We start from the raw sequence: 288358 nt of genomic DNA on the forward strand, positions 1-288358 counted from the left end.
TAAGTCTGTGAGCCTATTTCTGGTTTGTAAATAAGTTCATTCGTATCACTTTTTTAGATTCCACATATACGTGATATCATATGATATTTGTCTGACTTACTTCACTTAATATGATCATCTCTAGCTCCATCCATGTTGCTGCAAATGGCGTTACTTCACTCCTTTTTGTGGCTGAGTAATATTCCATTGTATATATGTAGCACACCTTCTTTATCCATTCATCTGTCGATGGACATTTAGGTTGCGTCCATGTCTTGGCTATTGTCAATAGTGCTGTTATGAACACAGGGGTGCATGTACCTTTTTGAACGAGAGTTTTCTCCAGCATATGCCCAGGTGGGGTTGCTGGATCATATGGGAGCTCTATTTTTAGTTTTTTGATGAACCTCCATACTGTGCTCTACAGCAGCTGCACACATTTACATTCCCACCAGCAGTGCAGGAGGGTTCCCTTTTCTCCACACTGTCTCCAGCATTTATTACTTGTAGACTGTTTGACGATGGCCATTCTGACCGGCATGAGGTGATACCTCACTGTAGTTTTGATCTGAGCCTAGCCCATTCCAACCAATAGATACTCACTTCTCAGGCTGTCATGAGGATCGAATGATGTTCACGCAGGGCGCCTAGGGCAGCGCCTAACTTCTTGCCTGTGATCAGTAAACGGTGCGCCTCCCTCACCCAAGCTGCACCCACTGGTTCATCAGCATAGGTGTGAGGAGGCTCACCTCTCACCCCAGTGGCATGTTGTTCCTGCCTCACCTCTGTGAATGTCAGGACAGCCTAGGAATGTTATAGAGCCTACGGACCCACACGCAAATGCCACTGCCAGATTTATAGAGTTGATAATAGAGCTCTTGGGCTAACAAAGGCAGTACTGGAGTAAAAGGTTGCAGAGCATTTTGATGCACATGTATGAAGAGGTGTTTTGTCTCCCAGTCAAGCCTTCCTTGGCTGAGATAATAAACAACGGAGGCAGCCTGGTCCTGTCCTAGGGCTGTTTATCAGTTATGGCATCCAGTGGAAAGACAGCCAGCTGGGTCCTGCCAGGCCACTTGCTGGAACTCGGGAAGTACCTTGGGGGAAAACAAATTCTTCCTGGAAGGAACTCATCCCATTTGTTCCCTTCTGGACGCTAGGGAAGGGTGCCAGGCTGAAGTCCCTTGTCTGCCCCAAACGAGCTGTGTGTTCTGGGGGTGTTCTGCTCACACAAGGACTTCCTTTCTTCCTCTGATGCACTGGGTGAGTCAGAATAGAGCAGAGCTTTGCGCATTTCCTGCAGCAACAGCAGAACCTTATGCAGAAATCCAACACAAAGAACGTAAAAGTAAAAGTGTTTAGGTTGAAATAGGAACAAGGGCTGAGAGACACTCCACGGCCACCCCTCCCGGCAGCTCTTCAGCATCCTGCGCTCTGCGGGAGAAGGTTTGAAAACTTCAGGCACAGACCATCTTTCGGGTCCCTCTGAGCTCTGATATTCCGGGACTCCCCAGTTTCTATAATATGAGACTCCCCCCATGGTGGGACCCCAAGCTGCCTACTTTCATGGTTCTTGCTTCCCAAAGGTCAGTTTTTCTCAAATCTAAAGATGGGATTCTTTTCTTTGAAGGACTGGGAAGATGGTCTTGAACAACTCAAGACCAGCTCCTGCTCCTGAGTTCCTACCTCTTTCTCTTCCACTCTGGAGAGACAATGAAGATTATAATATGAACAATCTCCTGTGGTTTTATAGTACTTGTAGTTTACACAAGTCATTGTAAAGCCTTTATTTAGTTTAAGAATATGGAAAAGGATGAGAGAAGATCAGGACACCCCCCTTCCCCTAGAAGAGGGTCCACAGATACAGCTCACAGAATGCCCCGGGGGCTCTGTGAGGGGTGGGGATGCTGGCCAGGTCCCATCACTAACCTTCCTCTTTGAAGCCCTCTTGACTGCATCTCTACCTCCTTCTTGCTACCGAAGGTCTGACTTTCCTCTTTCTGGATATTGCTTTCGGTTGCAGTCTCCTTGACTCCCACTTCCAGCTCTGCTCTGGACACTGGCTCTGGTCTCGATGGCGTTATTCCTCCCTCCTACAGAAAGCAGCCCGAATCTGGTGCCCTGGTCCTCTAGAGAGTAGGAGACCCCTCCCCAAAGTCATTCTGGGCACCGTGTATGTTGGCTTCTGCTACCTCTTTACAGGCACAGCCTAAGTGCCCTCCCCTCCCCGCCCTGCATCTCTCCTACTTGGAGCGCTCCAAGCTACGGAGGCTCTGTCCCAGCCTTCCTTTCCAGTAAGACGTGCAGTATCATCTTCACAACTATGACCTTAATTTCTGTGTGGCTTTTCTCATTCTCCACCCCTGAAATAAGCCTTTGAAAGTGTCAGATAACCCCCTCCAATTTCAGCTGTGACACCTGCAGGTGAAGCTCTCACCTGGTTCTGCCTGTTTCTGTCAAGAAGAAAGCAGGAGCGGGCTTCCCTGGTGGCACAGTGGTTGAGAGTCCGCCTGCTGATGCAGGGGACGCGGGTTCGTGCCCCGGTCCGGGAAGATCCCACATGCCGCGGAGCGGCTGGGCCCGTGAGCCATGGCCGCTGAGCCTGCGCATCCAGAGCCTGTGCTCTGCAACGGGAGAGGCCACAACAGTGAGAGGCCTGCGTACCACAAAAAAAAAAAAAAAAAAAAAGAAGAAAGCAGGAGAAAAGAAGGGGAGAGGGTAAAAAGGTGGTTTGCGAGTGCCCTTTAGCCTCGAGATATGAATTTTATTTATTCCTCTTCTCTTGAAAGGAAAATGGAAACTATGAAGAGGACAGATAAAACAATAGGACTGCTAATATGAGTAGTACAGCTGACCCTTGAACAACACGGGTTTGAACTGTGTGGGTCCACTTATACACGGATTGTTTTCAATGGTAAATCCTCGAGTACTAAAGGGTCCACAGTTGATTGAATCCGCAGATATGGAACGGCTGGATACAGCAGGCCAACTGTAAATTACATGCAAAATTTAGACTGTACAGAGGGTCAGCCGCTAATGCCCCACTGTTCAAGGGTCAGCTGTGTATTCTGTGCCACGAGTTGTTCTAGTCCCACGTTACCTATTTGATCCTCACAGAGCTGTGAGCAGGCAACCTCGTTGTCCCTGCCTTCTTTTCCCAAAGTAATGTAGCGGATCTAGTGTCGGACGAATATGAATTCCAATGCAGCTTTGCCACTTTTTGACTTTTCAACCTTGGAAAAGTCACTTCATTTCTCTGAGCCCCAATCTACCCTATGTGCAATGTCTCACACGATAATTGCAAGGATTAAAGGAGATTTTCATGCTAATGCTTAGCACAGTACAGGACATAATCAATACATATTGGTACTTTTCTCCATTCATAAACTTAGTCAATTCTTGAGCATTACAGAAATTAAGAGACCTTAGTGACAAGGGTAAAATCATAAGTTAAATGGATCTCAAGCCATATGGATCCAATTCATTCATTCATTCATTCAACAAATGCTGTCTGAGCAACAGCTATGGGTCAGGGACTGTGCTAGGACACAGTGAATACAGTGATGCACAAGACAGGCAAGTCTCTTCTTCTATGGAGCTTATATTCTAGTGAGGGAAGCTGACAATAAACAAACAAATCATGTTAAGTATCTTGAAGTAGATACAATAGGGACAATTTTATGTATCTCCATAAGTCAATATACATAAGTGTATTTATACATTCACACTTGGGCACACACATGACACACACATACATATGCACTCAGATGACATACACGCAGGCACCAGTCACATGCAAACTCACAAACTCTCACACATGCTCCTTCACATGTATGTTTTTTTAATGCTTCCTTTTACACCATCTTTACACTACTCAGCCAGAGGAATCCACTGCTTTCGGGAGGGTGAGGAGACTGAAAGCAGGAACACTGAGAAGGATTCCATATGGAACTTTTGATTTCCAAAATAGTCACCCCAAACATAAAGAGACTGGAGATGTCGGGCAAGGCAAGTTCCCACCTGAGAAGGGGAGGAAGTGGCATACTCTTCATAGCAGGAGGAAGCAAAGAGACCTGGAGGGTTCCCATCCAGGCTGGAGATGCTGCCTTCGCCTCTGAGAAGCACTTTCCCCACACAGAGCCTTGAGTCAGCAACCAGATGGCGCAATGCGATAGAACCCCATGTGAGTGACGGCGGGTGTGACAATGCACAGCTAGTGCCCCTCTTGTCTACCTTCTCTCGCATGTTCATGGTGAAGTGGAACCAGTAGAGCAGCAGGAGTAGAGGAAGGCTCGTTGATGGATGGCCCCAAGATGGTGCTGCCAACCCCCATCCCTAGGCAGTCCAGAAGTTCCCAAGTACACTGGGGGAGGGGCTGGTCCCTGAGGTCCTGAGTGGACAGTGGACCCACAGAGGTTTGAAGCTGGAGGAAGAGTCCACAGAGAGCTGCGTTACCGTAGCTAGAGTGAAATGGCAGGGATTTTAGCCGCTTGTCCCACCTGACATCCAAAAGAACCAGACAGGATTAGATGTACCTCAGAGGACACTAGGACACACACTGGTGACCCAGGATTAGACCAAACTGGCCACACCACAGTGGAAACATCAGGAGATGAAGTACACAGAGACCACCTTCTCCCAGTTCTGGCAAAAGCATCCCTGAGTACCTAGACAGTTATCTGGGAAAATGGAGGGAGAGAGGAGAACAATGGAAGGGGGGTGGGGATCGTTCTGAGAGAGAGTTTGGACTTAGAATGGATGGAGCATTTTCCCAAAAGAGGCTGAACTTACCTGAAATAAGCTGTTTTAGATCGGAGGAGGGTGAGTTTATATTCTCCCCATCACCTACTACCGTTACTGGTTCCAACAGCCGAATAAAGACGACTCTAGGGAAGATTGAGGTCTCCTACAGAGAAAAAATTAAGCTATCGTTTTGCATTTGTGAGTTGTAGTGTCTAAATTTCAACTCCCGTACGTAAACAACAGCAAGAGCGAGACGCTGAGCAAGAGGATTGTGGGAAAGGGAGATTGACATTCTTAGCTAGTGTGGTCAGGGCAGGTCTTACTGAGATGGTGACATTTAAGCGATGACCTAAAGAAGGAGCCAGACACACAAAGAACCTAGTAAAAAAAAGGATTCCTGGCAAAGAGAACAACATATAGAATGGCCCTAGGGTGGCAAAGAGCTTGGCATGAGCCAAGGAGATGGAAGGAGGAGGGTGACCTGACGTGGGATTGGAAATGTAAACAAGGAGCGGATCATTAAGTTCTCATTGAAAATATTGTGGAAAATATGGAAGGGCTTTCAGTAGGGCAACGATAGGATCCAATTTGTATATATATATACTTCTTACTTCTTTTTTTTTTTTTTTTTTTTGCGGTACATGGGCCTCTCACTGTTGTGGCCTCTCCCGTTGTGGAACACAGGCTCCGGACACGCAGGCTCAGCGGCCATGGCTCACGGGCCCAGCCGCTCCGTGGCATGTGGGATCTTCCCGGACCAGGGCACGAACCCATGTCCCCTGCATCGGCAGGCGGACTCTCAACCACTGCGCCACCAGGGAAGCCCCAATTTGTATATTTTTAAAAGATCCCTCTGGTGATGCGTGTTTAGTATTACAGAGGAACTTTGAGCAGAGGGTCTGTTGGGAAGCTCTGGACATACCCCATGCAAAAGATGATGGTGGCTTTGACTAGGGCAGCAGGAGAGAGGGAGAGACATGGATGGATTCACAAATATTGTGGAGGGAAACTCAGCCAGATTTGCTCATTGCTGGTGAATTGGGTGTGAGGTAAGGGAGAAGGAGAGATGCAGAATGATGGCCAAGTTTTCGGCTTAAACTGCTGGGTAGAAGCTGCTGTCGTTTATTGAGATGGTGAACACTGGCTGTGGAGATATTAAAAATCTTGCAGCAAATTGTTACCTCCCTGCCATCAAGAGGTAGGTCCTGGCTCCTCTCCCCTCGAATCTGGTGACTGCATTGACCAATAGAGTGTGGCAGAAGTGACTATGATGTCCAAGATCAGGTCATAAAAGACCAGGAAGGGTCCCTCTTCTTAACTGGAGCATGCACTCTCTCGGGTCCCTAGGTTGTCACTGTCCCACTTATGTCCCACTTATTTTGGCTGCAAAACAAGTTACACAAAACTTTCATGGAGTCAAGCAACCATGTACTACGCTCACAGATTCTGAAGGTCAGAAATTCATACAGGACACAGTGAAGAATGCTTGTCTCCACTCAGCCAATGCTGGTGGCTCAAAGGCTGGGGGCTGGAGTGATCTGAAGGATCTCTCACTCATAGTGCTGGTGCCTGAGCTGGGAAAACTTGAACAGCTGGGGACAAGAGCAACCTGGGCCCTTTGGGCATCTTGAACTCTGTGTAGTCTCTCCACCTGTTCCCTCCAGCATGGCAGCTTCCAGGTTGCCTAGCCTGTATATATCAGCCCAGTACTGCAAGGCCCTTCCTAAGACAGTGAGCAAGGTGGAAACTTTATCACCTTTTCTAACCTATCCCTGAATGTCACACAGCATCACTTCTGTTCACTAGAAGCAAGGCACTAAGACCAGCCTATATTCAAGGAGAGGTAATTAGACTCCACGTTTTGTTGAGCGCATGTAGGAAGTACAAAGTTTCAGCCATGTAAGAAGTTTGACTACGTAAGACCACCCGGCTGGCTCCATAGGCCATATATGGAGACTTCAGTCAAAAGTCCAGTTAAATCCAGCCTTCCCACTATGCCCATCGAGCACTGGATGTGTGAGTGGACCCTCCAGAATAGCCCATCTGCCAACTGAAAATCCCCTAGTGACCTCTATCAAAGCCACATGGAAGAGAAGAATCACTCAGCTGAGTCCTGCCTAAATTCCTGAGCTACAAATTTATAAGATATAATAAAATGATAGTTGTTTTAAGGCACCAAGTTTCGGGGTGGTTTGTTACACAGCAGTACATAACTGTAGCACTGTGGGGGGATCTAGTTTTGGACTTGGAGGATGGATGGGGAGAGAGAATCAAGAATTTACTTGTAAACTCTTTTGCTTGGGGTTAGTGTCCTGAACAAGGCGGTCAGAGAAGTGAATCTGGAGCTGCAGGGGAGGCTTCGAGGTGCCAGGGCCTCGGCAGTGTCGGGACAGCTGTGACTGGTGGGGAAGCACTGCCTGGCACACTCAGACTGCTCCTGGATACACTTCATTCCTTCATTCACTCATTCACTGTGCAGACCCAGGCAAGGAATTTAAACTCTCTGAGCCTCACTTTCGTCATTTAGAAAGTGGAGAGTTCTTGAGGACATGTGACCCAGTATTCCCAGTACAAAGGCACTCAGCGGAGCCTCTGTACCGCCATCTTCCCTGTGAGACTAAAGAAACAGTATCAATTGAGGCCTTAGGTGAGGATGGAAACCCTCACATCCCAGTGTGATCTTAATGATGTAGAAAAGATGGCTATTTACATTATAATTGTTCTTGAGAAGAACAATGTCCTGCAATAAAATGTCAAGTCTAAATAAAATGTAAAATATCGGGCTTCCCTGGTGGCACAGTGGTTGAGAGTCCGCCTGCCGATGCAGGGGACACGGGTTCGTGCCCCAGTCCGGGAAGATCCCACATGCCGCGGAGCGGCTGGGCCTATGAGCCATGGCCGCTGAGCCTGCGCGTCCGGAGCCTGTGCTCCGCAACGGGAGAGGCCACAGCAGTGAGAGGCCTGCGTACCGCAAAAAAAAAAAAAAAAAAAAAAGTAAAATATCGAGGTCTCAGGTGACTTCCTCAGCCCCCTCCTCCTGTCTTACATGAACCTTCAAGAATCCCAGTTTGATTTTTTTTTTTTTTTTTACTCAAAATACCTGAAAAATAAAATCCTTTTTTTCTGTTTTGCTCCTGAGCCACACCCCTCCCTACCCATCAGGACTTTTTGTTTCAGCTGCAACTGACAAATGTGAGAAGCTCTCCCTTCCCACCGGAGACTTTGTTTAGGAATCAGAAGGAATGAGGGTCTTGCTGTGACCCCCTTCTGCCTCCGTCTTCCTTTCTCTCATGCAGGTGACATAGAAAGAGAAGGAAAATGACACATCAGGAAAGGCCCTGAATGCAAGACAGCGAACAGACAAAGTGAAACCCAAACCAGGGTCAGTGCCCTTCTTCCCACGTCGGATCCTTGACGGAGGGTGAGAACGGACGGCTCTGCTTTATGGAAATCTGCTGTGGTCCCCGGGGAGCAGTGAATGTGCCGTCATCACCCCCTCCCTCCCCGTCAGCTCCCCACATTCACCCGCTGCCTGGACACAGTTCTCTTACAGAAAAGTAGGATAATAAGCCCATAATGTAGTTTTCCAGAGGTAAGTGAAAACACCTTAAATGCGTTACTGGCATTTGGGGGAAATGGAGATTAGGCTGGGGCTGGTGCCCAGGAAGGGTGGTGGGTACGCTAACTGAACCTCTGGATTAAACTCTCCGGGCCCTGACGCTGCCTGCCCCCTGGCAGAAACATCACAGAGGTCTCAGAAACGGCTTTGAGGCTTTTCAGGGGCTCCGAGATGATCCTTTGGAGCCCAGGTACGATGATACCTGAGTTTGTCCCGGCTTCACAGTAATGGGGCCCCTGGGAGTCTTTCTTCTACAGAAGAGAAAGGTGGGGCTGGCAGGCAGCAGGGGCGAGGCGGGTGCAGCAGGCAGCCGGGCAGCCGCAGGAGGTTCTGGCCGGCGCTGGGCGAGCCAGGTCTGAACCTCAGAGAGGGCTGCTCGCAAATGAGCTCAGCGTTGGCGTGGTGCCTTCACCCGACAGCCACTGGCTGTTAGGGGCATTTTGAAGTCAGACAAATATATCTCCCAGCGGCCTGGAATGGAGGAGGAAGAGGCACAGAGGGTGGGATGACAAAGCACGAAGTCGAAAGCTGCTCCTGCTGGTTTTGGCAAAAGGGAGGGTGGGGAGAGGTAGGGAAGAGCCCACCCTGAGCTTTACAGATGCTGTCGGGGAGCACAAACTTCCTGCACTGCTGTTCACCCAGACAGGGAGCTCAGGGTTGGAACGGACCTTGGTACCAGCCGGTGCAGGGATGCTGCTGCTGGGGCCAGTGAGAGAAGGTGGAATCCAGCGCATCGCATCTCTGCGGCATTTCCTTCAGGCACCCCATCTTTCCCAGGCTCCGAAGGAATGTATCCTCCTCATGCAGCCCTTCAGACAGATGAAGGCAGTGTCTAAAACCTCCCCCTACTCTCCCCCTCCCCCAGACCTTCCGCCTTCTTCATGATGACCGCCATGTCATAGTGACTGTCATGTGGCACCATGACTGGTGAGCTGCTGGGGAAGGAATGTGGTTTGCCTTGTGCTTATGAGGGAAGCATCTCATCCTGGAAGTCCAGCTTCCCTCTGGCTCTGAACTTTAGGCAAGTTTCTCCCCATCTTTGAAGCTTAGTCACCCAGCTGTCAAATGAGGGGATGGACTGGGTGACCCTCAGGTGCCCCTTGCACCTCCCATGCCCAGTGGCCCTCTACCCTGGCCATGCTACCAGAAACCGGACACTGGGCTGATGGGTTCGACCCCCTGTGGCTCCCCCGATGCCTCTGGGGTTGGCGTTGAAGCGAGTTAAAATGATTAGAGGGGCTCAGAGCACACGGGATAGGAGACAGGAAGTTAATACCCCAGGAACCAAAGGCTCTGGAGACAGAGTTGGATCTGTATTAGTTTCCTGTGGTTGCTTGAACAAATGACCACAAATGTATTGGCTTAAAGCAACATAAATTTATTATCTTACAATTCTGGAGGGTTGGAAGTCTGAAATAGGTCTCACTGGCTTAAAATCAAGGTGTTGGCAAGGCTGCGTTCCTTCTAGAAGCTCTGAGGCAGAATCCGCCGTTTCCTTGCCTTTCCAGCTTCTAGAGGCTTCTGCATTCCTTGGCTTGGAGCTGCTTCCCTCATCTTCAGATCCAGCAAGTAGCAGCTCCCCATCCCTTCCTGACCCTGAGGATCACCCTTGAGCCTTGCTTTTCCACTTTAAAGGACCCTTGTGATTGCGTAGGGCCCACCCACACAATCCAGGATAATTTCCTTATTTTAAGGTGTGCTGATTAGCGATCTTAATGCCGTCTTAACACCCCCTTGCTGTCTCACATCTGTATCCACAGATTCTGGGGGATTAGGACATGTGCATCTTTGAGATGCCATTCTTTTACCTTCCAAGAGATCCACACCCCAGCTCTTAAAAAAGCCAAGAAACTGCCCAGGCCTGTAGCCTCATCTGTGGCCACTGACCTCATAAATAGGATGTGGTCTCCGGCTGCACGTTCCCATAGCCCCTCCCTTGTCCACCATGGATCACTATGCACAGTTTATTATAGCTACTTTTTTTAAAATAGATCTTTATTGGAGTATAATCGCTTCACAATACTGTGTTAGTTGATGTTGCTCAACAAAGTGAATCAGCCGTATGCACACACATGTCCCCATATCCCCTCCCTCTTGAGCCTCCCTCCCACCCTCCCTATCCCATCCTTCTAGGTCATCGCAAAGCACCAGGCCGATCTCCCTGTGCTATCCTGCTGCTTCCCACCAGCCAACTGTTTTACATTCGGTAGTGTCTATATGTCAATGCTACTCTCACTTCACCCCAGCTTCGCCCTCCCACCCCATGTCCTCAAGTCCATTCTCTATGTCTGCCTCTTTATTCCCGCCCTGCAAGTAGGTTCATCAATACCATTTTTTTTTTAAGATTCCATGTATATGCGTTAGCCTAGGTATTTGTTTTTCTCTTTCTGACTTAACTTCATTCTGTATGACAGACTCTAGGTCCACATATAACTACTGTTTAATAGCTTCTTCCTTAGATTATAACCTCCATGAGTTGGAAACAGGGTCTGTCTTGTTCAGTCTTTTACCTAAGCACATAGTGTATTAGTCAGCATTTAATGTGTTAACAAACACCGGCCAAACCTCAGTGAGTTACATTGTTTTATTCAATGCTGCAGATTGAATTCAGGTCTGTCCCATGTGTTTTCACATTCAAAGACCCAGACAAAGGCAAAAAAGCAAATAATTGACAATAATAATACATTCTGCCCCCTTAGGATCTGACAAAAATATTACCTGCCGGATAGATGAATGAATAGATGAGCTGCCGTCTGTAAAAAGAGGGGAGAATCGGGAATGATTGGCCCATTCCTGTATATGACCGTTTCTTTTAATTTTTTAACAAGTTTGCCAGGAGGTCTTATAATTTCTGTCTTCAGACGAAGCACCGTCATGCTGGATAAGAATTAAATCTGGTTCTCTCTGGCCCTAACGCCCATGTCCTTCATCTGATCTATTTTTCCTTGAAGAATTACTTGGAGGATAAGGTGTGGTAAAATGTTGTCTTAAAGGAACAAAGTTTGATGAATATGAATATGTACTGTGGAAGCAATAAGGAGCTGATTCTTTAACCCTTTCGAGTCCTTATTTATTTATTTACTTATTTTTATTTGCGGTACATGGGCCTCTCACTGTTGTGGCCTCTCCTGTCGCGGAGCACAGGCTCCAGACGCGCAGGCTCAGTGGCCATGGCTCACGGGCCCAGCCGCTCTGCAGCATGTGGGATCTTTCCAGACCGCTCCGCAGCATGTACCAGACTGCACGAACCCGTGTCCCCTGCATCGGCAGGTGGACTCTCAACCACTGCGCCACCTGGGAAGCCCCCTCGAGTCCTGTTTTACGAACACAAGCAATGCTCAGAGAAAGAGGCCGCATCCGGGTTTCTCATCCATTCAGATCCTTTCCCACTATGTCTCTCTAGGCCAAGGCTTGACATGTAACTGGTGAAAATTGCATTTGCTTTTCACTGTCTAGTAGAATATAAGAGTCAACAATTCAATAATCCAATTGTCTGGTGCCAATTTCATTTGAAATAGTTGCTAATAAAATCTAAAAGAAAACTTCAGCAAATCTGAAAACAGATTACAGCAGAACTCAGTGGCACGATGGGCTGATATTAAATATTGTTTCAGTGCTTGGGATCAGATTTCATATGGAATCTCAATGAATGCTGGGTCCCAAGCTTTGGATTAAAGCCAGGCAGAGTCAGGTGTTCTGTCATTCATGGTACTTGGATCCTGAGCTGGGAGCTGATGCCTGAAGCAACTTACCTGTCTCCACCTCAGGTTCACAGTGATTAAGGATTTGCATTCAAGAATAGCAGTACCTGAAATTAAAGTAATTCTACTGAATATTCCTCTTACATCCTCATGCCATCACTCATAAATGGCACATCCTAGGAAGTAAATATTATTTCCCTCGTATGGCAGAGGAAGGATTTGATTCTTGCCCAAATTCACACAGATGGTGAGGGACACAGCAAGGATTCAAACCTTGAAGCTTTGTCCAAGGGAGTTGATCATCCCACTGGACCACACTGCCTCTTAATCTGTCCCACATATTGGTCGCCATATCATATAATTGAGGGTCAAAATCGACCTTGGATAATCCTATTTAGCTTTCTACACTGATTAGTTTAGTTATATTACTGCCCCAGTCCACTTCATAAATGTTGCACAGGAAAAGCTGAACGTAATTAAAATAACCAGCTATTGATGTGTGTCTGCAGAGCTGAGCTCAAATTGAATTTTTAAGCAACATATCATGTTTTATATGCAAAAACATCTCTATTAGTTTGTTTATTCAACAAACATTTATTAGTGCCTTGTTGCTGACAGGCACATAATAGACCCTGAGGACAGAGAGATAAGTGTGACCCAGAACCTGTTTCGAGAAGCAGAGACTCTAGTGAGGGGAGACGAACCAAGGAAACCAGCGTCATGACGAGGCTCCCCCTCTGCCTCTCGTCTCCTCCCCACCCTGTAGACCATCCTGTCTCTGGATTCCTGCCCCAGCGCAGTCTGCAGCCCGCCCCTGTTCTCTGCTTTAGCCAGCGAGTCTGTACTATCTCCAGACAGTGGTTTGTTCTCATCCCGGCTGTGAGGGTCCCCTGACTCTGCATAAGTACTTGTTCTCAGGTCATGTAACCCAAATGTCAGTCGTGGTCCCCTGCCCCCGGGAGACCCCGGTGCAAAAATGTCAGCCACCTTCAGATACTTCCCTGGCCCACGGAGATCCACATGCACCTGTGCAATTTCTGCTGAGCCCAAGAGGCTAACTTTCCTGAGCCTCTAAGTCTCTTAACTTTTTGTGCTGTTCTTACCTACCCCGTGCTGACCCCAACGTGAAAGCAAGCTTGTTCCCCGCTTCTGCATGACACACACACACATACACGTGCACTCCACTCACAGGAAGCATGTATGAGTTTGGTAAACTTTTCTGAAGGCTTGGCAGCTGCAGAAAGGGCTAGCATCATACACAGCAAAGCTTCCTGCAGGCCAGTGTCAGCGTACATAGAGAGCTCCTCGTCCCCTTTCTATCCTTAGTCTCACGTTCAAGCTCAGCCCAGAAACCTTTCCCATACAGTGGCCGCTTGGCCACCCCCCCGGCCTGGGAGTGTCCATGGTGCTGTCTGCCCAAAGGAAGACAGACTAGGTAAAAAGTCCTGGAGGCCCGGCAAGCGGATGGGTTAGAGGCTGCCTGGGCTGGGAGTTCTGGAGTCTGGTGCACCCAGAACACAGTGTGGAGGGGAGAGTTGAGGATGCCAGTGGAATGTCCCCTTGGTCCCCTGGGAAGGGCGTGGCTGGAGGAAGCCAGAGCAGGTCTTCCCAGAGCACAGGAGCCAGGTTGCCTTGGTCTAAGGCAGTACTGTTACTATCATTGCCTCCATTCTTACGGATGAGGAAACTGAGGCACAGGAAGATTCCGTAACCTGCCTAAGGTCACAGAGCTGAGAAGAGGCGGAGGCAGGATTTGAGCTCGGGCAGAGGCTGGTTCCAAAGACTCAACCATTTACTCTACTGACTCTCAGAGACAGGGTCTCCTGCCTCCGGAAGCTCAAGATAATTGTGTGTGTGCGCGTGCGTGTGTGTGTGGTGGGTATATGTGTGCATGCATGTGTGTGCATGTCTAAAATGATTGCTGTCCTCCGTTCTGTGGGCTACACGCTAGGAAAGCAGAAAACCAAGGGACCGGGGTTGCCCAGGGGAAAGAATCCCTGACCTAACTGTCCCGGGGAAACAGTGTCTGAAGGAGGAGGTCAGGGAAAGTGACCCAGGGGTCATGACACAGGGCCTGAGACTTAAGGGGAGGTTAGGGAGAAGGTAGAGAAGGGAGTTTGAGGCAGAGAAAACACCATGTGCAAAGGCTCAGAAGGCTAAGAGCATAATGCTACTTCCTAGAATATCATCATCATCATCATCATTTATTGAGCTGATTACTCTCCACTCTTTATTACAACCTATAAAGGAGGTATTGCTGTTCATCCCAGTTTTAGGAAAAAATAAAACCTGAAACTGAGGTTCAGAGATGCTAACCCAGGTAGTAATAGGATCACCCCAAGGTCAGTCAGCTAGTCAAGGATGCAGCCTGTGTTTTTACCACTTGGCAGGGCTGCCTCCAGCTAGTCATGAAATGTTTGTTGAGCTGGGTTAGCTGGATTGAGTTGGACTGAGAGGGAGGCAGTGGCCAGGGCACCACACACCTGGGCAGGGAAGCGCCCCCCAAACGTTCCCCATGAAGTCCCTCTTAAGGGGCTCAGGACCAACCCCCACCCCCAACCACAGTGGGCAGTGGCTAGTAAATATCAACTTTAATCTGAACAAAGTTTGCTTGCTAGACTAAAGTATCTCGCTGCTTGTTTTAAGTTAACCACAACATCAGATTCATTAATATTCAGCACAGCTCCCGCTCCAGGTGGCATCTGTGTTTTCCGTATCCTGCCCAGCACACTGCTGCGGACCCCGTGTGAGAGCAGCCGTGTGAGTGATGGAGGCCCATGGAGGCACAGGGCGGCTTGATTAGCTTTCCCTCCTGAATTAACATTTTCTTCTCTTGTCTTCTCTACACTGATCAAATTAGCTGTCAACTTCCTTCATTTTGAGGGGTGTATGCTACCGGCTTCCACTGGCAGAAGTTCTTTTATTCTTCAGCCCCGTATGAGGCACCCCAGTGAACTGCGGGATAAACGTTTCAGAATCAAGCTTTCACTGTGTGCGTTCGAGTCTGTTCCTTATCTCCTTACCAACTGATGGGAGCAAAGCCCAGGGCAGCCTCCTGCCTCCTGATGAGCCCAGTAACCCCAACCCAGCCCAGTTCCTCCTGTGCCCTACCTCGCCCCGCTGCCTTAACCTAGGAGCTGAGATACACAGAGAAACTTCCATTCTGCTCTTCCTCCTGGGTCTTGGGGCCCACCCTGCCTCCTTGGCTCCCTTGCGAGGACAGGCTGCCTGCCTTCTTTGATCGCTTCAGGAACAGCCTCTGGGCTGTTGTGAATGATGATGCTGTGAACATTAGTGTGCAGGTACCTGTCTGCGTCCCTGCTTTCAGTTCTTTGGGGTATAGATCCAGGAGTGGAATTGCTGGATCATATGGTACTGACCTGCACTTTTCATACCAGACTAAAAGTAGCAAGAATATAAAGTGAACCGTTTTGGATGCAATCCTCGCCCAGGGCTGTAGGACCAAGCAGGGTCGTGCCTATTGTCAGCCAGTGAGGGTCCCTCTCCTATTCAGTGGGAAGCCCCTGACCCCTTAGGATGGAACATTCAACAGCTATCACATGTGATGCCTATGTAGTCTTTAGTAAACAGGAAAATGCTTATATTTCCATAAAGTATAAAAAAGCAATAAAAATTGTCCACATACAGTGTGATGTCTAAGACCTGAGGAGAGGCAGGAATCTTTGCTAGACCCCTCTTTCAGGGTGTAGCTCTCAGAAACTGGATTGGTCAGATTCCAGGCTGTTGATTGACTGCACCCTGCAGGTCAGGACACGAGTGTGCCCCCCTCTTCTCTCTCGCCCTTACTTAATAGGATTCTCTTGCCCTCTCCTTTCTTAACACCCACGGCGGAAGTAGTAAGAGATTCTCTTGCCTTGACTTGCAGCTGATAGTCAAGGTGTGATAAGATTGGAAATCTGGTTTGGGTTGAGGTGGTAGAAGATCTCTTAGGCTCCAACTTGAGGCCACCTGTTCTAGTCCAGCTTCCCAGAGTGCTCCTTTGGGGTTGGAACCCAGGTCAGCTGGCAATAAAATATTACATTAATTTTTGCCTTGTATTGTTTCTTGTGTATACAGTTGACCCTTGAACCACACCGAGGTTAGGGATGCAGTCCCCCATGCAGTTGAAAATCCAAGTATAACTTATAGTCAACCCTCTGTATCTGCGATTCCTCTGTATCTGCAATTACGTGTCCATGGATTCAACCAACCTCAGATTGTGTTGTACTGTCTTATTTATTGGCTAAAATTTGCGTATAAGTGGACCTGTGCAGTTCAAACCTGTGTTGTTCAAGGATCAGCTATATATCTTCCTTATGGATCTCACTGGGAAGGACGTCTATATTTGGACTAAGACTCAGATGGTCCTATATTCTTTGGCCATTACATCATCTTGATACCACTGAACAGCACCCCAGTCTAGTCTTTATTCCTTTATTTAACATACGTTTATTGAGCACCTACTGTGTGACAGGCACTTGAAATACATCAGAGAACCAGGAAGTTGAAAATTGCTAACCTCTTTCTAGAGAGAGACGAAAGACACTCACTCCATGGAGAAAAGAAAAGTAAACTATATAAGATGTCATAAGGTGACATAAGATGTGAATAAAACTTTGCCTGTGCAAATGCCAGGAGCAGGAGGGTGTGATGAGCAGAGACTGTGGCGGGGGGTGGGATGGTAGGAATGGGGCGGAAACAGAGGCCAGGTCAGGCAGGTACTTGTAGGCCTTGTTAGGACTTGGGCCTTGACTTGGACTGAGGTGGGAGCCATTGGAGGCGGACACAACCTAATGTCTACTTGCAAAGGCTCCCTCTGGCTGCAGAGATGAGAATACAGTCTAGGGAGCAAGGGCGAAGCCCCAGAGAGGGGTTTGGAGACCCACAGCAATTCACTGAGAGTCCAGAGAGAGGTCATGAGAAGTGCTCAGTTCTGGTTTTATTTGGAAGGTAAAGGCAACATGAGTTTTTGATGGATTGGGTGTGGAGCATCAGAGAAAAAAATGTTCAGCCTATGCAACAGAAAAAAAGGACTCATCATTGAAATGAAGTGGGAAAAACCCTAGGAAGTGAAGTTTTGGAGGGCAAGTCCTTTATACCCCTTAATAAATACATTTTTTATGTGCATGAGGACTATTTTGGAATTAGAATTGGACTCTGCTTTTTACTAATGGTATAAATATGATTAACTTGTTTAACCTCTTGACCCTCAGTTTCCCCATCTATACAACGGGAATAATAATAACTACCTTACAGGTTTGTAGTATGGATCGGCAATAATCTGGTAAAGTACCTTGCACAGTGCCTGATGCATAGGAGATGCTTTGTTTATGTTAGCGAAATAAGTGCTTGAACAAGTGAAATACCTGTGGGCTTGATAATTAAGTAGGAAAGGCCAGAATTATGGACACTGTATGTTCACTCATTCACTTTTTAGTATGCATTTAAAAACACTGGGACTCGTAGAAAACTTTGATTCCTAGTTCATCCCATAATCTACCCAAAGGTGCATCACTTTGATGGAGATTTTAAACCTGTAAGAAAATGGGAAAGCAGCTGGTGAGTTTCTTGTCCTCTTCAGCTTGGCGATGGGCCAGAAAGACAAGGCAGCTATTGCTCTTGTTTCTCATCCAGTGTTTCAGGCAGAGAAGGCGGTTTGCTGGAGTCGATTATTTAAACCCTTCTTTCCATTTGCATCCAGGGGAGTTTGCAGCTGGCCCAGTTTGTTACCAAGTAATGAGATGGATTAAATGATCCAGTCAAACATAATGATTACTTCCTTGATGGCTAGAGCCCTGTCTTAGTTTTTTTTTTTTGTTTTATCCCTCATAGCAGCACACCTCTGTAGGTAGAGCAGGTGCTTTACACATACGCTGGTAGAATTTTGTTTGTTCAGTAGAGAACAATGCGGAGCCTCAAGTTACACCTCACAGCTCTACCCTCCAGGTGGTAGAGGTGATAAGGCTCTGATTGTAAACATGCATTGGAAACCTATTATGTGTCAGACCCTATAACAGACCTGGTTATGACCTTCTCTCTAATCCTTCCAGTGATCCAATGAAGTATTACTCTCCCTGTTTTAAGATGAAGACACTGAGCCTACCAGTGTTAGATGATTTGACTTAAGTTTTACCACTGCTGTGAATCAGAGTCAGGCCTTGAACCCAAGTCTGTCCAACACTTTTAATCACACCATGAAAAGACAAGACTTGTTCCCACTTGAATAAATATTTTCTCATCAGCCAGCTGAGCACAGTAGAACCAGATTCAAATTCTATAATTCGCAGCCAGCCAGTCTAGACTGAATTCAGTTCAATAGCTTCATTGTTTGAGCAACTAGAGGGTGTCAGATGCTGTTCCATGCACTGTGCAGAGGCGAGGAAGACCCTCCTCTGGGGCTGCCATATGGTCTAGGCAAGTTGGGATCCCTGGACTCATCCTGAGCCTATAGGTGCTTTGCTGGCTTTGAGTGGGCAAGGTCTGGGCAAGGGTGCTAGAGGGGATTCAGTTTCCATTTTGACCAGGAATGCTGAGATGTTTTGATATTTGGGTGGAATGGAGATAAGGATGGAAAGATGAAGGGATAGGAGAAAGGGAGGAAGAGAGGAAAATGTGAGTTACCTCTACCAGGGAATTTCTGTTCAATTTAAAACAAAGCCTTAGCTAGAAATAATGAAACCACTGTCGTGAAATCTCAGAGAACAGTTAGTGGAAGAAGATGGTATTTGGGGATCTGAGACACACTCCAAAGATAAGGAAAATACACTGATGAGAACTCTGCCTATTTTAAGGATTTCACTGCAGTCAAGTACTAAAGAAAGAGAGAGAAAAAAGAGGGGTCAGATGCATTATGGGAAAAGCACTTTGTATCAGAAAAATAATGGTGTTGTTATCCTTTCAACAGATCTTTAAATACAATTTGTCCCTTTGCTTAATTAATTGCAGGTTGTAGAGAACTTATTTTGTGACAAGACTTTGTTCTGTGAACATTCCCATCTAATGAAATATAGATTATTTCAGACTATTTTAGAAAATGTCTTCTGCATATACAGTCTGATTACATAGATATCAGAACAAGCATGGGTTCCCTGGTTATATCTTTCCTTCCCCTAATTTCACCTTTGTGGATCTTCATTCAGTTGTTTTGTATCTGCACCTGTTAACACAAAGTTAGAGTTAAGTTGTGTAAGAAGAAAACAGTTTCCAGATATTATGAGAAAACATTTTTTAAAAGGAGGGTGGGAATAAACATAATCCCATAATGGAATTACTGTGACTGTTTTATTGTCAGTGGTTCATAATAGGATCAGAAAAAAGGGAAATAGTCAAAGGGTGTCTATTTGAGTGGATTTAATTGAATAAGATCACTGACCGCTAGAGGTGGACAGATCTTAGAAATAACCAAGCCTTATGCTGTGTTTGTGAAGATGAATCAGTTAGGTAAGGGAGGACCGTGACTAGTGCAGAAAGCTCAGGCTTTGGAAGGAGGAGACCTGAGTTTTCCCTCATCTCTGTCCCTTGCCTTCTACAACAGTCTTAAACCCTTGGGTCTCTATCTCCCCAGCTGTAAAACGAGGACAGGGGACAAAGTGCTCTCCTTCTAGCCTGTCACTTCCCTAACCACCTGATTTAAGTGGGTCACCTGCTGTTCTTCATTCAGAGCACTTATCACCATTTGTAATTTCCATATTGATGTGTGAGCTTATTTAATACATGTCTTCCCCAGGGGACGAGCAGAGACCATAACTCGATGAGGGCGCAGCCATCTACCCGGTGCTCCCCAGTGCTCAGCATATGGTACCCAGTGATGTACTGAATGGATAAGCGGATGGACAATTGAAAAATATTCTGATCATTATGGAGGTAGAGACTATAACCTGAATTTCCTGAATAGCTGTTAAAGGAACAAGAAAGGCAAGCTTTTTTGGCTCACATAGAATTCAATTTTATTAAAATACATGTGGACTTTTTTTTACATAATTGGCTTTCTAGACCTGATATGTAACAAACTATTAAGTAATTTAACACTCTTTTTTACACGCTTAGCTGCTAAAAACACAGAAACTTGATGCTTCTCATAAGTACAGGGAAAAACGCCCTGTATTTGAAGCCCTCCCCACCTCCACCTCCTTGAAAATTTTCTAGACAATACCTGGAGGAATTTTCTAGATAATACCTAGAGGAATTTTCTAGACAATGCCTAGAGGAATTTTCTAGACAATACCTAGAGGAATTTTCTAGACAATACCTAGAGGAATTTTCTAGATAATACCTAGAGGAATTTTCTAGATAATACCTAGAGGAATTTTCTAGATAATACCTAGAGGAATTTTTTTTTCGAAATGCTGAAACTGGTTATCCATAAGCAGTATCTTTTCCTTTTGTATTTGAAGCTGCCACATCACGGAACAAATCAGCCCAGTACAGATCTGTTGGATATGAAATGTATGCAGATTGTGTAAGTAGCACACATTAAAAAGTGTTTTTTAACCAATTTCATGGAAAGACTTGCCACGGACGCATGGCTACAACAGTAATGGATCATTTGTCCATTTATCCAGCTCACGTGTATGGAGCAGGAAAACATGGCCCAGGTGGGAGAAGGATGGGTGTTTGGAGGAGGTCACTCTACAGTGTGGAAGCCCCTCACTCTGGGAGCCCGGGGAGGGACACCTCCCCAGAAAGGGCGTGCTATCCAGAGGACTTCTCGAGGATGAAAGCCAGGAGCCAGCGGAGGGAGGAGGGTTGAGAAACAGGAGAAGTGATTCTTTAGAATATAGAGCAAGGGCAGGAGGACGTGGCTGTCCCAGACCCCGGAGCACAAACATGAAACAGACAATCTGTCATGGGCTGACAGTCCAAGGGGATAGGGACAGGTAAATAGACAAGATGAATGCTTTGATGGGGGAGGCCAGAGTCTGTGATGGGCTCTGAAATGTGATGAGAAGTCATGGCCACATGTAGACTGAGGCTCACATCATCAGTTCTGTGGACCACGGAAGGCTTACAGTGGACCTCGCAGGACAAGATGTGAACACACAGAGTGAATAATTCTCAGGAGGAGAGCTTCACCATTTAATTCAACACCTCCAGTGGCTTAGAAGCTAAATGACCTTTGGCCTCAATTTCTGTCTCTGTGAAATAGGAATGATAACACCCTTTGGTAGCTACTCCACAAAAACTAATTTCAACTGCTCCCCCACCTCAATCCGAAGAATCCCAACCGTTTGGCCATCTCCTAACCTTCCTTCTCTGAAATGCATCCTGATTCTTATTCCAGAAAATATGGCCTCCTCCGGAAAAGTCCTGTTTTAATTCCGAGATTATTCAGCCATTACTTCTGGCTGTGAAGAATAGAGCAATTCACACATGCCAGAATCACGGGCATCATTTTTCTCTCCTCATTCCCCCTCGCCTCTTAGCCAGCATCATCCACACTTGCCAATTTAGCAAATCCCCAGACCCGTGCAATGCACAAAAGGAGATGAAGGAGAACAAGAATGAAAAGGGAGGAAGGAAGGAAAGAGGTGAACTAATCGGGAGTAGGATTATCTTGATATAGGCGGAGGGAGCCTGAAGACACGGGAGAACACCCTTCCAGAAGGAGGTGTGTCCGGGGGGCAGGGGCTTGGAAAACAGGCTGCAGATGCCTGGGCAACGTACTGCTGGACCCGCTGCCCATCCTCAGGGCCCCTCTGCCCTGTAAAGTGAGGGCAGAGGATAGAATCCCCTCCACCGAGGGGTGGGGGGTAAAGAGAGCATTCACGGAAAAGGCCCGGGTTAGGGCACGTGTTCCAGTCATGTGATAGCTACTGTGATTACTCTGGGTTTGACCGAGTGGTGAAGTGGGAGGGACCCAGGGTTTGCTTGGCTTTGAAGCCTGGCTGACTGGTTATGTGAATGATCCCAAGGAGGCAGTTTTTAATTCTGGAGCGTGCTTAGCACCAGGCAGCAGATGCAATCCAGCGTTTATTAAATTGCCTCCTATGCGTAAGCTCTCAGCTTGGTGACTGACATGAATTCTTATTTAAAATCTACCACGCTGACTTTATCTTCTTCATTACTATTACCTTCATTCTCTTTATTATTGATGTTGTAATTTTCATTTTGCAGATGAGAAGACTGAGCCTCAGGGAAGCGACGAGGCTCTCCTGAGGACACAGGGCTGGAGAGCCACAGAGAAGGTGCTTGAACCGGATCTGGGCGTCTAGGAGGCCCATACTGCTTCCGCCTCTGCTGGTCCTCAAGGCTGATTCCTTTACGTCCTAGCAGTTACCTCTTCAGAGGGGCCTTCCCCGGCCACTCCTCCTGCGTAAGTCCCCTGCCTCATTCTTTGTCACTGTGCCAGCCCTTCTCCCTTCAGGGAACTGATCACAGTCTGCAATTCTATGTTCCTCTGTTCACGTAATAATAATATGAATCCATCATTTATTGAAGAAATATTATCCTGATACGATTCCAAGCACTTTTCTTATATTATCTCATTATCTCTCACATTAGTCTTATGAAGTCAGCACTAAGCAATTGACATATGCTATTTTACTTCATTCCATAACAGTGCTGTAAAGGTGACATTAATATTTTCATTGTACAGATAATGGAACTGGGATAAGGGGAGGTTAAGTAACTTACTCAAGGTCATAGAGCTGATAACTAGCATGTCTGTCTCCTCCACTAAACTCTATGCTTTATGAGGGCAGAGACCCTGTTCCAAAGCCTGAAGCAGACACATAATATACAGTCAGCAAACACTGAGTCAATAAAGAGATGAATACTAAGGAAAAAGAACATAGATGAGTTATTAAGTGGTGAGGAGGTGTTTCCTCTGTGCTCAGAAATAGCTGCTTTGTCTCTGACCACACTGAGTCCAGGCACTGGTTTAGGTGCTATAGTCTGGGGAGTGGTGTGTAAGAGTGTGTGTGTGTGTGTGTGAGAGAGAGAGAGAGAGAGAGAGAGAGAGAGTCCATGCATGCGCTCCCTTGTGTGTGTCCATTGTAAGTGCAAGCATGTGCATGTGTGCATGCATGGGTGTATGTGTGTGTGCCTGTGAGGGTGTGTACGCAAGCATGTCTGTGTGTTTCTATGTATGTGTGATGGGCTGATGGATCGAGGTGTGGAAGGTCAGTTGAATGGATCGAGGTGTGGAAGGTCACCACCATGAAGTTCTGAGAGAGGGGCTGGAACTTGACCCTATACCACCTCTGCTGCCCCCAACAGAGAAAGGCTAGCCCCAGAAGAGGTGTTGAGCTCTGGGTGCAAAGAGGGCGAGAGGGCATGACAGAAAATGGGTTTACAGAGTCAGAGGAATGTTAAACTTGGATGCTACAAGCCAAAGAGAGCCACTGTAGGTTATGGAGCACCCATTCCATTAATTCCTGGTACATTCCCCCAAACCAAATCTGTTTGGCTGGGGTGAGAAGAGACTGGCTAAGCAGGGTGAATAAAGGATTTGGACCTTCATCAAAACAAAGAGCAAAGGAGACCACCGATAAGTTTTCAGCAAAGAAGAGACCAGACTTGCATTTTTATGGATCAGCCTGGGTGCAGGGCAGATAGTAGACAAGACGGAGGCCAGAGGGCAGGAGGCCAATGAGAAGACTGTGGAGAGGGAGGGAGAGAGAGCGGAGGAATCTGGGGATGCTTAGGAGGGGTATCAACAGGAATTGCTGGCAGTCACTGTGGTGGCTGAAGGAGAGGGTGGTGGCCTCCAGGTTTCTGGAATAATGGAGGGGCCGTTCGATGAGATGGAGAACACTGATAAGAGAACAAGGTTTGGGAGGCTGGGGGAGAAAGAATAAAATTAAAGCTATTTGTAAGAGAAAGGCAAAAATGCAAATGCAACGTAAGACCACAATAATCCTTTAATCAGAGATTTGTTTGTTATAAGGACTTGTGGGCAGATTTGAGGGGTCTGTTATCAGAGTGAATATGACATCTTGGAGAAACTATTCAGTGACTAACAACAGCTTCTCCCCACACAGCCTCAGATTCTCACCTAATTGTAAAGACCTGTTTAGGAGCAACTTCTCCAGCATTAAGCATCTGCATGGACTTTACTTGAAGTAAATTGTCCTCATGTCATTAAAACCTACCAGCTTCTTCAGCAGGCATGGCATTATTTCTTTGGAGTATAATGTTCTATTCCTCCCCATATTTCAGGAAATCTAGAAAATAAGTCAGCAGTGAAAGAAGCAATTAATGTGGATTGTTTTTTGCTTCATCCACTTTATACAGTCTGTTTGATTATGCACTTAACATAACCATCACCATTTACTAAGCCCCTACTGTGTGCCAGGCACTTTATGTGCATAATATTAGTTAATCAATCTCAATATTTCTGTAAGGTAGGTATTTACAATCGAGGAAACTGAGGCTTAGAAAAGTTGTCAGTGGTCTTGACTCTTCAGAAATTAAAAGACTCTTTAGTGATAAAAAGAAGGAAAAGAGAAGAAAATTTAAGTCACTTGCTAAAGGCTACGACACATCAGGGAGTTGAAAAGCTGGGTTCCAAAGTCTATGTTCTTCCTACTATGCCTCTGAGGCATCAGCCCTTCTTTCATTCAGAGTAAAACAACAGAGCCAGAGCCTTCTTCAGATTAGCGCAGGCAAGAAGCATCATTGTGCATTGCTTAGTTAAAAAAAAGACAAACCCTGCTGTACACTTGGTTTCAAATGTGTTAACACTTAATTAGCTGGTACCATCTGTGAAATTCAGTCTCCCAAACTAGTTCTCTCTCAGACTTTCTCATTGTTTATAGACTTAGAGATACAAAAGGTAGAAGGGGGACTTCCCTGGTGATGCAGTGGTTAAGAATCCGCAGGGGACATGGGTTCGAGCCCTGTTCCCAGAAGATCCCACACGCCACGGAGCAACTAAGCCCATTCGCCACAACTACTGAGCCTGTGCTCTAGAGCCCGCGAGCCACAACTGCTGAGCCTGCACGCCATAACTACTGAAGCCGGTGCGCCTAGAGCTGGTGCTCTGTAACAAGAGAAGCCATGGCAATGAGCAGCCTGCGCTGCGCACGGCAACGAAGAGCAGCCCCCGCTTGCTGCAACTAGAGAAAGCCCACACGCAGCAACGAAGACCCAGTGAAGCCAAAAAATAAATTAATTTAAAAAAATCAACTGTTAAAAAAGAAAGGTAGAAGGAAAACTCTTCCACTGACTGAGTAAATGTTGTGTAACTGAAGGAATATTTGATATAGGAATTAACATCCCCATTTTTTTTTTTTTTTTTTTTTGCTGTACGCGGACCTCTCACTGTTGTGGCCTCTCCCGTTGCGGAGCACAGGCTCCGGACACGCAGGCTCAGCGGCCAGGGCTCATGGGCCCAGCCATTCCGCGACATGTGGGATCTTCCCGGACCGGGGCACGAACCCGTGTCCCCTGCATCGGCAGGCGGACTCTCAACTACTGTGCCACCAGGGAAGCCCCAACATCCCCATTTTACAGATGAGAAAATGGAGGCTCAAAGAAAGATGAAATAACTTGACCAAGTCATACACACAAGGTAGTAAGGGAAGGAGTGAGAATTTCATTTCCTGTCTGCTAAATCTGTTGTTGGTGATCAGGAAGTATTGGCAGAGCTTTGTTTTGTTCACAAGATGAAAAATCAAAGCATTCTCAGGCTATCGAATGCCAAAGGGTGATGTCAGTGACTTGTATCAATGAATGGACCTCTTGATTTTGCTGACTTAAGCATTTTCTGTCTTCTCCCCTGAACAAACACAGTTTTGATTTGCTCTTAGCTCCCAAGGGAAAACAGTGTCTCAGACCAGTACTGATCACAAAGGAAATCAATTGGTCAAAATTTGTTTACAGAACTGAGATTATTCTATTTATTCAAGAAGCCTTTATAAAGCACATACTATGTACCTGGCTCTGTTCTAAGCACTTACAAATATTAACTAATTTCACCTTCATAACAATCCGAAGAGGTAGGCACTATCGTAATCCCCTTTCTACAAGTGAGGAAACTCAGGCACAGAGATGTCAAGTAACTAGTTCAAAGTCACACAGCTAGAGAGGAGCTGGCTCTTTATATTATGGTCTTAACCACTATACTAAACAGCCCTGCACTTGAACTAGGCTCGGATATTTCTTGGGCAGAAGCAGGGAGCAGTGGCTTCTGTATTGATTTTCCTTTTCCTGAAGAACAGGGAGCCACCCCTCATGAAACCTGTCATATACTTTGTTCCTGGTCCGATGCTCTGTTGTATCTACCCTAACAGGGTAAAGGAGGAAATTCCCACCCTCCCTTTGGAGGAATCCGGGGAGGGCACTGTCCACGCTCTTGGTGCTGATCACGTAGGAAGGCTGCGGAAGGGAGCTCAGTATGTATTAAGCGCACAACTGCATCTCAGTGCTTTACTTATAACAGGGTGTTGATGATAAGAGTCACACGTGGTTCTAATCACTTTTCATGTAATAGCTCATTTAATTCTCACAACAACCTTATACAGTGGGGACAATTTTCCTCTGCTGTGTGGATGAGAAATCTGAGATGTTAAAAGGTTAAGTAACTAGTCCAAGGGCACAGAGTTTTAAATAGCAGAGCTGGGATCTGAATCCAGTCATTCCATTTCCAGAACCTGCACTCTCATCCACGGTGCCTTCGGCTTCCACAGAGTAGTAAAGGCATAGGAATCTCATGTCGTTTCATCTCATGTTCGTAACTAGCCAGCGAGACAGCTGCTTTTCCTCCCATGATATGGATTAGAGAGCTTGGTTCAGAGTGGCCTGTCAGCTTGCACTAGGTCACGGGCTAGTGAGTGGGAGAGACATGGTGTAAAATTCTGGGTAAGGGGCTCTAGACCTTTAACACCATGATGCCTCTCCGCCTCTGGACTCTCAACAGAAGCCATGTGTTCACATAACCTGAACATGGATACCAAACACCCCAAGCAGAAAAGAGAATTAACCGGAGCGCAAATCCAGCAAGTCAGTTCCAGATAGTTAAGGTGAAACCTTTTACTGTAGCACGTTGCAAAGTAATTGGGTCATTCTCCTCCCACGCCCCTGGATCCATTCTCCACCCCTTTCAACACAGCTCTCTGCCCTGGGAGGCTGGTATCTAGGGAATGCATCAGTTGGGCTTCCCCAGTCTCTGGCTTCAGTTTGGACTCAGTCCATGGGAGGCACCTGCAGGACGTGAGCGGGTAGAGGACTGAGGTCAAGGTGTGAGGTTCCCTGGCTCCTTCCGGGTCACATCACCGTTTGGCGGGGGTTGTGCTCTGTCTGCAGCTGTTGCTCCTGCTGCAAGTCTTCTCCTACTTCTACAGCTCTTGCAGGTTCTGGGACCTGTCCTCTCTCTTGCCTCCCCAGGCGTAGATTGGCAAGGTTACCCAGACTGCTTAACTCTTCCTTCTTAGTTTCCCTTTGCCCTGCACAGACCTTGTAAAGAGCCCCTTTATGAAGCTCCCTTTATGGCTCCTTCTGAAAGCACTGTTTGTTTCTTGCCAGGCTTCTAACCAATATACAAAATGATAGGGTGGACAAAAGGAAACACAAAACTCACTCTAGCATGATAAGAGAAAACTCAGAATAATAATTTATTGAGCACTTTCTATGTGGTAAGGGCTGAGCTAAGCATTTTGAATGCATTAGCTCATTTCATCCTCACAACTGGACTATGGAGTGGTCCTATTATTGCCCCCATTTTAGGGTGAAAGGGAGGCTTAGATTTTAAGTAACTCTCCGAGAACAAACGAGGTCATCACCTCGGTGACACTGAGGTTGGTAGTGTATCTTTTCCTGCTCAGCGATGAGCCGGGGTGTAGTGCAGAGTCCAGGGGATAGGAATTGAGCTTCCCAAGGAAGTCCTCCAAGCTGCAGCTGAGCCCACAGGAGCACCTTTAGTGTCCGTGAGGAGGACCCTCAACAGGAACTACACTTGCTTTCCATAAAGTGACCCTCCCGGTTGCTTAGGGCACATTTCCTTCCAATGCTCTCTTGAGCTGTAGCATCTGCCTCACCTGCACAAAGGAGTTGTTTTCTGCCCACGCCACCCCTCGGTCTGCCCACCCAGGGAAGCGGCCAGTCCTCCCGCCTTCCCTGCCCTGTCTACCCTGATTCCCTGGACCTTACCCAGCTGCATTCTAAGATGTGATGCAGTAAGGGTGTTTCTGTTTTCTTTATTCAGCAAAAAAAAAAAAAAAAACCCACAACTCTATTATTTTCTTTCTTTAAGGATTCTTTGTGAGTGCCCCTTGGAGTCTGGTGGCATGAGTAATAATAATTGCAGGTGCCACTTCGGGTAGAGGCTGTCAAATGCCTACCAAATATCCACTGTCCCCTATTCCTTACTGAGGAACTCCACTTTTGTTGGAGGTGCCAATGTGCCCAGGTAAAACACCATGTTTACCAGCTCTGCCCTGTGCAGATAAGGGTGTCCGTGTGTGATACAGTTCCGGTTAATGACACTTAAGCAAAAGCCATTAGTTGAGGCTTCCAAGAAAACTCCTTAACAGCTGAGCAGACTTGACAGGTGATGGTCATTTTCCCTTTAGCCCCTTTGCTCCCCCCTTTTCCCTGCCTGGAGTGAGGTCAGATGCCCAGGGTGTCATGGGGATAACCCATCCTGCCACCCTAAGGTGGGTGGAGCAGAAAGACTGAAGGAGCCTGGCTCACTGATGACATTTTGTACCCATTGCACCAGCCCCGGGCAGCCTATTTTAGGCTTCACGTGGGGGTGAGACCAGGACACATCTCTTTGCTTAAGCAGTTGACAGCTGCGTTTTCTATTCCATGCCCCTGAATCCCTTCCTCTGATCTGCACTGCCTGATACCATAGCTCCTAGTCACATGTGGCTAACAAGCACATGAATTAAGGCTAGCATTATGAAGACCAGTGTTAATGTTATTTAATTTTAATTAATTGAATTTGAATTTTAAAATGCAAGCAGTGTTAAATATTTTTCCATTGAACACAACTCTCCATTAAAATGTAGGACCACATTTTACTTTAACTGCTGAAAATTTTGCTTCTGGATTGAGATGTGCTGTAGGTGCAAATACACACGTTTTCATAGTATAAAATTTTTTAATGTAAAATATCTCATTAATATTTTAAAAATTATTGATTACATGTTGAAATAGTATTCTGGATATGTATGGTTAAACCGTCTTATTAAAATAAATTCCACCTGTCTCTTTTCACTTTGCTAATGTGGCTGCTAGGGAATTTACAGTTATGCCTGTGGCTTATGTTATATTTCTCCTCTATGGCTATTCCATCCATTCTGTGCCCATTGAGTGCCAGCTCTCTGCTAAGTGCTTTACGTACATTTATCTCAAGGAGATCCTAAAGGAACTCTTTGTGATGAGAGGTATTCCCTTCATTTTACAAGTGGGGAAAGAGAGGCTGGAAGAGGCAGCTTTGCCCAGAGCACCCAGCTGACTAGTGGCAGGCCCAAGCCTCTGTTTGGTTCCTCAGCTGCTGGCTCCAACCATTACCTGTTCAAGGGTAACTTACCAGGTCGAACTGGGCATGGATCACTGTGGTTTGTACATCTAAGTTGCTGAAGGTTGGCAGACCTGTTACCAGTGAGTGTGGCTAGGAAGACCAGGAGAAAATTGATTACCAGGATAAGATCTGACAGAGGAAGCTGGAACTTCCCCACATACCAGCTGCCATCTGAGGCTGGATCAAGTTCACCAACATTGCCTGAGTACACCTGACACCCTACTCCCCTCCCCTATCAAGAGCAAGTAAGAGATTTTGAGGTGTTCCATATCACCCCGGTATAAACCCAGACAGGGTAGCAATGAGGGATGAGATTTGTGGGAAGGCTAGTGCCATGTTACACAGAACCCAAAGAAAAAAATCCAGAGACACTTAGGAAGTCCGCAGATGGGATACTGACAAAACTCCACATTTGTTTTGAGATGTCTTCTCATGTAATTCAATGTACATGAGTATACAACTTCAACTTTATGTCCGTTTTTCTTTCACAGCCATTTTTTGATAAGATTGGCTCTCCATTTTTTAGCTACAGAAAAATACAAACACAAGCTGGCATTTTTATATGAGACCAGGATGTGTTTACTTTTGCAGTGGACTCTAAAAATGTCATCACCCCCTTGGTAGCTGTTTGGACACTAAAGGTACCTTGACACTTCCAAAAATATTTTGTTTTGTGATCATTTTGCCGAACTCAGACATGTGCAGTTTTATTGCAAAGTATTCTGCTAATGTGGACGAAGTTGTTTTGCGTGTATCTCTATGCATACTGAGAAGAAAGAGTGGGTTAGGAGATGGACATAGATCTTTTTACTACTATGGCAGTAATGTTTTACATTTCAACAGCGCCTTTCAAATCATGGCATCTTATAAAGCACCAGAGGTCGTGATAACTTGATGCACTGTTGAAATATAGCAAGTGCTTTGGCAGTCCAGCATCACATATCACACTTTTGGTCCAGGAAGTAGAGGATAGAGGGCTGCTGTTGCATAGAGGAAAACAATAAAACACATTTCTGTGATGGTTATATCTGGGAGTTTTTCAGAGCACTTTCTGGGGTTTTCTCTGCAAATCTTTACTGTTCTCATTGGATCTCAATAAAACAGGAAGAGAACAGCTGCTATTAGCGCACCTTTTACAAGCTCAAAAATAGAGACAGAGAAAGACTTGGATCTTGAAAAGATTCCCAAGTCAGGCTGTGATGGGGTCAACGACATTGTCCCTGTCCCTGCTCCCTGGCTCCTCTGTCCCCGCCTGACGGTGCCACAGGGCAGCCAACTGACCCTGGGCATGTCAATTCTTATTTTCCATTACTATTTTCCTGAGTGTTTATCTTCTAAATAGAGAAAGGCTGAGCACAGAGAAACGTGCCTCCTTTAAGCCTTCCTTATTCTCTCGCTCTGTCTCCTATTCTATGTGTCTTTTGCTTTCTCTTTTTTCTTTTTGTTCTCTTCATCTTCTTTTTCTCTCTTTTCCCCTCTCCTTTCCCCTTTTTCTTTACCTCCTACCTTTCTCACTCTCTTTCACCTAAGATCATACTTCTCTGTCCCCTTGGCTGGGAACGAATTAAAATCCTGTGTGAGGTTCCCTTTCGGTGGAGACCAGGTTCAATGGGGGGTTGTCAATCTGGTTCAACACAAACTTTGGGGGGCATGTGCTTTCACACTTAGCCACTAGGGGGCGCCTGCGCAATATCTGTGGTTTTATTAGCTCCTGCAAGAAAGTACCAGGATGGCTCCCTTCCTGGAGAAAGAAGAAAGTGGCTGGACTCTAGCCGCTAGAGGAACTGGATTTTCTATCCACCAACTAGCAAGAGAAGGAAACAGGCTTGTAGGGAACATGGATACAGAGAAAGGATAGGAGTCTTCAGGTACGTGCGTGACTGGGCTGAAAGGTTTGATCCCATTCATCCTTAGACATGGCTGGAGGGTGTGTGTGTGTGTGTGTGTGTGTGTGTGTGTGTGTGTGTGTGTGTGTGTGTGTGTGTGTGTGTGTCCAATTCTCCACTGAATACTTTTGGGTCACTTAAATGTTCTGAGCAACTGTTTCTTCATCTCTAAAAACTGGTGACTTGTGAGCTAGCAGATCTCTGTGGTTCCTTCTAGTTGTATTTCTGTATCTTGAATGCAGGAGGTTATGGAAGGTTGGTTGAATAAAGGAGAGAGCCACCAACAGACTAGCCAGTCCTCGGTGAAGGCGTGCCTGATTTATGGATGGACTTTTAACTTTGCAAAGGCTCCCAACTTTGAAGAGTTTCTCTGTGCCCTCCTGCACGTGTGCTAAGCCTTTTCAGTCATTCTCAAGGTTTGAAAATGCATTTCCTGCTGTAGCTGACTGGCGCCCGGATCACAGTGCACATTTGTGGTGCCTTTCTCCCTGACACGTGAATGACTGATTTCTAGGTAAGTCTGTGCCATGTTCTGGTGCTTGTCTTACACGACAAACTCATTTATCTCTGGCCGCTGGGAAGCGGTGCTGTTGGGGGACTGCATTTCAGGAGAAGTGGACTTGAACGAGTGTTGAGTACTGGCTGTGAACTGACCGCCCGGCTGGGCACTGGGGCTGTGGAGGTGAGCAGGCTCCGAGGACAGCGTGCTGGCAAGAGCGGTCCACAGGTGCCCGGAAACTGATGTGTTAAGTGTGAACGGGAGCACTTAACTGCTTACATGCTGGTGGAGCGTAGAGGAGTGAGGCTCAACACGCTTTAAATGCCATCAGTGCATATGACAAGCTTAATGCTTCAGTTGAAACCTCGCAGAATCCTGGGAGGTTGGTATTTCCTCTCCCTGTGCTCAGAGACGTCAAGTAGTTGGCTCAAGATCACACAGCTAGTAAGCAGGAGAACCGGGGGCCAAGTCGAGGTCTCTCTGGCCCTCAGGCCAGTCAGATTTGGACACCATCACCCATGGCACTGCCGGGTCTCGTGGTAACTGGGATAGGATTCACCTTTTTTAAACAAGAGGAATAGGAAGCTTGTAGTGTGAGCAGCAATTCAGTACGAACGTGACAGTGACCTCACAGACTCTCTTCACGTTTGTTATCCTCTGATGACATGGAGTTTCTCTGGCTGTGTCTGACCCACTGCTGTTAGTGTCCCAGAGGCCGGGGAAGTGTTGGCCATCTTTCTCCAGAGGTGGGCGTGGTGGTGGTGAGGGTGACAGGCGGGGATTCTGGCACACGCTGCCATGTGGTGGCTGGCTGGAGATGGAGGGGCTTGCCGTGGGAGCACTGCAGTGCCTGAGATGGCCCAGTGACACCTGGCGAGGTTGACTTGGGAAGTGCCCCTCTGTCTCTGACACTGAGAGGTTGTCTCCTGACTTGTGGATGTGAGGCGAAAGGGCAGCTGGAGTTTCTTACTGCAGCTTTGGGCCTCCGGTCCAGGGCAGACACAAACCATGCAGATGGAGTAAGTGGCCCAGTGCCTCTGGCTTGAAGCGGCTTTGGAGATGTCTGTTTTGTGCACGGCTAGTCCTTTGTACCCAGAGTGGTGCGTGCACCAAGCCTGTGCTCAGCGAGTCCTGGTGTGCGCCTGGAGAGATCTCTGTCTGGCCCGGCAGTCATTAGACCTGAGTTGGAGCACTACCTATAGTTGCTTGAAGAAAATCCACGACCTTTCCCAAGACCCGATTTTCTCCTCTTCAAAGGGATCAGAGGGTTAGTGCCTGCAGGATGGCCACCTCAGGAAGACCAGCAGAGTCTGGTCAGTAAGGCGTGGAGGTGCCCCGCAGCCAACAGCTTGGCCAGGTTGGTGGCTGGGGATAATTTCATGAGCATCTCACAAAGACATTTGTCTCCTTTCTCCCTGGAGAGTCCCACATGGATACTTGCGGTGCTGGGCACCTGCCCTCTTGGAAGGTTCTGTGAGAAGGAGGGGCCGGAGCGGAAGATTCAGTGCTTTGCTGTCAGCTTCCCAGTGTGCAGCCCTCCTCCCCAGCTGCCGGCGAGACACGTCTGCCGACTATGTGGATGCAGGAGGGGTGGGGTGTTCCGGACTGCTACCTGGGAGGGCAGGACAGGGAGAGCAGGCAGAGGACGCTTTGGAGTCCCATGGGCCTGGGATCCCTTGCTGACAGTGGTGGCACTTAAGCAAGGTATTAAACTGCTCTAAGCCTTGGTGTCCTCATTTGTAAGTGCTGATAAACATATCTTCCCTACAGGGTGTTGAGAGAACTGAAAGTAGTGGGTACAAAGCCCCTGGCCTCCCACCCGGCACATAGTAAATGCTTAATAAAAAAAGCAACTGCTCCAGGGCTGGACTGTCACCGGGGCAGAGGGCTGGACTGGAAAGGAGAGTCTTAGACCAGGTGGTGAGGGGGTAGCTGAGCACCTGACCACCCTTACGGGTCCCAGACTCTCTCCTTCTCCCTTCCTCCCTCGGAAAGCGGCTGCCAGGGAGTCACACCCTAGAATGTAAACCCTGTGTTGTAAGGCATGGAAGCCAGAGGTCTGTGCATTCCACTCTAATGTTAAGGGAGAAAACATTTCCCCTCAAATCCTTCCAACTGCCCTCCAGGACTGCCGGCATAAGTTGGGTTTTGGAGAGGTGGGCTCCGAAGCTCAGACAGGTTATTTGACTGAGGGTGCACAGTCGGTCCCGGAAGACCTGGGACTGCAGAGTGTCTGCCCAGCTACACTCTGGGCTCCTGGTCCAAACCAGAGATGTGTGGTCCCAGGTCCTTCACCTAGTCTGCTGGGGCGATGCAAGTGCCCCCAGGAGCTAAAGCTGGTTCAGAAAACCCAGAGAGCAGCCATGCACAGGGGAAAAACTCAACAAAGAACAACTAAGCACTTTCTATGTGCTGGAGACTGGGGATTTCATTGAGAGTTGATATGCTTAATCCTCACAATTCTCTTAGGAAATAGGTTCTATTATCATTTCCACTTTACAGATGAGGAAATCAAGAGGTGAAGTAACTTGCCCAAGATAACACAGCTAGTGAGCAGCTAAGCCATGATTCTAAATGCAGGCTGTCTGGTCCCAGAGGCCACACATTTAACTGCCTCAGCTGACTGGCTCTTGCAAGTTTAGCCCAAAGAAAGACGTGAAGAAGATTCTTACTGGGGACTCTGAAATGGCACCTCACCTGGAGCCAGGCCTGTCTAGGGGTGGAGCTTAAGAATGAGGGAAGTCCGGCTGGGACTTAGGGGCAGCGTAGAGCTCCTTGATTTCCACTCCCAGCATCTTTGGGTGTAGAGCTGCCTCTGTTTGTATCAGGAGTACAAGCGGTTGCCTGGGGGGCTGGGAGGAAGATTCACTCCCGGAGGAGTGGCATGCCCATGGCTTATTCCTTGATCAGATATTTCTGGTGCCTCTCCATCTGTCCTAGTGCACTAAGCGCTGGGAACTTTACCCATAAAACAAAACTCTAGCCCTGTCCCTGAGATGCTCGTGGTCTGATGAAAACAGAGTTACAGCTCTCTGTGAGCGAGGCTTGCTCAGCGCTGGTGGGACACAGAACAGTAACCAGCTTTGCTGGGGAAGTCCGGGAAGGCTGCCCAGGGACAGTTACATTGAGGTCAGGACTTGAAGTGGGGATTTGGGGGGGCAAAGGCAGCACAGATGCGGAGTCTTTGGCCTGCTGGGGGACACTGACTCTACACGGGAAATCTGAAAACGGCCTGATGGAGGATTTATCGGGGATGGGGGTCAGGGCGTGTATGGTCGGAGGACATCAGCACCCACGTGTGTCCAGGGGACGGGCCTGGGGCGCAGCTCCCTCCTCTGCATCCGGGCACAGCAGGCTTTCTGCGCGAAGAGAATGACTACCCGGCGGCAAGTCGGGATGACAAGGCCGACCTGAAGGGCACGCGCTTTTATGTAATCGATCTCGGTACCGAGGGTCTCGGGGGTCGGCGCTGAGCGCGGGAGGCGCCGAGGGAGGACGGCGTGCCCACGTTATTTCCTAGCACATAGGAGGGGACAGCAACGCGAGATAAGTTAGGAAAGTCCAGGGAGCTTAAAGAGGAGGGCGGCTCGCCCCTCTGCCTTTCCCCAGAGCCCGCTGCGCCGAGCGCGGGCGCTGCTCGGCGTCCTCTCTCCCCGCCCGGCCCCTGACCCGACCAGGGGGCCGAGCGCGCAGCCCTCCTCCCGTAAAAGCTCGCTGGGTGACCTTGGGCGAGCCGCTTCACCTCTCGGGGCCTCAGTTTCTCGGTCTCTGCGTCTGGCCATGCGGTAACCGACCCGTGGGGCTCCCCGCGCGCCGTGGGCGAGCGCGGGGCGAGCGGGAGGCGCCGGGAGACCCCTCCCCGGCCCGTCCGCGCAGCCGGTAGCGGCCCCCCCTGGCGGCGCGCCGCGGCGGGCGGCGGGCGGCGGGGCGCGGGCGCAGCGCGCAGGCGCGGCGGGCGGGGCGCGGAGGGCGGGGCCGGGCGCTCGGCGGGGCCGCTCGGAGAACGCGGGGCGGCGTGCGGCGTGCGGGTGGTGGCTGAGCTCGGCGCTGGCGCCAGCTGGCTGGGTTCGCCTGGGACTGCCTCAGGCTCGCAGAGTGTGCCGCCGGCCGGGCAGGAGGGCCCGCCTGACCACGCCGTCCCGTGGCGGGAGCGCGGGGGCCGCGTCCGGGAGGCAGTGGCCGCCAGCGCGGGGCAGTCGGCGGCCACCCCCTGGGGACCGGGGCTGCGCGGCCGCTTCCCGCCTCGCGGCGCCGCCGTCGCCGCCGCCGCCGCCGCCGCCGCCAGGCCGACCGCCCGGCTTGGCTCCGCCGCGCCTCGGCCGCGGCGTCCGGCCCGGGTTCCGCGCCGCTAGGGCGCGGGCGGGTTCGGGGGTTGCGTGGCCGGCGCTGCCCGCCCGCCTCGAGTCCGCGTCCCGGGCCCGGGCGGCCGGCGAGCATGGAGGAGAAGTACCTGCCGGAGCTGATGGCGGAGAAGGACTCCCTGGACCCCTCCTTCACGCACGCCCTGCGGCTGGTGAACCAAGGTAGGGGCGTTACTGGCGCCCGCGGCCGTTGGAGACCCGGGAGCGGTGGGCCAGGGGGCCAGGGACCGGAGGGTCGGGACCGGGGGGCAAGGCGGGAGCGTGGGGCTGGCTGGCCGTCACCCTCGGGGCGACTGGAGGGGACCCAGGTCGCAACCTGGGGGCGTTCGGGTAGGGACCTGGGAGCGTACCGGACACCTAGGGAGCGCCGAGGTGTGTGTGCGCGTTGGGGAGACTCGGGAAGGAAGGAGGCTGAGGCGTTTGGCTGAGACTTGAAGGAAACCTTTGGGGCCTCGAGGGTACCCAAGGGAAACTTCTGGGTGGGGGACGGCGAACATCTGGGGGCTTCGTCGGGGCGGGGTTGAATGATCTCATTGGAGGGGGAGAGTGGGGCGGAGGACTCGGGGAACTAGTGCGTCTGGCTTGTCTGGAGGGAAGGAACTGGAGCAAGCTGGAGGGAAATGGAAGGATTTGAGGGGATCGAATGCAGAAGAGGTGAAGGGAGCAGGTGCTTGGATTGTTGGTGAAGTTGGAGGACCTTTGGAGGAGGTTTGGGGTCAGACCCCAAGCACTCTGGAGGAGCAGGGTCAGCGGTCCCAGTGGCAGAGACCCGTCTCCTGTCGCATCCCCTCTTTGTCCCGGGTCCAGGCTCTAGCCGCCCTCCCTGGGGGTGGGCAGCTCATGCCAAGCCTTGCAGGCTGGCCCTCGAGGGCCATTAGGGGAGAAGAGGCCCACACGGGAGCCCGCTTCTTGGCTTGCCTGTCCTCTCTTTGGGAGCCTCTGGCTGGGCCGCCCTCCTTGGGGGCTGGCTGGGGATTCGGAACGCCAGCCGCGGAGTCTCTGCTGCCTGTGCCATCTTAGCACTACTCCGGCCAGCTCAGGGTGTGAGCAGCCCTGGGGAATGCAGGCCACAGGGTTCAGGAGGTACAGGGGCGTCTGGAGGCGTGCGGGCCCAGGACAGTGTTCCCAGGCTTGTTCCTCATCAGGCTTCCTGAGTAATCTTCTGGGATGGATGGTAAATTAAGCCTGCCTTCCCGGGAGCAGCCCTTTATTCCTCCTGGATGTGGAATACGTGTCTCAGAGAAAGCTGGGTTTGGGAGCCGCTGGTCTGCTGTTTCTCTGGGTGATGGCAGAAACATTATCTGGTCGGATCTGTTACCTTTCGCCTGAATCACTCACTGTGCCTTGATAGTCTGTGCTTCCTGCCTCAGGCGGGTCTGCTGGTCTTAATGCTGGCCCTGGCTCTTTTATTGTTGGAAGTGAAAGATGAGGCAGACATATTCTGCTTGTGTATAGATATCTATATTTTAAAACAGCGACCTCCGGTATTTGCGCGTTGCACCCAGTTCTTCCGAGTAGGGTGTGCGTGTTGTTGACTCAGGGTGGTGGTGGGGAGACTCACTGTCTCCAAGAATTTCAGCTTGATATTTAATTTGTTGAACGGAGATTGGTTCACAGAGCTTCCCCATTTTATTTTAATTGTAGGCTTACTTTTATTTCTTAACTAACGTGGGCTTGTGAAGAAGTAATGGGCATGCATTAAAGTAAGAGAATTTTAAGTTTTATGGCCATGCTCTTCCGAACAGCCCTACAGTTAGATTTGTACTCCTCGCTCTTTGTGATTTACATATATCTTTTGTTGCCTGCTGGGCTGTCATCTCTTTGAAAGATATTTCTTTGTACATTGTGTGAGATCACTGGCGTTAGAAATATTCTGGATTGTAGAATGAGTGCACTTTTCTTAATAAAGAAGCTGAATCAAAGTTACGTTGTACTCAATTAAGGAAGCAGTTCAACAAAAGTGTAGTAAGTTATTTTATTTTAAAAGTCAGAATTATTTTTCTGTGCCAGGTTGCTGCAGTACATCCATTCTAATACATTCAGAATTCTTTTGGTTTCTGTGTTTTTACATGTGGTAATTGCCTCCAGTTATTTGAAATAGATCTTGGACAGTGTTGCCATTAGTGTTTTTTTTTAAGATCTTAAACCGGATTACCTTACTTTTCCATCAAAAACGTAGTTCTTGTTGAGAAGTACGCTTCTCACATCGAACAGATATGTGGAGGAAGAAAGATACTGCTCAGGTGCTCTTACTACTGTTAATTTAGATTATTTCAGACTAAAATGTTTTCCCCTTAAATCACAGGCTGGTATCTGGAATGCAGAACCCTGTCATTTAAAATATTAATTACGCTCTGTTACGTAACTTCAGAACTACAAGTGCATTTCTAAAACATAGTGTCTTAAATCTGAATTGGCTATTAGGAAACTGATTTTAAATCTGATAATCATCTTGTGAGTGGCTATTGAGAGCATTTTTATTCTTTTTTACTTGTATTTTTGACTGTTTGCATCTAAAGGAGGCACCTGGTTTTTCAGATGTTATTCTGAATCTCGATACTGGATTCCAAATTCGGGCACTAACTTGTACAGTGCTGATGAGTCAGCAGTGCACACCTCTGTTTTATTATGGAGTGACATGTAATAGATAGACATGATGGTTAACATCTCCAGATGCTAACAGTAGCTTTGTTTGCATAGTGTTCTAAAGTTTCTGAGGCTCTTTCAGGCACATGCTGTCTACTTGTGTTCTCACACTTGCACGCTGGTGAGGCAGCCTTTGATGTCTCCATTTTTCAGGGGAGGGAGCTGAGGACCTCAGCTGTGGGAGCTCGTAGGTAACTGAGATAGGTTCATCTGAACTCAGGTGTTTGGTCTCATAAGGCCCTTGTTCTCCCTACTTATGCCTTCCCCAAAAGATAGCTCTGAAACACTTCACACATGTTAATTTACCTGCAGAAATCGATATAACTAATATGCTTGTTTCCTGCCGACTCCTGTCGACTTCCTGTTGATTTTGTTAAAAAGCTTTTGTCGGTGCTTGTCTAGTGGTCTTCTTTGAAGAAACAAACATTCACGGTAGATTTATCCAACAGGATATTAGTGCTCAGGTCAAGGGGCATTTTTAAATTAAAGCTCTCTGGAGACCAATATATGACTTCAGTAATCAACACACTATGATAATGAAACAGTTGATAAATGAGGTGTGGTCATTTTTTAAAAATTCAGCATTTGTAACCATGTTCAACTTCCTAGCTGAATTACTTTTTTTCCCTAATAATCCGTAAGTAAGAACTTGAGCTGGGATCACATCAAGATGTATGCTTCTCTGCTAACGTAGGTCGGCTTTTACACTTTCCAGGCTTGTGTTTCGTAGTGGACGTTAGATCCTGACTTTTATTTCTGTTTTCTCAGGATAACTGATTTTCCTTCCCCCAACCCCTCAAATATCGAATGCTTTTGTTTCTTTGCCAATAGTAACGGGTAATGTTTACTTGATGTTAAACCGAATCAAATAAAATAGACTTTTTTAAATCGCCCCTCCGCCTCCCCCCAAACTGGACCACTGCCTATAGAGTGAGTTGACATTGCAGTTTCTTGCCAAGGAGGTTAATTGGAGAGGAAAGTAGCATTGCATGTTTTATATTATATTTGCTAGTAGGGGATGTGCTGACTCTTACTAAAAAACATCTTCAGAAATGTCTTACGCTTATAATTTAATCCAGTTCTCTGGTATTGCTTTGGATGTTTTTCAATCCAAGCCAAGTAACCATTAAATAAGATTACATAACCCTGTATTGTTAATTATTTGATGTAATATATGGATTGGTGGCTGGTTCACTGCCAAGTTATATTTAGTGGTTGGTTACAAGAGGAAGTGGAGCAAAGGATTCCAGATTATGGTGGTCTATTCATGTCGAGATAAATGTTTTTCATATTACACAAATTTCTCTAATAATAGGACTCTTAGCATTACTCAGGATATGTGTGAGGGGTCAACATGTATAAAGGAAGGATCATTATTTTGCCTTAAGTGCATCTCTTTGTTCAACAAAACTCAGTGGCTTAAGAGTGTCATTTGGGGGGATCCTTTTTGTAAATTTTTTTGATCGCTGGCGTGTTGTCAGGCATTTAAAATAAGAGAGAAGAATGAGAATGAAAATTACAGAGTTATATTTAGCTGTGGTTCCTTCATGCCATAGTGTGTGATTCTCTGCTTTATCCAGAGAAGGATGTGGTTATTTAAGTTTTTAATAGTTTTCCTTAGGGTTATCAGGTTTTGTTTTTTGTAAGAAAATGGATGCATGACTCACTTTTAGATAAGCCATTTCTGAATTTTTTATAGTGTGTTATGATTCAAAGGGATCCAGTGATTGTCAGTTACCGTGTTTTGGTGTCTGGACGTTAGTAGCGGGTTTGTTGAGAACCTGCCTGGCGGGGCATTTGTGCTGGTCCTGAAGGTGGAGAGGGGACAGCAGTCTCTGCTCTTGAGGAGCGTCTGCCCTCCCTGCATTAGACGGAGAGTGAGTTTTAAGTTTATAGATGCCCTCTCCTTTCCTAAGGAAGGTCTTATTAGCCTTCAGCTCTTCTTTTGAAATATTTAGTGACAGGCAGTTTAGATTTAACTCTCAGTCTAGGAACATTTTCGAGGTGCTTCTCTGTGCCCGGTTAGGTCTATAATCTCAATACTGGGAACAGCCCAGAAATGTAGAGGCTATTAGCCTAATATTTCACTTGTAGAAACCAAGACTCCAACAATAAAGTTGAGTCACCCCGAGTGACACACTTATAAAATGTCCAGGTGGAGGTTCAGGCTTTGTCCTTCTCCAAGCCCATTGTCTTTACACTGTTCTTCACACTGAGCCTTGGATGTATAAAGCGTCAAGCTCTGATGGTATCGTTAGTAATGACAGAAGGGGGATTCAGACTCTGGCCTCTTAGGCGCAGTTTGTTCTTTTCTCCCTAGCCTGTGCCAGAATTGAAAGATGGGTTATGTAGCATCCGTTGTTATACTTTATCCTTCCAATTTCTGCTGTAGGTATCTCCTCCCCCCCAAATGGGTCAGAGCGCCTATTTTCTGGTCCCGAAGCAGCCACTGCCTAAGTCTCTGATGAGGTGATAGTCATCACACTGTATTGATTGGGTCTCTTTGTCTTCCCTGGGAGAGTGTGGGGTGCTTGGGAGGCAGGGCTTGGTCTTAACATGTCTTCGCGTCTTCAGCACCTCATATAATTCTTGGTACGTATCCCTGGCAAACTCCAGTCTTCGATTCAGTGTTTTAATTCTCATAACGGTAGAAGACTTAGAAAGTATATTTGGAGTTTGGCAGTCATTAAAGGCTTGGCTCTTTATCACTTTAGAGCCCCTGAGTTGGGGGTAGGAGGAAGTCACCAACAGCTCTGCAGACAGAAATGAAAGGAAGTTCTAAGTGAAATGCAGTGTTAAACAAGCAGAACATCCCAGGGCTCTGTACTCGTGGTGGAACAGTAGGGGTCCTTCTCAGGAGGTAATGAGAAGATGTTATCAGATCTGCTTTGAATCAGATGCTTATTTACTTTTATTCTTCCTTGAGGAACTTGTTAGCCAGTGCACTGTAATACAATTAGCTCTCCTTCCCTAAACTCCTAATGAGGTTTCTTATGACAGGATTAAACCAGAAATTTGGAGGCCCTCATCACTTGCCGAAGAAGCCTTCTTACCTGAAGGAGTTAATCTTCAATCTCAGATGCCAGATAGACACCCAAAGCCCAAGGAGCAATTGGGGTCACAGATGGAATGCCAGCAGCAACTTGGATCTCACAAGACCCTTTGCTTGCTGTCATCCTTACCCCTGAGTGGAGATGGAATGGTTTTTATGTTTCATCAAAAAATAGAAGTAGAGTGTTCCTTAGCATTGGAATAATGATTCTAATAAAAGCTGCCAAATTGAGGGCCTCTGTGCCAGGTGCTTCCTATGCAGTGTCTCTCATCCCCACAAGATCTTGCAAGGTAGGTGGTTTTATCCCCTGCCCGCCTCCTTTATTTTTTCCAGTGAGGCATCTGAGGCTCAAAAGGGTAAAGTAACTTGCCCAGTCTAGGTATGCAGCTTTAAATAGTCAGGCTGAACTTTTAAATCAAGTCTGCAGTGTTTTGATAGGATACTTTAAGAGGCAAAGGGGTGGAACCCAACATTGTTGTTTGTTTTTAAGTAAGAGTTTCATTGTAGTAGAAGCCAGTTAGGAATTTCCATTTGTGATGATGAATTTTTAAAAGAGGTTCCTGAAAATGTGTTTTACCAAAAAAGGCAAGCTCCTTTTTTTCCTGTGTTCTCCGGCAGTACTTTTCAGTGTTCAGTAAGCATTCAAGGTAAGGGTTTTTAATTATGTATATTTCAGTAGTCAAGGAGAAAATAGAAAACTTTCTGAATTGAAAATTAATCAGTCGTCTCCTGATAAAGCTCTGTCTCTTGAAGGAATCGCTCAGAGACACAGGGCTCGTTGTACTGGTATTTTAATCCTCTATCACAGACACAACTGGTATGACATCAGGGATTTATAGTCAGTTTATGGTATGTTTAAAAATTCTCCATCTTCTAAAAATAGGCTCATAAAAGGAAAAAAAAGTGCTAGAACATACAAGAACATATTCCCGCAGATAATGGTTTTGGCCTTCTGAAGGAGGGTGGTGTTTGAATATACTTGATTGCAATTGTTAATAATCATAGTTACTGTTAATCAAGAACCTTTTCTGGGTTAGATGCTTTATGTACATTATTTCATTTAATTCTTCTAACAGCTGTCTTAAAAGAGTAAATCATTTTACCTTATTTTATAGGTAAGAAAACTGAGGGCAGGAAGGTTAAATAATTTGCCTAAGGTCACACAGCTAACAAGTGGTAAGCCAGGGTTCAGATCTGTATTTGCCCACCTCCAGGGCGCTGAACTGCATAGCTTACCTGCAAGCTCCAGGCAGAGGGGGGAGCTTTCGTCGTGGCTGGGTTTTCATGTTGACTCCCCTGGGAAGATCTCTGTCATGCAGCTCTTAAAATGCACTGTCCGGCATCGGACTGGTCATCCGTGAGCACAGCCGACTGCACAGAGGGGCAGACAGTGGTGTGACCACGTGGGGTACGAGCTGTGTGACCATGGGCAGCGTGGAAAGTCTGGCGGATGCGTTTCCATGGGGAGCGGCGTTACTTCACAGGGAAGAGCTTCTAAAAGGGCCTCGGGATTATGGGAGGCGACAGCTTTCTAGTCTGTAACCCTGTGCCAGTTACTTAACTTCTCGGAGCCTCAGCTTCTCATTTGTAAAGTTGGAGACCTTATACCTGCTTTGTGGGGTGATTGTGTTAGGCGTGAGGTAAGTACAGTGTCTGACATGCAATGAGTGCTAGGCAGACATTACCTGCTCATTTCACAGAATTGCCTGAGACAGGTGTGTGCGTGCTGGTGGCACTTTGCAGAGTAAAGTGTATAATAAGAACTTAATACATAAATCACCCAATTTCATTCCTCAGGTTAATTTTATGTCTTAGAATGATTTTAGTTTTCCAATCCTGGAGATACTGAAGGGGAAACTCATTCTTTAGGAAGCCTCTTTCATTAATATCATGTACAAAATTAGCAGCAGTTCTGACTGGTTTTATTATGCTATTCAAGACGCAGCACCTGAAGCTTCCATTAACAAGTGAGGCTTCCATAAACAGATTTATGACTGCACATCTTAAAACATGTCTGGGCACTCAGCAGCCTCTCTCCACAAGCACAAGGTATCTTACTCTGAATTGGTGAGCTTTAAATTTCCATAATGTTTTACATTTCCATAATTTTTCACCAATCAGCCCCTGCTGCTATTTTAAGGACTTTAAAAGGTGTTCCTGGCATATTATTGATGTTCTTCCTTGGTATGATAAAGAGCGTGAGTGTGTGAGAGCACCCTTTCTGATCTCTGTGTTTGATATGAATCTTACACTTGGGGTCACTGTTGGTTCAAGCTCCCATGGAGAAATTGTAACGGAGAGGAGGAGGGAGAAGGGACGGTTTTCATCCTCACCATTTTCCCTTATTCTCCCCCGCTCTACTTCAGCTACTCATGCCACTTGTGCTCTATCCTTCTTCCACTAGATGGCGCTCCACATAGCCAGGTCACCCTCTTCCTCCACACAGGTAGCTTCTCCCAAATCAGTGTTAGTCTCGCTTTGCATTGCTTTTGAAATTCACGTACTGATACTAACCTTTCATATTTCTGACATTTTAAGAGGCATACTCTGTAGCCAGCGCTTGCAAACCATTATGGCCTGTTTCTGTTTTGTGCCTAAGTTGTGCCTGGCACTGCTGCAGGTTCTTTTCCACACGATACCTCCTTTAATCCTGGGGCCTTGGGAAGTCGTTCGGTGGTTCTCATTCTACAGGTAAAGAAATGGAGGTGAGGGAGATGCATAGCTTGTTCAAGGTCATGCAGCTAACTTACGTTATAGGGTTTACTTACATTATAAGGTTTACTGTGCCCTAAAGAAAAAATATTTCAGAAGCTTTGAATTGAAATTTTTTTTAAGGAAAGTATTAGGGTAGTCTGACTTATGGCTACCAGCCATTGTAATCTGTTTATTTTGTTGGGGAAAATTATAGTCCTGACAGTTATTTGCATTGGAATATAAAAGTCAAATTCTTTGATTTGTGTAAAGAAACAAGCAACAGTAACAAAAGCTTTGTCAGCTGGTGTGGAAATTGCTGCTTCCTCTTGCCTTCCCTCGTCTACTGACTTGAGTGGGCCAAGGGACTTGATCAGTACCAGGTACAAAACCATGGGGAACTTTGGACAAAGCCATGATTCTACTTTTAGTAATTTTAGCAGAGCTGAATACTGGATTGAGTCCATAGGAATTCAGAAATTTATACTGAGGTTTCTTTCACTCCATTCATTTATTTAATATTGAGTATCTGCACTGCTATATTGAACTGTTTGTTCTGGGCCAGTTACTTCTCTGAGCCTGTGTTTCCCTGTCTGCACATGTCATTAGGGTGAAATGACAGTGATTATGTGTTTGTTTAATTTTACTAAAATTTTAAAAATTAGAATATATTTTTACATCCAATATATGTTATTTTTTCTATCTGAATTTCATACATCAACTCTTGGTCACCTACCAGTGCAGTGGACTATCTGCCAGTAATTTTTTTTTTTTTTTTTTTTTTTCCCCTGGTACGCGGGCCTCTCACTGTTGTGGCCTCTCCCGTTGCGGAGCACAGGCTCCGGACGTGCAGGCTCAGCGGCCATGGCTCACGGGCCCAGCCGCTCCGCGGCATGTGGGATCTTCCCGGACTGGGGCATGAACCCATGTCCCCTGCATTGGCAGGCGGACTCTCAAGCACTGCGCCACCAGGGAAGTCCTGCCAGTAATTTTTTGAGGGCTGGCTTTCTCCTGCCACCTTTTGCCACCCTTGTCCCTTGCTCTCTGGTTGGGTGTGCTCTGCGAACACACATGGAAGTGAAATGCTTAGAAAAATCCCTCTCACCTTTTGTTTGCTTCCTATGTGCAAGCCACAGCTAACTAAAGACTCAGGCGAGAGTGGTTAAGGACATAATTTAAAATCAGACAGACCTGAGTTCACATCTGAGCTCCGCCACTTCTCCTTCTCTGTGTTGTGACCCCTCTCAGCCTCAGTTTCTGTGATGGAAAAATGGTGATAAAAAATTAATAAATCCCCTTTGAAATTTTTTGAGGTTTAAATGAGATATGTGTTAAGAGCTGTTTAGTGTCATGCCTGACATTTAGTAAGTACAGGGCAAGTAGCTGCTGTTCCTGCCATCCTCCTCCTCATCCTCATTTTTTATCAAGGAATTTGGAATCCAATGGGGGAGATAAACATGTGGGGGAACAATTTTAAGAGTGTGTTAAGCGCTGCGATAAAATAAGGCCAGTTTTAGGGGCTCAGAGAGCGACCTCTCTCATCTCAGGACCAAGACAGACTTTCTGGAGGAGGCTTTTTCAGAGAGGACTGGCTGGATGCAGACATCGTTGCCAAGGCCGGGCGAAGGACTTGGGGCAGGGATGGGTAAACCGTCTGACTCCCCCAGGTTCTTCATTTCCGTCTCCCACGTTTCCATGACTACTTCGTATTCCTACGTGCCACGGCACATTGTGGGTATTGATCTGTCTTCTCCTTTCCTCTCCCCCTCCCTTTTTTTTTCCCTGGCATTAAAATTTTTATCTCGAAACAACTTTAAACTTACAGAAGAGTTAAAAGCGTAGTGCTAAGAAGCCCTGTATACTCACGTGTCTGGATTCACCAATTGTTTACATTTTCCCACATTGGCTTTTCCATTCTCTCTGTGTCTGTGTATTTTCATGACTCATTTGAGAGTAAGGTGTGTGTGTTATCTCCCCTTTACCCCTAAATACTTGAGTACCTTGGTGTGTATTTCCTGAGACTAAGGGCTGTCTCTTACATAACTGCAGTTGCAGATAACCGTGATGACAGAAGTTAGTCATCGTTTCGGTACTTTTATTATCTAACCTGCAGTCCATGTGCTGCTATTGCTGGTTGTTCCCGTTTTGTCTTTTATAGCAGCAGTCCCCAACCTTTTTGGTACCAGGGACTGGTTTCGTGAAGACAAGTTTTCCACGGATCTGGGGTGCGGGGGGATGGTTTTGGGATGATTCAACCACGTTACATTTACTGTGCACTTTACTTCTATTATTACTACATTGTAATATATAATGAAATAGTTATACAACGCACCATAATGCAGAATCAGTGGGAGCCCTGAGCTTGTTTTCCTGCAACTAGATGGTCCCATTTGGGGGTGGTGGGAGACAGTGACACCCGAAGTGTGTTGCTTATGTCCGGTCTACTCTGTAAGATGCAGCTTAACTGTCACTTGCCACTCACTGATATGAGTCCGCAAGCACTTGATTTATTATGGTCTCTGTGCAGACAAACCCCTCTGCTAACGACAATCTGTATTTGCATCCCCTCGGCTCCACCTCAGATCATCAGGCATTAGATAAGATTCTCATAAGGAGCGAGCAGCCTAGATCCCTCGCATGCGCAGTTCACAGTAGGGTCTCTCTCCTACGAGTCTCAGGCTGCTGCTGATCTGACAGGAGGCGGAGCTCAGGCGATAATGTAAGTGATGGGGAGCGGCTGTAAATACAGATGAAGAAGCTTCACTCGTTCGCCTGCCCGCCCTCCGCTCACCTCCTGCTGTGCAGCCCGGTTCCTAACAGGCCACGGACCGCCACTGGTCCATGGCCCCGGGGGTTGGGGACCCCTGTTTTATAGGACTCAGTTCAAGACCACACATTGCTTTTAGTTGTCGAGCCTTTCAGTTTCTTAATTTGGAACAGCTCCTCCGCCTTCCGTTGCCTTTCATGGCATGCATGTTTGAATATTGCACAGGCCAGGATTTTGTAGAATATCTCTCAATTTGGGTTGTCTGATGTTTCCTTAAATTTAGATTCATGTTGTGCACTGTTTAGGCAGGAGTCCCACTGAGGTGATGGTGTGTCCTCCTCAGTACATCATATCAGGAGGCACGCAGGGTCGGTGTCACCTTATCCCGTTATTGATGACGTTAAGCTTGATCACTGGTGTAGGTGGTGCCAGTTTTCTCCACTGTAAAGTTACCATTTTCCTTTTGTAATTAATTAGTACTTTTGTGGGGAGATGCTTTGAGACTATGTAAATACTCCTTATTAAACTCTCCCTCACAAACTTTAGTATCCATTAATGTTTCTTATCCGAATTATTACTATGATGGTTGTAAAACTGTAATTTTCTAACTGAGATATTCCATCTACATTTATTGGTTGACATTCTGCTGAAAGGGAACATTTTCATTTTTTTCTTTCCTCCTTTCTTTTCCTCTCTCCTTCCCTCCGTCAGCTGTCGGTATACATTCAGGGATTCTTCTTTAATTCAATTGGTTGTAGTCCCTTACTGTCACTATATAAGCTGATGCTTAATCTGGTCCAGATTTGGCCATTGGGAGCCCTTTACCCTGACTCCTGGGTCCTGTTGACAGGATGATTCCATACAGTTTTTGAGGTTTTTTTTTACACTTTCTAACAGCATTTTGTTCCAGGCGCATCTTGTACTTACTCTTGCCCAGCTCTGGAATTGGCCACTTCTTCCAAGCTTCCCTGGTTTCTTCTAGTGTGGAATGGTGTTTAAAAACCACAGTCTGGGCTGCTGGCGTGTCACGGCTTCTAGCCCTTTCACCAGACAGAGCCAGAAAACGGATATGTTTCTGTAGGTGTATCACCACTGTCTTCATGTTAAACTCTAAGCCTAGGGCTAGCAAACTTTTTCTGTAAAAATACTCAATAGTAAATATTTTGTGGGCTGTATGTTCTACTCAACCCTGCTGTTGTAGCAGAAAAGCAGCCGTGCACAATATGAAAGTGAGCGAGTGTGGTAGTGTTCTGACAACACTGTTTGTAGAAACAGGCAGTGTGCTGGCTCTGGCCCTGGGCTGTAACCTGCTGCATTTCCCTGCTCTCAGCTACCAGTCAGTAGGGACCGGGCCTTATCTCCGCTTACCAGTGCTGTCCACATACCGGCACAAAGCTCTCTGATGAACGCATTCATAACTGTTAGCTCTTTGTATCACAGACTATTTATTTCTCTTACAGATCTTTTGGATATCGATTTCTTGTGACTTGCCAATTTGTTGAGGTCCTTATTTGCAAGATGAGAGTCTTTAAAACATAATATGCACAATATACAAAGTAGTACTGAGAAAAAATAATTTTGTAGAATTCCTGAGGGTGTTTTTCCTTTTCTTGATGAAAGCATCTCAAGGCAGAGCCTTCACATGCAGGCTGTAGCACAGGCCCTGCTCTGGTCTGACATCACGGTCACCCCTGTAGTCTCAGATACAAGGCAGAACTCCAGCACCAATCAGGTGGGTGAAAAGTCTTGAAATTATACTCCTTTGATTGTCTCAGAACTGATTTATTTCTTTGCAGTTTTCTTTATGTAATTTATTGCTTGAATTTATTCCAAAAGAGACTTCATTACAGCAGTGACAAATGGGTTTTATGAGAGAGTGAGCCCTTTCTCAGGAAGACTGTGTCGTTAGGAAAGACCACCTGACTGTGGTCAAGGTGGTGTGGACACTGAGAAGGAAACCACACACATCATGGCAGAGAGCAGTGGCGCTGGCATCAAGGTGCAGATTAAATCAGGTGAAGTGTCTCTGATGACTCTTAAGTCAATCAGACTTTTAGTTACGTCAGTTGTAAGCTTGCTGGTGAGCAGTTTTTCTGTTTGTCACCAAACCATCTCATTGTTTATCAGAAGCAGCAGAAAGTTTTGCTCCATCCTTTCTCTAGAATCCAGAAAAGTGATTTTAAAGTTCTGTGTCTCAGAGCAGTTCATGGTTCTGCAGGGAGTCCTGGTCTGGTGAGAAAGGGAAAGGCGAGCGCGTCTCCTTCCCCCTGGGCTTTTGTCGTCCAGGTCCTGAGGCGCCTCGTACGATTTTGGTTTGCTTAATGAATTTTACTTTTTGTTGTTGTTTTAAGTGTGAAAGGTGCTGTCGAGGAAGTTGTACCTCAGTGGCGGACTCTCGGCTGGAGCCCGGGCTCCGTCCACTCTGCGGCTCACGGCCCCGCCCTTAGTGCGCCGAGGCCATCAGTGCGGAGCAGCCGCGGAGCCGGGGCTGCCCGCCCCGTTTTTGTGGCCTGCGGTGGCGCGGCGGGGGCAAGGGGGCAGAATCATCCAGGTCACGGAGCTTAGCACAGTAATTGGTCATTTTCCGTGTTGTACTTTCTTCTAGTTTCCTTTTCCCCCCCGTTAGGGTTGAGCTCCTTACCTGCTAAATGGGTGCACCACTCTGGTAACAATAAGCTCCCTGGGCTTAGGTTTCTTCATGTATAAAAGGAGCACGAGAGGATCCGTGTCCCGCGCCTGGCAGGTTACAGGTCCTCACGGTCAGTCCGCTCTGCTCTGGGGCCCTTGGCCAGCAGAGCGCTGCACCTTGTTCCTGCCCCCGTGGAGCCCAGCACGGGAAGTGGGGACACGGCACGGAGCCGACCCCTGGACAGCTGCCGGTCTTTGTGGTACCGGCCCCACGTTCCTTTCCACAAAGGGTGCGTGACAGAAAGTAGTGCTGTCGGCTTTGGGAGTCAGCATCCTGGCAGGAATAGCACAGTCTGCTCATCACGCTGCAGACTCTCAGACTCTCGGAAACCACTGCCCAGCTTCCAGGGAAAACCCTTACGAGGAGGCCGGTAGGGTGTGTATTTCTCCGCAGTTGTCCCCGCTGGACCCCGGAGGGTGTTCGGTTCTTCTTCATCGAGGATCGAGTTCTTAGGCTGGGCTCGGTGCTGGGACACAGGGCCGGGAATCCTTCATTCCTGCTTAAAGAGTTTTCAGCCCAGTGGGGAAGCAGCCAAATTAGAAGACATTTACGTTGTGAGGTGGGGAGCGCTGTACCAAGACGGTCACGCAGGACTCTGCGGAAGCCCAGGAGCCCCGCGTCGTCCCCGGGGTTGGGGGTGGTCCTGACGTGGTGGAGGAGAGGGCCGGGCTGCAGAGCGTGCCAGGCCGAGGCCACGCTGCGGAGCACAGGCCTGGCTGCCTGGTGTGTGGTCCCTGTCCCCGTCCTCCTCCCCCTCCGTGTTCATTCCCAGTGCCCAGTACAGCCCCTCGTCTTTGCAGCCGTGGTTGTGCTTGTCACACTCTAGATTACAGTGATTTGTTGGGAGTTATTTCTCCCCCGAGAGTCCCAGTTCCTTACAGACAGGACATCTGCCTTCTTAGCTTCAAGTTCTTCTCTAGTGCCGAGCGCGGTGCCTGGGAGATGGTTGGTGCCCAGGAGATGTCTGTAGAACGAAGGGTCAGCTGGTCTCAGTTTCTTCTTCTGTGCATTAGGGCAATGAATTCATTATCTCAGGACGCTTTAGTGAAGGAGAAAACCTTAAAAGGCTGTTCTCCTTTTACTTGAGCTTCTGGCTGCTGATTTTCAGGGGAGAGCCTCCATTTCTCAGGCAGGTGTGCCAGGCGTGTACATCCTGGCGGTGTGGGACTCAATCAGACCTGTGGCGAGTCTCCCTGGGCTGCTTAAGAGTTTCTGGATCTGGGTACGTGCCTTCACCTCTCTAAACACCAGTGCTTTAGTTTGTTAAAAGAGGCATGAAACTACCTACGACCCAGACTTCCCGTGAGGTTTCAGTGACAAACACTGGGACCGTGTGTAACCAGACTCAAGCCAGCAACATCAGACTGGCTGAATCTGTTCACACTGCCTTCTCTGTGGTTCTCTCTCTCCTACTTTTCTCATCCATTTGTAAGGTCCTTTGTGATTATATTGGGCTCGCCTGGATGATCCAGGATGATCTCCCCATTTTAAGGTCGGCTGATCAGGAAACTTAGTTTTCTCTGCAACCACTAATTCTCCTTTGCCTGCAACCGAACATTCTCCAGATCTGGAAGTCAGGATTTGGGCATCTTTGGGGAGCCACTGTTCTGTCAAGCACAGAGGGATTGGGGAGGCAGGAGAAACTGATGTTCCTCAAGTACCGAGTGTGTCTTCAGCCTGGTTTCAGGGATTTTCATATATTAGGACATTATCTCAAATTATACAGCAGGGGTTTTAGAGATGTTAAAGTAACTTGTTCGTGTCATGTAATTATTAATAATAATGAGGTCTTTTGTTGAGTTCTTGCTAAGTGTCATACACTGTGTCAGGAGATTTACAGAGCATATTTTTCTCAATTCTCAGTATAGCCTTCTGAGATGAATGACATAAATTCTACTTTATAGGCGAGAAAACAGGCTTTCGTGGAACTGTGATTGGCTCAGTGTCACATGGCAAGCTTCTAACTGAATGCTTTGGACGTTGTCAGTCTGACTCCCAAGTCTGTACTCTTTCTGTGAAGTTACCCTGGGTTAAGATAAAAGATCAGCCTGTGGAGCCGATTTCTCTTGTATCCCACCCCATACTGAAGTTTTTGTCTGGATAACATTCAGAGCACCTCTTAGGGTATTTGTCAGAGATTATTTGGTGTCACATATCACAATGACCAGGTAGTTAATTGACTGACTTGACAACTTCTCTTTCCTTTCCTCTGCGCTCCAACGTTTTATCCCTCTGTAGACCGTAACGGCCTCTTGTAAGTATTTAGTGAGCTCCTCCTCGGTTACCATTCCTCCCATCTATTTTCCATATTGTTTCATACATTATTTTATTTAATCTTTGCAGCAGCCTTCTACAGATAACTATTAATACTCCTATTTTATAGATAATGAAACAGCCTGACAAAGATTAAAACCAAGCTCTGTTTTGACTCAAAAGCCTGTGCTATAAAAAGGTGTATCTTATTTACAGTTTTTTGCTTCAGTCCTACATATTCAACATGATCACTTGAAATAATTTCATAAAATATGAGGAAAATATAGATAGAAAAAAAACTAAAAATGACTGATGTTGTAGTAATTAAATAGGTAAAGAATGCCCAAAGAGCACAAGTTTATATATCAAAAGTAGGGCTAAAAAGTGCTTGGTTTATATTGACCCTGATGAGCTCAGTGACATGGAATAAACTAGGACTTGATTTAACAGTGTGTTTCAATTAATGTTTGTGGTAGGCTGAAGAGTGGCCCCCAAATATGTCTATATCCTAATCTTTAGAACTGGTGAATGCTACCTTAAATGGTGAAAGAGACTTTATAGATATGATTAAGTTAAAGATCTTGAGATGGAGAAAGTATCCCTGATCATCTGGGTGGGCCCAGTATAATCACACTGGTCCTTATAAGAGGAATGTGGAGGAAGAGTCAGAGTCGGACAGAAGACAGTGTGACAGTGGAAACAGAGATTGGAGTGATGTGGCCACAAGCCAGAGAATGCTAGCAGCCTCTAGAAGATGGGAAGGACAAGGAAAAGGATTCTCCCTTGGAGTCTCTAGAAGAAATGCTGCCTTTATGTGCCCATTTTAGACTTCTGACTTTCAGAACTATAGGGCAGGGGTCCCCAACGCCCAGGCCGCGGACCTGTATGGTCCACGGCCTGTTAGGAACTGGGCCCCACAGCAGGAGGCGGGCGGCAAGCAAGCAAGCGAAGCTTCATCTGCTGCTCCCCATCGCTCGCATTACCGCCTGAACCATCCCCCCTTCCCCCGCCACTGGTCCGTAGAAAAATTGTCTTCCACGAAACTGGTCCCTGCTGCCAAAAAGGTTGGGGACCGCTGCTGTAAGGTAATAATACATTTATGTTGTTGTTTTAAGCCACTAAGCTTGTAGTAATTTGTTACAGTGGCAATAGGAAACTAATACAATGTCCTTAAATAATTATGAACCGCTTAACAAAGTAATAGTTGGGGACTTCAGTACCCTTGTTTAAATAATGGAGGCAAAAACTAGGTAGAAAATTGGTAAGGAAATAGAAGACGTGAAAGACACTAAAAGTTGACTAGACTTACGGAACATTTATAGAACATGCAGAAACTACATTTTTCTCAGGTGCACATGGAACATTCTCCAGGACAAACCATATGCTAGTCCATAAAACAAACCTCAGTGCATTTTAAAGGATTTAAATCATGTAAAGGATGTTCTCTGACCACAATGAAATGAGACTGGAAATCAATAACAGAGAGAAACTTGGGGAGTTCACAAATACGTGGAAATTAACAGACTCCTAAATAACCAATGAGCCAAATAAGAAATCACAAGGGAAATTAGAAAATATTTTGAGATGAAGGAGAATAAAGACACAACATTTCAAAACTTATGGAATGCAGCTAAAGCAGTACTTGGAGACAAACATATAGATATAAACACTTAAATTAAAAATGAAGATAAATCTCAAATCAGTTACCTAACCTTCGATCTTAAGACACTGGGAAAAGAAGAGCAAATTAAATCTAAAAGAGGCAGAATGAAGGAAGCAATACAGAATAGAATGGAAATTAATGAAAAAGAGAATAGAAAAACAGTAGAGAAAACCAACAAACCGAAAACTGGTTCTTAGGAATGGACTTGAGGACACAGGGAGGAGGAAGGGTAAGCTGGGACAAAGTGAGAGAGTGGCATGGACATATATACACTACCAAATGTAAAATAGCTAGCTAGTGGGAAGCAGCTGTGTAGCACAGGGAGATCAGCTCAGTGCTTTGTGACCACCTAGAGAGGTGGGATAGGGAGGGTGGGAGGACGATGCAAGAGGGAGGGGATATGGGGATATATGTATACGTATAGCTGATTCACTTTGTTATACAGCAGAAACTAACACAACAGTGTAAAGCTTATACTCAAGTAAAGATGTTTAAAAAAAAAATTGGTTCTTTGAAAAGATCAACAGAATTGCCAAAATTTTAGCTACATTAACTAAAAGAAAAGAGAGACTCACGACAAAAATCAGGGATGAAAAATGTACATAACTGCTGACTTTACAGAAATGAAAATGTAAGGGAATACTGTGAACAGTTGTATACTCATAAATTAGATGACTTAGATGAAATGGGCAGATGCCTAAAAAGATACAAACTACTGAAACCGACTCAAGAAATGGAAAATCTGAATAGAACGGTAAAGAGATTGAATTGGTAAAATAAATAAATAACCAAACTACTCAGTAAGAAAAGCTCAGGTCCAGATGGCTTCACTTGTGAATGCTATCAAACATTTAAAAAACTAATTAGTACTAATTCTTGACAAACTCTTCCAAAAATTAGAAGAGGAAGGAATATTTACCAATTCATTGTATGAGACCAGTATTACCCTGATTCCAAAAATCAGACAAAGACATCACAAGAAAACTACAGACCAGTATCTCTTATGAATATAGACACACAAATCCTCAGTGAAATACTAGCAAACCAAATCCAGGCAGCATATAAAGAGGATACACCTTGATCACATAGGATTTATCCCAGGAATGCAAGGTTGGTTTAGCATCTGAAAATCAATTAATTTCATATCTGTGCAAATAGAATAAAGGACAGAAACCACATAATCATCTCAGCAGTCACAGTAAAAACATTTCATGGATTCTAACACCCTTAAGTGATAAAAATGCTCAACAAACTAGGAATAGAAGAGAACTTCCCAAAACCCGATAAAGTGCGATCTGTGAAAAACCCACGGGAGACATCATACTTAACTGTAAAAGACTTTTGCCCTAAATCAGGAATAAGCAAAGATGTCAGCTTTCGCCCCTTCTACTCATCATTGTTCTGGAGGTTTTGGGCAAGAAAATGGAGTAAAACATCCAGATTGGGAAGGAAGAATTACAGTTAACTATTCATAGATGACATGATCTCATATATAGAAGATCATAAGGAATCCACTAAAAATCTGTTAAAACTAACAAATGAGTTCCTCTCTCCCTTCCCTTTTGTATTTAAATTTAAAATTGAATATTTCTTCTGATAATACGTATAATAGTACATACTTTATTGGACTGTAAGTTTCACGAGGCCAGGATTCATATCTGTTTTGTAGACCATTGTGTACCTAGCACCTGCACACATGCTTTGTCCATAGAAAGTGTTCTTTACATACTTGATAAATGAATGCTTATTTTGGAAAAAATAGAAAGTATAAAAAATAAAAAACAGTTGTACTCGCCATAAACCAACCATTTGGAGATAGTCATTGTTAATATTTTATTTTTTTTTTTTTTTTTTTTTTTTTTTTTTTTTTTTTTTTTTTTTTTTTTTTTTTTTTTTTTTTTTTTTTTTGCATTACGTGGGCTTCTCACTGCTGTGGCCGTTCCCGTTGCGGAGCACAGGCTCTGGACGCGCAGGCCCAGCAGCCATGGCTCACGGGCCTAGCCGCTCCGCAGCATGTGGGATCTTCCCAGACCGGGGCACGAACCCGTGTCCCCTGCATCGGCAGGCGGACTCTCAACCACTGCGCCACCAGGGAAGCCCTTTTTTTTTTTTTTTTTTTTTTTTTTTTTTTTTGCATTACGTGGGCTTCTCACTGCTGTGGCCGTTCCCGTTGCGGAGCACAGGCTCTGGACGCGCAGGCCCAGCAGCCATGGCTCACGGGCCTAGCCGCTCCGCAGCATGTGGGATCTTCCCAGACCGGGGCACGAACCCGTGTCCCCTGCATCGGCAGGCGGACTCTCAATTGTTAATATTTTAGACAGTTGACTTCTCCATAGAAAATTTCATAATTTCATTTTTTTAGCTTAATGTTTTTTTTTTTTTTTTTAGTGCTGGATCTTTATTTTTATTTATTTATTTATTTTTAACATCTTTATTGGAGCATAATTGCTTTACAATGGTGTGTTAGTTTCTGCTTTATAACAAAGTGAATCAGTTATACATATGTTCCCATATCTCTTCCCTCTTGCATCTCCCTCCCTCCCAACCTCCCTATCCCACCCCTCTAGGTGGTCACAAAGCACCGAGCTGATCTCCCTGTGCTATGCGGCTGCTTCCCACTAGCTATCTATTTCATGTTTGGTAGTGTATATGTGTCCATGCCACTCTCTCACTTTGTCACAGCTTACCCTTCCCCCTCCCCATATCCTCAAGTCCATTCTCTAGTAGGTCTGTGTCTTTATTCCCGTCTTAACCCTAGATTCTTCATGACCTTTTTTTTTTTTCCCCTTAGATTCCATATATATGTGTCAGCATACGGTATTTGTTTTTCTCTTTCTGACTTACTTCACTCTGTATGACAGACTCTAGGTCCATCCACCTCACTACAGATATCTCAATTTCGTTTCTTTTTATGGCTGAGTAATATTCCATTGTATATATGTGCCACATCTTCTTTATCCATTCATCTGATGATGGCCACTTAGGTTGCTTCTGTGTCCTGGCTATTGTAAATAGAGCTGCAATGAACATTTTGGTACATGACTCTTTTTGAATTATGGTTTTCTCAGGGTATATGCCCAGTAGTGGGATTACTGGGTCATATGGTAGTTCTATTTTAGTTTTTTAAGGAACCTCCATACTGTTCTCCATAGTGGCTGTATCAATTTACATTCCCACCAACAGTGCAAGAGGGTTCCCTTTTCTCCACACCCTCTTCAGCATTTATTGTTTCTAGATTTTTTGATGATGGCCATTCTGACTGGTGTGAGATGATATCTCATTGTAGTTTTGATTTGCATTTCTCTAATGATTAATGATGTTGAGCATTCTTTCATGTGTTTGTTGGCAATCTGTATATCTCCTTTGGAGAAATGTCTATTTAGGTCTTCTGCCCATTTTTGGATTGGGTTGTTTGTTTTTTTGATATTGAGCTGCATGAGCTGCTTGTAAATCTTGGAGATTAATCCTTTGTCAGTTGCTTCATTTGCAAATATTTTCTCCCATTTAGCTTAATGTTTTGTTGTTATCATTTTCTTAGATCATCAGAATGTTGGAAATACTGTTTTTCATGGCTGAGTAGTACTCCATGGTATGTATGTCATCCTGTACTTAGCTGATTCCTCACTAATGAGCATTTCCAACTCTTTGAATTATTGGTAATTCTGATTTGTCTCTTCTGTGTCCTTACATTCTGTACATTGCTGCCCTTAACCTAGATCACTGCAAGAGCCTGAATGGGTTTCCTTACCACTAGTGTTCTTCTCTCTTTCAAGATTTGCATTTTAAAAAGAAGCAGTACAAAATGCAAATCTTTTTATACATGCAAATCCAGTAAAGTCATTCCTTTATTTAAGGTTTTCACTAGTATATCATATCCTCAAGGTAACTTGTATCCTCAAGACCTTTCTCAGGATGGTGTTCACCCTCCCACTTACCTATCCAGTCTCATATCTGTCAGATCCCTCTTTGATCCTGAGGTTACAGTGATGCTGGATTTCTTGTCTGATTCATGAAAGCCGGTTGTTCTTTTCTGTAAGGCCTTTTGTTTGCTCTTCCGTCTGTTTTGTGTAACACAAATGCCCTCCTCTCCCCTTATGTGCTTAATCCATTTATGTTCTTAGGGATTCAACTCAGGTGTCACCACCCAGAAGAAACCAATTTGCCGCCCACTCTCAATTTTGGATTGGGTCCCCCCTTCTGTTCTTTTCTGATCTCTTAGAGCGCTCTGCATAACTCTGTCATAGCCTTTATCACCCTGGATTGTCATCTCCTTATGTCTCCCCTTAATAGGGTATAAGCTCCTTGAAGGCAGGGGCTGTATCCACTGTGCCTGGAACACAACAGGGGCTCAGTGAATGCTGCAGGGGACCTCTTTGCACATCAGTCTGCACTGGCCATTCAGATCATTTCTTTAGGATAGCCTCCCAGAAGTTTAATAACTAGGTCAGAGTTCATGAACATTGACAACCCTCGTTGTCAAATTGATTTATAGGTGAGATGTACCAGGTAAACTTTCTGCCAGTAGTGTTTGTGAATATACTTAAATGGGACCTTCTGAATCATATTTTGAGGTAAGATACGTTGGATAGTTTGTGTTGTTTCCGCTTAGGCATGGTTATTTAGGGAGATACTAAGTAGAAAGCGTTATCTGGCAGGCTCTCAGCCTGTCACCTTTTATGAGTACTTGGTAACGGGAGCATCATGTACTAAACTGGAAAGCTGGGTATTTGGTTTTCCATTTCCCATTCTGCTGTATGGTCGCCTTTCAGATGTAATTTGTCGCGCCTTGATATTGTAGACAGGCAGAGAGCTTTCTTTGACACTCAGTGTAATGATCGAAACAGTAATAGGCACATTGCCAGGATTAATGCTTTTCCAGAATTTGGAGAAACTCTTGGAGAAGCACTTTTGTCCGATCTCCCTGTGGTTTTTCAGAGTTAAAAAAAAGTGTTATGGTATCATTGAGTATTATATTAATAGGTAGGTTCAGAACTGCTGGTTGGGCTGATGAACTTATAGTGGCTAAAGGTTGTCCATAGGGCAGAGAGAAAAATAATTAGCAATTATATATATAGCATTTGGATTTGCATCTGATAAAATCCACAGTAGAATTACAAAGCATTTCACAGTGCTGCTTTGGGATATAGGAAATGGTTAGGTCTGTAAGGGTTAATACTAGAGAAAAGGGGTGGTAGAACTGAGCTCTTGGTTACCAGACCAGTTTGTGGAAGAATATTCTCTATCAGTTAATGTCCATTGTCCGTATACCTCCATAGTCCCAAATGTAACCGGTGCTGTCTTTTTTCTCCTTCACTATTTCTTTCTCTAAGTTTTTGATTGGGTGTTTGTATGTTGGGATGGGTGGGAAGTGGCTGTAGGGCCTGGGAAAAGCTTGCTATGTGAGATTCCGATTTCACTGTTTGAATAAGTTGTCTGCCGCACAGCAGATGGGCTCTGGGCCAGCTATTAGCCATGAGGACGTGGGCAGGTATATTCCCTGCAGCACTTCCCTCCTCTGTGAAAGGGGTAAACACCACCCAGCCAGTCGAGTTGTCACAAGATGTGTGTGAAGATCAGGGAGGTAAAGGAACTATTTGTGAAGGGTCTGACTAGTGCCTGGCACATAGCAGGTGCCCAGCCAACGTTTAGTTTATTCCTTTCTTTTTCATGAGGCTTTCCCCATCAGAACATGCAGAAAAGAACTCAGTGCATTAAACAATAGGTATTGCTTTGTTACTGTTCTTGTGCTTATTCCTGGGGATGACAGCATTTTTCCTTCTCCCGTAGCATTCCTAGACATCAAGTCTCTTTCATCCCTTTCTCTGTTTCCCTCTCTCTGTAAGTCAGTCCATTAAAAAAAAAAGGTCAAGACTATTGGGTTTTCCCTATTGAAACATTGTATTTACTAATCAGATCCTCTTTGCACTTGGCTCATGTTTGAAAGTTGCTGATTATGTTTGATGGACTCTTTTTTTTTTCCACATTAAACATGTGGCACAATGGTCAGACCTGTCTGAAAACGTCATCTTCTCAATCCAGTAATTATTATATTATAGTTGCATTGTTGCACAGCACCCAACCCGAAGATGATGGATTGTGGAGAGGAAACACATCCGGCTGCCATTAGCGCGTGTGCTGTGGTTTGCAGCTGCCCACACTGGCTCCTGAGTGCTGTCAGATTGTGGTTAGTGCAGCATTGTCATGGCGGTGGTTAGGGGAAGTGGGGGGCATTTTCTGTACTTTAGAATCTTTGAAGCTAATTAGTCTTTGGAATTAAAAGGTATAAAGTATGTGAATCAGATTCATACTCTGAATTTACATGATTCTGTCCCTCGCCATTATCAGGGCACCGTGCCACGAGGCTGTCGTGTCCAGGTGCCTGGCAGTGCCTCGCCCAGAGCCCACTGCTCGTCCACTGGCTCCTGCGGGGCCGCGCTCACTCTTGCACATCCAGACCTCGGAGTGCTGGGGTCCAGTCGGGACCTGCTCAGTCTCGTCCCTGGCCAGGGTTGTGAGGACTCTGTTTCTGGGCCAGTACAGGACATTTTAGATATATTACAGAGCACAAATGTACAATTCCAGTCTGTTTGGATGTAGGATGACTTTTAATGTCCAGTATTTTGGAAGACAGTCGCGGATTGTGACTAAGAATGAGGCCTCTAGAATCAGATGGCTTAGGTTTAAGTCTGTCTTGTCACTCCTACTTGCTGGCTCTGTGCCTGGGGAAAGTAATTTAACCCTTCAGTACCTCAGTTTCCTCAGTGAGGTGAAATGTGGAATACTGTAAAAATTCTACCTTAAAGGACTGTTGTGAAGATAGGCTAACATACATAAAGCATTCATTACACGGTAGGTGGTAACATTCAATTAATGTCAGCTGCTATTATTTTTATTATTATTATTTTTACAATTTGTATTTGTCAAGCCCTGAGCTAACTGCTGGGGAGGTGACGATGAATAAGAAAGAAGGAGGTACAGCCTACTAGAATATGCACAGTGTGATAAAAGCTGTGCACAGAAATACCCTCCCCCATCCCAGATATCTTCCTCACTCAGTTCACTTCTCTTCAGAGCCCTCCTTTACCTTCTGGCAACTGATATATTTACGATCTGTCTCTCCCTCCTAGAGTGTAAACTTGTAAACAGCATGTTGCCTACTTGTGGCTGTATCCTTAGCGCCTGTAATGGTGACTGACACGTAGTAGGTATTCAGTAAAAAATATGGGATGAATGAATGCAAGAAGTGCCCTGGGAGCCCTGATGAGAAAACAGTGCATTAGTATGGATGGGACAAGGAAAACTACAGAGATGATACTTTTCACGTTGGGCGTTGAAGGGCGAGCAAGAGTTTGCCAGCTGTCTACAGGTATTGCAGAGAAGGGCATTGCAGCCCGAAGAGCAGAGGTTTCAAGATAGGAGAGTCTCTGGTGTGTTAATGAGAGGAATGACTCACACCTGTGGTCACATCGGATGCTCTGATGGGTAGTTTGCATGGAGATGATAGGAATTCATTTTCTGTTTGGTTACTTAGTTTTCAGTACTAAACTCTTCTTTGCTTATTGTAGGAAATTGTTTTTGTAAGATTTCATATGGTGGCTTCATCTTTTTGGGTGAAGGTAATTTCTAGAATATTAGCTATTCCTTAGTGATATAATCGAGCACAAATAGGACTAAGTAATGGTGGTAAAGGTAATGGAGATGATGATGATGATGGCATTTGCAGGTCAATTTACAGTGCTTTTACCAAAGATTTTTACATGTTACTTCACTAAGCCTCTTGATAGCATGATGAGGTGTGCAAGATTGAGTAGCATCCTTGATCTGTATATTTTTTTTATTTGCCTAGGCCTTTGAAATACATCCTTTTATTATTACCAGAGGCCTTAGCTCCTGAGTGCTACGTGTTGTCTTTGCTTCACCTTTGCAGTCCTGGACCTGGGCCCCCAGGGGGTAAAGAGCAACGTGTCCAAGAAGCCTGGTCCACGTGCTCCATTTTGTGTTCCCCCTAAGCTTTCCAAGGGTGGGGATGCTCATGGTCCCGAGGGGCTCCAGGGCGCATTACCAGCATGTGGACCTTGAGTGTGAGAAGCAAGGCAAAAGAAGAGGTCAGTGAGACTGTGGTGGATGAGCGCAAGTCCCTCTCCAGGACCATTTATAATCCTTAATTTTTCTCTCCAAAGGCATCATCCCTTCCACAGAATGTGAGCTTTATGAGGGCAGGGTCTTTGTTATTCACTCCTGGTGCCGAACAGTTAAAGCAGTGCTCGGTACATAGAAAATGCTCAGTAAACATTTTGGATGGATGAATAGTAAATGGGCGGTGGCCTCATATTGTCTACCGGAAGTCCGTTTTGTTCTTGGCCCTTGTCTGAGCTCCTGTTCGTGGGTCAAGAGGAGATTGGGGAAGTCTAGACTCCTCCCAGAAATTAGAGGTTTGTTAGTAGTCAGGGCGGATGTTATCTCCATTTTCTGAGTGACAAGATGGAGGCTTAGAGAGGTTAAATAACTAGCCTTGGGTTATATGGTAGGCAGGTGGCAGAAACTACTCAAACATAGGTCCCTCCAAAGCAACTGAATGGCATTCTCAGCTCCATTAGAAAGGAATAGTAATAATTTATTACATAATATGTGCATATTTAGATATGTATGTCTTGTGTTTTGTCTCCTAGATGTTCCCAGTATATGAGCATATACTCATAATGACAATTATGTTTACCTGTGTAGCAAAACCCATTCTTATACGCTGTATATTCATTTATAAGTTGGCATGCTTAATTGTGACAGAAATTGATTCGTGGAAATACTGTTATCAGACCTGATCAAACATGAATAATACTGTACAAAAATATTCATTTGCACAAGCATCTCTGATGAAAGACAGCAGTTTAATTCTTCTCTTTTATGTTCTCTCTTTTTCTAGAAGAGGGTAATTCGAGCTCATCTGTTTGGACAAAATGATTTTTCTCTTCTCTCTGGCATTTTGACCTTGAACCTTTAGACCTATGTAAAACAAATTTTCTTTCAATGTTCTTTATGTTTCTCTTTAATTTTTCTTAACATTTTAAATTATTTAAATGTTTTTATATAATGTCTGAGTATATTTATCATTTGACATCATTTGTCAGTGGTGGTTAATATATTTAACATTAACATTTAAGGTCCAACAGGGCATGTGATATGTCTCTTTCTGCTCACTGTTGATTTCCTAGCACACAGTGGGCTTCAAACGTTTGTGGAATAAATGACATTTGTGTTATAGATACAGAAACACTTGAGCATCTCCTCGTTGCAGGGCACTTACCATAGTCCTGAACCCTCCAAATGCATCAGAAGGGCCCCTTGTGTCTGGGAAAGATTGGGGCTCTTACTTGGAAAAGAGAAGCCATGCATCTGTATCTATACGTGGAGGGAAAGTGCCTTACAATCCAAGGCCAGTGACTGTTTTGATGACCCCTCCAGCTCTGAAAAAGGACACGTCTACCCAGTGTCACTTCCTTTTGACCTATGTTGTCTACAGTTTGGGTTTGTAGCTTTTTACCATAGAACATTGACTACTCTTTGTTAAGTGCCGTGTTCTGGTTCAAGAGGTGTTAGGCCTGCCCGTCCTCGCTCCACACCTACACGGATGTCTCATGGTGTAGTGCCCTTCTTGGAGCCCTGTGACTGCAGACAAATGACTTCCCTGCCCTGCTCTGCTTCCTCATCTTTAAAGTGGAGATAGGGGCTTCCCTGGTGGCGCAGTGGTTGAGAGTCCGCCTGCCGATGCAGGGGACACGGGTTCATGCCCCGGTCCGGGAAGATCCCACATGCCGCGGAGCAACTGGGCCTGTGAGCCATGGCCGCTGAGCCTGCGCGTCCGGAGCCTGTGCTCCGCAACAGGAGAGGCCATGGCAGTGAGAGGCCCGCGTACCGCAAAAAAAAAAAAAAAAGTAAAGTGGAGATAGTGGTGTCTAGCTTTCTCACCCCATAGAGCTGTAGGTTGAGCTAAACTGGAAAAATCTGAAAGGCTTTTTAGTTTGTAAGCTGCAACACAAAGCCAGAGTATTATCATTACTGCCATCATTGTTATTATTAGAGTTATTAAAACACAGGTGTGGGAGTCAACATCTTTTATATAATTATGTTTGAAAAGATTAATAATCTGAAAGTGAGTGACTAATACAGTGCACTGTGTAGTCAGGTGTTAAGAGGAAAGCCAAGGAGCAGACCGAGGGTATGTTGTTTCGAAAAGGCAGTGTCACCGGAGCTTGAAATTCTGGACTTCACTGTCTGCCAGCGTTAGTACTAGTGAATGATGGAGAATTGTTCTTTATTTTTTTAAATTGGATTTTTTAAAAAACCACTTATTTGTTTAGTACCTTTAGGTTTAAATACAGATTGTTAAAACAGGCAATGACAATAATAGCATTGAAAACAAATGGCGATTAGCATTTGACTCTATGTATCTGATATTTATTTAGTATGTTATATGCCACTTGGTACACATACTTATTTTGAACGACATTTTAGAACCAAATAATTATTTTTTAATTAATGTTTTTAAATTTCTCAGTTTTAATTTAGAATATGGTAAATACTGATAGATTGTAACACATAAACAAAAAGTTCTCTGGGCTTCTTAAAATTTTGTATGAGTTTTAAGTCAAAAGGGCTCCTGAGACTGAAACACTGGAAAACTCTTGGGTTTGTGAGATCATGGTTCACATCTACAATAATGCTTTGTACTTTTGCAGGGAAATGTAGGAAACTTTGTTCCATGAGTAAATTGTTTCTTGACCAGTAGCTATTAACACGTTGTTTGATGTTGTTATGGTTGTCTATTTAGTAACTGCTTATTCTATAAACTGCTATTCTAATGTAATAAAGTAGACTGTTCTTAAAATTCTTTTGCACATTTGAGAATTTTGATAACAGGAAAAGACACGAAATTTTTAAGGATATGTTTTAGTACCTACTGTATACTTTGCCTACTCACAATCACCAATTTATGATTATTTGACAAGCATATAGATTGGTAACCAGATAAATAAGCCTCAAGACGGGAAGTAGCAAATGAAATGCTGATAACCATTTGCCAAAAGTCAGGGATTTCTATGTTGCAGTCATACGATGTAATGGATACAGGAGCACTCTGAGTAGTAGATTAGGCTGAACAAATATATGGGATTATTAGCACTACACTTGTGGGTTGTAGTACTTTGCTCCATTTTATATTTTTTCACCTGAACTTTTTGTATCTTAAAGCAAAATGCATTTTTCATTTACTTTTTTTTTTTTTTTTTTTTTTTTTTTTTTTTGTGGTATGCGGGCCTCTCACTGTTGTGGCCTCTCCCGTTGCGGAGCACAGGCTCCGGATGCGCAGGCTCAGCAGCCATGGCTCACGGGCCCAGCCGCTCCGCGGCATATGGGATCCTCCCAGACCGGGGCACGAACCCGTATCCCCTGCATCGGCAGGCGGACTCTCAACCACTGCGCCACCAGGGAGGCCCTCATTTACTTTTTTGACAGCAGTTAAAATACTTGTGTATCTGTTGAACTAATCCAGTTAGAGAAAGCTCTATGTATGGAGAAAGAGTTAAGCATCAAAGAAAACAGGAAGCAAAAAGGGAATATTCAGGTCTGTGTTCCATTTCAAGTTATTTCTTGTATATGGTAGAGCTTGAGATTAATTTGTTTGCCTATGTATATCTAATTGTTCTAGCACAACTTGTTGAAATGACTATCCTTTCTCTACTGAATTATCTTTGAATCTTTTTCAAAAATCAATTAACCATATGTGTGGCTTACCTAGTGTATATGTAGGACGCTGTTCTTTTGTTCTGTATGTCTTTCCTTGAGCCAACACCACACTGTATTACTTACTGGAGCTTCATACTAAGTTGCTGAAATCAAATGAGTCCTTCAACTTGTTCTTTTTCAGAATTTTCTTCCCTATACTTATAAGGACCTTATATTCAAGGTGCTTTGAACATGCATATACACTTTAAAATCAGCTTTTATCAATTTCTACAAGAAAGTTTACTGGTCTTTGACAGGGAATTACATTAAATTTATAAATCAATATTGGGAGAATTGAGATCTTAACAATATTGAGTCTTCTGATCCATGGACATGATTCTGTCTTAATTTACTCAGATCTTTAAAAATTTCTACCAGCAATGTTCTGTAGTTTTTAATGTATAGGTTTTACTCATATTTTGTTCACCTTAGCCCTCAGTATTTCATATTTTTTGATGCTATTGAAATGTTGTTTTTGAAGTTTCTTTTTTCTTTTAACGCATGTGCTCTTAGAAATACAGTTGATTGTTGTGTAGTACTTACATCCAGCAATTTTGCTAAATTCACTTGTTACTTCTGGTGGCTTTGTTGTAGATTCCTTGGGATTTTCTAGATTATTCTTTCTTTAAATAAAGGTACTTTTCCTTTTCCAATCTGAATTATTTTAATTTTCTTCTCTTATTGTGCTGGCTCTGTCCATCCATGTCAGTGAGTAGATGTTCCTGGTTATGGGGGGGAAATGATACAGTCTTTCACCATTAATTGTGATGTTATCTGTAGATTTTTCATAGATGTTCTTTATCTGATTGAGAAAGTTTCATTTTATTCTTATTTGCTGAGAGGTTTTATCATAATGAAGGTTTAATATTTTAAAATGCCTTTTCAACATTTATTCAGATGATCGATCACAAGGTTTTTCTTTTGTAGTCTGTTAATGTAGTGAATAACATTGCATTACTTTCAGATGTTAAGCCAGCTTACCTCTTGGGATGATCCATACTTGGTGATCTTGTCTACTCTTGTTTAGATATTGCTATATTCAATTTGTTACTATTTTGTTAAGGACTCTTTCATCCTTGTTCAGGAGGGATATTGAGATACAGTTTTCTTCTAAAATCTTTGTCTCATTTTTATTTTAGGCTAATGGAATGATTTTGGAAGTGTTCAGCTCTTCTCTCTATTCTGGAAGAGTTTTTTAAGAATTGGTGGTATTATTTATGCCTTATGTGTTGGGTCGAATTCACCAGTGAAGCCATTTAGGCCTGGGGTTTTCTTTGAGAAAAGTTTGTAAGCTGTGAATTCAGTTTCTTTAATAGATAGAGGCTTATTCGTGTTGTCTTTTTCTTCTTGAGTGATCTTTGGTAGTTTGTGTCTTTTAAGGAAATTGTCCATTTCATCTGAAATATCAAATTTATTAATATAAAACTGTTGGGTAATAATTGTAGGATCTGTAGTGATGTCACTCTTATTCCTGATGTTAGTAGTTATGTCTTCACTCTTTTTCTTGGTCAGTTTGGCTAGGGGCTTATCAATTTTATTGAGCTTTTCAGAGAACTAGCTTTTGGTTTTACTGATTTTTTTTCTCTGTAGTTTTATGTTTGTAATTTCACTGATACCAGCTCTTTAGGATTAGTACATGGTATCAGTCAGAAAGGCGGTATTGTCTCCTTGCTGAATTTGTGCCGATAAACAGCAGTTACACTCCCTTTTCTTTATGGTGCTGGTGGGTCCTTTGTGATTCCGTATTTTCCCTTATATTATAACATGACTTTGCCTTTACAAGTCTTGTTTGTTTTACCAGGGTTGAATTCCTTAAGGTGAGGGGCCGTTTCATTAAGCTCTGTTTCCCTGGCTGGAGCACAGTCCTGGCACCTGGGCAGTCACTGTAGCAGGATGAATGGGCAACTGAACATGTGAGTGATGGGGAGGAGGGCCGTGTGCGAAAAGCCTATTTTTGCCTCTAGGGAGGTGATTAGAGAATTTGGGGAATGAGTCACTGTGATATAGAAGTAGTCACTTGTGTTTTAAGTGCAGATGTGTGGTATTTTTAATATTTTAGAATGTATAGTTTAAGCAAGTAAATACTCCTTTTGAAATGTAAATATGTGCTGTGGAGAATTGTGCTCCTTCCTAGGGAAATAAAAGTAGACTCTGCAGATAAGCTAAGGGCCAGGCTGGGGACAGAGCTGGCAACCTCCAGCTGAGGGGCGCGTTTAACCACTGATCTCTATTAGCAGGAATTGGAGGAAAACTGCAGGGAAATGGAAAGGTCAAGCTGAAAAAGAAAAAAAAGCTCATCAAGAAGATGGATCAAGGAATTGAAGGAAACTCTTCAGAAGCATTTTTTAAAACAAGTACCAGGGTTTTAAAAAAAGTAAATGTCTGCCATGTTGAACTTGGCGGAGGCTAGTTCATACTGCAGCCAGGGACTGCTGGGGGAATAGTCCCCAACTTCACACCCGCACACCCTGATAGATATATGTGTTATCTCGGGCCGTGTCGTAAGCCACCCCAAACTTAAAGTGGTTTAGAACAGTGTGTTGTGGACTCGCACGGTTGTGTGAGTGACGGGATTCGGCTGAACAGCTCTCCCATGGAGCGTCTCGTGTCGTGGCAGGTAGAGTGGCTGGGCTGCGGTCATCTGAAGGCTGGACGTCCAGGTGCTTCCCTCCCGCAGTTGGCAGGCGACGCCAGCTGTTGGTGGCTGGGACCTCAGCTGAGAGCTTAGCCCGAGTTGTCGGCCATCTAGCCTACTTACAGCCTCGCCATGCATGGCTTGGGCTTCTTAGAGCTCCGGACGGGGTTGCCAGAGGGAGTGTGAGCCCTTCAAGAGGCTGGGCAGGACCTGCAGCGCTCCTTATGACTAGACTTGGAGGTCCTGGGGTGCCACTTCTGCTGCATTCTGTTGGTTGACTAAGTCACTGAAGTGAGCCCAGATTGAAGAGGAACGAATTAGCCCCCCATGTCTCCATGGGGGGAGTAGCAGAGATATCGCGGTCATCTGCATTATTTGAACTGGGATGAGGACAAACAAGGTTTCAGCATTTTACAGGACATGCTGCTCTCTAGAGCACACGGCACGGTCCAGTTAGGGTTTTCCTGCTTTACTCCCATACTTAGCTCTGAGTGCCCTTTGGGGGCTTCAGAAAATCAGTTGTGCTGTCACCAGTGGATATGGCAGAAGTGTTCCATATGTCCTAATGGTAGATTTATAAGGGTGTTTCTGAGAGGATAGTATTTCTTAAGACCTTAGCAGCAACCCTTCTGCATGCCTTTTCCTCGTCTTTATTGCTACATTTTAATGGCTGTTTTGAAGGCTTTCAAGGTTTGTAAATGTTTGCTTTCTGCATGAATTCAACCTTATTATCTTCAGTATAAGCTTCTTGTGCTCTGTTACTAATAGGAAGCAGCATATGTGAGAGCTCCTTTCTTGGGCTGGGAGAGGGAATGAAAGGCACACATCCTGTAAGTTTATTAGGCCAAGTCTATACAGATGAAGTGACCCATCGGAAGAAACTGATGATGTTTTAATGGAAATGCATATGAAAGCAACAGTCATTTATTAACATCTGCTGTGTGTCAGATACTGTGCTTAGTAGTTGTTTTTTCCCCCAAATAGTAGGTATTCCTTTATACACTGAACTTATTTTTTTCAATAATCATGAAAAGTAGGTAGTATTTTCTCTACTTTTAAAAGTGAGTAAAGTTGTAACCAAGTGAATAACTAACTTACTTGAGGTCATGAGGGTAGAAATTGGCCATTCATTTTGTACTATCCTATCCAACTTCTCAAAAATACATTATTATTCTGTTAGTAATCAGGTCATTGTCAGATGATTTACATGTGATGGTAAATCCACTGAATCACCATGGCACTGTGAAACTGTGTACCTTTTCTTTATGTTGCGCTGTGGTTTGTGGTTTGATTCTTAGGCTAATGTGTTCATTTAAGGATATTTCACATCTCTATGAAGGGAATGAATGGGCTTCAAGATGTTCACAAACTCAAAGATGAAAAAAACCTGGTTGTGTTCTATCCATATTGTATTGCTCTGTGGCATTGAAGCCGTAGTACATAAAACACACTTTCTTTGGGAGTTTTGGGGGGATGATAAAGAGAGCTTTTGGTCATTAAGAAATGTCTCAGCAGCCATCTCCTAAGTGGTTCATCCGCCCTACTGAGTTGTTCCTCCCCGGCAGACCCTCCTCTCTAGGGCGGCCAGAGTGATCTCCCAACATCCAGACCTGAGCATATAATTCTTGTGCTGAAAACCTCTCAGCAAGTCTTAACTTGCCTGTCCATCGCTGACCCTGCAGTGGTCTCGATTGAGCTTTTGGGCTTGTCTTTCACAGCCTGTGGACCCCCAGCCAGAACACTCATCGCCTTTGCTGTAATTGTCTCCCTGATGCCTGCCTTCCCTGCTCCGCCTTAAGTTTCGGGATCACCGAATCTCTGTCTTGTTTCTGGAAGAACTCCGCAGCCAGCAGAGCCCCTGGCATGCAACAGGCTTTCCATACATAGGTGAACGGAAATGATTTTGAGGGAGTAGGTAAAGATTATACTTGTTTTCTTCCACTGTTGTTTGTTTTGAATATAAGTACACATGTGTTCATCATTTCTTCATTTAGTCGTCTAAAATACATTGAGCATTTACTCTGAGGTGTAGAGGGTATGGAAGAGGTAAGAAAGGCATTATTAACCTGACCCCAGGTGCAGGGTCTGGGGCTGGGAGAAGACACGTTACTGGGAGTGCCGTCACAGTGGGGGGCTCCGGTGCACCTGTTTCCCTCTGTGCTGGATGGGCCAGGGTATTTGAAAGAATCCTCATTATCATAAACTTGGGGTAGTTCTGTTTCAGAGTGGTTCTGTTCATTGTGCTTTACTCTTAGAATTGACTTGCTTTTCCTATTTCTCTTACCCTACAGCCCACAGGTCAGTTTTGGTGCCTGTTCTAGCAGGCGGGCACCTGACTGTGCTGGAAGAGAGTTGGAAAATGGCAAAGAGCTTTGTGTTTGGGAAGGGTAGATATTTACAGTGTTTTTTTTTGGGGGGAGGGGTATCACCTGAGATGTGCCTAAATGAAATATAATAGCAACATAAATAGGTAACGTAAGTATCTACTGCCTGTCGGGCATTGTTTACATTTGTTTTCTGTTTTAGTTGCGTACCACAGTGTGCATATTAGACATCATTATCTACATTTTGCCAATTAAAAGATAGAGTGTCAGAGATTAAGTAATTTGACCACAGTCATGCAGCTTTCTGTGTTGGAGATATAATTCAAGTCCACTTAACGCTTATTGTTAAGTTGATTTTTCTACTGATCCACTTTCTTGCTATTAAAATTCCTGAATTCTTGTCTATTTGTGTATGTGTTTATCTATACAAAAAGGAAATTGCAGTTCTTATCTCTAACTTTGTCTTTCATTATAATTTCCTGTTTTTGAAGATACAAAATTTTAGATACAGGATATGGCCAGCAGGTCATCTTTTTGTTATGGCATAGTGTTTACACATCTTAGTTTTTAAAAAGTATTAATTTTTACTCCAGAGACACATCAGAGTGCCTTAAACTCATTTATCTTACTTACTTTCTCTTCCTGAGTTTTTAACCTTGCCTGGAGGGAGGAGATTTACTCTGGATTTTATTTGATCAAAGAGACTTTTTATATTAGGTGGCAAGGAAAAATATTTTTTAAATAGTTTCCTTTTATCTTGTTCTCCTCCCATGCTAGAGTTCTTTTCCTTTTTCTTTTTTTTTAACATCTTTATTGGAGTATAATTGCTTTACAATGGTGTGTTAGTTTCTGCTATGTAGCAAAGTGAATCAGCTATACATATACATATATCCCCATATCTCCTCCCTCTTGTGTCTCCCTCCCACCCTAACCGTATCCCACCCCAACCCTATCCCACCCCTCTAGGTGGTCACAAAGCACCGAGCTGATCTCCCTGTGCTATGTGGCTGCTTCCCACTAGCTAGCTATTTTACATTTGGTAGTGTATATATGTCCATGCCACTCTTTCACTTCGTCCCAGCTTACCCTTCCCCCTCCCCGTGTCCTCAAGTCCATTCCCTACGTCTGCGTCTTTATTCCTGTCCTGCCCCTAGGTTCATCAGAACATTTTTATTTTAGATTCCTCCAGCTCACTACAAAAAACTCAATTTCGTTTCTTTTTATGGCTGAATTGCTTTACAATGGTGTGTTAGTTTCTGCTTTATAACAAAGTGAATCAGTTATACATATACATATGTTCCCATATCCCCTCCCTCTTGCGTCTCCCTCCCACCCTCCCTATCCCACCCCTCTAGGTGGTCACAAAGCACCGAGCTGATCTCCCTGTGCTCTGCGGCTGCTTCCCACTAGCTATCTGTTTTACATTTGGTAGTGTATATACGTCCATGCCACTCTTTCACTTCGTCCCAGCTTACCTTTCCCTCTCCCTGTGTCCTCAAGTCCATTCTCTATGTCTGCATCTTTATTCCTGTCCTGCTCCTAGGTTCTTCAGAACCTTTTTTTTTTTTTTTTTTTTGATTCCATATATATGTGTTAGCATATGGTATTTGTTTTTCTCTTTCTGACTTACTGCACTCTGTATGACAGACTCTAGGTCCATCCACCTCACTACACATAACTCAATTTCATTTCTTTTTATGGCTGAGTAATATTCCATTGTATATGTGTGCCACATCTTCTTTATCCATTCATCTGTCGATGGACACTTAGGTTGCTTCCATGTCCTGGCTATTGTAAATAGAGCTCATGCTAGAGTTCTTATCCCCTTTATGCTGCCACAAAATTAAAATAAAAAAGAATTGTTACACTTAAAGTTTACCTTTGTTAGTTCTGTGATAGAATTAAGACTATTATTTAATGGCTACAATGACTTTCAGGATTTTTTAATAGAAAATCATGTTCTCATACTTAATGATACTATATCTCTTTTATTACTCTATCACTGATCCTAAAAAATCACTGCAGCTAAGGAAGGTGAGACTTAGCCTCAGAAACATGAACAAAGGGATTTCAAGAAGAGATGAAAGTTAAGTCAGAAGTAGGACAGTGGCAGTCGGGAAGAAATGCAGTTGATTGTGAGGTATTACAAGGCAGGACCTGGTAGTAGTTTGGCTACAGTCTTTTTTTTTTTTTTTAATGGGTTAGTTGAAAAGGAGTAATATTGGAGCACTTACAGTGTGGAGGAGACTGTGTTTCCCCACTGTGTCACTCAGGGTCCTTTGTTTTCAAAGAACGGAAACTGACCCTGGCTGACCAACAAAAAGTTGAATTTGTCAGAGGATTTGAGGAGTTCATAGGGTTGATGGAAGATTAGAGGTAGGATTAGAGGCAGGGAGAAAGGCCACTCAGAAGAGGAATTGTCTGTAAAGGAAGCAGAAGTCCACCCCATCCTCTTCTCAGAAGGCAGTTAGTTTCCCATCGTAGGCCTGGGCTGGGCTGGCGTGGGAATAGAGAGAGAGCTCGGAAAATATTTACTAGAATAAATGGAATGAAAGTCAGAGAACTTGTCATTTGGTCAGGGTCACTTAATCATGGCAAAAACCAACAGGGAACTCATATCTTACAGTTAAGACTCTTGTATATTCATTTATTCATTTAATACTTGCCATGTGCAAGACACTATCCCGAGTACTGAAATTTGGCCATGATTGAGACAGATGTAAACAATTATGGTAAGTGTTGCAAGGTAGCATGGGGTGAATGCTTTGGAAGGATGCATAAAATGATTATCCAGGAATTAGTGGAAGCTTATATTAAGTGTATCACGCTTTTGTCACATGTGGGTGCAGTACCTATTACTTTCACTTACTAGCTCCATAGACAAGAAGGTACCCTCCTTTGTTTTTCTACCTCCCTCAAAGATTAAGACAGTATATTTAAAAGTGCCAAAAATATGTTTGTCTGCTTTTCAGGAGGCTGTTAATAAGTGCAGACATTTAATTTATGAAACAAACAAAAACAAAAACAGCACTGGCTGAATTCTGAGCCCTTTTTTTCTTTTTTTGTAATGTTTTCTTTCTTAGAATTTAGGGTCTTTGAACACATTCGGTTGGTGACTCATGAGCATACGTAAAGGTGTGATTCCTTGGCATTCAGACTTTTGAAAGCCCACGTAAAATATCAGTCATGATTCTTGTCATTGTTGGTTCTTGTTTCATGCAAAGTTTTTTTCTTTTAACATGTTATTTCTATGACTTGTAAAAATCATTTCTGGAAGAATCAGGTGTAGCAATTGAGCAAGAAACTTAAAAGGTATCAAAGAATGTTTAGGAGATCTGAATGCGTTTGAAGGAAATAGGCATGAATTCAACAGATTTAAGCTAGAAGTAGATTAGAGGAAAAGAAAAATGAAGTCACACATTTTTACCCATCCTTCAGTAAGATTTATATCTGTTTTACCAGTTAGTTATAGCTTATCATGTTTACCAAACATGTAGCTTATCACTCCTTTTCTTCCTGTCTTGTAGAAAAGTTGTAGTGTGGGGATTTTTTGGTTGTTCTTTCAGAGATGTTATATAACAGAATTTTCTTTAATATCTTATTTTTCAGTCTCAGAGTAAAATGACCTTGTATTTACAAGAAGGCATTGCGGGTGCTATTGTGTAGTAATTCTCACTTTTTTCGGTGTTCAGCCCATGGCCTCAGATTTAACGTATAATGTGTGAGTTTTTTCATTGAAATTCATACCAGCACATCTTGCACTTTTTGCATGAATTATTGAATTTTGAAAATTTGCTTCACTCTTCTGATGTAGGTAGTTACAGGGGCCTGTAAAGGGTCTCAAGACCCACCTTTTCTTTATCATATTTTTTCATTCCTGTGCAGCTTTTATGTGACATCTTTGTTTGTGAAAGTAGCTTAACCTTAGCGCAAACAGCTGTGGACACTGAAGCACCAGTCCCGACACAGTCGCCGTGGGGCGCTGCCGTATGAGGCCGCTTCTCCTCTTCTGGACCGTGAAGGCCTTCCTGCTCCTGCCCCGTGTCAGTGCCTCCTGAGGCTCCAGTCCTGACAGCAGAGCTGCTCACCCAGCAGAGTGCTGGGGGTCTGTCTGCAGTCTCCCCGCCTTCTCAGCCACGTCACCAGGTGCTCCCGCCTTTGCACCGCGTGGGTTTGTCGCACTCTGCTGCTCGGTGGCTTTGCAGAGATCACCACGGCCCTGTGTGCACGGGGCGGCTCGTGCGCCCCCCTGCGTAGGCTCCCCTGCAGGGAGCCAGGCCTGTTCGTTCAGGCCCAGCTGAGGGACCGCCTGTCCGGAAGTTCCCCTTGATCTGCTGACCTGGAAGTGTTTACTGTGTCCTTTAAATTCTGTAATACTTCATTTGTACTTAAAATGTAAACTTCACACTGTGAGTAGCCACGTGTAGGCTTTCCTAGAGTATGTATTTCCTGAGAGTAGGGTCGGTATCATTGTGTCACACAGTAGCGTGCCCAGCGCTTGTTGAGCCCGGCGGCCTGGCTCCAGAGTCCATGTGCACTTGTCCAGCTGCTGCCCACGGACCGTAGGTGTTTGCTAGGGAGCGCGGCTGGCATGTTGTCCGCACTCAGGAACTGGTTGTTGAATGACCAAGAAGTGTCCGAACTTCGTGGCACCTCTTTCTGCTGTCACAGGCCTTTTCACGTCCTGTCTGGTGTTTAGCTGTATTCTAGATCTGTGCTGGGGAGGCTTCTAGCCACTTGGGGCTATTTACATTTAAATTTTAATTCCCTGCGCACATGTAGAATGACTGTGTGCCGTGCTTCTAGCCCAGGAGTCACGTGGCAGACCTGCATCCTGTGTCAGAGTCATCCCAGAAGCACAGTTTTCTGCACACCTTGTGCAAATAAATGCACAGTTCTGTGAGCTGTTGCAGAGAAAGTGTCCTTTACCCAGCACACCACTCTCTCTGCTCTGCGGAGGGAGCAGATCTGCTTTTCCTACGGAGCCCTGAGTTCAGAGAGCCGGCCGAGCCCGGAAGGGCAAAGGGAAGGTCTAACCTGCCAGCCCTCTGTTAAGTGCAGTTGGAAAGCTTCCCTGTAAGGACCGATGGCCCTGCATCTTGCTTACTTATCCCACTTAGAGGGACCCTCCCTCCCACACAGGAATCCCCTTGGGGCCCTTGCTGTGGCCCCACGGATATTTGCGTAGCTCTTTCCGGTTGTGAATGGTTTTTCCCGTGGTCTCAGTTTCCACCTCAACTGTGTGAGGTAATAAGGAGTCCTCATTTGACAGGCAATGAAATGAGTTTCAGAGAGAGGATAAGCAACTCACCCAAGTGAACCCTAAGCAAGGAGTGAGTTAGGACGGAGGACTTAAGGCCCTCCGACCTCGTGTTCAGAGAGCCCCTGATTTGACTGTTGGTGCCCAAACCCTGCCCAGGGGCGGCACGACCATGAGTGACCAGATTTCTCACTACAAGAGGATCTAGATGACTGTGACTATGATTTCTTCTGATGATCTTTGCTTTAATTATATTAATATTTAAATTTGTATTAGCCTTCTCTTCATATATGCCTCTGCTTGAATTAATATACAGAAATCTGGAGTGTGCAGGAGGCGAGAATTTGTTGTGTGCGGCGTCGAGGCAGAGCACTTGAGGTGTATCATTAATCCCCGCAACTCCAGACGTAGGTCTCAGTATCCCTAATTGATAGTCCAGGGGACTGAGAGCCCACTGACTCTCTTAGTTTTTCCCAGTGTCATAGTGTAAGTAAGTGCTGGTCTGTGATTTGAACCCATGTTTTTATTACTTCAAGTCTCACTAAATTAAGTTCTTCTTTCCGTATTATCATTAATTTATACACTCTCAATGCAGGTGTCAAAAAGCTAGACAGTCGTGCTTGTCTGCAGGCTGTGGGTTAATGGGCTGCTCTGGGAGTGCCATGAGCAAAAACAGGCGATAGAATAACTTGATTAAGCCTTCACTTAGGGCTATTTTTGAACTTTCCTCTAAGCAACTTAATTTTACATTCATTTTATGCTCATGTTTTGGCTTCATTTGTTCCCAAGCTTGAGATCATGGAATTTAAAGGACTTGGCTGGTTGTAGCATTTGTATGTAATACCTGTAATACAGTTTCTTTGTCAGAGGCATAATTAACAATATGATTTGAACATTTCCTGCCTTGTGGTATTCACAATACCGGACTTAATTAGTTTGTAAACTTAATTAGTTCTTGGAATAGCAAATGTTTTGAAGATGATAAACACTTTTCCTCTGAATAATGTGTTGAATGGTTATATATTCATGGAAATTTACTCTATGCGTCTCAAATTAGGATGCTGATAGGTCTGCTTCTCAAGGTAAACATCACCTGCAGTTGCATAGTCCCAGATTACATTGTCTTCCTGTGCTTTTCACAAGGGAAATCAGAGATGTAGCTCAGATAATTCAGCCTCCAGGATATTCATTATGGTTACCCTGAATAGAAACCGTCTATGCTAATGTCATTACGTAGGTGCCGTTTTCCCAGACTCTGATGATCATCATGCTATATGCTGCAGGCGGAGTGGGGAATAACAAGCACACCACTCCCACAGTACCTGAGTACCCACTGTTCTCAGCCCTCCAAGATGTGGTTGAGACCCAGGAAGCAAGCGAGAAAGCGCTCTCTCAGCAGGGGAAAGAGATGCTGCCCAGGAAGGCCTTCTTACCATTCATAAATCACTGGTCTGAAAATGTTTATTTGGTCTGAAAATGTTTATTTGTTATTACAATATCCAAGTAATATTGAACTAGAAGCATCAAATAAGAAGGTGCTGATGCCATTAGATTAGTGACTTCCAACCCCCAGAGTTGGGGATAGGTCACACAAACCTGGGTTTCCCCCCATTTTTACACACGAAGAAAGGAGGGCTCAGCGAAGCTAGTGACTTGCCAGAGACTCTCCTGTGGTCAAGCTGGGGCTGCCCCCCGACCCCTGTGTCCTCCTCACCACTTCACTGCCTGCCTGGTTTGTGGCTGATGGGGGCCCAGCGTAGCGCCTGGCACATAGTACTGAGACGTCCAGCCTGTGGATTCCAGGGACTTGCCACTGTACTTCCAGGAACTTACCAAGGTGGTATGTCCGTCAGTGTCTAGTCAGGTAAACAGGAATCACAGCAGGCATTTTAACAAAGGAGATTTAATATAAAGGATTGGTTAGGGAGATGCTAGATGACTGAAAAAGCAAATGAGGAATACTGAAGTAACAGAAATAGTAACACAGGCTCTGCTGCGAGCCAGCACCATCAGGGCTGGAGACACAAAGAGAAGACACACAGGAGGAAGTGTTCTGTGGAGCTGGGACCAAGGCCCCTTGAGTCTGGTTACTCAGGAGCTTGTAAAGGGAGCTCAGAGGGCTGGGACTCGGGCCTCTGAGGAGAGGGTCCTGGCTTACTGAGGAGGTGCAGAGAATGGGGGGGAAATGTGGAAATCAGTCATTGCCAGAATTTGGAAGCCCTGTTCTGTATGCTGTCAGGAACTGGAGCAAAATGGAAGGGATGGTACCCCTGCCCACCTCCTCTGGCACCCCAGATGCAGAAGCTATAGGGAAGCCCTGGCAGCGGAGAAACGGGGCTTGCAGATTCCCTGCCCAGCCTTCCCGATGGTGTGTATGGAGCTGAGAGATGATAGTTTAGTAACTGGCATAGATGGTTTGCTTATGGAAATGAAAGATAGATGACTTCCGTTTTGCTTAATTCGAACCTTGGGTGTTCTTAAAAGTTCATCAAGTCTTACTGGGCTTTTCTGTGAAGAATATCATTGTTCATTGTCACTCACTCAACAAATATTTTTTGAATGCATGTTATATTAATGATGCAGAACCAGGTACTGGGCATGTGATGATTAATAACACAGTGTTATGTGTATAAGAGCTAGTCAGTGAGACAGATGACAGGGACGTGTGTAAATCTCAGGGTCGAGAGGAACCTTCAAGTTCAGCTTGCCATCAGGCGTTTGAATCCTCTCTAGAACATTCCTGCCAAGTGGGTCCAGCCTGTGCTGGTCAGGCTTCTATAGACGAACTTAAAATCTCTTCAGGATAGCTAGTTCCCTCTTCAGAAAATGCCGTTTTTAGAATCTTCATCTCTGTTTCTGCCTTTTAGTTTTAATTCTATGCCACTGGCCTTCTTACCGACCAAATCTAATCTCTCTTGTGTATGACATGCAGAAATAATTGTATATAAGTTGATGATTCTCTCTTGAATCATTTATCCTTTTAGGGTAAGCATTTCAGTTATTTCAGTTGGTTTTTTTAGATAGCACTTTTCAATTTTTTTTCCATTATTTCCTCCCTTATAGAGCCTTTTAGACTTCTCTTTTTTTCTCTAACCCTCCTCCTCCTCTCCTCCCCGTTCCCCGATGAAATAGTGATACTTCACATGTACTGTCTATCTGATTATGTATGGGGACCATTTGGTGAGCCAGTAACCATTGTTGCTGTGAAAATTGGTAGATTCTTGAAAGTCTAGGGGAACACTTCTCCGGATTCCTGTCCACGTTATTAGTCTCTGTGTTCTCATCTTAGTTTGTTACTCGTTCATAGAATTTATCAATAAATTATCCCACCTCTATGTTTAAGAAAAGAGAATAGAGGACAGTCAGACATCAACCTAACATGCTAGTTGTTAGTTTTAGTCAAAGTAATGCTCTGTATTTATCCTTTGGTTGTGTCTTATTTACCTGGATAGGCCATGCGGTGCAGTTCTGTGAAGTTAAAAGTTATCTGTATTTTCAGCCTTAAAATAGATGGCCCAGTTGTCAGTAGATTTGACAAGTGGAACCCACTTGTTAAGCATGTTAAGCATGATTGCTTAACCAGGTACTTCATGGTTGAAGGACAAAATGAAAACAGAAGAATGGTGTTTACTGGCCTCAGTGTAGTTATTTTTCTGTAAGACCCTAGATGATTTTAATGTACAGCTTGGTCTAGAATGTGAAGATCTGTACGTAACTTGACAAATTCCATTAAGAAAGCCCCCAGTGGGAATGCCCACCGTGGAGAGATAGCATCTGACTCATGAGGAGAAGGAAAACATGAAATGTGACTGGAGAATGACCTAGTACGGATAACACATCCTGGCTTTAAATTGATGTGGGAAGGTGTCCTCATCTTCAATACTTGTATGTACCTGTGTAGAGATATATCCTGTCCTCAGAGGCTGTGACTATTAAATAGTGTGTACAGCTGGATTGTTTATCAGTGTTTTAACTTTCTATGATGATTAAATCTAAGTGACAAAATATGTTTCTGCTGTAATTGTATTTTGTTTTTAAAAAGTGTTTTATGCTTGTTTGGCAGTTTTTAGGTAGCTTAGAAGAGCATTGAGTTGTGAGGGAAATATAGTATTCTAGGCATTTGTATGTTTTGTACTAATATTAAGCTGCATTTTTTTTAGTGATGTTTATTATTCTAGCATATCTCTCATGATTTCATCAATATGCCTTTTAAACAGCATCAGAGTCAGTGTTCTTGGGGATCTGGTTGCAATCCTTGATCATGCTGTTTATTTTTAGAATTATTTTTATAAAGGTGAACCTGTAAGTAATCATTATGTGAAAAAATATGATTTAATGTCTTAAAGATTATTTTCCCCCAATTATTCTAACTCTTTGCTGCATAAATAGGGACTGGCTATGATTCTGAAACTGACCTAAAAATGTCGAGCCAAAGCATGATCGTATCCTAATTTGAATTTATTTTGAACAGTCTGTCACACCCATAGAGTTTGTATTATTGTATATCTAACCAATAGAAAATATTCATTGGTAATCTTATTAGATATGAAAGTAACGAGAGCAAAATGCTTGTATTGTATGGTTGTTATAGAATATCATTAGTACAGTCATATTTCTATCTCAGAGTGTGATAATGCCAGCGGGATAAATGAGAAAGACATTGAATCTTCACACAAAGGAAATGGGTTTTATAATGAGTGCAGTCTGAACAGAACTAATCTCTTTCTTGGATCATTACTTCACCTAATCATAAAACCTTTTTTTAATTCAAATCCTTGCAGGGTTCTAATTGGTGACCTCTGGAGCCTGATAATTGTTTAAGATAGCTGGTCTTTTGCAGTATACTTAATGATGTTTGCAATTAAAAGTGAGAAATGTGGTTTAACCCTTAGGCAGGTAAAACTAAACAGTAGGTTTTCCTTTTTTGTCTTTAGTAGTTAATCCCATTCCTCCTCCCAGTAGTTACTGACTTAAGTCATTATTGACTTAAATTAACCTGATGTATTGTTGTCTTCATTTAGTCTGTGGGTTTACGGAATCTTCATTTGACAAATGCATTGGGATACATTAAGAATAATCCTGGGCTTCCCTGGTGGCGCAGTAGTTAAGAATCCGCCTGCCAATTCAGGGGACACGGGTTCGAGCCCTGGCCCGGGAAGATCCCACATGCCGTGGAGCAGCCAAGCCCGTGCGCCGTAACTACTGACCCTGCGCTCTAGAGCCCACGTGCCACAACTGCTGAGCCCATGTGCCTAGAGCCTGTGCTCCGCAAAGCCACCGCAGTGAGAGACCCGCGAACCACAACGAACAGTAGCCCCCGCTCGCCGCAACTAGAGAAAACCCGTGCGCAGCAACGAAGACACAATGCAGCCAAAAATAAATAAATCAAATCAAATAAAAAAAGAATAATCCTGAATCTTTTGGAATAGCCAAGGGATTGGTCAGTTTGTGTTGGCAAGAGCTCCTAGTCCCTTCTTTCTCTGTTGTCTAGGTTCATCTTTCTGCCTTTTTTGGGTGATTTAAGTAGAAGCTGAGACATTTCTTTGCAACCAGTTTCAATAAATACTTATTTCAGAACTTTCCTTACTACCAGATGAAAATGAGTCAAGAGAGAAATTTGCCAGTGTTAACCATTAGGACTGGTAAAACTGGGGGACCCTGAGCCCTGATCTTTTGTTGTGCTTAGAAGCATCCTGGAAATTAGTTTGCACTGTTGTACTTTTATTATGCTTTTGTCTTCCTCTGTTGCTCCTGTTACGTTTCTCAGTAAATAGCGGTCATTCAGTGAATGCAGTTGACTGACTATTCCTATAAAATTCTGTTCATATATTGGAGGTGGAATCTAATCTGTTATGTTACCTGTTGGCTCAGAAGGTTTTGTTTTGTTTTGAAGTGTCGACAAAAATTAATCAGTCAATCTGAAATTTTATTTGAGCCAAATTGAGGGTTATAACCCAGGAACAACCTCTCAGAAAGTTCTGGGAACTGTTCTTCCGGTTCAAGCTCCAGAGGTCACGTATGTAAACCAAAGCACAGTTATATACGTTTTTGAGACAGAGGGCTGTATTCTAAATGATGTATTATTGACAGTTTACACAATCCAGATCTAAGCTTACAAAGCAGGTAGTGGGCCATGGGTCAGCGTGACCCCTTACTAGATTAAGAAGGAAGGTTATCTTTTAAGGAGCTGTCCTGTTGATTCTAGAATGTTGCTCCTTATGGCTGAGCAGGTATTTCTGCCGGGGGGAGGTTTGGTTGATGCCTAATGCAGTTACACAACACACAGTAGAGGGGAGAGAGGAGGCCAAAGGGCAGAGAAACATTTTATGTTTCAAGTTTTCTTTTCTTGCCATAAAATATGGATTTTATTTCACAGAAGCCAGTTGTGAGTATTTTCTGAAGGAGAAGCAAACCTTTTGAGAGTCAGACAATCCTGCAGCCAAACTTTAGCTCTGCCACTTATTAGGTATATAGGAGAAAAGGGGATGATAATTCCTGTCCCAACACTCTGAGAGGTTGTGTGGACCTCGTGTATGCAAAGTCTCCAGGGTAGTGTCTAGAATATTGTAATTGTTCAACTTGTTAGATTCCTTCTACCAATTTTAAGGAACATCTCACCTCTGATTTACATTCCTTGGTGTTTATGGTTTTAAAATTATAAAAACCCTTTGCAATCAGAAGTTTATTTTGAAAATTGTTAGACTTTAGTACCAAAATCCAGTGACCTCCTCATTTCTGAAGGTCTTTGAATCTTTCTCCTTGTTTAGATGATAAATTTACATTTCACTGGGGCATTGAATGATCAACGTGTCTTATCTTTATATTTTTCTTTTTTCTGCCATGATGCCTTTTGTTTGGTGAATGACTGCATATATTTAAGGGGATGAAAAGGGGCCAGTACACTGGAAGCATTTTTTTTCCTCTTAAAAATAATTTGATAAAATTTGTTATAATAATTCTGAGTAGTGCTCAGAACTTTTTAGTTACCTGGATTTGAATTTGTAGAATCATATTGCTTTCACAAATTCTTCTTGAAATCCGTTCTACAGTGAGATATGTGTAAATCACTAGAATAACCTGTATTTGCATTATGTGTTATAGTTTTCAAAGCACTTTGATAAACATCATTTCTTTTGATACTTGTAATAACTTGGTTAGTTTCCCCCCAAACTAAGTAATAATCCAAAGAATTTTTTCTCACTCAAAATCAAGATCCCTTTACTACAGTGACACTAAGAAACTGGAGGGGAGCATGGCTTTAGGAATCAGATACACTGGGGTTGGAATCCTAGATCCGGGTCTGCTTTGGGATCTTAGCTAAATCACTGGATTCTGTAAGCAGCTGTTTCCTTTCTGTAAAATGAAGATTACATCTCCTCTGCTGCATGGTTACAAGGATTAAATACCTGGACAATAGTCAGTAAATAAATTCCAGCTGCCAGTATTATTGTGTTTTTAATATATATATATATATATATATATATATATATTTTTTTTTTTTTCTGTACGCGGGCCTCTCACCGTCGCGGGCTCTCCCGTTGCGGAGCACAGGCTCCGGACGCGCAGGCTCAGCGGCCACAGCTCACGGGCCCAGCCGCTCCGCGGCATGTGGGATCTTCCCGGACCAGGGCACGAACCCGTGTCCCCTGCATCGGCAGGTGGACTCTCAACCACTGTGCCACCAGGGAAGCCCTATTGTTATTTTTTTGTTAATTATCCATGATGGGTAGAATTACACTTGACTATTGAACAACATGGGTTTGGACTGTGCAGGTCCACTTTACACAGATTTTTAAAAAATAGAAAATAATGGTTTTCTCCGCAGGTGCAGAACCGTGGATACAGAGGAACTGTGGATACGGAGGGCCAACTCTAAGTTGTATACAGAGTTTGAACTGTGGGGAGGATCAGCGTCCTTGACCCCCTCCTTGTTCGAGGGTCAGCTGTAATTCCTCCCTCCCTCCCTCCTTATCAATCTTTCTTCCTCCCTGGAGGAATTTGACTGTCATTTCCTTGTGTGTATGTTTTAATTTTATGCGTTGTGTATCTATTTAAGGATACTTTGCATACAACTATTAGCACTGTCTTGTCTTCATAAAGAGAGGTTTACTTCCAAGCATTTTAATATTTAAAGTATTGACTGTTTTTTTGCTCTCTGGATGATATATTTTGGTGTATTTATGATGAGCTATTCTTACTAGATAGTGGTATGCATCTCTATTCTGCTGTGCCATTTATTTCTGTTTATGGAAGATGATTTGCAAGATCATGAGCTGTATGAATCAGTCTAGTCTGGGCAGGTTTTAGTGTACTCAACTCTGGTTTGAATCTAATAGGTGTTCTGTTAGGTTTGGATTGCTTAAATAAAATAATTCCTTTGTGAAAACATTTGTCATGTTGGAGGTTAAGGAATATTTTCTCTGACCAGAAGGCACAATAACATTTTAGTAATCTGTCAAACAGAATTTACAATGGCTGTGAACACTATATATATTTTAAGATCATTTTAAATTCTCCAACTAGGCTCTTGTGTTATTTTTTATTTTTATTTTTTGTGGTACGCGGGCCACTCACTGCTGTGGCCTCTCCCGTTGCGGAGCACAGGCTCCGGATGCGCAGGCTCAGCGGCCATGGCTCATGGGCCCAGCCGCTCTGCGGCATGTGGGATCTTCCCGGACCGGGGCACGAACCCGTGTCCCCTGCATCGGCAGGCGGACTCTCAACCACTGTGTCACCAGGGAAGCCCTCTTGTATTATTTTGAAATAGCTCTCTGAATGCGGAGCATGTAGGTATTATCATTCTGCTTATGTGGACTTCTTGTTTCATTATAGATCCAGGCTAACCCCTGTCCTTTAGTAAGTTCACACATAGTTAAGGTCCTTGGGAAAGGGCGGGGGCCGGCTTTTGACCATATTACTGTCTACCCTAGTACTTAATTGTGCAGGCTGATTTGTATTATTTATACTTACCTGAACCTTTTGTGAATTTTTATTACATAGCTTTTAAACAGCTAATGAAACAGCCTTTAACGTTAGCTGAATCTTAGCATGAATCCTGCCTTGGCCCTTACGAACTGTCCAACCTTTGGCAAGCTTCGAACCCATTTGAATCCTCGGGGTCTTATTCTGTAAAATGAAGGTGATAGATCATAAGTTCATTAGAATAAAGAGAGACCTTAAGTCAAACATTCAGCCTTTAACCTGGTGAATCATTGTCAACAAAGCCATAATAATTATTATTTACTTAGTACTGTTGTAATAAGTGATCTCTAAAATAATTTTTGTTACTTTTCAGTATTTTGCTGTATAGTATTATATGTGGTGTAAGCCCAAAAGGAAACTTTTGTATGTATCGGAGGCATCAGACACTCTGTTTAAAGCTTCCTTCAGTTACCAAAGATGTGGGGCTGGATTGCTGCTTTTTGCCTCACCAGGTCCTCTTTCTTCACCCTCCTCCACTCTGTGCCCGGGGCTGATGTGGGTGCCTGAGGGACTGCATCAGCAGACACTGTCACCCTCTGGCTTCTGCTTGGGTTGCCTCTCCCCTGTGGAGCCACCAGCAGCAGGTCTGCAGGAGGAAGTGAGATCCCAGTGTGTGTTCTCTTTGGCTTCCTCCCTGTTAGGTTAGCACAGGCTGGCTGCTTCCTCTGGGGAAGTTACAACCCCTGCCAGGCTGCCCTCTCCATGCAGTCTTTTCCTTCCCTTGCCCCTTCCTGCTTCCCAGCTTTGTTAGGACCACGAAAGGAGTTAAGTGTGGGGAGGGCACTGGCAGTCTGTTGGAGAAGACGGACATTTAGTAGGAAGTTAACACCTGTGGTGAGTATCATGCTGAATGCTGCGTTGTTTTGGGTAGCTGGTCTGGGAATTCAAAGACAGTCTTTCTAGGAAGTGGAATTGAGGCAGAGGCACCAAAGAGAAGGCTGTTATTCCGGGGAAAGCCCCCAGAAGTGTTTCAGTCTTGGGGAACAAGCGCAGAAGCCTGAACCTCGGTGAGCTGGTGCTTTAGAAGCCGTGAAAAGCTGGGCATTAGGGGTAGAGGGCAAGGGAGGGGAGAGGTGTGCAGGGCACGCCTGTGTGTTTGCTCTAGCCGGGTGTCCTGTGGGCTTGATGCCTCCTCTGAATACGAAGGGTTTGCCTCTCTGATGGCTTTCCGTCCAAATAGAAATAAGCCCCCTAGTTCCATCCCTCATGGGTTGTTCATGGGACAGATTGTCTTATCATGCAGCTGCGATGTCATCTGCACTCTCTCCCCACGTTCCATCCATTCCATGTCTGCTCAGGCCCCCCTTTCCTTGAGGACGGTGCTCATCACGTCACTCCTTAGCTGACAGCTTTCAGTATCTCCCTGTTGTTACTGGACCCTTAGTATATCAGTGTTGGCATTAAGAACCTGGCCTGCCTTTTCATGCTTTTGTCCTCATTTCTCCTCTGTGTTGGCCGCAGAGAACTACCCACTCTTCTCGCCCTGGTTCTTTCTGCAGGAACCCAGGATGTGGGGTGAGGAAATGGAGCCCGTGTCTCAGCTTGTTCGCTGACTGGCTCTGCAGTGGCAGGAGCGCGTCATGGTTACTTGTGTGGTTTATTCTATTCTGTACTGTTAAAGGAGAAAAGAGGGAAAAAAAGTAAAACTCCGTGTATCAACTCTACAGTCTAACTGGTCAGATGAGGGAATGTGAACTGGTGTTACCCAGGGTTACTTACTTCGGCTCTTTGCCTGGCAAACTCTGTTCCTCATCCTTGAAGAACTTAGCACGCATTTGCTAGCTTTTTGAATAATTTTCCAAGTTCCAAAGCTGTTAGTCCCTTTTCTGCAACACTGTGTACATTATATTAAATTCGTCTGTTTACATGCCACAGATTCTGTGTATTTTCTTCCCAGCACCCAGTACAGTTTTTCCAGTGTATCAGACCTCAGTCAGTGTTTTTTGGATAGATACCTGTTCCTCTCTCCGTGAACCCCATTGCATTGGGAGTATTATTGGATTCTCAAAATAAAATATTGTGCATGTAGTCTCCAGAAACACATCTGTTGCTTCAAGTGGGATAGGCAGTCCAGGTAAATTCCTCATCACAGTTTCAGTGAAAGAATATTTTAATGAAGAACTTAAATGAATGATCAAGAGAGAGTCAAGCTCTGGATTTTCAGCCAAGACGCAAAATATAAACATGGCAATCTCTGTATACATTCTTATTTTATTCTGTTTCAATATTAAGAAAAAATTCTGCCGGAGTGTTTAAAGATTTAAAATTTGAAGGGTAAAATACTCACATAATTCAAAATTTTAAAACAATGTAAAAGAGAGACACCGCGAAAGTCTCCTATTCCTGTTTCTTTTTTTTTTTTTGCGGCACGCGGGCCTCACACTGTTGTGGCCTCTCCCGTTGCGGAGCACAGGCTCCAGACGCGCAGGCTCAGTGGCCATGGCTCATGGACCCAGCCACCCCGCGCCATGTGGGATCTTTTTTTTTTTTTTTTTTTTTTTTTTTTTTTTTTGCGGTACGCGGGCCTCTCACTGCCGTGGCCTCTCCCGCTGCAGAGCACAGGCTCCGGACGCGCAGGCCCAGCGGCCATGGCTCACGGGCCCAGCCGCTCCGCGGCATGTGGGATCCTCCCAGACCGGGGCACGAACCCGTATCCCCTGCACCGGCAGGCAGACTCTCAACCACTGCGCCACCAGGGAAGCCCGCCATGTGGGATCTTCCCAGACCGGGGCACGAACCCGCATCCTCTGCATTGGCAGGCAGACTCTCAACCACTGCGCCACCAGGGAAGCCCTCCCATTCCTGTTTCTTATCCACTGCATTTCCCCCTTGACAATTAATCGCTGTTACTCGTTTCTTATATAGAAAAAGTGAGCTATTTTCTGTGCATATACAAGTGAATATGAACGTATATTCTTACACTGTTTTACACTGTATATGTGTGTCCATGTACTAAACAGTTATTTGGTGGAGACCTTTTCCTATAAGAACATAAAGAGTTTCCTGATGTTGTAAAGTAGCTGTATGTGATTTCGTTGTATGGCTCTGCCCTAGCTTAGTAACCAGGTTCTTAATTATAGACATTTAGATGATTTCCATTGTTTTGCTATTAAAGACAGTGCTTTAAATGGATAACTTTGTATATAATATTTTATAATCTATCCAAGTATATTTGTAGGGTAAATTTGTAGAAATGGAGTTGCTGGGACAAAGGAAAATGTCAATTTAGATGTGCTTGATTCTGTGAGAGAATTTCAGCAGTTTTAATGAAAATTTACTAATTTTTTTATATTGGAAATTTAACTTATTTAAATTCAAAGATTATTTTGCTGTGTTTTAGAGGATTAGTGGATTTTAGTATATTTGGTAGGCTAAAATGTAAGTGGCCATTGCTTAGGGAGGCTCCGTACGGGACCAAGAGAAAAACAAAAAGAAATGGAAAAACAAAAGCCAAAAAAGACATAACTGACACTAGATTTCCAGGTTGACGGAAATTTGGTGTCCATGGTTTGAAAACATGGCATTTTAATCCCCTCCATCATCTAAAACCTAATCACACTTTGCTTATTATTTCTGCGCTGGGAGATGGCACTGGTACATTAAACTGTATGTAACAAATGTAATCTAGGGATTAGTGAAAGTCAAATCCCCTATGTGTTCCACCTTGAACATCTGGCTGGATTTTCTATGGTTGGCCTTCATATGCTCCAATTTACTAAAAGGTTAAATCCACCTTGGTAGGTGTCCAGTGCCTTCGCTTCCCTAAGGAAGACCAGAGGGGTAGTAGCCTGAGTTTTAGAATAGGAAACTCCCAGTTAGGGACAGTTTCAAGATGTCATTAAATCACCTTGTGCACTTCCTGTTACTTTGCATTTTACTTTATTGGACTTCATAAAAACATCAACCTACTTATAATCTTCAGTCAAGTAGAAAATGCAACATTGTTGATTGAACAACGCCTAAAAAAACAGAAGTTTTGAATGTTACCATAGGAGGTCACAGGGTCCTGAGCTGTGCTGAAAACCAGATCTGTTTGATGCCAGTGACAGGGATGGGGCTCTTTCCATTGCTGTGTGGTGTGTTAGGTCCAGTACATGCAAACCTACATGCTTTAACATGCCATCAGGCTTTAAACTTTTTTCTTAAATAAATCTTAAACAGCGAAATATTATATTTCAACATATTTCAAAGGTTACTTAATGTAACAGCTAGGTATTTTAGCAATATAAGATTTGCAAAGTTGACTGGAGAGGAAATGAGGTATTTTATATATTTTTTCTTTTAAATTTTACTTTCCTCTTTAAAATCATAGGCATATGTCAAACTTTAATGTAATATATGGTAAAATATATAATTTTTTCTAATTTTTTAATCTTACCTTTATGACTTTCCATGTTACTTCAAATGTTAAACGTCACTGATGCAAGGAATAACATTTTGAGTGCCGATTAGGGAATTAAATATTAAATTATGCATCTAAGTTCTCAAAATTATAAAAATGCTTTGTTATTTAAAAAGAAAATAGGTAGTTAAATCTATTTTGACAAATGTATTCATAACATTAAAAATTCTTTTTTTCTAGGAAGTTTCAGTATACCTAATTTTGTTGTCTTCTAACTCGCTAAAGGTATTCCCAATTATAGCATAAATGGATAAATAAAAATAAAATGTGGAATTTATTTTCTTCTACTGATTAAAGCTGAAGTCAGTGGAGCAGGTGACATGTGACTTATTGCTTTTTACTGAGGAAAACAAAGCCAATTTAGCTCATATCCACCATTAGTTCTACAATTTTCAAACACATTGTATATGTGCATGCCTGTGTGCTGATTTATTCATGGAAAATTTCTGAAAGAGTATATAACATTCTGTATTATTACCTCTGGAGTATGGGTATAGGAGAAACTTTCTTTTACTTTTATATTCTATGATACTATTTTAACTTTTCACCATATGTATATTTTACTTTTATAGAAAAATGTCAAAATTAAAAGTACCCTTGAAGAATTTTTTCCAGCAACAATAACAAGAATTATCTATGTAAATGTTTACATTTCACATACTTCTGTTTCAGTGTATATTGTTCCCATGCAGATTCTATATAGAATGATCAGTTTTACAGGATCCAAACTTAGGATAATACAAGAAAGCAAACAAAATGATCAGCTTATTTGGAGACTTAGTAATTATCTTTATTTTTAGAAGCTTTGGTCGGAAGCTGCAGAGCTGAGCTAGAAATGATAGTAGAATTGTGCATGAAGTGCTTTGTGAGTATCGTGGTGGGAGGGACTGATTTTCCCACTGCTGCTGCTGCCCAGTCGAGGAAAGGGACCGTAACACATAAAAAGTAGTGTTTAATGTGGTTGAATCTCGAAGGAGATGTGTGAAATTGAAATCATCAGAATAACATCACAAGAAGAGAAAAGAGCATTAACAAAGCCACGAGCTTGTAATTGGGCTTGTCACTTGTGAGGAGGGAGGATTTGGTTGGGGAGGTCGACTGACAGAAGGTTGTCCAGGGCTTTTAATGCCATCTTAGAGAACCCATTCTTGATGGGAAACGCCTTGGAGAGCCAGGCGGGGTCTGATAAATAGGGATGTCAGGGCTTGGTAACGGTGAACTGAAAATAGTTTCTGGCTTTTCTTTGCCATTTGATCAGCCTTTTCCTAGGATTCCAAAAGACCCCAAAGAATCTATTTTTATGTTTGTGTTTGTTCCCTTCCATTAGCTTGGGCAATTGAGATTTCACATTGTAGCGCCCTGGTATGTGCGTTTTCCTGCTGTGCTGGTGGAGAATCATCGATACAATGGGACATATGTCACGGCTTGAAAAAACTGTAGCCGTCTGAAGTCCATATTCTGTATTTGGCTTCTTGCCAGCATAGAGCTACAGCCTCTGGAGTTCTAAGTCAGACACTTCACACTTACCTGTTTTTCTTCCACAGAAATAGAAAAGTTTCACAAAGGAGAAGGCAAGGATGAAGAAAAGTACATTGATGTGGTGATTAACAAGAACATGAAGCTGGGGCAGAAAGTGTTGATTCCTGTGAAACAGTTCCCTAAGGTAAGACCGTGAGCCTGCGCTGCACGCGTGTCAGGCCTTATCACAAGGGAGCGCACGCTCAGTTTACGTTCTGTTTGGTGTGTTCTTGAGGTGTTCTCCCTTAGCACGATGCCCCGACACACACGCTTTTACAATCAGGTGAAACCTTATTTGGTGACCCTGTCCTTTCTCTGTGACTTCGGCGTGCGTTGCGGAGCCCTGAAATGTATTCTTCTGAGTTATGTTTTGGACTTTGGACAGCCTGTTCAACTTCTTCCTGCTGTAGTTTCTTCATTTGTAAGATAAGGTTGGATTGATAAGAAATAAGCTTATCCATGTTAAATGCTTGGCATAGGGTTTGGTACATAAATGCTTAAAATAGTCCCTAATTATTCTAGAAAAAAGTTTGATTTTTATTCACTGCAAGTGTTATTTTATGACATTTGGCACAGTTACAATAGGTGCTTTAAAGTCTAATTCTAAAATCTGATCATCTCAAATTTGGCCTAAATTGATCTTCTTTTTACTCCGCTTTTCTTTTTTCTTTCCTCTGAGTGTCCATGTACATGATTTATGCATACTGTTGTATATATTAGTAGTTAATGTCTTTTGATTGCAGAACAATAATCCAATACCTGAAAATACCACAACGTATTTATCCATTTGCCTGGGCAGTTTTCAGTTTGGGGTTATTATAATTAAATTGCTGGGAACCTTTTCGTACATTTTGTGACCATACGTTTTCATTTATTTTTAGTAAATACTTAGGGTTTAAATTGCTGTGTATTTAGTTTTATAATAAATTGCCATAATTTTTACCCAAAGTGGTTGTATTTGTGACATTTCTAGAACAGTGCATGCTAAGTTGTGGTTGCTCCATATATCTAAATCCATATTGGATGTTGTCAGCCTCTTTAATTGCAGCCATTCTGATAGGGTATTGGTATTTTCCTGTGGTGTTAATTTGCATTTCCCTGTTGATTAATGATTTTATGTACTGACCATTTACATATCTTCAATTTTGAAGTCTCTTTTTAGACCTTTTGCCACTCCCTGAGTGGGCAGTCTGTCTTCTTATCATTGAGTTGTAGGAGCTTTTTTTTTTAATATATCCTGGCTACAGATCTTTTGTTGGTTACACGTTTTGTGACTATTTGACTCAGTCTGTGGCTTGCCTGTTAGTTTCTTAACAGAGTTTTGTGATAAGCAGAAGTTTTAAATTTTGATGACGTCTAATGTATCAAGTTTTTCTTTTATGATTTTACCTTCTGTCAACTAAGAAATCTTTGCCAACCTCAAGGAAATGTTAGAGTCCTTTATAAGTTATAGTCTCCTGTGTTTCCCCTAAAAGCTTTACCATTATAGCTTTTAATTTTACGTCTGTGATACATCTCAAATTAGTTTTTGTGTATGGTGTGAGAAAGACAGTCAAAATTTATTTTTTCTTCATATGGATATCCAGTTTTTTCAGTACCATTTGTTGAAAGATATTTTCCTCCCACGGATTGTGTTGGCATCTTTGTTGGAAATTGGATGACTATGTTAAGTGAGGGTCTATTTCTGTACTTTCTATTTTGCTTCATTGATCTATTTATGGATCATTATGCCAGTACCATACCATCTTCATTACTGTTGCTTTTTATAGTAAGACATGAAGTTAGGTAATGTATTCCCTTCAACTTTGTCCTTTTTCAGGATTGCTTGCATATAGATCCTTTGCAATTCTATATAAATTTATTGTTTTATTTTCACAAAACATTCTGCTGGAATTATGATTGCAGTTGCATTGAATCTGTTGATCAGTTTAGGGAGTTCTCACATGCTAACAATATTAAGTCTTCCCTTCCTTGAGCATGATATATCTTTCCATTTAGATTTTTAATTTCTATCAGTAGTGTTTTGTACTTTTTAGGGTAAAGGTCTTGTCTTTTGTTGAACTTATTCCTAAGTGTTTCATGTTTTTTGAACACTCTTGTAAAGTATTTCGAAATCTTATTTTCCAATTTTTTTGCCTCTAGTATAAACTTTTGCCTCTAGTATAAACCTTGTATTCTGCTACCTTGCTAATAAATTCACTTGTTCTAGTAAGTTTTATAGATTCCTTAGAATATGCTATGTACATAATCATGTCATCTTCATAAACAGTTTACTTCTTTCTTCCCAATTTTTATGCTTTTTATTATCTTATTTTTGTATTGGCCAGGATCTCTAGTATAATGCTTGAATACAAGTGGCGACGTTAGGCAGTTTTCTCTTGTTCTCAGGCAATGTGGAAAACATTCAGTAATTTACCGTTAAGCATGGTAACAGCTGTGAGGTTTTTTTTGTAGATGACCTGTATCTGGTAGAGGAAGTTTTCTTCTATTTTAGTTTTGCTGAGAGATTTGATCCTGACTGGGTGATGAATTTTGTTGAATACCTTTTCTGAATCTATTGAAATGAACACAGAATGTTTCTCCTTTATACTGTTAATATAGTGAATATTATTGATTGATTTGGCTAAATTAAACCAGTTTTGCATTCTTGGGTTAAACCCTACTTAATGATGTATTATCCTTTTTATACATTGTTGGATTCAAATGCATCTGTATTCATGAGTGATAGTGGCCTATAATTTATACACACACACACACACACACACACACACACACACACACACATATAGAAGTGTTCTCCCCCCCCCCAAAAGAATGTATGTCAGTTTGGTGCTATTGTTTTGTTTATTATTAGGTAGAATTCACTAGCGAAGCTGTCTGGGGCCTGGAGTTTGGTGGTGAAAAACTCTTTTCAAATACATATATTTATATATGAATCAAATATAAGTTCTTCAGTGTCTTTAATTGACAAGGCACTAATCAGATTTTCTATTTCATCTTTTGTGAAAATTGTTTTGTGTTTTTCAAAGGATTTGTCCATTTCATCATAATATTTCAGGTATTGCTTCTTTAAATACTTTTTCTGATCCTTTCACTCCCTGCCCTTTGAGACTCTAATTACAGGTACTTTCAACCTGTTGATATTCTCGAAAAGATTCCTGTGACTCCGTTCACTTTTGTTATTAGTTTTTCCCCCTCTTCTTCAGTTTGGATCATTTCTGCTGCTGTATCTTAAACTCATTGACTCTTTCCTATGTTATCTTTATTTTTTGGGAAGCCTATCAGATAAAATTTTTATATCAGGTATTGTACTTATCTGTTTCAGAATTTATATGTGATTCATATATAAATATATGTATTTGGAAACATGTTTTTTTCTTTGTCGGGATTTTCCATTTATTGCAGGTGTTATATTATCTTGTGTAATTGAGCACAGTTAAAATAGGTGCTTTAAAGTCTCTAATTCTAAAATCTTAGTCATCTCAGATTTGATGTGAATTTTATCTTGATAATGTCATATTTTTCCTATTTTTTATATGTTGAGTAATTTTGGATTGTAACAAACTGGACATTGTGTTATATTGTGGAAATTGGATTCTGTTGTTTCTTTGAGGGGTGTTGATATTTTTGGATTCAGATGCAGAGTCTGTCGGATAGGAGTGCAGAACTCAGTTTACTTCTCAGTTTGACTTTTGCGTTTATTTTTGGCATACATGATTGACAGATTTTATACACAAAATTTGGGGCTCCTCAAGTCTAACTCTCATTTCTAGTATTCCTCCCACACATTTCAGCACTATGGTTGCCTCAAACTCTGCTACGCAGCTAAAAGCTCTACAATCAGTGAATTCACCCAGCCATTCCCTTCTTCTAAGTCTTGACTCCCTTGTAGAACCTCCTTGTTTGTGAGCATTCTGTGGAGGCTTTAGATGGTTCCTTTTTGTATTTTGTTCAGTGTTTGAGAGTTTACAGTTGTTTACCTAGAGACAGTCAGCCTGTTAGGAACTTACTCAGCCATACTTTCAAAACTGAAGATATATATTTTAGTAAACAGAAAACTGTTACGAGCATTTTATAGACATACTAATAACTAAACACAGCATGGATTATGGAAACTTTTATAAATTGATTCACCAGGCTTGATATGCCCTATATGCTCAATATGCACTAGGTAGAAAGATGCGCAGACACCATCCCCAACTTTAAAGGGTTCATAGTCTGGTAGATGATTAATCTGAAGTTAATACTCTGTTGTGTATGAGTTAAGTATATGAAATAAAACCTCAAATGTTGTTTTTCAGTGTCAGCTTTGATGCGAGTAGGGGAAGACGAATTACAGTTTCTGTGTCTCACAGAGAGCAGAGTCCATGTCAAGTCCTCATAATGTCTGAAGTAGGCTGCTTAGAAATCTGCTTTCAGAATGCTGAAAAGGATATTTCTGCTTAGCAAATCGAGCATTTGAGTTTCAAGCCAGCCTTGTGTAAAGGCTAATATAGGACTCACATCAGTTCTAAGAAAAAGCTTTCATGCTGGTATCCGTTAATAGGCTGAGATGGAGGAAGCTGGCAGTACTTGCGCCTCTGGAATAGCAATGGGCAGAGGCAGCTTGGTGTGGAATTGAGGCTATTGTACACTTGCAGCTTCTGGGGCAAGAGAGGAGCGCTGTTTGTGAAACTCCAACTAATAAAATGATTTCCATTAATTGAGTAGTAATTTCTCTTAATGAACCATTGCAGCACTCTTTCAATGGTAAAACACTGAACATGAGTCTTTAAGTATTCAAACCCAAAATATATTTGCTCTCTTGAGCATATGCGCAAGCTTGTAAAGTGTGAAATGCAAATAAACACTGTTTCATGATTTTTTTTTTTTAAAGACTTTAAGCTATAGAAATTGTCCTCCAAAGTTTTCCCGTGGGTAAACCCTAACCCTTGGTTCTGGGCAGTGACTCGATGTAACAGAGTTAACCTAAGTGCCAAATCAACATTGGAACAAGGCACCCTGTCTGTGAGGACCTTAAATGCCTTGTGGTTTAGATTTTACATTGATTTTTTTCTTTTTTAATTCACTGTTTCCTTCATCATTGATCCCATCTATCCATTCATATACTAACATTTATTGAGGGTCTTCTCTGAGCCAGAAATTGTGCCTGGAAAACAAAACTGATTAAGACATGTTCTTTTGTCACAAGAAGCTCTCCGTTTTGTGGGGAATACAGATGAATAACTTAATTTTGTATAATACAGTGTGAGAAGTTCAATGTTGGGGTGATCTAGAAAGACAGAGGATCACGCTGACAGTGTCAGAGAAATCTTCCCTAAGGCTCTGAAGGAGCTGGCTGGTTAGGGGTCAGAAGTAAGACAGGGTGAGCTGGAGGGGTGGCCATGACAGGGGTATACAGGGCAGAGGGCATTTGAGAAACTACCAGCCATTGTACTTGGCTAAGCAGGTTAATTTCAATAAGATGTGCAGGTTTTTATTGAGGATTTATAAATAAAGTGATAAGGGAGCAGTGAATGGGGGCTGATCCCTCATCACTTTACTTATATAAGGTAGGGTTGGCCAAGGGGGGGCTGTGAAGTTAGAACAGGAAGTGACCTTTGAGCTGCTTTGGAGTATGAGGTAGGTTTCTCCAGGTGTTTAATTATTGGAAACTATTTCAGGAAATGGAATGCTGTATGTAAAGTCATGCTAGGGTAAAAGAAGGCTTATGCACCATTTTAAAAAGTCAGTTGTCATATGAAATTGAATTACATCTCTATATGTCACTATGCATACATGCTCTACTGCTGTGGTAAGATTGTCTTTATTATTCTGTTAAATAAAAGAAGGAAAAGCAATATGTAGGACAGATAAAACCCTAGTTGAACATTTATTTTAAGAAAAACTAACTTGAATCTTCCTGGCAGTTATTTTCTGGAGGGTAAGGATCATGTGCTCTTTTCTACTTTACATGTTTCTGTACTTTAATGTTTTAATAATAACTTGCTGTCACTTTTATAATTAGGATAAAAAAAAAAGATTCTCATTTTTGGGGAAAAAAAGTGCTCGAGATTGTTAACTTAGGAGATACCTGTGTACTATGATTATGGTTTTTAAGATTTAGTGTACTGAGTTAGATTCTACAGGTTTAAATTAGATTCATTAATTTTCATAATTTGGTAATTGTTGTCTAATCTCTCAGCATTCTGATGCTTACATATTATTTTCAGTAACTTTATATTAGGCAATATGGGTTCTTACATTAAATATGTTCCTATTTTGTGCATATTTTAAATTTGATATATTTGCTGTCTCACAGAAGTTCTTTGGTTAAGAGTCTTTGAGAGAGAAGAGTGAAGTATTTATAAAACAGGTTTCCTCTGGCGTTTGAATTAAAGCTTGAGAAGCTTTCTTTTTAAAGTTGGCTTGCATTTTTCCCCTGTAGTGAATTGCAGACAATTAAAAACCCACGAATTTATTACTGGGTGGAAGGAAGCCTATTCCATAGAAATCATCATGGCTATCACAATTTTCCTAGAATGGTAGATATTTGACAGTCATATCGGTATGTTAAAAGTTGCCTTTTCTGTGACTCCTAATTAATTTTTGGAGGCAAATAATGTTTTTTCAAGAGGATTCATGTGAAAATCCTTTTTATTTTTGGTGTCCAGTTGATAGTTTACCTATAGAAATAAAGTGATAATGCACTTGTTTGTTAGTCCTTACGTGCCATTACCGAAATCCACAATGCTGTCTAGGGGGGATTTTGAAACTTGTTGGTGTCAAGGAAGTCTGATAATAAAAATCATCACTTAAAGACACATGTGTTTATGACAAGTCATGATCAGTGTCCCTCCTAGTATTCATTACATCTTGGACCCTCTGGGGAAGCAGAAAGGCCAGTCTGGAACATAGAGCCTTAGGAAAATATCTTGGCCCGCAGTCCATTGCTTCACTGAGCACCAGTCCCCTTCCAGGCCAGGCCAGGCCTCTCCCACCTTGACAACCCGTGTCTTACAGTGGGAGTGGGAGGAAAGTGCAGCTGTAAGTAGAGATGAGCCTCTTCGAGGCTCCTTTTGTTCTTTTCTCAGCGATCTTCTCTGGGCCCTTGAGATCTTGTGATACACGCCCCTATGTCATGAGAATTAGAAAGTTAAGCTGGTATTTGTGAATATGATAGCTTTCAAAAAACATTGTGAAGGAATTTCAAATCTTATGCTGTGACTTTTCCCTTCTTCTCTTCTAAAATGCTTGATTATTGACCCAGAAAGCAGCCCTTGAACTTAAAGTTGTTAAGTGGACTTCAGAAACAACAATGCATATATTAAGGGGCTTGTTAAAGAATTTACTCACGTTTTTTTTGGGGGGGGTTATTGTTATTACTATTACTATTTTATTGAGTCAAATGAGTAATTACAAAATTTGGTTATATATAGGTCCCCCCACATCTCATTACATTTAAAAGAGTAAAAATGCTACCATTATATGTACTTTGGTCACAATGCAGTACATTAAGAAATTAAAGTCTGTGATGAATATTGTTCTGTGTAAATCTTTTATTACATCACTGCTTATTTTTGATAGGTGATGGAGGATCGATCTCTTAAGTGTATTGCTGAGCGAAAAGGTAAAACAGCTTTAGTGCTTAACACTGCAAGATTTTAAAAGAGTGAGGGAGAGTTATTTCTGGAGAAAGAATTACAGGTGGAATTAAATGTAGTCTGTAAGTGTAAATTCAGGATGTTAACAGGCAGAGATCAGGGGGAAAGACAGAGTAACTCTTGGGCCAGGATGATTTAATTATGGGGAATGGTAGTTTGTAGCATTCGTTGGAATGGTGAGGACTAGCGTGGGAAGCCTTCAGTGCTGTACTCGCGCATTAGATTTTTATATGGCCTAGGGAGCCCTGAAAGATTTATGATAGATACAAATAAACAAGTAGAATATATAGTAGGAAATGTTCTGCATTATAAAAGATCTTACCTTGTTTTTTTGAGTCCTCAACACTTAGGAATGATTGATTTAAACACAAGTTGGAATGACTTTTATTCCCTAGAAATTCAAGTTCCCATGTAAAAGTGATGGTTTTTGTTAGAGGTGATTATCAGAATTGTGAAAATTATTGTCAGTGATCCAAAGCTTGGCTCAATTACTAACGATCCTAAGAGACCAGTGTTCTGTTACCGGAGAGGCTGCTCCGTTTCATATGAACGCCACGGTCCCAAGTCTGTTGTTAGGTTTACTACTGTTTGGAGTTTTGCATTTATGACATTGGCTTAATTCAAATGAGATCAGTATTCTGAATACCAACTAAAAGGTGGATTTATTTAATTAATCATTGTGTTAGTGGTTAAATTATTGGAACCTCACATGGCTCGTAAAGCTAGTGAAAGTAGTGATCTGGTCTTTTCCTTTCGAGAGAAGAAGACAGGTAAACAAACCTCGTTTATTTTCGTTTCATTCTTGCCGTTGGGCAGGAATTAGGTGCATGTGGAGGTGAGGAACCAAATGTGTTTCCTGACAGTTTAATTCTTTCTCTCCAGTAAGGTCTAGAAAGGGAGTATGGGGTGATGTTTTCCAAAGAGGGATGTTATGTCCAACCTTACATTTGGGTGCTAGAAGAACATGCTAGAACTTCTATTTTAATGTATGTATGTAGCGTATGGTTTCTGCATCTCAGGCACTGTTTTAAGGGCCTTACATGTATTAACTTTTCACGTGTTAATCTTTACAGTTTTAGGAGGAAGGAATGATTATATCCTGTTCACTTATGAAAAACTAAAAAACAGAGACGTTAAGTAACTTGCTAAATGTTATTACACAGTAACAGGCATTTGAACCCCAGAAATCTGGCTCCAGAGCCCATGCTCCTGTTCAGGAGATTAAGCTTTATTAATATTTATTACACAGGTTAGCGCTAGTACTGTTACCTGGCACGTGTGAGTGCGAGACAGTTGTGTGCACAGTGAGACAGGATGCTGGAGTGCAAGAGGGGATTCTCCGAGGCAGAAGCTCCCACCGAGTTTTACTCCCTCACTTGCTTTCAGTAATGGGGGCAGATAGCTGTGTATGTGCCTGGGTGTGGGTTCTTGGATTGCATCTACTAGTTTTAGTTAACTTACCTTTTTCAGTGGACAAAGAGTGTTGCCAAAGAGACTGCGACTTCAGGGCCACTGTAGATGCAGTCGAAATGAGCAGGAAAACGGCAGAGCCACTCCGTCCCCGTGCCCAGCGCAGGCTCAGTACCAGGACAGGGGAAGAGCAGCTCCCGTCCAGATGGGCGTAAGAAGAACAGTCTTTTCAAATTGGGACTGTTTTTCTACATCCAGTATCGTTAATGATGAATCTCTTGACCTAAGTAAGGATCGAAATATTATTACCCAATGGTAGATCAGGTGTAGAATTTTAAAATAAATAAATGTATACATACATATATATGCACACACACTCACATCCATTTTATGTGCATATAAACTGTAGTGCAGGGGCCAGGGATCCTTCTTGGCTGCCTAACTTAAGATCTGGAACATTGGGCATGATAGCCTGTGGGGAACACTTAGTCGCCATGGACTGCACCGGTGGACCTGCTTCCTGTCACCTCCTTCCTTTCTCACAAGTTATTAGCTCTTCATTAAACTTGAGACAGATACTGTATCCAAACAAAGTTTTTTTATTTCTTTATATCCTCTCATTTCTTACATCCTACTTCAGATGTACCTCTATAGAAATGAATTACATTGTTTATCTATTACAGTACCTCCTTAATTTAGTCTTTGTCAGATGCCTTTTTAATCATTTTTAATAAACATGTAGATTTTATACGACGCTCAGTTACAAGATGTTGGACAGTTAAGACCATGTACCCAAAATATGCCTCCTTCCATCTGTGCCTGTGTGGTATATTTCAGGGTTCGTTTTAATTAAATCTTGGGTAGTGATTGGTACATTCTGGACGTTAACTTTCATCATTCACGTTCAGCGCACGAAATGCTGCTTTTGCCTGTTGGGAGCTAGTGCTGCTCTCGTCTGTGGCTGAGGTACACAGGGGGGTAAGTCAGGGTCTCTGCCCTCAGAGAGTGCCACCTCCATCCCCTCTTAAGGAAGGGAAGGCAGGCAGGTGATTGCTAGGCCTAGAAAAGACCGTGATGTGTGAGGCTCTTAAAACTTTTTGATAAATGACTGCTTCGTCGTTTTTTGTCTGTGGCAGTGCGCCCCCCAGTGGCCACTCCCTGCGTTCATGCCCTGTATCCTGCGTGCCCTTCCCTTGAGTCTGTCCTGACCCTGCAGCTCCATTTAACTGACAAGATGTGAACTTCCAGGCTGGAGCTTTAAGGAAGCCTGACAGCTTCTGCTTTTCTGACCTTGGAAGACATATACCATGCAAAGGTCCTATCACCCCGAGGCCACCATGGGAGGTGGAAGCTTGGGATACAGGTGGAGGAGAATCAAACCAATAAGAACTGCAGTCCCCATCTGACAGCCACCACCAACTTAAGAGACATGGGAATAAGCCGTCTTGGAAGTGGGTCCTCCAGCTGCAGTTGGTCTGGCTGTTGCCACATAGAACTCCCCCCAGGGCTCAGATTGCTGAATTGTGAGCAAATAAATAAAACGGTGGTTGTTCAAGGCTGTTACATTTTGGGTTAGTTATGCAACAGTAGATGCCCAAGATGTCATTAAAGCATAACCTAGTCCCTCATTTTCTAATTACCAAGGCAGGTGCGGCTGTGTGTATGTCGGCTGGACCGGGGTTTTAGGGTCAGGTGGGAGGATGCTGAGGGGGAGAAGGGACTGTAATGGACCAAAGGAAGCCGCTTTTAGCACATAAGAGATTTATCCCAGCCTGTTCTGTCGATGAAATAGTGAAGTGCATTTAAGAAAAATAACTAATGTACAAGGAGCGTTAAGTAGTTCATGTTATAGTCAGGAAAGATACCGGAGCACTTTTGAGCATTTTTGCCATAGTGAACAGGAGGAACTCTACCATTGAGAGGACTTGATGTTTTGAAATTCCTTTCCTTTTGTGCCAGAGGGTGTTTTGACGTTATGTTATGGCTGATACAGCAGTGGCCTTTTTAAAATAAAGCAACGATAGGCAGAAGACCAGGTTCCTGGACCCAGAATTTATTAACCTGTTCTTTTGCTTCTGTTGATCCAGTACAAGTTTTGTTTTTTTGAGTATACTGTGTGTGTCAAGGCTGACAACCGGGGTTAAGATGTGAGGATTCCACAGTTGAGGAAAACACATTTCCTCTTCCAAGGAGTACAACCTGAAAGGAAATGTTTCAAACCGTAGTTTGGTAAGTGGGAGAAGAGAAGGCAGGAGGAGAGGGAGTGCGGGGGGCTAAGAGTGTCGGGAGGTGCCTGGAGGGGCCGCCCGGGCCTGCCAGACTCTGCTGCGCCCGGGAAGGGCTGGCTGTGCTGCGCTTGCTCTTTACGAAGAAACACTGAAACCCTCGTAGACTCCAGATGAAGTCCACGCTCTTAGCCTGGGTGCATGCCTCTGCCTCTTACTTCCCCAGCCTAGTTGCTCGGCTCCAGCAGGCCGGCCACCTTCGTATTTCACAGAAGGTCCTTAGTGCCTGAGGGCTTTTGCATTTGCTGTTCACAGTGCAGGAAAGTCTCTGTTTGCAGATCCTTGCGTAGGACGCAGCTGAGCTGACCATCACGGACCAGCCTGGTCTGCCGTTGCCCAGCCCTCCACGATCACCCACGCTCTCTGTAGTTGCCTTCTGCCCACCTCAACAGACGCTTAGCAGTAATTAACAGGCATTGTGTCTGCGCTTCTGTTTCTCTTGTTTGTCATCCGGCTCTTCTGTGAGCAGATGGGGCTCGGTACGGATGCAGCCATTGCTTGTTTCTGTTCTTCACCCAGCACCTAGAACCAGGTCACCAGTGTTGTAGCGAGAATAACACTTCCTGAGGGCTGGATACTAATCTCAGTACATGTTTTGTTGATGTTGTCAATATTTTAAGAAACAAAGCAAAGTGGGTTTTGTTGCCCTTCCTCCTGCAGATTAAGGCTTTCGTTTAGGAGGGGAGGTAGGGGATATGTCTCTGAGTAGATTTCAGTACAGGCTGTTTTCCTCTCCCCCACTAGCCAGGGCAAGTGGTCTCAGGATTCTTTCCTGATCTTCCCTGTGAGCACTTGGGGGTTGGGGGGTGGTGGTGACGGTGGTGAGTTCCTGCAGGAAAAACCTTTGAGAAGGTATCGACTCTCTTAATTCTGGGCTTTTGGTCTTTTCTGCTCTCATGCTCGTCCCCCGTCCAGAGAAGCAGATGCTTGAGTCTTATCTCTCCCCGCAGGTGTCTGTACTCTCTCCAGTTGTGTGGTTAGTGTTCGCCTTGGCACTTCAGCATTAGTTTGTATTCTGTTCTGTTTTCTTCCTGTTTTAAGGGTGAGAATGATGTTCTTTACAAGCTCTACGTCTGAGCTGAAATGGGTAGGTCTTGGAACACGGTAATTTTGAGAAGCTGAAATGAGTCCAGAATGGCTAAAGTCAAAAGCAGGAGAGTGGTGAGGCTGGAGGTGAGCAAGAGCTGTGCTGGAGAGGGCCTTGCACAGCAGTTCCAGGGCATGAGGACTTACTCGAAGGGGAGTGGGACAGTCCTGTTTGAAACAGAGATATAACAAGGTCACCTTTGGGTTAAGACCTCTCTGCTGATCCAGGGAGATAGAAGTGGATACGGAGATGGCATTCTGCAGTGGGCAAGGTGGGGGATGGTGATGGCGGGACTAGTGGTTGTGGTGAGGCTACAGGAAAATAGGCAGGTTTAAGAGAGATTTAGGAGGTAACATTGTTACGATGTAATTCACTGACTCGCTGGACATTGACTGAATGCCCTTGCCCCACAGGTGTTGGATCAGTGACTGCAAAAGGCCTCGTCACTGCCCTCGTGGAATGAATGTCAGGTTTCTGGCTTGAGTTGCCGCATGGACGGTAGTGCCATGTGCTGGGAAGAATAACGTATTTGCTGCTGCTACGTTGGCAGAGATTACAAGTTCAGTTTTAGTGTTGAGTTAGAGGTCGATAAAGCATCCCTTTGTTAGACTAATCAACTTTTTGGTGAGCACCCAATTAAGGGAAACGTTTTAATGGAGACAGTGACATGTCCTTGATTGAGGCTTAGTTGTTTATGAAATGACAGCTTAACTGTAATTGTCCCCATGGAACAGTGTCATGTCACAAATGTAGTGTAGATCAATTAAAGCTAGTTCTTCCTTGATCTTTACTGGGGAAGAACATAATTATTGGATCTTATCCGTTATGTGGTAAAACTCAAATATACTGTATGTTGGTTTACCATCTTCATCATCATTTGAAAAGTTTCCTATTTACAGTTGTAACATTTGTAATACGGTAGTATATTTGTCATGTAATAATTGGCATCTGGAGAAAAATCATTGGTCTTGGAAATAACACTTTTACCTTCTATTCAAATCTGCGCACATGGGCTTCCCTGGTGGTGCATTGGTTGAGAGTCCACCTGCCGATGCAGGGGACACGGGTTTGTGCCCTGGTCCGGGAGGATCCCACATGCCATGGAGCGGCTGGGCCCGTGAGCCATGGCCACTGAGCCTGCGCGTCCAGAGCCTGTGCTCCGCAATGGGAGAGGCCACAGCAGTGGGAGGCCTGCGTACCGCAAAAAAAAAAAAAATCTGCGCACAAATGAAATCATTAGTAAAAATGAAGGCTGGAATGTATTAGGTTCTTACTGTCTGTCTTGCCAATATACTCATCAAATAGAGAACAAATCCTGACTTGAGGAAGGACAGACTTTGTATTTGGAAGGGTTTCTGGAAGATCAGGGAAAGGGCTGCTGTTGTCACAGGGAGAACTCTGAGCCTGAGGCCTGTCAGCGTCTCAGAGGTCAGACCACGGCGAGAGTGGACAAGGCCGGTAAGGTGCAGGACAGGACGGGGGGCAGAGAGTGTCTCGCCCAAGGCTGGTCCCTGCGAGCAGAGGGCCTGTCGCAGAGGCCTGTGCCGGCCCAGGTTGCCTGTGTGAGGAGAGGACAGAAGCGTAACTGAAGTCTGACCGCGTCGGGTTAGGGGACGTTCTCTGATCAGTGGAGACAGAAAGAGCAGCTGATCTTTTATGGCGCAAAGAAAGGAGGGTCTGTGCCCGGCCTAGAGAAGCAAGGGGCCGCCCGCGTCTGGGGAAGAGTAGTTCTCCGCAGTGAGCCGCTCCCAGGAGTGCAGAGTGTGCGCGGGCCCAGGTGACGTTGAGCGGGTCCCAGCCCTCAGCGCTGGACGCGCTACCTCTTGATCTTCACGGTGCCCCTTCAGCGTAACGACCCCTGTGAACCGCAGCCGTGGTAGACTCGGTGGGGCTGAGGACACTGCTGGGGTCACACCGCGGGCGAGAGGGAGCCCTCGACGCGCCTCAGAGGTCGGGAGCGGGTGGACCGGACCCTCGGTGGGTCGTAGAACTCGGCAGATCGGACGGCTGTGCTGCTCAGCTGCTCATTTATTATTATTATTTTTTTTTAAATTAATTAATTTATTTATTTATGGCTGTGTTGGGTCTTCGTTTCTGCGTGAGGGCTTTCTCTAGTTGTGGCAAGCGGGGGCCACTCTTCATCACAGTGCGCGCACGGGCCTCTCACTATCACGGCCTCTCTTGTTGCGGACCACAGGCTCCAGATGCGCAGGCTCAGTAATTGTGGCTCACGGGCCCAGTTGCTCCGCGGCATGTGGGATCTTCCCAGACCAGGGCTCGAACCCGTGTCCCCTGCATTGGCAGGCAGACTCTCAACCACTGCGCCACCAGGGAAGCCCTCAGCTGCTCATTTAAAGTCTGAACCGTGCTCAGCCCGTAGGCCCTGTCGCAGGTACAGGCCGTGGTGGGCTTCAGGGGTGCGTGTGTGGGGGGGTATCTTCTAGAACCCCTGGAGGAATTGAACTTGTGATCTGAGGGAGACAGCAGCAAGGGCTTCGAGCCGAAGAAGCAGAGTAAACAGCAGGGCTGTGGCTGCTCCTTTCAGCCAGCGGGGCTTCTGAACAGGCACGACTGACGTTGTACCCAGGCCCCTTCCTCGCTGTGAAGGGCGGCCCCATCCCTGCTGATGTGTGACCTCTGGGCCTTTGGCCACTAATGCAGTGGTGGCCCACAGTCACTGTCACCAGGTACTCTGGCCATCTCCAGACGCCTGAGGCGACGCAGCCTGCGTGGAGACCCCCGTCAGGCAACCAAGCCCATCGCCGTTGTGTGGCTCAGCTGTGCAGACGGTCAGCGTCCACATGCCTGGTTCTGCCTCACACCCCGACTCCCAGACAGAGCTCAACCCCTCGACCCACCTGGGTGGCCTGGGTGCGGCCGTGTTGTTCCAGGTGGTGGCTTCTCGGCAGCCTTGTACATGTACAAGGTGGGCATTGTTCACCCCAATTTATGTATGTTCACGATAGTTAAATTCATCCATTCATTACTTACTGATTTGTCAGCACAAAGAGTGCACAGTCTGCCAGCTGCTCTGCTAGGTGATTTTTGTGCATTTTCGTATTAATTCATACATCAGGCGCCCGCAGTAAGCGGTTGACCCCTGTGTCGTGGATGAGGCGTCTGCGACTCACGAGGGTAACTTGACCCGGGCGATGGAACTAATATGCAGTGTGTGGTGACAAAGAAGAGAGCAGAAGTGCTTCCGAGGGTCAAGATGTGCGTTTGTATACTTTTTGTGAGCAAAAGACTAATAGAAGTTAAATAGAGAAAGAAAACTGCAGATAAAATACTCTTCCTTCTTATATGGAATCTCGTGGTTTTATGTTTTATCAAGTGACTTTGAGTAAATCATATCATTCTGTGGACTTCAGTTTCCTCAGTATGAAATTAGATGTTCGGATTGGATGTTTTCTAAGGTCTCTTAATTTTTATTAATTGGGAGATATTTAACTGTTACAGGCGTGATATAAATATGGTTGTTTGAATACAAATTAACTTTTATGCTATCCTTGAAACCTGCTAAAATGAATATAAGTGAATTAAAAAGGCAATGATCTTGTGAAGATAAGAATGGGAGTGTGAGACAACAATGGACAAATGATGTTAGTAAAATCTGGTGCTGCACTGTATTTACAATAGCCAGGACATGGAAGCAACCTAAGTGTCCATCGACAGAGGAATGGATAAAGAAGATGTGGCACATATATACAATGGAATCTTACTCAGCCATAAAAAGAAACGAAATTGAGTTATTTGTAGTAAGGTGGATGGACCTAGAGTCTGTCATACAGAGTGAAGTAAGTCAGAAAGAGAAAGACAAATACCGTATGCTAACACATATATATGGAATCTAAAAAACAAACAGGGCTTCCCTGGTGGCGCAGTGGTTGAGAGTCCGCCTGCCGATGCAGGAGACACGGGTTCGTGCCCCGGTCCGGGAAGATCCCACATGCCGCGGAGCAGCTGGGCCCGTGAGCCATGGCCGCTGAGCCTGCGCGTCCAGAGCCTGTGCTCTGCAATGGGAGAGGCCACAACAGTGAGAGGCCCGCGTACCGCAAAAAAACAAACAAACAAAAAACAAAAACAAAATAAAAAACAAACAAAAAGGGTTCTGAAGAACCTAGGGGCCGGACAGGAATAAAGACGCAGACGTAGAAAATGGACTTGAGGACACGGTGGCGGGGGAAGGGTAAGCTGGGATGAAGTGAGAAAGTGGCATGGACATATATACACTACCAAACGTAAAATAGATAGCTAGTGGGAAGCAGCCACATAGCACAGGGAGATCAGCTCGGTGCCTTGTGACCACCTAGAGGGGTGGGATAGGGAGGGTGGGAGGGAGGGAGACGCAAGAGGGAAGAGATATGGGAACATATGTATATGTATAGCTGATTCACTTTGTGATACAGCAGACACTAACACACCATTGTAAAGCAATTAAACTCCAATAAAGATGTTTGAAAAAAAGAAAAAAAATTTTGGTGGCTGCAAAATACATGGATAAATGGTAATGACTTTCTCTGGTAAAGACCAGAGAAAGCAGAATCCTGAGCTTGCAGGGCAAGAGAAAGCCAACCAGAAACGTGCCTGTCAGTGTGGGAAAACCTCGAGAAGACTTGGGAATTGTAGATACCAGTTAGCTGCATGTGAATTTATGGGGTAGAACTGACAAGAGGGAACTTGGTGTAAAGTGTGCATGGAAGTAGTTAGACCCCTGGATCCTCTCCCCAGCTGAGAAACCCAGGCGTCTGCCCTTCTGAACCTAGCAACAGATGAGAGATTTCCTGAAGAGTTTGAATAAGAGAAACTTTAGGTTCTGAGACCCAGATGGATACAGCTGAGGGCTGCAGTGAGATGCCACACTGAAAATGTGGGAATTATTTCCTTTAAATAGAGGTGTGTGTGCTTCATAATGGGATTCTTCGTATTCTGGCAGCCAGGCTTATATACCTCCTCCTAGGAAGTTGAGGAATTCCTATTCAGGGAAATGCCTAGCCCAGGGAAAAAGAAATACAGATATTGATATTTGAGTAGCTTTGGGTGAAAAAACTGGGCTGCTGTGTTGCAGTGAATTGTTATGTCCAGTTGTCAGATTGCATGTATGAAAGCAGAGCATCCAGTTAGCCTGTTTGAGCCTCAATTTAACATTTTTAGAAACAAATAGCAGAGGATTACCAGTCATGTGAGGAAAGGCCATAGTGTAGCAAGAAACAGATTCTCAGCACGTGGAGGGTAGGGGGAATCTGTGGGAAGAAGCAGGCTCTGTGAGCTCTGCGGCGTCCGGGAGGGGACAGCTACCGCCACTGACGCCTCAGGAGGATAAGAATTTGCATCACTTCCATGAAATGTCTCCAGAGTGCCATAAGGAAGGGACAGATATAAGAAAATGCTGTTAGTAGTGAAACATGTGGTGGCAGAAATGAGAGAATCAGTAGATACGTATGAAACGTAATTAAATCCCCCAGAAAGTAAGACAGAGAGAGGTGAAGGAGAGAGGAAAAATCAGAGAAACTTAGAGATCCAACTCAGGAGGCCCAATATCCGATAGTAGGATTTCCAGAAAGATAAAGCAGAGAAAACAGGGAACAAGAATGAGGGAGGGTGGGTTGAGACATTGATTCCCCCCCGCACCTTGTAGTGTTATTTGATATTTTAAACTCTGTAGACCTCACTTCTATATTTTTTAAGTAATTTACTTAAAATTAAATTTAAAAAAGCAAAAAAAAATGACATGTAAAGGTTAAAAATAGATCATTTAGTTTTTGTTGAAGACCAATAAAATTGAAAGTGGGCAAGGAAAGAATACCATTTTGATTTTTTAAAAGTACATATTTCAGGAAAATTACTTTAATTACCATAGTTAGAGACATGAGGAACGATTTTCTCTTAAAAATAGCAACAGCACAGCAGTGGCATGGCTCATGGAAGGTGGCTGATATCACAGCAGTACCTACATGAGTTTGTGATCAAGAATCCTGTCAAAGAGAAGAGTTTCTCTCATGGTAACTAGGGCTGACTTTCTATTTGGAAGCAAGAAGAATTCATAATTATTGGAAGGCTTTTAGAAGTTGTGTGAAATTCCTGTCAATAATTATTTCATTCAGTTGTATGTATTTATTCTCTATTAATGTGCTAAGCATTGTTCTAAATGATTTGATTATGTTGATCCATTTAATCCTCAAAATACCCTGCAAGGGGAGGTCCTGTTGCTGTTCATCATTCCCACTTTACAGATGAGGAAACCAATGTCTAGTGACCCCGAGCCCAGGGTCACTCAGCAGGAAAATGGAAAAGCCAGGTTTTACAACCATGGCAGTCTATCCTCAGAGTCCGTAGTACCCTTAATTAATTCACTGCTACTCTGCATGCTGAATAAAGAACCCTCCGCATCCAGGCTAAATAGATAGGTGGATTTTGTCATAAAGCTTTGGTCAGCCACTGGAAGCGTAGCACTCATCTAGGCCAGTGCACTCAGTGGTTGATTAACCGAGGCTTAAGTGCTGACCAGGTAGAAGAACCCAGACACTCCATGGTGACCAGTTTAGTGCACATTATAGGACACTTGGTGTTGTTTTTCCTTACCAACAGTCTAGTTCCAGCACTGTTCGTGGTTGATATTGAATGTGTGCTGAAATTGTCAGGATGGCAACTAAGGAATTCTGGGAATTAACTTCATTTATTGATACAATTTGTAAAATACAGGCATCACTGAAGTTATTTGGTAGAAAGAAATACATCTTTGTTTGTTTGTTTGTTTTAGCCCTGTTTTATGTGGTTTGTGGGAAACATAGGGTGACGCATGTAGCAGGAACTTAAATACTTGTCACTAGTCAATGATGTGTAGCATACTGACTGCAGTGTTTCCTAAAATTCAAGAAATAAATTATTTTCCTCAGATATGAATGTTACAAATTCGTTGTTTTGTTTCTCCTAGTTCAACTTTGTGGGAAAACTTTTGGGGCCACGTGGCAATTCTCTGAAGCGCTTACAAGAAGAAACCTTGACAAAAATGTCCATCCTTGGAAAAGGCTCCATGAGAGACAAGGCAAAGGTAATACTTATTATAAACAATGGCTACTTTTTTAGTCAAGTTATATAATGTACTTTTAGATCATCCATGGTATTAGTATATATGATATAAAAGCTAACTAGGACCTCAAATGAAATTATGTGAAAATGCTATATATAGTGATACATTTGTGATACTATTTAGAAAATTCAGTCACTGTGGCCAGTTTCAGAATATACAGTATCTTAAACCAAAATCTGTAACTATTATTTTTATTTATAGAGTGAAATTGTAGCACCTGTGCTTTTGATTCTAGAAGCAATACCTTCTAGAAAGTACAGTGGTATTGAAATTATCATGAAGAAAAATAAAAGTTATCTATAGTCTCACCATCACTATTTGCATTTTAGATTAGTACTTTCAGGTCTTTTTTCCTACGCCTGTGTTTCATATTGTTGACTTTATAAAGTATATGCTTTTATTTGCTCTTTTTGCCTTTCTTTTGATATCCTATGCATTTTACCAAGTTAAAATTGATTGTAAATGTTTTAATAATTACTTCCTATTCTAACACATAGTTGTTCCTCATACATGTATTCACATAACTTCCTCCTCTTCTAAATAAGCTAAAATTACTGAGTTATTTTTATTGATCACTTTCTTAAATATACCAATTCTGAAAGGAATTTTCACATTTCATAGTGTGCTGTCGCTTATGTTGTTCTATTATTACTTCGTTGTTCTCTCATTATTAAAAGATTTATATTTCAGAGAACAAAATCCACATTGAGTGATCACTTTCCATGAAATGATTGTGTCAGACAAAAAAGTTATTTAGACAAAATCCAGCCTCGTCACAAAAAAGTCCATTTAACAATAGCTTTTATAATTTAAAAAAAAAAAAGGTCACCATTCGTTTATTGAACAGCCACTGTGAGTCAGGCACTCTGTGAGACATTTTACATGCATTACTCCATGTTATCCTTGGAAAAATGATGACAGATACATAATATTTTCCTTAGTTTATGTAAGAAAAGTGAGATTCAGAGAAACTAAATATATTATTGGGTTAATCAGGGAAGTTCATTATATTATTTGACTAAAACATGGCTATATGTCAGACTCATATGGGATGCTGTTTAAAAATATGGAGTCCCGGACTTCCCTGGCGGTCCAGTGGTTAAGATTCTGCGCTTCCACTGCAGGGGGCATGGGTTCGATCCCTGGTCGGGGAACTAAGATCCCGCATGCTGCGCAGTGTGGCCCCCCCAAAAAAAAAATATATATATGTATGTGTGTGTGTGTATGTGTGTGTGTGTATATATAGAGAGTGAGTGAGTGAGTCCCATGCACCAACCTGTTTAGGGTGAAACCTCAAAATGAATTTCCAGTAGGTGTTTAAAAGATTCTAATGCATGGCCAGGTTATGTTGACTGCTCACTAAACATCACTGTCTCAGATGATGTTACTCTGATTCCCTGACTCATCTATTCTGGCAGTAGGAGCAAGTGGAACTGTGTATTGGTCAGTTGGTCAGAAATCATCTGTATCTTGTTGGAAAGTATCCCATCCTTGCTGCTATCTTAATGAAGTTTTCAGGAAGGCCATCTGGTAATGAGGTCCATGATATGACCAGTGAAGCCCATAGACTCTGTGCTGCTCTTGTTTGTTACTAAGGGAGTTCCTTGGTGAGAAGCAACATTTTGTGCTATGGCGGCAGTGATCAGGGCCCCCAAAGATCCTTTTACAGGTAGAAAGGAAGCAGGGAAGGCAAGTCTTTAGCCAGATTATATGTCCAAAAATAGCAAGTGCCTGGCTGTGCGTTTAATGAAAGGGATCCTAAATAGCATCAGCTCGCTAGCAGGGCTCTGTGGTCCTCCCAGATCATGTTGCCATTTTAAGGGCTGGTGGGCCTCTGCTGCTGGCGTATTAGACAGTCAGCAGTGGCAGTAGCCTGGAATCCTTTTTGAGGGGAATCCGTGTGGTGGAGTAACGCATAACCGCTCTCCCTGTGAGGGTGGGATGAACTGGGAGATTGGGATTGACGTATACATGCTACTACATATAAAATAGGTAACTAATGAGAACCTACTGTATAGCACAGGGAACTCTACTCAGTGCTCTGTGGTGACCTAATTAATGGGAAGGAAACCTAAAAAAGAGTGGATATATGTATACGTATAACTGATTCACTTTGCTGTACAGCAGAAACTAACACAACATTGTGAAGCAACTGTACCCCAATAAAAATTAAAACAAACAAAAACAAGACCTCTTTCCCTGTCACCATAGGTACTTTGTTCCTGAGTCCTTTGAGCAGCAGTGAGGCGGCTGGGGAATGCGGTGCTTTGGCCTCTGCTGCAGTGGGTCCCCTTGGCCGCCTGGTCACTGAGTGCGTGCACTGCCTCACACGGGGCTCCCTGTTCTTACGCACTTGGGCCTCTTCCCAGACCACTTACCACCCCTTCACTAATCCTCTCATTTCTGTGTCCTTGACCACATGGGTCAGCAAGTCAATAGGGGGATTCTGCAAGTGGCTGATCATTTACATTCCATCAGGACACCTAGAAACCGAGGAGGTAGCATAGTCCATTGGGCCCGCTGTCAAGGGCCTAGGAGCAGAAGTCCTTCTCCTCTTGACCCCTTAAATCCCACTTCCATCAGTGGCCTTCAGTGGGGCAGCATTTGCTTAGAGCCAAGCCTGTGAATCTCAAACTGCATGAGTATTTCTTCATCTCAGTGTGCAGTCATTCTAGTAAGAGGTCCCCGATCCTTATTGGGAAGACTGGGAGGAAGTGTCCAGCGCATACACACCAGGAGACATTACAGTTTCTGTACTCACTCAGCCTTCTCCTCTAGATTTAGCCTAGCTCTTTTGTTCTCTGCATCCCTGGGGCAAGCAGGGATCTGATCTTAGGCCAGGAGGTGATAAAGGGTAGCAGTAGTAAAGCATGAGAATTGTCATCTCCTTTCAAGGAACTACCTTGGCTGTTCGAGGCAGGCTTCTGCCAGTGTGGAAGGCTCAGTGGGACTTCAGCGTTCGTATACTCAGGAGTTATTTGAATCTTTCCAAATGTTGCCAGTCCAGCTCTCAGATTTTCACTGTCCTCCGGACACCGTCCTAAGTCTCCCATAGCGATGACCAGGCAACGTGCTGGTCGTTAGCACACGCCTGAGCTCTGCCTGGTCTGTTGACTCCATTGGCCTGTGGCCATAAGCAGTAAAACCTTCCGGGATACTTCTGGCTCTTTGGGCCTTGAACTGATAATGCCAAGTGCTGAGTCTGTCAGTTCCTTCTTCAAGTTCTTCAATACAGTAGAGACAGCCTCTTTCACCCCACCCGGCCCACCATGTCTCCTTCTCGCCCGTCATACTGTGCCAGGTGGTCCATCAGTTACACCTTCAAAAGCATTTCACTGACAGTAACCACAGGTGATAATTTAAGTAGACAGGTGTCCCATCTGCTGTATCGTAATCAGATGCTCACTGCCTGAACTCTTGAATACTGATTTCAGTTGATCCTTTTTACTAATTTTTAGTCTACAGAAAATTCTCAGTCAACAGTGTTTATTTCTAAAGAGATTTCCATTCCATAGTATTAAAATCTCATCCTTTTAGATATTCAAGGTGTTCACCATTTAAATTCTAATGTGAACGTAATTCATTTTCTTTTTGTATTTGCTGCACTGATGATATTATAGGGGTCATTACTGACATGTATCAGGTGGTTGTGTAGCATAATAATCACCATAATGCTACGGTCTGTGGAGCCTTCAGTTTGTGCAAACATGCTAGACGTTTTGCCCACCTCATCTATGTTATAGAATAATAGAATAATTAATACTGTTGTTAGGTAATAATAGTTATCATTACTGTATTTATCATTGAGTGATTATTACGTGGTAGGCATAATTCTAAAAGACTTCTTGTGCCTTCCGAATTACTACAATTCCTTTATTACTAATAACTCCTTTATTACTAATAATGACTGTTATAATCACTCCTTTATTACTACAACAACCCTTTGAGCAGTAGGTACTACACTATTATTATCCATTTTAAAATCACCTCTTCAAGATGAGGATAAAGTAATGTGACCAGTTGTTGGATTTGGAGTTTGAAAGCAGCACTTCAAACACAGTCTGTGTTCTTCCCCAAACACTGCATTGCCTCTCATCATTAACCCAAGAAGTAACCCGGTCATAACTGCTCAGTCTATGGAGCTGCGTGACAGCTGTGGTTATGGTAAGAAGGCCTTCCTTTTCCAGCTTAGGTTTGTAATAGCAAGGAGAATGTTTGCCTATGAATCAACAATTATAATCTCTCATTAAAAGCATTAGTTTGGTGCATATTAGAAAAAGATAAGAAATGTTCATTTCAGTAGTTCATGCTTTCTAAGATGAACTACTGTGCATAGAATCCAGTTTCTAAAACTTCAGCTGTGAAAGGCAGAGTCAGATCAAATGATTGAAAATGTTCTGATGAGAACAAGAACTAGTCCACCGTTGGCATGAAAGGATAGTCATTTTCTTTTTTTTAAAAATTTATTTATTTTTGGCTGCATTGGGTCTTCGTTGCTGCGCGTGGGCTTTCTCTAGTTGTGGCGAGCGGGGGCTACTCTTCGTTGCGGTGTGCAGGCTTCTCATTGTGGTGGCTTCTCTTACTGCAGAGCACGGGCTCTAGGCATGCGGGCTTCAGTAGTTGTGGCGCACGGGCTTCAGTAGTTGTGGCTCGCAGGCTCTAGAGCGCAGGCTCAGTAGTTGTGGCACACAGGCTTAGTTGCCCCGTGGCATGTGGGATCTTCCCGGACCAGGGCTCAAACCCGTGTCCCCTGCATCGGCAGGCGGATTCTTAACCACTGCGCCACCAGGGAAGCCCCAATAGTCCTTTTCATACTTGACAAATTTTGAAGGAAATGCGTAGGATATTATGGTAGCTTATGTTTGCTCTCCCTTCAAATATATTTTTCTTCTTTTCTTTCAGTTTCTGGCCCACTTTCCATAAATGTGAAGGAGACTAGCATTTACTGAGTGCCTGCCACGTAGAAGGCAGTATCCTGGGCACTATGTATACTGTCTCCTGGGCCAGGCCTTTACACAAGCTGCCTTTTTAGTCTTCTCAGTGGACCTACATTAATATACATATGTTAACATCAAATTGATTTTGCAAACTAAGTGTTGGATTACATAAAATCTGTTCAAACTCACACACACAGCTGGTGACCACCATGGCTAAAAGTCAGGTTTATCTAACTCTAAATCCCCTGCTCTTTTCATGCTCTATATTTTGATCCGTCTTTTCTTTGTAAAAATTCAGATTAATTAAGTAACAAAAGTTGAAGCCTTGAGGGGTGAAGTCAAGGGTGTGTGTGCCTCCTTGTCCTCTTGGCTAATTTTGGAATCAACAGGTGCTGTTGCCAGGAATCCCTGGGTTCTCTCTCCTACGGGGTGGGTTTCTTGGAGAGGCTGGAAGGTTTCCTGCCTTTTAGAAGTCACTCTAGGTGTAGGTTCCTACTCATCTTAATCTCTCTGTCTGATTTTAATGTTGAGAACAAAGACTATTTGAGAAAGACAAAGAACCAGATTCTGTAATTGCTACTCTAACAAAGGCTTGTTAGAAAAAGATAATGGAGCAAAGTTAGTGGTCCCTTAATGATCTGTGGTTTTTTGCCCCCTGAATTTCATTATATCCACCAAAATTTTTTTAAACGTTTCTCATAACCATATAAAATCCTATAACAAAAATTTTCATTTATTTTATTCATTGTTTTATTCTCTATCGATAGAGTATAGTACCTGGCATGTAGAAATGTTTTTTGTATGAATGAGCAAATGAACACAGAAATGAATAAATAGTATTTACCTATTCATTCAAAAATATTTGTTGAGCATCTACTATCTACCAAGCACTTTTCTAGACAAGGAGCATGCAGCACCAAACAAGACAATCAGGGGTTCTGCTCCATGGTGATCACCTTAAGTGAGAAAAATTAGAAAATGGACGAGCAAAAAGTAAGGCATTTTAAATAGTGGTAAATGCTTTGTGACAGCTCAGGGGCACACAGGGTAGCCAGTGCAGAAGTGAGCTTGGTTGCTTGGCCAGTCTGAGGAACACAAAGCGGTTCTCTGGAGCGCCTGGAGGGGTTGGGCCGGGGAGTCTGCGGAGCCCATGGCCTTGGGGAGATGGCCGGAGGACTCCTGGGCCAGAGGCAGGACTTGAGACACCTCCCACAGCAGCAGGAAGCCTTTGGGGTTTCCATAAAGGCCTGGGGACGGCAAGATCAGATTTATGTTTTAAACTTTTTCCTTAGGTGATGTTTGCTGTTGGGTGAACCTTTTGTGATAACCACGTGCCAGATAAGCTTGGGTAGTTTTTATTTTCTTTTTCTTTTCTTACAGTGACACCCTTTTAAACATGGTTTTTCTTTTTTCAGGAAGAAGAGTTGAGGAAAAGTGGAGAAGCAAAGTACTTCCACCTCAATGATGATCTCCATGTTCTGATTGAAGTGTTTGCCCCGCCAGCAGAAGCCTATGCCCGGATGGGACATGCTCTGGAGGAAATCAAAAAGTTCCTCATTCCTGTTAGTACAGTTTTTCTTGATAGTTAATTTGTACTTTAAAGTCCTCCCTTTGTTTTAATCCTTGACAGTTCTTATCAGTGATTGTTATTTGCATAGCGCTTTGTCTGTTACAGTGTCCCTGTGAATTACTTGGCATCATTTCTTCTTTACCTGTGAGGCCAGGGATTTCTAAAGAGATTAGGTAATACTGCAAGAAAGTTGAAGAGCACAGTCACTGGTGTGCCTTTGGGGTCTCAGGCCCTGAGCCTTGCTGTGACACTCAGTCACCTCACAAATTCGTTGCTCTCGAGCGCGAGCTCGTTGGTGCGGTCCACGTGCCGAGCGCTGTGCTCGGTGTTGGTATGTCGCCTGAGTAAGCGCAGCCCCGCAGGAGGCTTGTGTGGTTTAGGGGAGCGGAAGCACGTGGTTTCTGTGCAGCGTGAGGAATGCGTGAAGGTGACGGAGCAGCGGGCACAGAGAGGAAGGCACTGTGCGGGGGTTTATGTTTTGTTAACAGTTGATGGTCTTTTTTAATCCTTTTCAGACACCCTGACATTGCTGAGAATGTGATAATTTAAAGAGAATATGTCCCTATTTCCATTACAAAAGTTAATTTCGGTCTTTTGTATAATTTGCATGTTCTAGATTTAAAAAACAGAAACTTGAACATGTTGGCTCTTCAGACAGTTTGTTTCAGAGAAACTGTCGCATCTGCCAAACAGCTGTCTGGGATAAGACTGTTCAGCGATTCCCAGTAGTGTAGTAGATTGACTTACCTGCTGTAGCATGTGTCATGATGATGTTACCTGTGAGGAAGACTGTCATATGTATAGGGAAAGGACATCTTAAATCATGATTGTCTTGGAAGAGCCAGGGCGTAAGACTATATTAAGTGTTTTAATTTGGGAGCTTAACAGAGTTTTCATTAGTTCCCTCAAGCCAGTGTGATGATCCTATTATTCATTTAGTTTAAAAACAGAGTTTTTGAGTGCCCTCTATTTGATAGACACATGTGCACTAATAAAAGACATGGCCCCTGCCCTTATGGAGTTTATATAATGGGAGAGACAGGGAAGAATCAGATATTTATAAAAATGACTTTAAAATTGTAACTCGGACAAGACCAAAGAGAGGTTTAATGTCCTTGTGGTCATTCAGCGTGGACGAGGGAGTGCCGGCTTAGCCAAGTAGGGCAGACTCTGTTCTCCAAAGGTAGCAACAGCTGCCCTCCCACCCCATCACTTCACACTCTTCCACCAAGAGGTAGGCTCCAACTTCTTTCACCTTGAGTCTGAGCTGGCCAGAAAACTCTCTGCCTAACCCAAGGTCGCAAAGAATTTCTGCTGTGTTTTCTTCTTAATGTTTTATGGTATTAGCTCTTGCACTGAACTCTATGATCCACTTGAAGTTACTTTTTGTGTATGGTGTTAGATTAGGATCTAAATATATCTTTTTCTATGTAGATATCCAGTTGTCCCAGCACCATATGTTAAAAAGACAATTCTGTCCCTATTGAATTGCCTTGGCACTATTGTTGAAGATTAACTGAATATAAACGTATGAATTTATTTCAGAATTCTCAGTTCTGTTCCATTGATTGATATACCTGTCCTTACGCCAGTACCATACTCTTAATTACTTTAGCCTTATAGCAAATTTTGAAATCCAGGTTACGTAAGTTCTGCAACTTTGTTCTTCTTTTTCAAAATTGTTTTGGTCTCCTTTCTTCAAAATTACGTGAACATCCTTCACTGGTTTTCACGGCTTTCCCCATCCTAGTGGAACTTATGCATCATCTGGGCTGGGGAGGAGGGGTGGGAGCACTCCCAGACAAGATTGCCACAGACTCCCACTCTTCTTTCCAGAGTCCTGAAGTGGTTGTTTTTAACTGTTTGGTCAGCTTTTATTGTTGCTTTTTATGGAAAGGCTTTGTTGAGCTCCTTGCTTAGTTATCCTGAAAGTCTTGTGCTCTCTCATAGCCTTTCATTTTTTTTTTTTTTTAATTGACTTAGGTTGTTTTGGATCTCTGTCCGTATGAGCATATGTAAAGTTTCATTTCATTCTTTTTAATGTCTGCATAATATTTCATTATATGCGTGTTCCAGAATTTAATTAGTCTTCAAATAATGGACACTTACTTCTTACAGATGATAATTCAAACAGTGATCCCAGGATTAACCTTGGACATAAATATTAGCATATTTGGGCAAATATGTCTGAAGAGTACATCTCTGGCTAGATAGAGAACCCACTGAGTTTTTAATAAATTACTTTTAATGATTTTATTTTAAGACTTTTTTCCTATTCTCCAGACTAACACATTTAGATAGATCCTAAACTTACTGGCTAGAGAAATCCCATTTACACATATTTAATTAGAATTCTAATCAATTTTCTACTCTTCATAATTGGTGACAATGTTGGTGTTAATGTTATAATAGTTTCACTTTTCAGATGGGGAGTTGAACTGATAATTTACTAATGACTAGTTTAAAATGTAAAATTGTAAAAATAATTTAGTCTGTAAGCTACCATATGTGATTTGGTTTCCCTACTGATCTAAAAACATTATTTCAAAGACCAATAAAATTGTAACTACAGTGTGTATGTCAATAGTGTCTATCTGACATCAGAAGAAACAGTTACCTCACATTTAAAGAAGTTGTCTAAAATCACATAGCTGGTCAGCCTGATTGGGTAAATTCAGGCTTAACCTCAGAGGTGATTGACTCAGATTCAGTTTTTTTGTTTTTTGGGGTTTTTTTTTCCCTCCTAACTACACTATCTGCTGTAATGTACTTTTACACAGATGATGTTTAAAATAGGCTTTAATTGTAGTTTTCGTGGCACCATTGTAAATCACCTAACTTTACTTAGAGCAATGCTTTTCTTTTTTTTATTTTTCTTTTTAAATTTTTAACTGTATTTTTGAATAGGGTCTCAGTTTTCTTCTTTTCCCACGAATCAATTTTAACCACATAAAATTTTGTGTCGTGCCTCCTAACACTTTTCAACAGGGCCAATATTTAGCATTTAGGTAGCACATTTTATTTAGAATGTGCTTTACAAATAATTTATTAATCACACATTTTTAGTAAAATGGTGAGGAGCACACTCTTAGTAGGCAGAAGCCACCACGGATTCAGGGTTCTCTGCCGGGAGCCTGCCCAGGGCCAGCCGCGATGACACACCCTTCTCTGTAATGTGTGGGGTCCCCCTTCCCACTTCTGTATCCATATCTTTAACTTCTGAATTTCCAGTTCCTATGTCTGATCGCTCTAGAAAAGCTCAGTTTTTGTGTGCTATAGACCATTGCAGACTCGACCTGTACAAAATTGTTAAATCATGATGTCACTTTGTTACTCTCCTTATCTTCCAGAAACCAGTCAGACTTCTTGACTTTGCTCATATACCCCCATATCCAATATTTTACCATTTCTAATAAAATTAGACATTATAAGTAGCTCCATATCTACCTTTCACCATCCTTCCCGCCACTTCCCTACTCCAGGCCATCTTTACCACATACTGGGATTACTTAAGTGCTTCCATCTGGTGTTTCTGCCTCCAGTGTGTTGTTTTTTCCTTTTAATACCTTTATTGAGATATAAATCACACGGCATAAAATTCACTCATGTAAAGTATACAGTTCAGTGCCTTTTAGTATATTCACAGAGTTCTGCAACTGTCCCCCTAATCTAAGCTGGGCCATTTGTATTACCTCCCAAAATGAACCTTGTAACCAACAGCCGTCACTCCCCATTCTTCTCCCACTTTCGGCAACCACTAATTAGTTTTTGCTCTTTTTACGCAGCTTTTATGGAGATGGAATCCAAATACCATACAGTTTACCCATAAGGTATACAGTTCATTGGATTATTGTATATTCACAGTTTTGTAACCGTGACTACAAACTGGTTTAGATTTTTATCATCCCCCAAAGGAGCTCCATACCCATTAGCAGTCCCTCCCATCTGGCTCCCCTACCTTCTCACACTCCTCTGTCTTCCATAGCCACTAATTTCTCTCTCTAGATTTCCCTGGGTTTTTTTGACATTTTGTATAAAACACATACAGTATGTGTAGTCTTTTGCCCTGACTTCTTTCACTTAACATACTGTTATCAAGGTTCATTCAAGTCGCTTTTTATTGCTGAATAATATTCCATTTTACGATATACCACATTTTATATGTCCACTCATCAGTTGAGGACTTTGGGGATGTTTCTACTTTGGGGCTATTATGAATAATGCTGCTGTGAACATTCATGCACACATTTTTGCATGAATATATGTTTTCCTGTTCTCGGGTATTACCTAGGACTGGATCTGCCAGGTCATATGGTAACTCTTTGTTCAGCATTTTTGAGGAGCTACTACGTGGTTTTCCGAAGTGGCTGGACCATTTTACATTGCCACCAGAAAGTTGTAAGGGTTTCAATATCTCTGCAATCTTACCAACATTTGATATTGCTTATCTCTTTGATTACTGCTATCCTAGGGGGTATGTTTGTGGTATTTCATTGTGGTTTTTGTTTGCATTTCCATAATAACTAATAATGTTGAGCTTCTTTTCTTGGGCTTACTTTCTATTCTTCTTAAAGAGAAATGCCTATTCAAATCCTTTATCCTTTCAAAATTAGGTTATGTGTCCTTTTATTATTGAGTTGTAAGAGTTCTTCATGTATTATGAATACAAGTTGCTTATCAGGTAATAGGATTTCAAAATATTTTCTTCTATTTTGTGGGCTGTATTTTCACTTTTTTGATGGTATTTTTGTAGCACAATAGTTGTAAACTTTGACTTGGTCCAATTTGACTGTTTTTTCATTTGTGCTTTTGGTGTCTTAGCTAAGAAATCATTATGTAATATAGGATCATGAAGATTTACTTTCATGTTTTCTTTCAAGAGTTTTACAGTTTTAGCTCTTACATTTAGGTCTCTGATCCATTTTGATATAATTTTTGTGTATGGCAAAAAGTAAAGGGCCCATCTTATTTTTTTGATGTGGATATTCATTTGTTACAGCGCCATTTGTTAGAGACTATTTGAAAATCAATTGACTATAATTGATAACTGGGCTCTCAATTCTATTTCATTGATCTTTACGTCTATCTTTTAAGGCAGTGCCATACATTCTCCATTACTATAGCTTTATAGTAAGTTTTGAAATGAGAACGTACCAGTCTTCCAACTTTGTTCTTCTTTCTTTAGATAGTTCTGGCTAAACTAGGCTCTCCGTAACTACTAGTTGATTGAGTTGTAAATAGTAATGCCCATATATCAGTTACGTGCCATTTTAATTTTATTATAAATATTTCACTTGGAAAGTATGCACAGCAGAAGGAGATATGGCTGACTGTAGAAAATTCTAGTTTAGGGGAAAAATACTGTTTGTTATTTTTCTTTCTATAACAATTTATTGATAATTTTTCATTTCAACAAACTCAGGTCTTGTTTTATGAATTTAACTATTTTCCTTACCTTTTTTTTTTCCTATCAAAAATTATTTGCTTCTTGTCCTAAATTCTTTGTTATCTTCTGTCTTTTGTGTAGGACTATAACGATGAAATCAGGCAAGCACAGCTCCAGGAATTAACATATTTGAATGGTGGTTCAGAAAATGCAGATGTACCAGTTGTTCGAGGGAAACCTACCTTGCGTACAAGAGGTGTACCAACCCCAGCAATAACCAGGTAGGTGTGATTAATTGACTTACCTTTTGGTGTTAGAATAGGGTACCATGGCAACAATTTTAATGTTTCCTTTATTAACAGGCAAGCGCCTTTACCAGTGTATTGGTACAAAGCCTATAGGAATGCATTCAGGCAATATGGTGTCATATTAAGAGGATTCACTGTGGACTGAGGTATTCCTGGGCTTAAATATAACCTGTACTGCTTACTAGCTAATGACTGTAGATAAGTTTATTTAATCACCCTCACGTTATTAATCCCCTAGTTCTTTGAATGTAAGTCATAGCTTTGATGCACAAATGGAGATAGTGGAAGCTTGTGCTTCCCCAGTGAGCGCAGATAGTACCAGGCTAGTTCATTGCCGCATCTCCAGTGTTGAGCAGTGTCAGGTACCAGGTGAGTGTCCCAATGCTTGTTGTCCTTTTATGCCGTGTAAATGCTCTGTGGTATCTGAAACTCCTAAGCTTGTCCAGGCACACCGAATTTTTATTTCTGTCTCGGAATCATGACTGCTTTTATCATGAAAAATATGTTAATGAATTCGTAAGTCAATTGAAGCAAACTGTAAATTGAGACGTGACTCTCAAACTTATTTGAAAATTATTTTTAATTTTTGCATTTTTGCCCCCAGAAGAACTCAGTGGAAATTAGTAACACAGACTTTTTTTCACTGGTGACTATATATATTTTTTCAGGTAGAGTTTTGCATGAAGTAATTTAAAATAGGTTTCTTCCATTTATCCAAGTTCATTTGGAGGAATAAAAAGTGAGTCCCCCTGCTGAGTGCTGATTGACACGCTGTCAGAGCAGTTACAGACGGGTGTTATTGCAATGGAGAAGGAACACAGATCTGGGCATGGTGTCAGGGGGGTTTTCTCTGTAAAAACAGGCTAATAATAATAGGATTGCTGCTGATGATTTAATGAAATAATTTATGTAGCTGTTCAGTAAATGGTAAATCTCTATCATTTCCATTTCTCCTGTTAAATAATTTACTTGCAATCGTAGGAAATTACGTATTTGCTATATTCGTTTCCAGTGGCTGTTAAATGAATTACCACAAGTTTGGTGGCTTTAAGCAATAGAAATTGGTCATAGTTCTGGAGGCTAGATGTCAGAAATCAGCTTTACTGGGCTAAAATCAAGGTACTGACCGCTCTCCCCCTGGAGGCTGTAGGGGGAATCGTCTTGTTGACCCTCCCAGCTTCTGGTGCCTGTAGGCCGTCCTTGACTTGAGGCCATCGCACTCTGCTCTCTCTCCTTCTTAGCGCTGCCTTCTCGAATCTCCAGTTGCCTCCCTCACATAGGGATACATGTGGTTGTATTTAGAGTCCACCTGGATGATCCAGGATAGTGTTTCCATCTCAGGATTCTTGACCTAATGTCACATCTGCAAAGGCCCTTTTCTCTAAATCAGGCAACATTCACAGAATGAATATCCCTTGGATAGAGAATATAGATGATAGAGCATGTGCAGTGCCATCATTTAGGGGATGCCCTGTTCCTTAGACCAGGTCTTCCATTTTTACTGAAGATAATTTCTAATCTTGTTGTCTCATTTTCAATTAAGTTGAAAGTGTTATGTTATGAATAGACAAAGAAGGCAGAAACTTTCTGTTTTGAGGGAGTGTAGTATCTGGAGAGATACCTCCATTTGCCCAGATGAAAAATTATTCCTCTTGATGACAGCCTATACCCTGCTTGCCATTTTAAGCTTTTCCATTGCCTTGGTAGTGGGTATTTTGGGATGGAATTTCCGTTCAGGTCACACTTCAGACCCAGTGGTTCTCTTGTGGAGCAATGGCTGGTTCGTGCTGATCCAACACCTTACGCGGGGCACTTCCGCCTACCACGTGCCAAGGAGCCAGGCACCGCCTTCTTCCCTCCATGTGATTGTGGGCTTGCATGGCACCAGATCGTTCAAATACTCTGTTTTCTACAGTGTGAAATTCATGTTCCTCTAAGAGGCCTTCAGTTGCCCTTCTGTATTTTTTCTTAAGACCTCTCTCCCAGTTGGTCTTTGTTCATTACTTTGCCATGTTTCCTGCTAGCGCCTGCCTCCCCCTGACACCGCCACTGGGTTAGAGGGTGTGCTCTGCCCTTCCAAACCTTTGTTCACACTGCTCCTGTGTCTGCAAGTCTGTGGTTCCGGTCTCTAACCCTCTCACCTGTTTAAGTCCTACTTGTCTTTACATCCCGAACTGAAACTCACTTTAACAGACACTCGCATTGTGCCTACTGCTGACTGAGTGCTTTCCGGGCACATCACGGATATTAACTAGGTTAAGCCTCGTAACAGCCCTGTGAGGCGGGCACTGTTTTGCTAAAGTCACCATTTCACAAATGAGGAAACCGAGGCCAGAGGAGTCAGTTACTTGCTCCAGTCACTCAGCTGGTGATGTTTAGAGCCTGGCTGGAATGCAGGCAGTCTGGTTCCAGAAACCATGCCTCTCCCTCTCTTTGATCCTTCCCTTCTGTTTTTATCCAGAATCTTTTTTTTTTTTTGTCCACCCATTCTCCCCTTGCAGTTTTTCCATAGAACTTTCATTCTGTCACTTTTCTTATATTTTAATTACAGCACAGTTAATACAAACTACAATGAAAAGACTTATATTTTTACTACTTTTTCTCATCAGATCACATATAGTAACTTGCTAAGTTCATGTCCATCTACCAGAAGAAAAATCAATTAATATGGAAAATAATTAGGATAGAAAATTACAAAAATCCTAAGGGTAAGATTAATACACAAAAAGGTACATGTTATTTTGTAGGGTTGGCAAAATTGGTCTTCAGATTATGCTTTGAGCTTTCTAGTGGCCAAAGCGGAGGAAAATATGGTTTTAGAATTCACAGCATCTGAATGGCTAAAAACAGTCATAAAACAAGACAAATGTGCTTATTGCAGCCTAGCGCTTTCTAGTCCTGGGACCACTGGACGGTCATAGATAGATCCTCGCTACACCCAGTCCCTCAGTAAGTCATTTTGATTTTAGCTCTAAAATAAGCCTTAAATCTATTTTTCTTTGATCACCTTTTCCACCCTGCACTCCAGCCAGACTGGTCTCCTTTCTGCTCCTTGAACAGGCCAAGCTCGTTCCTTTCCCTGTCCTCTGCCTTCACTCCTCCTCCTCGGAAGGCCTGTCTGCAGTTGCCTGCCTGCCCCTCAGCATCCTGTTCTCAACACACACAGGCACCATGTCAGAGAAGCCTTTGCTGGTTGCCTTGTTTGAAGTGGCCGCCCCATAACCCAGAAGCTGGCCCACAGCACCCTTCTTGGTTACATGGTAGCATTTATCAAACTGATTTTACCTTTCTGACTTGTTCACTTTTTCATTGGTTACTCCTCAGTATTATGTAAAACCTTAAAGGCACTTGTGTCCCTAATGTTTGGCATATAGGAATCACTCAGTAAATGCATGTTGAGTGAATACAGTACAATCGTAAATTCTTTAGACTCTTCTGATCAAGTGTTGACCATTTACAACATTTTTTGTTAGTGTAGTTCTTGTCTGTCACGTGACTAGATTGCCAGGGGATTAGCTCTTTGGCAGTGGTCACATGGACAGCAGCACTTCGGAATTTCATAGCAGAACAAGTCATTACTGGAACCTTCATGAATGTTCCCCACTGTTATCACTTCAGGGTAGCTTTCTGCTGAAAGATGTAAAGGATCTAAAATTAAATCCTGCAGAAGGGAGAAATAAGTATTTTAATAAAACCTTTTCATTCAGTTTCAAATGAGAGGACTAAACTTACTCCTTTTTTACTTAGGAGATAAGGAAGTTTCTTTACTTCCGTTCTGCCCTGTGTAGCCCTGTGGTACGTCACCTCCCTAACTCCCCGCACGGACCCCAGCGGAGAACACATCAGGGAAGACTAGGACTGACGCCGCTCCAGGCAAACTCTCTGTTTAGCCCTGTGGTTTTCTCCGTAGGGTCTCCACCGCATGTATTGCCTGCCGCCCTGGTGGTCTGGGCGGGACAGTTCTGAGCCCTCAAGGATGCTCCCTTCCTTTCCCCTCTTCAGAACAGCTGGCTGGTTCTGTGTTGCTTCTCCACTGACCTTGTCTGGCCCATCTGGCCCTTTCCCCAAGTAGCAGGCAGTGTTCTCTCCCTGCATTTGTTACCAGAAAGAGCAGGAAGAAAAAGTGAACAAAGCAGATGAAGCCTGTCTTTCTAAGTAGTAAGTACGCATTCACCAGCATTGGGTGCTGAATGTGGTGGTTTTGTTTCAACTTAGGACATGAGGCTGACCCATTCACCCAGCTTTTATCAGCTTTCATCAGATGGGGAAAATTTTCAGCTACAGTTTCTTTAAAGAGTTTGCCTTCCCCTTATCTCTTCTTTTCTTGGACTGCAACCCCACGTTAGATCTTACGACTGCACTTCCCAGACTGTATGCCAGGGTGCTGGGATGCTGCCTCGCACTCACAGGGCTGCCGTGGAGAGTTTAAAATTTCACGGGACCACTGCAGTAACCGGCAGCTTTCAGACACTGCATGAACTATCAGCTTAAGTTAATCATTTATTGTTTTAACACTAGGTCATGCCCCACTGATTTCAGTGACATCATATCTTTGTAAAACCGGCATCTCAGCAGCTGCTGTGATAAATATTAGGTAGCCACAGTTGCTCTGCCTGTTGGGCAGAGCACGTGACTTCCCAAAACCAGGGGATCAGATGGGACTCGGTCACTCTCATTTTCTCATCCACACTGATTTTCACATGGTACCTATTCTCTTTTTAAAATGGATTATGAATAATATCATAGATGCTAAGATTGTTGACAGAAAATGATACATTCTTCTCCACAGTATGTGGGAAATGTTATCGGGAAAGCTGAATAGTTAATATATGGGCCATAAATATTTCACCAGCATATGATATGATTTATATTATTCTACCAATCTATTAAAAAGTCCTTCTTTATCATTAAGGAAAGGCTGGATATAGGAAACTGATAATATATTTCTTTTTCTACTAGCCAAAATTATAGGAATTTCCAATTTTAAAAACCCATTAATTTGGGATGTTATGTAAACTATATGATTACCTCCTGGATTTACCTTCTGAGGACCTTGTACCACCTGACCTGTCAGAACAGTCACTCTCCTCTCCTTCCTTCCAACTCTCTGTCTACTGTCCATGCCTCTCTTAAAACCCTGACAGTGGTTGACCACACACGTGCCCCGGGCAGACACTAGAGGACTTTCCTTGGACACGAGCTTCTCTGCTTCTCTTGCCGTAAGACCTGGACTGCCCCTCAGTCCTCAGCATTCACTCCCTTGGGTCCACATGCTCTCTGAGTGTGTGTTAGTGCAGCGACGCTGGAGTTGATTAAGGGGAGGCAAAAGGAGAAAAACGTGTGCTTTCTTTTAAAATCACCTTAATAGGCTTTGGGAAGGCAATAACTGAGGCAAATGATGTGGCAAACAGCGAGAGAGAAAACTTCTGATAAGAACTTGTAACTTAAGTGCAGCCTGGAACAGACACGTGAGAAAAGCTACTGAGCACAGTTCTCTTGCTTACTGTGCATCAGCGCAGCCTGAAGCCGGGTGTGGGTTCCCGGTCCTCCTGTCAGCTCCAGTGCCGGCTGAAGGAAGGCTTGGATACCCATCAGGCCAACTGACTTTTCCTAGAATAATGTCAGGCAAGTGCCGCTGACAGGCTGCAGTCCTGTAGGGTGGAAGGAGCCCGTGAGTGTTTCCTGTGCAGTGGGCGTCTCCTCCCCTCCCTTCCCCTCCCCACCCTGGCTCTTCAGAAGTTTTAATCAATTTTTTTTTTTTTTTGCGGTATGTGGGCCTCTCACTGTTGTGGCCTCTCCCGTTGCGGAGCACAGGCTCCGGACGCGCAGGCTCAGCGGCCATGGCTCACGGGCCCAGCCGCTGCGCGGCATGTGGGATCTTCCCAGACCGGGGCATGAACCCGTGTCCCCTGCATCAGCAGGCGGACTCTCAACCACTGCGCCACCAGGGAAGCCCTTAATCAATTTTTTTCCTCTCTGGCCATCAGTCAGTTTCTCGTGTTAGGTCATTTAATGTCACACATTTTCCTGAGCTCTTTCTCTGACAAATTGAAGTTGCAGAGCTGATGACCAAGTCATTGTCCTGCCATTCTGGGATTTTTAAGGGGAAAGTCAGAGAAACAAGTAGTTATGGCAGAATGGTTGAAATAGAGCACGAGGGATATGAGGAAAAGTGAAGCGGAAGCAGAAACGATAGCACAGATCATCCTGAATGGGGAGCGTGGGTACAAACACACTTAGGATGAAGGTAAAGTCATAAGGCAGGGTAGTGCCAGAGGGAAGTCATCCCACGCAGAGGGGCAAAGGCTTGAAAGCAGGAAAAATGGGGCCATCTGCCTGGAGTTAGGGTGTGGCTATGGGAAAATCAGAGTCACCCCCAGCCCCTCCTAGCTGCGTGGTCTCAGGGAACTTCCCTCGTTAAGCCTAGTTTCTTCGTCTGTAAAATGGAGATAGGATGTTGACCACACATTAATCCATATCCTACTTAATTTTTTAAATCTCTCATTGAAGCCCAGACTGTGGCATGATTCCTTTTCTGATTACTCAAAATGATCCCTCACTAAAAATAGAATTCCTGTAGCACAGATATTTGATCAGTCCTTGGGCAAATTGCACATCTCTTCTTAACTCCTTTATTATCAATTTCACCGTCATCACAGAGGAAGAAGACTTGTGCTGCATAGTTCCAGAAGGCAGAAGTAAGGCTGATACTTAGAAATGATAAAGATTTTGCTATTTTTGTTTATAAGGAAAAAAAGTAAAAACATGCTAACAATCAGAATTGGAAGACAGTGACAGGCTTCAGAGTACGGAGCGAGCTCTCTGTCTTCAGGGGGATACGTCCCTGGATGAAACGATAAGTTTCTTATACTTTTAAGAGGGTGGACTCTCTCACACTGTCTTACGTTGTCAGCAGTTTTACTAGTAACCAGTTTGTAACTTGTTGGAGAAGAAACAGATTACATTGGATTTCTTACAGACTGTGTACAATGTAGGATAACGTAACACTTACTCAGTCTTTCTTTTTTTTTTTTTTAAATTGCATTGAAGTTTGGATGGTTCGCAGAATAAAGAAAAGAGATAACCGACAGGTTTCATAACAGGTCTCTAACCTCTGGATCCAAGCTACCCACAGCAGCACTTGAAATGCAGAGTCTCAGTCCCCAGCCTAGATGTACTGATGCAGACTCTGCCCTGAAACCAGGCCCCAGGTGATGTGTGTGCACAATAAAGTGTGAGAGGAGGAGCGCGGCCCTAGCCCCGCGTTTCAGATGATCTGGAAAGGTGGTCAGAGAGAGCGCTGCCTGAGCCCTCTATTCAGGACTTCTGGGCTCCATCCACCCCGATGGCTTCTTGTGTTTGTTCTGAGGGATTATGACCATGGGCTGCGTTTCCCTTTCCCTTCTGTCCAGCTTCTCGTTCCCTTGTCAGCCTCTGGCAAGAAAAAAAAAGTATCTCAGTGATTAAGCTTTCAGAGAGGTGAAGGAACGTTGCCACATGTCTTAGGGATCCTATAGAAAAATAAATTAGCCCTCAGGTCATTGCTGCATCAAGTGTGGATCCTTGATGGATCTCTGGGAAAGCTTATTCTTACTGTGAGACCGGCTAGACCTTGACACTAGGTCCGGCAGGCACCCCCTCTGTGATCAGCTGTAGGCCTCTCTCTTCCTGAGGCCCAAGCGTCCCCTGTATTTCCCAAGGTCACCCAGCTGATAATGCTGGAGCTAGCTTGAGCTAATTCCGCGAAATTCATTGTTTTATCATATACTTTTGCTTCTCATAAAATATACAGACAAAAGCCAAACAATGTGGTATATATACTCTTACTCTATACCACACCGCATCACTGTTGCTAAATGTATGAAATGTACATAAATGTGCTGCTGCTGAATGGATGAAATGAGCACAAATGAGAGTTGTACCTTCTGTCTTCTCTCTCTCCTCACCCTTCAGTTAGCAGCCAAAAGGACAGTATTCAGGACAGAGTCCAAGTGGAAGTCCACATGATAATGACCACTTACTGAGTGCCTGTTTCAGCTTAGGCACTTGATGTAGTTGTAAACCTCACAGCTGTTCTGCCAGAGCTAGATGTTATTAACTGGACTTGTAGATGGGAAACCCAAGGCTCAGCAGCCCAGTGGTGACAGGACTAGATTTGAGTACTGAGTGTGGGGGTGCTGGAACCCATGTCACGTGCTTTTCCATCATAGCCTAAAACCTCCTATTGATATATAAACTGAATAATTAGTTCCTAATTGACAATACAAGAAGTTATTGATCATCCAAAGCACTCTTCCCATGGAAAAAACTTTTCTCAGTTATTTTCACATCTGAGTTTCAAAACCAGAAACCAAGGTCACCCTGCTGAAAAATGCAAACAGAAAGAACCATTACAGTCACACCCCTTTGCTTATGAAACTTTCTACTCAGATGTGTTATGTTTCTGCTTTTCCCTTATCCCCGTTCTGAGCAGTGTGGCCCCCAATCCTATCAATTTGAATCAACTGTTCAAGTAAAAAATAAGTAAGTTCCCATTGATTGTCGTTATAAATGTCATTGACCAGACACTTTTCTGTTCTCATCCCATGTTATCAGCCCTGCTGTTCAGCTCTACCCTGAACTTCTTTTGTAGCGTTGAGTGAGCACTAGGCAGTGCAGCAGGACCTGCACGTTGGCCTGTCACTCCATTGTCCCTTCCTCTCACCAGAGACCACTTACAGCGGTACTAGGACTGTGCTGCTTGACACCATTCCCATGGGATTTCAAACTCTTAAAAACGAATCTTCAAAGTGTCTTGTAGACAAGTATCCCAAGCTACGTATATCAAATGACTTGTCTAAAATTCTATAACGGATTCTTTAGTATGAGTCCATATACCCAGTGGGCACATAACCTAACAGTGTCGATGATGATAAGAAAGAATGGTGAGCTTCTTAAATATAAAGTAATGTCTTTCAGTGTGGTAAAAGACATGAATTTATTGAAATACTGAATATTTTGTGATCGATATAGTACCTTGGACGGCAGGGATGGGGTATTAGATAAAGAACCAGGAGCCTTATTTAGTTTGAATACACACCGATTGACTGAAATATCACAGATGAGTTAGATGTACCATAAGTAGAAACTACTCTTTTCTCTAATCACATTGAAGATTTTTCTAGATGTATACCAGAGATAAAAAGGTGAGTAAGACTATAGATATTACAGTGTCTATCAGTACAGTTCAGAGAGATTGAAATTTATCTAAGTTGCTGATATTCATTGAGTAGGCAATGGGCTAAATACCGTGTTATGTCCTGCCATTTTTCCTTCACCATAACACTAAGAAATGGGTTCTGTATCCCATTTCACAATTGAGGAAACTGTCTTGGAAAGTTCAGACTCTTGATTAGTTTGAATGTTAATTGGAAGGCAGAGGTAAGTAAGTACAGTCAGGGAATCAATCTGAATCCAGTGTCCTTGCTCTAGGCCACCAATTTTATTGCACCGATTTTTATGACCTAGTATGAAAACAAGAAAAAGAAGATCTAACTTACAGTGCTCAAAAAAGGGATAACACAAGTTGCCTAAAGGTGAAAGTCATGGATTTTTGACAGTTTTGAGAAGTGCCAGTCAGGTTTTTTGTAAGATGTCCCTCCTTTGGGATTTGTCTAATATTTTTCTCATGATTAGCCCAGGGTTATAGGTTTGGGGAACAAAAACCACAGAGGTAAAATGCTATTTTTATTACATCATATCATGGGAACATACTATTCACACGACTTACCACTATTAGCTCATTGCTTTTTGTTGCTGAATCATATTCGATTATATGAATGTACCCCAGCTTGCTTATCTATTCACCTATTGAACAAAGGGCATCTTGGTGGTTTTAGTGGCTAATTTCAAAATTTCAAATTTCAGGTATTCATTGCAGCTATGTAGGAAAGCAGTTGACTTATTAACTTTGTATTCCAGGACCTGTTTCATGTGCTTATTATTAGTTCTAGTTTATTGTTTGTTCGTATGGTTGCTTTGTTTTGTTTTGATCTGGTTGATTCTTTGGGAATTCTTACATGGAAATGTCACCTGCAGACAAAGTTTTGTTTCTTCCTCCACATCTTAAAAGCTTTATTTCCTTTTCTTGTCCTATTGAATTAGGTAGGACTTCTAGTACAGTTTTAATTGGAGTGGTAAGGCTGGACATCCTTGCCTTGTTCCCAGTCTTAAGGGGAAAGCATTCAGTCTCTCACCGTTCAATATGATGTTAGTTGTAGGTTTTTGTAGATGTTCTTTTTTAACTTGAGTAAATTTACCTCCGTTCCTAGTTTGCCGAGTTTTTATCGTGAATGATGTTGCATTTCATTAAACGCCTTTTCTGCTTTATGTGACCTTACGATTCTTCTTCATAAGCCTTCTTGGCGGGCTGGTCACATGGATTTTCACTAACGCTGAAGCAGCCTGTCATACCTGGCACAAATCCCATTTGGTCGTGACGTGTTTATTAATACATTATTAAATTCAGTTTGCTGCTGTTTTTGAAGAGTTTTGCATCTTTGTTCATGGGAGATACTGATTTATGGTCTGCTTGCTTGTTTGTTTCATTGTATAATGTCTTTAATGCCTTTTGTCTCCCCTTGGACCACATGTCTCTTCCTCAGGACGTCAGACACCACCTTGCTCAGCCCCCTGCCACCCTTCCTCGGCCTGCCTGTCTCCCAGCCCCTTGACCCGTTGTGGCTTCCACAGGTGGACTTAGGAAAAATATCTTGGGAGGCACCTCCTGGACTGACAGGTCCCCATAAGGGCTCAAGACCAAGTGGAGGCCGGTCACTTCTGTCTTCCCCAGTGGCCCAGGCCAGTCCCAGCCTCTGACTAGTAATGTAGAAATAATTTTCAGGAGGCACGTCCGGTGACCACCCTCAGAGAATGAGTTAGGAAATGTTTCCTCTGATTTTATTTTCTGGAAGAGAGTGGAAAACTGGTATCATTCCTTCCTTTAATATTTGATAGAATTCACCAGTGAAACCTCTGGGTCTGGTGCTTTCTTTTTTGGAAGATTATTAATTATTGATTAAATTTCTTTAATAAACATAGGTTTATTCAGATTATTTAATTCTCTTTGTAGGAGATTTGGTCATTTGTATATTTCAAGGAATTAGTCCAGTTCATCAGAGTTAACAAATCTGTGGGCCTAGAGTTGTTCATCATCTTCCTTTTTTATCGTTTAATGTCCTTGAGGTCAGGAGTGATGACCCCTCTTTCATTTATGATATTGTTTTTTTCTTGTTTAGCCTGTCTAGAGGGTTATTGATCTTGTTGATCCTTTCACAGAACCAGCTTTTGGTTCTGTTAACTTTCTCTGTTGTTTGTGGAATTGGAGCTTTCAGCTGTGTATTTGCTATCCCAATCAAACAAGAGAAGAGAGAACCGGTCTGTAGGCAGCCTCATTATCTGCTTGGTTCTCCTTGTCTGGAGGACTTTGTCCATAGGAGGTGGGTCAGGCTATGCCTTTATTTTCTGGTGGAGCCGAACTTCTATCCTCGTTTCTTCATGGGGCTTGCACACTTCCTCAAGTTTTAGCTTATGTCGGGCTCTTCTGCCTCCTGCCTTCCTCTCTGACTTGGAAGTCTCATATTTTATGTTAGAAATACATGAATATGTTGAATTCTACTTCAGAAAATATATGTGTTTATTTAACCTAAGAATGATGTTTTCAGTCCCTAGGTAGTAGGTACACTATTTGGGAGAGTTCATTTTATTCTGTGTCTCATGGAATCTGATGTATGTTTTGGTCCCGGGTTTGCCAGCTGTGTGTTCTCAGATAGTCTTAAGATCTGTTTAGGCCCCTGTCTGTAGACAAGCCAGGTAAGGCCCGAGTCACAGTGTTGGAGTGAGAGTTGGCTGTGACCCTGGCAGGATGTGATGGAGGAGTGCTCGGTAGATGCAGCCTCCCCAGATGTCAGTTTCCTATTCTGTGTCCCAGACAGACACTGACTCCTGGGGTTTCTTTGATATTACCATATTTATTGTTGCTGGACTAACTGCCTAAATGACTTAATTTCCTTCCTTTAGGTAGGTACCTGTTTCTCATTTGCTTTTAGTTTTCACTTTGCATATGGTTTCCTTATTTCCTTTTACAGAATTATGGAACACTGATTTTTGTGAGGTATAAATGCATGCGCACAGTGGAATGCTAGAGAATACCATGAGTATTGCTAATTTGACCCTCTTGCTTGCAGGGGAAGAGGAGGAGTCGCGGCCCGGCCAGTTGGAGTCGGGGTCCCGCGAGGGACGCCGCCTTCCAGGGGAGTCCTTTCCACCCGAGGGCCAGTGAGTCGAGGAAGAGGACTTCTCACTCCCAGAGCAAGAGGCGTCCCCCCAACTGGGTACAGACCTCCACCGCCGCCCCCAACGCAGGAGACCTATGGAGATTATGTAAGTGGAGGTGTTCTGATGATCTGTGACCCAGACGTAGCGTCGGCTGTTGTGACGAGTATCCCTCACCTTGCTTTAGCTCTTTAGCAAACGTTTATTGAGTGCTAAATAAGTACTTGGTACCAGAGGCACAGAAAATGTGAGAGAAATAACCACTTTTGTCAAGTAACTTAAACCTCAGATATGGAAGATGAGTTTGGGTGGTGGCGAGGTTCAAGACCAGGATCAAGGAGGCATGCGGGCAGGCCCCCCAGGCATGTAGCGTAGCATTCGTCCACGGCCCTCTCCAGGTTGCCTCTGAGTGAGTCAGTCATTTAAAAAGCAGTTGCCTGTGTATACCACGCTGTGTTTACCCTTAAGTGTTTCCTCTTAAACTGTGCTGCTGAATACCGATTCTTAGTGGAAATTCTTTTCAGTGAAGAAAATAAAAGTTCCCAGTTTTTTTAATTAATGCATTATCAGTTTTTCCATTTATCATTCCATAATTCTTTGATATGGTTCATAGACTTATTTACCATAAGAGAAAGAAAATACATCCATGGAAAATGGGCGGCAGGGGGTGGGGAGGGCGGAATCTTTAACAAGAATACAGAACCCCTGGGATTCTTACTGTAACTTTCTGGTTAACATAAATGAGGAAGATAAGTACTGGATAGATGTTTCATATTAGTAATTGAAAGTATTAAAGAAAGAGTATATGAACTGTTGTCAAAGAAGGGGGAAGCAGTGACAGGCCTAAAATGCCAGAACCAGTAGGTTTTCACGTCTCCCTTTACTGGAGGTCTCTTGCTAGGAGCTCAGCACCTCTTTGCACAGTTTCTGGAACTTGCAGTAATCCCTGGGCCACAGACAACTTCGTCAGTGTCATCTGCAGCCACCGAAGGAGCTGAGTCTTTGTCCTGGTCATACTGCACTTCTTATAATTCCCTAAATGTGCTGCGTCCTCTTAGGCTTCCAGAACTTTCCTCGTGTAGCAGCCTCGGCCTCGAGTGCTCCTCCCCTCATCTGGCTGTTTCCTGTCTGTCCTTGCAGACTTGGGTCAGCTGTTACTAGGGGAACTCATGGGAGGCAAGAGCTGGCCTGTGGAGCATCACCGCAGTCTCCCACCTGACTGTGGCCGCTGGCGGGGCAGGGACGGAGAGCTGCACCCCTTTGCACTGGCAGAGCGCACGCTGGGAGCTCAGCGAATTATATTCTGAAAATAAGTGCCATGTGGACAGCTTCACCATTTGGCTGTTCACTTGGGGAAGGCTGTGTCTGTGTCTCAGCTCTGTGTTCTTTACAGTTGGACGTGGTCCTGTTTACTAGTATTCTTACCAAGCTGGCAGTAGTGCCTCAAATTCATCCACAAAGGCTGAGTCTCATGAGAGTAGCAGAGACTGAGGGAAAGGAAACGTTGTGAAATGCTTTTGAGGTGGCCCGCTGTCTGCTTTTCTCCGCTTCGGCCTGCCTTGAGTTCTCTCAGGTTTGGGTGCTGTACATGTGGCTGGATGGTGTCACCATAGTCGCCAAGGCAGGGGGTGTGGGAAACCTGGATCCTAGGCCCCCCTGTGCTATAAACATGGTACGAGTCAGGCAAGGTACTTAGCTTTTTTTGGCTAAATCCACCAATCCACCTGTCTCAGAAAGAGCTAGTGCCTTCTTTCCATACATTAATTCATCTTTCCACTCAGCAAAGATCGATTGAATTCCTACAGTGTGAACCAGACACACACATCTCTGTCTCAGTGTGTATACCCTGGTGAGTCTCGAATGAAATTAGATGAATAGAAATAAAAAATTTCTTCAAAGGTTAAAGTCGAGGGGAGCAAAAGGAAGAGAAATTCAAGGCACTTGGTTTTTCTGTGTTTAGCTCTGAGTTTTATTGATAAGTGATGGCAAAGGCATGAAAACAGTCGATTTGCAACGTATTCTGTTGAGCTAATAACACCCCTTCCCATCCACTACCACGGCTAATGGGCTGGTGGCCGTGCCGAAGAATATGTGTCCTGTCACGAGCAGACGAGGGCTGGAGGGCTCTGAGCAGAGAGGCAGCCTGCATCGCGTGAGCCCACACTCACGCCTGGCGCTCTCCTGGCACGCGTTGGCCCTGAGGCTGCGTTTCCAGCACAGCTCGCTGTCATTCTGCCACGCCACAGCGTTGCCTTCACATGACAGACGGCCACGTCGGCTGTCTTGCTTATAATTTGCCATTGGTCTTAACCGTTGGAGATGCTAAAGATTACTCTCACTGTACGCTTAGCTTTGCAGCATGGGAAGGGGAGAGAAAACCTTTAAAAAATTATTTTGTTTCTTTGCTTATTTCTAGGATTTTAGATCATGTGGGTATACTACAAAATATCCAACGTAGCCTGGGTCCTGGACCGCCCCAGAATGGTTACTCATTCACATGGCAGGTGGGAAAGTTGAAGCGGGTCTTCTTAGAGTATACTAAAACACCTATTCCATTGGACTGGAATAATCATAAATTAGACTCTAAACTCCATGGGAGTAGGGACCCCCGACCCCACCCCCGCACCCACCTTTATATTCTCAGCACCTAGTATAACGTCTAGCACATAGTCGGACCTTAGTACATGTTTGCTGAATGGATGAATATTCTCAAGACCGAGTTTTTAAAAATTGCCACCTGTGGGGAACCCACCCCAAATGCCTCCTGTGTGCTTTGTCGTTTTTAGTCACTTAGCGGTTTATATCTAACTTATTAGCATGTCGCTGTGTAGTGCAATCTTCACTACACGTCTGTTTCTCAGAAGATTGCAGACTTGTCAGGAAAGGCGCTGTGTCTTGTAATTAGTCTCTAGCCACTAGCATAGTTTCTGGCACATTGTAAGCACTTAGTAAATGTTTACTGGACTAGACAACCCTGCGCAGAGACCAGGTGAGTTTTCCTAACGAAGGTTGCCATTGGTCTTTTCTAAGTCAGTTACTGTAACCATCCCGTGGGAAGAATATGATAGTTGGCATTTCTGTGTAGCTCCTGAAAACAACAGAGTCACGTATTATAAGTCTGATCTCAGTATGAGAATGAACTTTCAAGAAGGACGTAACATTTAATGAGAAACTGCTCTCTGTGAGGCACTTTCTTATATGTCATGTCGTGTTGTTCTCACAGCCACTCAGAGAGGTATTGTGATCCTATTGTACAGGTGAGAATTTCAGGTGTGGGAAGTTAGTGTCTTGCCTCACGTCACAAGGGTGATACAGGAGCAGATGCAGGATTCACGATGCAAGGCCTGTATTCTATCTTGAACAGCCCGTGCTTGATTGAAACCAGCGCTCTGTGAGCTGAGGTGATAAGGCCTCCTCACCTTTGGGGAAAGTGCAGCAGATCCTGTACCCTGCTGTCATCAGGAGTGCAGCAAAGGATGGCAGGAGATTATGTAACCTCTGTGGTCCCTTGCAGTTTAATAATTCTCTGGTTAAAAGCTGCCTTAAGTAGGGAAATGGAAACTGAAAACCATTAGGAAGAATGGGATGGGTTAGGATTTAAAAAATAATAATAAACAAAGCATTATTACATTGATTGGCAAAAAAAAAAAAAAAAGAAAGAAATAGCACTTTCACTGTTTAAGAATTTCTGAGCATCTATATCTCTTAAAAAGGCTTGTCATTCCTTTGGAACTCAAAAATGTAATTTTTAATGATTTCCTTGAAATACATTTGTAGTAATAAATGTTCTGTTTCTGTAGAACTTGTTGGTTATATCTAACCAATTCAGTTTACTTATTTTAACTCTGATTTAACATTTAGTATCTGAGGCCATTATTTCCAGAATAAAAGATGCAAAGAAATCATATCAGTTGCTTATTTAAACGAAAAAGGGGATGAAACGTGTTCTTTCAAATCCTGCCACAACTGGTGCTTTTTTGAGAAAGTATACATTTCAGTCCTTAACATACTCAGTGTTCTTCAGATTATGTATACTAAAATGAAGGTATTTCAGTACAGTTTTAGGCCCGAGAAAAACCTCAATGTATGGTATATGTTAATATTATTTTTACTAAATAGTTATAATGTGCCCATTATAAAAATGTTCCCTATTAGCCCAAGCAAGAAAGCCTGATAACTTAAAGGTATTTTCTTGTCAGAATGTGCCTATTGAAATTGGACTGATTTTTCTCAAGGTGAGTTGGTGAAGATAACTTGATCATTTACAATGTCATCTGAGCCAACTGTTCTTCATCGGAGTCACTGTCACAGAATATCCCCTGAGTATGTGTCATTGAGAAGAACATCTGTTAGCAAATCTGTTCCACTGTGAGAACATTATTATCACAAGAGGACATGTAACACGCAGTAGCCATTTGAATAGTATAGGCTCCCCGCCTCTCCATGAGCACTGGTCTTCTGAGGATAACTCTAAGAATACAAGGCAATTCAGCACGATTAGCTTTTTTCCAAAAAGGAAGAAAACATAATGGATGTGTTTTCAACCATTTGAGTACAAACTGGGACCTTCTCCACTTTTAACTTAGTAAAATTAGATATAATTACAGTAACTTCTCATCTCTTCTTCGAGAATAAGAAGCACCTCTTTCCCAGAATGGCATTGATTCATTACTTATGTCCAAATAATTAAATAGCTGACAAATAATTAGTGTAACCCAGAATATATTCAATGAGATCACTTCAACATTCAAAATGTCGTTGTAATTACACAGAAGGACATGTTTGATGCTTGCTGGCCGAGCCCAACTTACACAGGAATTTCTAAAGTGAAGTCATTTTTTATAAATTGCTTTAGGCTCCACATACAAAGAAAACACGAGCGAAGCACAGTCGGCCCTCCATTATCTGCAAGTTGGGCATCCGCGGATTCAACCAACCACAAACGGGAAATATTTTTTTTAAAGTTCCGTAAAGTTCCAAAATTGAAGCAAAACTTGAATTTGCCCCATGCAGGCAACTGTCTACATAGTATTTACATTGTATTTACAACTATTTAAATAGTATTTACATTGTATTAGTTATTATAAATAATCTGGAGATGATTCAGAGTACAGGGGAGAATGCATAGGTTATATGCAGATATATCCAGTTTATATAGGAACTTGAGCGTCTGTGGATTTTGGTTCCGAGGGGGTCCTGGAACCAATCGCTCGTGTATACCGAGGGACGACTGTAGCTGCATGTTCCCCAAACACTCAGTCTGGTCGTCTTATTTTACTGTCTCTGAAAAATCTTGTCCATTGCCGTCATTTCACGTGACATTTGTGTGTTAGTGACTACTAGATCTGCCGCTCCTCCGAGCTCTCTCTAGGGCCCCTTCCTGAGTCCCCCCCTACAGGCCCGCAGCTCCGTGCAGGCTGTGGTGTGGCCCGCAGGGGCCTTGTTCCTCCCAGGGCCCTTGTTGAGGGAACAGCACCACCATGAATCCAGGCGCCCAGGATCTCGTTCATTCATCGTCATTCCCTGCATTCACACGGTAAACACGGCTCACTTCTTCATGAATAACTGTTTGATCTCCAGTTAATCTATGTCACAGCTGCTTTAGGGAAGACGCTTGTCCTCCTGCGTCTTAGGAAACATTCTTGCCAACCTCCCCGCACCCAACTCCTGTGCTCTGATGATGGCCTCTCACAGTGCCTGCACTTTCCACAGTTGGTAGTTACTTGTTTGTATATTGTTTTCGCGCCTGACTTCTCGCAAACTCTAAGTCTTTGTTTACTCTTTTATTCCTACCACCTAACATACAGTAGTCCCTCAGTAAACACTGGTTATTTCTTTTTATTTTAATTTTTAATTTTATTTATTTTTTTATACAGCATGTTCTTATTATTCATCCGTTTTATACACATCAGTGTCTCCATGTAAGTCCCAATCTCCCAATTCAGCACACCACCACCACCACCAACCCCCGCCGCTTTCCCCCCTTGGTGTCCATACGTTTGTTCTCTGCATCTGTGTCTCAATTTCTGCCCTGCAAACCGGTTCATCTGTACCATTTTTCTAGGTTCCACATATATGTGTTAATATACGATACTTGTTTTTCTCTTTCTGACTTACTTCACTCTGTATGACAGTCTCTAGATCCATCCATGTCTCTACAAATGACCCAATTTCGTTCCTTTTTATGGCTAAGTAATATTCCATTGTGTATATGTACCACATCTTCTTTATCCATTCGTCTGTCGATGGGCATTTAGGTTGCTTCCATGACCTGGCTATTGTAAATAGTGCTACAGTGAACATTGGGGTTCATCTGTCTTTTTGAATTATGGTTTTCTCTGGCTTTATGCCCAGTAGTGGGATTGCTGGATCATATGGTAATTCTATTTTTAGTTTTTTAAGGAACCTCCATACTGTTCTGCATAGTGGCCGTATCAATTTACATTCCCACCAACAGTGCAAGAGGGTTCCCTTTTCTCCACACCCTCTTCAGCATTTGTTGTTTGTAGATTTTCTGATGATGCCCATTCTGACTGGTGTGAGGTGATACCTCATTGTAGTTTTGATTTGCATTTCTCTAATAATTAGTGATGTTGAGCAGCTTTTCATGTGCTTCTTGGCCATCTGTATGTCTTCTTTGGAGAGATACCTACTTAGGTCTTCTGCCCATTTTTGGATTGGGTTGTTTGTTTTTTTCATATTGAGCTGCATGAGCGGTTTATATACCTTGGAGATTAATCCTTTGTCTGTTGATTTGTTTGCAAATATTTTCTCCCATTCTGAGGGTTGTCTTTTTGTCTTCTTTATGGTTTCCTTTGCTGTGCAAAAGCTTTGAAGTTTCATTAGGTCCCATTTGTTTATTTTTGTTTTTATTTCCATTACTCTAGGAGGTGGATCAAAAAAGATCTTACTATGATTTATGTCAAAGAGTGTTCTTCCTATGTTTTCCTCTAAGAGTTTTATAGTGTCCAGTCTTAGATTTAGGTCTCTAATCCATTTTGAGTTTATTTTTGTGTATGGTGTTAGGGAGTGTTCTAATTTCATTCTTTTACATGTGGCTGTCCAGTTTTCCCAGCACCACTTATTGAAGAGACTGTCTTTTCTCCATTATATATCCTTGCCTCCTTTGTCATAGATTAGTTGACCATAGGTGCATGGGTTTATCTCTGGGCTTTCTATCTTGTTCCATTGATCTATGTTTCTGTTTTTGTGCCAGTACCATATTATCTTGATTACTGTACCTTTATAGTATAGCCTGAAGTTAGGGAGTCTGATTCCTCCAGCTCCGTTTTTTTTCCCTCAAGACTGCTTCGGCGTCTTTTGTGTCTACATACAAATTTTAAGATTTTTTGTTCTAGTTGCGTAAAAAATGCCATTGGTAATTTGATAGGGATTGCATTGAATCTGTAGATTGCTTTGGGTGGTATAGTCATTTTCACAATATTGATTCTTCCAGTCCAAGAACATGGTATATCTCTCCATCTGTTGGTATCATCTTTAGTTTCTTTCATCAGTGTCTTATAGTTTTCTACATACAGGTCTTTTGTCTCCATAGGTAGGTTTATTCCTAGATATTTTATTCTTTTTGTTGCAGTGGTAAATGGGAGTGTTTCCTTAATTTCTCTTTCAAATTTTTCATCAGTAGTGTATAGGAATGCAAGAGATTTCTGTGCATTAATTTTGTATCCTGCAACTTTACCAGATTCATTGATTAGCTCTAGTAGTTTTCTGGTGGCATCTTTAGGATTCTCTATGTATAGTATCATCTGCAAACAGTGATAGTTTTACTTCTTCTTTTCCAATTTGTATTTCTTTTTCTTCTCTGATTGCCGTGGCTAGGACTTCCAAAACTATGTTGAATAATAGTGGTGAGAGTGGACATCCTTGTCTTGTTCCTGATCTTAGAGGAAATGCTTTCAGTTTCTCACCATTGAGAATGATGTTTGCTGTGGGTTTGTCATATATGGCCTTTATTATGTTGAGCTAGGTTTCCTCTATGCCCACTTTCTGGAGAGTTTTTATCATAAATGGGTGTTGAATTTTGTCAACAGCTTTTTCTGCATCTATTGAGATGGTCATATGGTTTTTATTCTTCAGTTTGTTAATATGGTGTATCACATCGATTGATTTGTGTATATTGAAGAATCCTTGCATCCCTGGGATACCCCACTTGATCATGGTGTATGATCCGTTTAATGTGTTGTTGGATTCTGTTTGCTAGTATTCTGTTGAGGATTTTTGCATCTGTGTTCATCAGTGATCCTGGTCTTTAATTTTCTTTTTTTCTGGTACCTTTGTCTGGTTTTGGTATCAGGGTGATAGTGGCCTCATAGAGTGAGTTTGGGAGTGTTCCTTCCTCTGCAGTTTTTTGGAACAGTTTGAGAAAGATGGGTGTTAGCTCTTCTCTAAATGTTAGATAGAATTCACCTGTGAAGACATCTGGTCCTGGACTTCTGTTGGAAGGTTTTTAATCACAGTTGCAATTTCATTACTTGTGATTGGTCTGTTCATATTTTCTATTTCTTCCTGGTTCAGTCTTGGAAGGTTATACCTTTCTAAGAATTTGTCCATCTCTTCCAGGTTGTCCATTTTATTGGCATAGAGTTGCTTGTAGTAGTCTCTTAGGATGCTTTGTATTTCTGCGGTGTCTGTTGTAACTTCTCCTTTTTCATTTCTAATTTTATTGATTTGAGTCCTCTCCCTCTTTTTCTTCATGAGTCTGGCTAATGGTTTATCAATTTTGTTTATCTTCTCAAAGAACCAGCTTTTAATTTTATTGATCTTTGCTATTGTTTTCTTTGTTTGTATGTCATTTATTTCTGCTCTGATCTTTATGATTTCTTTCCTTTTTCTAACTTTGGGTTTTGTTTATTCTTCTTTCTCTGGTTCCTTTAGGTGTAAGGTTAGATGGTTTATTTGAGATTCTTCTTGTTTCTTGAGGTAGGCTTGTATAGCTATAAACTTCCCTCTTAGAACTGCTCTTGCTGCATTCCATAGCTTTTGGATTGTCGTGTTTTCATTGTCATTTGTCTCTAGGTATTTTTTGATTTCCTCTGTGATTTCTTCAGTGACCTCTTGGTTATTTAGTAACGTATTGTTTAGCTTCCATGTGTTTGTCTTTCTTACGTTTTTTTCCCTCTAATTCATTTCTCATCTCATAGCCTTGTGGTCAGAAAAGATGCTTGATATGATTTCAATTTTCTTAAATTTACTGAGGCTTGATTTGTGACCCAAGATGTGATCTGTCCTAGAGAATGTTCATGCGCACTTGAGAAGAAAGTGTAATCTGCTGTTTTTGGATGGAATGTCCTATAAATATCAATTAAATCTATCTGGTCTATTGTGTCATTTAAAGCTTCTGTTTCCTTATTTTCATTTTTGATGATATTTCCATTGGTGTAAGTGAGGTGTTAAAGTCCCCCACTATTATTGTGTTACTGTCAATTTCCTCTTTTATAGCTGTTAGCAGTTGCGTTATGTATTGAGGTACTCCTATGTTGGGTGCATATATATTTATAATTTTTATATCTTCTTCTTGGATTGATCCCTTGATCATTATGTAGTGTCCTTCCTTGTCTCTTGTAACATTCTTTATTTTAAAGTCTATTTTATCTGATATGAGTATTGTTACTCCAGCTTTTTTTTGATTTCCATTTGCATGGAATATCTTTTTCCATCTCCTCACTTTCAGTCTGAATGTGTCCCTAGGTCTGAAGTGGGTCTCTTGTAGACAGCCTATAGATGGGTCTTGTTTTTGTATCCATTCAGCAAGCCTGTGTCTTTTGGTTGGAGCATTTAGTCCATTCACGTTTAAGGTAATTATCGCTATGTATGTTCCTATGACCATTTTCTTAATTGTTTTGGGTTTGTTTTTGTAGGTCCTTTTCTTCTCTTGTGTTTCCCACTTAGAGAAGCTCCTTTAGCATTTGCTGTAGACCTGGTTTTGTGGTGCTGAATTCTTTTAGCTTTTGCTTGTCTGTAAAGCTTTTGATTTCTCCATCGAATCTGAATGAGACCCTTGCCGGGTAGAGTAGTCTTGGTTGTAGGTTCTTCCCTTTCATCACTTTAAGTATATCATGCCACTCTCTTCTGGCTTGTAGAGTTTCTGCTGAGAAATCAGCTGTTAACCTTATGGGAGTTCCCTTGTATGTTATTTGTCATTTTTCCCTTGCTGCTTTCAATAATTTTTCTTTGTCTTTAATTTTTGCCAGTTTGATTACTCTTTGTCTTGGCGTGTTTCTCCTTGGGTTTATCCTCTATGGGACTCTCTGCGCTTCCTGGACTTGGGTGGTCATTTCCTTTCCCACGTTAGGGAAGTTTTCTACTATCATCTCTTGAAATATTTTCTCTGGTCCTTTCTCTCTCTCTTCTCCTTCTGGGACCCCTATAATGCGAATGTTATTGCATTTAATGTTGTTCTATTGGTGTCTTAGGCTGTCTTCATTTCTTTTCATTCTTTTTTCTTTATTCTGTTCCGCAGCAGTGAATTCCACCATTCTGTCTTCCAGGTCACTTATCCGTTCTTCTGCCTCAGTTATTCTGCTGTTGATTCCTTCTGGTGTAGTTTTCATTTCAGTTATTGTATTGTTCATCTCTGTTTGTTTGTTCTGTAATTCTTCTAGGTCTTTGTTAAACATTTCTTGCATCTTCTTGATCTTTGCCTCCATTCTTTTTCCGAGGTCCTGGATCATCTTCACTATCATTATTCTGAATTCTTTTTCTGGAAGGTTGCCTATCTCCACTTCATTTAGTTGTTTTTCTGGGGTTTTATCTTGTTCCTTCATCTGCTACATAGCCCTCTGCCTTTTCATCTTGTCTATCTTTCTGTGAATGTGGTTTTTTTCCCACAGGCTGCAGGATTGTAGTAGTTCTTGCTTCTGCTGTCTTCCCTCTAATGCTGGTTGTTTAGATGGATGGACAGACATGGATGGATGGATGGATGGACAGACACACAGACAGATGATTGCCTTAGCCTCCTTAGTCCCACTTTTGCTTGTTGTCCTGCCCTAACCCTGGGTCCTTCCCTTAAACGGTGTATTACTCATATTACTTCTGGTGTACTTTCTGGTATCTAAAGTCTGATGATGCTACTGCCCCGCCAGCCCCAGAACGTAAGAACTAGTTCAGAAGTTTAGGAGGATAAAGTTGAGATTCTTCTGAGTGATGTCTGAAGGCTTTCTTGACTGCCCTCTTCAGCCTCGTAACCCCCTGCTGTCCCCACATCATCATTTTATTTCAGTCAGTACCTGTACTGCAGTTCCTTACACATACCAGGACTGTGTGGCCATCTGTGTATGTGCTGTTGCTTCTCTTCTAATGCCTTTTTTTGTTCTATCCCTACCAATTCTTTTTACTATTTATTCTTCAGCTGTGAAGCCTTCCTGGTCCTACTCAGGCACCCCTGGGTGCACGTGGTGCCTGCCTCAGTGTCTGCTTACTTGTCTTTTTCCCCTGGGAACTATGTCTTTTTTTTTTTTTTTTTTAAATCTTAGTTTGCCCAGAGCCTATCACAGGGCCTGACATTTTGGAGATACTAAATAAACATATGGAGGACGGCTTTTATTAATGCCAACTAATTCTGTCATTCCGTGTGTCACGTGCCTTGTTAAACATACTTAGTGAAATAAAATTAAAGCCAATTTTAGCAAACATTTAGTGGCCTAATAAATAGGAAAGAGTGCAATTTAATAAAGAGGATAGTATTCTGAGATGTCAAATACTTGGTTTCTAGTCCTCCTTATTGTCTGTATCACGTCTGCTTTTTTCTTGTGTAAACTATTTAACCTTTTTAGTTTCTTCATGTGCAAAATGTAGGTGATGGTACTTTACCTATAAACCGGCAGGTTAGAGCAGATGCTGTTCTAACCTCTTTTCCAACTTTAAAATTCTATAATTGGTTGTTTTCTGAAACTTACTTAGATTCCACTCACCCTAAACATGTTCTTTTAATAAGAAATTGTATTTTCATCAAATAGAAATCTTGATATTGAAAGAAAAGTCACAAAATAAACAAAGCAAACATTCTAATGGGAAAAACAAGCTAAAGGTGAGTGGCTCTGAATCTTTTGAATTCTGAAACAAGTTTTGAAAAATAATTTTAAAAGTGAGATCTTCTTTTAAATGCAAACTCACCTTTCAAGATGTATAAACTAGAATTGTCTTAGAAATTTTAATCATATTATTTTTTAACTCATTTAATTATGGTTGCATCAGCCTTCTATTCATGGGAGGTATTTACCATTCACTAATATCCCTTGATATCTTAATATTGTGTAATCATTCTAAGCTTTTGAGCCTGAACTGATGGGTTAATCACCTTTAAACATACGTACAGTGAGGCGTTCTAGATGAAGTCGTACGAGTTCATCAGAATACGAAAGCTCTCTCAGGTACTTAAAATGCTCTGATTATCCAGCTGTATGATGTTTACTGAAGAGAATGGGGAATTGTCCTCAAACCACCCCATCTGGTGTGGCAGTGCCTACTTGAGCGAGGCAGGGGATGGCTGGGCACACGAAGGACTTTTACATGTTTTCGAGAAGGTTGTGCAGGCTCCTTGGGCCTGCTGGGCCATAGGAAGTAGCAGAGCCACGTACATCTGGCTGGAGCACCAGGTGCTTTTCTCCAGATCCTCCGATCAGGGCCTCCGCATGGGGGATGTGGTGTGCAGTGGAGCACGTGGTCCCCCCGTGCTTCCCCGTACGCTGCTGCCCCAGCCCTCACAGTGCTGCCGGGTGGTGTCTTCTCCCAGACAGGAGGAAGGAAGGAAGGTCACTAAGCCACAGACACAGGGGATAACCCAGCCTGCACTGTGCAAGGGTGGACATCCCGTCCAGTGGCCTGCAGGATGAGAAGTGGGTGAACTGAGATTGGATCCCGGGTTCCCTTACCTGGGGTCTGAAGCTTTTATTCACAATGTTCTAACTTGTGTAGTGTTTATGACCTAGAAGAAGTGAGAGAATAAGTGAGGAAAGAGTATAAGAACCAGAGCTGGAGACACAATCGTAACTGTATAGCAGAGGCATCCCTAGCCGTGGACCTTTCTTCCAGATTGATGGCCTTATCTGGTCTGTCTGACTGACTGAAGAGGATCCTGAGCTTTCTAGGTGCTTCTCTGTAAAATCATCAACTTCAGTCTTAAGGTCAGAAGTTGCTGCTTTAATTTATTATATGTTTGGAAGGACAGTATCTGAAGGAGATGGCTTCATTTGGAAACAATCGCAAAAGCGTAGAACAGTATTCTCCTAACTGTTTTAGTCTTCTAATAGTTTTCTGATTCCGTAACCACAGAGAAACAGTGTACTCTTCAGCTTTTAGAAGTTGATGGAAGAAAAGGCAGCTGCCATTTGTTGGGTATTTACTTTATAGAACATATTAGTGTGCCGGGCACTTCTGTGTCATCTTATTCAATCCTCACTTCAGCCCTGGGAGGTAAACGTGATCACCAGACCGTTTAGAGAGGATAACTAATTTTTCCCAAATCACACTTCTAGTAACTAATGAAACCCACATGCCCTTATTTTTCTTCACCAGCACTTTTCTCAGCGCTTTACGTGGATCTGTCATATCCTTAAAACACCACGTGAGATAAATCTCAGTACTTTCTAGAAGTCATACAGCTGATGGGGGCAGAGCTAGAATTTACAGCCCAGCGGTCTGGCTCCAGAGCCCATGCCCTTAACCAAGATCTGGTGCTTCCTGGACAAGTCAGTTTCATCTAATTTAAAACTCTGTTTGTGGACAGAGAAACTGACAAATGAATGGGGAAAATTACTTAATCACTTCAGACATGAGGGTTCCTATGCGAAACTTAGAGCACGAGGCCCATGATTGGTTAGTAGTTGGTTTTACTAGTCCTTCTGCAGCTACTGGAGGGTGTGTCCTCATAGGACTTCTGCCATTGGCTAACCTAACCCAAGTGTGAAGGGTCAAAGAGACAGTTTAAATGGGAGCAGAAATCTATACCTTGTGTTTGTACACAAAGACATGCCTTTCCTGCCTGTTCTCTAGCATCAGACTCATTAACTCATTAAAGCTGTAGGAAAAGAAACTTGTCTCAAGAAAAACGCAGCTACCACCATCAACAGTGTCCTTGTCTATCAAATGGCTCTGCGGGGACCACCATTTCTCCGTTGGCCCTAAGAATAAACTCTTCTGAAATTTTGTCAACTAGGAACATCAGTGAAAGCCTGTAGGGAAAAACCAAATATATCTTTAAAATGTACACATAATTCTGTAATGTAGACTTTGCTTAAAGACTCAGGGACGTCACATTCCTTGTCATTCTTCTGAGAGCTCACCTGAAGTTTTAATTGTATGACTAGTCTGGGAGTTTCGGTCCAGATGAGAGTTGTACTAACGGCAAATTTTCCCATTGCAGTGACTACTGGCGTAATTTTTTTGACAACTAAGTAATCTCTAAACTGCTTCAATTATCTTGTTTTCCACAGTGAGAAATTTAATTAAAACAGAGTTACAGATTGTGAAAAGGTTATTTATGAAAATGCATTTTAAATGTGGATTGAAAAGCCTAGGGACACCTTCCTATTTTAGATAAAAAGATGAAGGTTCTGTAATTTTTTATATCCATTTTACCAGAAGCAAGAATAAGAGCAGTGTGCAGTTTACTTGAAATGTCTATCAGGAGCTTCACGAGTCTGTCTCTTTCCTGAATTGCTTGAAAAGTTGACCTCTTTTAGAAATGTAAAACTTTAGGAAATAGTTTCAGATTTTAAAGTTGTGAATATGAAGGGATTTTGTTTTTGTTTTTCCTCCTTTAAGCAAAAACAACCCCCCAACATGTGCTTTATTAAGGCAGTAGAGGACTCTGAAGTGGCAACGTCTCTAAGGCATGGAGAACAGATTCTGTCCCCCTAACTAGGCTTGCCCATCCACGTAAGGTGAGCGAGCAATTGCAAATGAGCTCATGTGAGGGCCGTGTCCCGTCCCGTGGGTGAATCAGGGCAGCGGCCGGGAGGGGAACTTGAGAACCACTAGACTAGTCCTCTGTTACAGTGGATTTCCCACAAGAACCTGCCATCTTCGTTTTATTGTTTTCCTTGAGCTTTTCACCAGCATGCGTAGAACTCAGTCCTCACCTGCAAGTAGACCAGAGTCTACGAAGGAACAGTTATCACCCTCACTTTGAAGCCTTTCACAATCCCCTGGAAACGTCAGGTGGTCGTTATTTGGATCCACATGTGTACATCCTATTTAGGGTACTTACCTTAGAGTGACGTGATCACACCTTTATTTGTCTTACTGTTTCCCATTATATTTTAAGCTGATGATAGGGGCCATCCCTTTTTATCCACAGAGCCCAGAATTGAGTAAGTAATCAATGTTTTATGTCTTGATTCACAAACAAAGCCCAGAGATTATTCAGGCGAGGAACACCTGCAGTTGACTTACATGCAGAGTGTTTGGGGAGGACGTTTGGGGAGGACGGAGGAAGGGAGGCTAATAACTGCTTGGTGGAGCTGGGAAGACTCTCCAGAGGAGACTGTGTAAACCAGACAGGAAAGGGGCTGGCAGCACTCAGACAGGAAGAGCTGGGGGGCGCGGGGGGGCACTTCCCGTGAAGACTCACGTGACATTCAACGGCACAGGCACATGCAGGTGCAGGCGTGTGCAGGGACAGCCAGAGCGCTCTGCTGGTACAGTACTGATGAGGTTTACTAGTGTCTTTTTTATTTATACCTTTATTTTTATTCTATTCAGTTTGTTTATAGGTAGAATAGAGCTGAGGTACATAACAGTACATGGAATCTTGAAAGATACTTTAGGGCTAAAGCAGTGCTTCCAGTCCCGTGACGAAGGGGACTTGGAGAGTTCATTAAGGTACAGGGTCTGACCCTCAGTTTTATAGGGTCAGGCAGAATATCAGTGGTTAAAAGCAGAGTCAGGAGCCGAACTCACTAGTTTGAAATCCTTACTGTGCCTTTAATTGCTGTGTGACCTTAGGCAAGTTGCTTAACTGCTCTGTGCCTCGATTCCTAATCTGTAAATGGAAATATTAATGCTTATCACATGGGGTTGTTAGGAAGATTAGGTAAATTAACATATGGAAAGTATTTAGAATAGTGCCTGGCACATTAGAAGTAATATTTAGTTCTTCAGTTTACCAGTATCGCTCCATCTTTCAGGGCCAACTCTTGCTAACGGTGCCCCAAACGTTAATACATGAAAAACAAAATATCCTGTACTATTCACACCCACCAGGAAGATTAAAGTTAAAAAGATAGTTTCAAGTGTTAGCTGGAATGGGGTGCTATAGGAATTCTCATCCACTGTTGTGGGAATGTAAGTCAATACAACTGCTTTGGAAGAATGTTTGGTACCACATGTTAAAGCCGAAAACATGCCTCCCCAAGAGCCAGTGATTCTGCTCTGGGAACCACTCAACAGAGACTCATACTTGGATGCACCACAAGACGTGCCGAAGAGGCATGTAGGCAAAACTAGAAAGAAGCAAAGTATTCATATCTGGGGTGGGTAAAGAAGTGGTAGTACAACCATACAGACCAAGTTTTCAAGCAGCGAGGAGGAACCAGGGGTTGCTGCCTGCAGCACCGTGGACAGATCTCACGGGCACGCAGTTGACTGAAAGAAACCTGGCGCAAAGGGGTAGCCATGCTGGTTCCATCTCTGTGAAGCTCGAAAGCAAGTCAACCTCCCTGGTGGTATTGAAACTCAGGATGGCGTTCCTTTGTGGGGGAGATAATAACTGAGGATGCGCACAGGGGGAGCTTCTGGGGGCCGTTGATGCTGCCTTTCTTGATCTGGGTGCTGGTTACACAGCTGTGCTCACTTGGTGAAAATTCACTAAGCTGTGCACTTAGGATTTGTACCTTTCTATGAATTATTTTATGCTTGAATAAAAATGGGATCAATCTGTGTATTAAAAACATTGTATTAGACCAGATACTCTTGTTTATAACAGAACAGCACGTCTTCCTTCAAGCAGATTTGTTCAAGCCGAACAAACCTTCAGCACATCTGGTCCCTCTGCTGTTAAACCAGATGAGAATCTGAAGGTTTCTGGGTGAGTCGAAAAGCTGAGCAAGGAGCAATCTTAATACTAACATTATGCAACTCTGCTGGTTGATGTTTTCATCGTGGAGAAGCCTCTGCACCATGAATCAGGTGTGCATCTAGGTGGGCCAGGAGCCCCTTCCCCTTCGTCACGGGACTGGAAGCACTTGCTGCCTCTCTCCTGGCCAGTCATGTAAGAACGCTTGGAAGGATGAGTGAACCCATATAAATCCGTCACTGCCAGCCAGGCATCCACTCAGGAAGTACTTATTGAATGCTTTCTTGTGCCAGGCACTGGGGACACAGTAGTAAACAAGGTAGGCAAAGCCCCTGTTCTCAGGGAGACTCCATTTCCAGTGGAGGATATAGGTAATAATCAAATATATTGGGTATTGATAGGAATCAGCTGTCAGACCCTTTTAGCATTTCTGGCTGATTTTCCCTTGGGGCAGCCTTTCTCAACTGGGGTTCCAGAACCCACAGAACATGGAAAATGATGTGCATAATTATTTCCTTAGCTTCCCAGGGATGGTACAAACGACTGCTGTTCTAGATGCACAGGAGAGAAGTGAACTCACTTTATACACAGTGGACACCTTAGGGCACCCGGGCTTCACTCTCTGGTGGAACCCTGGTTGAGAAAGGCTGTGAATGCTTCTACCAATTCCTGAAGAGGTAGCTGAGAAGCTGAATTGAGCCTTAAAAGAAATCCAGAATTTGGGAAGGATAAAACAAAATAATTGGAGTTTAAGGCTCCCCAAGTTTGGGTTTAAGGATCTGATTAATCCCCTAGGCTTTGGATCAGAACCCAGAAAAGCTATACTCCCAGAGGAGGGCTTATCATCTCAGTCCTGGGTGGGGTGCAGGTTGCCAATTCTTCTGTCCTCCACCAAGAGCGATACAGATTCTCTCTAGAGAAATAGAACAGTGTAGGCCTTAAATTATTTCTCTTAATTTTTCATATGTAATTGCAGTTAATCAAAAATTACAGGCATACAAGATGAGGAAACTAAAAAACAGACCACGATAGATTCGTATAGCAGACGCAAACTTTAAAATAACTCTGCTCTTTGTAATCATGGAATTAGAAGATAAACTTGATGATTTAAGCAGACAACTGGAAAATATAGAAAACAGCTATTTTAGAACTGAAAAAAACAACAAAAACGGAATGGTTTTAGTTGCAGATTAGACACAGATAAGGGAAGAAAGAGTGTACTGGAGGTTAAACCAATGAAACAGAAGGACAGAAACGTGGACGACACAGAAGATCGCATGAGGCCCAAAAGCCTCCAGCGGCACCTCATTCCCTTCAGGCCCCAGAGGCGTGATGTGGCACCTGCACTTCTCCCCTGGCTCCCCCACTTTGACCTCCCCGGCTCAGGCCTCTGTGTCTGCTGTTCCTTCTGCCTGAGATGCCAGCACAGCTCGCTGCTCCGTTGGCTCACATTTGTCTGCGGTCCTTTCTGTGAGGACTCCTCTGGCACCTGTCCGAGATCTCCAGCTCCTCCTGGCTCTCCCTGTGTCACGCACTGTGTATGTGAGGATTGATGTTTGTCTGCTTCATCACTGGAATGTAAGCCCCATGAGGACAAAGGTGTTTTGTTTTGTTTTGTTTGTTCAACACGATATCCCCAGGGGCTTGGAAAAGTAGGCATTCAACAAATGCCTGCTTCCTGGGGAAGATGGTAAAACCGATACAAAAATCCTTAGCATGAGTTACATAATGTGGGCGGCCTTAATAAAATTTAGTTATCCCCCTTTTGCTCATCTTTGTGGAATTTCTGGTTTAATTTTATTTTCTTTAATTTTCTACTTACAAGTTTTCCCTTCCCTTTGTGGGATTTCTGGGTTAACCTCTTTGTTATTTTATTTTCTGTATTGTATTATATTGTATTTCTTGTCAAATCTAAATAAATCTAGTTCTATCTCAGATACAAACTGAGAGAAGAGAAGACTTTCTGTGAATAATTGATGTAGATGTGTTTTTAAAAGCTGTGTTCAGATGTGGATAGGATTACAACTACTGTTGGTCAGCCATTCCTTTATCTAAAAACCACAGTAGTCATTAATACTAGTATTTGCAGAATGAAAATGGAGATATCACAGTTTAGATAACATTTTAAGAATTTATCACATTCAACAAAAGAAAAATACCTGCATAGCTCTGATGTTTCTCTGGCCTAATAGCTTGAGAGTGTTAAAGGGAACAGGTCTTCAACAAAATGGAACTAGCTTTATTGGGCAAGAACTGTGCCAAACAGCTTTCATAGATATTTTTTTCGGTTAATCCTCCCACAACCATTGGAAACAGCCAGGATGTGGATTATGATTATAAAACTGAGGTGGAAGGAGGGCAGGTGATTTCCCCGAAGCCACGTCGCCAGTTCAGAGGCAGAGCTGGAATGTGAACGTGGGCATCAGACGCCAAAGACTGAGATGGAGAAGTTGTGTGAGTCTCGAAGCTGCATAATACACTCCTCACAGCCGTAGATCAGCACGTGGGGATGCGTTTGATTGTTGAATTAATGATGTCTTATTTAAGTGATTATGGGGGGACAGATTCTTATTTAGCATTGTTATTAGTGTTGTGATTTTGTCCTTAATTGTAAAATAACTTGGCTATGTGATATGGTCACGGTCATTGCTGATACTCAGTGAGGATATTAGTACTTTTCAGAACCCCAGCAAGGATGAATTTCTCAAAAGACTATTTTTAGCTAATGTGTGTGTTTTATAAACTCAAAATAATCATGGTAAGAATAAACTTAAATAATCTTTTAACACTATATTTTATGTGAAAACTTTTTACATTTTGAAATGACCAGGTGTCACCCTGGTGAGGTGGTGTGTAGTCAGCATAACTGTCTCCTTTTAAAAGGACTCAAAACCTAAACATTATTTTCAAATCACTTTTGTAAATTCTCTGTTTAAAATGGTTTTTCCCAGCTTAAATCTTATGCTTGGTTTTACTTGTGACAGAAATAGAATTAAATGCTGTTTCCTTTATCCTAGAAAATCTTTTCTCTTCAGAGCAAGATTTCTTTGGTATTGGGCCATATGTCGGTGGAGTTTTCAGGTCGGGAATGGCAGATGAAGGGTCTCTACCTGTGTTAGGGCGTGTTTCGCCATAATGTGACCCCCCTGACACCTATCAAGTGTCCAGGTCACCCTGTCGGTTCCATTTAGACATCTTCCTTATCAAAGACAAAAACTCAGAAGGGGATCTTGATGAATAAGTCTCTTATAATGATTCAAGAATGTTTATTAATATACATTTATTTCTTGTCCATCTTTACTCTTTTTAATAATGTTCTGACTTTCAGGAATAGAATACAGAGGGTTTTTTAAAATATTTATTTATTTGGATGTGCCAGGTCTTAGTTGAGACACGCATGTGGACTCTAGTTCCTGGACCAGGGATCGAACCTAGGTCCCCTGCATTGGGAGCGCGGGTCTTAGCCACTGCACCACCAGGGAAGTCCCGAATACAGAGTTTTACTGGGAAATTTTTTTCCTGAGGGCAGGGAATGTAAGATGGATAGGTAATGTTTGAAAAAAGAATTCAGGTGAGGTCTCCTTATCAAAATTTACACTATTTGAGTAAATATTGCATTTTATTCTAGCACATCTCCTCAATTCGCATTCATCTTAGAGAAGCTATTGCTATGTTTCCTGCCACTTGGTCTTTAATTAGTTCCTTCCTTTATTTATTACTGTGTTCCCGACATTGAGAATACAAGAGAACAAGGTCTGTTCCTTCCTCTTAAGGACCTTGTAGACCAGGGAGAGAGAAAGGAGGCAGAGAAATAATTGTGGGCACTGTGTACGTGCAAGTTATCAGTTATCAGGGAAGCACAGAGAAGGGACTGATAATTCAGCCTGGAGTCTCCCAGCGAAAGACCTAAAGAGGGAACAGCATGTGCGGAGAAATTACAGCAGGAAGCAGACAGGCTTCCTCAGGGCCCCTAACGTGTTAATGAAGCTTACAGTGCACTGTCTCGTAGGAACCAGGAGAGAGGAGTGGAGATTTGTAAGCAAGGAAGCAACAAGCTTAGGTTTGCATTTTAGCAGATAATTCTGGAGAAAGGATTAGATAAGGGAGTACTAGGCAGCTTCTGAGTGATTCTAATGCAGTCACGTTGGGAATGTAGAGGAAAGATATGAGAGAGAAACAGGAGATAAAGAAAGATTGACTGGCAGGTGGAATGGTGGTGAGATGGGCAAGTGGAGGCATGGATTCTGTCCAGGACAGGAGTCCTTCAGAGGTTCGTGCAGACAGATGGTTTCCTAGCACTTGGTTAGAGAGGCGCGCCTGCAGGGCTGCCTCACTCACAGGTACAGGACCCTGTTTTTAAAGTGCAAAGAAGCGGGATCTTTGCAGTGCATTTTAACAACATAAAGGAGCTCTGTTAAGCTTCTTCCAGAGGAAATTCAGTTACATTGCTTAGAATAAAGGAGTTTATCATGCCCATGGGTCGTCTGAGGAGTGGCTCCAGAGATGTGTAGACAGGCGGAGGCAAACTCGGGCCACTGAGAGGACCCGGTGCAGGAGGGGTTTGGTGTGCTTTCCTCGGGAGTGTTCAGTCCAGCAGTCTAACGAGCATCTACTGAGTGGTCCTCGTTACGCTCCAGTCCTGCCATTACTCTGTGCAAAAGAATCAGTGCCCCACAGTCCGTGCTCATAAAAAAACAGTAGGTGAGGGCAGAGCCAGTCAGTCGTTCCTGTACAGTAACAGCGGCACATGTTGGTCCATTGTTGGCATAACAGGTGTGGTGGACTCTGCGTTTGTGGGAGAAACAGAGGGGGAGGTTCATTGGAGCTTCATCGTGAAAAATTGACTAGGCAGAGAAGGCAGGTGCAGAGACTGACAGGGAACAGCATGTGAGCTGGAAGGAACTTGCACGTGAAGGGCCGGACTCACTGCAGAACAGGGGGCTGACACAGAGACTTTGTGACATGTGAAGGGGAATGTTTTCTAGGAGAAGATGGAAATGCGAGAAGTTCCGCAAAGATGTCAAGTGTAAAAAGAAATCGTTCAGCACATCTGAGCTCTGCCGACAGTGGAGTCCTGAGTCCCCATCCCAGGTCCTGGCACTTTTTAAGAGTGGATTCTAAGCTTCTCTGTGATGGAACTGTTGATAGGTCAGCAGCATCCCCGCTACACTAGATGGATGATTGCACTCGATTATTTGTGAACTTGTGACAAAGAATGCATTCACTCTTCTTTAAAATTTCTAACTAGCCTCAGAAAAATCTGAAGAGGAATTTCATAATGTCAGGTTATTTAAAGGAAAGCAGCCAGTTGTTGGGAACACTGGAAGATAAGAGCATTAGGAGAAGAGAGACGGAGAGAGAGAGAGAGAGAGCGAGAGCTGCTGTACCTCATCCCCCAGCCCTCAGACGGAAGCCCTCAGGCAGCCCGCCACCCTCCTCCTTCCTCTTCTAACCATTCGCTGATCCTTTGCTGGCTGACCTCCCCACTGCTCTTAGCCAATGGCCTCATCTCCTTGCAATAAAATAGCAGGTAATCAACAAGAATCCCCTCCACTCCCTCTCAGAAACGTACACATTCACCTGCAGTCACACTCCTTTTTCTTCATTTGTCTGTCACACTCTGCTTTATGCTTTCCTATATTTTTCACGTCCTGTCCATTGAACAAACAATACTTGTGATGGAAGAGGCTGTACCCCCAAGGCCAAATCCAACTGTGAAATCATCGTCATGAAAGAAATATTGTGAAAATTGCATTTTTAATCCTTAAAATCTTCTCTGTAAAATACGAAAGTCAATAATTCAGTGACCTAAACAATTTGAAAATTCAAATAAACTAGCCTTGTAATATCTGACAGAATAATTGAACAAGGAATGAATGCCCTAAGTGTAGGTTTTAAATAGTCTACATTTCAGTTACTTTAGGAAAATTCCAGTCATTTACTGGAGTTTAAATTCTTTTAAATAAGCATAGAAAGAGAATTCGGCATGGGGGAAGCCATATTCTTTTTAAGCTACTAACAAATTACTGAAGCAGCCCTGGGCTCTGCATTTTGCCAAGCCACACGCTCAAGGCAATGACCTAGTTGCAAGTCCCACCCTCCAGACTGACCTTCCCGGCTCCACGCCCACACAGTTTCCAGAGAGAGTCCTGAAGTGCGGAATCTAAATCCACACTGTAACTTGGCCACGTGTGGTCTGGTGCACGGGTGTCTCCGGCTCATTGCTCTCTCCTTTCATGTGCATTCCACAGTGTGCTCACCTGAACCCTGGGTGAGAAGGGTTCTTGTGTCTGTACCTCCATTGTTTTTGACCTGCTGTTCATTCCGCCGAATTTTTAATAAATTTTCCAGCTGCTTCTGCTTTTCTCTGCTTTCAACACTTCTGGGAAATTTTCTTGCCCTTTCCCTTTCCCAGTGCCACCCCGGGTGCTTTCCTTCGCCACAGCATGTGACACGTTGCCTGATAGTTCTCTTCAGTCGCCTGTCATCTCCATCCCACCAGCGTACTCACTAGACAGGACACCCCTTTCCCGCCACGGTGTCTAGCAGGAGTGCCAGCCACAGGGTAGGGGCTAAGTAAAGGATTTTTTTTGGTTTTTGATTTTGGTTTTTTTTTTTTTTTAATGCGGTAAGATTACTTTCTTTTTGTTGAGACGCTAGCTGCTTTTGTTAATTCACCGGAATTGTAATATCTGCAGTTTGCTGCTTATAACTAAAATCATCTCAAATATTTTGTTTGTTTGAATCTTATCTGAGAGCTTTCTCCTCCTTGCGTTGGTCACTGGAAGATCATAGCTGTATTAGCAACCTGCCTTCAGCTACTACAAGGGACACCATGGCTTACCAATATGTTCTAAGGATATTCTTGACTTTTATTCTTCTTCTGCCCCTATTTAGTGACTATTCCTTTTAGATTCTATCCACGTTCAAAGTTCTGAACACATAGCTCTTCAGCAAATATTCAGTTCCTCCTTTATGAGAAAACATTTTAAAAATTTTAAGGTGGTCACGTACAAATTGTATAAGCCTTACCCCTGCAAAGATAGTATCATCCCTTCAGCTTGATAGTCGTCTTACAAAATGGAGCACATTACAATATACCTTGCTATTCAGATACTTTTGCTTTTCTAAATCAAATAAATTGAGGTATACTATTTAGTAGATGCTTCTTAAAAGAGAGTAACTAAGGTCATCACTTTAAAATCAGTCATTTGGCTCCTACCCTCGTGTGTAGTGGCTGCTCATGGTCATCACCTGTGAGTCTTACCATTTTAGAAATCCAGGAGAGAGGTCGGCAAGGGTAATGCTTTACTGTGATAGTTAATAATATAAGCTATTCTTTATAAAGTTCTTAATACATGTCTGGCATTTTGCTGGAATACATACATATGTATATGTAATTACTCATCCTTTCAGGATACTTATTAAGGATTCACATTTTACAGGTAAAGAAACAGATTCTGAGGAAGTGGATGAACTTGACTGAGATCAGTGACAGTAAAACACAGAAGCCCATCTGACTCCACATCTTTTCTCTTACCCCTTGACCACATTTCTCCACTTCAAAAGCTCTGGGGATGATCGTTAAATTGATTACCATTAATAATACTGATGTTCCAAAATACTTAGATTATTTCCTGGCTCTTTTAAATATTAAGTAAATACCAGTAAGTCCAAAGTCACTATGTAATTGATTATCCCCAGAAACTTAGAAATCAGTTGTAGGGTAGGCTTCACACTTCCATAGATATAAATGTCATTGAACAACATCTCTAATTTGATCTTACAGAATGATCATTTCTCTGGACCTTTTTCAGTTCCAAAATACCTTTAAAATAACCATAGTTGTACTTGTTATCACATCTGCAAAATGTCCTCATAGAACTAGGAGAATGGCTTTACCTCTTTTTGGGTTGTTTTTTATTGTTGAGTTATGAGAGTTCTTCATATATTCTGGACACTAGACCATTATCCGATATGTGATTTGCAAATATTTTCTCCCATACTGTAGATAGTCTTTTCACTTTCTTGCTGATGTCCTTTGACACAGAAGTTTTTAATTTTGCTGGAGTCCGTTTTATTTATATATTTTTTGGTTGTTTGTGCTTTTGTTAGCATATCTAAGAAACGAATACTAAGGTCACAAAGAGTTACACCTGTGTTTCTGCTGTTCACCCTGGCTAGTGAATTTTTCATTTGAGTTGTTACACTTTGCACCTCAAGAATTTCTTTGGATTCTTTTCTGTATTTCTTATATCTGTATTAATATTCTCTATTTTGGTGAGGCATTGTTCTAATACCCTTCTTTAGCTTTTTAGATACAGGCTATCATTTAGTTCCTTGAATATATTTCAAATAACTGATTTAAAGTCTTTTTCTGGTGGGATGAATTGGGAGATTGAGATCGATCTATGTACACTAATATGTATAAAATAGATAACTAATAAGAACCTGCCGTATTAGTACAGGGAACGCCACTGTACAGTAGAAACTAACATAACATTGTAAAACAACTATACCCCAATAAAAAATAAAAATAAATAAAGTCTTTGTCCAGTAAGTTCAGTGTCTCAGCTTCATCAGGGATATTTTTCTATTGACTACTTTTTTTTTTCTCATGTATAGACTATACTTTTGTTTTTTCTTTGCATGTTGCATAATGGTTTTTGTTTGTTTAAAACTGGACATTTAATATAGTGTGTCCCTGTGAAAATCAAATTCTCCTTCCTCCCTAGGATTTTTTTTTTCTTGGTTTAATTACTTTTCCAAACTAATATTGTAAAGTCGATATTTATCATGCGTTGCCACAGAAGTGTCTTTTCTCTCTTACCTTAGTGGTCAGCTAATGATTGGACAGAGATTTTGTCAAATGCTTGGAAATTAAGTCTGTAGTCTTTACCAAGAGGCTGTGGGGTACCTGCTGGAGCTTGCCTTCCAACACTGAGCCAATCAGTTTACAACTAACTGGCTTAGCCTTGACTTTCCTTCTTATACTGAACCTCAAGGTCAGCCAGAAGAGAGAGCTCAGGGCCTTCTCAGGTCTGTCCTGGGCAAGTACATGGCACAGTAGCCTTTGAGGTTCCAGAACTATGTCAGCACTTTGCAGCGCTCGTATGGACATCTCATTCCCCCACTTTTCCTTGTAAGCTTTTGGTTAGCCTGTTATTTGCGCCAGTTTTTCTCCACCACTTCAAGCAGCTAAACTCATAAACAATTGCTAATTATTTTCTTCAGATACCCAGAGGGAAAAGACTTTGTGCACTGGATGAGCTCCCAGTCAGGTCAAATAAAGGCAATCCTCTGGGAATGGGGTTTTGAAAGCCTCCACCCTGCCCTGCCCCATCCAGTGACCTCCAGCCTGCTGGTTTCCTCCTTGCTGGATTTCGGCTCCTGCAGAGCTGGGGTTGAGGGGTGGGAATAGGACCGAGCTCACCCTTCATTCCAAGGTGCAACCAATTTTTTAAAAATAAATGCTCCCTAGATCTCCGCAAGCCTTTGGTTAACTTCCAGGGATCTAAAAATGTTGATTCTAACAATTTTTGCCAGTTTCTCTCTGCTTTTTCAGGAGAATTTTTGGACGTTCTTACTCTATCATTTTCACTGATGTCACTTTTATATTTTTCCTTACATTATAATTAGATATATAGTTAAATGGTAGCTGAATTAATTCACTAAAAGCAGAATGCGTCTTCCTTTCCAGAAATTTCTCTGAACTTTTTTGTACTTCTCCTGTTATATTTTAGGACTATGATGATGGATATGGCACTGCTTATGATGAACAGAGTTATGATTCCTATGATAACAGCTATAGCGCCCCAGCCCAAAGGTAAGAGTCAATCTTTATGACCAGACCCCATAGCAGACACTTGTGCCCTTCCACATTTGCTATGCTCTGGGAACAGGATGATGATTGGCCAGTGACGGTGATTTGACTCGGCCTGCTTTGTTGTTGTTTGTTTTAATTGGAGAAGCACTATCTGTCCTACAGAATAGCATGTATTGCTCTCAACTTTACTGTAGTGCTAAAGCAATGAGTCTTGGAAAATAAAATTTGAAATTTTATTTGCTCTAAAAATTTAACTTAAGCATTCAGTGTATTCTAAGGAAGAACAGTGTCTCCCTAGTCTGTGGCTCTTCAAGTCCTAAGGCCCAAAGTCATCTCAGAAATGTGTAAATATCCCGCGTGGGCAGTGCCTGGGGATGGAAGTGACAAAAGTTTTTTTCAGTGTTCATAGATCATTTCTGTTTCTTAGCAGCAGTGCTCCTGTTTTCTAACAACTTCAAATTCCTATTTGTGAAAAATGAGTGAGTTCTAATTCGTTTTCTAAAGAAGTGTTGACTTAGAAATGAGTGTCATTAGAGGGAAACACAGCTTCATAGTTATGTCTTCTGATAGGAGACCTTGATGTCCATTGATATATGAAATCCGTGTTCTGTTTAGAATGTTTTCCTAAATGCCTAGAAACCTCTTTATGTTGAAAATTCTAAGTGGTAGACAAAGACAAACATACGCAAACCAAAATACTGGCTTTATGAAGCATAAATAAATATGGACTACATGGTTATTTCGATGAAGCATAAATTCACTTTTGAACTCATTCGGGGCCAGGCAAGCTTTGAACAGACAGGCACCCTGGTACTGAGGTTGACAGGGATATAATTTTTTCTCTTTTTGTTCATGCCAGATTTTTTACTTACATAATTTATAACAATTAAGTAGCCTTTAAACTTTGACTCCCAACTGGTCTTCTTTACGGGAAGCCTTGTGCATGGCGTTTGCATCCTTGCGGGTTTTGGCACGCCCGGGGGTGACTGGCACACAGTGGACGCTAGACAGGACTTTACGTGTCTCACTCTGTATAGGTGTCCCAGCAATGTCACAAAGTATGTGGGGCTGTTCCCGTTATACAGATGAAGGGAAGGAGCACAGAGCATAAGATTAAGTAATTAGCCGGAAATCACACATGGAGTGCAATCCTTTAAAGACTCACACGTCTCATTTAATCTGAACGGCAACAGCAGGAGTTAATGTGCCTGTTTTACTAAGATGATGAAACTGAGGCTCAGAGAAGTAAATAACTAACCCAGAATGTGAACCAGACTTGGAAAGCTTGTAGTCTTTCCACTTTAAGCTGTGATAGCGTATTGATGTGATTGATCACAAGCATTCGTTCCTTTGGTCATTTATTCATTCAGCCAACATTTATTAAATGTCCACTACATGTATTAAATGTAGGCACTGTGCTTGATGTTGGATTACAAAGATTATTGAGACAGAGACCCTCTCCTTGAGAAGTTCACAGGCTAGAATGAAATACAAATATCTAAAAGCAATGTAATATGGTAATCACATGAGAGTCTGAGGGAAAACACAGTATTTCCATAAGAAGACAGTGCTCAAGTCTGGTTGGGAACACTGGGGACATTTCACTGGGAAAGTGAAGGGGAAGTAGGGGTCACCAGGGTACAAACAGGGAAGGACATTTCCCAAAGCCAGAGCAAGGCACAGAGCCTGACACCAGAAGTGCTTCCTGAGCTGGAGGGCGTGCCGCACGGGACAGATGAGGCAGGAGAGGGGGTGACTGCATCCTCCCCAGTCTCAGGGGGCAGGCTCCGGGCCGTGGGCGGCAGCAGGGAGCCAGGGGAGTGGCGTGTTCACACCTGGATTCGGAGAAATGCATTAGAAGGCAGTAGAGAGGCCAGATTGGCAGATGGCGAGCCTGGAGGCAGAGACCCAGTAGGAGGCTGGCACGTTCCGAATTATAAGCCCTTTAAATGTCCGGAAGACTCACGTGAAAGAAACACCCTTCATGACAGCCAGCCCACCTGCCCAGAAGTGGTCTTTTCAGTGCTACCTGAAGGAGTTACAGAGAATTGTATGAGAATGCCACACGTTGGCAAGTGTGGAAGTCACTGTTGGTCGGTTATTCTTAATATTCATTTAATCCTCATAACCTGTGAACTAAGCGTCAGTCCTTTTAAAGAAGAAAAACTGGTTTACAAAAATTAGGTAACTTGCCTAAGATCATGCAACTTACAAGCGAAGGGGCCCGACTGAGCACCTCGGTCTGTCTGTCTGTCTGTCTGTCTTCCTCTGCACCATCTACTGTAGATCACAGTGAAGCAGCTATGTTATGGAACAGCGTGAAGAAAGGGTTCCAGGTGCTGTAGTAGTTTGCTAGAGTTACCGTAACAAAATACCACAGACTGTATTTAAAGCAACAGAAATTTGTTTTCTCAAGGTTCCAGAGGCTGGAGGTCCAAGATCCAGGCGTTGGCAGGTCTGGTTTCTTCTGAGGCCTCTCTCCTCGACCCTCAGCTGGTGGCCGCCTTCTCACTGTGTCCTCTTGCGCGTGCATCCCTGCTTTCTCCTTGTGTCCAAATTTCCTTCCTTGTAATGACAGCAGTCAGATTGGACTAGGGCCCACAGAAGACCCCATTTTAACTTAATCACCTCTTTAAAGATGATTGATTGTCTCCAAATACACATTATAAGGTACTGGGGGTCAGGGCTTCAACATATGATTTGGGGGGAAACACAGTTCAGCCCATAACATGCACATATGAGAACATCGGTTTAAGTGCAACACTATGTATCTCATAATTAGAAATCTAGTATAAACCAGTTAGGAGAGCAGATTTTGAAATCACCCCCAGGATTGAGTAGTGGGTGTTGACCAGGAAATCACCATCACTGTCATCTTCAGTAGTGAATGTTGGCTGGCTGTGTGCTTGGTGTACTATACCATGGGCTTCACGTAGATTCTCTTTCCCCTCTCAGCATGCCCTGAACTATTGCAAAATTCAAGTCTAAACATGTCATTCCCTTGCATACAGGTTCAGAGAGGTTAAATCGCTTATCCAGACTCAGAAGGCTGAGCAGTGGTAGATCCGCATTGGCCCCAAGCATCCTCGTTTGTACTTCATAGCCTTTCAACTCTCCTTTTGTCACGGCTTTGATTTCAGTTACTGAAACTGCTTCCTATTAATATTTTCCGTATACAGTATTCAAAAATCTGATACTTTGTGATGCTTTTAAGTCCCTTAGGAATCATGCTTTCATCTGAACTGGAACTGTTGCCTTATCAGACTGTGGAATGCCTTAATCAAACCTAAGAATTTCACTTATCCTGCATATTAATGTTGTGGGCTAAGACGAATGAAATTAAGAACTTTGTTTTTCCAATTTTACGTGAGATCCTTTCAGCAAAGAACATTCACGGCCACTGCTTTCAAGGAGCAAACAACCTAGTATCCACTAAGAGATAATACCATGTAACACTTGATATTCTGGGGTCTAAAATTTCTTGGTTTTTACACTCCAGGTTCTTCTATAAAATTTATGTCAAACTTCAGTAATTCCCTCAATTCAGAATTTGAAAGTACAGTCTGTGCTGTAGTTACATAGTTCAGCGTTACTGCAGAATTCTTTACTTGGTCTCCTTTTAGATTACAAGCTGTTCTGAAAATGTTCTTTGACACGTCAAGACGTAGTGGAAAGAGCACAGAGCAGAAGGTATTAGGACCGCGCTGTCCACCTGGCAGCCTCCAGCAAACGCGCCTGTTGAACGCTTGAAAGGTGTCTAGTCCAAAGGGGGACGTGTTGGGGGTGTCAGGCACATACCCGATTCCAAAGGCGGTGTGGAGTGAATAAAGGATGCAAAATAAATACACGATTAAGATCAACATCACCTGTTTCTTTTTACTTTTTGTTTAAATGTGGCTACTAGAAAACCCTAAATTACAAATTTCCCTTGGACAGCGCAGAGTTAAAAGACGGCGATGTCTCTGGCACCAGCACAGGGGAGCTGTGTCTCAGGGTCAGGGCACCGCACCCTCGGGGCAAGCAAGTCAGCTCACCAGGAGCAGAAAGAGAAGTAGAGAGTGTCTAGTTACACTGATCCTTTTGAAACTTCTATTTTGAAGTTTTTACTATGTTACTACCACTGTAGCACACGTTACCCATAAATAGGTTCAGTTACAAGCTCAAAAACCATTTCTTTCTGATGCAGATGTGTTATCATAAACGTCTGCAGACCCAGGCCGCAGTGTAAGAGTCTGACAGAGCTGCGTTTGGGTCCCACTTTAACGCTTACTGGTTATGTGACCGTGGGCAAGTTATTTCACCTCTCTAAGCCTCCATTGGTAAAATGTGTAACTTGGTTTTTTCTTTGGAGGATCGACCTGAAGGTTGAACAAGACAGGAAAGCCCACAGCCCTAGTGAACCGCGTGGAGGTAGGCCGGCTGCCCAGCGTCTTCTCTGTGAGGGACTAAATGAGACCTTCCCCGGTGTAGTTCCACATTCCACCAGGTGGTTAGCGTAGCGCTGAGGGAGCCCCAGTGCCCGCCCTCGCCTGCAGCTCTGAATTTCTTCTGCATTCCATTTTGCACCGGGATGGCCGCGAGAAGCCGGTGCTGGTAAATCTGGAAGGACCAGGGAGAATGAGAAGGGAGAGAGGGCAGCCGGTGGATGCTCCGTATGATGTCAGCCATACACTGGCGAGAGCGGGTGAGCAGCCGTAGCCTTTCCAAGGGTGGGCACTTGGAAACAGGAGAGACCGAGACGGGGGGCACGGCTGCCACCAGTGTCGTCACCTGTGTGTGAAAGGCCTCTTTCAGCTATGACTTCTACGCTTCAGGCACTGTAATCATTTTACAACACTGTTTTGTTGCAGAAAAAAGTTTCTCTCCGGAGGTTTTACAAATTAGGAATTTTTTCTTCCAACTTTCAAATACCCAAAAGGAAAATTAGAGTACAAGTGAGAGTCCCTACATAGAAAATAGAAAATTCAGCATAGTTCAGCTACGTTTCCCCATCGATGTTTGTGATGGCCTCCATAGCGTAAAACAAAATGTAAAACAAAGCATTGTTTATCTAACTTCACACATTTAATGAACAACAAGCTGTCATCTATTACTGAAGAGAAATATGAACTATTCTTTACAATACTGGAGTTATTCTAATATACATTGGCTCAGAAATAGTTATTGATTAATTCCTATGGACACACCGCTCTGGAGTAGCTGTGGTGAATTAAAGAAGAGCAGGTGATAAATGGCCTCAGACCTCAGGGACCTGCACCTGCCCTGACATGACTAGAGCCTTTACAGAACTCATAGTCTGACTCCTGGAAACCCTTTGTAAATGTATCTATTTCATTCTAAACTAAGTGGAATTAGTTTTCATTTGATGTCTTATTTATAATCCTAATAACAGTCGCAATTGTATAGCATGATGACTATACTTAATAATACAGTATTGAGTTCTGGAAATTTGCTAAGAGTAAATTTCAGGTGCTCTCATCACACGAGAAAATGGTAACTGAGAAAATCTGTTAATTATCTTGACTGTAATAATCATTTCACTATGTTTTTGTACCTTATGTACAACTTTTATTTCAAATTTCACAATTTTTTTTTTTTTTTGTGGTACATGGGCCTCTCACTCTTGTGGCGTCTCCCGTTGCGGAGCAACAGGCTCTGGACGCACAGGCTCAGCGGCCATGGCTCACGGGCCCAGCCGCTCTGCGGCATGTGGGATCTTCCCAGACCGGGGCACGAACCCGTGTCCCCTGCATCGGCGGGCGGACTCTCAACCACTGCACCACCAGGGAAGCCCCAAAATTTCACAATATTTTAATCTGTGTTTCCAAATAGTTGTAAATTCTCCAAGGAGATATTTGATTCCTCTGATGATCAGTCGTAAAGAAGGTAGAACAAAAAGGGTTTCCAAAAAGTGCTAATAACCCCCTGAGCATAAGTGGGTGACTCTGTAATAAAAAGTTTATTTTCTGGCGGGTTTAATGTTGACATGCTCATTTCCCATAGCACTTTGTGGCCTGACGGTACTTTCGAGTACCTATTTCCTTTCATCCTCCAGAATCTCTATGATTTTCCTGAAAACACTTAGAAATACTGAAAAAGGGGATGAGAAATAATAGCTGCTAGTTTTGGAAAGCCTGTGAAGTCTAGCACTCAGCCATCTGCATCCTTTCTATACGTTATCTCCAGTTTTCACAGTGGCCCTACGTGCTCAGCTTTTCCATGTACAGAAGTTGAAGATGTGATGTTTAGCAACTTTCCCAAGAGTATGCTGCTGAAGAGTACTGAAGCTTAGGTTTTTGTCTGACTCTAAAAACCATTATCCAGCTAAAAAAATTTTAAATGTAAAATCATTGACTTGTTTTTGTGACAGAACACCACCTCAGCCCTTTCGTCCAAATAGGCAGAGTAATGGAAGCTGTCAGAAGCTACGAGTACTCTTGGTGTGTTTTCAGATGCCAATTCCAAGGAGGGCAATGAGACAAAAATTAGTGTTGCCGTATGCCCAGCTGTCTAGTTTGCTGTTGCTTCTGTTGGCAGCTTTAGCATTGTATGTGCAGTAATGTCTTCTCAAAAGCAGACTTGTAGAGGTCTGAATATAGTTTGGAATTTTCACTTTGGAAATGATGACCTGGTGTTTAGTTTAGGATGTAACATTTAAACATCAGTAAAACTGTCTTTTGGAAGATATTGCTGTTTGTATCAGGGTTGGCTGTTTTGGATTTTTAAAAGCAGCAACGGTTTGGCCTGGATTAACCATGCCTTGCAAAATTTTTGTGAAATATACTTTTACCTAGCCTGGGTTTTTGGCTACTTGCAGCACAAGTACTGAAGGAGTCTCTTAGCACAAACTAAGCCGTATAGCTATTGACAGACAGATCCTTCGAACAGTATTATATAGACATTCACCAAATAACAGAGACACCAACCCAGATTATACTGTAAAACTGTAAATATCTAAATTCTCAGTCAAGGACCATATGCTAAGAAAAAACAAGGAGATGGCTATAGTGAAAATGAAGCTACAACCTAAAAGGGAAAAGCCCAAGGGCCAAAGTTTTAACATGTATAAGTATTGCTGTTAATCATAATTACTATGCATTGACCACATCTACCACAGCATTGGTTGTATCTAGATAAGTGTGTGTGTGTGTGCGCACGTTTCTGTGTGTATGTGTGAGCGCATGTGCACACGAGCATGTATTATCCCCTCTGGTCTTAATTTTAACTTTAAAAGGTGGATATTCTCATCCCCATTTTTTTCTTGAGAAAACTGAGACACAGAGAGAGGTTTAGTAAGTGGTCTGAGTTACACACTTAGTGACATTACTCATCTCAGTCCATTTTCTTTCTACTGTTGTTGTGCTTCTCAAAGAGTCGTACACCTATCACTGATGTTTCCCAACATGATTTCAGGTGGTACATGGCCGACTTTTTTTTTTTTTTTTACAGTTTTAACAATTGATTTTAAAGTTACTGGAAAAGTATAATTACCATATCAAGCACATGATTTTATGAATAGTATTGCTATAAATAAATTACAGTAAGTTTAAGTTAAAATAAAATCAATATAGGGAGTAATACAAAGTCACTAACAGGATGAGTGGTGGACATGGATGGGAAAAGTCCCGAAAGTGGTCCATGAAGGGCCGAAGTTGGGCAAACGCTGCCCTCAGCACTTTTTTGTTTTCAAGATTCATTAACAAATTTTGAAGAAATGAGATATCTATTGAGTGCTTATCAAGTGTTAGTTACTATACTAAATGCTCTCATGCCTATCATTTTATTTAATTCTGTAAGATTATCAGGTTTTAGTTTTACAAATAAGGAAACTAATGCTCAGAGATTTTGAGCTTGACCAAAGTCACATAGCTAATAAGTAGCAGTCAGGCCTCATATCCAGTTGTCTTTAAGATCAAGTTCTTTTGCTTAACCTGAAGGCAACTAAGATGGGGGGGTGGGGGGGAAGTCCCTACAAATACAGAGAATACCAGAACGCCTGAATTGGCCACGTGGTATCTTCAGACATGATCTCCACAAGTGGATGAAACGGCAGCAGGGCAGAGGCGTGCTAATGGCAGTAAATCAATTGCCACTGTCAGCTCACTCTTTCATGTTCTTGAGAATACATGAGATTGATCACTGAGGATTGTGGAATAATGGTAGTATGTGAAAACAGAGTCCACCGGGGAGATGTACTACATCGTTTGGGTTTAGCACTGCCATCTGCTTAATAGCATCAAGGAGACGACAGTGGTGCTTATGATCACCCACTCGTGGCGGTGACAGATGCTGCGGAGAGTAGAGGCAGCATTCCCGGAAACGAGGCTCCTCCCCGAACTGTAGATTGTGTGGCCGGCTTTCGAAAAAGTGGGTTGGTTGGTTATCACACCACCAGCTTAAAGTCTTCACTGTAGAATTTTAAGTTCTGTTAGATAAGGATCTACTTGGTGAATCTCCCGTGTTTTCTTTCCCCATGTTTCATACATTCTTGAAACGCATTTTTATTAGTTTTAGAATAATTTTTCTGACGAATTCTGCCCTCTTTCTAGTGAAAGAAAGTGATAGAACTTTTGTATAATTCTTGACTCTTACAGTTAGTCACATGATTTAGTTAAAAAGACTTGTGGGCTATGAAACCACACAAACCTGGATTTGAATCCCAGCTGCGTCGCTTCCTTACCTGTATTATTTTGGCCAGGTTACTTCTTCGAGTCTTCATTTCTCATCTGTAAAATGACGGCAAGAATATTTGACTTGTGAGGCTGTGATTAAATGAGATAGCAGATGTAATGTACATAGTAGAAGTTCAGTAAACTTGCAAAGATAACGTACTGGGTGCCGCACGCTGTTCTAAGCATTTTACAGCCTTATAAGCAGGTTACTATTATTATCATCCCATTTTATAGATGAGGAAATTGAGGCACAAAGATTATGGAATTTCCCTAAGGTTACTGGAGAGCAAATGCTGGGGCTGGCATTGAACGTGGGCAGTCTAAGCCCTCTGCTGTACTGCCTCTCTATGTAACCTGTTCTTATCAGTTTAGTTATCCTATCTAGCAACTTGTACAGTCTTTTCCTGAGGAAGACTCCAGTCAATAAAATCTCAACAAAGAAACAACCGGCATAAAGTTATACATGCCGTTTTGATTCCCCATTTGTGAAATAAAAACTTATTAAAGGCTTCATTTAATTTAGATTGTTTAGAGTTCTAAGATGTTTGGAAGCACAGACTTGAGGTCAAAGCTTGAAGTAACTTGTGAAGAATGATTTATAGTAGAGAATGTCAGTGTGCTTGAATTTCTCAGAATCTAGTCAAACCTCATTTACTGGACTCACAACTCCAGAAGCAGAAATAATTCGCACATGATGTGGATGGTGTTTTTCCCATTTCTTTGACATCGTGAAGGGATGTGTTCTTTTGGAAAGTAATTTACAAGTGTCCATCAAGACCCTTGAAAGTGTTTGTAACCTTTGACCCAATATTTGCACCATAAGTGCCTGAACTTAGTATATAACGAGTGTTTGACAGTGTAAATATATTTAAGACCTCTTTAAAAAGAACAAGCAGTTTCTGGCAAAGTTCAGGGAAAGTAATATGGCACTTTAGATATGGGGAAAAAAAAACAACCTATGCATATCATCTTGGCCAAAGTAATGTAGATAAAACAGCACCTCAATTAAGGCTGAATCCAGATTTGGTTAAATGAGAGTGAAGGGCGGGAAGGCCTGGGTTTGCATCACAAACTCTGCCACTTGCTAACAGTGCAGCTGCGGTCAGGTTACTCTACCTGTGCTTCAGGTTGCTCATCTGTAAAATGGGGATGATGATAATAGTAACCACCTCTTAGGTTGTTGTCATGTTAAATGAGTTAATACTCAATATGTAGAAAGCACCTGGCACTTTGTATATGCTATCATTAGCTATCATTAAAATTCTGTAATATTTTATCTAAAAGCCTTGGGGCTGTAAATGTCTTAGACGTAGAATTTTTGAATTTTGGAAAGATAGTGTGTTACATTCCACGTGTTATACAACTCTGGGTGGGGGGTGGGTGTCTATTTGTGGTTCTCCAGGACAGTGATTGCCCCTTGGATTATTTAACATTTATGATCAAGGAAAATGTGATTACAGGGGGAGGGAAAGCATATATGGCAAATTGAAAAACAAGGGGATTTCTGAAGGGGAGGGTGGTTGGTGTTCAGCCTTTGCAGTTTGTAATCCTACCAAGTATAACAAATGGTTAGTGCTAGCAGTTAATTTTTAAACAGTACAGATTTAAGGATTAATAACAGGACTCTCCCTTCTATTAGAAGCCATTACATTAGCAGGGCCTCTGTTGATCTGGCCCTGATCTTTCTCTAACCTCATGTCAAGTCACGCACTCATACAATCTAACCTTATATTGAATTGTTCAGTCATGACTCATTTATAATTTGCTCAGTTACACACAAAGTAGATCTCAAGGCGTAACTATGAGAGTAAATTTAATTTCGTCAGATTCTTCCTGGCTCCTTCAATCATTTTCTTTGCTTACACCTTTTAAAGACATTGCAGTTATTCGGCACATTTCTATGAAAATTATACGCAGTGTTTTTTAGACTTTTCCACAATGGTGCAAACAGGATAATTTGCTTTTCTTTACATTTTAGTGCTTGCTAGATTGCTTGCAGCAGAGCAGAGGTTCCTTGACTCGGTAGTTAACCTCATCCCACAAGCTTCCTTGATGCTCTCCCTGCCCCTCACATCCCCTCCCATGTTGACTAAGTACTCAGCCAGTCTTCTGTGTTTCCACAATACAGTATGCTTGCCTCTGTTGGCCACTAGTACCTGCTGGACTTGAGAATCTCTCTCCTTTTTATACAGAGAGGCCCTCGGTGGCAGAAACCCTCTTGTATGTATCCTTTTATCCCCAGTACCTAGTGTAGTGCCAATCAGAGAAGTGACCTGTCTGTGTTTTTCACTTAAATTGATAACATTCAAGAATCCTGCATCTGTTCTAAATAGAAGTCTGATACCATTGAACGTGTAATGTGAAAATGCAGGTAACCCTCCTTCAACTTGGGCTGTATGGATGAGTCACTTATACAGCCTAAAAAAAAAAAAAAAAAGTAGGTGCCCAAGCCAATCTCCTGTTTACTGTTTTTAATCTGACTCTTTGGATAGCGCAGCGATCTGAAAAATTTTAAACTCTACAGTCAATTTTTATGAGCAACCAAGGTTGAGAACTACTCTTCTTGACTAGTAAGTACTATGCAAATGAGATATTATATATAAAGCACTTTTCAGAGTGCCTAGCAGATAATTGCTAAGTAAATATTTGTTTCCCCAATAAATAAATCATTGGCATGTCTTCCATTCATTCATTAAGCAAACTATTGAGTACCTACTGTGTGCCAGCAACCATCCTAGGTGCTTGATAAGTACCAGTGAACAAAAAGGGATAAAGAATGTGCCCCTGTAGAGCTTAAGTTCTAGTGGTGGTCATGTTTAAATATGGCAGTTGTGTTCAGCCTTCTGAGAAGATGATTTAAGACTTGAAGGAGGTAAAAGAGTTTGCCTAAGGGTATATCTGTGGAAGCAGTGGTCTGTGCAAAAGCCCTCAGATGGGAGTGTGTCTCGTGTATTCTGAAATCCTTGAAGTTATAATTTTCTTCCATTTGAATTTGTAATTTCAACTTCTCCTAACAGAAACCTTGAGATTTCCCTTTGGAGTAAGGTATTTTTGAACAATTTGGAAGAAAATGTTTTAGCATTTCAGGAATGTGTTATAATAACTTTTTCCTATCTAAAATTACTCCCAGTATGATTAAAGGAGCTTGCAAACTTAAAACTGTGAAGTTACAGGAGAAGACTGTGGCCTGTACATGCTGATATCTTGGCCTGTAGCAACTTTGGTAGGCAGAATAATGGCTCTCAAAAATATCCATAGACTAATCTTCCAAACCTGTGGATATGTTCTCTTGCATGGCAGAAGGGACTTGCAGGTATGATTAAGTTAAGAACCTTCAGGTTCTTTTTTGAGCGGGCCCATTGTAATCACGAGGGTCTTTAAAAATGAAGGTGGGAGGAAGGCAGAAGTGTCAGAGGAAGAGGTGGCTATGGAAGAAAGGTACAGAAAGATGCAGTGTTGCTGACTTTGAAGATGAAGGATGAGGGCCATAAGCCAAAGAATGGGCCTCCTTCAGAAGCCAAGATGGGTAAGAAAACAGATTCTCCCCTAGAGCCTCCAGAAGGGAATGTGGGCCCACCAATACCTTGATTTAACCCAGGAAGACCTGTGTGCAACTTCCGTCCTATAGAACTATAGCATTATAAAGTATGTGCTGCTTAAGTTGCTACGTTTGTGGTCATCTGTGACAGCAGAAATAGAAAATTAATAGGCAACCAACAGCCTGACAGAAGAAGAGAGATGTCCTTTACAGATGTAAATCTTATTTATCTAACTCTCTCTCTCTCTCTTCTTTTTCATAAACATCCAGCATTCAATTATGAATAAAAATTATGTAGTAAGAAAATATGACCCAGAGTCAAGAGAAAAAAATAGTTAGTCAAGAGAAACAACCCAGATATTAGAGTTGTCAGACAGGGTCTTAAAATTGGTATGTTCAGTATGCTAAAGGATATTGTGCGAAAGGTGGATAGCATGAGTGAACAAATAAGAATCTAGCCAAGAGAACTCTTAAAAAAGAGCCAAGTGGAAATGTTAGAATTGAAAAATTACAATGTCAGAGATGAATAATTATTTCAGTGGGCTTATTAATAGATTGTTCACCATAGAGGGAAAAGTAAGAGAACTCGAAGACAAATTAATAAAAAGTATCCAAACATGCAAAGAGAAAAAAAAATGAAGAGTAAAAGGAAAATTGCATGTGAGATCTGCAAGATGAGGTAAAACAGTTTATCATGTTATTGGAATTGCAGAATGAGAAGAAAGTGTAGGGTAGAAGAAATAACGACAAACCTTTCTAAAATTAACAAAAAACACCACCACACAGATCCACGAAGTGCAGAGAACCCTAAGCAGGATAAATGTGAATAAAAACACACCAAGGTGTAACATATACCAATTGCTATAAAACAAAGAGAAAAGATTGAGAGCAACCAAAGGAAAAAGAAATATAAATGTAATCAAAATATAAGATCTTTTACATCAGGTATTTTCACTTAGCATTATGTTTTTGAGGTTCATCCACATTATAGCTTTTATCAGTATTTCATTCCTCTTTATTACCAAATGGTTTTCCATTTATGGGTCTACCACGTTCTGTTTATACATTAACTAGGTGATGGATACTGGGTTTTTTTTTCACTGCTTGGCTATTGTGAATAGTGCTGCTTTGAACATTTATGTGCAGATCTTCATGTGGACTTGTGTTTTAGCTTCCCTTAGATAGATATTTAGGAGTGGAATGGCTCAGTCAAATATTAATTGTATGTTTAACTTTTTAAGAAACTGCCAAAACTGTTTTTCGAAGTAGTTGTACCATTTTAAATTCCCACCAGTGGTACATGAGGATTCTTAAGGATAATTTTAACCAAAATGTTCAAGACCTCTATACTGACAACTATTAATAAAACGTTGTGGGCTTCCCTGGTGACACAGTGGTTAAGAATCCGCCTGCCAGCGCAGGGGACACGGGTTCGAGCCCTGGTCCGGGAAGATCCCACATGCCGCGGAGCAGCTAAGCCCGTGCTCCACAACTACTGAGCCTCCACTCTACAGCCCACAAGCCACAACTACTGAACCTGCACTCTACAGCCTGCAAGCCACAACTACCGAAGCCCACGTGCCTAGAGCCGGTGCTCCACAACAAGAGAAGCCACCGCAATGAGAAGCCCGCGCACCGCAACGAAGAGTAGCCCCCGCTCGCCACAACTAGGGAAAGCCCACGCGCAGCAACGAAGACCCAACACAGCCAAAAAGAAATAAATTTTTAAAAAAAGAAAGTTGCTTATAGAAAGTAGTGAAGACCAAACTAAATGGAGAATACCCCATGTTTTTGAATTGGAAGACTCAATATTCATAAAGATATCAGTGCTCCCTGAAATTATCTGTAGATTCAGTACAATTCTAATAAAGACCCATGCAGGCTTCTCTCTCTCTCTCTCTCTCACTCGCTCTCTCGCTCTCTCTCCCCCCTCCCCCGCCCGCTCTCTCTCTCTCGCTTTTTTTTTGGTGCAAAATGACAAGATGGTTCTAAAATATGTGGAACTTCAGAGGACCTGGAATAGCCAAAACAACCTTGATAATGAAGAACAAATTTGGAATACTATACTGACTTCCAGATTTATAAAACCACAGTAATCAACACACTGCGATACTATGAAAGGATAGATCACAGGTCAATGAATATCCACAAATGGACTCACACTTAATTGCTTTCAAGGGCTCCAGAGCAATTCAGTGGGTGAAGAATTGTCTCTTCAATAAGTAATACTGTAACAATTAGATATATGTGTAGGTGAGGTTAGCTTTGATTGCCCCCCGCCAAACACACGCACCACCCTCACACAATTTAGATGGTTCATGACTTCAGGTTAAAAGTTAAATTTATAAAGCTCCAAGAAGAACATATTGAAAAAGACACAAATCACAGAAGAAAAAAATTTACAAATTTAACTTCATCAAAAGTTAAAACATCTCAAAAAAAAAAAAGTTGAAACATCATGTAATCAGAGGACATCATGAAAAAATACATAGATAGGGCTTCCCTGGTGGCGCAGTGGTTGAGAGTCCGCCTGCCGATGCAGGGGACACGGGTTCGTGTCCCGGTCCGGGAAGATCCCACATGCCGCGGAGCGGCTGGGCCCGTGAGCCATGGCCGCTGAGCCTGTGCGTCTGGAGCCTGTGCTCCGCAACGGGAGAGGCCACAACAGTGAGAGGCCCACGTACCGCAAAAAAAAAAAAAAAAAAAAAAAAAAAAACCAAAAACAAAGTAGGTATTCCTATCTGAATTTCCTAGTGTTGAATTTGAATTTAAGTACAGTTGCTATAGGTAGTATAAATTGTTTTAATTCTACTTATTTGAAGAATGAGACTGAATAATTTGATATGCAAATTGATGCAAGTTAGTGTGCTACCAGGGTCTCCAGAAACACTGAAACAAGGGTTCTGACTGTCCCCTACAAAGTCACATGGGTTGCTTCCACACTCATATATGTATTTCACATACATAAATAGTGTAGATCACAGTCGAATATCCTTAAAGAGTAATGGACAATGGCTTTGAAATCTAACTATTCGAAATCTAACTAACCGATCAATCAGAAATCTCCCAGAAAGGATACCTCAATATAGCAGGTGGAGGAGTTGACTGAAAAAACAAATTCAAGATGCCACGAATGAATCTCATTAACAAATGATCCCATGAAATACTGTAAACTGCTTATAAAGTGTTGATGGGCTGTTTTCGAATGCTATTGAAAGAGCCCAAGAATCCAGTATTGAAAGCTGACATGCCTTGGCACTCAGTGTAGTTGGACTTGGGTACTGACAGAGAGAAGTACTAATAAATAGGCCGGTGAACCCAGTGTCCATTTTGTTCCCTGTCCAAAAATCTTTTTATGTGTTTTAAACTTGTAGGTACATATTTCATTGTTTAGAGATTAATTGTCAGCAGCCTTCCCAGCCTCCTTCTGAATGGTGACTCACCCCTGACCCCCTTCCCACTCTCAAGACTTGCCCTGCAGTCTGTGGTGACAGTCGTGTTCTGTCACGTTGCAATTTGCAGTTTTGATACTTCATGCAAAGAATTCTCAATAAAATTTCTTGGGATGTCTAGTGATGATATATGTTACTGGTAAATTTTTAAATTATCTTTTGCCAGAAAAGTGTTATAAAAAATAAGTCTGTTCCTTTCTGGTTTTCTCATAAGAAATTTTAGTTCTAAATGTTGGTGTTTCAGAGAAATTAAATCATTGTTGAAAGTAACAGCTATAGTAGAAGTACTGAAGCTTGAGTCAAAGACAGGTCTAACCTTGAATCGCAGCTCGGTCATTTAGTGTGTGACCTGGAGCCAGCCACCAGTGAACCCAGTGGATCCTTGTGTTTAATTAATAAAGTGAATGGATGAAATAGCACTTACTTTCCTGAAAGTTAAAATTATGAAATTGCAGAGAACTGTGCAAATAGAAGGAAATTATTAGTTACTGTTGATATTTTTGTTAGACTTGTATCACTGAAGGTGCATTCCTCACTCTAGCAAATAAGCAGAAATAGATTGTATAACATCCAAATAAGACTCTGGGGGAAATATTACTCATTTAGAAAGAACCTCTACTTCAATAATATTGGTAACAGCTGTCCGTGAATAAGAGCTTAATATATGTATGTAACACATTATCTTATTTAAACCTCACAACAATCTCATGAAAGATTTATTTTTAAATGTATTTTACAGATGAGAAAATTGAGTTAACGTTGCCCAAGCTTAACACACAGAGTACATGCTGGAGCCTAGATTCTGACGATACGTGTTTCCTTGACTCCATAGCCTGATTCTTAACTATTAATTCTATATTGTCTTCCAAAATGATTATAATAAGACGAGAAACCTGCTGAAAAGTGAAAATGAGTATACAGAGTAAATTTAGCATTGCATACACATCACATCACAGCCTCGGTACGTGTTGGTGTGAAATGCACACCCTGAGTATCACTGAAGCCTCTTTGCGTGCGTGCCTGCCTCAGGTGTGCGGGAAGAAGAAAAAGGCACAGAGTGAACTGAAGAGACTCTTGTAGACAAAACTCTTTTCCTTTTACTCTTTCATTTTTCTTGGAATATAATCAAAATTCATAGTTTTTTTAAATTGTATAGAACCATCTGCAATCTTCTAAGCAACTTTTGATAGAAAGAAATAGCACAACAGAGTGCTACAGCTAGAGAAGAGTAGCTTACAGAGTGCTGTTAAAATAAGCATAACTGGCTATCCCTGCAGCAAAAAAATACAGATACTCAGCATCCCTCATTTCAGAATTCTTGTACCACCTTTTAGGACTGGGATAAGCTCTGAATTAACCATAAATTCAAATGAATTAGAGGTTTCGTCTCTCGTGCAAGAACGTTAGCAGCTGCAGGCTAATGGAGAACTCTTTGTAGTTAACTAAGGACCCAGGCCTCTCCCTCTGTTTTCACTATCCTCACCCTTGCCTTGTGTCCTTAGGCTCACCTCGGTCTCAGGGTGGCTGTCACGGCCCCAGCCACCAGGCTGGGGTTCAGGCAGGAAGAAAGAGGAAGAGGAAGGCATACCTCCTGGGCGGGTCAGCCTTCTGTTACGGAGTTTCCTGGAAGCTTCACTTCCTAAAGCTCACTCCTATCTCGTTGGTGGCCTTGTCTGCAGAAATGGATGAGAAACGGGTTTTTGTGGATTGATACGTTATCACTAGCACTTCACCCTCAGTCTTACAAGGAGTCTTTTGGTAAGAAAGAAAGGGAAAGTGCACACTAAATAGGCAACAACTGCACATTGATCCTTCCCTTTTAACATACATGTTAGCTTTCTTCTTTTAGATTTGTTTTCCTTTTTCTGAAATATAATGTACATACAGCAAAGAGCATAAATTCACACTTATCTGAAGCATGTATATAGCTGAGTGAATGTTTCCAGAGTATACACCCACGTCACCAATGGAGCGATTCCAGCACCCAGACAGTTCTCTGGCTTTTTCTTTTGACTGTGGGATATCTCACTTCATCATCTCCTTTTGTCTCCCTGAATTGCATGGCTTTTCGAAAAAGCACCCGAACATATTTCTTACTATTCGGCGAGTGTAGTGATTTGGTAGTTAAGTTAGACAGTGGTGAAAGTCACCTGGGGGAGTGGGAGAAACTAGCCTTGCATCCTGACTCCCCGGCACTGGGGCCAGTCACTGCTTTCCCGTCACCGAGGCAGACCGAGTGTTGTTCTTCTGCTTGGGATGCTTTTCTCTTCCTTATTGTCTGGCTCTTCTCTTAGGTGGCAGTTTAGACCCCAAAACTGGTGCGGGCACCCCACCCCCGAGTTCCTTCAGAACTCTGGGCTTCTCGGGATCACAGTACTCCACTGGCCTATTTACGGTTGTCTGACTTGCACACTAGACCAAATGTGTTTTATCACAAAGACCGGATCCTGTTCACTGCTGCAGCCCCAGTGCCCAGCACGTGGTAGGTGTTCCAGAAATATCTGCTGAACGGGTGTTGAAACAAGGTGATATCTGAACTTCATAAATTCCTACCAAGAGCATCCTTCTCAAGAGAGTGTAAGAAGTGAGAGTTTTCTCTCTTAAATGGTGGGAAAATGTTGTTTTTAACCTAAATTTATAAAATAGAGATGATACCAGATTGCGAGTTTGTTTTAAATATGAGAGAATTTGTGTGGAGTACCTCACACAATACAAGGCTCCGACTAGGCATTTGACAATATCTAATAGATACTATTGGGTAGTACCTATTGTTAGTGTTAGGTTAGCTCTTGTTTGCATGCCTCTGCCCACCACCCGATGCTAGTAGTTGCCGTAGGTCCTTTAAGTTAGGTCTGCCAGTCACTGCCGAGGCATGTGCTTCAACCTGCTGCATGATCGGTCTTCCTGAGCGGTCTCTCACAGGAGGTGGTACCCTCGAGCTCTGAGGAGAACAGAGTAAGAGAAAAGGATTCTGAGTGTCTCATGGGAGATTAAGGTTAAACATGGAACTTTCTGGCAGGCCGGTCCACGTGTGTTACTGTGACAGGTTATTCAGACTATTTCTGAAGTCTTTGAAAGCACGAGGGAATCATTCTCTCAGATGGTTGAGACAGTTTGGCCTGAAGCCCGGAGGATGGATCACATGACTTCTCAAGGCCGATTTCTCCCCTTTGATCAGGCAAATACCAGTAAGTTCCTGCACTTTATAGTGAGGTCAGATTGAGAAGTTTTTCACGGTAGAGGTGGAAGATCCACCGTAAATGGCAAACCGCGTGTCTCTGATTCTCTGGCAGACCTACGTGAACATTTAAAATCTCTTTATTTGACAAAGTAATTGTTCCATCTGAAATGAGGCTTTGCAAACTGAATTACAACACCAGGGTTAAGAACAGTCTCCGCCGTTTATTCTGTGCAGAGGAAGTGGCCGGCGGCGAGGGGCGCCGTGTGCGAGCCCACTGAGTCACAGCTCACTCCCTGTCGCCCTGTCACGGGAGGCGCCGCTGCACTCCTCACCTCCTGGGCAGCACACACTTCATTCCCTCGTTCCTGTCACTATTTTTCTTGAGCACCTTTTACGTCTCAGACACTTGTAGCAGCTGCACTTCAAAAAGACTAAGCTGCCTGTCCAAGATCACGCGACTTCCAGATGGAAGAACAGATTCAAAACTAAGTGAACCTTTAACCCGGGATCCGAGCTCTCTGACCCTTTGCACGTATTCCCTAAGGGATCGCATCCTACCTCATGCTTTGGAGTGCCTTCTCTATGGTGATGGCTGCAGATTCATGCTTCCAGTTCAGACCTCTCGATTTCTCTTCCCAGCTGCCTCCCGGTGGACTCCTCTGGGAGGTCTGGGAGGCCCGTCAAACCTGGCCTCTCCCAGGCCAAACCCCTGATGGCTTCCCGCCCGGAGCTCTTTCTGCCTCAGTCTCCCCATCTCAGGAAGTGGCAACATCGTTTCTCCCTGGAGCCGTGGAAACGTCCAGTGACTTCCCATCTTACTCAGGATAAAGAAACCAAAAGCCTTATAAGAAACCAAAGCCTTTCAGAGGCCCGCGTGACCCTGCATGACTCACGCCTGCCTCCCCCTCGTCCCCTCTGCGCCAGCTGCGCTGCTCCTTCCTGGTCCCAGATGGACCAAGGATGTGCCTCCGTAGGACCCTGGCGCTTGGTAGTCCCCAGCCCAGGATGCAGTCCCTCAGGTGGCGTCTGCTGTGTGTGATCAGCTATATCACATCTACTGACCAGTCATGTGACAGGCCTGAGAATTGACCATTGAATTTAGCAACTTGGAGTTCATTGGTTACCTTGACAAGGGATGAAAATTTGAAGACCAGTAGTGGGGATGATGGCAGTGTACTGGAAAGGATGGTCAGCATAAACCTTTTGAGGGAGGGAGGGAGACTAAAGAGAGGAAACTGTAGTCCGAGTGGAATATACGAAATTGGAGCGAGGTGGGGGAAGACTGAAGTTATCAATGTGACAAGATCTAGGATGTGACCTGGGAGTTGGTGGCTAAAGGAGACTAGAGACAGGATCAGTGGACAAGAGTGGTCCAGGGACTCGAGAGACCAGCTTGTTTGAAGGATTGTCTGCCTGCATATGGAAGCACCAGGACTTAGGACGGCGATGCTACTGGGAGGTTCAGAGCTGGGTGTTTGTACGGAGGCGTGGAACATCCTGGTCTAGAAGTGGCAGTGGTTTGTCTGTGGGGGGGGCGGCGGTCGCGAAGAGAATGCTCACCCCTCCTGCGCTCCCAGTGGTATGTGGGCTGTGGGGCGTGGAGAAGAGGGCAGGGCTGCCAGGCGAGAGCTGTCGTTAGAGGAGAAGCAAGTTTCCATTGAGGAAGAAGGTGAGAGAGTGTCCACAGGGGAGGCTGAGAGTGTGTGAGGGGTTTGGCCCACGATGAGCCGTGAAGGGGTTCCAGGGGGCACGGTTGGGGTGGAGGTGAGGACAGACGGGGGCGGGCAGAAATTTCTAAGAGGAAGAGCACCTCGTGGTCTGGAGTTCCCTGAGCTGCACAGATACAAGCAACGGGCCTAATGAGATCAGTGCCGGTGACTTTAAACTAGAAGTTCGTGGAGAGGCTTAAAGAGGTTGAAGGGATATGGGATGGATTCGTGTCAGGAGTTCCTTAATCCTGTTCGTGGAGCCAGGGTGACCTGGGAGCTCGGCGTCCTTGTCCTCCTCTTGAACGCCTGTCGGTGGCCTGGGGAGGTGTGGGCTTGGTCCCAGCGCTGCCGTTTGCTCCTTGACCCCCGGTGTTTCCGTCCAGTGCCGGGCCTATTTCTTGACTCTGGTTGATGGGATCGAGAACCTCCAGGAAAGCCAGGAATCATGCTGAACGTTTGGACTTCCTTCAACCCCTGATATGGAGTAGAACGCAGAGGACAGATAGAAGGCCTGGGGAGACGTGGCCCTGGTGCCAGTGAGGGGAGCCCATTCTTGATCTGTTGAGGGAGGGGGCTTCCCTCGACCCCTCGTGATGGAGTTGAGGCATGGTCAGCCTAACGCGTTTTCTTGCATGTTATTAATGTTGTAAGTGTTGTACACATAAAGGAAGACATTTTTAGAATTTTTCCCCTTTGCCATATGTTGGGTTTTTAGTTTATCCTTGGGAAATAGGACACGTCTTTGGTTAATAGACATCTGAGGTGCGCGAAATGAAATGCTGCAAAAGCAATTCAGATGGAACTGACAGGTACGAGAGTGGGGTTCAGCTGCTCCCAGCTTCTTGGTTTGATGACAGTCTTGAAATAAATAATCAGAAACTGGGTGAAATGTTAGCAGATGTCAGTTTAAAGTTTTCACTTGTCACAACTAAGATTGTCTTATCACCAAACCGTTGCAGGACCAAATTATGCTACCTTTTATTCTCCTGTTCATTGGGAAACATTCCTCACCCCTGATTTTTTTATGGTGAACCATGTTAGAGCACTTCACAGATGGATTTCCAGTCGACACTGATGTTCATTCCTGCTCACTTCATTTAATAGAGAGGACTTAGTTTGGTCAGAAAGCACTTGTTTGACTCCTGTTTATAGGTCTCAGTACCTGTCACTGACAGTTCCAAGCTAAACAGTGGGGACCTGTCTCAGTAAAGAGAATTCTTCTCCGTTTTATGAAGGGGTCACTCTCATTGTTCCCGTGCAACAAAGATAAAATTTTAAAGAGCATCGCAGCTCTATTTGTCTAAGGAACCATTATGATGTAACTTCTGACCTTTGGAAAGAAGACTGAGGTTCACTTAATTTAGTGCTGAGTTTTTCAGAAGCAATAGCCAATTTATTTTCAACAAAACGAGAATTTATGTTGACTGCTTGTGTCCAGATGCTGTACATGAGCCACGGAGAACATTAGGGCTGTGCAGCGTCTGGGCAGTCCAGCGCAGTGGGCTTCGGCAGGGGGAGGGGCACTCAGACTCGGTGGGGCGGGCAGCTGCCCCAGGTCTGCCCAGCCCTGGGAGGCCCAGGTTTCAGACTCAGATGTCTTGACCCATATTTGGCAAAATGACATTTTATCAAAAGCTTCGCTTCTAAATTTCTATCCGCAAGACGAGAAAAACCTTCTACTTTAATAGCGGTTCTCATATGGAAAGCTACTAAATCTTAAGAGGTAGGGATGCCATATTTTTTTGCTGTTGCTTGTTTTTGCTGGATTTTTTTCCTTCTTGAATATGAAGGTCTCTCTCTGTTCCTTTTTCAGCTAGTCCCTCTTTTCTTCTCGCCATAAATGTGTATCATACCTGGATGGAAAATTAGGACTACAGAAAGGGAGAGGAGGAATTTGAGACCAGAGAGAGAACTAGGCAGTTAAACAGTTTGCCGTGATCGTATGGCATTGGGTTTCGCGCGGACCCTGACTTCTGTCTCCGAGCATGAAGAGGGATCCTGTAAGCCCCAGGGGAGCGAATAGGAACATTCTGGAAGAGTGGCAGAGCAGGTGGGAGTCAAGCAGGAACCACCGGATTAAGGGGGCCGGGCACGGCGAGCGCCGCCCGCCTCTAGCGTGGGTAGGTGCTCAGCACAGGGCAGAGGCTCGTCCTGAGCCTTGAGCACAGCTGCTGCCCCGATGAGCTGTGTGACTCTGGGAGGGGGGCACCCTCACTGAGCCTCATCTGTCGAAGCACCGAGATTCCACGTAGACCCGTGAGCTCGTGCCTGTGGAGGAGCTGTCAGGACGGCAGGGGTCCAGCTCAGGACAGTCCACTCCTCTCAGGCTCCCTCCCTTTTCCCGAGGCTCTCTAGGAGTGAGTGCCAGCTCTCAGCTGTCCTCGGAAAAATTGCAGATCGCCGCCTGGTCTAATAGGTCAGCCGTGGGAGGGACTGCTCTGTTCCTGGGCTCCAGTTAAAGCAGCCAGTGGAGCCCCCAGCACACTCCAGGCCAGAAAGCTCACACCGTCACCGGCATGGTGCAGTGTGTTGATTAGCTTCTGAGGACGTGATGAAACCAGGATAACAAGAATCTGGCCTGTGTTCGCACGTGGAGGAGGCATTCTGTGCTGAGGAACATCCCAGCGCAGGCCTTTTATCAATGCTTATTCACCCCGCTTAACACGAGTCCTTACAGACGCTCGGCTTGCAGCCTGCTTCCGCCTCTGTGCCCGGCACGCCACGCCCACCGCTCACCCCGTCTTCAGCTTCACCCGGGCTCTCAGAACATGCTCAGGCATCGCCGTCTTGTCCGGACACAGCAGAGGGCGGAGGCGCCCCTTCCTCTGCACCCAGGCACTCAGTTCCTGGAGAGTGAGGGCCTGTGGGGGCCAGGAGAGGGGTGAGACGCGGAGGGAGGGCTGTGATGGGGACACAGCCAACCCTGGGAGGTGGCAGTGCGCTCTGAGGAAGCGGCAGTTAGGCTAAAGAGTGGGTGGGAGGCTCTTGGAAGGAGAGGGAAGGAGAACATTTCTGGCAGAAGGCGGAGCCGTCCCCCCAGGCCTGAGGCAGACAGGCTCGCAGCTCCCCGCCTCGGGCCCTTTCCCTCATAGGACCTGCCTCCTTGGGCTGTAGTCAGTGGAGTTGATGATTAGCCTCTGGTCGTATTTACCCGAGAAACCAAAGGTGGGAGGAGAGGGCCAGGTGTGGGTCTCGCCGGTTGTGTCCCCTGTATGTTCCCCGTGAGATTTTAGGCTGGCGTCCCAGCTGTTGTGATCTGCGGTATCCTTGCCTGTAAGATGGGCACGGCAGCCCTGCTTTCTCACCTCAGGAGCTGAGGTGACGGCTGCTCGCGGGGTCTCGGAGCTGGTGCAAGGCGACACCCACAGCATGGATTTTATTACTCACTCCGTGGCTTCCTAGGGTGTTAAACAGCTGAGCTGGATCATTTTCCATTTTGATTAGAATTTCTTACTTGATTGCATCAAGTTGGAATAATGACAATGTTTATTTCCAGGACGATCCAAGATAACAAATTCAGGATGATTGTTTCCCTACAAAATTAAGAAGAGTGGGAAAGGAGAAAAAAGCAGGAGAGAGTGCGTGAAAGCCCTCCTCAGATACTCAGAATAGCATTAGAAACTAATGCTATTAGTTTCTATTAGTTCTGTTAGTTTATTAGCATGACCCACCGTGGTCGAGTTATCCAGATTTTCCACAAATTCGTTCCTGTAAAAGGTTATGCCTAATTCACATACTTCGTGTGTATGTAGCCTGTTTTGCATCATCTACAGGATGGCCGTGGTGCCAGACCCCCTCCCTCCCGGTGTCTCAGGGATGTTGTGCCTTGGAATACAGCTGTGCCTGTGCTTTGGAAAGATTCCTGGCCTCTGTCCTCACAGACTTGGCCAGGGCTGGTGACTGGACCGCAGGGGCCTTTCCTGCCCCTGTCACACACAGTCCTCCTGCTGGGCAGCCACTCCTGATGGTAATGGGATGGTGCTGGGCAAGTAAAACGTTTCATCCCGTAATGTTGTTACTTTATTGTACAGTGAACTGCCCACGGGTCACACAGCATCGAGTTGTCTGGTCCGTAGGTTTGTGCCTTCCGTGAACTTTGCATCGGTTGGAAAGAAGCCGTGGCTGTCCTTCCCCCTGTCCCTCACACGAGCCCAGCCCAGGTTCCGGGTGCACAGGCTGTGATTGTCCACCTCTCAGGCCACTCATCCTTCCAGGACAGGGACTCTGCATCCCTCAGGCACCGTCGGCGCACTCCCTGTGGGCCGGCCAATTGCTGCGGTTAAGGTGTCAGACAGATTTACTGTGAATTAAAGTCGGGGGCCACAGAGGGGACTGTGATAATTCTAAGGCCTCTGTCTTCTCTGTGGGAATTCCTTTCAGTGTTTATCCCTGCCCTTTATTAGTTATCTTTAAGTTGTAGAATTCTTCCTCGAGTATGGTTTAAACTCACAGGCAAGTCAGTTTGTCCTAACTGTGTTTTCGTCTTTCTCTGCTTGTTTTGTTTTGTTCGATACAGTGGTGCTGATTACTATGATTATGGACACGGACTCAGTGAAGAGACTTATGATTCCTACGGTGAGTAAATGGCCAGAGTGGAGCCATAAATAGAAAGGTCATAGAAACAGCTTAAAGATCTTAACTCGGGAAATTCATACAGACCGAAATTGAGATAGCAGCTCCCTCTCGGTTCATCTGTGCTTATCTAGCTATTTTCAAAAGCTCCTTAAGGTTTAAATTTAATATTTAAAGAGGACTAAAGACTTGCAGAAGATTACAGGAATTCAGATTCTAAACTTAGATTTTCTGTTTGGGATGATTGCCATGTGCTCATTTTCTCACTATTGAACAATTTGCCAAACTGCAGACACTTGATAGAATGGGTCTCTTTGAAGTGTCTTTGCTTCTTGACAGTAAAGAAAATGAAGCAATTGAGACTACAGCCCTACAGTGATTCCACCACCCCCATCTTTATATTTTAATTTATTCGCGATCTCAAATCCTCTAAAAACATTAGGGTGGGTATCATTCAGTAAAGGTTACGGAAGCACTGAGCCAGGAAGGAGATGCACGGCTCTCTCAGGCTTACAGGGAGACATCGAAACCCCACTTATTTCAGTGGGAGCTGGCTGAGATGCCGGGGAACCCATGTCCAGAGTCTCAATATGCAGAAGGATGACAGGTTTAATTAAAAGAATTGGCGGCAGCAACTTAACGATACTAAGAAGCTCCTTTGCCACAGGGCAGAGATCAGAGAATGTGAAGCTTCAGTCAGTTGCAAAGCTCTGATGAATGCTTCGTGCCCAGTGCAAGTGAATCAGGATTCTCGTTAAATGGATGTTATGACATTTCTCTGAACATAACTGAAAAACCATTTTCCAGTGTTCCTTTTGAAGTGCATTTTGTTGTATCACCTGCCCCAAGCCTTGATGATGCACCTTGGTTTTTTCGTTGTTGTTGTTATTCGTTAGAGATGCTTAAGAGAAATACCTTGGCTTGCTGAATGCTGTCTACTTAAATTGATGCAAGTTAGCTTGAGGGAATGACGTTGATGGCATGTTTGTATCAAATAAGAGGTCATTTTCAGCATTTTTTCCTTCACAGCTTTTTTAAATTGGTCTCCGTGGAGGCATGGCTTTTAAATCGCTGTGTGTTGCAGCACAGATGTTAACTGTTTGTTGTCAAAGACCCGCAGATCACTCACTGAGGGCCCAGAGATGGGGGTGATTGAATGTCCCTCTGTTACAAATAACATCGTTCGGTATGGATTTAGTATTAGGATGAAAGCAATTTGACATTATGTCATTGAGATTATTTCACATCCAGGAAGTATTTTTGAGGCATAACTCTCCACCCAGTACAACTTTCATTTACTCTTTCTTTGAAGGACCTGTGAAGAATGAGGCATCATTTCCCCCTCCCAAGCTGCCCGTTTCCATTTTGCGCTCCAGTTTTCTCTCCTTTTGCCTTCACAAATTTTTATCTGTGTTTTCTTTGTTTTTGAAGAAGAAATCCAAGTGACCCTTTTCCCAGTCTCTTTCCCATCCATAGATGTCTTCACGTTTAGCAAGAGGCAGTTCAATTTGCTGCTTGAGTTTGCGAGCATTTGTTAAATGAGTGGCCGAAAGGAATTTCCTGCAAAGTTGGTTGCCATTTAAGATACAAAAATTATTTGTCTTCCCAGGCTGGTAGGATTTGCTAGTGAGAGGACCATTTTCCATTGTGTTCATAATTTTTTTTTTTCAAAGCGAATTCCCTTGGGTTTTTTTAGGACCTCGGGGGATACATACCTTCAGTATGGCATCTACCACTGGTTCAGGGCTAAGTTAGATTCTGAAAAATTAAGCCAGTGGGATCTCTGGCAGTGGTCTAACTGTGATTCATCTGACTGACTTTAGGGCAAGAGGAGTGGACTAACTCAAGACACAAGGCACCCTCGGCGAGGACAGCAAAGGGCGTCTACAGAGACCAGCCATACAGCAGATACTGATTGTACTGTCTGATGTTGTGACATAGCCAGTCTCCACCAGTCCTGTATACTGTTCAAAGTAATTGTTTTCTATGAACAATCCCTTTTTAAATAAATCAAAATGCTTAACATCTGAAGGGATGGAATTTAAAATTACTTTGTTGAAACATCAACCTGGGCAGAAAAAAAAAAAAAGACATGTAAAATTTTGTTATTTCCAGTCTGTATATGAAAAAATAGGTCATCAAAAGGAAAAAAAAAATAACTTTGATTAACTAGTGTTAAACAAAAAAGATAGGTTTACTAAATATGTTAATCCATCCTTTTAACATAAGCCTCACCTTTCATTTTAAAGGTTTCCATAGAAATTTAGTTATTTTATCTTTCAGCCATATGCTAGTTGTTTTTTTTTTTTCTCTTGCCAACGTGCGTAAAAAGGGAAGCCAATTACAAGTGCAAATAATGTGGTATTCTTTTGTAACTCAAGTCTTGAAATGTTCTGTAGTGTTAAGCAAAGTCTCCTCTTGCTTGATACTAAATAAACTTTTGAAAGAAATTTTGTGTGTGTGAGCTAACAATTTCATGTCTCTCTTATTTAAAAAGGCCTTCATAAATAGTCGTAAACAGGGAAAGGATTCATTTAACAACGCTTGTCAAAAAAGGGTCACACTAAACATTGTACAGCTTATTTTAAAACATGGTATAAAATTAAATGTACCATTATATACTCACCGTAGATTTAAATGCTGTTTAAAGAGTCCAAATGGTATCAAGCTGCTTGAGTGGCACGTTAAAAACTACGCAAAACCAAATCTTGTTTAAAAACTGGTTTTAAAATAACTACTGATTTTCTGAAAAAGATGTGATCAGTTTTCATCTTGTTGAGCGTTTTTTCACTAGTGCAACTTTGGATTTTTTATGAGAATTTTGGTACCTTAATGAACACCTCGCTCCATGCTGGAAGCAATAAGCACAAAGCTTTTAAAGACATTCTGACTTGACTAATTGAGGTCGCACTCGCCAAGGCTGAGGATGTGTAACCCTTAAACGGTCTTCATTTTCAAAGGTAAATAAATCAAATAAGATTTTAATCTCACTTAATTTATCTTAATATAACTAATAAAACCAGGGAGGTTACAACTTAGCAAGTTTCAGTATCCATTTTAGAAAGGTTTTAAGATCACCTAAATTCTCATTTTAAAAAGTTTAATTTGTTTTAGTAATCTAAAAAGCCTTAGTTTAGTCAGTTTAATTGGGGCCAATTATTCCCTATTAAACAAATGTAAAACCTCATAACTAGTTGTTTGTAATACATTCTTTGGTTAGTAATTGAGGGCACTTCTTAAAACTGACAAATATTTAATAAAGTTTTTCTTTAATCATTTGGCTAAGTTTTTTTAAATTGTAGATTATGTAAAATGTTTAATTTTTATTTTCTGAGGGGTCTCCTTCTCTTTGAGTAAAAAGGTCTTTTCTTTTGTTAGGAAATGTTGGCCATCTTGGAAAGTGAAAGGAAGGTTGTGTCCGTCCAGCAGACACAGGTGAGTGCCTTTGTTCCAGTCATTTGATGTGCTTCTCTGAAGTCGCGTGGAACATTTCCCACACTGTTCCCACCACCAGCACTAGTGACTGTGGCTAACTAACTTCCTGAATGTAAGCAAGTCAGACCCAGGGAGCTCTGCGTAAGCTGCAGAGGTGGGAGGCTCGGCCATCACACTGTGTAAGTTAACTCCATTACTTCCCTCAGTAAAAACGTAACAGGCTAGTCGGTAGCATGAAAAGGTTTTCAAAAGTATCAAGTGAAAGAGCAGTTTACTGCTAGCGATCCCATCGTCCAGTCCCAATTTTATTTTTTAAAAATAGACTGTATATATTCTCTCTCTATATATTCATAGGCAAAATATTACATGGATGTGCTGGAAATTTTTGACAGTAATCATCTTAAGCTTGTGAAAGTATGATTTGTGTGTGTGTCCTTTTCTACTTTGAGTTTTCCAAAACAAATTATTGCTTTTAATAAGATAAATATGATAAGGTGTAGTTTATACTTATTATTATACTTATTATTACTCTGAAGAAGAAAATAGTTCTCTTCACTCCCATAAATCAAAATAAGTGTTCTGGGTTTTTTTTGTTTGGTTGGTTTTTTTGGCGCTTCTCTACTTGTACAGAAAGGGAATGTGATATATAACATTTTTTCAGTTCGTGACGTTATATTGAAATTTTTTCACTGTTTTCTTTAATAAGTAATTTATTTTTTATTTTTTTTAGGAATTGGCATATTAAATAGTAAGTGTAGGTTTCTTTAATCAGAAATTATGGACAGGTCCCTGGAGGGTAAATCCCCAGATGGTCTTCAGAGCTAATTCATAGGACTTGTTCAATTTTATGTTTATTTTCATTTATTAAAGAATCCACAGCTCCCTTGGACTGCAGAAAGGGGTTGTGAGCCAGAAAGGTCAGGAACCACCAGGAATGCTCTTGGACAGGAGTTCTTCTGCTTGGCTTTCTAGGGCTTCCCTTATTCGGCAAATACTCTACTGAGCCTCATTTCTCCCTGTTTCAATAGGAGGACTTGGAGGCGAGCAGCCTTCTCCTGTCCCTAAGCGCACACTGCATCCTTCCCAGATCTTTCCCCTGGCCTTTGTCTACCCCCTTGGGATTCGTTTATCTTCTCATTTGACAACGTTTACTGAGCGCCAGTTCTTCCCCAGATACAAAGGAGGGAACAGGAACACAAAGATCTATAGGACGTGGACCTTACGCTCAAGTAGTTCAGCATGGATGGAGGTGGTCGATGACACACCAGCACTTGCTGTCCCGGGCCTTTGCCACTAGAAACCATGCCCATCCTTCAGGACTCGGTCCCACGCCCTCCCTTCCGTGTCTTCAGCAGTGAAACCGCGATCCCTCCGTGCTCTCTGAAATAGTGTGCATAGTTTATACTTCTTCATTTTAGTATTGATACCATATGACTTAGATTGGTTATAAGTTGCCATTATGACCAAGCCTGTGCTTAATCACTTTCTATAAATGATTTCATTGAATCCTCACAATGATAAGAAGGTGAGTGTCATCTCCATTTTACGGAGGAAGATGCTTAGGCTTCAAGAGGTGAGATCACTGTGTAGGATCCCAGGCCCTATGACTGGTAGAGCCAGTTTTGGACCGTCCACTCTGATCCAGAGTCTTTGTCCTAACCGTGCTGTTACACTGTCTGCTCTCTGGGCTAGCACTCACTCTCCCATTAGATTAAAGGCTCCTTGAGGGCAGGGGCTAACTTTTATGTCGCCTTGTATTCCTAGAAGTGAGCCTTACCACACTGACTGTTGGCAGACGTTGTGATTGATAGTAGCCCCTCCGTCTCTGTCCCACCCTGCCCCAGATTCCTCCCTGGAGAGACTCTTTGGCTGTAGTTAGGTTCTGAATCTTGCTTTGTTCAAGATATTGCAAGTTGAATAAGTATCAACGTTCATGCAGACACTTTGGCTGAGCATCTGCTATGCTGCAGGCAGTGGAGACGCAGTGGTGACAACAGTCTGCTGGGGAAGTGGGCCAGTCAGGCGCCAGTGACTGGGCGGCGACAGATGTAGCGTGGGAGAGACATGGACGCCAGGCGGCGTGGCAGAGGTGGGACGGGTGCCAGCAGGGCTGTAAGGACCAGTAGAAGGCAACCACGTAGGGAGGGTCTTCCCGGAAGCAGTCGTACCTAGCTCTGTCATTTACCAGCTTTGTTACTTAACCTTACTGAACTTCAGTCTCAACTGCAGTTTCCCCATCCACACAATGGACACAATAGTGAAATCTACCTCAGTATAGCTGTGAGGATTAGAAGCATGCCTGGCACACACCTAGGTGCGTGCTCTTGCTTGTTGCTTTATGCAGATATTTGGATTATAAGAAAACACAGTTATCTAGGAAATTTTGATTATTTAGGTAATTAGAGAAAGCTGTAGGTGATGCTGTCTGTGTGGACAAGGGGCACAGAATGAAGGATCTTGCAGGTCCTGCTAAGAAGCTTAAATACAGTGAGCCCGCGCTGAAATGTAATAAATACCCTCTTCACCACTGAGCTGGCCCTGCTGCATCCCCCTAGGCAGAGATGGTGCCTTTTTCAGCCTGCGTTCCAGCAGGAACTTTGTACAGACCTCTCTTTGCACTGGTTATTGATCTGATAGCCAGGTGGTGAGAGCCTTAAAAAACGGGGGCCTAACCTTTCCATCCTTTTGTTCCAGCTCTTAGCACAGGATTTGGCAGCCGAAAGCGCTGAGCAAGACAGTGAATGTGAAAGAATGACATTGTCAGTGTGAACAGTATGATTCCTAATGGGCAGTGTTAGGGATGGTTAGGAATAGCTCACAGAGACCCAAAAAAGGAAGAAAAAAATCACTCATGTAAATAGGAATAGTCTAACTCAAAATTAGACAGTGACTCTAGTCACTGTGTACAGAGAGACAGGTCCCAGAATTTAAAACAGATGATTTGAAGAAAAAAATTAAAATGTAGTCAAAAATCTAATTAACCAAGTTAAGCCGCTTTACAGGTTATATGTGATAAGTATAAATAATAAAGTTGGTTATTTTATATGCAAACCATATCTACTATTTATAGTGATGTACTATTTATATTGATTTGTGTTGTAGGAATAGAAAAGAAAAAATTCATCATTATGTTTCAGATAACAAAATCTGGGCTTCCCTGGTGGCACAGTGGTTGAGAGTCCGCCTGCCGATGCAGGGGACACGGGTTCGTGCCCCGGTCCGGGAAGATCCCACATGCCGCGGAGCGGCTGGGCCCGTGAGCCATGGCCGCTAGGCCTGCGCGTCCAGAGCCTGTGCTCCGCGACGGGAGAGGCCGCAACAGTGAGAGGCCCGCGTACCGCAAAAAAAAAAAAGATAACAAAATCCACTTTATGCTTGATTCTGTTTCCATCTTTGAGGAAGGTTGTGGAACATTTTAAAATCTGAATTCCATCCTCCCCCTATCTAATGGAAAATCCTTTCCAATTGAAGTTGATTCTGAATGGGATTCTTATTCCAGGAATCTGGCTCTCTTTCAGGGATCAGCACCGACTGCTGTACCTGTTTTTCTTGTGTTAGCGTGAGTCCTTCCCGGTCCGGCCTGCCCCTCCAGCCACTCCCCCAACAGCCGTACCGCCCTCAGCCTCGCTCTGCCCCAGCCTTGCTCTCGAGTACCCTTCGTGGTGCTTTGGTATCTGTGCCATTGTCTGCCTGAAATCACATTTCCCTACTCTTCTCCCCAGCTCTCGATATAGCTGGTCAGTACTGGTCTGTCCAACTTTGGAGTGAGACTTGAAGCATCACCTCGCTCAGGAAGTCTTCCTTGGCCCAGTGTCTCCACATCTCCCTGGGTGCAGAATCCCTGCCGGAGGGCCCTCACCTGCAGAGTGGGGTCCTGCAATTGACCGTTTCCTCTCCTCTCCATCCCTCCCCCCGACCCCGAATGTGAGCATCTTCAGTGCAGGTACCGTGGCTTAGCACAGCCGTCATGTATGTGGTGAGTGAAATGAACAAGGTGGCATTGTGTCTCCTGGTACGGGACAGTGGATTAGGACTTCACCGGCCTCATCGGGTCAAGTTAGAGTCATTCTTCCACTGGAAGAGAATTTACCAGGTTGTTAAATGTTGCCGTTCGCGTATGCACGTATGTAAGAGCTCACCCGACCACCACGGCAAAATCCACGCCTTTCCTCACCTCCCCACGTCTGCTCCCTGCCGCACTTCCTAGCACCTACCAGGCTCTCAGACACCACCGTGACGGGCGCAGGGCTGGAGGTGCCCTCCTGAAGCCGGGTCTCTGCTCACTTGTTGACGCGTTTGTCTTTCTCACCAGTGGCATCACTTCAGGTTCTTTAAAGACGGAACCACGTCTCATTTGACTTTCCGTCCAGATTCCAGTGAGTTGCCTGGCGCAAAGCGGGGACTGACAGTGCTCATTGAGGGGCGAATGACTGAATGAATTAATGAGCAAACGACGACGCTGTAATTCTTAAAATACTGACACTGAGCCCTTCTCACTGTTAGTTTGGTTTATCAGTGGAAATGAGGTAATTGACTTCTGTAGAAAAGGAGAAGTTGGAAAACAAAAACATGCCCTTAATTTAGTAGGTGATAGCATGTGCTCGGTACAAAATCCAAAACTTTGGAAAAAGGGTACAATGAAAAGTTGGTCTTAATTCCCACCCCTGCCCTCAAATGCCCAGAGGCAGCTGTTGGTCTTGGTTGGTTTTTTTTTTTTTCAGAGATAGAAAAACATGTGCTTTGCTTCTGCACAGACTAATGGTTACTGTTTTTAACATACAGAACAGTACACTGTTTTTTATACCTGCCTTGTTTCACTTTAGAGTATATCTTTGAGTTCGTTTTCTATCATTTTAAATTCTAAAGGTGTGTTTTTCTTTTTATTGGCTGAATAATCTTTATATGAACGCACCATAATTTAAACAACTGTTGACAAGTAGTTTTGCTTCCAGTACTTTGCATTCATTAAAGACAGTGCTAGAAAGTGCAGCCCTTCATCTCTGTTCTTGTGCACATTCACATACGTCTGTAGAATAAGATTCTAAGGTAGATCTATTGAGTCATTACATTTTCTTAGAGTTATTACTGTATTGCTCCCCGTAGAGGTAATGGTGTATCTTAATATGCTTTTCTGAAGGAAACTTGAACCCTCAGTGCTATACTCTCCATCACCGCGTACAACTGTTAGCACCTGCGGGGGGGCGGCCACACAGAAAACTCACCCGCGCAGAGTGGGTTCACAGTGGTCTTTCTTTCCCACGGAGGTGGGCACGTGGTGGGCTGGGTCCCCGTGTGAGCGAGTGAGTGAGGACAGCTCTGGGCGCTTGGCTGTGTCCTACAGGGGTGGTGGTGAAAGACCAGCCTTCCTCGGGCTCCCGCTGGTCTCCTCTCACTCCTGGAGCCTCCTTTCGCGAGCCGATGGATTCTAAGGCCGACCTGCAGCGGCAGGCTCTGTGCTCAGCACTGTGGACGCACCCGGGGAAGGAAGGCCTCTGCTCTTAAGGGACCCACGGTTTCTCTGAGGAAGCCGGACCCCAGCTGGCCCTTCCGTCCGCTGTATCTTTGCCCACCTTCTCCTCTCCTCTGGGTATCCAGAGCCTGCCAGTTCCTCAAGATCTTCTCTCCTTCTGCCCAAAGAACCCTTGTCTCTCTTCACTCTGAGAGTACTGGCCAGTGACACCCAAGTGGCGAACCCCTAATTCTGATCTGCTGATTGACGTGTGGGTTGTCCTGCAGCCCCGGGGAGTCCTCGGGGGTCAGGAGCAAGTCCATCATGTGTAATTTAAGAGCACGCAGTGGTCAAGCCATTCAAGAAATAGGCACTGATGAATTTAACAGCGCCCTAATGAATAGATGCACTGTATTCGCTGTTTCCTTTTTTTAAGTATTAGCCTTTACAATAACTGTCTGTGTCTGGTTCGTCCTGGCACACCGGTGCTGTGTGCGGGGGCCGAGGCTCACTGTCCCTGGCTCCACGAGTGGTCATGACAGGCAAGGTGAAGGCAGAGGGCGCAGAGACACAGGTCACGAGCTCTGGCCGGGGAAGGGCGAGGAGGGCAAGGCTTCACAGAGGAGGAGAAACCTGAAGCGGGCTTTACAGTGAAGTCGAAATCGTGAAGCAGACACGGGAGGAGGAGATGTCAGAGTTGCCAGGCTGGTGCAGGTCGGAGGGAGGAAGGCAGGGGCCTCGTGTGTCTGGGGACGAGTAAGCAGTTGCTGGGAGCTAAGGGGCGGGTGCCGGAGGGGGGTGGGGGGAGGCGGGAGGGGTGGGGGGGCTGGGTCACATCGCAGGGAGCCTCCTCGGGGACGGTCCTCCCTCCCCCTCCCCCGCGCATCTGGGACCAGAGCAGTGAGGAGCAAGCGTGGCGAAGGCCACGTCTTCTCTTGTGATTAGGTTCTGTTTTGCGTTTTGTTTCCTTCTGGTTGCCGCTTGGGTTTTGAAACAACCGTTTTGTTGTCATTAGGACGTCAGAATATATTGTTTGGTGTTAGTTAGTAAATAAAATTTTGTCTAAATATACCTGAAAGCTGAGTCTCTTCTCAGGTGGCAGGAAGGCAAGGACAGCGCCAGTGTGTATCCATAGGAAGTCACTGCACATTTTAGTACGGGAAGTTCCGTGTGAAAAGAGGCGTGGCCATCCTGAAAGCCTCCTACCCGTACGTGTCATGACGGGGAGGAGTCTGATCATCACCATATACTGTTTAATCATTCATCTGCCTAACTGAACACAAATATTGTATGCCCTTAATCTCTACCATTCTCTTTTGCATTGTTTTCCATAAGTATTCTCATTTCTATCAAATTTCAGTTGGCCTGCTTCCTCTGCCTAAATCCTGCCATTCCCACCAGAGTGTAAATAATTTGTTACTTGAAGTATACAAATATATATCACTTTCCTCTCTTTCAGGAACTTTCCTTCCAATTATGGACTGCTTAAGAATAATCAACTCACCAATGTGCCTAGTCAGTAAATGAATTCACGTGAGAACTTGAAAATCATCTCTCTTTTTTTTTCTTTTTTGTACAACTTTGCGTTTCATGAAATGTTTTATAAAATGCTATGCTTTTTAATTTGGAAAGTCTGTTTGAAAAAGGGCAAGAAAGTCAGTCTCTTTGTCTCCTCATAACAGAAAACAAATGATTTGTATATTGCTTAACAAAGGCTGCCTATTTCAATCTCTTCTACTTTAATATAAACTAGAAAAACAAAGGCTTGTTATTTCAGCCCAGCTCTAAATTCTGCACACTTGAGAACCATATATGGCTGCAACTCACAGCTCACAAGAAGTCAAGCCTCAGCACAAATTCCAGCTTTGAAAATGATTTATCCAACTCAATTATGGACCAATAAATATGAACATGTTATGCCAAAAGTACGCCGCCACATAAAAGGTTAATTATAAAGGCCTCTGCGGGAAGCAGGGGCACTGTCAGAATAGAAACCCGATTTTCATGCCTCTGTAATTTGTTGTGGAACATAAAGGTCATCATCCCCTCGGACAGTATTATTCAGTTCCTTCTCTTTTCATCACTTGCTGGCGCTTTGTGATTTTAATTCAGTACGCCTCCGGAGGATGCATTTTATTCCTTCTGCTAGAAGCTCACACAACACGCTTCCTAGCCTTGGAATTTCGGAAACAGTTTTGTGCATCGTTAAATTGTCACTTTCTTACCTCAAACACGCATTCCCTCAAGGCGTTCACTTTTTACAGGGTACCGTGGCGGGAGCATTGTGTTAAAAGCACAGAACAACATCTGATAGGTTTGCTTTTCCTTATCCTCCCGTGATGCCCCCTAAAGACATGGTCTTCGACTCCTGCAGTGGGCACTTCTGCGTTTGTCAGATACGTGTGTCTCCATCTCAGAAGTGCAAGGAATGAAGGCCCGCGTCCCAGAGGGCCTTGGCAGTGCCGCAGTGAGCGGGTGTGGGTGCTCACAGAGCACGGTCAGCAGCGCCCCTGTGTGGACCTAATCCTAAACAAGCAGGAACTTTAGGACGGGAGCCAGCCTGTCCTAAGTGGGGAAGAATTTGAGCTCCCTTTCTGCCTGCAGCCTTTTCCCCTCCTGAGCTGGGGACCCAGTCATAAAGCTGCAAGTGAAATCCCAGGGATCCGGACTGTCCGACGCACCTCCTGTCTGTCCCCCATCTCCTAGCCTCACTTGCTGCCTCAGCCTTGGCCTGACGCTGTGCCGCCTGTATCACCTAAATTCACTGAGCACACATTTACTGAGAGCCTCCTACATGCTGGGCACCGCCCTGCGTGTGAGAGCACAGGACAGAGCAGAGGGGCTCCTGCCTCGAGGAGCGTACATCCCAGTGGGGGGAGCCAGACCACCACCCGCGAACCAGAGGACGCCAGGCAGTGACAGAGCTGGGGGCGACAGAGCACAGTCACGGGAAGAGGGCTTAGACTTGACTTTGGGCCATAAGAGAATAAAAGGGTGACATTTCAGCCGGGACCTAGAAAAGTAAAGAAATGAGCTACGTCAAGACGCTAACAGGTGCCAGGATCCTGAGGTGGGAGCATGAGGGCTGGAGGAGCCCCAAGGATGCAGGAAGGAAGTCAGGGTGGGGGCGGGGCCCGGGTGTGGAGGGCCGTCTCTGAGCTTTACTTCAGAGGGAGCTATTGGGCACACTGAACTGAAGAGGAATGCTATCCATCCGACGCATATCTCGACAGAATCACTTCGGCAACCACGTGGAGAAGAGGCGGTAGCGGGGCAAGGTAGGGGGACCTGTTAGAAGCCCCTGCGGTGAAGGTCAGAGGGAATACTGGCATGGCCCGGGGTGGCAGCCCTGCAAGTCCTGAGGACTGGCAGACTTGAGACGCACTTAGAAAGCAGAGTCGATAACAGTCTACAGGTTGGATGTGAGGTACAGAAAAGAAGGGGTTGGATGATGCAAAGATTTTGATCTAGAGCCATTGGGAAGAGAGAAACTTCTTTCTGAGACGGGAAGATTGTAGAAGGGACTGTTGAAGATACAGATCTGAAGTTTGAGGGGAGATCTCGGCTGGAGACGGGAATTTGAGAGCCGTTAGAATGTAGATGTCTTGTAAAGGTATAGCCTGAGTGTGGACATCAGAGAACAGGCCCAGGGAACATACAACACGTACAAGTCAGGGAGATGGCGAAGAACCAGAGCCCAGGAAGGAGCTGCCGGGAGGTGGGAAGAGAACCAAGAGTCCTGCCCTCAACGGCATGTGTAGAGAGGGTTTCCCGGAGGAGGGCTGTGACCCTCTGCTGCAGGGGGCAGGTGACACGAGGAAGACCGGACACGGTAGCCGCGTAGAGGCCGTGCTGGCCGTGCTTTGCTTCAGAGTGCGCCCTGGGCAGATTCAGGAGAGAATGGAGCAGGCAGACCTCAGAGATACTGGGGGTTCGCTTCCAGACCACGCAGTAAAGGCAACAAACACTACAGCAGTAAAGTGAGTCACAAAGGTTTTGGTCTCCCAGTGCGTATAAAAGACTACGGTGCAGCGGAAACATGTTAAGTGGGCAACAGCATCATGTCTAAGAAAACAAGATACATACTTTAATTAAAAAAGACTTTATTGCTGAAAAATGCTAACCATCACCTGACAACGCAGGGTTACCACAAACCTTCAATCTGTAAGAAGCGCAGTATCTGCGAAGCGTAGTAAAGCGAGGTCCGCCTGCGTAGTCAACTCTTCCAAGGAGTTTGCTTTAAAGTATCGCTGGAGAGGGCTGTGGCCTCGAGATGAGAAATTTGAGAGCGTGGGAGAGAGTGAGGGTGCTGGGGAGACGCCCCGACGGGAGCACAGGAGCGGGCCTGGCCGACAGCAGCGCAGATGGCGGGGATGGGGCCGGGCGGGGAGGTGGGGACGGCTCGGCACGTACGCGCACCGGGGCGCCTGCTGCCAGGGCTGTGTGACATCGCCCTTCAGAGGCGCGGCCAGCACCCTTGGGGCGCCCGCGGCTTCTCCGATTGTTGCCCAGGCCCTCCGCCTTTTGGCCCGTACCGACCCCTCCAGCCTGAAATTCCCCCTGCGACGACCATCCTCAGGTGGCTCTAATTCTGTATGCCAGGTGGGGGCAGGGCCTGGCTCCCCACTCGGCCGCCCTGACGCTGCGCACCGTGTGCCCCCGTGCGTCCCCCTCATGGGCTGCTCGAGGCCCTTCGCCCCGACCGTCGGTACCCGTTCATTGCGTTTCACCTCAGCACACGCGTCCTGTCGGCCTGGTCACCTCTCTGCTTGCTCCGTGCTCCCTGCCGTTTCAGGACGTGGCAGGGAAAGGAAATGATGACATACACACAGCTCAGAGCCCCGAGGCCTCACTGCGTGGCCCCCGGGGAGGGAGATCTGGGACCAGTTTGCACCACAGGGGTCGAGAAGCGCTGAGATTCTGCCAACCCGCGTGCCTCCTTTAAGACTTGGTGCCAGAAGCTTTGCCCCAGAGACTCCTGCCTGGTTGTCACACTGCGTTAGAGTCACTGGCCTCCTCGTGGGTCCTGCGCTGGCTTCAGGGCCCTGCAGGCCCCACTTCATCCCAGGTGACAGTGTCCCCAGCTCAGCCCCGGGCCCGACCCCTAACGGGCTGGGGAGGAAGTGTGAGAGGGTGGGGTTAGCCCTGAACAACTGGACAAAAGTCTTTCGATTGGAAATTCCACTTTACTTTTCTCCAGCTAAGCTGTTTTGGTCCGTCTCAGCGGGGGTTCCTCCTTGGCCTGTCTGTCAACAGCAGCTTTCAAGCAAGGCAGGCTGAGATAGCCATTCTAGTGTTTGATTTTTAAAGGATCTGAGCGACTTCCCATGGTTTTAAAAATAACAGCTGATGGCTTTTTCAGTGTGTATTTAACTGTCTTCAACCCTTAGAGCTAGCTTTTTAAAGGGGTGCCTTGGTGGAGTTGTGAAAATCACGACCACGACGCCGAAGGAGCTCTGCTTTCTGCTAGTCCGACGGCCCTGCCTTCGGTGCGACTTAAATCTTGCTAAGTGGCCCAGGCCTGGTGCTTTTGCATTGCATTATGGGAAGCTCCGACAAATGGATGCTTCTGGGCAGAAGCTAGAGCTTCTCGTCCGTGTTCTGGCTCCATGGTGATTTCCAGAGTCCCTCCCGGGGCAGCCTGGCTGAGGCCTCTCTCCCGGTGCCCACGTCCGCGCCCACCTTCCCGGGCCGCCTGGCTGAGACCTCTCTCCCGGTGCCCACGTCCGCGCCCACCTCCCCGGGCCGCCTGGCTCTGGCCTCTCCCCCGGTGCCCACGTCCGCGCCCACCTCCCCGGGCCGCCTGGCTCTGGCCTCTTCCCGGTGCCTACGTCCGCGCCCACCTTCCCGCCTTAGACAGCACCTTCCCGGGCCGCCTGGCTGAGACCTCTCTCCCGGTGCCCACGTCCACGCCCACCTCCCCGGGCCGCCTGGCTGTGGCCTCTCCCCCGGTGCCCACGTCCGCGCCCACCTCCCCGGGCCGCCTGGCTGTGGCGTCTCTCCCGGTGCCCACGTCCGTGCCCACCTCCCCGGCCGCCTGGCCCTGATGGCTCGCTGTCTTTGCTCTGCCCTCACCCCAAACGCTCTTCCTCCAAACTGTCCCTCATTTTGGCTCAAGGAGGTGACCCAGCACAGGGCATCCTCTGGAGGCACAGCGCACTCCCTGCAGCCCATACCTGGGTGCACTTGTTATCAACTGCCGTGTAACCGACCACCCCAGGACTTAGCAGCTTAACAGAACAAACATTTACAGTGTCACACATCCCCTGAGGGTCGAGAATCAGGGACTGTTTCTGGCTCAGAGTCTCACGAGGGTGCGAACCGTGAGCAGGGGCTGCGGTCCCTGGAGGCTGGAGAATCCACTCACCGACTCACTCACGGGGCTGCTGGCGGGAGGCTCTGGCCCTTGTCCCACGGGCCCCTCCACAGGCCGCCCAAGGGTCCTCACGACACGGCGGCCAGCCTCCCGCAGAGCAAGCGGTCCAAGAGAGAGAGTCCCCCAGCGAGGGGGCCACAGGCTCGGCGCTGATTTCAGAAGTCACATGACGTCACTTCCTCCACAGGCCTGTGGTCCTTTCCCACCCTCCCCGCTCCCCCCAACCCCCCGCGGGATAGTGAGGCGGGGGAACTGCTCCCGGCTCCCCCCACCCCCGGGGGGGCGGTCACTTGACACCGCTGTGTCCTCCCCCACAAAATGGGGAGAGTCGTGCCCCCCTCCCGGGGATCGTCAGGAGGAGGCCTGGCACGCGGTAAGCTCTCGGCAGGTGTCAGCTGTGCACCAGGACGGGAAGAACCCTGACGCGCGCGCATGCGCAGAGGCACTTCGCAGGGGGACCGTGGACGCCACTCTCCGCCCCTCCCCAGGTGTAGAGCCTCAGCCTTCATTTCCATGACAGTCACCTCCTGAGGGCAGGACAAGGACTCACCCTCCCCACGACACTCACCACGATAGCAGGCGCCTGTGAAATGCCCGCCAGGTGCAAGGGCCCCTTCCGCCCACCAGCGAGTGGTCCCCCAGCTGCTGGGCACGCACTGGGCGCGCGGGGTGCAGCTTCTGCAGTCCTCAGGTGTGGGTCACAGCCTTCCCTTGACCCTTGCGGCCCCGAGGGGGCTTCGGCCCAGCTTCCCCGCTGGTTCCAGAGCCATCACTCCCAGGACCCCGGCCCCCTGGCCGCCGGCTAGGCCCAGCCTCGACCGGTCTAACCAGCCGGGAGCAAGAGACTGCCCACCGAGTGACTCGTCACCCACTTCTCCCAGTAGCAGACCACCGCGGTTCCAGACAGAGGCGCCCGGCCCCGTGGGTGTCATGTTAACCCCCGATGTCCTATCACCCTTAACCCCTGGCTGCTTCTCCAGAGCCAGGGCCAGGCTTCCCCGTTCCTGTCCTTCCCCATCAGCTGCGCCATGTGGAAGCTCTCTGAGCCTCGGTTCTTCCATCGCTAAGATGGCAATTCTCTGTCGCCACCTCGGGGTGCGGTGGACGGACTCTCAGAAGCCAGCTGTTGGGGTGATAGGGTGGGGCCGGGGGCGGGCTGAGCCCCTGCACTGTGCGGGGTGCGGGGCGGACGCGCCCACCCTCACGTGGGCGGGAGGATCACACAGGGTTTCTAAAAACCAGAGCCCCTTTAGCTCTCCGGTCTAGCCTCACGTGGTATTTCTGCTCAGCAAAATGCAGCACGATCTCCCCAAACAAAATGCTATGCTGTGCTCATTCCCTCGCCCAAGGCCGGGCCCCTGGGGAAGCCGCCGGCGGCTGTCGAGGGGTCATCAACGTCAACACCCAAAGCGAATCATAACGCAACGGTGCAGGCAGAGGGGATTGGATCTGCTTCCCTTTGTGGGCAGGAAATTCATGATTTGCAAAGATGATGATGCAGGCGGCAAGATCCAAAATCTTCCAAAGACGGACGCCAAGGGCAGGTCCACCGGGCAGCTGAGTCCAGAGCCACCTCGGGCCCCCCGTGGTCGCCACGGTGCTGTCTGCAGAGCAGCTGTAGGGAAAGCTCCAAGCCCAGGAAGATCCCAGGAGCGTGGGCCCTGTGTAGGCCTCTCCGCCTGGATTCTCTGGATTGAGAGGGATTCTGAGTTCATAATGGGAAACCGCAGACTATTTTCATGATGACCACACATGCACTATCAGTCGCTCCTAAGGCTGTGCAGGCTTGATCCGGGCGCGCTGTTCCTTTCCTTGCTTAACTTCTCCATCTTAAACCAAATGGTGCGACTGTATCACAGAATATTCACCTCCCTAGATACTTTTTCCTACACATCTATTATACTGAATAATTTAGGTCAAGCTGTAGATACCTTAGAAAAACTTCTGCATTAAATATCAAGCAGTGTGCCTATTTTCTCTGCTTCTGACTTGCCAACAACAAGTGTTGTTAGATTATTTTCACAGTGTTTTAGGTTATTTTCATCTGCTACCAAATAACGCTACACGATTATCTACATTTCTGATTGCACGATAAGCAGGGGACCTGCAACCTCAGCCCGCGCTCTGCGTGCCCTGGGTCTGCTGGGGCGTGGAGCCATGGAACCGAGGCACAGGCCCCGGGGTTTGCCCCAGTCCCCATGGTAATAGAAGGTGCCATTTTGATCTCCACTCAACTGACTTCTGAATTCTCCACTGGCTCTGATCTTGGACAGGCGAAATGGGGGTTTTATTTGTTGTTTTTTAATTTTTTTTTTATTTGATAAATTTCATCACACAAATTGCAGTTCTCAGTGCTATCCCAAGATTTACAGCCCAAAAGACATACTATAATTAGTGAATATGTACCATACCACTACCAGCTGAGATGGGGGTTTTACATCAGCTCCCTGACCACCCAGGAGTTCAGGCAGGCGTTGGATGCTGCTTCTGGCCAGGGAAAGGATTCCTGCATTTCATGGCTAGTTGCACGCAGCCAGCATTTTTTTCCCCAAACAAAATCTTACCTGTAAGAACAACTCATGAAATTGGAGCTGAGCTGGTTAAGGCTGTGCCCTGGAGCTCAGCCAGGATGCCCCCGGCTGAGTCCTGGCAAACCCAGGCTATAGGAACAGACAACCTCGGAGGCCCCTTCCTATATGAGGCCCAATGACCCTAAGGCTTGATGATCACAGGGTCTTCTTTCTCTGGAGTTTCCTCAGATAGAGGCCTCCCAGCTTTCTAGAAGATGCTACCATGGGGTGCCCTGTGGAGAGTTACAAGTAGCAGCAACCTGAACAAAGAATTTAGACAAATTAGCCTTTTGTCCTCACATAGCGAGGATCCTGAAGCTCACTGGCCTGGAAATGGGATAATAGTTAGAGCACTAACCACAAGCCCGGCTGAGTGTATACCCTCAGCACCCCCCTGCACTTGAGGGAACTGAGGCCCAGAGAGGTTAAGGAACTTGTCCAAGTTTACACAGCTGCTAAGTGCCTGAGCTGGGATTCCCACCCCGGGCGGCTGGGTTCTAGCATCCCCACGTGTGACCACCGCTCTAGAATACACACTGCGGGGTGCGGCAGCTCCACTGTGCTAACAGGGACCCCAGCTCCTTCTGTTTTTCTGTTCTGCAATCTTTTGTGGGTGGCCTCCAATCTCAAGATGGCTTCTCGGTCACAAGAAGGGCATGGTGGCTCCAGCCATTGTGCCTGTTGTCCAGGCAGGGAGAAGGAAGAAGGGGGGATGGGGAGGGCAAAGGACATGTGTCAGGGGAGACACCCCCCTTTAAAAAGCATTACTGGAGTCCCCCTACTTGCAACTTCAAATTAAGGTCCATTGGCCAGAGCATGCAGCCCCTAGGACACTCTGTCACTGATGTCTTAGTTCGGGTCTTCCCAGAAGAGAGCTTCAGACGCAGGCTTGGCTGCAGATGGTTTGTGTGTGAGAGAGCAGAAGGGCTGTGTCACTGCCCTGCGGGCTGCTAGGGCCCAGTCCCTCTGGGATCCCCAGGAGGACACATCGCAGAATTGTCCCTCTGGAGGCCGTTTGGTGGGCACTTGTGCTCCGACTCCGCCCCCCGGTTGAAGGTGGCCCTGCGCTTGCTCTCTCGCTGTGAGCAGGCAGAGTGGGGTGGTCCACAGCTTCCTCCCGAAGGCGCTGAGACCTTACACCTTCCCCAGCTGTGTCTGCACGGTCCCTGCTCTCCCCGAGTGTGGGAACATCCAGGGGAGCCCCAATGACTCCCCTGAACTCCAGGCATCTCTATCCCTTCCCCGTCACCAAGTGCCAACCCCAGCTTCTCGTGCTCAGAGTTGACTGTCCCCATCCGTATAGTAACCCCGTTCTTTGTCTGCTGGCCCAGCTGCATGGGGACCGAAGTGGCCGGGCAGCGGGTGCAGTTCTAGATTCAGGGGAAACTTCACTGTGTTCCCTGGTGGGAACGCCCCCCTCTGGGAACCAGGCCACTGAGTCCAGCACACGCCTGAGCTGCAGGGACAGAAAGCCAGTTTCCGAGGGGGTCACTGGGAGGACAGCAGAAGGAGCCGGCCCTCCTTCCGACCTTGGTTCCAGCGGCTGGGCTCAGAGCCCTGTGCTTGCCCGCGGTTCAGAGCCTGGGGTGTCTGAGGACAAAGCGGGGACGTGCAGTTGTCAAGCCGGCACACGAGCTGAGCGGCTGCCTCTGGGCGGCGTGGCGCACGGTGGGCCCAGGGACCCTGTGGTCGTGTGCTGTTACTGGACCTCCTTTGCCCTTGAGTCTTCCACTTGGTTCTGCACGGACCACAGACAGAGCCATCCCCGAACTGCAGATTTAAGAGCAAGATAAGGGGTGCTCTTCTAAGACAGAGGCCAGCAAACCTTTTCTGCAAAGGGCCAGGCAGGAAATAGTTGGGATTTTCCCGGCCATAGGATTTCTGTCCCAGCTGCTCGACTTGGCCCTCGTAGAGAGAAAGCAGCCGTAGCCACCAGGCATGGCTGTTCACCTAGGAAATGCTGTCGGCAAGAACAGGTGTAGGGCTGGACTTGGCCCAAGGGCTGTAATTCGCAGGCCCCTGTGCTCAGCTCCGACCTTTGGGGTGACTGTTTCGCAGCAGTAGCGAGAGAACGCCCACGCTTTTCCTTGTCCCTGCACCTCGTCCCCATCACTTGTGATGCCAGGGACGTGGGCTCCTTGCCGTCTGATGGGTGAGAGGCGATGCTAGAATCCCATCCTGCATCCCCTCCCTGGGCCACCTGTGGTCCTGTCTGTCTTAGTTTGCGACTCCCCAGAGCAGATCCCAAGGCGGACTTGGGTGCTGGTGTCCTGGAGGTGATCCTGGGAGGCAAGGGCGGGCAGAGGGGAGGTGAGATGGGGACGGAAAAGGGCCAGGATGCTGGGGGGAGGCTGCCGTGTGACTGGGGCACCACAGTCAGGACAGGGCGCTCCAGGGATGTGAACGCCCTCGCTCCTGCACACAGCCTGAGCTGGACAAACTGGGAGACGTGGCCAGAAGACGCCCACCGCAGCCGCAGCTGGGACCTTACCTGGGCCGAGGGATAGGCACAGGGCACAGAAAGTAACAGTGTCAGCCTTGGCTCTTGACCTTTAGCTGCAGCAGAATCACCCCGAGGGCTTGTTAAAACAGATTGCTGGGCGCCCCCTCCTGGGTTTTGGATTCAGCTGGCCTAGGGGGCGGCTGGAGGATTTGCATCTCTATAGAATTGAATTCCCAGGTGATGCTGATACTGCACCAGGGTCAATATTTAGAGAACCGCTGGATGGGGAATGTGGATGCTGGGCTGACAGCTGTCAGTCTCTATCACACTATCAAGTGGGCTATCCTTGTGTGTGTGTGTGTGTGTGTGGTGTGTGTGTGTGTGTGTGTGTGAGAGAGAGAGAGAGAGAGAGAGAGAGAGAGAGAGAGAGACAGAGAGAGAGTCACACAGAGAGAGAGAGGGAGAGACTGATTCCTGATATGGCCTGGGGAAAAAAGCTCTGAATTGAGAGTCAAGAGTTCTGGCTCTGTTACCAGCTAGCAGTGTCATAATAGTCACGTCCCGGGGCCTCAGTTTCCTCACCTGTAAAATAAGCCTGGACTGCAGGATTGTTCAGGGCTCCTCCAACTCTAATTTGATGATTATTTGCAAAAAGGAAAGGGCTCAAAACCTGGCTCAACAATTCACTGCATCTCCAATGCATGCACCTTCCCAACCTTCGAGTCAGAGTTGGCTCCTGGAAGGTTTTAAAAGAGCTGAGGACGTCAGAAAAGGAAAGAAATGCGAGGATTTGCCCAAGAGGGAAAATTCCCGACAAGTTTTCCTAGAGATGAGCTGCCACTGCCCCGAGACAGCAGAGGGAATCCCAGCAGCCTGCTCTCAGGAGGAAATGAGGTCAGAGGCTTTGGGGTCACATGCAGTCCTGGGCGCGTCCCCAGAGGGTGGCCCCAGCAGCCCCCAAGCAGAAGTGGGCAAGGCCAGGCTCGGGCACCCCTCTGCAGTGGCTCAGCTGGACGTTGTGCATGAACCTGGGCATGGGTCCCGCACACACCTGCCTCTGAATCCTGCCTCGCAGACCCTGGACAGGTCACCTGGGTCTCTGCCCGTGAGCACAATGGGAATACGATGGACCCTCCGCTGGATTTACTCCATTAGCCTTTGGGGCACACCTAAGGGTTCCCGCGGTTGTTGGGTGGATTTAGTAAAATAACATGGTGGGACTATGGCCATAATAATGGTTGTTTTGTTGGCAGTAATATCATCTATGGTAGCTACGGTTCTCTTGTCATTGTCGGTTTTCAACCCTAAATCCCCCATGAGATGCCCTCAGACTGTTCTGTCAGGTTCATCTCCGCTGTGGTGCGGGAGTGACCCCGCTGTGTACCCTCGGGCAGTCACGTCACGTGGGGTGGCCGAGAACAAACGGGCAGGCTCACACTCGGGCATTTAGCGCCTCCCCTGACTCCTGGGCAGAGACAACGGGACGCAGCAAGGTGGCGTTTCTCCCCGCAGGTCTCCTGGCCTCCGTGGCGCCACATTTGGTTTTCTTTCTTGGGTGAAACTTGTTCAGCCCTGACTGGAAGCCGGGCACTGAGCTGGGAGCTCTCCGGGACTTATCTCAGTTAATGCTGAGGATTCTAGGAGTTAAGTACAATCCTTATCATGCACTTTTCACGTGTGAGGAAGCTGAGGACCCAGAGCTGGCAAGAGGCGGAGCCCAGATCTGTGCCCAGGTCCCAGACCCCTGATGCCCCGTGATCCTGCCTCCCCGGCTGGTGATGCAGCGACGGGTGGGAGCCAGGGACAGGCCGGGGCCACCAGCCCTGCCCTGCCTGCGTGCCGCTCACGTAGGCCCGGCCTGTGCTCGATGCAGGACGGGTGGACATGGCCCTGCTCTCCCCACGGCCGCTGCTCTGGCCCCGGGTTATAAAGCTGCACGGGCTCGGTTAGGCTGGGCCTGGGTCCCAATTCATCGCCATCTGCACACCTCTCGGAAAGCCCCACGCCTTTAAGAAGGGGGGACTGGGTGTCAGGCAGCATTTTTCCGTTTAGAAAGAACAGGTCAGGCTGTGGAATCGATCCAGGAGTCCGGAGGCCAGCTCTTTTCAGAAGCTCCCAGGGCAGGGTCTCCGAGGGCAGGACGAGCAGACCGTGATGATGAAGGATGGCCGTGGCCTGTGTGCTGAGCTGGGGGCAGTTTCCAGGGTGCAGACGCTCTGGCTGGTTCAGTGACTCACTGGCTGTGAACTCCCCGTGGGGCGTCTGGCACCTGGCAGGCATCCGCGGAGAGGAAAGGGCAGAATCCGGACTCCAAGTGACTGGGGGGGGGCGGCGGTTCTGGATACTCCCAGACTGGTCACCGGTGGGCGAGTCAGGCCAGAGGTGGCCCCTCATGGTGCCCTGGTGAGGGAGAGGCCTCGGGTCCCGGGACACGGCAGCAGGTGTGCCCCACCAGCGGGTCTCTCTGCTCTGCCGACCTGCCCTCAGCCTGTGTCCAGGTGTGCCACCTGCCCCTCTGCCCGCGGCCCTGCCCTGCTCGACTGGCCAAATCCACCTGCACTGCAGGAACAGGGAGCCTGTACTGACTCTGACACTCTCTGCTCATCTCTCCTGGCAGCAGTTCTGGAGGCAGGTTCTGTTATTAGCCCATTGTACAGATGAGGCAGTTGAAGCACCGGGAAAGAGCCCGTGCCAAAGGTTACCCAGCTGCTAGGTGGTTCAGACAGGCTTCGAGCCAGGCATCCAGCTCTAACCACTGGCTCCCAGCCCTGCCCAGCCACCCTGGGGTTTAGCGAGGGGGCCACCTGCTTGCAGAGGCTCTCTTGCCCCTGCGTATGGAGTGGAGCCCTGGTCACTCCGTTATGATGACACGGGCTCTTCCACTTCCGCTTCTCCCATTTCTTCGAGCCCCTCTGGAGACATAACCGTCTCCCTGTTTCCTTAGCACCGAACAAGGCCTCGGTTCATGTTTATTGCTGCCACGAGTGAGTTGCTGGGGTCTGACCCCCAGGCGGGAGCAGGCTGGTTCCCAGGGCCGCAGAAGTCTACTCTGCAGAGCTCTCCGCACCCTGCAGGCCCTGCGGGGCAGCCCCCAGCTGCTCCGAGGCAGAACACGATGTCCTCCTCGGCCCCAGAGTCCCGCTTTCAGTGGATCCCGGGGGCTCGCTCAAGCATCCTCAGCAGCTGTGATCTCGCCAGACCGTGGTTAAGTCCTGGGGAATTCACTGTCCCCGGTGCCTGCCTGAGTCTGGGGCCTGGCTGACATTCAGTGGGTGTTTGGACTTTCAGAGTTCCCTGGGCCCGGACGGGACTTCTAAGTCACTTGGCTCAGATGGATTTTGAGCTCTTGAAGGCCCAGACTCACACTGAACCATTTCAATCAAGCCCCAGCTCTTGGTCCACCCAAAATGGGAGAGTCTGCCTTACATCATGCAGGCTGGAGGCCCTGCCCTGGGTGTGTGGCTCCAGGGCATCAGGCACAGCAGGAGAGACCTGTGTCCATGACCTTCTTTAGCTACCAGAGCAACCGTGCATGGCAGACACCATCATCCTCAATTAGGAGATGAAGACAGTCAGGCTCAGAGAGGTTAAGTGACCTACCGGGTGTCACACAGCCGGGAGATGGCAGACCTTGGATGCCAACCCCTTCGGTCGGCCTTCAAGCTGGCTGTTCTTCTCCACACAGCCCCTCACGTGGAATTCTCATTTCCAGCCATCAGTAGAATCTTGGAATGGGGGCTTCCTTTGAGATCCTCTGAGAACGATCTACAAGAGAAACAGGGCAGTGGGTGAGGGGTGGAAACGTGTCTGAAGCACCTGGAAGAAGGTGCGAACCCCCCCAATGAAAACCTTGTTAACAGAAGTGTGTGTGGGCCATGTTCGTCCTGTGACCCTGGGGATGTCCCATCACCTCTCTGGATGCTCACTTCCTCATCGGTAGCATGCACAGGGCTCTACCACGCACACTTCCCTTCTAGTCCCAACAGTCTATGGTTACGTCTGTCCAGCGGTGCTTGATCAGCCCTCTAACCACAGAGGCCAGCAGGGCAGAGTGGAATTCTGATCGAGTCATTGCAAAGAAAAAAAAATTCATCACGTCATGGAACCTGCTTCCGGAGCAAACAATTCTTCAGGTAAACAGTCTTCATTCATTGTTACAAGTTGAGCCCATAGACAAAATTTTCAAAGCCCCCAGACAGCTTAACACCTTTGAGAATGGAGGTGGACAAACAGTGGCCTGCCAGCAAACCAGTTGACAACCTGGGTTTGTAAATAAAATGCAATGGGCACACGGCCATGCCTGTTTACCTGCTTTCTGTGGCTGCTTTAGTGCCAAAAGTTGGGCACTAAAGTCTTATCCTTTTCATTTCTTCATTTAAAAATGGGGTAGGGGCTTCCCTGGTGGCGCAGTGGTTGAGAGTCCGCCTGCTGATGCAGCGGACTCGGGTTCGTGCTCTGGTCCGGGAAGATCCCACGTGCCGCGGAGCGGCTGGGCCCGTGTGCCATGGCTGCTGAGCCTGCGCATCCAGAGCCTGTGCTCTGCAACGGGAGAGGCCACAACAGTGAGAGGCCCGCGTACCGCAAAAAAAAAAAAAAGGGGGGTAATAATAATGATGACCTCACAGAGTAATTTTGCCGGCAAGTTTTTAAATGGTTCAGTAGCTTGAAATTGGCCATGGTGGGAATATTTACACCATGTAAATTGGCAAATGCTATAAATGTAGTGCATTTTTTAAAGTTGGATTGATAGCACACCACCGCTAGGTGCCAGTATATATGAAGTCTCAAGCAATACCTGTGCAATGAATGGATGGATAGATGAGTGAATGGATGGATGGATGGATGGGTGGATGAGTGAATGGATGAAGAACATTGTGACAACAGAGCTATGGGAAGAGGCAAGCCAGTGGCGGGATGAGTACTGCCTGGTAGCTCTAATAATAATAAAAATGGATGTCATTTATTAAACCTTTCAAGTAGTACTTTACGTGAGCACTATATATGAGTTAGCAAGTCTCTAAAATAGTCAACATCTTCATAGTTTACGGATGAAGGCACAGGGGGATTAAGAAAAATTCCCATTTATTGCACACTTGCAAGAGGCAAGTTTCAACCCGTGGCAGCGCAAGTCCAGTTGTGGTCGCCTTAGAAGACTCCTGGCTACCAACTCCTGCCTGTAATGGTCCCGGTTGATATGTCCATCCCTCCTGCCCTGAGATCACCATTATTGTGTGTGTGTGTGTGTGTGTGTGTGTGTGTGTGTGTGTGTGTGTATCATCTCCTTGCTTTACAGTTTTTATAACATATTTTTATATCCTCAAACAACACATTTTCATTTTACTGTTTATAAACATTTACATAAATGTAATAATACTGGATGTATTCTTCTGTAACTTGCTTCTTTCACTCAAATTTTCATTTGAGATTCATCTGTATTGATGTGTTCAGCTATTATACTATCACTTTCTCTTCTGGATATTCAACTGTATGAATAAATCATAATGTGTTTATTAAGAAAAATAAAGGTAGCCTTGGCTTCTATACTTTCAGGCAGAGCTTTCTTGGGGACCTGGGGAGAGCAACTCTGGGAATCGGTGGCTGGTCAAGAATTCAGGAGACAGTTCCCTTGCTAAATTTTGCTTGAAGGCATCAATCTCATCAGAGGCATGCAGGACATTTTATTTGCCCAGGTAGAAATAAAGTGGTCACCAAAAAAAAGGATAAAAAAGCCAGCTTGAATCTCTGAAGGCCTAGAAAAACCAGTGGTAGAAGCATGACCTGCATTTCCTTTTCTCCTATTTGTACTACAAAGTCTCCCCTTAGACACAGTCCTGCCCTGTAGGAGCTTAATGTCTGGGTCAGATCAACAATTCATGTGATGAGTGATGCCCCAAAAGAACTCAGCATCTTCTGTTCTGAACTCTGTCTTGGAGGGTGTTTGTTAGAATTCTGTGCACTTGCAAAGAGCTCACACGGAGGATGCATAAAACCTAACCAGACGATGGAAGGCCCTCCCCGAAGAATCCCGCAGTGAATTAGCTGGGATCATCACCCTGCCCCACCCTTTCGCACACTGTTCTCCTCTATTCCATTCCGTTCTGTTTGTTGCACAGATTTTGACTGTCCCTCCAAAAGTGCCCTGAGTCCCCACCCAGGCTGAGGGCTGGGGCTGAAAAGCTGTCCTCTGAGACCTTCAGTCACTCATCTCTGCTGGAAGTTTACTTTTGGAGCTGTTGGGGCTGCCACGGAGTCCTGCTTGCTTATGTCAGCAGTGGTTTCAATACTTCATCATTAGACTGACTGACTGAAGGGTGGGGCGTAGGGGGAGGGAGAAACCCATCAAATGCTGGTTGTCAGTAAATGTCAGGAAAGAGGTACATCAGCAGAAATAGCCAGGGCACATTTGGGATCTTTCTTTCTTTTGCTTAGCTTTGGTTTGAATTTCCAAACTCACTTTGCAGTTTCAATCACAGGGTTTGTTGCAACATGCAGGATGTAAGGACCTAAGAGGGGAGAAAGTCAATGTTCAATCAGCTTTTTAATGTATGTATGTGTTTTTTTGTTTTTTTTTTTAATTACAAGTGCACAAATGGAGGGAGTGAAAAAAACAAAAAAACAAAAAAAAAAAACAGGGTAGGATTTCTGGTTTGAGCACTGGGCAAATGCTGGGGAAAATGGAGAGAATTCCCAGTATTGGTTTATTGCTTCCTCTGCCTCTTGCAGACTGCACTGGTCTAACACTTCCCTAGAAAACCCCTCGCCTTTGCCTGGCCTCTGCACGCCCGTTGCCCTGCTTCCTGTCCTGTGGCAGAGGAGAGTGGACATAAGTGGGTTCTAAGCCTTTGCTTTGCTCACCAGCCAGTGGGTGAGCTCAGTATACTGAATACAGCACTTTCTTGGCTACCTTTCTATTTTTAGTATTTTCCACTTTCTAATTATCAAAAACAATAACTCAATGAACATCTTTCCTTGGATTCTTAAGTCACTGATATAAGTTTTTCTGTGGAAGCCCATCTTCCTTGTGATACATCCCACGCAGGACTGAAGACCAGAAAGTGCCCAGGAAATCCATGTGGGATACATGAATGAATGCAAAAGTGAATGCTATTGAAGGATTGTTGTTTTGTACAAAATTTGCTTAGATTTGCTTATATATTTATCCACTTATTTGCTCACTATCTCTTCTGAGGGACTTTCAGAGGATTTTTTTTTTTTTTTTTGCCTGAAACTCTTCCTTCAGAATTTCAGTCAGTGAAGGTCCATTGGTCATAAATGCTCTTGGTTTGTACTTGTCTGGAAAATGTCTTGATTGCATACTCCGTTTTAAAAGATTTTCGCTGAATATAGTTTTAGGTTGACAAACGTTTTCTCCCAGGACATTTGTGATATGATCTTATTGTCCTCTGCATTTCACTGTTGCTATCCAGAAGTCAGCTCTCAATCTGTGAGAGGGAATCTGTCTTCCGTCTCTGGAAGCTTTTAGAATCTTTGTTTTCAGTTTCTTCACTTTCAGCCTGGGTATTTTCTTGTGGTAGGTTGAGCTTCCTGAATCCTGACCTGTCTTTCGTCATTTCTAGAAAATTCTTAGATTTTCTCTTCAAAATTTCTTCTTCCCCATTTTCACTGTTCTGGAAATTTGATCATAAGATTGTAAGGCTTTTCATGTGAGTCTTCTTGTTTTTTTAATCTTGCTTTTATATTTTCCAGCTTGGTCTCTTTATGCTACATTTTGAGGCAATTTCTTCAGAATTATCTTCCTGTTCATGAATTCTCCCATCGTCTGTAGCCAATCTACAATTTGACCTGCTGAGTTTTAAATTTCAATTATTATTTTTTCAATTTAGAGAAGCACTACTTTTTAGATCTGCTTGTCAATTTTACCATCTCATATTCCTGTGGATAGTTTCTTTTGTTCCTTTAAACAGTAAATGTATAAATGATACTGTGCCTAATTATTTGTGGGTCTGGTTCCACATTAACAGTGTTTTGTTTCCTTAAGTGTTTTGAGATTTTTTTAAAATTGTGAATTCATGTTCCTTGGATATTTATCTGTAGAAATTCTTCCAGTACTGGAATGAAGTTGCATTCTTCTAGAAATGATTCATACTTGCTTTACTTTAAAATGAATTCTAAGCTTGTGATTGGTTATGGACTAAACTGTGTCCCCCTCAAATTCATATGTTGAGGCCCTAACCCCCAGTGCGACTATGTTTGGAGATAAGGTCTTTAGGGAGATAAGGTTAAAAGAGGTCATAAGTGTGGCACCCGAATCCAATAGGACTGGTGTCCTTATAAGAACAGGAAGAGACATCAGAGCGCTCTCTCTCTCTCTCTCTCTCTCTCTCCACGTGTACACAGAGGAAATGCCATGTGAGGCAGAGAGAAGAGACCTCTCACCAGAAACCAACCCCCAGGAACCTTGATCTTGGGCTTCTAGCCTCCAGAACTATGAGAAAACAATTTCCACTGTCTAAGCCCCTGCTCTGTGGCATTTTGTTATGGCCGCCCTTGCAGACAAAGGGTCTTTGAACTACAGGTAGAGAAATAGTTTGGTCTGCAAATATGTGTGAGAGCTGGTTGGTGGTTATGGATCCTCAGGGGAGGTTTTCTCTACCCCGTGCTGAGGCAGGTAGCAGTGGGCAGAGTTTCCTGCTGTCTCTCTGCAGTGTGTGCTTTTTCTTTTTCCCTGTTTCACACATATGGAACACATTCTAGCGCTTTGGGATTCCAGCTTCATTTAGACTCTCCTGTCAGACTTTCCGCCACTGGCCGGCCCTACGTTTTTCTTCTCCTGGTGAAGATGAATGTCTGTCTGTGGGGAGGATGAGTGTGGCAGGCAGGTGCATGAGTGCCCCCAGGGAACCCCACTTCCTGGCATCCCCTGCCCCTCTGGCCTTGACTCGGAGTTTGGCCGCATGACTTGATTTGCCCAATGGTCACATTGGCCCCTGTGATGCCATCAAAGGCTTTAAATCTGCCTCCGTGTTGGGGCTTGTCCTCTTGGAAGGCATCCCCCCAGAATCCAGTTGCCATGCTCTAAGAAGTCCAGGCTATCGGCTGGTGGACACAAGGATTCACCCAGAGGCCACAGGAGTTGAGACAGCACACAGAGAGTCGGGCCACGTGGAGGAGAGCCAGGGCTCCCCAGCTGAGCTCTCAGCTGAAGGCAGTGGCGTGAGCTGCTCCATCAACCCAGAAGCAGAACCCCTTTCTCCCCGACCTCTGTGTTCCAAGTGCCAACCCAGGCCCGGGCCTGGAGGAGGAGGCCTGCAGTGCGTGTGTGTTTGGTTGCTGAGGAAGAATAAGGAGAAATAGTAAACTGATGCTTTCAGCCACTGAGCTCTGGGGAGGGCGCTCTGCTGGACAGGTGACCTAGTCGATGAGAACTGACCTCCGTCTCCTGTCTCCTCTGAGCTCAGGGCACACGTGTCGGAGAATTAAAGGAGAGGCTGGTGGGGGAACTCCTCTCTTGGCTGTCGCCTTCGCATCCACAGGTTTTAGGGATGCGTGACAGCTTCGTCTCTCACTCACTGGGGACTTAGGTCGGCAGCGTCCCCCCTCAGCCTCCTTTTCTTCATTCAGACACAAAGGCTTGGACCAGTGGTTCTTCTCCGAGTTCCTCAGGTCCTTTGCAAACCCAGCCTTCAGTGTTTCCCATCTTACTAGGACCTCACGGAGCTAAGAACAGAAATCAAAAGCACCACCCTGGCCTTGGGAGTTTGGTCCCAGCTGGGACTGGAACACGCCTCGGGTAGGCACTGACCAGAGACTCGGGGGGGGGGGGCAGCAGCGAGCCCTGCGCCATCTTGGGAGGTTCTGCTGCCTTTTCCCCCAGCCAGTCCAGTGGATGGGTAGGGCCTCCGCACAGAGGGCACCAGGGCAGGGGCTTTGCAGCTGAGACCAAAGTGTGAGGGCAGCTGACCCTTGAACAGCCGGGAAGTTTGCCCCAGCACAGGACCTGAGGGGAGAGCAGGAAGGGAAGGATGGCTTGTGGCTGAAGATGAGGGAATGGAGGGAGGACAGGTCAGAGCGGCAGCAGGGGCCACGGCATGGACAGCCTTCGAAGCCACGGGGAGAGTCAGGCACCTTCCTCGACGGTGATGAGAAAGCAACGAAGAGGGTCATGGTTTGTCTTCTGCTTTAGGAGATCACTGGTGACTGCTGTGTAGACACAGGCTTTTGGGAGGCGAGAATGGGCGCTGGGATCGAGGGGCCGGATGACCACAGACGAGAGGCCTCACCTGGGCCTCAGGAGCCACCAGAATCAGGTCAAGCTCCCTCCCACCCCTGCATTGTCCACCGGGGCGGGGATGGGGGCTCAGCAAGAGTTGCCCGTAGGAATTTGAAGTGTGAATTCGGGTGTTCATGGATGTGGGAGGGGCTGGGGAAGGGAGGTCTGGAAGGGGGGGTCAGAGGGCCGCCCTCGGGCGCGATAAGCTGGGGCTGGTGGGAGATGCAGGACGCCGAGCCCGTCCAGCGGCTGGACTCGGATCAGGGAAGGGAGGGGTGTGGGCCTTGTGAACAGCCCCGCTGTGACGGCCGCTGACCCTGAGGCTCCCTGCCAAGTGCGGGGGTGGCGTCTCAGGCCCTGAAGGCCAGCAGGGCCAGCGGCCAGGAGGTGAGGCGACACGAAGCCTGCAGAAGAGCGGGGACAGCCGGGGCCACCGGACAGCACAGGCACAGACCTGTCGTCCCCAGGGAGCACGGCCTCTGCCTCCTGCCCGTCCGTCCAGCGGTCATCGGGGGCCGCGCCGGGCAGCAAAGACCCTGCTTCAGACTGGAGCACAGTGCCCAGCCCTGCTCTGCCGGCCCCGCTTCCCCCAGTTGCTGGATTAATTTTCATTTGCTGCAAGTTAGCTTCCTTCACACGGGAGGATTCTGTTCACTTTCAGCTTCTGAGCTTCATACCCCATGGCCTCCATCATCAGAGGCAGGTGAAGTGTCCACTGTAGCTGGAAGTTCCTGGGTAACAGCTCTGCTGGGCCTGGGTCCAGTCGGCTTCCCAGCCCTAGAAGAGGGAGGGGGGCTGAGGATAGCCCTGGAGCTGCAGCTGCGGTGGGGAGGGGCGGTTTCCAGGCGAACCGGGCTGGGGCTGGGGCCTGGGTATAGAATCTCACCAATCCCACTGTTCCTCCACTGAGCCTGGGGGACCCAGGCTGGGGGGTCGTGAGCGCTAGGGAGTAGAGGTGAGGTCTCTCAGAGACAAAGAGACACAGAAGCAGAGACCCACAAAGAGACAGAGAGAGCCAAAAGCCTAACCTGGAGAAGCCATACCTGTTAGTAGTCCAAAGAGCAAGCCCAAGGTCAGGCTCAGGAGGCATAGACGGCAAGTTGGAGCGAACATGGCACCAGGGGAGGGTCCCTGACTAGTGCTGGGCTGGAGGAGCCCCTCATGTTGTGCTGCAGGCGTGGTTCTCTGTGGTCTGACTCAGACTTCCTTGGCTGCAGCAAGCCTGGAGGGAAGGGATCAGTGACCTGTCCCTGAGAAGCCTGGGAAGTCTTCCTGGAGGAAGCAAGATTTCTTTTTTTGTGTGTGTGGTACGCGGGCCTCTCACTGTTGTGGCCTCTCCCGTTGCGGAGCACAGGCGCCGGACGCGCAGGCCCAGCGGCCATGGCTCACGGGCCCAGCCGCTCCGCGGCATGTGGGATCTTCCCGGACCGGGGCACAAACCCGTGTCCCCTGTATCGGCAGGCGGACTCCCAACCACTGCGCCACCAGGGAAGCCCTGGCCCTCATTTTTGTTCCTCATCGCCGCTGCTTATAAGATAAAGAGATAGAGGTGCACAATGCAGCCACAGCAGCAGGTGCTAGCCCTCACCGTGATAATCAGCTTACGTGGGATTTAACACTTCCACGACCTTATGGTATTTGTATTGTTAAACCCATTTTATAGAAGAGAAAACTGGGGCTCAGATAGAATAAGAACTTGTCCAGGGCTCCACATCCAGTGAATGCTGTGACAACTCAAAAGCCTGACGCCAAGCTTGGACTTGTATCTCCTCACCGGTCTGCTGCTGACTGGGAGTGGGGACACGATAAATACATCTCCAGAACTATATAGATCACTTTCTTGGAAATAGGACTTGCTTTTCCCTCCTGGGACTAGCAGACTCTGCAGTTATTGCTACAGGTAGTGCTGTCGTTTCTTAACTCTTGTCAAGAAGATCAATTGGCTAGTCTCCGTAGTTCCAGCTCTCTGCGAACTTCAATCATTTGGCAACGATCAAGTCTTTCAGCCCAGTAATTATTGTCCTTGCTGCTCTCTTTAATTTCTCCTGTTCCCCTGGTGAACTTGTAGGAGAAGGGGATGAGGTGACCCACAGTAACATGAAGTTCTGCATCTCAGGGGCTCTGGGGAGATGTATGGAACCACGGCCGAGCTCTCCATGCTGAGAAGGAAGGGCGGGCCGAGGGGTTCCAAGGGCCCCCGGGGATGGGGGGGACCCGGATCTGAATCTCACACTGACTTTGATGGCCTTGACACCTTTGAAAACGTCAGGCCAGTTATTTTGTCAGTATCCCTCACTTCAGGCTGATGTTCCCTCAAGGCTGGGTCAGGCCCCTTTGGCAGGAATGTCACAGAAGTGATGCCGTACTGGTGGCTTCAACTTGTCCCATCATTTTGAACGTCTGGGTAGGGTGGGATGTCCAGAGCTTCTTTACTTCCCATTTCGAGCAAATTTTGTGAGGAGATTCCATTCAAAATATGTAAATAGCCGTTGGTCAAGAAGGCCTGATCCCTTTAAGACAAGGGTATCTAGAAGCCAAGGGCTGGGTGAGAGGTGGGCTTGGTGTTAATGGAGTATGGCTGCCTGGTGGCATCAGACATTTACATGGATGTTTATTTCTAATTCTATCTGTATGTATTGAAAACCGTAAGTTGGGAATTCCCTGGTGGTCCAGTGGTTAGGACTCAGTGCTTTCACTGCTGAGGGCCTGGGTTCGGTCCCTGGTCGGGGCACTAAGAACTAAGATCCCACAAGACATTCAATTCCAATCCAACCCCAGAGAGTTTATTCTAGCTTTCACTCTTCCTGTATTTCTAAGTCCAGTGGTGAGAAACCTGACTTCCCTCCATCCTCCTTAACAAATTCGTTTATTTATCAGCCCTCCTGTAGGTGAAATCTCCTCTGTTCATTCCCACCACCTCCCCCAGGCTCTGACTTCTCCTGTCAAGCTGCCCCACCATGAGGCTGTCCTCCTCCCCCAGTTTGGGTTCCACGCCACGCTGGCCGTCCCCATGCCAGGGTGCCCTCCTCACCCCTTTCGGGCTCTGACAGCTCACACAAGGCTCCCCTCTCAAATGTGCAGGTCGTCCTGTGCACATTGCTTTTTTTTCTTTTCTTTTCTTTTTTTTTTTTTTTTGCAGTACGCGGGCCTCTCACTGTCGTGGCCTCTCCTGTTGTGGAGCACAGGCTCAGCGGCCATGGCTCACGGGCCCAGCCGCTCCGCGGCATGTGGGATCTTCCCGGACTGGGGCACGAACCCGTGTCCCCTGCATCGGCAGGTGGACTCTCAACCACTGCGCCACCAGGGAAGCCCCTGCACACTGCTTTTTGATGATCTCTTTATGTATTTGTCTTCCCCACTGGGGTCAGCAACTCTTCAAAGCTTGGAATGTATCTAAGGCATCCTTATATACTGGTACTTGTTCCAGTGCCAGGTACACAGAAGGCGCTCAACAAATGCTTGCTGGGTGCATGAAGGAGGGACAACACGGGTGAGGGCGCAGAGGCGTGAAGGAGGGAAGGAGTGAGCGGGTCGGTGCTGAGGGAGCGGAGCCAGGAACAGGCAGCAGGGGAAGGAGGCCAAGGTCAGGTCACAGAGGGCTCAGGGCTCTGTGGAGAGAAGCCATGCCCAGGCCTCGGGACCGCAGAGTTCACGGGCCTCTTTTGGTCTGAAAGGGACAGGTCAGCTCTGCGCTCTGGAAGCAGCCCTCTGGCTGCCCCCCCTGACCCCGGGGATGCACTGGATGGGACAGAGAGGAAAACCCAAGGGCCTCCGAGTGGCCCAGGAGCGATGCCATTGCTACCTTCCACCCAGACTGTTAGTCCCAAGGTTCCTTCTGCAAATGGAAATGCAGGCCCTCTCCGATGTGGTAGTTTTGATGTGCTCATGTATAAATGCATTAAAAGGAGAGCGTCTTTTCATGCTTCATCTACTTTCTTGTACAGTCGCAGCTTCATTTCCAATTCCCTACTCGAGGGTCCTCATTTCCTCCTTGATGGATTGTTTGATTCCATCCTGACCGACTTGCTGCTGAAGGAAAGCTCTTCAGGGCCGGGTTTCCTTTTTTTTCTTTTTCAATCTTAGAAGCAGCTGGGGAATCTTGGTAGGGTTCAGTGAAGGTGGGATCCAGAGCCTGGGATTTGTTTTAAGACCCTACATGGCATCCTGCCCTGGCCTGGTTTGGGGCTGACTGTGGACACTTTAAAAGAAAACTCAGGGGGCTTCCTTGGTGGTGCAGTGGTTGGGAATCCGCCTGCCAATGCAGGGGACACGGGTTCGAGCCCTGGTCTGGGAAGATCCCACATGCCGCGGAGCAACTGAGCCCGTGAGCCACAACTACTGAGCCTGCGCTCTAGAGCCCATGCTCCACAACAAGAGAAGCCACCGGAATGAGAAGCCCGCACACCTCAACGAAGAGTAGGCCCCGCTCACCACACCTAGAGAAAGCCCACACACATCAATGAAGACCCAATGCAGCCAAAGATAAATAAAATAAATTTTTTTTAAAAAAAGAAAAGCATTAAAAAATATATATATCTTAAAAAGAAAACTCAGGGATGGGACAAAGGGTTACTGGGTGCTACGTCCTATGGCCATTGTCTCTGCTCTGATAAATCCATTTGCTTTCTTCTGGGGAGAAACGGTTATTATTGAGTTGGCTGTTCTCCGTTTTTGCCTTGATGTCTAGGTTGCTCAGGCTGCCATTCTTTCATTTATAGACACATCTTCCTTTTACAGACCAGAGACACCTTAAGGATGCTGTCAAGAACCCAGGCCTTTCCTTCTTTCTACTCTGTCTCCTTAGTGCATTTTGAAGTCCTCCATGCCACAGAATTTGTGACCTCCTCACATAGCCAAATAAAAAATCAAGACTAGGGGCTTCCCTGGTGGCGCAGTGGTTGAGAGTCCGCCTGCCAATGCAGGGGACACGGGTTCGTGCCCCGGTCCGGGAGGATCCCACGTGCCGCAGAGCGGCTGGGCCCGTGAGCCATGGCCGCTGAGCCTGCGCATCCGGAGCCTGTGCTCCTCAGTGGGAGAGGCCATAACAGTGAGAGGCCCACGTACCGCAAAGAAAAAAAAAAATCAAGGTTAGAAAAGACAGGGCTGAGGCTTTCTATTTGTGCATCTGTATGTTATCAGAGAGAAATGTTCCTCAGAAGCCTCAACAGGTCTGCCCTCCACTCTCACTGGCTGGCATTGATCACATGACCACTCTTAGTGGCCAGGGAGCCTGAGAACTTGAGGACCTGCCTTTGGAACCTCTCTCATTGAGAGGCAGGTTTTGCTGGTCAAGAAGGAGGGAGAGAAAGGTACCTATTGGATGCAAGTAGCTTCCTGTGCCCAGCGCTCGCTGGCCAACCCCCCTTCCACCCATTGTGGGAAAGGCTCCCCAAGGACATACGCTTGATGCGGCCATTGGCTGGGGATGGGTGAGTGCTCCTCCCTGCCTTGGTGCACTCTCTTCCCTCTCGCTAGAGTGCGAGCCACATAATTGCCTCCCCAGGGTTGAGATCATCGCATGCAGTAGGTGCTCAATAAACGTTGATGACATGAACAAGACCGGGGCTGAAAACGACAGCTGTCTGGGAAAAACCCTGTTAGCATCAAACATTGCCAGGAAAATGCCTTTTGAAACGGACTTTGTTCTGGGGAGAAATTTGCCATAAGGTCCAGACCAAGGGAGTAGCTGGAGATTTGGGACTTTATCAAACCTTCCCTGGAACCCGTGGAAATGGGGGTTGGTGGGGTGCGGGTGCAGCTGGGGAGAGTGGAGGGGCTTCCCACTTTAGAGCAGGAGGAGGTGTGTCAACCTCGGGGACCTGGGTCTAATTTCTGTGATGTGGTGGGAAACATGCAAGCTTGGGTTCACGTTTGGCTCGTTACCCAGCTGTGCAAGCCTGGAAGAGACACTTACCCTCTTTGATCACAGTGCTTGTCAACAGAAACACGGGGATAATAGCAGCCTGCCTTTCCTGGCTATTTCAGCATCTACAGGAGAGAGCTCTAGAATAATTACCACGTACTGGGATCTTTCAATAAATGTTAGTGACAGTAAAAACAAGGAATATTAATACTAGCTATTATTGTTCTTAAAAGCCAATTTGCATTTACTATGTGTTCAGTGAATTATTCTGGCTGGTTTAATTTCCTTTTGATACTCAAAAACACAGGAGTATCCCAACTGCAGACAAGAAGGCTCACTCAATGAACTCTGTGCGTTGAAGAGTCAATAAGGGCAGGGAAAAGGCACTTTTTTGCCTCACGTTTTTATGATCTCATCATCTGCTCTGGTTTTTAGATGGGAAAATGTGATTGTCAATTAAGAATCTGAAAAAGAGTTCCCTTTGTTAAACACACACACACACACACACACACACACACACACACACACACACCCCATAAGCACCGTATTTCATGCTGTATCAGAGCTGCTGCCGGCTAGCTGAAATTTACTGCCTTGGGTTGCAGCAGAGAAAATTTGCAGCTGGATTAATACCCCTTTCTCTGGTAGTAAATCCATTTCATACATGTGGCCATATTTTTGCCCAAGTGACAGGCAGCAATGGCTGCTATTTTGTAGTCACCGTAGGAAAACCCGGGATAACTTCCAAGGCATTTGGAGCCTCCTCTGTGAATAGTGTAGAATTGCAACATTTTCCTGGGGAGAGACACTTTAGAAAGCTTGGCCCGGTCACTCCAAAGATGGGAAAACTGACGATGGGGCCTCTTTAAGCGCACTGCATCTCTCCATCTGGCCAATCCCTTACCGTGGCCTCTGAGGACACACAGGACCATCCAGAGAGCCTCCTGGGGCCACTCTCCTCTTTGCTTCCACACTCCGGGAGCTCTGGACTTCTCGTGGCCTCATACACACGCTTCCTCTGTCTGGCCCGTCTTCATACTCTTAGAGGCATCTTCTAGGTTAGACCCCTGTTGTGTGCTCTCATCACCCAAATCGTCTCAGGCAAGGCCCTCACATGGACGTAATTAATCGTCGCATAATCAGTCACTTCATGTTGAATGCCTGCCCTCCCCATTAGTGTCTTCCTTATGGAGACACTAACCTCCCTGAGGACGAGCGCCCCCCAGTCCCTTGCCCTGAGCAGCGGTGTATCTTTGGGGAAGGAGTGAATGAATGATAGCTGAATGAATGAATGAAAGGGCCAGATGTGGGGACACACAACAATAGCGTCTGGGGGATGGTGAGTAGCTCACTGTATTTGGAGTGGAAGGTTCTAGGGGCGCATGGAGGGAGGGGGGCTGCGGGAGAGGCAGCTGGGAGGGCTAAGAATGCTGCGTCTTTCAGGGTCTTGTGAAGGTGCCCTTGACGCCGGGGTGACGTGGCACGGGTGGGGTGTGGGTTACAACAGGGCTGCTCACACCTTATGGTACGTGAGAATCCCCGGGGGATAGTGTGACAGCTCAGACGGTGCCCTGTAGGTCCACAGTGGGGCCTGAGGTTCTGTGTTTGTAACAAGCACCCAGGACCACAGCTCTAGAATCATCCCTCCTGGCAGCTGGTGGAGGATGGCCTGGGGAGCAAGGAAGAGGGAGGCAGGGACACCAGTTAGGAGGTGATGGAGATGGTCCAGGACCACAGAGATGAGGGTCAGAGGGGGGCAGAGCTATGGGGGTGGAAGGAGAGGCTGAGCACTGAGGCTTGGAGGACAGGCCAGCGGGACTCAGCGGCCATCAGGAGGAAAAGGGAGCTGCTCAGTGTGTCAGTGTCCGCGTTGTATACTCAGACGCTGAGTATCAGTGCCCGCGTTGCTGGTCGTATCAGTGTCCGTGTTGTATACTCAGACGCTGAGTATCAGTGTCCGCGTTGCTGGTTGTATCAATGTCCGCGTTGTATACTCAGACGCTGAGTATCAGTGTCCGCGTTGCTGGTTGTATCAATGTCCGAGTTGTATACTCAGACGCTGAGTATCAGTGTCCGCGTTGCTGGTTGTATCAGTGTCCGAGTTGCCGGTTCTTGCATTTTTTAAAATTTATTTTATATTGGAGCATAGCCGATGAACAACGCCATGATAGTTTCAGGTGCACAGCAAAGCAGCTCAGCCATACGTATACATGTATCCATTCTCCCGCAGACCTCCCTCCCATCCAGGCTGCCACATAACATTGAGCAGAGTTCCCTGTGCTCTACAGTAGGACCTTGTTGGTTATCCATTTTAAATACAGCAGTGTGCACATGTCAATCCCAAACTCCCCAACTCTCCCTTTCCCCACCCTTCCCCCTACCCCGGTAACCATAAGTTCGTTCTCAGTCTGTGAGTCTGTTTCTGTTTTGTAAGTAAGTTCATTTGTATAACTTCTTTTCAGATTCCGCATGCAAGCGATATCATAGCTATTTCTGTGTCTGACTTACTTCACTCAGAGTGACACTTCATTCAGTATGACGATCTCTAGGTCCATCCACGTTGCTGCAGACGGCATTATTTCATTCTTTTTTATGGCTGAGTAATATTCCACTGTATATATACACCACATCTTCTTCACCATTCTTAAAAATTAGTCTTTAGTGGCATTGACATCACTTTTCAGGGCTTGTGATTAGTTTATTTTAAAATGGAAAGAACTAAAAAAAAATTAATAAAATGGAAAGAACTCCATTTTGTTGAAAATAGTGGAGTATAAACCCATGCAGCCACTCTCCACACCCCGGCCCTGGGGGCTCACAGAAGATCCAAGACCCCAGCTGTGGGACTGGAACCCTGACCCTGAACCCAGCTCCCTTGTTTGGGACCCAGGCCTCCCAGACCTCTCTCCTCTTGGCCTCTAGGCTGTCTCTTGGTCCCCGCCCCCTATGCCCTATTTTAAGGAGATGGGCCAGCCAGGGGTGGGGGGCCAGACAGTGAGTCCTGTCTCCTCCGTCAGCCTGCAGCTCAGACCCTTGTGGAGTCCTCTCTGGCCCAGGGTGGCCCAGATGCTCAGCCCCCCATACCCCCCAGCATGATGTTGGCTATCTGGGCAGAAGCCGCCTGTGGCAGCGTCTACTGGTCCCCTACCCATGTCTATTCTGCTATTCCTCACTGCCAGCAAAATAAGAAAACTCTCATTTTGTTAGAGGGAGCCCTGACCTGCTGAGAGGTTACCTTGCTCACCGCCCCCTGCAGACGAGTTTGTCCATGGGACTGAGTTCAACCAATGGACAGGCTTCTAGAAGCGCTCCTTGCATTCCCCGTTTCCCTTCCTGCTACCTGGAATGAGGATGTAGTGGCCGGAACCCCGCAGCCATGTTGTATGGAGCAAATGAGCGATTCGTGACCCCCCTACCAGCTGCAGTACTGTCCCCTTATTTTTTGACATCACTAACTGCTCATGTGGGTCTCTTACATTCAGTCTTGGCAACTTGGTGTTTTTCGGGGCTTTTTTTCCATGGGAGAACCTCATTTCTCTCTCCACAGGATCCTTGGCTGGTTCTGAACCTGCACGAGAAACTTCGGGCCTTTCGATTCCCTGCTCTGCCTTTGCTCTGGGAACACCCAGCCCCAGTTCTCCCCGTGGCCCGCAGATGGCTGCCTCCTGTCTCCACTGGCAGAAGGAGCGGCCCGGGTGTGCCAGGCATGGTGCTAAAGTTCTCGCCTATTTTGGGCCAATCATTAAACTGCTCCTAGGGATAAGAAATAGTTGCATTTCTTTACTGGTGGGAAAGTGGCCTCCAGGAGATTATATAACTTCCCCAGCGTCCTTCATTTGTTCACTCAGTAATTATTTGTGGAGCTTCTACTATGCACCAAACACTGTTTCTTAAAAAAATTTTTCTTTGTTTATGGTTGCTTTGGGTCTTCGTTGCTGCGTGCGGGCTTTCTCTAGTTGCGGCGAGCAGGGGCTACTCTTTGTTGCAGTGCGTGGGCTTCTCACTGCGGAGGCCTCTCTTGTGGCAGAGCACGGGTTCTAGGCGCACAGGCTTCAGTAGTTGCAGCGTGTGGCTCAGTAGTTGTGGTGCACGGGCTTAGTTGCTCCAGCATGTGGGATCTTCCCGGACCAGGGCTCGAACCTGCATCCCCTGCATTGGCAGGCGGATTCTTAACCACTGCGCCACCAAGGAAGTCCCCTGTTTTAATTGTGGATGGCACCCACAACATGCCACTTTCTGAGATAGAGGAGACGCAGAGACACAGGCTTGGTCATGCCATGTCTGAGTCGAGTTAGGACACCCAAGGGGGATGCTAAGTGTGCCTCTGGACACGGGGGTCACCTGGCAAAGCCATGACAGCATCATGAGTGGAGCCCCGCTCTTCTCTGCCTGGTGAGGCCTTTGGAATCAGGTGGGACCACAGGGGGAGACAAGAGAGAGAAGGAAAGAAAAAAACCTCCTTAGGCACGTCTGGCTCAACTTGAAAATAAATAACCAGTTTCCTAAGGGGAAAAAGGCAAAAACTTTTCAACCACCTAAAATAAAAGATCTCAATCTAATTCTATATCCTCCTGACAGCTGCGGTGACGGCCTCGTCAGAGAGTCAGTGACCACACTGTCCGACTTGAAGAGTTTTCTGTTCTTATTTCAGAAAATGAAGGTGCCTCGGGCACCGTGAGTTTGGTGTGTGGAGCTGGGGCTGTTTCTATTGACATCTCTGTGCCTTAATGGCCCGGCATTGATTGGAGCTATCGACCTCTTGGTTTCAAATAACTGACACGGTTTCCAATGGATCCAGATAATTAAGACTTCTCAAAGGGCGACCAACAATTTGCAATGCAGTGTGGGCAACCCACGCTGGTGGACATGAAAGCAAAAGCTGGTCCTGGTGGTCGTCTGATCCTCGCTAATGGAGCCTTAGAAAAATCATTTTGCCCTCCTGACCGATCTTCCCCAAGTTATCAAGTGACCGAGGGGAGTGATTTTCATTTACTGGAAAATGGTTGGGGCTGGCGCACAGCACTGGGGAGTGTGGTCTGTTTCTCAGATTCATCCCTCGGTCACTCACAGGGGTCAGGCTGTGGAACTCCCAGGGGGTCCATTGCTTCGAGTCCCTCTCTCCTCTAAGGCAGCCTTCTCTCTGTAACCAGCATGATCTTCCTGGGGCCTTTATTCCTCGGCTTTCACACCTCCGTTGTGCTCAGTATGAACTCAAGTCCAGGCTCCCGTGGAGATTGGCCCTGGTTCTTTGCACCCGCGCACTCTACATCCACACCCCCTGCCCAGAACCATGTGGATGCAGTGAGTGTATATCCTTACACCTTGACTTTGGGCTTGCCTGTGTGAATTTCTTTAGCCAATGGGATGCTAGCGAGTGCATCTCAGATGGAGGCTTGAAACGTGCTTGGGCGGTTGGACTTGCCTCTTGAGGTTGTGATCGGCAGAGAAGAGCGTGCCCTGGGTGGCTGCAGGTCCGGGGGGTGGAGAGACATGTGGCGGAGCCGAGCACAGGGTACATCAGCTAAACAAACAGCACCGTAGGCCACGCTGCTGGACTGAGCAGTGTGAGAAGGTGACTGTTGCTGTAAGCCACAGAGTTTAGGGAGTGCTTGTTACACAGCACTGTGTAACAGTAGCTGAGAGGTAATGACCCCATTGCATTATGATTATTTATGAGTTTGTTGCCCTTCTAAGACAGATATTGAAGGCAAGGACCACACTCTTCCTCACCCCGAATACAGCCCAGGGTCTGCTATACAACAGAGCTCAGAATTTGCTTGTAGAACTGAAATAACCATGTGAGAAGCAAACCAGGAAAGGAGACATACCTTGGGGAGGGGTGCATTGTTTATACAACAGGTGTAACAATGACAACAGTATTTATTGAGCACTAGCTGTGTGCCTCGTAGTGTTCTAATGTTTTTAAATCTATTTTCTCATTTAACCATCATTACCCTTGTTTGCTTTTCAGGCGAGGAAGCTGAGGCTCAGTGAAGTTACGGGGTTTGCCTGTGGTGAGTGACCACTAAGGCGAAGGAAGGCCCATGCCTTCCGGCTCCTAGCTGAGCATCTCTCCTTTCGTGTGTACAGTAAGGACTGGCCTGCCCCACCTGCTGGGACAGAATCTTCCCAGTAAATGCTGTAGCTCACCAACTAGAGCAGGGTGGAACCAGGATTCGAGCTGGTTTCTTTGTTTTCAAAACCCTGCAGAGTTGGGGGTGGGCAAAAGCCTCCAGGCACAGAATGAGGGGGAGAGGTCCCTGAGGAGAGGAGGTGCAGAATGCAGTGCTCCGTGGGGCTGTGCCGGATGCAGCAGGGGACGTGGAGGGGGGCAGGGCGCTGACCGGGCGGCGCTCCCTTGGGCCTGGGTCGGGGAGATCTTGGTGAGCAGCTGGGTTTTATTCTGTCTCCTCTTGGTGAAGTCTCTGCTCCTGAATGCACGGGAGTTAGACACAACCCTCATTGTCAGCTTGCTGTTCTTTGGATCTGCTCTGTCCTGAGGGGCCTGGCTCCCAGGCTGACCTGACTTCCTGGTCTTTGATCACAGCCCCTGGAACCAGCTGAGATCCATCTTTGTTTATGAATCTGCCTCCCAGGATCTGTCTGGTTCATCCGTGGGCGCCCAGAGCCCAGCACACGCCCATCACAACAGCAGACAGTCACCGAGCACACGCAGGGTATCTACCAGCACCCTCACTGCCCCCCGCTTAACTCACTTAAGCCTCAAGGAGCTATCAATCCCACTTTACAGAGAAGGAAACTGAGTCGTGGAGGTAACTGTCAAGGTCATGCACTTGGTAGGTGTTGGGGCCAGGATTTAGCCCCAGGCAGTGTGACCACAGGGCCCAAGCTCTTAACCACCAAGCCATGCTTGGCAGATGAACACAGGATCCCTCTCCCCTTTCCGCTCTCCTGTCCTCGCCTTCCCTTCCTCCTTTCCTCCCCTCGCTTCCCCTTGGGTACTCAGCTCCCTACAGGAGGCCTTTCTGTGAACCAGCAAAGGTGCCCTTCTGTTGGGCAGGTGCACCTCTCACCACATGGTGCATGGCTTGGACAGTGGGGCCTGGGGCCTGGGTTTCAGTTCTCTTCAAACTTTCCTTCAGGGCCCAACACTGCCCCACCTCCCTCTGCTGTTATCGACTGCTGACCCTCTGGTTTGGTGTCTCATGCGTGGCTATCTTCCAACCTCCCCCCCAGATGGCTGTTGCTGACATCTGTTGTTGCCCCCATCCATGGTGGCGTGGTGGGCAGGGAGGACCCACAACTTTCTCCCCAGTCCCAGAATCCAGGCTGCAGTACAAGGGTGGCCCTAGCTGGGGACAGCAGGGAATGGGGCAAGGAAGGCTTTATGTTGAGGTTCTACACCATTTAGTTTGGAAAAAAGATCACACTTTCTTTGAAGTTTCAGATGTCATCTTGGAGTCAGACAATTAAACTGAACTCCTGACCAGCCCCTTCTGCTAAACCTTTTTGAGAATTAACAAATGTTGCCTGTTGCTCAAGCCTTCTCACTGCCCTTTGCTGAGAGTGTCCCAAACTGTGATAACAAAAATGGCATCCCTAGAGCCTAGAGCTGTGCAGTGCACAACCTGTGCAACTGTATAGGGCAGCTCTGACCCTGACGAGTTGCAATGTTTTTGAGCCTTGTTATCTTCACCCATAAAGTGGGGTTTTATAGTCCCGAGAGAAATTGGTTAAGTATTAACTGATATATTATTATTGCTGTTATGACTTCAATTCTGATAAAAATGATTAAGATGCTGATGAAGACACTGGTATTTATAGAGGATTTATGCTTTTCCAATGGGGTTCCTTCCAAATTTTCTAACTGCCTTGGTACAGTCACAAAGCAATCATTATTATCTGCATTTGACAGGTCAGAAAATCGACCCATGCATTATTTCATGACTTAGGATAAGGCCATCAGGAAAACCCAAAGTACCACATCAGCTCCCAGAGTTCTCACTCAGCTTCTCATCACTCCACATCTGGCTTCCTGAAGCCATGGGGATGGCGGTGATGGGGACAGTGGTGGTAGTGATGTGTGTCCTTGTTCAAAATGTGCTTTTGTTGGAAAGGCTTATTAAATTGACTTCTGTCATTGTTCCAGATTTATTGCTTTAATTTATTTTGGCTTTTTATACACAGGAGCTGCATTTTCCTTTGTTCTACCTCAGTTTCAACCTGCCTGTAGGGTATAAAAATATTTATATTCTTATATTTCACCCTCCATAGTTTTCTTCTCTGGTGACTGAAGTTAAGAAAATGATTTACTCTGGACTTGTGTGTCAGCAGAATGTGAAGCCATCTGTATCTGTAGTACTCGCATGTTTACAGATAAAAAAAACACATGGACATGAGACTAGACTACTGAAGACCCCTGGAATCCTGATGGACGAGGCACAATTTTCAGGAGAATCTCTCTCTTCTTACCTAGACGACCGTCATCTCGTTCTAGATCACCCAGCATGGCAGAATTCTCCCTCCACCCGCCGTGCAACGCCCACTCCCCAGGTGGGTCTCCGGGCCTCTGCAGAGCCCCGTGGTCACGGGGGGGTCAAGTCTGGACTCTGCCTTTCCTCCCGGCTCCGCGGGGGCTGCCCATGAATTGACTACACCATCTCGGAAAGAGCAGATACGGTACTCAGCATGACGTGCCATTCGTAACTTTTATAAAACACACAAGTACTAATTTTATGTGGGGAAGCCACTGGGGAAAGGAGAAAGGTAAGAAAATAAGGAGGGAACGGAAGGAGGCAGGGAGGGAGGAAGACAGACCAGAGCCTGAGGATCTGAGCTTTGAGAGACAAAAATCACGAATTCCTGTTCTTCCCTTCCTCGTAATCTTCTCTGCAGGAATGCGGACACATGCCCCCTCCCTCACCAGCCCATCTCCTGTCCCCTCCCCCAGCCATCCTTGCATTGCATCCTGTGATCCTCCTGGGCCGGTCCCGCTGGCCCCTTCCTCAGGCACGTCTTGTCTGCCCCCAGCTGGACGGGTCTCCCTGTCTCCCGCTTCTGCCTTTAGAGCACCTACAGCGACACGTCTGGGGCCCACGTCACAGCCTCCTTGCCCTCCCCCACCCCACCCCCCCCCGCCAGCCTGGGCGTCAGTTCACAGAACTCAGGTGGGTCTCGGGGCACAGCGCTGAGTCCAGGGCTGGAGTCTCGGTCTCTCTCCTCCAGGGCTCCCCTGAGAGCAGCCACATTGGAGAAGTGGGATTGAGTTCATAGCGGGGGGCACCCTGGAGCTGTGGACGGTGCTCCCGTCTCCCTCCCACCACGTCTCTCCGGCTGACCTTCCAGGAGGGTTTCTGCCTACTTCTCAGGGGTCCCAGGAGCACTGGCCCCTGCTCGTCTGCACTGACCTCCCAGAGGCATCCCTGTGTGTGTCCTCTCCTCCTTTCTTTCCCTGCCTGCCCACCCTCCCTCCTTCTGCTTCCTGGGATCACAGCCCAAATAAAGTCTGTGCACCCAAGGCCTAGTCTCAGCTCTACTTTTGGGGAAATCAAAAGACAACACTATTCTCATGGTATGATTTTACATGTAGAGGCTGCCTTGTCAAATGCATGTTTGTTTCATGAGTCCATGAGCTCCTTGGGGGCTCCATGGGTCTGCTTTGCCCATCACTGTATCCTGAACATAGTCCTGACACATAGTAGGTGCTCAATAAATCCATATAACATGAATGAGTGATCACTGTACTGTGAGGTCATGATGCCTCAAGGCGATGCCATGATCCCACTTCCTGAGAAAAGCAGTTGCAGGTGGTGACAGCATCAGACGCCTGTTCTTTGTGTCCGTGTGACCTGGCTCTTCTGGATGGTATGGGTTGGATCTGACTCTAAAGGGAACTAGTGTCCTAGGAGGTTACCTGGCCTGAGAGCCCTGCACCCCATCCTGGACACAGGCCCACAGTCCTGGTCCCCCCACGCGTCCCTTATGCAGCCTCCTCTCCTACAGTTCCTGGTTGTTTCCAGACTCTCCACTTTGGTGATGAATTTCCTCCCAGTGGACTGGGTTCTTTCTGCAAGAGGAAGCTTGGTCTAAAATTTCTGGCTACTCCCTGCCAGGGACTGGGCCACGAGCAGACCCACACAGCTTGGAGCAAGGTAGTCTGTGTCTCACGGCCACCCCTGCACCTCAGTGAGAGAGGAGGTCTATGCTTGGACATAGGCAGCCCTCCCCCTGAGAGCATTCCACCATCTTCACATCTGGTATCTACCCCCTTGGCTGAGTTCAGACTGAATCACCTCCAAGGAACAGCCTCCTTGACTCCAAGAGTTTGTGACCTGCACTAGGTGGTCCCAACTCCTGCCCCTTGGGCTCAGCCTCGCACATCAGGGAGCCAGAAAGGAGGGCTGGAGTGGTGTGTGTGTGTGGTTTTTTTTTTTTTTTTTTTTTTTTTTGGCTGCATTGGGTCTTCATTGCTTCACGCAGGCTTTCTCTAATTGTGGCGAGTAGGGGCTACTCTTCGTTCTCTTCGTTGTGGTGCGTGGACTTATTGCCGTGGCTTCTCTTGTTGCAGAGCCCGGGCTCTAGGTGTGCGAGCTTCAGTAGTTGTGGCTCACGGGCTCTAGAGCACAGGCTCAGTAGTTGTGGCGCACAGGCTTAGTTGCTCCGTGGCATGTGGGATCTTCCCGCACCAGGGCTCAAACCCATGTCCGCTGCATTGGCAGCTGGATTCTTAACCACTGCGCCACCAAGGAAGTCTGGATCTGTTTCTTTTTTACTTTAATCTTTGCTTCCCGTTGCTTTTGTTCACTAAAAGGATACTGTGTATACATAATGGCCTGCCTCGGGGAACCCTGCCCCTCTGCCTGAATGTTAAACCAAAGTGCCTTTGTTCAGGGAAACATCCAGACCCTGTCCACCTGTGGATGGCTGCAAGAAAGAAGAAATTAGCACATCCCCTCCCAGAGGCTGGCCATTCCAGGGGACATCTGCAAAACTTATGGTCTTTTTACTTTACTTCCTCATCTCCTCCCCCTCTCTGTGCTATAAAAGAAACTGGCATCCAAACCCTGACACGATGGTTATTTTGAGGTTTTAGTCTGCTGGCTTCTTCCCTGCCTCAACACCTCGTCTCCGACTCATTGGCCTGTCGTGCGGCGAGCAGAGCGAGCTTGGACTCGGTAACACAAACAGGCGGAATAAACGACAAGGCAAAATACAGAGCAAAACCAACCACAGCCTCCACCTGCAGGGACTAGCACATTCTGCCTGATCCCGGAGAGAACAAAACGCTCACACCTGGGTGCCTCTCGTCCCCCTCCGGGGCTGGAACGCCCTACCTCGAGGACGCCGAGTGCCGTCCCCTCACCCGGGCTGTGTGAGCTGCCCAACCTGGACGGGGGCGTCGGCTCTTGAAAGCAGGGGTTGCAAAGCCTTTTCTGTAAAGGGCCAGGTGGTAACTGTTTCAGGCTTTGTGAGCCGGGCCAGGAGATCTCCTCGTATCTACTCAGCTCAGCCACTGGAGGAAGAAAGCAACGACAAGCCATCAGCGAGTGCGTGTGGGTCTCTCCCAATCAAACTTCATTCGCGAGCGAGCAGACCGGGTCCACTGGCCTCATCCTGCTGCCCCCTGTTCTAGGCATCTCAGGGCTCCCACCCCGGCCCCTCTGATGGGTGGGCAGGTGTGACCTGCCGCCCCAGGACGCGCTCGCGAGCAGCTGGCGGGAAGGCTGGACTCTGACCTGGGCTGGGGCGGTGGCCGCCCGTCTGAAGGGTCGCCTGAACTTTGTGCTCCTTTCCTTCGGCACCAGAGCACAAGCCCTGTGAGGGCAGGACCCTGTCCCGTGGGCCGTGCGTTCCCGTTCCTGGCCCTCCACTCTCGACTGTGTGCCTTTAGCCAAGGGCCTCAGCCTCTCTGAGCTGGGCTCCTCTGCCAGCAGAAAGCACGGAGAAGAGGTGCCGAAACCAGCACAGGGCACCGGGGGAGGGGACGCGGTGGCTGAGCCAACGTCGAGGGGCTCATGTGAATACGGAGGGAGGCGGCTCCAGGCAGAGGGACCAGCGTGGGCACAGGCTGGGTGGCATCAGCTTTGCTGGAGACTTCTGTTATGGAACGTTTAAAAAAAAAAGAAAAAACAGTAAGAGAACCTCTTGCATGGATACTGGCCCATCAGCGCCTGCCCACTTCAAGGGACTCGTGAGGCCCCTACAAGGAAAAGCATGTGCCGCTGGGACCCAGGGGAAGGTAAGTGGAAGCTGGGAGTCGCATCGGGTTGTTTGCTGAGTCTACGAGCTCTTAGCCCTTCAGGTGTTTGACTTGCTGGAGCTTATTTGCCAGGGGAAGGGGGCGGGGATGGAGGGTTTTGCCCTGAGGCCTGGGCTCTCCTCCCAGCTGTGGACCAGGGCCGAGTCCTGCGGGGAGGGACGGGCCCTGGAGACAGGATGGAAGGCCCGCGGCCTGCAGGCAGGGGCAGGGGAGGCTGTGTAGCAGGGCTCTGTTCCTACAGCAGCAGGAGGGCCCGGCCTGGCCCTGCACGTCTTTGCTGGTGGAGAACATGACCCAGAGTGTTGGCTCCTGCAGCCCCAGGTAACACGGAGACGTGGGGCCAATGAGCCAGGGAAGTTTACTGCTAAAGGGTCCAACTGCCTCATCATCCCCTCTGACTGTGAGGCCCGGGGAAGCCAGTCAGAAACCAGCTACAAATCGGGGAGCTACGCGGCTCTGGCCCTTTGGTGGGTGTATTAGTTTCCTAGGGCAGATGTAACAAGTTACCGCAAAGTTGGGTGTCTTTTTTTTTTTTTTTTTTTTTTTGCTGTATGCGGGCCTCTCACTGCTGTGGCCTCTCCCGTTGCGGAGCACAGGCTCCAGACGCGCAGGCTCAGCGGCCATGGCTCACGGGCCCAGCCGCTCCGCGGCATGTGGGATCCTCCCGGACCGGGGCACGAACCCGTATCCCCTGCATCGGCAGGCGGACTCTCAACCACTGCGCCACCAGGGAAGCCCTGGGTGTCTTAAAACAAGAGAAATTCATTCTCTCGCAGCTCTGGAGGCCAGCGGTCTGAGATCAAGGTGCCGACAGGCTTGGCTCTGAGGATGCTCTGAGGCTCATGCCAGGCCTCTCTCTGGCTTCTGGTTGCCTCTGGCAAGCCTTGGTGTTCTTGGCTTGTAGATACATCACTCCAACCAGTGCCACTAACTTCATGTGGATTCTCCCTGTGTCTCTCTCTGCCTCAAATCTCCCTGTGCTTTGTCTTATAAGGATCAGTCACTGGATTTCTGGCCCACCTTAAATCCAGGATGATCTCATCTCAAAAAAACTTCTGCAAAGACTCTATTTTCAAATAAGGTGAATGCACAGGTAGGGAGTTGGGACTTGGACCTATTTCTTTTAGGGACACAATTCAGCCCCTTGCTGTGGGTATGCGTCATCATGAAGACACCCTCCATCCCCTGTCTTTCCCGCCTCCTCCCCTTGAATCCCCCCAGGTGTCCTCTGGATATCCCCCTCTCTCCAGGAACATGCCAGGCCTGACTCTAATTCTCCCTTCGGTACTTCTTTTGGGGTCTTCCTGCATGGGTCTCCGCTGGGAAAGACATCCCATTAGTCTGGTAGCCACAGCACAGTGTCCTGGGGCTGGGCTGGGCTTTTATTGAGGCTTAGGGCATGAGAGACCATCTGTGAGGTCGGCTGATGAGCCTCTCCGGGAGGCTGGTGATATCAGAATCCGTTACCTCCCTTGTAATTTTCTTGTTCCGAGGAAAGACTTTTCTCTGGGAGTGAGTTTTCCCAGAAAAGATTTTTTAAAACGGCCTAAAAGCTCTTCCCAAAAACCACACCTAAAAACAGAAGGCTTCCCTCTAGCTATCTTGACTCCTGGCAAAGAAAAAAAACTAAAAAGGCAAAGGAAATAGCATAAACCGAGAAGGAAACCCTTGAGAGTGGATTCTACCTGCTGGACTCGAGGGGCCAGGGCTTGTCTGGTGGGGGGCATGCAGACTTCTCCCCCTCCTCTGTTTTTGTCTGGACTGGTTTTTCTCTATTTTTTTTAAAGAGGGGGAGAGTATTATTAAGCCTGTGCCACTGGCTTTGGGCAAGTTGCGGTAGTCACTGGGTCCCCAGTCTCCTCTTCCAGAAAATGGAAGTAATAACACCCATTCTGCAGAATAGTCTAGAGTAAATAAGACTGCAAGAGTGTCCAGCACAGTGCCTGGCGCATAAGTGCTCAGTTGTATTTATTGCAACCTTTTAATTTCATGAGCACTTGATGAGATGGGTGTAATTCGCTTTTCCACAGATTTGAACACGTCTCACAAATGTTACGTCACTAGTCCCAACTCGCCCAGCCGGGCGGGAGAGAGCCCCATTCCTGATCGCCTCACCCCTGCCCTCTCCTCACCCCCTTCTTCCTCTACCCTCCTTTTCCTCAGCCCTTCCCTATCTCTGTAAAACCCGAGTTTATGCTCGGGATTGGAGCAGAGATGGACAGAGGTCATGTTGTGGAGAAAGCGCCGGATTTGCAGTCAGGAGACGAGAGTCCAAGTCCAGACTCTGCGTGGAGTGAAACCTGGGCAATGCCTCCCTGTCCGGCCCTCTTTTCCTCCCCTGTGACCAGCTGTGATAGGACCACCCACCCTGGCCACCTCTTGGGCTGCAGTGAGATCATGCAGGGGGTTTGTGCCCTGCTCTGTGCAGGCTGCTGTAGGTGAGGCACAGAGCCCTACAGTCTGCCTGCCTCATTTCAAGCCCAGGTGTCATCATACTTTGCCCATCACTAGGAGGCTGGAGATGGCCCCCACCTGCAGGCAGTTTTCCAAATCTCCATTCCTGACTCAGCACTCTGCTCTCTAGAAAGGAGCTATTGCGTTTTCCTTGTCTGCTTCCTTCTCCCCCAACACCAGTTATCAGTGATAGGTATCTTTAGTTTTTATCATTTAGTGTTCCTAAAGGGAGAGAGAACCCCCCCAGAAAAGATGCAGTACTACATGCCACTGGACCTTTGCACATGCTGTTCCCTCTGCCTGGAGCACCTTTCCCCCATACTTCACTTAGGTCCTACCCGCCCTCCAACCTGTAGCTCATGTCGCTTTCCTCTGCACCCCTGGGCTGGCTGTGGCCTCCCTGCTTCTTCCAAGCTCTGTGCTGGGGGCTTTCATTTCCTGCCCGCATCAGTCTCAGGTCCACCCATCTTTGTCCCTGTGGTGGACAAGCTCCATCAGAGGAACCCACTTCTTCTGTGTTCTCAGTCCCCACCGCCACGGAGCAGCAGAGTGAAGGAGGTGGCATTGCCCACCCGTCTCTGGTCCAGACAGCCTGGAGGACCAAGCCACGGGGGTTCAGAAACGCAAATCAAGTTACGTCTGCTTCAAATTAAGCCCATATTCTGGTCTAGTGGGGACAGAGCTGTTTCTTAGCCAGTAAATATTAATAAGAAAAATAAACCAATCTTTTAGGTTTCCTCCCCTCAGCTGCCACCCCAGAATCATACATTATGTACTGCCCGAGTCCGTTTTGACACCTGTGATAAAGTGGGCTTCAGATTCGGAGAGCATTTCTCCTGAAAGGCTGCAGCACTGCGCGTTTCACGTACAGTCACCCCCCACCTTTCCCTGTCTAGGAGGAAGACGTGACTAGCGGTTTTCTACTCTGGGGCCTCCTGTCACTTTTTCTGCCAAAACACTGACTTAAAAAAAATTCGACCCTTACCACAAAAACCTAGAAAAATTCTATCCAGCAAGAAGGACAGGCTCCCTGCAGGGGGCAAGTCAGGCTGTGATCGACCCCCTCCAGTGACCCTTGTGCATGGTGTTCACCCTGCGGGGACCAGTCCCCTTGTCTGCCCACCGATCCCGGCCGACAAAACCCAGCCCCTCGCTGAGGGCCCAGGTCAGGCTCTGGCTTCCTCCATGCCTCTCGGAGCGCTATTCCCTGTTCCCTCCCTTCGCTCCCACTAACGAGACGAATCTTTTCTCATCTTCCCTGCTTTCCACCCAGCTGGTTCCCATTCTTGCTTCTCCCACTGTTACCCACCCAGGGTAGCTTCAGCCCCGAGCTCAGCAAGCCAAAACAGGTTTTCCCGAGACAGATGGACAGAGAGACAAGAAGACGGGAGAATAGATCTGAAACCCGCCACCCACAGGCCAGGGGCTGAGGTATTTATGGGTGGAGGACTAACGCAGCAGGGAGGTCCCGGCGTGGGGGTCGTGGGGAGCGTGGGGAGCGTGGGGGTCGTGGGGAGCGTGGGGGATTGCAAAAAGGTGCGGCAATCGTCTGCGTAGGCGTAACTAAGCCACGGGCCTCTGCACGTTCAAAAATGGAGGCGCTTGGCACGAGTGGAGGGTGGAGTTTTCTGCCCTCTGACGTCAAAAGGTCACGCAGGGGGTACTCGCGCATGCCCAGTGGGAGGGTGCGTGGTCCCATGCAATCTTAACCAGCTCAACTCCAACAAGACGCAGTTGAGTCCAAGTTCCCGCGAAACCACTCGGGTAAGCATCTTCTGGTTTACGCTACGTGCGGTGTGGAGGACCTGCAAGGCTTTTGCAGACCACTTTGATGAGGGAAGGCAGGGGAAATGGGTTTCACGTGCACGCGTCACCACCGCCCCCAGTAGGTGTCAGGTGCCTTTCCTCTCCATCCCCAGTGCTGCCCACCCGCCTCGCACTTCCATCCTGGCTCACCTGGGCTTGCTTTCTTCTTCACTCAGCTATTACCTGCATAAGCAAAGTGCGCAAACCCCGGCTCTACCTCCAATGAATTTTTACATATGTCTACACCTGTGGAACCTCCAGCTCGAGACAGATTTCCAGCACCCCTGCAGCTACCTTGGGCCCTCTTGTTGGTAACCAAAGGCTCAATTATCTTTCTCACTTACATCAAGGTTACTTTCACCTGTTCTTGAACTTCTAAAGAGAATCAGAATGCACTTTTTTGTGTCTAGCTTTTCTTTTTTTCTTCTCACCATTATGTCCATGAGATAAATCCAACTTACTGTATTTCGAAGTAGATTTTTTTTCGTTATGACGAAGGGCTCCACTGTCTTTGTTCTTTTGGGTTGCTTTAACAAAATACTGTAGACCCGGGGGACTTGTAAACAAGAGAAATGTATTTCTCACAGTTCTGGGGACTGGGAGTCTAAGATCAAGGTGCCAGCAGATTCAGTGTCTTGTGAAGGGAAGCTTCCTAGTTCATAGCCATGTTTTTGTCTTTTTGCTGTAACCTCACATGGTGGAGGGAGCAAGGGGTCTCTTTTATAAAGGGTACTAATACCATTCATGAGGGCTTCACCCTCATTTCCTAGTCACCCCTTCAAAGACCCCCACCTCCTGATACCATCACATTGGGGTTTAGATTTCAACATATGAATTTCAGAGGGACACATTCAGGCTGTAGCATCTGCTAAAGAAGAAAGTCTATCTATATTTATATCTCTCTATCACAAATGATTTATCCCTTCTACTCTTAATGGGCATTTAATAATTTCCATCTTTTTGTTATTATGAATAATGCTGTGAACATTCTTGTGCCTGTCTTGGTGGAAAGAAGTTTTCATTTCTCTTACGGACGAAGCCCAGAGTAGAGTTTCTAGGTCATAGAATATCTATGTTTAGCTTTAGTTGATTTTGCCAAATAGTTGGCTAAAGTGGTTGAACCAATTTACACTCCCACCAGCAATGTAGGAGAGTAGAAATTATTCCATATCTTTTACACTTTGTTTTTGCCTTTAGACTCGTGTGTGTGTGTGTGTGTGCATGCATGCACACACATGTGCATGTGTATGTTTGGTCCATTTAAAGAAATTGAGTTATAAGTCTCTGCATTGTAGGAGTTATTTATATATTTCTGGATATGAGTCTTTCTTCATATATATGTGCGACAAGTATCTTTTCCCACTCTGTGGCTTGTTTTATCACTCTCTTAACAGTGTCTTTTGATGAACAGAAGTTCTTCATTTTAATGAAGTCCAATTTGTCCATCTTTTTTTTTATGGCTAGTGTTTTTTTTGTGGCATGTTTAAGAAATCTTTGCCTACCCAAAGGTCATGAAGATGTTCTCTTATGTTTTCTTCTAGAAGCTTCATTGCTTTACCTTTCACATTTATGTTTATGAACCATGTCAAATTCATTTTTTATGTTCTGTGTGAGGTTCACCTTGACTTTCGAAATAGCCTCTTGCTTGGTACCCACCCCAGCTTCCTATTATGAATTATCCTACTTTTTGCTACAGTCACAGTTGTCTATTCCAAAGCCAGGTCTGATCACATGACTTTCCTGCTTAAAGCTGTTTTGTGTTTCTTTGACTGTAAAGTCTAAAGTCCATAGCATGGCATGCAGTGCCTTTCAGGATCAGACAGATACTTATCTTTCTAGGTTCATCGCCTGTTAAGTATAATGAATGGATATTATACTCCAGCCACAAAAAATCTAAATATCTGCTTTGTGGGTTGAATTGTGTCCCCCCAACCTGAAAAAATAAAAAAAGAAATACTGAAGTTCTGACCCTTAGTACCTCAGAATGTGACCTACTCCAGGGCAGAGGATAAGTAGTTTCCCACGGCAATCTTTCTCCTACCGGCCACATCCAAGATGGCTCCTGGTTCGGATCTCTAACACCGGGTTACAAACTATGCCAAAAGTTAGTGACTTAAGATGATAATTTATTACAATCTCTCTAGGTTCTGTGGGTTCACAGGTCTTCACTGGGTGGTTCTTGCTTGGTCTTCCATATGGCTGAAGTCAGATGGCAGCTGTGGGTGGAGTCATTTGAAGACTCAGCTGGGCTAGACAACCAAGGCAATGTCTCCACCAGTGTCTGGTGCCTTGGTTGGATGTATAGAATTCCTGGGAGCTGGCTGGTCTCTCTCTTCATGTAGCTGCTCTTGGCTAGCTTGGGCTTTCTCACATCATGGCAGTATTAAGGTTATCATACTGCTTACATGGAATCCGGTTTTCCTGAGAATGAATGTACCAAGAGATCAAGGAGGAAGTTGCAAGTTTTCTTCTGACCCAGCCTGAAAAGTCACTTCCTAAACATTCTATTTGTTAAAGCAAAAGGACCAGACTAGATTCAAGTGGCAAGCATTATGCAAGAGTGTCAATACTGGGAGACCTGGCTAACTAGGGCCTGTGGGGAGACTAGTTATGATAGCTCCTTTGTGTATCCTCCTTAGCTGTGGACAGAATATCTTTTGTCCCTGGAAGGTTCTAATATGAGTCAGAAAAGGGCATTTATTAGAGTAGTGATTTATTTTGCAGTCGATTTTCTATTACATAAAGCATGCCCAGCCCTGATATCTTATCTAGATTAAAAAAAAGGACATAAATGAGCCTAAAGGATGGCCTAAAACTCCTCCTTCAACTCATGTAACCTCAGCAATATAGACGTGTCTCACAAACTGGTATATAACACACTGCACCGAGTAACTAATGACCTGTGAGGCTGTATCAAGAATGATATCCAGTGTACACTTCGAAATACAGAAAATAGAATAGCTCTCAGAGAGTACCTGGGAACTTCAGGTTAAGAAGCACCAGAATAGATTACCTCGTTTGAATCTCGGATAACTAGCATTTTCATTATACCCAACAGAGCTCATCAAAACAACCATGTAACGGAACTAAGATGTATTATACACATTTTATACAAGAATAGTTGGAGTTTCAGAGAAGGAGATGGATCTCCCCAAGGAGTAGCTGTTCCGTGGCTGAGCTGAGGTTCACATCCAGATAGTGTGATTCAAAATCCACTGTTCTTTTGACTATAATAGGTTTGACTATAGTAGATTTCTTTTGACAGCAGGTTGGTGTCATACATAATATTGCTTCCCCTCCCATGTCTGCACAGACATCACTAATCAATCTCGGATGTCTATCCTGCCGAATTGAGACATTGGCTCATAATCTTTCTCAACCCAGCCCTCTGCCAAACACTTGAGGCTCAAGATAACATTTTCTCGCCATCCTGGTACTCTGTGTGTTGTCTTTCTGGGGGCTGAGCAAGGCCCAGAAGGTATCTTGGGTTATATTTTGGTGGTCCTTTCCACATTGGAAAGATTGTCTCTTCTTTGATTAGTTTATTTTTAAACATAAGAAATATTCTCTGTTTACTCACTTCTAAGATACACATCTCCCCCACCTCCCACTCATTTGAACATTTTTGACTTGTGGTGTATTTTACAGTCAGTGTGGTGCTGTTTCCTTTCCCCCTGAACCACGCCTGTTAAGCTGATAGTACATTCTTCAATTGGCAGCATCCTAGCGCTGAGGAATATGTATCCATACACACTCCGTGCGAGGCTGGGTACTGGGCAGTTAGCCCCCATCAGTGAGCATGGTCCAGACTCAATGCTTGAGGACAGAGTTCCTCAACCTTGGTATGATTGACATTTGAGGCTGGATAATTCTTTTTTTTTTTTTTTTTTTTAGTGGGGGATTGTGAGAAGCTGTCCTGTGCATTGTAGGATGTTTAGCAGAATACCTGGTTCACACATATTAGCTGCCAGGAGCATCCTCATCCCAGTTGTGACAACCAGAATGTCCCCAGACATAGCCAAATGTCCCCTGCTGTGGAAAAACACCCCTAGTTGAGAACCAGTGCTCTAGAAGTTAGCTCCCTGGGTCATCACAATTTTTGGTCTTCTTTCTCATGTCACTCATCCATAAACTGGAGATTTACCCAAATTGAACCCAGGCAATTTTTTTTCTCCATGTGCCCTGGGAATTGAATAATGACCACTATTTTTAGGGCACTTACTATGTGCTAGACACATACTGTGCTCTCTGCATACCCTTAGCTCGCTGAGTCCTGACACAGAAGGCCAGGATGTATGAAGAGGGGCTAATAGTGTGGGCTCTGGCACCTTCTGTCTGGGGTTAACTCCTGGCTTGCCACTGCTGGCTGTGCATTCTCATGCATAGGGTCATGATCCTCTCTTCTGTCTTGCTTTCTCCATCCATAAGATGGGAGTGCTAATAGTTGATGTTCTAAGAATTAAACAGTTAAAACATTAGAACTGTTTAGAACAGTACTGGGCCTATAAGAAGTACTCATAAAACTTGGTTTTAATTCTTAAACTCAGTGATGCAGGTGTTGCTGTCTCTCTTTTTCACATGAGGAAATTGAATCGGGGAGGTTACGTGCTTCACGTTCACACAGCTAGGTGAGTGGCAGAGCTGAGATTCAGTCGCTGTTAGACCTGCTTTCAGCATGGATGGAAGAACTCAGGGAGCACACACGTGGCTGTCCTCCTGCGTGTCTGCTGTGCCGCACTTTCTGGCCGCAGCATTTGCAGGTGGCTGGAGTCTGAGGCTGGCACGCACTACCTTATCCAGTCAGGGTCACCGCGGGTCACGGGTTAGAACATTCGGGGTGGCCCTGCGAAACAAGATAATGGGAAAACACCATGGACTGTGAACAGGGTAAATGAGAAGCACGCAGAGAGAAAGGTGGAAAATAAGAGATGAGAACCAATATAGGAGAAATGCACTGGCGCCCAGCCAGGGCTTAGCTGGAGACCAAGGTCAGTGTTCCTTATTCTCTGTGCGCTTTGAGTCTGCCCTGTTGAGCGTTTGGCCAGTTGTGGCCTGTCCACTGGCTGTGGCTGTGTCCCCTTCCTCAGGGTGTGCTGTGTGTGGCTCACAGGGTCATCTGTCTCACCTCCACGAAGATGACCTGCCCTGGGCTTGGAGCCACTTACTGCTGTGGGCAGTGCCTTCCTGTCCCTGTGTCACCAGGATGAGTGCCCTGTGGTGCTTGATTATGGCTTGTTTCATAGAGGGAACAGTGATGGCATCTGATTCTCGTGGGAATCCCCTGACTTAACGTCTCATTTCATAGTGAGGAAACTGAGGCAAATGAGAATAGGGTGCTTGAACCCAAGTGCATATGGTCAGTGAGGGGTGGGATTAGATCATGGCACAGACTCTGTCACTCTTCCCACCGCTGTTCATGCAGATGGATAGATCATACATAACCGTAATGCGTGACACTCATTCATTCATTCATCTAATGAAGTTATGGGCCCTCAGTATGTGCCAACCACCTGCTGACCTACCTGATTCCATCTTATCTGAACCACTCCATTAGCACATGAGCCTGTTGGGGATCCGTGGAGAAACTAGACCTGGTCCTGTCCTCACGGAGCTCCCAGTGTGTGCTTGAGCCACACTGATAAGTAACCGTTATTTCATCTGACAGTTGTTAAAATATACACAAGGCAGAGTGGGGGCAGTGGCTTGTCGATTGTTGTTAGATGTGCATCTTCTTTCTGCAAGTGGACGGTGAGTCCCTTGCAGGCTGGGAACACATCTCCTGCACTTTTCTGGTGCCCTACTAGGGGCAGCTTAGGCTTAGAATATTGCAACTTGGTCAGGTTCAACTGGTGTCTATGCTAGGACCTCTTATTGAGGATCTACTATGGGACAGACACTGCTAGATACTTCACATGAGGTATCTCACAAAATCCTCACAGCCACCTAGAAAGAGTCTTAGTCCCATTGTACATATGAGGAAATTTAGGCTCAAAAACTTTGAACTGATTGCTTTAAAATGTTACAGAGACTTCATATTTCCTACTCAATATCCATTTTCCTTTCTTCTTTAATGACAGAAGCCATATATATCTATATGTCTATATATACCTAGACGTGGCAATGTGTCAAATTATAAAAGTGTATTTTACATTCTCTCTTGCTGATGAGAATGGCCAATGAGATGTGGCAAGAAGTTGTTGCTTGAGGCTTTTGGGGGGAGCTCTTTAAAAGGAGATAATTTGGCTCAGAGTGGCATCCTTTTCCCTGTTCTTCCTCCTTGCTTGGGACAAGGATGTGATAGCTGGAGCACTTACAGACTTCTTGCACCATGAGGGGAACTTGAGAATGGAAATCACAAGTGAAGAGCAATGGGGAAAATGATAGAATAAGTCTGAGCCCTTGATTATGAGGGAGCCACCAGCCCAGCCTGGGATTGCCTACCCCAGGCTTATTTTAATGAGAGGAAAATAATTACTGTTTCATTTACTACATCATATAGGTTTTCTGTTCTGCACAGCCAAGATGATTTCCTAAGGTCCCACTGCTAGTAAGTGGTAGAACTGGGATGTGAAGTGAGGTCTTTCTTAGGTGAAAGCTCATTTTATTAATCACAATGCCGTTTGTTCTCTTGGAAAACATTACATGACTGCCACTGTGCCAGCTACTAAAGACACCAAAATAAATAAGACCACATGATATTTGAATGATAACATATGCTAGAGGCACATGATAGAGAGGATGGCTAACTATCTGGGTCACAAAAGGAAATTGCAGACTGAGCAATATTAGCAAGGATTTTAAATGTTTGAGTTCATCAGCAAAGTGGAGTAAAAAGGCATCTAAGACAGAGGGGATAGCACATTCAAAACAGCTAGATGACTCGGGGTTATGTTCAGAGTGGATAGAAGGCAGAACTTGATAGACATTATAGCTGGCTGTCTTTTAAATGGGCAGCTTTGTCAGCGTGTCAGCCTTTGCTGTGTAACAAACCACCCCATAATATAATGATTTAAGACAACACATATTTCATTTGCTTTTACTCCCATAGGTCAGCAATTGTGGCTGGGCTCAGACGGGTGGTTCTTCTGGTCTTGTCAGACTCTTCAGGGTCCTGAATGATGGACAAAGATCTTGGCATTGCTCCAGGAATGCAGTGTTTTCTGGTGGTCCTTGTATTAGAAAACATAGTTTATCATTGTGTTTCCTTGTTAACCAGCTCTGAGAAGTCAGTTTGTCTTTTTCTTGTTTTTCCATTGACCAACACCTAGCATCTATCAGAACCTGTGTAGGTCAATGATTGCAAATTATTTGGGAAGGAGAGAGATTCTGAACAGTGGAGCAATGGGAGAGGCATTTTGTAAGGTATTAAAGTTTAATAATGGCTCAACATTTTTACCCAAAATTTACATCTTCACTAATGCTCTCCTTAGGTCTTGTTGTTGTTTTTTTTTTTTTTTTGGCTGCATTGGGTCTTTGTTGCTGCGTGCGGGTTTTCTCTAGTTGTGGCGAGCGGGGGCTACTCTTCGTTGTGGTGCACAGGCCTCTCATTGCGGTGGCTTCTCTTGTTGCGGAGCACGGGCTCTAGGTGTGCGGGCTTCAGTAGTTGTGGCACGTGGGCTCAGTAGTTGTGGCTCACGGGCTCTAGAGCGCAGGCTCAGTAGTTGTGGCACATGGGCTTAGTTGCTCCGCGGCATGTGGGATCTTCTGGGACCAGGGCTTGAATCCTCGTCCCCTGCATTGGCAGGCGGATTGTTAACCACTGTGCCACCAGGAAAGCCCTCAGGTCTTGTTTTTATATACAAGATATTATTACTGCTTTTAACATTTTGTGAGGCCTGCAGATTGCACAACTACAGGGGCTCTCTTTAAGGAAAGTACCACAGGATTGTGAACAGAAAATTAGACATAAAATAAATATTTATTTAGAGCTGGAAAAGAAATAAGTTATACAGATTGAAAATCTATAAAATTCAATGTAATCTCACAAAATCTAACCTAAATTAAAAAAAAGATATTAATAACTTCCAGGCACACATCTATAACAAGTTCTCCCTAAGATTTTTGGGTGCATACTCTTTTATTGTCTCTTCACAGGATGACAACTGCATAATAATTTTTTTTTTTTTTTTGCGGTATGGGGGCCTCTCACTGTTGTGACCTCTCCCGTTGCAGAGCACAGGCTCTGGACACACAGGCTCAGCAGCCATGGCTCACGGGCCCAGCTGCTCCGCTGGGATCAGATGTGGGATCTTCCCAGACCGGGACACAAACCCGTGTCCCCTGCAACGGCAGGCGGATTCTCAACCACTGCGCCACCAGGGAAGCCCCATAATAATTTTTAATGAGAGAATAGAAAGCTTATTCAGTCTTTCTTCTAGCATGGTAGACTAAAATAGTTTTATTCATAACTTAGAAAATTCCTCTTCAGTGTCCCAATCCACTGCTGGTCCTGTCATGTAAGTTTTTAGGATTGTTACCAACTTTAGGAAAAACTCTATTTAACTTCTTCCCTAGATGGGCTATAACATATAAGAGCATTTGAAGTTTCCTTGTGTAACAACTAAATACTGAATCATCTTTGAATGACTGAGGTTCAGTGATTTCCTCTTGTAATGGTATATTTTGAGTTTTGTATGATCTGATTGATGTCAGCATTTTGTTTCAGATCAGCCAGGCATTTGAATATCTCCCCAGTATATTCAGATGATCCACTCCTTTAGGTTGATCAAAATATTAAACAATTTAAGAGCCTATGCATTATGTCTATGAGAGTCACTCTTCCTTCTAATGAATGACCACATTTAGTTTTTGTTATAATTCACTCCTAAATGTCAGATTAACTTCTATTGCTTTTCTTCCTTCATTTTTTCATTTTGTTTCCATTAATTTTTAATTGAATTTCCTCTCTTCTCCTTAACAAATAAAGATGATAAATTGGACGTTCATAAACATCCAATTCAGGAGCCTGTATTTCTTATTTGTTTTATTGAAACATTCCAGAATGCCTTTTCAAATTGCAGTGGAAATGGTGTATTGAAGCCTTATCAACTTTTTGAATACATTCTTTTTTTTTTTTTTACATTTTCTTTGTGCTCAGATTTCTCTTCTGAGTCTTCAAAAGTGTATGTCAGAGTCCTTTTAATGTCTTTAAGTCCATGTGCAAGACTTGAATAGCTTTATAATGTCCAGGCCATTTTATCACTCTTAAAATCTTTAAAGAAAAATCCAAGTTGGCATGTGTGGATAAAATAACACATCTACAATTCAAATCTGAAAAGAAAACATTTAGTGTAGCAGAATACCAAAAGGCATCAACAACCTCAGCACAGGGGAGGCAGCTTTCTCTTCAGTAGGTTTAAGGCATTGACATGCTCACTGCACACATTGTGCCATTTTAAAATGTTTTAAAAGCGCATGTGGAGTCCTTTGTTCTCCATAGTAGCCGTGTTTTCATGCGACTGACCATGTATAGCATTCAAGGGCGGGCTACAGTAGTCCCAGACTTGTTTCCCTTGGTTGAGTGAAGTCATCAATAGATAGTTGTCAGTTCACAAAAAAGTTAAAATTTTCTCATAGGATTTTTGTTGAAAGACTAGCACACAGTACTAGCCACAGCTCAGTGTTGGTTACATCCCAAGTAGGACCTACAATAATGGAGTAGTATAATATTTAGGGGGTGGTTTAGTTGATATAGCTCTCTTTTTCCCCACCTGGATGTTATTAATTAATTTTGACTGTCTCAATAGTTACATTGATTTATTACATTATATAAATTTCATGTGTACAGCCTTATATTTCTACTCCTATAAACCCTAGAATGTGTTCACCACCAAAAATTTAGTTTCCATCTCTCACCATACAGTTGACCCCCCTACCCATATGGTCCTCCCCCAGCCCCTCCCACCCCATAACCACTACTCTGTTCTCTGTATCTATGTGTTTGTTTATGCTTGGTTTGGTTTGTTCACTTATTTTTTTCCCACTCAAATGTGGAATATAAAAAATGAATAAACAAACAAAAAAGCAAAATGTTTAATACCTCTCTTAATGGAACATAATTTATAACCAAAACAGCACCAAGCCATACAGGACACACCTATAGGACATCCTATAGGACAGCCAAAATCTCAGAAGTTTGGTCATTAATTTTGTAAGTACTTGTTTCAGAAACATTTTTCTGTCCATTTTTGTTCTGTTGGAATCATTTGTATTTCTTTGTAATATGATGCTTCATATTACTGTGATCATGATATTAGAAAAAAGTTATTTTTAGTTAAACCTATATGAATAAAAATACCGCTCACTGTAACAGTCCATCACGAAATATCACAGAAGTTACTGAAGTTGATGAATTCAGCAACGGGGAGCTACTGTTGACCTTCACGCCAGTCTTGTCACTTGTACAACTTGTGTCTTACTTTGCTTTTATTTTCATCTCCCTCCTGACTTTGTTTTCTCTTTGGGAGTGTCCTGATTTTCCAGTTTTTTATCTTTCAGTTGTCATTTTAATTTTATCCTTTTGGTTACTAGGATTCTTTTCTGCATCTTTCTCATTTTGTCCATCAGAATTTTAATTCCTGTTGTGATATAACAATAGAGTATTTGACATAAAGATTCTGCCAGTCTTGGCTTAATTTTTTGTTGTTGTTTTTTCTTTTACTTCTACTAAGATATTTCCCATCAAATTTTCATTTTGCTTTGATCAATACTTCTTAAAGTGTATACAATTATTCTGAAATTAAAGCATATACAAGAGCAATTCAGATGCTTTTAAAAACTGCCTTTTAACTTTGTACTGAGCTACTTAATAGTGTAATCCAATTATTCTTCCTCCTCATCCATTAACTTACTGATGAATGTGTAGGAGATTGTCACTTGTTTCTTCAGGCTGTTTTTCTGTGTCACTGACAATGTTGCATTCTCTTTCATCTGGAACCAGCAGACTTCCTCAGGACAAGATGTGTTGGCTGTGGTAGATGCAACCCAACATGTTAGGATACATGAAACACACAGCTTCTCACATAGACACACTTGCTGTGATTGTTATTCTGTTTATTGTTCTGATACTGGTTTCCACTCTACAAACACAGGGATTCTGATAAATTCTATTTTGTTTCAAAGAAAAACGCATACAGTACATTTATAATCGTAACTTCTGAGATTTTTGAGCATATTGCTGACAGGAGAGGGCCTCTGTTTTGATGAGACAAGGAGAAACAAACTTATAATTGTTCACAGTTGATGACTGGAAATATTTTCAGCCCTTGGAAAATTTTGGCTTCTGGCTATGTACATTTCAAACCTTGTTTCTCTCCCACTAGCTACACGGACCCAGTGCCAGGGAATAGAGCACAGATTCCTATCAGGGTCAAACCCTGAATCTTCAAGTCACCGTGCAGGGTAATTTGGCGCAGAGGGAGGTGGAGACTTCTAGAAGTTCTTCCTCTACCAGGATGGCTAGCAATAACTCAACTATAAATGGCAGTGACAGCAAATCACATAAATAATATCTGCAAGTCAGCACTAAATATATCCCCAACTCAGCCTCCCTTTAACCAGACCTCCAAAGCACTTGGGGTAATTTATCACAGCAAAATGATAAAAGGCCCAATCAGTCAAAGAAAAGGGTACATGGGGAAAATTCAGAGGAAACCAGGAACAAGCTTCCTAGCATCCTTTCCTAATGGAGTCACACGGGATGTGCTTAAATCCTCCAGCAATGAATCGTGACATACATGATAATAGAAAATCCTAAATAAAAATTTAACAAACAATTCAGCAGCACATTAAAAAAAAAAAGCACAGCATGACAATATGCCATTTATTCCAGTAATCAAGTGTGGTGTGTTATAAGGCAATATGTTTAATTCATCATATTGGTAATTCTAAGGAAAACAACTTATGATAATCTTCATAGTTGCTGAGTAGGCATTACGTAACACTGAAAATCCATTTTTAACTTTAAAAAACTTAATAAAAGAGGAATTCATGATATTTTCCTAACTTGGTAAATGGTATTTCTTTTGTCCCAAAGGCATATTCAGGATGAATGTGAAACATTCCCACTAAATTCAGGAAAAAGACAAGGATGCCACCACTCCCATAATTTCTCATCATACCAGACGTGTTAAAAAGATAAAGAAATTATATGTACAAACTTGGAAGGAGGAGGTGAAATAGTCAATAGTTAAATATATGATTATATACCTGAAAAATTCAAGGCAATTAACAAAAATGAATAAAAATAGTAAAAATAATAAAATAGCGTGATTCAAAATTAATATCTAGAAATCAATAAACTAATTGCATATATATACATACACATACATACACTGCTATGTACCATAAGCTGTTTATTACATTGTGATATATGAAGGAAGAAAATTATCAGTGGACTATGAATAGCCTTGTTTAGTCCATTCCATGTTTCCGAGTGCATTCCTGCTGCCACTTTCTCAGAAACCATGTCAGCAGGGAACCAAAGGTTCTGTATCTGCAGGAGGACAGATTCCCCTCAGATGAAACTCCACGCCTGCATCCTTCCAGGCTGCAGGTCTGTGCCCACGCAGCAGTAGAAATTCCGGAGCCGAGAAGAAAGCTTCCCACTTGGAAGTGGAGACATAGAGGAAAGGGCTGCAAAAGGCCAGCTCAAGGAGGGTTTTGAACGTCATGGTGCAGACCCTGGGCTGAAGGCAGTGAAGCCATCGAGTGAGCTGGGGGCAAATGTAGAGGCAGAGAGACCAGTTCAGAGGCTCCTGTAGAAACCATCCAGCTGAGAGCTGATGAGGGGCTTGTCTCTTGTAGCCATGATAGAGATAGAGAACAGATGGATAAAAAATATTTAAGAAGTGAAGTTGGCCAGGTTTGGATAATTGGTTTGGCCCATGTTGGAGGGCAGAATCTAATTGGTGCTATGTCTTTAGAATTCATCCTTCTAATATGGTTATTAGAATTTTAATTATTATTATTATTTTAGTAAATTGACAGAAATCAGAAGCTAGTGTTTATATCTTGATAATTATAAAAATGCTTCACAGATCCCCTCTCTGTAACTGTGCCCCCTGTTTCTGTAGTTTTTACTATTATAATTCACAAGAAATGTCAGATACCATCCTAATTCTTCTTCCTGGGGGTGTTTCAAGTTTCAGGTCATTGATGGCATAGAAAACTGGGAGACAAAAATAAAGAGTGAATTCCTAGGTAAAAATTGAAGTGACAAGTTTGGGATGAAATGTGTAGAATCGGAGTAATTGCCACAAAGAGCCCTGGAGTTTGTTCAGCTCAGTTTTATTAGTTTTTTCTTGCGTGATCTGTTGGGGTGCTTTAAAGATATTGTGTGTTTTTTCGTGAGCATGGGGCTACATGTTATTTTGAGAAATGAGAAAAAGAAAAAGAAAATGGTAGGTGCATCCTCATGCTTTTTTGCACAAAAACATAAGAATGCACTTTACATTTTTCAATGATATTTTATGAGCAACTGCCTACCCATTGACTTGTGAACTTATTTTTGCCCAATGAGCCATTCAAGATGGGCACTGCAATTTAGAAGAACATAGACTGAGTTATCCTTTAAAAAGTCTTGCTACACTGGAACATTAAAAAATACATATATTCATTTGGGAAGCAGACTTTCACAAAATTAGAAAATCATAACTTTTCAAAGTCCTTAATACCCCAGTCCTCAACATTTTTTGACCTGAGTTTCACAGACGATCAACCCAGGCTGGCAGTGCAGTTTATCACCACTGAACTTTGCCACCTGGCTTAATTTCCCTTTCAGCTTGACTTGGTAATAATATCCGCCTAATGGAATCCCATCTCCGAAATTTCCAGTCATCCCTGCGTTGCACAATGGATGAAGCTAATCATGTTTTAAAGAGACTGAATATTACAGTGACATAAAAAGGTTCATTATGTCTTGGTTAGGAGTATTAAACATCTGTGACCCGGGGGAGGAGAAAGGCAGATATTAAGTTTGATGTTTGAGTGAAAACTAGGTGATAAAAACAATTAGGGCATTAATGGAGGAAGATTCTGGGCATTTTAGTACCACTGACCTTTCCAAGCCCACTGCTTCTCTTTGCATCGTCTCTTCAATTGCTACGTCTCCTGAGGGGAAAAGGATAATTTAGGGGATTGAATGGAAATTCACTCAATTTCATCAGTGGAGGAGGGCTGCCGCTCCATCCCGTCACCCAGGGGTTTGTGTCTCTGCAGGCTCGTTTCCTGATCAGCGAGCCTCTGAACCATCAGGACCCACACCTGTACTGCTAGATACCATGAAGACAGTAGTGTCTGGACGACCAGTCTGATTTTTAACCCCCACTAGTGCATGCGTTTGCAGACTAAGCTTGGGGGCTGGAGGAAAGAACAGATGTTGAAAGTCAGACGGCGCTGCTGGCAGTCCTTCTCCACCACTGACTGTCTGTATGAACTTCTGCAAGTGGCTTAACCTCTTTGAGCCCCATTTCCTCATCTGTAAGAGGGAGGTGATGACATCAAGGTCTGTGAGATCAAATGAGACACATAAACAAAGCACCTGGAATAGTACACAGGACAGTCTCCATCTCTTTCACTTTCTAGATTCCTCTGAAGACCTCTTTCTCTATGAGGGTATTCATTCACTTATTCATTTTCCCTGCTGTGTTTACATAGTACTGACTGTGGGCCAGGTACTGGGATACGTGAGATTCAAAGATCATTAAAATGCATATTTTCTTTAGTAGGTTCTAGTTAAGTTGATCAGAGAATGGAGGGAGTAGGATCAAGTTCATAAATTTGAGCTGAAGATGAATCACTTAATTTTGTTTTGTGTTCTTGCTTCAAATGTCTGTTAAGAGTAACAGGCATTTAATGAGCACCCGTTACAGCCTAAACACTGTACTAAGTGTTTTAAATGTAATGCTTGTTTTTATTTTTAAAATATTATTTTTGATTATATAACAAGATTCATCATGATTATAGAAGGATAAAAGTGAAATTGGGGATATATTTGAAGACAAAAATAATGGCTTAAAATTTTTCTTGCAAGAACCACTGCCAAAACATATCCATTGTTAACATTTGGGTGTGTAACTTTCCAGAACTTTCTGAGACTTTCTAATTATATACATAACTTTGTATTAATTTTTGTATATATGTTAGAAAATACAAAATTTTGAAAACAAAAATGGAATCACATATCACGAATTTACAGCATGCTTTTTCTGTCAGTAGTATATTATGAATCTCCTTTTGTGTTCTATAATTCTTAACTGGTTATATGTGTGTTTCCAATTTTTATACCACAAACAATTCAGAAACAAATGGTTTTGCACATACATCCTTTTGTGCCAAGCCAATGATTCCCTTATGATCCATTCCTAGAACTAGAATTCCTGGGCTAACTTTTAAAATAAAGTGTTTCTATGGCTGTAGCCAAATTTGTCTCCAGAAATGTGCTTTTTACACACCCACCAACAATCCATAAGAGTGCTGATTTCTTTTCAGTTTCACGCTCATTTTTATCATTCTTTTCCATTCCTTCAGATGTAATGGCTGAAGGTATTTTCTCATTTTAGTTTTTCTCTCTTCACTTACTGGCGAGGCTGATCATTTATTGGCCATTTATGTTAACCTTGCCAATTCCTTTTTTAAACCATTAAAAAAAATTGAAGTAGAGTTAATTTACGATATGTTAGTTTCAGGTGTACAGCAAAGTGATTCAGTTATATATACATTCTTTTTCAGATTCTTTTCTGTTATAGGTTATTACAAGATATTGACTATAGTTCCCTGTGCTCTACAGTAGGTCCTTGTTGCTTATCTATTTTATACACAGTGGTGTGTATATGTTAATCTCAGACTCCTAATTTATCTCTTCCCCTCCCACTACTATCACCTTTGGTAACCATAGGTTTGTTTTCTGTGTCTGTGAGTCTATTTCTGTTTTGTAAATAAGTTCATTTGTATCATTGTTTTAGATTCCACGTATGAGTGATGTCATATATTTGTCTTTCTCTGTCTGACTTACTTCACTCAGCAGGACAATCTCTAGGTCCATCCATGTTGCTGCATATGGCATTATTTCATTCTTTTTTATGGCTGAGTAATATTCGATTGTATCTATACACCACATCTTCTTTATCCATTGATGTACATCTGCTGATGTACGTTTTGGTTGTACGTGTCTTGGCTATTATAAATAGTACTGCTGTGAACGTCGGGGTGCATGTATCTTTTCAAATTAGAGTTTTCTCTGGATATATGCCCAGGAGTGGGATATATGCTGGATCATGTGGCAAGAAATCTGAAGTCGGCAGTTGTTGCCAGGTCAGTGTCTCTGCAATCCTTTTGATCTTACCCTCAGGGCTGTAAAATAGCTGTTGCAACTCTAGTCATCACAGCTGCATTCCAGGCAGAAAGAATGGGAGAGATGTGTACATCTTTTTTTATTAAGAAAGCCAAACAATTCTCAGGACCTGCCCCAGAAGACGTCTGCTTCAGCCTCAGAGACCAGAACATGGCCATACTTCTCTAGGAGAGAGGCTGGGAAACAAGAGACCACGGATATCCTGATGGCTGGGGTCAGTCACGATCTGTTCCTTGGGTTGGGTGTTTTGCTGCTCCAAGCCAAACTGTCTTCTTTATCGAGCAAGGAGGGGGCTAGAATTTGGATGACCAACTAGCACAGCTGGTTTCCTGCTGGCGCCCCTCTGGGCAGGTTTAGGGTTAAGATGCTTGCTTTGCATTGTCTAAAATTTAGTGTGCCCCTCTCATTGGCTGTCCTCTCTTCTCTCACCTCTCTTGTCTTTATAAGTTTTGATTGAATGAATTCCCTTACTGTCATTCTTTCAGGGTTTTGGGAAGTGGCTGCTTTTAACTGCAAAGCCAGAATGCATTCTACTCCTGCTCTGGGCCATCAAAGCACCACTTTTGCCCTCCGTTTTTAACAATATACTTTTTCAGAGACGACTTTACACATTCCGCGGGGGCAGGAAGGCTCCCTGCTCACCCTTCCAGAGCCTGACCGAGGGCCTGGCTCGCCTCAGGTGCAGAGAACATCGTTGCTGACCGGAGCCACTCTCGGGAAAGGAAACCTTCCTTACATCTTATTCAGGTCCTCCAGGTGACAGCTTTGCCAGTGTCTTCTCATTGCTGGCCTCTACAGAACTGTAAAATGGTACATCCTGTCTTTTCAAGAGGAAGTAAGGAAAGTAATAGAAGCTCCTGGGGGCAGAGTTTCAGAGTTTCAGAGTCCAGAGCCAGGCCGAGGTATATTTTTAGTTCCAGGCTTCCGAGGTGGCAGATTGGAGTTGCGGCTGCAGGGAAGGAGGGGGCGGGGTGCGGCCCCCACCTGCCGGGAGCTCCGCGGAGGAGCTGAAAAGCCCTCAAAGTACCTGGTTGTCTGCACGGCGGGCGGGGAGGGAGCCGAGCATCAGAACCTCAGACTCACCTGCTCGGGGGCTGAGGGGTCCAGAGTGGGCGTGGCTCCCTGTGCAGTTTCGCCGCCGTGGCCTGTGTGCAGGGCAGCAAAGGGAGAGAGAGCGCGGACGGTCGTTCAGGGCTCCGAAGGGGACTGCCTCACCTGGATTCATCCGTTTGGGGCCTCGGAATCTTGACTTAAAACTCAGTAGCATCCACCCAACCCAGCCCCCGTGTAGGAGTAAGTCATAGTGACATTTAATAAGCCGTCCACGTTAACAGATTGTAAGCTCTGTTACACGTACACCCATGAAACCATCGCCACGACTGGCATACTGAACACATCCATCACCTCCAGAGCGTCTTCCCGTTCCCTTGTAATCCTTCCTCGCCACCCTGCCGTCCACCAGCAGCCGCAGATCTGCTTTGCATCGCTGCACACAGAACATAGTCTGATAACTGATCTACAGAGCTGATGCAAAGACCCAGCAAGCATGTCCCTGCTTCCTCATGGGCAGCTTCTCTTGACTCTTTTCTTTCCTGGGTGTGGGACACTTGTCTTTGCAGGTGAAATCACTTTTGTTGAAAGCTGTACATTTTCAACAATATAATGTGGCTACTCTGGAAATGTGACTCCCCTCTCGCTAGGGTTGATTGTTGTTACTCTTTGTCGCTGTTATCGATGCTACTTGTTTATTTCGTGACTTTTCTGGACTAATCTTCTAACACCTGTACTTCCCGTCCTGTGCCGCCACTGAGGTCTGTGCCCACTTAGCTCCATGGTCAGTTGAAGATTGGACAGAGATTTCCTCAAATCCTTGAACCAATAAGTCTCCTGCTTTGCCAAGGAGCTGTGTTTGTGTGTGTGTTTGGACACCTTTTAGCTACTCTAGCAGTTTGTAACTCTGCCTTAATTATTACTTCCTGTTTGCACAGAGTCTCAAGGGGAGCCAGAAGTGGTCCTTCCTGGGAACGTGCACACCCGTGCACGTGTGTGTGGCCCGTGAGATCCCAGGGATGCGTTGCAGCTTTTCAAAGTCCCCTGTGAACGTCACATTCCTCAGATCTTTCAGAGGTTTTGGCTTGCCTCTTTTTTGCCCCAAATAGTATCACCACCTCAAGCTGTTGCATCACAGTATGAAACAATTGCCACTCATTTTTTAAGTGTACTTTTTTTCAGAGCAGTGTTAGGTGCACACAGTAAAATTGAGCAAAAAGCACAGAGAGTCCCCGTATATCCCCAGTCCCCACGAACACACAGCCTTCCTCATCATCAGCATCCCACCCAAGTGGTACGCTGTCCCAATCCACAAATCTACACCAATGCAACATCATCACCCAAAGTCCGTAGTTTACATTAGGGCTCACTCTGGGTGGTGGACATTCTGTGGATTTTCACAAATATATAACAACATGCATCTACTGCTGTAGTTGCATACAGAATAGTTTCAGTGCCCTCAAAATCCTCAGGGCTCTGTCTGTTCCTCCTTCCCTCCTCCCTGACCCCTGGCAACCATCGATCTTTTTTATTGTTTCTATATTTTGCCGATTCCAGAATGTCATGTAGTTGGAATCATAACAGTCCATAGCCTTTTCAGATTGGCTTCTTTCACTTAGTAATTGCATTTAAGGTTCCTCCATGTCTTTCCATGGCTCGATAGCTCATTTCTTTTTAGCGCTGAATGGTATTCCATTGTGTGGATGGACCACAATTTATGTATCTGTTGACCTGCTGAAGGACATCTAGTTGCTTTTAGGTTTTGGCAGTTATGAATTAAGCTGCTCTAAATGTACGTGTGCAGGTTTTTGTGTGACCATAAGTTTTCAACTCCTTTCAACATCCCTTCCTTCCCAGCTCCATAGGGACCTTGAAAACCAGCTGCCTTGCAATCTTGATTGCTGGGCAAACAAGCAGCCTCGCAGACACTGAAGGGTCTGGGGCTCTTCAGAAGTCCCCTCCCCATCACACTGCACTATTTCTCTTGTCTGGCAACTCCCTGGAAAAGCCCCACTATTTGACCTGATTCAGAGCTCACACAATGAGAAAAGTTCTATCCCCAGGGTGTTTGTCAAAAACAATCAGTGGTCAAGAGGATGAGAAAACAAGCCACAGACTAGGGGAAAATATTTGTCAAGGACATATCTGATAAAGGACTGTTATCCAAAATATACACAGAATACTTAAAACTCAACAGTAAAAAAAAAATGAATAACCCGATTAAAACATGGGCAAAAGATGTGAGCAGACGCCTCATCAAAGAAGATATACAGATGGAAAATAAGGATATGAAAAGATGCTCAACATTGTATGTCATTAGGGAACTGCAAATTAAAGCAACAGTGAGATGCCATTGCACACCCATTAGAATGGGCAAAATCCAGAGCCCTGACAACATCAAATGCTGGTGAGGGTGTGGAGCAACAGGAACTCTCATTCACTGCTGTGAGGAAAGCACAATGCTAGTGCCACCTTGGAAGACAGTTGAGTAGTTTCTTACAAAACTAAACCTACTCTCACCATATCATCCAGCAGTTGTGCTCCTCCTTCCTAGGGTTCCTGTTGCTCCACACCCTCACCAGCATTTGATGTTGTCAGGGCTCTGGATTTTGCCCATTCTAATGGGTATGCAATGGCATCTCACTGTTGCTTTAATTTGCAGTTCCCTAATGACATACGATGTTGAGCATCTTTTCATATCCTTATTTTCCATCTGTATATCTTCTTTGATGAGGCGTCTGCTCACATCTTTTGCCCATGTTTTAATCGGGTTATTCATTTTTTTTTTACTGTTGAGTTTTAAGTATTCTTTGTATATTTTGGATAACAGTCCTTTATCAGATATGTCCTTGACAAATATTTTCCCCTAGTCTGTGGCTTGTTTTCTCATCCTCTTGACCACTGATTGTTTTTGACAAACACCCTGGGGATAGAACTTTTCTCATTGTGTGAGCTCTGAATCAGGTCAAATAGTGGGGCTTTTCCAGGGAGTTGCCAGACAAGAGAAATAGTGCAGTGTGATGGGGAGGGGACTTCTGAAGAGCCCCAGACCCTTCAGTGTCTGCGAGGCTGCTTGTTTGCCCAACAATCAAGATTGCAAGGCAGCTGGTTTTCAAGGTCCCTATGGAGCTGGGAAGGAAGGGATGGAAATAGGGCAAGTTAAAACATCACAAGACTCCCGCTTCTTACCAAGATTCAGCTATTTTTTCTTGAATAAATGCTCCTTGGATTATTGCAAGATATTTGTTAATTTCCAGAGTTTTGAAAAATGTGATTAGCCCTTTCTTTTTTTCTTTTGCCAGTGCTCTTGTCTTTGTGGAGGAGTAGATCTTCAGAGGTTCTTTCTCTGCTCTTCTGGAAGTCTGTCCTCATTGGTTCTTTTCTGTGTAATGGACTGAGTATTTTCCACATTGTGTGTGATGTTAAAAGTTGTTTCATACAGCAAGGAGTCTATGCTCAAAAAAATTGAGAAATAATACATAAGCAGATTAAACAACATCTCCTGTGTTATGTGCCTTTCTCTACCTTTGATTCCAGCACGGCCTTGGTACCCAGTTCCATGCCCGCTGGGGTCCTACCTACTGCCCCTGCAGTAGCATCTCATGCTGTTCCTCTGTGGCTTTGTCTCATGGTTTCCCCTAAGCTGCAGCAGATCTCTTGGCCTGTGTGAAGGTGTCCAGGGGTGTAAGAGAGTTAATGCTTTGGGGGTCAGCCCTCAACCAATAGAGGATCAGAAGTGGCGGTTAAATGCAAGCTTCGTGAAGTTGGAGAGAAAACTCAGAGGGCATTTCCCTCTATTCCATGTAGGGACCCTCCGGAGACCAACCCCCAGGTAACCATAGTGGTGGCCACCTCCATAGTGTAGCATTTATTACCTTCTCCTCCTTCCCCGTCTCGCCGTTCCTTCTATCCTGATTCCCGTGATCACCTTTCTAACTCTGTGCAAATCTATGTCTCAGACTTTGCCTGTAGGGAAATCGAAATGAAGAGAGATGGTTTCAGGAAAAGCTAAATAGTTCCTCTTTATTACAGTTCTCAGAGAGTTTTATCTACTATTTCAGATTATCATTATCTAAGGGAAGGTTATGGTATGCTTTTAGCCATTGAACCTTTTAAAATTTCTCAGCTGAGGGCATGTGCCCCACGGAATATGAACATGCTTTCAGAAGTGTTGGTTTAACGTATACAAATACCTACCCGACCTTAGGATATCCTTTTAGGTGCCAGTTAACGTGAGGTAAGAATCATCCAGCATTAAAGGCATATAGTCTCCCCAGGATAGGAGCAAAGTCCTCTGGGGGTTGGGCAAAAATATCATGACATCAAGATGCCTCAATATTTCACACGCTTTATAATATCCAAGCTCACACAACAAGCCAAGGCATCACGATTCGCGAGGCTCAATCTGATGTAGAGATGACAGATCTCTCCATGAGATAGAGTTAATACTTTATATTTTATTTGATTTCTCATTTTATTTGATTTCTCATTTGATGAAAAATTTATGATGTCTATTCTACAACAAAACAATGTGATTGTGATTTAGCTGATTTTATCTGTTGTGCTATATTAAAATGTGCCATGTTTTATCGCTTAGAATATTCAATTTGGGGGATATTGGAATTATATCTTAATGCTGGCTTGTATGCATGTGTGTATTAGGGAGGTGGTGACAACTTCTTGTCAACATCTCATGGTTTGAGGTACCCCTCCCCCCTCCAAGTGACTTTGGGGATACCTCCCACTTCCAAGTTATTAGAAGAGTCTAGTGATTTTCAGCCAGTTGGGGACCTTCCTGGAATTTTCCGTTATTGGCAGTAGATGAGAAGTTGTCTTTTTCTTTTGAATCAAGGGTGGTAAACACGTAGGTGTGGGGCTGGTGATGGCTGTTTCGACTGCTATGTGGAGAAAGCTTGACTACAGGAAGAAAATCCAGTTAACAAAGGGAACCAGAGAAGGACGTGAGTGGACAGAAAGGTGGAGAGCTACTGTCATTGCTGAGCCCTTATCCAGAGCTGTGCCTGAAGGCAGCTTTGTCTCAGGACTTGCCAGTTGCATGCGTCTATAAATTCTGTTTATTGCAACTTGCTGAACTAGTTGGCCTTAGAATTCTGTCACTCGTCACCGAAATTCTTGACTTGGTGCGTGGTAAATATCTGTGTTTGGTTCTGACGTCCTGCCCACCTCCTCTCCTATGCCCTTGCTCTTTCTAGGGGAGAATGTGTTTGCTATGGACTCAGGCAGTCCTGGGTTTATAATCTGGTTTTATCAAATGTTATTGTCACTGACAGTTTCTGAGAGAGGTATGACAGTGTCAGAGTAAAAGGTATGTTTTGGGCCAATCACATCTAGGGTTCAAAACCTGGATACGTCACTTTTAATCTTTGTGCTTTTGGGCAAATTTCATAAATTCTTTGAACTATGTTTTTGCAATGTAACATGTAAATTATACCTCTTAACTTTTGTAGTTACTTTGATGATCAGAAATGATTTGCTTTGCAAGCTTGATAAATAATTGTTACATATTTTGAATACCTCATTAGTTTTTCTTACTCCATAAAAGCAGTTCTCTTAATAAAAACAAACAAAAAAACAAATGAAACAAAAACAGAAACATTCAGCCTCAGAATCTTCTTTCCCAGGAATGAATGGAGGTCTAGGAAACTAAGGGTCCAGGACAGAATGCCTCTGATACATGATACTGTTTCTATTTTTGCTCTCCCAACAAAAGGACTAAATAGGGAATGTTTGTTCATTGACCTGTAAATTTATGACCTTAACAAATAAATATTTGCTTTGTGGGACAGTGGTATTGTTCCTCCTAAAATAACAGAAGGGAGAGAAAAAAATTTCTATGCCTCTTTCATCCCCACATTCTGTTGCTAATCCTCCACAGTATTGAAATCAGATATAATCACTCATTAAGAAAGGGACACGAGATTGCTTGTGCATGAATTGTGTGCCAGGTAGTTTATATTCCTTTTTTTCTTTTAACTCATCTCTGAACAGCCCTGCGATGCCAGCAGCCACCTTGCTGCAGGAGCCCGCTGAGGAGTTACTAGGTCTCTGCTGGGTCTCTTCCCCGCCCTCTGTTGGCAAAGTTCACAATGGAAAAAATGTTTAAAGGGCCCAGCTCCATTTTTTTGCAGAACTGACAATGAAGGATTAATTTTCAGTCAAGAGGCAATAAATTGATAATGGACACACTTATAAACCATCACAGGAGGCACTCAATAAGTGAGAATAATTAATACCAAGAAAAAGACACCCTAGGAGACTTTCCTTTTAAAAGAAGAAAATGTCGTAGTAAATGGTGACATTTTTTTTTTTTTTTTTTTTTTTTTTGCGGTACGCGGGCCTCTCACTGTTGTGGCCTCTCCCGTTGCGGAGCACAGGCTCTGGATGCGCAGGCTCAGCGGCCATGGCTCACGGGCCCAGCCGCTCCGCGGCATATGGGATCCTCCCAGACCGGGGCACGAACCCGTATCCCCTGCATCAGCAGGCGGACTCTCAACCACTGCGCCACCAGGGAGGCCCAAATGGTGACATTTTAATTTAGAAACATAAAATTCAAAATTTTGAAAGTGAGTGCATTTTACTTATAATGAATCATAGTTAGGTTATAATTAAAACTGTGATAACCGTCCTGTGCCTTAGTTCTCACATCTGGGGAAAAAAAAGTTTATAATAATGGAACTTATTAGGGTCGTTGTGAGAAACTTAATGGCATATTACACATAATGGATTTAGAATAGTGCATGGCATATATTAAACAATAAACATTGGCTACTATTTTTAATTTTTAGAATGCACAAAATGGTTAATTTTGAAAAGCAAAATAAATATTTGTATTATAATAAATACATTCAATAATTTCACTTAATAGATATTTGTCAGTCACCTACAAATGTGTATTTAGATCAGTGGTGAAAATGGGAAAAATCTCTAGTAGAGTTAATATTCTAGCATGGACTGTATAAGCACTAATAACCTCATGAGGTGTGTCTTGTCCTTCTTCTCTCTTTCCTCTCTACCTTTTGAATAAAGAGAAAGATGAATGTCTAGAACAGAATTCGGCAAACCACAGCCAGTAGGCCATAACTGGCTCACTGCTTATTTTTGTAAATGTCCTTTTGTTGGAATACAGCCAAACCCACTCATTTATGCATTGTCTGTGGCTGTTTTTGTGCTACAATGGTAGAGTTAAGTAGTTGTGACAGAGATCAGGTAACCTGCAAGCTGAAAAGATTTACTGTTTAGTTTTTACGGGAAAAGATTGCCAACCTCTGGTCAAGAAGATGGCAGATCTACATGGATGGAAGGAGTCTGACTGGAGGAGAACTTCCCTCCCATTCCATCCCATCCCACCCCACCCCAATCCACCCACATCAGACCACATCTTGAGTGAGAAACATACGTCTTGAGTGGGAAACATACGCCTTGAGTGAGAAACATACTTGCATTCATGTTAACCCTCAGAATTTTGAGGTTGTTTGTTACAATAGTTAGCTTACCTTTATGAATTTAAAGTGTCCAATTTTCTAAGGGGTTCACCAGTTTTACCAACGGCTACTTTTAGTCCTACAATACTCATATAAATCTCTTGTGAACTACCTGTTCAGGTTGCATATTTTATTTATTTTTTTTTTAATTGAAGTATAGTTGATTTACAGTATTGTGTTAATTTGGGGCATACAGCAAAGTGATTCAGTTATACATATATATATTCTTTTTCAGATTCTTTCCCATTATAGGTTATTACAAGATATTGCTATAGTTCCCTGTGCTATACAGTAAATCCTTGTTGCTTATCTACAGATTTTATCTTTTTACTTGACAACTGTCTCTCAGATCGTCACTTGTCAATGTGTATCCTATACTTTGAGTAGTTCTCCAGTATCACTTTTGTTAAGTTCATGGAATTCTATATCTTTGTAAGAATTACAATTTAATTTTGCAGACCGTTTCCACAGTGTTTGTACAACGTCTGAAATGTTTGCCAGGCATGGCATAATCAACAAGAACACAGAGCCGATGGTAGGAGTAGACTTGAGTGTTGTAACAAGAACTGCTTTCTTTTCAACAGTTGGTCATGATTATTTTTGTGTTAAGATTGTTGTGCTTCTCTATTCAACCGTGGAGAGTAGCTATCAGTACTCAGAGGAGGCTCTTTATTGTATGAGTATGAAGGTCACTGGGAGGGTCGAGAGGAGGGAGCATCTGATCTCTGCTGGGAGAGCTAAGGAACGATGAACAGAGGACGAGGCATTTGAGTTGGGTGTTAAAGGATGAATGTGAGTGTCCCAGGGAGGGTGGGGTTAGGGTACAGGGTGGATGTATGTTAGCAGATGTTGCTGACATGCATCTGGGTGAGTGCATTTAAGATACAGAGTTGTCTGCGGAAGCATTAAGTGCATACATAGGGCATGGCCACGGGTCGGGTCAGTAAGGAAAGAGCAGTGAGGTTGGGAAGGTCTTGAATGATCTTCAGTGAGTTTTGTTGACTTTTTCTTTTTTTTTTTTTAACAGTAAGCTACTGGTTTTAAACTGCAAACTTGCCATTTCAGAGTCCATATCTCTGCTGTACCCTCTGTTTTACTCCCTCAAAAAAGTCATTCATAGGCTGACTGAGGTATTTCTAAGACTTGGTGGAGCCCATTTTGAAAGCCATTGCAACAGAGGACAGGAAGCCATTGAGGGCTTTGGAACAGAGGAGTGGCCTGAGGAGGTCTGTGTGTCAGCAAGACCACACGGGTGTCATGTGAGGCTGGACTGCAGGAAGGAGCCAGGGAGCATTTAGGAGAATTGTGTACATGTTTACTGCAACTGCGTTCAGAACCGAGACTGATACGGGTCCCTTGTAAATATATGGACATATATGTGGGTTGAAAAAAATCCATAACCATTTTAGCAGTAGGTGGAACACCTGTTATGTATCTCATTTGAAGAGCAAGAGCCCTCCATCACTGTTTGTTAATTATCAAGGTCATCAAGGTGAAAGTTCAAGGTGAGTCTCGGTGTCCTCCTTTAGAGGCAAAAGCATTTTGTTGAAAGGAGGGATGCCTGCCCCGACTTGGGACCATCTAGGTGGAAGAATAAAAATCTGAGCTGATTCCTGACTATGAAGAGTAGACTATGAGCACAAGCAGTGGCCTTGCCAGTTCAACCAAATTCTAGGAAGTAATGCTAAGCTCAAGGCTGAACAAACCAGGAGCTCCACATCCTCCATGACTGCACACAAGCCGTTAACATGACGACTCCCTTATAGATAAGACATACCAGTTTCAAACTCATACATCCTGAGACTCCAGTCAGGATAAAGTATAAAAGAAATAAAATGGAAACACTAACAACTGGCATACCCATTTGAGACTAGCTAGAGTATCATCATTATTATTATTATTAGCTGCCATTTATTTAGCTCTCACTGTGGACCTGGTGTTTTGCTTATGCTGCCTGTAATTCTTACAAGTGCCCTGCTTGGCTTATTTGGTTCAGTCTCCAGACATCCTCCAAGTTTTGGTTCACATGCCACTTCCTCCATGAAGCCTACCCTGACCACACCTCCCCTCTTCCCCAGCAGTAGCTACTCTCTAGTTCATGCTTCTAAAGGCTTTCTTGAGCACCTCTCATCATGTTTTTCTCTTTGATTAGATTTCTGTTAATATTATTCTGTTACTACTTCCCCTTCTAGACTCTTCGTTGATGGCAGAATGTGCATTTAACTCCTCCTTTCTTCATTTGCCCATGTGTTCTTTAAGAAACACCTATTATCCATCTACTTTTTCAAGGCAATTGATAGGTACAGGAAGTACAAAGTGAATGAGGCCTGGTGTCTTTGTGGAGTTAGTTCCCATTATTATGGAAGAAGCAGACTTTTAAACATAATTTCAGTGTGCACAGACTGATCTCGGATGTTTAGGCTGGGCGTCGAAGGACGAGATGGTAAAATACAGGCAAAGGTTTGGAGATGTTATGGTCAATGCCATGTTTGCATTTGGACTGCAAATTGCACTTTGGATGGTTGGAGTAGAGGGCAGATGGGGGGAGTGATGGGGCGTGAGTCTAGAAAGGTAGTTTGAAAGTCATATTTTGTGACTCTGCTGGTGCAGCACAATATAGGTCCTCAAATGTCTGTTGACTATCTCGCTTTCACTCACAATGTGGCACCTCATATAAAGCCCTTTGATACCTCCTCTGTGATATTTCAACTCAAAACTTTGTGGAGTGTGGGGAGAGAATAAGAAAGTAAGGTTTTGAAGACCTGGGTTTGGGATTTGATTTCCTAGCCCTCTTTTGGCCTCTTCTGCTTTTGTTCCAACCCAGAAACCCTCCTTGAAGTCAGCAGAAAGTTTGGGATCTTGGCACGATGTAAGTTCAGGCCCTTAGACATTCTATTTTTAATAGACAGGCATGGTTGAGTTTTTGTAAATGAAAAAAAAATCAATAAGGCTTTGATATGAAGACTTTGCTTTTCTTTCTTTTTTTTTCTTGGTCAGGAGTGAAAAAGTCACTCTGTACCAAAGAAAAATGATGTCCATAGATGAAATATGTTTTCCCTGATGGTTTTTGATCAACTCAATGCATACCAAGTGCTTTCAAGGACTCAGGATCCCGCTGGAGCTGGGCAGGCCTGTGGAAACTGAATTTGTGCATCTCTTGGCATTTTTCTGGACTCTGATTATTTTAACATGTCTGTTGGAAGTCAGAGTTTTCACAGTTTATTAAATTTAGAAATAGAGCTCACCAGATAAATGGAGACTGTCATCTGGAGGGCAGGAACTCTTTTCCCAGTTCTGGTCCTTGCCAATTATTACACACTTCTGGTGTCCAGCCCCGATGGGTGATTCATCATGTCCCTTCTTGATAATCTTTGTTAAGTTTCCATTGTTCATAGGACAAAACTTAGATGCCTTCATGGTACAATACAATTTGGCAGCAACAAAATCTCTGGGCTAGTAATTGGAAGATCCAGGATCAAGGTACAGTGAGGCTACTGACTGGTCATGCTGCTCTGGAAGGATCTCCGTGCCTCCCTGGGATTCAGAACCTCCATAAAGCAGTTTTGTTGGGGAAAATAATCTCTAAATTCTATTTTTTTAACAAGATGTTGGGGGTAGGAGTTTATTAATTAATTTATTTATTTTTGCTGTGTTGGGTCTTCGTTTCTGTGCAAGGGCTTTCTCTAGTTGTGGCAAGTGGGGGCCACTCTTCATCGCGGTGCATGGGCCTCTCACTATCGCGGCCTCTCTTGTTGCAGAGCACAGGCTGCAGACGCGCAAGCTCAGTAGTTGTGGCTCACGGGCCTAGCTGCTCCGCGGCATGTGGGATCCTCCCAGACCAGGGCTCGAACCCGTGTCCCCTCCATTAGCAGGCAGATTCTCAACCACTGCGCCACCAGGGAAGCCCCTAAATTCTATTTTAATTCTTTGTTTTTGTTTGAACATCCTGTATCTCTGAAATTTTCAAACTTATCTCCTACCAATATGTGCTGGAGGTCTACTATATGCCAGAAAATGACAATACATTATTCTTTTGGCTCTTCATATAATTACAACAAATATTTATATGTCAGAGGAAAGGAAGCAGAGATCCAAGGTCACACAGCTGGGACAGGGCAGAATTGTGATGGAGTAAGGGTTCTGGGGACCTTGGTGCCCTCTTTCGCTCTCCACAGTGGTCAATATTATGAGTCTTACTAAGCTGAGACCACTTAAGCAAAAGGGGGCCAGAAGACCTCAATGCCATCAAGGGGTAAAAATTGACTCTAGTCTTTATTAAAGAAGTCCAGGAAATTTGTTGTTTTATTTTTCGTAGAGATGTAAATATAAACCTGTAAGGACAGGTTGGTTTAGTGGAAATCATCTTGTATTAGCCACAGGACAGAGATTTTGTCTGAGTTGCCTGTGGTCAGTACATGTTGAACTGTACTGACTGTACTGAGTGAATGGCCTATTTTTATTTATTTGTTTGTTTGTTTGTTTTCTGTGCCGTGCAGTTTGCGGGATCTCAGTTCCCTGACCAGGGATTGAATCTGGGCCATGGCAGTGAAAGCCCGGAATCCTAACCACTAGGGCCACCAGCAAACTCCCTGCATGGACTACTTTTAAACTAGAGTTCATGAGCCTGGGGATAATTTTTGTGTCCATCACTAATTTATTATAGTATTTATTATCACCTTGGTTAAGTGGAATAAAGTTCTAAGATGGCAGTTTTCTCTTTAGTAAAATGAGATGGTTGGACACCAGATGATTCTAATTCTCAGGTTCTATGAAATAATGGGGAATACTGTGTTAGTAAAACTTATAAATATTGGATCTGAAAGACTCAGAAATCGTACTTGATTATTTAGAGTAACTCCTTTGAATAGGCTGGGGGCCAAAGGAAACTACCAATTAATTCCAAAGCAAAGATGACCCAACTTCCAGCTATAAGGAAGGAGGGCTTAAATTCTCCCCAATCAGAAGGTTTTTGTTCCATCAATTAAGGGCTGGTCTTATATTTTCTTTTCTTTTTTTTTTTCATTAATTTTTATTGGAGTATAGCTGCTTTACAACGTTGCATTAGTTTCTTGCTGTACAGCAAGGTGAGGGCTGCTCTTAGGTTTTCAGATTTTCTTTCCATTGGCTTCTTCCCCTCACCATCTTAATATGTTAAGTCTCTGCATCTTTAAAGTGGATTATTTATTTGTGCCCATGCTTCCTCTGGTTATCTCTCTTCCCCTCATCTGTCTCTAGCAGCCATTCTTTTCTCTCCCTCACCTATCACTCACTGTACAACCTGGGATGGCAGACTCTGGCCCTCACCACTCCACTGACGTTGCATTTCCCAAGGTCTCCAATATTGTCTTTCTTGGTAATTCCAACAGACCCTTTCTGGACTTCCTCCTGGCAATCTGCAGTGTTACGATGAAAATTTTTCTAAAACAATAGTTTGAAAGACACAAAATTTAAAGTCATTTTTATCTCTGGACTTGGGTGGGTGGTGAAGGCAAGGGACTGGGATGAGAAGAGCCTTAGGTTAAGGCTTAGATACTAATGTTCTTATTCATGGTTAGGCAATGGATGTATAGATGCTCTTTACCTAACAGGTATGATTTTATCAAAACCCTAAGAAATAATAGAAGGCATGGACCATTGGTGATAGTGTTTCTTGAACCAAGAATTACAACTTTCGTGTGCTTTAGGTTCATAAAGGAAACAACACAAATCTAAAATTTTGATTTACATTTTCCTGTAAGCTACATGACAGTGTGTTTTATTTCTCTCTGATTCACATCAGGCTAGTGCTAGGACTTAGAAGGGGATGTAAGGAATCAAAATGATATGTAGGATATTTCAGAAGGAAAACACATTTTCCCCTCCCTCCCTCCCTCCCTTTCTCTCTCTTCTCTCTATCCACCCATCCATCAAGCCAACAAGTGCCATTCTGCCTTTTACTCTAAGGTAACCGATGGATTTAAAACTTGTTTGTAAACTGCCTGAGGGCAGGGGCCACACCTGTATCTTTGCACTCTCCAGAGTCTTGCCTTTGTTGTAGCTACAGAAGTGTTTGTCATACACCAAGTATGGAACTTTAACCATTTTCTCTCTAAACAGTGTATTACGGATATCATTCATCCCACATATTTCACAGATGAGAAAACTGAGGTCTAGAAAATGTAATGAATTTACCCACGCTCACATAAGGAATTAAGGGCAGCTTTTGGAAGCAGCATTCATTTCGGTAGCCCAGAAGTTTTCCAACGTGGCTGCGCTTCATACTCACATAAGGAGCTTTTAAAACATATTTATGCCCGGGCCTTGCTGCCAGGTAGTATGATTTAATTGGTCTGGACTGGGATTTGGGGATGTGTCTTTAATGAGCTTCCCAGGCGACCCAACTGTGTGCAACTAGTGACTCTCAAGCCCATATTTTCCCTGTTAGGGCTCCTATGGGTTGGATTATCCATAGATGGAACTAACATTCAAGGTAGGGTTGTTTCAGGCTCCAATGTGAGTCCCCATTGTAGTCTTCCTAGCTTTCCATGACAGGGCAGGAACCAGAAGAAGTTAAGAGTTCCTGAAGGTGCAGGGGAAAGAGAGTGGATTTGACGCATCGAAGAAGAGAAGCTGGAATCTCTCTTGCACATCATGGCGTTTTGAAGAATGTAACTTACTCCTGACCTTTATGCTGTGCTCTGGTTAATTTAAAAAGAAATTCTTCATCAGTCTTCTATGCTTAAGTTAAGTGAACTTCCTGTGATGAGAAACTCTAAAGATTCTGGTGCTTAGAGAATAAACCAAGTCAGGTTTCTCCCTCCCTTCCCTCCCTTCCCTCCCTCCCTCCTTCCAGTTTATCATCATCAGCCATTAATTGGGTGCCTACTGTATATTAGGATGTTGCTCAAATAAAAAAGTGGTTGGGCTTCCCTGGTGGCGCAGTGGCTGAGAGTCTGCCTGCCGATGCAGGGGACGCAGGTTCGTGCCCCGGTCCGGGAAGATCCCACATGCCGCGGAGCGGCTGGGCCCGTGAGCCATGGCCGCTGAGCCTGCGCGTCCGGAGCCTGTGCTCCGCAACGGGAGAGGCCACAACAGTGAGAAGCCCGTGTACTGCAAAAAAAAAAAAAAAAAAAAAAAGTGGGTAATGAAGAGAGCAGTGGATACAGAGAGCTGAAAAAAGAAAAGCATAGTTCTTACCTCCAGAAGCTGTTCAACTTGAGTAAATTAGGAATACTTACGAGGGCATGTCTTGCCAGAGAACACAGAGGTGGTCAAGCGACTTGGGTATGATTTCAAAGCAGATCTCTATTTATGTGTTCACATAATCATATATTTTTGTAAAATGCACACAATTAAGATTTTTCCGTATTTTTCTTAAAGTAGTTTCCCAAATTGTATAAGCTTTTGGTTTGGCAAAGCATCAACTGTGCCCGTTCCCAGGCTCCCTGTTCCCACCATTCTTTTCCTTTATCACTTACATATTTCCTGCCCACACTCTGCTAGAGGTGCTTTGACACAGGTGATACAAACGCCTGGGCCAGCACACAGGGCAGGTGGAAGTAGAGAAGACAGGCTGGGACGTGTCCCTTAGTGTGCTCCCATCTTGGCGGTCGCCACGCACCTTGCTATTTTAAGTGCTCTGAGAACTAAAGACACCTGGGCAGTTTCATTAAAGCCTGAGTTCCTGAACTTATTTCATCCACATTGAAAAAAACAGTTTTTTTCCTTTTGGCATAAAACCTGGAGCTAACGTTTTGTTTTGTTTCAAGACTTTTTTTGATGTGGACCATTTTTAAAGTCTTTATTGAATTTGTTACAATATTGCTTCTGGTTTTTTTATGTTTTGGTTTTTTGGCCAAGAGGCATGTAGGATCTTAGCTCCCTGACCAGGGATCGAACCCACCCCCCCTGCATTGAAGGACGAAGTCCCAACCACTGGACTGCCAGGGAAGTCCCCTGGAGCTAGTGTTTTGTAGACCAGCGGTCTCCAACCTTTTTTTGGCACCAGGGACCGGTTTCGTGGAAGACAGTTTTTCCATGGACAGGGCAGGGGGCGGGCGGTGATGGTTCAGGCGATGATGCAAGTGATGGGGAGAGATGGGGGGCGACAGATGAAGCTTCGCTCGCTGGCCCGCAGCTCACCTCCTGCTGTGCCGCCCGGTTCCCAGCAGGCCGCGGACCTGGGGGTTGGAGACCCCTGTTGTAGAGTACACTCCGAGGAGCCCTGAGCTAGGAATGCATCTGGTCTGGCTCGCAGCCCACCCCGGTGTTGGGGAAAATAGCAGCGTTTTCACTCTGTTCATTATGCAGTGATTGTTGTGGAGCCCAGTTATGGGTCGAACCCTAAACTAGATGCTGAGGATTCAACGGCGAGCAGAAGCAGAACTGGTTCCTGCCTTCAAGGAGCTCACAGAAAAGATAGATGTGTCAAATAGATGCATGGTTATCAATTATGATAGACGGAATAACATAAAAGCATAGAGCACCAGGGAGACCCTCATAAAGAGGGGGTAGGATTTGTTCTTGAAAGTCTAGGAAAACATCCTTGAAAGAGTGACAACATATTTGAGATCTGGAGAGTAAATAGGAGATGAGTAGGTTGGACTGGGGAACAGCAAGAGTGGGAGTAGTGTATACAGCATCCCTGTGGTGGAGAAAGCACGCCATAGCTGAGGAAATAAAGAAGAAGGTGAGAGCCATTCTCACTCCACCCTTTGCTTAGTTCTAGAGTCTTCTGGATATTTTATTTTTCCAGCACCATAAGGATTATATGTTGACTCTGAGCCACCTCTGTGGACTGCTGGATTATATCCTCGTGTTAATGACCTGAAGGCATTTCAGAACTTGAGAGAGATGTTGTTTCCATGCCAACGGCATTGGATTCCCAAGGCAGGTACCATAGGCTCCTTTGAAAGGCCTAGATGCCTGTTCTGTTCTGTATACCTTATCCAAGGGAGAGCCTTCTCTTAGCTTATTACCTACATTTCACTGGAAGAGTATAAAATGTTGCCTTTCTTATTTTCATTTTTAAAAATATGAGATCACATTTAAGAAAGAAGATGGTAGTGAGAACTCTCATATAGGAGGAGTCTCGTATAGGCCAGAATGTAGCTGGCACCACCCTTGGCCTGTGGAAGATACTTGTTAAATACCTGTGGAATGAGATGCCTCTGGGGCATTTGAGTGTGAGGTGTCAGTGACCCATTCTGTTTTCACCCCCAGTGGATGCTGATGCTTTGGTTACTATGTATGCCTCAAGTTGATTTGACATTTCCCTACGTCATTCTTTTACAAATTGTCCCCTTCCTCAGCTCCTAACTCTGCACCTGAATGCAAGAGAAACTGTCCCGTGCCCGGATTAACTGTGCAGGTTAATGGTACTGACCAAGACCTTGACCATCGGGAAGGGAGATCTCTGGAGAGAAGCTCTGAAGCAAGACTCTTGTCCAAGTCAGGGCAGGGGCCCTGCCGTCGTTGGGTTCCCCCAGAAGCTGATCCTGAGATCAGAATTTTAGTGCTGGTGGCTTACTTAAAAGAGGATTCCCAGAAACACTAGCAAAAGAGGGGCAAAGTAATATAGGGAAAGAAGGAAGCCAGCAAAGTGTATGTTGCCATGAAAATTACCTCTGTGGCTGCAGGAACTCAGTCCTTCTGAAGAGTTCTGGGAGCCAGGGTGGAATACACACTTCTGAGCTATCCACCTGGGCTGTGGGCGGCTGGGGTTTTAGCCACCGTCTCTGCTTCCGTCTTTGCTGAGAGCCACTTTCAGGGTTGTCCAGCTTGCCTGTGTGCAGGCAGAGTCACGGGTGTCCAGGAAGAGCCCTCCCTGTGTAGCGGTTCAGAGCGGGGCCCCCGAATAGTGTCTGCCTCAGGGCTGCTTCCACACAAGCCTGGACTTGCCAGTGGTCCCAGGGAAACGTAAGGGCATCCTTAGAAGGGGCAGATGTGAGTGGCCAACCTACTGCATGTTGGGCAGAAGTCTGATTTGGGAAGAGGGAGGCACTTCCCCTAACGAGGCCACGACCTTCGAATACAAGACACATCTCCACATTGAATACACACGGTTCCAGGTTCCATGGCAGGGTGTCAGTTCTTTCTTATTTTCCCGGGTGATGCTACCTCATTGTTTTTTTCATGCTAATAACTATCAAGAAGCTATCAATTCTTCTTGTTCTATTGTTGCAATCATGGCAATGTTCTGTGTCTACCTTTGCCACCCAACAAGACCTCTGTGGACCAGAGATGGGGAAACTGGTGAAGAAGGGTATACGGGGCCAGGAGAGGCATTTTACAGTTTAATCAGGGAGGGGAATGCACATTTCTTTCCCCCAGATGGAAAGCATTTAAATAAACTGGACGTAACACGGCCACGGTTGCTAGAGATAGAGACGTAGGTCTTGCATATGCTGCTTATTAGGAACAGAATTGATTTGTTCTCTGGGGGCTTGCTACAAATAGAATTGGGAAACTCTGGCTATCATCCTACTGACCTTACTCTGAACAGGTACACTGGGGTTTTCGTCTACGACACGTGCCGGCTGGTTGCTTGAGATCACTTAGAACGCTGGATTAGAAAAAAGAGAAGCCAGGTAGAACTGTGAGCAAGTCAACATTAGTTTTCGTTTTTTCTTATTAATCCTGTCTGTTGTGACTCTTCTGCCAACTTTTCACGGCCACCACTAACGTAAGGTTATTTGTGGACCTGAGAAAACAGGGAGCAGAGGTCAGATCAATCCATTTTCAGTTTACCTGACGCTGTCAAGGTGCTTCTCCACACCAAGGTCTGGGTAGGAAGCTGGTGCGGAGGAGTAGACATCACCGATTCTGCCTCTGGAAGTTGACAGCCCAGTGGGGAAGACGATAAGTGATGGGAAACACTTACCAGAAAGCTGGTAGCGATGGTAGGGGAGCTTTCCACAGCGTGTGGTGGACGGTGGGGGGCGTAGGAGGCCTTGAATGAGTCTAGGTGGGAATTGCGGAAGAAGTGACCCAGGGCGAGGGTGGTAAGAAGGGGCCATCTGGAGCTTCAGCGGGATTGGCTCATGGTTGTGTGGCCTGGATGACCATGATTTCTGCACCAGTTGGGGGCTCGGTTGGCAGGAAATGATGCGTTCTGTGACATGTTGTGTTTGGAGTGCTCCTGGGACCTCCTTGCCGAGAGACAGGTGGGAGCTCGGGGGACAGATCTGGGCTGGAGACATGGATTGAAGTGTCGGCACCATAGGTTTCCATCTGTGGCAGCTGGGTGGAAAGCGATTCTTTTAATTAAAATAGGTCTCTGTTTCCCTGTCTGTAAAATGGGAATAGCACTGCCTGCCATCAGTGTTGTGGGAAGTAAATGAAACAGCCTATGAAAACCATGGCACCAAAGAGAATGTGAGTACCTTCCCCACCTGCACCTTAGAAAAAAAATACTCATAATCAGACCCTGTGGTGTTCTTGCTCTGCTTGTCTCCTTCTTATTCCAGTCCCAGCTTAGCCAACTCAGCTGACACCATGAAGAGATGAGATCCTACGTAAGTCATAGGAGAGAAGCCCAGGGTCCTTCCACTCTGCCATCTTGCTCCACACACCTGTCGCTTAGCTCTCTCCACTGCTGCCTTTGCCCTTTCAAATTCCTCTCCTAAGGAGTGGTTTCTGGAGAGCGAGGCACTTCTCGGCACAGTTCTTTGGTCTGTGGAGCCTCCAGCTGATGTCACTTTTAGAGTGCTTGGCAGGCAGGATGGTGCCAAAATGTGTGCTCGCACGCATGCATGAGTCTCCCGAGAACTACATTAATCAATTCTGATCAGTCAGACACTTACTGAGCACCTACTGAGTGCTAGGTATGTACAGCATTGGAATAGATGCGGGATATTAAGGAGGTCCTGAGGGAGTACCTTTGACCCGAACTGGGGAGGTTTCTTAGAGGAATTGATATTTGAGTTTTGTTTTAAAGGGTAATTCATAGTTATCTAGGCAAAGACGGAACACAAAGACATTCTGGACAGAAGGAAGGACACGGACCAAGTCTCAGAGGTGATACAAAGTGTAGGGCATTCTAGAAATTCCAAGAAATTCAATGTGACTGGAATGCGGGGGGGAGCGGCCATGGGGCTGGTGTGGAGGGGACGAGGCAGGGACCTTGGGAAGGTGGGTCATGCTCGTGTCACAGACAGCTCTCTGTGCCATGCTCAGGAGTCTGGCATCCACCTGCAAAGGCGCTGAGCTTCTGAAATGGATTCCTTGCCTTACGCTCACAAATGGCACCCCCAGTGACACACTAAATCTTCGAGGAAACCTTACAGTCCCTGTCCGTACTATACTTTGGCCAGGCGTTCCAGCCCTCACTTGCAGTCTGCCTCCTCTGCACCCCTCCCCCCCCATCTTTTGGTAGCTGCTGCTTTTATTTATTTATTTATTCATTCATGCATGCTGCTCCGGGTCTTAGTTGCATGCGGGATATTCGTCACGGCATGTGGGATCTTCAGCTGCAGCGTGCGTGCGGGATCTAGTTCCCTGACCAGGGATCAAACCCAGGCCCCCTGCATTGGGAGCATGATGTCTTATCCACCGCGCCTCCAGGGAAGTCCCTTTTGGTAGCTTCTTAATTCCCATCTTTCTAGATGGAGTGCTGCTTTCCAGATTTCCAAACAGATGACATAACCTAACCCTTTTCCAGAGGCAAAGAGCCATTCTGGATCACTGATACTTTGTGGAGCACATTTTAGAACACCTTTTCATCTCCTTATGTATACATGATATTCCAAATAAATATTTATATTTTAACAAAACCAGAACTCCCCCCCACCCATCTTTGATGGACTCAACCATTCTAGTGTAAAGAAGAAATCTGACAGGGACCTACCACTTGAAATAAAGAAATGCAGTACAAAACAACACAGACGCAAGTACTTAGTGTTGAATTTGAAATCACGCAGGGCCCCTTCCCCCCAGTTTCCAGAGACGTTAAAACCATTTGTGGAAAGGGGCGGAGCCAGTAGCGGAAAGCATGTCTCCTGTTGCCTGGATGTGGACTCCTTCCACAGCCCTACGAGCTGGGACTATTGAATCTGCGGGAAAAGAATCCCCAGCTGCTATTAGGAGCGTCCTTGCACACTTAAATGCATGGTCCCACGGAGACTTCCTGCACCCTGGGTCATTCTACCCTGAATAATGTCTAATTATATATTTCCATGGTTACTTTCAGAGATAATAATGAAACCCGCAGCCCCCTAAAACATCACAAGGACTTCAGGAAGCATGTCGAAGAGAGAACAAAACAAAACCACACAATTACCATATTCAAGTAAATAATCAGAGGAGAAATTGTCTACGGAGGCATATTATCTCTCACTAATTATCATTTTAAACGATGAGGAACTCAAAATGGATGGTCCTTTCCCCACCCCTGCGCTGCACAGAGCGCTTCGCTTCCCAGCTCCAGGAACCAAGGGCCTAATTATTTGCACTTAATAATTCAGCCCCGTCCATTCGTTGCTGTCAGTGGGGGCCACGCTCCTCACAAAAAGTGCATCATTAAAAAGAAAACCCTCGCTTTCCCGCCCTCGCCTTCCCACTCCCTAGCATGAAGAATGACTGTGATTAAGACCAGCCCAGTTAACAACCAGAGCTCCGGGTCTGTCCGTCCCCAAGCTCGGCAGGAGTACCCACTCTGCCTTGAGGTCTGGAGTGGATATCCCTCCCGAGAAGCCAGATCAGACATGCGCTGCAAATCGCTGCAGGCTCGGTGGAACCTAGTAAAGTGCCGCATGCCCTGTCATGTATTTGCAAAGGGGGTGAATCAAGTACTGGAGCCCCAGGTACTAAGTACTTATTCAAGTATGACGTAGCTTTCTCACAAGATTTTGAGTTGCTGTTATTTACATGGAAATGAGAAATGGTTTGTTTCCCTTGGTCGCTGATTCTGGTCTCGCTTATAAGTAGAGCACAGGGTTAGCCTCTGTCCTGGGGTTAGCATCCTGCAAGGCAGTGGCTTCACAGAGATGCATCTAAAATAAAGTCTCCGTTCAAGGAGCTCACGTTCAATCAGGGGGAGATGGATTCAGAGCGATCGGGGTGCAGTGAGATCACTGCCTTGAGAACTAGGGAGCTTCTGCTGTGGGCCTGATAAGGGTAACATTCGTGAACACAGCAGAATAAGTGTGCTTTCCTAGGTCCACCTCTGCAAATGAGGTCTGGCTTTAACAGGGAAAAGACGGAATTGTGATCATTGAATACTTAGAGGGGGATGAGACCTCGAGGCAGCATGCAGAGGGTTCTCAGGGCATTTCACCGTCTGTCCCAGATCTCAGCCACGTTTTCCATGTCCGTCTGTGGTCCCACTCTGCTTTGGGTGTCCCAAGCATTCCACGTTTTTCTAACTCAATGCACCTTCGTGCCTCTGCCCTTGTTTCTTCCACTGACATCCCCCTGCTCCTAGTCTGTGTGTGTGGAATTCTCAGCCATCTTCCGAGGCCTGTGTGAAGCAGCATGCTGTCATGGAAGAAGTAGAGATTTTTGAGAGAAACCCTGTCTTCAGCATTGGCTCCACCAGTGACCAGCCGTGGCCACGTTGTTTATTGCCCCCGAGTTCAGCTTTCTCACGGACGAAGACAGGAGTCATGACCCCTGGTTCAAAGAGCTGTTGCAAAGATTAAATGTAGGGGACTCACAAGATGAGACACATGGTAGGTACTCCATAGTTGCTACTTCCCCCGCTGCCTTTGTGGAATCAAATTGCATAAATTAGATTAAGGAAACATACCAGGAGCTCCATTTCTACCAAAAAGGAGATATAAACCATCTCCTATGTGCTAAGCCCCAAGCCAGCAGCTGTGGGAACGCAGGATGTGAGACCTGGGAATCCATGATTGTCCAAGTATGGAGATAAGACCCATCACACACATGAAACACACCAGCCCAGAACTGTGTTATGGTGCTCACCTGAGCAGCTTGGGGGCAGTGGTATTCGCCTTTGAATGTCCAGGGACTGGCATGGTGCCTTTGCTGAATGAAAGCATGAATGACTGAATTGAATGAGTAAATGAATACACAATGTTGTGGCAGCCTCCATGGCACCTAGTCCAAAATATGTGCTTAATAAGTGATTACATATTTGAATTAGTGAAGGAATGGTTCACACTACATGTAACAGGCACTTTATGATTTAAAGAGGTATGCAGGATATTTGAGACCAGATAGAATTGGGTTTTGTCTTAGATGTGACTGCCCCTTAACTATCTGTGTGACCTTCAGCAAGTCAAATATTCATTACAACCCCAAGACTTGGAATAGCAGAGATCACAAAATGGACAGCTGTCTCTCTCTCTCTAGCTATATAGATATAGATCTATAGATCTATCTATCTATCTGTCTATCTATCTATCTCTGAATGGGTTTCTGATGTGCCACAGTCTCCTCTATTCCCTATTGTCATACTCTCCACCTGCAGCTTAGATGCCTAAGTAAATTCACACATGGCATTCATGGAGGAGGCCATGCATGAGTTGGGTTTCAGAGGATGAGTAGTTGACCAGAAGGTAATGGGGGAGAGGGAACCATGGTTCAGAGATCAAGGTTCACTCAGGAAATAGGGAGATGTGTGATGATAAAATGAAGAAGATCAAGCTGGGGTTGGGAGGGTGGGTTGAAGATTCAAGGACAGTCTGTGATGCGGGCAGAGATTTAAGTGAAGCTGGAGCATGAATGCTCTTACAAGACGCTCTAGGAGGCCTTGATTCCGATCAGAGAAAATAAAACTATTTAATGACGCCCTGTTGTATTCCAGGCAATGTCCTTGTCACCAGACAATGATGGATGAGGAAGATGCGGTCCCCACAGTCCCACTGGGAACGGGCAGACAGGAACAGAAGATTTCACTGTAACGCAGTGGATGCTGCCAGGCAGGTAAGTACGGGGGCCTGGGAAGTACAGGAAAATTCTCACCACCATACTGTGATGTAGCCACAGTTACAATCACCACCGTACTGTGATGTAGCTACAGTTACAATCACCACCGTACTGTGTTGTAGCTACAGTTACAATCACCACCGTACTGTGCTGTAGCTACAGTTACAATCACCACCGTACTGTGCTGTGGCTACAGTTACAATCACCACTGTACTGTGATGTAGCTACAGTTACAATCACCACCATACTGTGCTGTAGCTACAGTTACAATCACCACTTTACAGATGGAGAAACCAGGCTTTGCTGGACTCCCAAGCTTGTTCCACTGCACAAAAGATGGCCAGTGACAGTGGCTGTGTTCCAAGCTGGGCTTTGAGTGTGGAATCTAGCTTATTGGCTTCCAGGCCACAGAGCTGCAAACTCACCCCTCCAGTCGCCCTAGCCATCCGTGGAGGGGGCGGAGAGTTGTCCCAAGCGGGTCTCTGCGTGTCCTTTAGTACCCAGGCCTTGGTGCCTTTTTACCTTCCATCTTCTTTTGCACCCCCTGACATACCGCCAGGCAGTTGCCTAGCAACCTCTCCAGCCAGACTGAGCATCCTGGCATAAATTGCTGTTCTGCACCGGGAGAGATTTCTCCCTCTTCTCTCTCCTGCGTTTTAAGCAAAGAGACATCCTAAAATAGGGCATTTTTTTCTATTCCTTTTTTTTTTTTCTGACAGACAACTTCTGTGTAAATGTTGAAATCTGTGTTGTCTGTCAGGAGCAGTCAATCTGAAAACTTTGCTGAAGAGAATGTATATTTAGTAACGGGTGACAAAGAGAGGAAGACATTGAGATGTCAGTTCTTCTGGCAAGTTCATGCAAAAGCTGGGTATTTAAATCCAGTGATTTAGGGAAATGAAAAGGACAAAGAGAGATGGGCCCAGTGCTGATCGCTGCATTTTAACCAGCACCGGATCTGTTTTGTTGAACCCCATCTGTTGCTAAGGATGTCTTCCATGTCAGTCTACCCCTGTGAGGGACTCTAGACCATTTGCTCTTTCTCTCGTGTCTTTAAAATGTGGCAAAACAGGCCTATGAGAGTCAACATTCCACATTTCCTGTGTAGTGAATTGAGCAGTGGCTCCCACCCCCCCCCCCCCCAAAAGATCCGTCCAAGTCCTCACCTCCCAGTAGCTTTGACTGTGATCTTATTTGAAAAAAGAGTCTTTGCAGATGGATCAAGAATTAAGGCAGGAATCTCGAGATAAGATCTTCCTGGATTTAAGGTAGCCCCTAAGTCCAAGGACATGAGACCTAATAAGAGAAAGGTAGAGGGAGATTCAGGACACAGAGACAGCAGAGAGAAGACAGGAGGAGAGTAGAGGCAGAGATTGGAGAGATGTGTCCACAGGGCACGAAATGCCAAAGATTTCCAGGAGCTGCTGGAAACCAGGAGAGCGGTATGGCACAGATTCTCCCTGTGATGGTTGATTTTACGTGTCATGTCGACTAGGCTGTGGGGTTCCCAGATATCTGGTTAAACATTATTTCTGGGTGTGTCCGTGAGAGAGTTTCTGGAAGAGTTGACTCAGTAAAGCAGACGGCCCTCCCCAGTGTGGGTGGGCACCAGCCAATCCACGGAGGGTCTGAATAGAACAAAAAGCAGAGGAAAGGAAGCTTTACCCCTCCTGCTTGACTGTGGTTTTCTCCTGCCTTGGACTGAGACTTATCTCCCCTGGTTCTCAGGCCTTTGGACTAAGGTTGACCTACACCACTGGCTTTCTTGGGTCTCCAGCTTGCAGATGGGACACTGTGGAACTTGTCAGCCTCTGTAATCATGTGAGCCAGTTCTTCATAATAAATCTATTTATATGATACTTATAAAAATATTATAGTTGACCCTTGAATGACATAGGTGTTAAGGGTGTCAACCCCTGTGCAGCAGAGAAATCTGTGTATCACTTTACAGTTGCATTGGTACCCGAGGTTCTGCATCAGGGGATTCAACCAGCCATGGATGGAGCACCGTAGGACATATTTGTAGGGAAAAAAATCTGTGTATAAGTGGACCCGTGCTATTCAAACTCCTGTTGATCAATGGTCAGCTATATATAGAGATGTATCCTCCATAGATATATCATGTATCTTTTTTTTTTTTTTTTTTTTTTGCGATACGCGGGCCTCTCACTGTTGTGGCCTCTCCCGTTGTGGAGCACAGGCTCCGGATGCGCAGGCTCAGTGGCCATGGCTCACGGGCCCAGCCGTTCCGCGGCATGTGGGATCTTCCCGGACCGGGGCACGAACCTGCGTCCCCTGCATCGGCAAGCGGACTCTCAACCACTGCGCCACCAGGGAAGCCCTCATGTATCTATTTTATATGTATATTTTAATCTTTCTTCTATTCTATTCTATTCTATTCATCCAGTCGGTTCTGGTTCTCTGGAGAACCCTAAATACACCCCCTCAGAGCCTTCAGAAAGAACCAACCCTGATGACAACTTGATTTCACACTTCTGACCTCCAGAATTGTGCAAGGATAAGTCTCTGTTGTTGTAAGTCAGCTAGTGTGTGGTAACTTGTTACAGCAGCCGTAGGAAGCTAATAGGAGCACATCCCCCCTCGTGCTCCTGGGTCCCGTCTCCTCGGGCGGCATCATCTTCCGGCCAGTTGTTCAAGCCCGAGCCGTGTCCTGACTCCTTCGCTCCCACTGGACCCGAGGCACCCAGCCAGCTAACGCGTTCCCCCAAGTCCACCCCCTCGTAGCTCTTCACTCTTTCCCCTCCGCCTACTGCACGTTGCCACTGTCCAGTTTGAGGTCTCAGTAGTGACCACCCGGTTCACTGCAGCAGCTTGACCATAGCCCGCCTGCTCTGTCCCGCCCGACCAGTCTGCCTCCATACTTCTGCTCCGAGAGGCAAAGCTGAGCATATCTGAAAACTGCAGCACTTCCTCCTTGTACCTGTGAGCCATTTGGACGCTTCAGCATACCTGTCTTTCTTCATCATCCTCTTCTTGATTTTATTTTTCTACTCATTTTTAAGGTTAATAAAGAATATTTAGTTAAACCACTACAATGCACCGATCCTTGTGCTTAGCCCTGGGCATAGATGAGTGAACAAAACTGAGCACGTGCCTGAGTTGGGGCAAAAGACGCAGAGAGTGATTTCATTCCAATAGAGAGAAGTGAAGGATGAGAAGTGATCCGTGTTACGAGAGTGACCGAAGCGGGTGGGATTACTCGATTGCTAACCTAGTTTAGGGACAGAAAAAGCTTCCCCTGAGGAAGCTGGGGGAAGAACTATCAGAGGAAGGGCAGGGGGAGGGATGGACCAGGAGCCATGTGACCTGGGATGGGATGCAGTGTGGTGTGCGGGGAGCCTGGGGGGAGGTGAGTGAGCTGTGGGGACAGAGACCTCGTGAGGCACGTGGGAGGGTGGGAAGGGGTCGGCCACGCGGACGCCTGGGGGTCACGATAAGGGACCTGGATTTTATTCTAAATGAAAAGAGAAGCTATTGAAGGGTTTTATGTGGGGGAGTGAACTGGTCAGATGTGTCTTTAAAGTAGCATGTAGGCTGCTCTGTGGCAGCGGACTGGAAAGGGCGAGCGTTGGCCTGGGGACAGCCAGTTAGGAGGTCCCTGAAGTCGTGGGAGGTGATGGCAGCTCCACCCAGGGTGGGACCAGAAGTGGAACTGACCGGACCTGGATGGGTGGTGCAGGGAGAGGCTACGGGAAGGGAGGTGTCAGGGTGGCTCCCCGGCTTCTGACTGAGAAACGGGAGGTTGGCCCCATTCACTGGGACGGAGGAGACGGAGACGGGGGCGGCAGGTGGGAGGAACCGCCGTGTTCAGTGTGAGCTCCCTCGTCTCCCAGGCCTCTCCTCCGTCTTTCTCTCCTTTTCTCCAGCTCTTACTCCAGAAGCCCCCAGGCCCATTTGTCTGTAGGCCTCCCCCCTGCTGCCCCTTTTGTGCGGAATCCTTGGTGTGTTCTTCCTTCCCTAAGGCCCCTAAGGGGGCCTCAGAGAAGCCTTGCCTGACTGCCCCCCTCCTCTGCCTAGGAAGCAGAAGTGCCCCCTGCACCTGCCAGCATCCTCTCCCTCCCGGACCCCTCCCTCCACTCCTCAGGCAGGTGCTGTGTTCTCACTGTAAAGGCGCTTCTCCAGGGTGAGTGCACCCCGTGCACCAGCGCAGTCAGCTAGGCAGGAGGAGAGAGGCCCAGCCCCTCACAGTGGCACATCTGTGCCCAACTAATAGCCAGCCTGGACCCCAGGTGCACGTTTCTGAGCAGGAATGACACCTCTCTACCTAGCGACACGCAGCTGCTGAGCGCTCCCAGTGAAATAACGGATGTGCAAATGTTTTATAAACTCAAAGCACAAATGATTTCTGAGGTGTCGCATGAAACAACGTAGAATCCTAGCAGTCTTGACTCTATTATTGCTGGAATGTTGAATTCAGTTATGGAAGTTTGAAAGAGACCTTTTATTACCTGAATGCGTTACTTAAATATATCCTCTAAATCATGAAAACTGGAAGCAGTGATATGGTGAGACTCTAGCAGACATATGTTTTCAGGGCAAAGGTTCCCAAATACTGGTCTGTGGAACAAGACTAGTATGTAATGAAGTTTTCACCTGTTCACAGTGTATCTGCCAGTGTAATATTGCCAACTTACCTATTTTGGGAAAAACAATCCGTTTTTTAAAATTGATTTTAGATTTTGTTTTTAATGATCTGTACTGCAAAATCAGTTAAGTTGCCTTACCTTGATCACTCAGTTATTATTTTTTAGAAATCTGAAATATACAATAGTTGTGTCCATTGCTTTAGGGTACTCTTCATTTTGGAGATTTTTTTTTTTTTTTTTACCTATTGAACTTTTGGTAAGTGCTGAAGAAACCCTGAGGGAAATAAATTGAGCTGGAAACGTTGGTCTATTTGCTCAGGCTCTTTGCGAGGCTGGGAGTAGAGAAAGAAACTATGATTTTTTGGGTTCTGGCTGGAATGGACCTTATAAGTTATCTAATTCCACACCCCCTCTAAGAGATGCTGTCATGTGCTCAATTATGTCCCTAAAAAGTGTGGTACGCCTCCAGTGGCCAAATACTCATTAACTCCTGGGAGGACCGTGCCCCCTTTGAACTGTTACAGCTTTTAGAATGATCTTCCTTAAACTGAGCCCAAATCCATCTCTACCTCATTCCACATAATGGATCCAAATTACCCCTGTGGAATCCCAGAGAACATTTCAAATTTCTTCTTCATGGGTGTTATTCAAGTATCAGAAGTTGGTTATCCTGCTTCTTTTCTAAGGTAATCATCTTGGATTCCCAGGAAATATATTTGAATGAGTCAAGTTGGTTACCTTCTCCACTTTGGTGTTTCTTTCTGTCATTGCCTGTTTCCTGCCCCAGGGTCCTGGTGGCCCTTCGATGTACCGATTCCCTGTGATGATGATTCATTAGCTCCTTGGGTCATAAGTCCTTGGTGACGCACCCATTTGGACTGTCACCTGTCTGTTCTTCCTGTCTGGCACATCTTCCCTGATTTCTGCCTTTCTGTCTGCCCACTGCTACCTGCAGCCTCTGATGCATCATCTCTTTACCTGGTTGAGGCATGGCCCTTAGATGCTGACTTAGTTCAGGTCCCCCAGGCTCTCTGAGGTGAAGATTCGTGAAGGAAGTGCTTTGGGGAGGACCTGCATAAAAGCAGGATAACAGGATAGGAGAGGGAAGAAGCCAAACAACAGTACAGCTTCCGTGCATCCCTGACCTGGGCTGGATCCCGAGGGGAGCTCTGGAGTGTAAACTACACTGCACAGAGTGTGTCCGTCCTTGAGGCAGGGGATCCTTCACGCTCCTGTACCAGTCCATCATTGGACGGCTCCAGGGTCGTAAGCTTTGGCTCACGGTTTGCCCAGAGGAAGTAGCTCCAGGACCACAAAGGTAGTCTTTTCAATAAGGTTTCGGGGTGAGTCATTTGGGACGAAATCCATAGAAGCTGGGGGCTGGGGCAGGAGGGGCTGGGCAGAGGACTGCCAGCCTCTGCTACAGCTCCTCTGTGGGATGGGCCTCAGTTTCCTTATCTGCAGTCTTGCCTCATCCTGCCTGTCTCACTGCTGAGCAAAGGAGTCCAGTCTGAGTCTGGCCCCTGGTCCCCTCTCATCCAACTGGTCAGGGTGCTCTGAGCATGCGCCAGTTTGCTGATGGCTTTCCCTAAACACATGCTTCCTAGGGCTGAAGAGGGTTCGGGATGCCCTTTGATCAGGTTGCGTTCAGGGCAGAATAATCCCACTTCCGCTCCATCCGTTAATGCAACTAAAATGGAATTGTGGGTTTTTTTTTTTTAATTTGGGAAAAGATGTTTTGATTGTCTCCTCTTCACACCACTGGGGAGGGATGGATTTCCTGCCCTAAATAGTACATGATGGTCAAACACAGGACGCCGGACGGATGAGATTGACAGCAGTTTATGAGTCATGTTCTCAGAGCCCAGCGGCGGAGCATACCTCAAGCCACGCAGGGCCACCAAGAGGTTGTCCTTGGGGGACAAGGTTCAGCTGGCAGGGGCAGTGGGAGACAGGCTTTGTAGCGACAAGAGGGGTGGGGTGGCCGGCCCCTGGTTCCCGAGGGAGGATGTGGCCGGCTTGTTGGAATGATTCCATGGGCTGGCAGGGAGGGGAAAGCTGCTGTGCTGAGCACTGGGTGGGGTGCAGCTGGTCCGGCTAGTAAGGGGAACTCGCTGGGTAGGGAACCTTCCCGCCGGGTGGGAGCGTGTCTGGGGAGAGCAGGGGCACTCATGGTTGGGTCTTTGGGGCTCCGTGGGGCTCAAATATGTCAAGGCAGCTGCACGTGGAATTTTAGACTTTACAATCTTGAGCTTCCCGTTGACCGAAACATCGGAATATTTGACCACATATGCTGTGGCTACGCCGTATCCCCATCCAGCCCCCGTGGCTGGCCACGTGCCCAGGGGCCCATCTTTGCACTTGCTCAGCCATTGCAGGCCTCTGGGAAGCATGGATAAATTCATGTCTTGAGGCGTGTGGACTCCAAGGAAAGGGGCAGGCAGAGAGGATAGAGAAGAAGGACGTGGCTGGAGCCACATGACTTTCTCGCTGGAACGGACAGCATCACCCACCGCCTCTGTCGTCTCGTGCTATCACGGTCACTCACGGCTGGCCTCTTCCAGGGATCCAGGAAGAGAACAAGCGATCCCATACACACCAAGGCACAGTAACCAGCTGTTCAGTCATTTGGGTACAAAAGTCCATTTGTATCAATAAAACAGTCCTGTAAGCACAATGCACATTTCATCATAGGTACACCGAGCTGGCGGCAACGCTTGGGTGAAGCCTTAAGGAGAACGCTATTATGCCTGATTTGTGCTTTCACAGCCATGGAGGAGAGGGGGCAGGGAGGCAGATTGGTTTTCTCAACATTAGCCTGATGAAAAAAAAAAGAAAGTCTCACAAAAGCCATCATCATCTTGCGTATTTTTTTAACTGCAAAATATAATATGTAAAGAACGCCTCAATCTGCAGGAGACAAGAAACCGAAGTGAAATAAATTATGCTCCGTGCCAGGAGCACCCATCTCCAGGCATGGTTAATGAGCTCGCCCTGCAGATGTGTCAGGGATGCCGAGTTGCTGACACAGAAGGAAGATGTGGATTCCCCGTGGTTGACTTCATATTTTTCCCTTGCTACTATTCTCCAAGGTTTGCTTGGTTCTTTTTTTCTTTTTTTTCTTTAATTTTATTGAGGTATATATTAGAAGGTATTTAGAGTGTACGTCATGATGATTTGATATCTTCTTACATTGTGAAAGGATT

General features: G+C 44.9%; 1 protein-coding gene across 1 annotated transcript; it reads left to right on the forward strand.

Annotated features, from left to right (window-relative positions):
* Positions 1 to 36329: 36329 nt before the first annotated feature.
* Positions 36330 to 189375, forward strand: KHDRBS3 (KH RNA binding domain containing, signal transduction associated 3; the record flags this gene model as incomplete). The annotated part of the gene is given in 12 exon segments (XM_079722495.1): positions 36330 to 36417; positions 89578 to 89602; positions 89604 to 89611; positions 89614 to 89622; positions 90942 to 91060; positions 110275 to 110391; positions 116783 to 116929; positions 122465 to 122604; positions 134856 to 135051; positions 161719 to 161801; positions 186870 to 186928; positions 188749 to 189375. Coding segments are annotated over 12 exon segments (1083 nt in total). The 3' UTR covers positions 188841 to 189375.
* Positions 189376 to 288358: the final 98983 nt, after the last annotated feature.

Source organism: Hyperoodon ampullatus (genome assembly GCF_949752795.1).
Source record: "Hyperoodon ampullatus genome assembly, chromosome: 17".
NCBI lineage: Eukaryota > Metazoa > Chordata > Mammalia > Artiodactyla > Ziphiidae > Hyperoodon > Hyperoodon ampullatus.